The sequence below is a fragment of the Bos taurus genome, chromosome 2, assembly GCF_002263795.3.
Source record: "Bos taurus isolate L1 Dominette 01449 registration number 42190680 breed Hereford chromosome 2, ARS-UCD2.0, whole genome shotgun sequence".
In the NCBI taxonomy this organism is placed as follows: Eukaryota; Metazoa; Chordata; class Mammalia; order Artiodactyla; family Bovidae; genus Bos; species Bos taurus.
In genome coordinates, this window is record NC_037329.1 from 128,669,337 (window position 1) to 128,956,226 (window position 286,890).

The window sequence follows — 286,890 nt, forward strand, 5'->3', positions numbered from 1 at the left end:
CATGGGCTCCTCGGCCCTTCTGCAGGCAGGTCTGGCCCCGCCTGGGCATGATCGCCGAGACTCCATGAGGGTCAGCTACTGCTCTGGTCCGCATACTAGCTCTTTCAGTATTACAACTCTATCGTTTTTCCATTTTAAAGATGAGGACTGAAACCCTTATAGTTAAAAAGCACCTTACAGGGACCTCCCGGGTCATCCAGGGGTTAAGAATCCACCTGCCAATGCAGGAGATACAGGTCTGATCCCTGATCCAGAAAGATCCCACATGCCTTGGGGCAACTAAGTCCGAGCACCACAACTATTGAGCCTTGCTCCAGAGCCTGGGAGCTGCTACTATTAAGCACATGTGCCATAGCTACTGAAGCCCACACACTCTAGAGCCCGGACTCTGCAGCAAGAGAAGCCCGCACACCGCAACAAAGGCACCGTGCAGCCAGCAATAAATAAATGAATAAAAATTTTAACAAATGCCGATGAAAAAGAGGAGAGTTAAGGGCAGCAGAGGTTTTGGGTGTAACTGTCCTTTCAACTTGAGGGAAGCTAAAGCCCTTCTTCACTTGATAATAATTCATGAATAACTGGGGAAATTTCAGTCTGGGGCTCCCCTACCTATGCAGGGGTTCTGAAGAGTTTTCAGATCCCCTGACAGTTTAGGGAGACTTTCTACGTGCAATTAGTGTGTCCATCGCTCTTAAATTCTCAAGAGTCTCTGTGACCTAAAAGAGGCTAAAATCCACAACTTTATCTTCAAATTGTTGGCTTGGAGAAATGATTTCAATAAACCTGCTTACATGCTGATAACTTTTTTTTATTAATAATAGCATTATAACACAATCAAAAGAAAAACCTAGAAAGTCATGCTAGCCAAGATTAACGTTTTTACTTTCTTCTTTTGTTCATTTCTACTCTCTAACTGCTCTACAGTGAACGTGTATTATTTTGGCAATAATAAAATGTTATTATGAATACATTTTTATTATAACTATAAATAGGTCTATAGATAGGTGCGTAGAAGACTGGAAGGAATCACACCCAAAATACTAACAGCATTTCTGCATGAGCACTAGGATTGTGGATTTTTACACTGTCTTCTTTGGGCTTCTCAGGAGTTTCCGAGTTTTCTTTGTTATTTTTGGAAGAGGGAGAAGTTATTATGAAACAGTAAGAAATGACTTCACTCCTGTTGATCAGTTTCAAGATATTTTTATTCTATCCCCACTACTGGCACAATTCCCCCCCCCCCCCCCCACCGCAGCCTCTTACAGCCTCTCTCACCCCATCTGGCCCCACACTCATTCCCTTGTTTGAGGAAAGGGGGGACCGAGACAGGGGGCCTCGCCCAGACATGCTGGGTCTGACTTTCTTTAAGGGCCCAGCCTCAGAGTCACCTGATATTCAGCCTCAGTCGTGACCCACTCTTTGTGACCCCATGGACTGCAGCACACCAGGCTTCCCTGTGAAGGACAGGGAGTTATGTCTGCTATCTCTCCACTCATGCCCATCGAGTCGGTGATGCCATCCAACCATCTCCTTCTCTTTTGCCCCCTTCTCCTCCCACCCTCAACCTTTCTCAGCATCAAGGTCTTTTCCCATGAGTCAGTTCTTCACATCAGGTGGCCAAAGTATTGGAGATTCAGCTTCAGCATCAGTCCTTCCAATGAACATTCAGGGTTGATTTCCTTTAGGATGGACTGGTTTGAGCTCCTTGCTGTCCAAGGGACTCTCAGGAGTCTTCTCCAGTCATTTGGGAAAGTCTTAAACACACATTTCACTTCCCTGGTAGCTTAGTTGGTAAAGAATCTGCCTGCAATGCAGAAGACCCCGGTTCGATTCCTGGGTCAGGAAGATCCCCTGGAGAAGGGAAAGGCTACCCACTCCAGTATTCTTGAGCTTCCCTTGTGTCTCAGCTGGTCAAGAATCTGCCCGCAATGAGGGAGACCTGGGTTCAGTCCCTGGGTGGGGAAGATCCCCTGAAAAACGGAAAGGCTACCCACTCCAGTACTCTTGCCTGGACAATCCCATGGACGGAAGAGCCTGGTAGGCTGCAGTCCATGGGGTCACTAAGAGTCGAACACGACTGAGCCACTTCACTTCACTTCACTTTTGTGTTTCACCTGGCGGCAGTAGCAAGGTCCGAGGGCCTCTCCTGGAAGCGGGCGTGGGGGCGGGGCTCACCGGAGCGCGTGGTGGGGGTGGCGCACCGGGAGCGCGCCAGGGGCGGGGCGAACCCGGGTGGGTGGTCTTGGGTCGGGTCAGGCGGGGGGTGGGTCCCAGTTGTGCTCTTGGGGGTCACCATTGCGGCTGGGAAGTTGGAGAAGGCAATGGCAACCCACTCCAGTACTCTTGCCTGGAAAATCCCATGGACGGAGGAGCCTGGTAGGCTGCAGTCCATGAGGTCGCTAAGAGTCGGACACGACTGAGCGACTTCACTTCACTTCACTTAAACACACGCTTCAGTTTCCTCTCTCTTCCACTGCTGCTGTCTCTCTCAGAGGAAAGCTTTGAAAAGTGATCTAAGAGTTAGGCCAAGTGAGGCTCAGGAACAGTGGAGGGAGGAGGTCTTCCCAGATTCAGGGATGTTTCTAGAACAAGTGAAGCAGGGCAAAGATTGGGAGGTTGGGGGTCAGTCTGCCTGAGCCCCAGTTCCAGCTCCACTATTTACCCCAGGCTGGTCCTTAACCTCTCAAAACCTGTTTCCTCATCTGCAAAGTGGTGTTAATAATGGAACCAAGAAGGAGGTTGTGCAATACAAGGACATGTTAATAAAACATCACCCAAACAATGAAAGAGTATACGCGGCTCCTTCCCACAAGAAAAGCATCAAAACCCACATGATTTCACAGCAGGCTGAGCAAGTAGCCTCTACACACCACAGCCTCATGGTTGAATGTTTTGGATGGTAAACAAAAACACGAGACGCCTTTGCCAGGACTGATCTTGTACCACGAGCATTTGGAATTATGTAAGGTTTTAGTGAAAATGTTCCCACCTAAAGCAAATTCATCCTGAATCTCAAGGGGATTGTCACATTCCAATGAGATACTTTATGTTCAGCACCTAGGTCAATGAAAGTGAAAATGAAAGTTGCTCAGTCATGTCTGACTCTTTGTGACCCCATGGACTATACAGGAATTCTCCAGGCCAGAACACTGGAGTGGGTAGCCTTTCCCTTCTCCAGGGAATCTTCCCAACCCAGGGAGCGAAACCCAGGTCTCCCGCATTGCGGACGGATTCTTTACCAGCTGAGCCACAAGGAAAGCCCAGGTCAATGCCTAGCATGAAAAGAGGCTCCATGTACAAATTTCAGTTTCTAAAAGTGGCTTGACCTCCCACACCCTGGGCCCTGGAAGCCACCCTGAGACCCCATCCCCACCGCTGGCCCCAGCTTCCAGGAAGGGGAAGAGGCTGCAGTTACTCTCCCAGCTGGCACCACCATCTGATTCTCACTCCAGAAATAGAATGTAAACGGGGGTCGAGACTCGGTAAAAATCCTGGAACTCCTCTTGGGCTGGGAAGCAGTGTCCCAGGAATGAGTGGAAAGGGGGACAGGGTCACCTGCTGTGTGCCCCTGAGTTGCAATTCCTCCCTGGGACACTCCTCTTCCTCCTCCTCGTTTAGAGGTTCCAACCTATCTCTCACTTACACGCCACCTCCTCCAGGAAGCCATCCTTGCCCACCCCCTCGGCAGTCTGGGTTAGGACCTCCTCTGGCTCCCTCGCCATGCTCGCCCCATCACAGGACTTGGCACAACCAGTTGACATCGCCTGTTTGCTTGCTCAGCCCTCACTCACCCCACATCTCCCAGCAAAGTACACCACAAGCCGGGAGGAGGGCAGGGGATGTGTTTCATTGTGTGGGGCCAGCTAGCCAGGGCTCAGTAATCTGGTACATTAGTAAGTACCTGATTCTTGTGGTTCGTCGTGGTTTAGTAGCCAAGTCGTGTCTGACTCCTGAACCCCATGGACTATAGCTCGCCCAGCTCCTCTGTCCATGGGATTAACCCAGTAAGAATACTGGAGAGGGATGCCATTTCCTTCTCCAGGGGATCTTCCCAACCCAGGGATTGAACCTGAGTCTCCTGCATTGCAGGCAGATTCTTCACCAATTGAGCCACAGAGCCTGATTCTTAGCACAACAATTTATAGAGGAGAGGTTACTAGTCTGGGCTATGGGTCTAGAGAAACCTAGTCCAATCCCAGCTTCAGTCCCTGGCTTGGTACATGGATAAGTCATTTCCTCCTTGGGCTTTGTATCCTCACAGATAAAAGGGGAATAATTTGGGATCAACAACAGAAAATCAACCACACTGTTGGAAACTTAGCACTTTCACTTAAGTATATTTTTAGAATTCAGAAATTTTTTCTGAGCATCAAGTGGCTAGATTGTGAAAGCTTTGTAATAATTTGCAGCTGAAACTCATGACACATTTTCATCCACTGAAGACTCATGGGAATGTATCAACCAGTGTAGTAAGTAATTCTTGTTTTGTAAACTGGAGTCTGTCATCTTGCAGTATTACCAATGCTGTTGTAAATTGAATTTAAAGTGGCATTTAAAAAAAAAACCCTCCTGGTAAACAATTTTTATCTGTTTGTCTATCTTACTATAGATTATGCACAAGTAACATCTAAATAAGATTGCCCTTTTAACCATTAAAAAAAAATAAAAAATAAAAGGATAAGAATAGTAATGACTCCCACAGCACAGGTTAGGGTTAAATGCAGCAGGCGCTGGAAGGGATTAGCTCAGAGCCCACTGTACACAGCGAGCACTCGGTAAATGCCCTCACACTCCTGTTTCCTCAGCCCCCCAGAATGGTAGCTGGAAGCCTCCACCACCTGGGGAGGTGGTGTGGGGACCAGGAAGGATGCAGCCCAGAGGAGGACCGAGGGGGCCACGCTTCCCGACTTGGATTCATGGCCTCTTCAGAGAAGAGGGGTGAGGCTCACCCCTCCCAGGCCGCAGAGACTGGGGCTCCCTCTCTCCTTCCAAAAATTAGCCAACTGCATCCGGTGAAACTCGGGTGGGTGAGTCAGAGACCAGGCGGGCCACCTCAAGGTCTGCTCCCGGGGCCCGGCTCAAGGCGTGGGCCCTCTGCACACACGCACACCCCGCAGGGACCCCAAAGCCAGAGCACCCCTTTCTGCCCCTCAGAACAGCCAACAAAGCCACCTCCCCCACCCTCTCTTCTCTGGCCTTTTATCCCCCCTTGTCTGGCCTGTTGTTTTCTCAGCAGAGGTGAAACGTGAGAGCTGTCATTAGAAATTTCCACGGATTGTCTAGCAGCTGACACGGTAATGCAGTGAGAGAAGGGGGCTGTGCTTGCTCGGGGCACAAACACACATTTGGCTTTTCATCAATCCCTTTCCCCCTGCCCCCCCGCCCTCCCCCTGGGACAGCGGGCCAGATGTGTTCACACCTAAATCACAATAGTTGTTTCTGGAAACAGTCTGGGAGAGTCTGCCTAGAGCAACAGTTCTCAAAATGTTGACTGTGGACTCCTTGGGGGTCCCCGAGACCCTTGGAGGGGGTCTACAAGGTCAAAACTATTTTCATAGTAGTTCTCAGATGTTATTTGTCTTTTTCATTCTCATTCTCTGACAAAATTCATTCTCTGGGATTTTCCAGAAGCTACATGACATGTGATAACACAACAGATTGAATGCAACTGTGGAATCAAGAATCCGTCTGTCGTCTGTTAAATCAGACATAGAAGAGATCTGCAAAAATCTAAAAACAAGCCACTCTTCTCACTAATTTTTTTAATTTGGAAAAATTTGCTACTTTTTATGAAAATTTTTTAATGTTAGCATATAGTGAGTTTATTACCCTTACTTAATTTGGGTTTGGCAACCTCCTTGAAGCTGAGCAAACTCCAGGAGACAGTGAAGGACAGGGGAGCCTGGTGTGCTGCAGCCCATGGGGTCGCAGAGTCGGCCAGGACTTAGCAACTGAACAACAGCTATAATACTGACATCGGAGCCAGGTAAATTAGCAACGGATATAACCCCTAAAATTCCTCAATCATTTTTAAGAGTGTAAACTGATCCTGAGACAATGAAGTTTGAGAACGGCTCCCCTAACCATTCCCCCACCTCACCCCCACCCCCGCTCACACAAACACATGCATGCGCGCGCGCGCACACACACACACACACACACACACACGCCACCACCGGCTTGCTGATGAGGATAAAGGACTTGTCAGCCCCGAAGGGTTTTGATGGAACTGCTCCCACAGAGGAAGTCAGGGTGGGGTGGGGGTAGCGGGTGGTCACAGCCCTTCTTGATGGGCTGCTGCGGGAGATGTGAATCAGCCTTCCCACGCGAGGGCTATTCTTTTCTTTTTATTTAATCAATTTATTACGTATTTATTTTTGGCTGCGCTGGGTTTTCTTCGCTGTGGGCAGGCTTTTCTCTAGTTGTGGCAAGTGGGGGCTGCTCTCTAGTTTCAGTGCTTGGCTCCTCATTGCAGTGGCTTCCCTGGTGGCTCAGCTGGTTCAGAATCTGCCTGCAAGGCTGGAGACCTGGGTTCGACCCCCGTGTTAGGAAGATCCCCTGGAGAAGGGAAAGGCTACCCACTCCAGTATTCTGGCCTGGAGAATTCCATGGACGAGTCCAGAGTTAGACAACGACTGAGCGACTTTCACTGTCTCTTGTTGTGGGGCACAGGTTCTAGCCATGTGGGCTCCGTAATTTCAGCTTATGGGCTCTAGGGCACAAGCTCGATAGTTGTGGCACACAGTTGCTCCAAGGCTTGTGGCGTCTTCCTGAACCAGGGATTGAGCCCAGGTCCTCTGCATTGGCAGGCAGATTCTTAACCACTGGGCCACCAGGGAAGTCCCTATTTTTTCCTTTTTAAATAACATTTACTTTGCTATTTCAAAAAACAGAAATCAGTATATACTCAGGGTAGAAGACACGGAAAAACACAAAAGGGACCTGCAGTGATTCCACCACCCACAGAACACGCATATGTCACAGTTTGGTGTTTGTTCTAATATTTGGGGAACTGAGTCTTTACAGGATTGTGACCCCGACATTACAGCAGTGGGCACCGTGAGATGGCCTTCTCCTTCAGCCCAGCCCAGGAAGCCCCTCCTGAGATTTTCCAAAGTAATATTCAACACTCTCTGATGGACTGGGCAGTGGGTAACTGACCACTTGGTGAGACTTCCAGAACACTCACAGGGTCAACTAGCTCTGTGATCACATCTTCCCCCAAAGCCTCCTGGGCCCCCAATTCATGCCTGAAAGCTCACCGTCTGAGTGACATTCCTTGAACTCAGGGCTTTGCTCCCTCATGGACCTTCTAGAGTTATTTTACAATCTTTCGGCTTGAAACCCTCTAGGTTTCCCAGTGTCTACAAGTTGAAGACCCAACACATTTGCATGAGTTAATAATAATAGCTGCCAATCACCATGTTCTTATTAAGAACCAGGCATCGTGCTCAGTCAGTTTAGTCACTCAGTTGTGTCCAACTCTTTTCGATCCCATGGACTTCAGCATGCCAGGCTCCCCTGTCTATCACCAACTCCTGGAGCTTGCTCAAACTCATGTCCATCGAGTCGGTGATGCCATCCAACCATCTCATCCTCTGTCGTCCCCTTCTTCTCCTGCCTTCAATCTTTCTCAGCATCAGGATCTTTTCCAATGAGTCAGTTCTTCATATCAGGTGGCCAAAGAATTGGAGCTTCAGCTTCAGTGTCAGTCTTTCCAATGAATAACAAAACACAGTCCACTGGAGAAGGGAATGGCAAACCACTTCAGTATTCTTGCCTTGAGGACCCCACGAACAGCACGAAAAGGGCATTGTGCTAGGTGTGTTTCATAACTCATTCCGTCTCACGACCTACCCTAAGATGGGCATTATTGCATCATTTTACACATGATGAAAACAAGGCTTGGAGAGCCTAACTAACTTGCCCAAGCTCCAGAGCCCATAGGGGCAGTTTGAACCCTCTTCTGATGACACCAAAGCCTGTGTTCCTATTAATAGGTGCACAGATGTCCTGTACAGATGACTACCTGTTTCTTTAGCCTCTTCTCCCAGGAATGTCAAGAGCACAGCCTTTGGACATAAATAATTCCAACCCTGACTTCATCTTAAAATAGCTGTGTGATTTAGGGGAAGTCACTCAACCTCTCTGAGCCTCAGTTACTTCATCAGCAAAATTGGAGGGATAATAATACTGATCTCATAGAATTGTTGTAAGAACTCAGTAATATAAAGTGTGTTAAACCCTTAGCACTGAACCTACCATTGGTAAATGTTCAATTAAAAAAAAAAAAGCATCATTGACCTAATCACACCAAACCTTGTGGGTTCCTAAACACCCTGAGCTCTTTAAAGCCACTCTGCTTCATGCACACTGTTCCCTTCACCTGGAATGTCCTTTGCTCCTTCACTTTCAACTCCTATTCATCCTTCAAGACCCTATTCAGGCTCCATCTATTCTTCAAAGTCTTTCCTACCTTCCTTTCCTTACCCACTACCTCACCAAGCACTGCTTCCTCTGACATCTACAACTGGGATCCCAAAGCAACTGGTCTCAGAACCCCAGGCCTCATGAGCAAACTGTGCGTGTTCAGGCCCCACCTCCCACCAGCTGAATCAGCACTCCCAGGGCGGGACCTGGAAACCGTCTTGTGATAAGCTTCCCTATTGTTAAGAGCAGGCAGCATGTACACCCTCCCTGCCTGCAGCACATCGTCCTCTCCTTATTTGTTTCTAGGACACTCGGCATGGTCTCCCACAGAAGGTGGGGAAGGCCTTGAGGGCCAGAAGGGGCCTCCATGATCCCCAACCTGCCCTGCACATTTGGTGGCCACTTACTCTCTGGCATTCTAAGCACTTTATTTCTGTTATCTCATTTAACCCTTACATTACCCTAGGTAAAAAACCCACCTGCCAATGCAGGAGACCCAAGAGACGCGGATTCAATTTCTGGGTCAGGAAGATCCCCTGGAGGAGAAAATGGCAATGCACTCCAGTATTCTTGCCTGGAAAATTCCATGGACAGAGAAGCCTGGCGGGCTGCGGTCCATGGGGTCGCAAAGAGTCAGACACGACTGAGCATGCATGTAGGTACAGAACAGGAACCCCGGGAAACGGGTATTGTTATCAGGGTAGGCTCTGTGGATTGATCTGCCTGACCTCCTATCCTTATGGGGAGCCATGAAAACAGGCCCAGAAGGCGTCCAACTACAAGGAATATGATTGCCTAAGGACCCCAGCAGCGGTGCTTTGTAACCTATCCCCATGGAATGATGCCACGAATGACTGACTGTAATGGAGATGCTAAGACAGACTCCTTCCTTGGAGACGTGGACTGCTTTGTAGACCAAGGTTGGTTCAGGGATTCTCAGACTGAGTTGCTGAAACTTCCTCAAATGCTTCCACCCAACCTTCTCTCCATCTCCCCTTCACTGAGTCAACTTGCTTTGCAACCTGACAACTCTTCCTCACTCGGCCCTTTACCTACTACTTTATTTTCTCTACTCTACTCAGGCATTTCTCCTAATATTCTGTCTTGGCCTCTGCTTCTCAGAAGACCCAGATGATCTCACCTTTTGTGAAAAGATTGGAAAGTTAAAAACTACATTTCCCAGACTCCCTTGCACCTAGGGTTCTAGCTATAAATTAGATTCTGCCAGTTAGTTGCTCTAGTGAGAGATTTGAAGAGAGACAGGGCCCCCTTTTCCTCTGCTTTTAATTATTTCTGCTGGCCAATGAGGTTTGGGAAAATATGAGGCTTTTCTGCAATAAATTCCTGTGCCTCTTAAACATAGGTGCCAGGAGGCAACTGTAATGGTGGCTTCAAGCTCTGCCTTCCTGTTCTGTGATTGGCAGTGAGGGGGGTATGTCTTGAACGCAGTCTCAGATGCTACAGCCCCCCTGGTGGGTCACTTCTGGACACAGCTCCCAGAGGCCCATCCTAGAGCTTTCTCCTTCAGCCCTTCCACCAATTCTATAAGCCCCTACTTCCCTGTGTTAAATCCCTCTTGTTCAATGTACCTTGAGTGGCTTCTGTTCCCTACACTATCACGAACATAATTATTATTCTCTTTTTATAGATGAGAAAACTGAGCCTCAGGTGATTAGGAAACCTACCAGGGTGGCAGAGTGGAAACATGGCGGTCAGCTTCCCAGCCAGTGCCTGTAGCCACTGCCCAGGCTCTCTGGAAGTGCCTGCACCCTTCTCAGCATTCCTTACACCCTGGGAACACCCTCAATAATTGGGTTGGAGGAAAACATATTTCCTACCTTATAAACATATCATATATTGTATTTTTAAAAACTTATTTGGCTGTGCTGGGTCTTAGTTGGGGCATGCAAGATCTAATTCCCCAACCAGAGATTGAACCCAGAGCCCCCTTGCATGGAGCGTAGAGTCTTAAACATTGGACCACCAGGAAAGTCCCTCTACTTTGTATTTTTAATACAATTAATTTTTACCCAATTCATTCCATTAAAGACTTCCGGTGGGTTTTCCCTCTGTGGAAAATCTTTCATAATGCAAATTGAATTTTGTGATGTTCTTAAGAACTGTTCTAAAATATAGGGTGGAAACAGAAAACTCAGCAAAATACTTTCAAATATTTTGAAAATATTCAAAAATATTTGAAACTCAGCAAAACTTTTCAAACTAGAAAGCTGTTTGGCTTTTTTTTTTTTTTTTTTCTTACTCTAAAAGCAGTGGATATTCATTGTATTAACAGGCAAACACACAAATAAAAAAGACAAATTATCAAAAATTCTACTTCCTGGGTGCGGGGGTGGCGGGGAACACTATTAAATAACATTGTGCGACATGGCCTCTGTACTGAGAGGAAAACTCAGATTCCTCACCGCACCCTGTGGAGCCAGCACAGCCTAGGCCTCTTACGTCTCTGCCCCACTCCCACCTCCCCCGCCCACTCTGCTCAGGCTCTTAGATGTTCCTCCTATGAGGTGGGCACACGCTGACCACAGGGCCTTTGCACTTGCTGTCTCCTTTGCCTGGAATGCTCTTCCCCTCTTATCCCTCGGCTGGCACCCTTGTGTCCTCCAGGATTTTACTTGACAACCACTTTCTCATTGTCATCTCCTTCTTTTAATATGTTACTTCCCACCTCACCTACTCTTCCTTGCTTTGTTTTTTCCCCTTAACACCAACACTGTGTAACGCGTGCTGTTTTACTCCCTTGCTTGGCATTGTCTGTCTCTCTTACTAGAGTGAGAGGGCAGGGATCTTTGTCTGTTCTATTCAGTGCCATGCCTAATAGTATCCTAGTCACACAAAGGCACTCAACAAACATTTACTGAATGAATTCATTCATCCCAAGAAAAGGGTCGTACTTACCATTCTTTTAAAGCTTTTTGTCATAACAGTTTGGAGTAAGACATCTGACTATTTGTAAGCAGCTGCCCTGAACACGCAGCATCTGTGGTCTCCACACACAGTGGGCTGTTTCAAGTGTTCACCCGGAGCTGTGACCTGTATATGGAGCCATACCGGTGGGATTGTGTTCAGATGTTTCCCAGATTCCTCCTACTCAAGATCTGAATCAGCCCCTAATCTTGGGGAGCACGGTGTTTTACAAGGAATCTGCCTGCCAAAACCCCCAGCCTCCAAGGTAGGCCACAGAGCAGGGCAGCTCCAGGTCCTGGGGTTCTAGACTCACCTTCTCCCAGATCCCTGCTGTCTTGGAGAAGGAAGCACGGTGCTCCCTTTGATGGTCTGCTTAATGTGCACCCTTAGAGTTCCCTGCTTCATTCCCTACACCACAGCTGAGACCCTTTAAATAAGACACTACTATCACTGCAGATGGTGACTGCAGCCATGAAATTAAAAGACGCTTACTCCTTGGAAGGAAAGTTATGACCAACCTAGATAGCATATTCAAATGCAGAGACATTACTTTGCCAATAAAGGTTCGTCTAGTCAAGGCTATGGTTTTTCCTGTGGTCATGTATGGATGTGAGAGTTGGACTGTGAAGAAGGCTGAGCGCCGAAGAATTGATGCTTTTGAACTGTGGTGTTGGAGAAGACTCTTGAGAGTCCCCTGGACTGCAAGGAGATCCAACCAGTCCATTCTGAAGGAGATCAGCCCTGGGATTTCTTTGGAAGGAATGATGCTAAAGCTGAAACTCCAGTACTTTGGCCACCTGATGCGAAGAGTTGACTCATTGGAAAAGACCCTGATGCTAGGAAAGATTGAAGGCGAGAAGAGAAGCGGATGACAGAGGATGAGATGGTTGGATGGCATCATTGGTGTGATGGACGTGAGTTTGAGTAGCCTCTGGGAGTTGGTGATGGACAGGGAAGCCTGGTGTGCTTCAGTCCATGGGGTTGCAAAGAGTCGGACATGACTGAGAGACTGAACTGAACTCAACTGAAGGGTTGGGGTGGATCAGAGGGAAATAAACACAGACTGCATCAGGCTGCTGAATTCTCTTTGTCACATGCCAGGCTCCCTCAGCTTTGCGTTCAGCGGCCTCAACAAATACCCAGCTCCCTGTCTACCTCTGTGCGCAAGAGACCTCCACTCCACACACACCCCCAAAAGAGCCCTCCACCTATACTCCTCCAGGTCCAGGTCACAGAGGGTGAGACCCAGAGGGATGCAGATGCTGTCAAGCTCAAAGAGGAGGTCAAGGAGACCAAGGATGCAGCTCAGGGAAATTCATCCCCAAGGACAAAGGTCATCCCCCAGGACCCAGGGCAGTCACTGATGGCTTAACAATGGCTATTTGTGACCTTTATTCCTGGAAATGAGCCTCACAACAGTCTCTACAGCATTGTTGTTACTTGTTTAGTCACTAAGTCATGTCCGAATCTTTGCAACCCCATGGACTGCCCAATGCCAGGCTTCCCTGTCCTTCACTATCTCCCGCAGTTTGCTCACACTCATGTCCATTGAGTCAGTGATAGCATCCAATCATCTCATCCTTTGTCGCCCCCTTCTCCTGCCCTAAATCTTTCCCAGCATCAGAGTCTTTTCCAATGAGTAGGCTCTTGGCATCAGGTGGCCAAAGTACTGGAGCTTCCACTTCAGCATCCATCCTTACAATGAACATTCAGGGTTGATTTTTTTAGGATTGACTGATTTGATCTCCTTGCTTTCCAAGGGGCTCTCAAGATTCTTCTCCAGCACTACAGTTAGAAAGCATCAATTCTTTGGCGCTCAGCCTTCTTCATGGTCTAGCTCTCACATCTGTACAAGACTACTGGAAAAACCATAGCTTTGACTATACAGTCAAGTGTAACTTGGCATAATTTTTAAGGGCTCAGAGCTTAGGTTGCTCCATGGACTTGTATGACCTTGGACAACCCTCACTCTTTCTGAACCTCAATCCCTAAATCTTTAACAGTTCTCGATGGGAGCAATTCTGCCCCAGGAGCATTTGATAATGCCTGGAGACACTTTTGGTCATCACAAGTCAGGAGTGGGGAGGTGCTTCTGGCATCCAGTGGGCTGAGGTCAGAGATGCTGCTAAACATTCTGCAGTGCTCAGGACAGCTCCCCACAAGGAACCGCTGCTGCTGCTGCTGCTGAGAGGCTTCAGTCGTGTCCGACTCTGTGCGACCCCACAGATGGCAGCCCACCAGGCTCCCCCGTCCCTGGGATTCTCCAGGCAAGAACACTGGAGTGGGCTGCCATTTCCTTCTCCAATGCATGAAAGTGAAAAGTGAAAGTGAAGTCGCTCAGTCATGCCCGACTCTTAGCAACCCCATGGACTGCAGCCTACCAGGCTCCTCTGTCCATGGGATTTTCCAGGCAAGAGTACTGGAGTGGGGTGCCATCGCCTTCTCCGAGCCTGTGTAGCTAGTTGATCATAATTTACAGGGGACAAGGAGCCAACTGCCAGTTGCACTTTACCAGAATTTGTATCATTGTGGGGTTTTGTTGGATTTTGGTATCATTCCTATCTTAGGGATGCAAAACCCAATTTCCCTTGGGAATCATCTTCTCCTGGATGCCTCTTCATTCTTCATTTCCAGCTTGTGCCTTCTAATCTGAAAAAAGTAGATTTCAAAACCATCATCTGATGCTTGTTGGATCTGCTTGTAAACCAAGAGTTACTAGGTTAAAAATGAGGACCAGAGGTTACTTTCAGGAGAAAAGCCACAGGTATCGGTGCATGAACTTTATGCTGTCTGTTTCGTGTGTTCAGAGGTCTTTTTTTTTTTTTTGCTTATTTCCTGATTCACAGATGAGGCTGCCTGATACGGAGTCTGAAGAGCATAGGTGTTATCATCACCTGAATAAATTCTGTCTGCTTTGGAATGTACAGTTTGGTATGATTTGTGTGTGTGTGTGTGTGTGTGTGCGCGCCTGGAAATGACTTCCTTAGATTAGACTTAGAAGAATTATTTTGACAAATATATATCAGGTGCCCTTGCTGTGCCAGGCACAGTGAGTACAGGGAGCCAGCCAGCTGGGATCCAGAACTAAGTATACACCTCAGCCTGGTAAAGGGTTATCCAGCTGTTCATTCATTCATTCACTCAATCAAGAAATATTTAATAAGCACCCATGTGTGTCAAGCGTGACTCTAGGAATTTACTCACATTAAATCCCTTTATCTTTAAAATTACTATGCAGGGTAGGTCTAATAATCCCCACTTGACAGATGAAAAAACTGAGAGTCAGAACGGTGAAGTCACCTGTGCAGGATCGCACCTCCAGGAAGGGGTGGAGCGGGGCTTGAGCTCTCAACCCCTCCCCCACTCTCCCCCCATCCTGGGTTCTGACTCCCTCCGGAAAGCTTTGCGTAACTGCTCTCTAAGAACCTTGAACGGGGAGCGCTTGGCTTTGCCTGGCTCCGGGAGCCGGGAGACGTGAAACGGGTATTACCTTAAGCTCTTTACAAACTTAGATGGTTCCACCCTTGAGAGATACCTAAGCACCAGCCTCCCATGACAAGCGGGGGTGGCGGGGAAAGTCAGTAGTTCTGGGGCCCTGGTGACGCTGGCTGAGTGCCAACTCTCTTCAGTCCCAGAGTAAAGCAGGACTGAGCGCTAGCAAACAGAAAGAGTGGGTGAGGGGTCAGCCATCAATCAGGAAGGAGGGGAGGGTTGCCTCTGGGGAAACGCCTGTTCTTGCCTTGTTTAGTGGACTTTGCGCCCCAGAATCTCCTCTGCCCTTATGAGCTGAGTAAACTGCTAGGCAAGCTATGTAACTTTTCTGTTCCTCACTTTCCGTATTTATAAGGAAATACAGATTTTAAAAAACACAGAAAATAAAGTACAGATGATAAGCCCTACCTATGAGGGTTAAACGAAATCATGTGCTAACTGTATTCAACATGAATCGGCCAGACATATGAAAAGTGCAGCACAGGTGATAACCCCTCATACTCCCCTCTGTACCTGTGGCAGACATCACTAATAGATCACAGGCCCCTTGCAGACATCACTAATAAATCACAGGCCCCTTGCAGCATCTTAGTTCCCTGACCAGGGATTGAACCCAGGGCCCCGGCAGTGAGAGCACGGAGTCCTAACCACTCCAGGAAATTCCCCAAACTTAGTGGTTTTAAACAAGCATTTTATGACATCTCATGATTTCGTGGGTTAGGAATTCAGGCAGGGGTCAGTGGAGCGATACTTTGGCTCCACATGGAGTTACTGAGGTTGCTTGATGCAGCTGGCAGCTGGGCTCATCTGAAGGGTCCATCAGTTTTACCCACATTCCTGGCGACTTGATGGACTCTGGCTAGGCCCAGGTGGGTCACTCTCCCTTTGCACGCAGTCTTGGGACCTCTGTGTGGGACTTCACCAGCCAGGGTAGTGAGACCTGTCCATGGGGCAGCTCAAAACTCCACCTGACAGCAAGTAGAAGCTGCAGCCTCTCAAGGCCTGAGCCAGGGCCTAGAAGGGCACCACTTCTGCTGAGTTCTGTTGGTCAAAGCAGTCACAGGCCCATCTAGATTCAAGAGAAGGGGACCTGGACCCCACCTCTCCATGGGAGGAAAGTCAAAGAATTTGCAGCCATCTTTAATCTGCTACAGCAGGGGAGATGAAGTTTGTCTGCCAAGCTCCAGAAATGATTAGCAAATCACAGAGCTCTTCTTACCCCTCCCTAAGTACCCACTGTCCCCATCTGTATTTATTGTGCCAAGCTTACAGGGGATATAGAAATAAGCCTGTCCAGATCCCTGTCCTCCAGCTCACAATACATCTGTAGAAATGGGCCATATTGCATAAGGAAGTAACAGGGCCAGGACTTTCTTAGAGGCCCAGTAGCTAAGACTCTGTGCTTCCAATACAGGGGGCCCCGGTTTGATCCCTGGTCAGGGAACTAGATCCCACACAATGCAAGTAAGACCCACCACAGTCTAATATATATATATATATATATATATATATATATGTATGTTTTTTTTTTTAATAAAAATAAAGTAACAGGGCCAAGTGATTCAGCCAAGGGAGAGCTACAGATCCTGCAGAGGCTCAGAGAAGAGGAATATGGCTTCCACTGAGGGATGGGCTACAGGCAGGTGGCCTCTGGGCTGCATTTGACAGATGATGAAATTTTACAACTGGATTCACATATCCATCGAGCATTTCTCGGATGCCTGCTGTGTGCCAGGTGCTGTCTTTGGCCCTGAGGATGCAACAGTGGACAGGACTCCTCTCCCAAGAAGCTGACCATTCTGGTTGGGGAAGACTATTAACAGGCAAGGTTGTAAATAAATAAAGAGCATAGTTTCTGATCATGATAAAGACTGTGAAGAGAATAAAGTGGGATAAAGGGACCCAGTGTAACTGGGGTGGGGGAGGTTGCTCTAGGTAGGGACTCAAGCAAGGTCCCCAGACAGCACTGGAGCAGGGATAGGATGGGTGTGAAGGTGCCAGCCAGGTAAGCACGGAGGCCCACGTGCCAGGCAGGGTGTCCACCAGTGTGAAGGCCTTGGTGGGACAGCCGTGGTCACAATGCTGTCTGAGAAACAGGAAAAGGCCAGGGAGGATGCTGTCCACTGGGCAAGGGGCAGGGAAGGCAGGGCCAGGCAGGAGGCTCTAGAGGTCCTGGTATGGAGTTTGAGGTTAACTAGGGTTTAACTCAAGTTTGTTGTAAGAAGAGCCCTCTGGCTGCTGTGTGGATGGTGGACTAGACAGTGTAGAATCTGGAGGCTGTTAGGGAGGCTGCCGTGAGGCCCACAGTGGAGATTTGGGGTGAGAGGAGTGGAAGTTGGTAGAAGGGCTGGATTGGGACTGGTTTGGGAGGTGCTCAAAGCTTTTGCAAATGGACAGATGGAGGGGTGTAGAAATCAAAGAAGACTCCAGAGTTTGGGGCCTGACAGTACTAGGTAGAAGGCCAGGGGTGCATTTCCTGAAAAAAGGGAGACAGGGGATGAATTTAGTCTGAGCAGATGGCAAGGTTGCCGTTTGAATCTCTGCTTCACCTTTTCAAGCATCTATCAACGTAACCTTGCAATAGTAATCATTTTAAAACGTTGTCTGGAGACTTCCCTGGCGGTCCAGTGGTTGAGAATCCATGCTTCCACTGCAGGGGACATGAGTTTGATCCCTGGTTGGGGAATTAGGGCCCTGCATGTCACACGGCATGGCCTAAATAAATGAATAAAAATAAATTTAAAATATTGTCTATGAGACAAGATTTCTGGTGTCTGTTTTGCAGCTGAGCAAACCAAGATGAACCACCCCTCCCCCAGCTAGCAGGAACAGAGCGGGCCATAAACCCAAGGTCTAGCCAGCTCCAAACCCCTTGTCATACATTATGCACCAGTGGTTCTCAACCCCACCCCACCCCAGGGGACACTGGGCAACATCTGGGGACACTTGGGGCTGCCGCATCTGGAGAGGTGCAAGAGTGGGTAGGAGCCAGCAATGACGCTAAACACCCTGCATGCTGTGGGGCAGTCTCCGCAACAAAGAGTTATCTCGTCCCAAACGTCAGGAGTGCTGAGGCTCAGAAGCCATGACGCAGACCCTCCAAGAGAGGCGAAGAACAGTGAGAGTGGGAGAATGGGGGTGTGGTTCAGGTGCTGGGACTCGAATGAGCAAAGACACTGGGGCCAGAAAGCCCAAACGATGGGTGAGAAGACATCCAGGCTGGCCAAGGGGTACGTGGGGCATGCACACTGAGAGCTGGGCTTGGACCAGATCCTGACAGGGTTTGCGGGGGGCCGGGGCAAGGAAACTGGGCTCCCCTCAGGGGCAACAGGAGAGCCTGGGGTCAAGCCCAGGGCAGGGGACATGATAGGAGAGCATGCTTTTTCTTCCCATATCCCTCTCAGGAAAATCGCTGATGAACGTCCTCACACTGAGGAATAAAAGACGGAGTATAGAACTGGTGACCCTTTCCCTGGCTATCTGCATTTTAATGATGGCAAAGCGTTAAGCCAAAGAAGTGAGGCAATAATGGTGGAATTTCAAGCATCAGCAGGATAAGTCTGGGCAGAGAAGCCTGCCAGGGAGTGATCTCAGCCTGGGCTGAGGAGGTCAGAGGCCTGGGCCAGATTTAGAAAGCCCAGGTAAGAAAGCACACTGATTTTCCTTTAAATCAACATCCACAGAGCACTCAGGATGTGTGTCAGGCACTGGTAAGGGCTCCGCCTGCAGCACCTGCACAGGCCCCCACCCTGTGAGGACAGCTCTGCCCTAAACAAGACCCAAGGCACTCAGGGAGTAAGTCGTAAGTCGTGGAGCTGGACATGGAACTCAGGCAGTACCCCTCTGGGGCCTGTGTTCTTTATCTTGACCTAACCCAGAGAAATCATAATTATCACCATTCTAGGCTTTACCTATACTAACTGACATACACCTCACAACAAGCCTGTCAAGTAGTACTATTATTGTCCACATTTCACAGCTTAGGAGACTGAGGCACAGAGAGGGAAGTAACTTGCTGAAGGTCATACAGCCACATGCTAGGACTGAAATCCAGGCACTCCCACTCCAGGGCCCACACTCCTTCCCGGCACTCCACTGGAAGCCAGGGCTTTGTGGGAGGGCATAGGAGGGACCCAGTCCAGCTGTGCAGCTCCAGGCCATTTCTGAGATTTCCCAGTCTTGTGATAGAAGATTAACACTCTGGGAATTGCAGACACCAGGGATGGGGTGGGCGGTGGGGAGGGACCAAGGAAGAAAATACAGGACACATTCTTGGCTGGAGGCCAGATGAGAAAGTTAAAGAAAAGACCAAGAAACTCTCCTTTGAGGGCCTGGTGCGATTTTGCAAGGTGTTGCCTTTCTCCTCGGCTGTATTTGCTCTGCCAAACTGGAACGCTTTTCTGAAATACAGCAGCCCAGGAGGCCCAGGGCTGTTTGCCAAGGGAATGGGGCCAGGGCAGGTGGGGGAAACGGTGGGCAGGGCTCTGTGTCACCCAGAGACCCACCCCCACTGCTTGCTCCCGGGAGGATCTGCCAGGGATCTGAGAGAGCAAGAAAGGGACAGACGGAAACAGAAACAGTGGAAAGAGCACTGGGCCGGGAGTCTAGACGCCTCCCTGGTCCCATTTCTAAGCTGATGATTCCCAAGTGTGTACCTCTTCAGACCCCTGCCCTAGGCTGGGTTCATACTCTACCTGTCTGCTCACTGTCTTGGATGTCTTGAGTTTAGCACCTCAAACATGCCCCCAGACTCTGATCATCCCCCTACCCCTGTTAATTCCCCAGATTCTGCAACCCACTAAAAGGTGCTCAGGGCAAAAGTCCAGGAGTCATTCTGGATTCCCCTTTTTTCCCCTCACACCCCACCCCCTCCACCGCCACCCCCGGCTTATTCATCAGCACCTCCTGTAGGTCTGCTGTTAAAATATACTCCATATCTGACCACTTCTTGCCCCCAACACCACTCTGGTCCGAATCACCAATCATTTCTAACCTGTGTCCCACCTACCCTTGCCCTTCCACAGTCCATCTGCATATGGCGGCCAGAATGGTATTTTAAGACTATAAATTGGATTGTATGACTCTGCTGCCCAGGACTTCCCACCGGCTTCCCATCACAAGAGGCCAGATGGAAGATCAGCAATAGATGCAAAACAAAAATGATACAGGTGTAATTTTCTGCAAAGAGTAAAGGAAAGATTGAGAGTCCAGGTATGAGAAGTATCAGCAGGAGGTGGGTTCGAGTCCTACACCAGGGCCATTTACTTGCTGAGGGATCTTAGCCAAAGCAGGTTCCTCTTCCAAACCTGTTTCTTCCTCTATAAAATGGCTACAACACTCCTGTTTACCTTGCAAAGTCATATGGAGAGTCAAATAAGAACATATCATGGGACTTCCCTGATGGTCCAGTGGTTAAGAATCTGCCTGTCAATGCAGGGGACACGGGTTCGATCCTTGGTCTGGGAAGATCCCATATGCCGTGGAGCAACTAAGCCTGTGTGCCACAGCCACTGAGCCACCATGCCTGGAGCCTGTGCTCCACAAGAGACGCCACGGCGATGGGAAGTCCATGTACTGCAACAAGGAACAGCCCTCACCTGCCCCAACTAGAGAAAGCCCACACGCAGCAGTGGAGACCCAGTGCAGCCAAAAAGAAATAAGTAAATAATACATCCTATGGGTTAGGGTTTTATAAACAAATATGTGGTTTAGTCCATGGGGTCACAAAGAGTTGGACTCGACTGAGCGACTCAACTGAACTGATGTGGTTAAAGAAAAAATCCAACGAATCTTTACTGAATGTCTGGAAGCCTGACACTGTGCTGGAACCTGGGTTCCACAGAGACGGGCCTTATAGACAACTGTGTGCTCAGCAATAGTGAGGAGTGTGCTGACGTGGGGGTGGGGTGTCCTCTGAGAGCCTAGTCTGGAGGTGCATCAGGCAGGACTTCCTTGAGAAAGTGCCATTGGGCTGGGAGATGAAGGATAAGCAGGAGTTACACAGGTGAAAGGGTAGAATAAGGGCTGGAAAGGGTGTTCCAGGCAGAGGGTGCAGCTTGTGAAAAGGCCCTGAGGTGGGAAAAGAACAGAGAATGCGGGGCACTCACGGAGAACCAGTGTGGCTGCAGAGATTGAAGGGGAACGTGCATCAGAAGCAGCTGGTGAGGTGAGCGGAGGCCAGACCCTACAGGCCTTCCAGGGCATGGGAAGGACTTCGTCTTTAACCAAGGGCAGTCTGACCTCAAAGGGGCTTTTTTGGAGGAGGTGACAAGTAATGACATGATCAGATCTGTGTTTTGAAAAGGCAACTCTGGCTATTGTGAGGAGAAAAACAGGAGGGTGGCAGGTGAATGTGGGCAGAGAGTTGAGAGGCTCATGCTCACATCGTAGCAGAAACTGACGATGCCAAGATGGGACAGGGGCCTACGTGTGCTCTGGAGGGTAGTTTCTGAGGGGCCAGTGGGCAATCCGAGTAAAATAGTAAACGTGAAGCAGCTCTGCTCTGGCACATCAGTCCTACAGAGATGTTGTCTCAAAAGTTCGAAGATACACCAGGTATACGAGATAGCCATTTTATCTCTGCTTAAGTAGTAAAAATTTCAAGCCACTCAAATGAACACAAATACAGGGCTTGTTAAATAACTTGGACAGAGCCATGCAAGATACTTATAAAATGGTAAAAAGAATTAATTAAGTTCATTTGATGGATAAAAATAGGCCCAATATATTACTAGGTAAGAGAAAAAAAAAAAACAGATTACAGGACAGCATATATTATCAAACCATCTATTTTTTTAATTTTATATCTTCTTGCTGTTTCTGTTTACAGAAAGGCTAGAGGATCGCACCCATTAAACTACTGGTAATCTCTGAAGTAAAAGAATAGAGGGAGACTTTCACTTTCTATTGTTCAAATTATTTTTTATCATGGATATGTATTTTACGTTAGTCACTCAGTTGTGTCCAACTCTTTGGGACCCCATGGACTGTAGCCCACCAGGTTCCTCTGTCCATGGATTTCTCCAGGCAAGAATACTGGAGTGGCTTGCTATTCCCTTCTCTAGGGGGTCTTCCCCACCCAGAGATTGAACCCAGGTTTCCTGCATTGCAGGTAGATTCTTTACCATCTGAGCCGCTTGGAAAGCACTTTTATAATGGATATGTATTTAAAAAAAAAACAGATGTTTCTTTTAAAATATTAGATGCTATAAATGAGAAGGCTTCATCCATCACCACCCCACTAATGTTTCCTCCCTATTGTTATTACCTCCTTCACCACCACCACCACCACAACCACCATCACCACCACCACCACCACCACCACCATCACCACCATCACCACCATCACCACCATCACCACCACCACCACCACCACCATCACCACCATCACCACCATCACCACCATCACCACCACCACCATCACCACCATCACCACCACCACCATCACCACCACCACCACCATCACCACCATCACCACCACCACCACCACCACCATCACCACCATCACCACCACCACCACCACCACCATCACCACCACCACCACCACCATCACCACCACCACCATCACCACCACCACCACCACCATCACCACCACCACCATCACCACCATCACCACCACCATCACCACCATCACCACCACCACCACCACCATCACCATCACCAGCAAGCATAACCAGGATCACCACCACCACCACCACCACCACCATCACCACCACCACCACCACCACCACCCCCATCACCACCACCATCACCACCACCACCACCATCACTACCACCACCATCATCACCACCACACCACCAACAAATCACCACTATCACCATGACTACCATTACCACTCTCATCACCTGCCCCACCTCCCTTCTTCCAAGAAGCAGGTAATTCAACAGACTGCCTGTGAGCACAGAGTTTAGAACAGCACTGTCCAATAGAAATATAAAATGGCCACATGTGTAATTCTAAATTTTCAAGCAGTCACATCAAGAAGTAACAAGAATAAGTGAAATTAACTTTAATGATCTGTTTTATTTAATTCAATGTCTAAAATACCATTTCACCATACAAACAATGCAAAAAATATTAATGTGATATTTTATATCCTTTGTGTCATACCACGCCTTAAAACCTGTTGTGCATTGAATGCTTGCAGCACATCTCAGTTCACACTAAATATATGTCCAAGGCTCAACAGCCACATGTGGCTGGAGGAGGCTCCCTCATTGGACAACAAAGCCCTAACAGCCACACCATCTGGGTTTGTATCCCAGCTTCAACATATACTGGCTGTGTGTCTGTGGGCAGGTTACTGAACAACTCTGGTTCACTTTTCCCATCTGCAAATTGGGAATAAGAACAGAGGAGCTGCTGTGAAGATTAGATGAGTCAACATCCAACGTTTAGTACAGTACCTGGCACATAAGCATGCTATATTGTATGAGCTGTTGTTAATCTTCCAGAAGCCTGGAGAAGTTCAGAGGCTCTGGCTCCACAAGTGGAAACCATTGGAGAGAGTGAGGCTGGTATAGCCAGAAAGGCTTTAGACTTCTAGGAGGAGAAGAGAGTTTAGTCAGATCTTGCAGCTCTGGGAGAAGGGAAGTGGAGAGGAGAGAAAGAATGGGGTCAGGGTAGACACAGCCCAGGATCTGGTTAAGAGAGAGGGTATCAGTTGAGAGGCAGCAGCAAGATTGGACCATGCTTGACTTTGGGGACAGGGCCAAAAAGCAATCACGTCTCCAGAACCCTCATCAGACAGATGGGAAGGCTGAGGCCAGAGAGGAAAAGTGATTTATCCAGGGAGACTTGCAGGTCCAGCAGGGACTCAGCCATACACATTGGCCGTGGTGCACTTCCGGGACACCGAGGTCATCCACGCCTCTGCCTCTCAAGCTAGGTCACACCTCAAGCCAACCAAGATGGGCAGTACTGCTTCTCTTCTCAACCATGCAGAAAAAACCCTGTGGCTCCCAGGGCTCCCATCCCCAGGTCTCAACATCCAGAGAATTGAACCAAATCCCTCTTGCTGGAATTAACATTGAATGCACCCTCCTCATCACCCCAGAGAGCCTTGTTCCTACACTCAAATCTTCCAGGTCTCCTCACAATCCAAAGAGTAAAGGGCGAATGCTTAGTCTACCCAGGAATCTGAGATCTCTGATGAATTGATCAGTGCCATGTAGGTTGATAAATATTTTGAATATCACTTCAGATAGTGCAGAATCCATAGCTTAGGAGATCGTCATGAATTAACCTACCAAATGACTTAGAAAATCCTTTTTACTTCGAAAATAATATTCATCTCATGAGTTGTTCTGAGAATTTGCTAAGATCTATCACATCAAGGCTTAGTACTGAGCCTAACAGGGAGTAAGCACTCAGTCCATGGAAGTATATTGTGTGTTGATGTAAGTTATTGCTCAGTTGTGTCGGCTCATTCTAGTACATTCCATATCCCAATGTTTTCCAAAGGGTGCTCAGTAGCACACTAGACATAAGATGCTCCACTATACAAAATTTCTAAGATCAAGTAAATTTGGTAAACTGTTGACACTTGGAGATTCACAGTGTGCATTAACTATTAAAGGATCTGAAAAGGCCTGCAGTACAGAAATCAGATTAGCATTGCTTAATCCCTAAATCTCAGGGCTCCAAGTCTCTCTGACCACAGGACTCTCTATTCTGGCAGAAGAGTCAGGTGGGTGGATTAATATCGATGGACAGTCCAGAATTCACTTAGGAAACATCTGTTCCTAGCCAAAACCAAGATAGGACAATCAAGAAATGATAGGGGTACTTGTGTGACTGTGTGTGTGTCTTATCTGCAAACTGGTTCAGAGGGTCATTTTCAAACATTTGTGCAAGAGATGGAAAGCAGACCAAGCCCTCTGAGATGTGTAAGCTCCCAGCTGTGAGTGTATGCAGTGCTGGGTCTTAGTCTCACCGCCTTCCCTCATGGAAGATGCAAAGTGATGCCAGGCAGTGTGAGGTGGGGTCAACCAAGGAAGGCTTCCTGGAGGAAGAGAATGTTGAGCCAGCTCTTTAGGAGGGCTGAGGCCCAGATGGGCAAGGAGGAGGGTGGTGGTGAAAATGGCACTCCCCTTGAACACTTGGCACTTCCACACCATGCGGAAGCCTGTCAAAGCCCAGCTGTTGGCCCTCTGCCCTGGCTTCCAGCCCTCCTTCCTTCCCCCTCCTCCCCTCCCAGGTCTGGAAGGTGTCCTGAGTCAGCTCTGGGCTTCCTGCTAGGGGGGTGGGGTCAGCCCCCTTCCTGCTCTGGAAGGGAGGGTTAGCTTCAGGACTCCAGGGTCCCCTCCTCCCCTTCTCTGGGGCAGGGACGATGCGAAGCAAGAATGGAGCAGAGGGTGGAAGGCTCCGAGTCTGCTCCTCTCCACCGGGGAAGCTTGACCTCGGCACAGGGGTCAGACCTGAAGCTCAACCCTCTCCCTGGGATCTCTCCCCCAAGGAAAAGGGCAGACCGAGAGGGAGAGCCCCTACCCAGGCTGGAGAAAGGACCAGAGAGGGCCTGGGCCCCACAGGAGGCCCCAGAACCCAGCCTGGGAGTGAGAGGCGAGGCGGGGTGGGAGAGGCCCAGAGGCAGAGGCGCCAGCAGGGTTCCTCCGCCCCAAGCCCAGGGGAGCGGTCTTGATTCCTCCCTCCGATTCCTCCCGCCCTCCCTCCCTCCCAGCCGACAGGGCAGGGCCAGTGAGCGAGCGTGCAGGGACCTGGAACCGAAACTCAGAAGAGTACGCACCCAGGGACCCTCACCCAGGCGGAGCCTCGGCAAGCTCTGAACTCCGGGGGAGCCATCCACACCCGGGGCCCGTGTTCCCAGAAAGGGGGGCTGAAGTGGAAATCACGGAGCCCTGGCAGCTGGCAGTGGGCAGCGGGCAGCAGGCAGCGGGAGAGGGCTTGGGGCCGGCCAGAGGCCCACACTCATTAGAGCATCTGTTAGGTTTCAGGTCCCCAGCGTGGTCCCGGGAACTCGGTGCGGACCCAAACCAGGCCTGGCTTCTTCCGGACTGTGTGGCCTTGGCCAAATCACTCGAGCTTTCTGAGCCTCAGCTGTCTCATCTGTAACAAGGGGCCCCTAATCTCTCCCTCGCCCTGGGTGGTGAGAAGTTTAAAGACCTGAACCTTGTGCTCTAAGGTATGTGACTCCCTACAAAGAGGAGCTGATCAGCAAAGGCGCTGTGTCAACTGGCCTGAATCTGCCCCCGACCTGGCCCTGGGTGGGAACCCCGGGGCTCCCTGTGTGCCCCCGGCAGGACCTGCCCTACCCCTCTCTGGTCCTTAGTTCCCTCCCCTCTGAGATAGGTCACAGTGCCTCTACCAGCTACTTCCTAGGATCAAAAGAGAAAGACTGTGAACCCATTAAAAAGGCCTCCCCCCAGGGGCAGAGAAGGGACCGCATAAGCAATGGTTTTCAAACTATGGGTCACAACCCCTTTTGAGCCCAAATGTAGCAGCTGCAACCAGGATTTTTTTTCCTTTTTTTTTTTTTTTTTTATGAAATAGATAAACAATATTGAGAGCATGTCACATGGTACAGATAGGATTTTAGCTCATGAAATTTGTATCCCAGTTAAATTTTGATATACGTGTGTTTACTGAGTCAAGAGGTAAAGTGTCTGCCTTCCCATGGGTAAGGAAGCATTGAAAAGCAACAGGGGGTGGGTAAGAACACAGATGTGGGGCTGACAGGATCTGAAAATGACATCGGAGGTGAAATGACATTGGGGAAGTTGCTCTAGCTCTCCATGCCTCAGTTTCCTCCCCTGTCAAGGCGGGCAATGCAAATAACCCAGGTTTTCTTAGGACTGATGGGAGGATAAAAAGAAGTGCTTCGAATGACCTGGCACATGACTCAGTGCACATGAGCGACTGCCGTCAGCCTCAGAACAAGGGTGAAGCAAGGCCTCAGAGGAGGTGACCTCCGTAAGTGGGGAAGGGGTCTGCAACCCCCTCCACATGGGGAAGGTCATTCTGGCCCTGCTCCCCCATTTCTCAGATGAGAAGACTGAGGCCCTGAACCAGGGAAAAATGAGCTGGAGCCTGGCCTCCCACCTCCCAGGCCAGGCTTCTGCCTATCTCTTAACTGCCTTTTAGGGTCAAAAGAGCACTTGACTCTGACTTTCTGACTCCGTAAAATGGGGCCAGTAAATAATCTCACACAGCTGACTAAATGAAACTCCATACAAAGCACTTCCACTGCGCCTTACACAGAGTCAGTCTTAGTAAATGTTAGTTCTTTTCACTTATGATATATTGTTCCATGTTTTTTTAAAAACAGGCAGCTTCCACAGTAAGAGTACATTGTGTTAAAGAAAAAAAGAAAAGTGTGTGGTTTGTGTGAAATTCCCAGGAACGGATCATTTCTATACATCATTTCTACACATCATTTCTACATGTTGTGTTAGTCGCTCAGTCGTTTCTGACTCTTTGCAACCCCGTTAACTGTGTAGCCTGCCAGGCTCCTCTGTCTCAGGGATTCTCCAGGCAAGAATATTGGAGCGGGTTACTATTTCCTTCTCCAGGGGATTTTCCCAGCCCAGGGCTCAGACCCGGGTCTCCTGCATTGCGGGCAGATTCTTCACCATCTGAGCCACCAGGGAAGCCCCTACTGTGTGGTTGGGGGACTATATGCCTTTGCTTTTTGTGTGTTATATCAAAAATGTCTTAAAATGTCTTTTTTTTTCCTTAAAAAAAAAAACAGAAAATGTCGAGTTCCTAGTTTCTCTAACATCTAATATATATATATATATCCTTTTATGTGAAGAAATAAAGAGATTATTTTGATTAACCTATAGAATAACTGCCACCCACTTCAGCTCATGTGGCACCCCAGCCAGCACCTACACTGACCCCATGCCTCCGTCCACTGGAAACCTCCAGGCATGCCATTGTGGTTGGGACGCCGGAGCCCCGAGAAGCAGCCCACTGCTGGTTGTTTGTTTTCCTTCTCATTTGTTCATCATGACAGCTGATGACCTACTGGGGGCATCTGTGCAGCAAACACATGCCAAAGATTGCAGATTTCATATCTGGGGGTGGGCGGCAGAGGTACGCTGTGGTTCATCAGGCCATAAGTCCTGGCATCTTCTGTGTACAAACTGGGGTTACCAGTGGAGAGGGATAAAGGTTGGGGACAGACATCCTCCAGGCTTTGGATGCCAAACCGTGGAGGGGACCCATGGAAAGGGGTGGTGGGCAGCGAAGCAGGAGGGGAGGGAGAGAGAGGGGGCAGTTTCAGAGGCTACTTCTCAAGTGACTGGCCCTCTTCCAGGGCTTTCCCATGAGGTCATCTTACTCTAAGCATCAGTGTGTGTGTGTGTGTGTCTATATGTGTCTGATTGTCTTGGGGGTGCTGAAGGCTGTGGGGAGGATGTGATATTTGGCCAAGAAAGGCATATGGAGGCTGAGGAAGGGTCCATTTTGGCCACTGAGTGTGAGAAAAGCTAAATCCAAGAGGGACCCTTTAAAACAGGCACATGCTTCACTGAATCTGCTGTTTAGACAGTCAGAAGTCTCCCCCAGACTGCACACTGGGGGCCCATCCTTCCATTATAGCACATTTGCTCTGCACTGTCGTGGCCCACTGGAGTGGTACCCATCACCCCCACCCAGAAACGGTCCTGCCCCTTGAGGCCTGGCACAAGGTCTTCCTCAAGGTCCATTTGACCCAGTGCTGGGCACGGGGCCTGGCAAGTCACAGGTGCTCAACACAGGCCAAACGAGAGTCTGAGTCGGAAGATGAATGCGGTCTGGGTGGCAAGTGACTCACTTACGCCTGAGGCTGGGGAGACCCGGGTTCTGGTTTCCTCTTGAGCTCACCCATGACCGAGACTAGGCGGTTCAGGGAACACGTGTCTGGCTTCTGTCCCTTCTAACCCACCTCCATCTCTTTCCTGCCCCGAAGAGGAGGAATTGGGAAAAGGGTTCCTACAGAGCTGAGGGGAAGAGAGAGGGCCCGAGACACATACCAAGCGGACACGAAGTGCAAAGAGAAGGCCTCCGGTATGCACCTGGTCACCTTGGGGAAAATGGACAGTGAGGAGGGATTGGCTGGGGCCTGGGAAGCCAGATTCGGTAGCTCGGATGGACCACAGCAGCAGGAGGCCGGGAAGTACACCCAGGAAGATAGACCAGACCCGGTGAAGAAAGCTGAGACACTGCGGTTTGGGAAGGACCAAGAGCTGGGGGAAGAAAGGGTCTAGGCAGCTGCCAGGACAGTGCCTGGAGGACGGTCCCCCAGAGAAACTTTCTCCTCACTTCCTGAATCTCTGCAGGCAATGGAGATGTAAATGTCAACAGTGCCTCCTACTGGAAAGCCCCAACATTACAACATCTCTGTCCTGGAGGTCAGAAATAGCAAGTAAGAAATCTAGACTCTTTGAGCTGGAACAATACAGGTCAGTGATTTATTACTGCTGCTGCTGCTTATATGGATAAAGAACTGACTACGCCCCTAGTGTTCTGCTAAGAGCATGTGTGCATAGTTAGTTGCTCAGTTGTGTCCGATTCTTGGTAATGATATAAACTGTAGCCTGCCAGGCTCCTCTGTCCATGGGGATTCTCTAGGCAAGAAATACTGGAGTGGATTGCCATTTCCTCCTCCAGGGGATCTTCCCAATTCCCAACCCAAGGATCAAACCCAGGTCTCCACATTGCCGATGGATTCTTTACCATCTGAGCCACCAGGGAAGCTGTGCTAAGTAGGCCTCTTGTATTATCTCATTTAACCTTCACAACAAACCCATGAGATAAGAACTATTATTAATCCCATTTTTCAAATGAGTAAACTGAGGCAGAAAGGATAAATTCTTTTGCTGAGGTCTCAAATTCATCTGTGGCAAGATTAGCTTTCTGGTCCAGGTCTTTCTGACTCAAAACCTATGGCTTTTGTGCTCACTTTGGCAGGACACAGCCCCTGCGCAAGGATAACACACAAATTCATGAAGTGTTCCATATTTTTAAAAGAGGGAATATATACGTACCAACTGATTCACTTTGCTGTACAGTAGAAACTACTAACACTAAACTACCTAAACTAACACTGAATTAATTAACTAACTAAACTAACGCAAAGAGTTGGACATGACTGAGCAACTGAACTGAATGGAACTGAGAAACTAACACAACATTGTAAAGCAACTATACTCCAAAAACAATTTTTTTTAAATCTATGGTTTTAACTACATTCTCAGTTGTTGTTGTTTAGTCACTAAGTCATGTCTGACTCTTTGCAACCCCATGGACTGCAGCACTCCAGGTCTCCCTGTCCATTACCAGCTCCTGGAGCCTACTCAGACTCATGTCCATTGAGTCAGTGATGCCATCCAACCATCTCATCCTCTGTCGTCCCCTCTCCTCCTGCCCTCAATCTTTCCCAGCATCAGGGTCTCAAGCCCCCCATCAAGTCCAAGGATGATGGAGAGCTTTCCCCTTTGTATCACCTCCACTTGGTAAAATCCCGGGCTGAAAAGGATTCTGGGTGTTATGATGAGTCCATGATGTCTGCCAGGGATGCTGGAAGGGATGTGACAGAGTGTATGTCAGATATATTTTCATCTTGATCTAGTCTAATCTACTAGATTAGACTAGTACCGGAAGAAAGGGATCAGGGCTCAATCTTCTGACCTCTGCCTTCACTCAGTGACCGAAAAGGCATCTCAAACTTACCACGTCCAAATATGAACACTCCACATGCACCTCCAAGCCATCCCTGCACCATCTTCCCCATCTAAGTACCAGGCAACTCTGGTCTTTGCTCAGGCCAAAAGCTCTGATAACACCTTTGATCCTGTCTTTTTCTCACACCCCATATCCAATCTTTCAACAAGTCCCATTGGTTCTACATTTAAAATATACGCAGAATCCAGCTGCTGCTCATCACCTCCACAGCTCCCAGCATCATCATCTGCCCCGTTCTGGTGTAGCAGCCATCTAACTAGTCCTGCTACATGCTTGCCCTCTACAGTTTATACTGCAGAGCCCCTGTGCCTTGGTTTCAAAGTATCGGGTTGGCCAAAAAGTTAGTTTGGGTTTTCCGTACGTTATGAAAAACCCAAACTTTTTGGCCAACTGAATACTTTTACATAACTTATACACAGAATACGGAGAAGGCAATGGCAACCCACTCCAGTACTCTTGCCTGGAAAATCCCATGGATGGAGGAGCCTAGTAGGCTGCAGTCCATGGGGTCGCTAAGAGTCGGACACGACTGAGCGACTTCACTTTCACTTTTCACTTTCATGCATTGGAGAAGGAAATGGCAACCCACTCCAGTGTTCTTGCCTGGAGAATCCTAGGGACGGGGGAGCCTGGTGGGCTGCTGTCTATGGGGTCTCACAGAGTCAGACACGACTGAAGTGACTTAGCAGCATACACAGAATAAAAAAAAAAGAAAGAAAGAAAGAAAAAGGGGAGGGGGGCAGGGAATTGTCACTCCCACTTGACAGATGAGAAAAACTGAGGCTCAGAGCAGTGGTGTGATTGGCCCAAAGACGCACAATGGGGAAACTGCAGATCGTGGCGCCTACCACCATCCTGCACCCTGCCATGGTGCTCCCAGACATGGCCTTCCAACTCCCAGAGCTTCCTATGGGCACATCTGAGGGTAATCCTCCCCAGAGGCTGCAGGAGGATGTCAAGGAAGTCAGGAGAAATGACCTTCTTTCCACCTTGTGCTTAGTCATTTAGTCATGACCGATTCTTTGTCACCCCAAGGACTGTAACCCACCAGGCTCCTCTGTCCATGGGGATTTTCCATGAAAGAATGTTGGAGTGAGTTGCCATGCCCTCCTCCAGGGGATCTTCCTAATCCAGGGATCGAACCCATATCTCCCACATTACAGGCAGATTCTTTACCATCTAAGGAACCAGGGAAGCTCTCTCTGCCTTAGAGTGGCCCAAGAAAGCTCTTGATCCAACACGTCTCCCAGTCAGGGTTACTTTCCTTTGGTGTGTGGTGCCTCCTGGTGTTCACTATCAGGAAATGCAGTTGATTTTCTAAGAGCATTTGGGGGAAAAGTCAGCAAAAACAAGACCGGAAGCTGACTGTGGCTCAGATCATAAACTCCTTATTGCAAAATTCAGACTTAAATTGAAGAAAGTAGGGAAAACCACCAGACCATTCAGGTATGACCTAAATCAAATCCCTTGAGGTTGATTATGCAGTGGAAGTGAGAAGTAGATTTCAGGGATTAGATCTAATAGACAGAGTGTCTTGATGAACTATGGACGGAGGTTCATGACATTGTACAGGAGACAGGGAGCAAGACTATCCCCAAGACAAAGAAATACAAAAAAGCAAAATGGCTGTCTGAGGAGGCCTTACAAGTAGCTGTAAAAAGAAGAGAAGCAAAAAGCAAAGGAGAAAAGGAAAGATATTGAATATGCACATTGAACCCATCTGAATGCAGAGCTCCAAAGAATAGCAAGGAGAGATAAGAAAGTCTTCCTCAATGATCAATGCAAAGAAATAGAGGAAAACGATAGATTGGGAAAGACTAGAGATCTCTTCAAGAAAATTAGAGATATCAAGGGAACATTTCATGCAAAGATGGGCTCAATAAAGGACAGAAATGGTATGGATCTAACAGAAGCAGAAGATATTAAGAAGAGGTGGCAAGAATACACAGAAGAACTGCACAAAAAAGAGTTTCACGACCCAGATAATGACGATGGTGTGATCACTCACCGAGAGCCAGACATCCTGGAATGTGAAGTCAAGTGGGCCTTAGGAAGCATCACTATGAACAAAGCTAGTGGAGGTGATGGAATTCCAGTTGAGTTATTTCAAATCCTAAAAGATGATGCTGTGAAAGTGCTGCACTCAATATGCCAGCAAATTTGGAAAACTCAGCAGTGGCCACAGGACTAGAAAAGGTCAGTTTTCATTCCAATCCCAAAGAAAGGCAATGCCAAAGAATGCTCAAACTACCCTACAATTGCACTCATCTCACACGCTGGTAAAGTAATGCTCAAAATTCTCCAAGCCAAGCTTCAACAATACGTGAACCATGAACTTCCAGATGTTCAAGCTGGTTTTAGAAAAGGCAGAGGAACCAGAGATCAAATGGCCAACATCCGCTGGATCATTGAAAAAGCAAGAGAATTCCAGAAAAACATCTATTTCTGCTTTATTGAGTATGTCTTTGACTGTGTGGATCAAAATAAACTCTGGAAAATTCTAAAAGAAAGGGGAATACCAGACCACCTGACCTGCTTCCTAAGAAATCTGTATGCAGGTCAGGAAGCAACAGTTAGAATTGGATACAGAACAACAGACTGGTTCCAAATAGGAAAAGGAGTACGTCAAGGCTACATATTGTCACCCTGCTTATTTAACTTATATGCAGAGTACATCATGAGAAGCGCTGGGCTGGATGAAGCACAAGCTGGAATCAAGATTGCTGGGAGAAATATCAATAACCTCAGATATGCAGATGACACCACCCTTATGGTGGAAACTGAAGAAGAACTAAAGAGCCTCTTGATGAAAGTGAAAGAGGAGAGTGAAATAGTTGGCTTAAAGCTCAACATTCAGAAAACAAAAATCATGGCATCTGGTCCCATCACTTCACGGCAAGTAGATGGAGAAACAGTGGAAACAGTGGCTGACTTCATTTTTGGGGGCTCCAAAATCACAGCAGATGGAGACTGCAGCCATAAAATTAAAAGGCACTTACTTCTTGGAAGAAAAGTTATGACCAACCTAGACAGCATATTAAAAACCAGAGACATTACTTTGCCAACAAAGGTCCATCTAGTTAAGGCTATAGTTTTCCCAGTAGTCATGTATGGATGTGAGAGTTGGACTATAAAGAAAGCTGAGTGCCAAAGAATTGAGAGTCCCTTGGACTGCAAGGAGATCCAACCAGTCCATCCTAAAGGAAATCAGTCCTGAATATTCATTGGAAGGACTGATGTTGAAGCTGAAACTCCAATACTTTGGCCACCTGATGCCAAGAACTGACTCACTAGAAAAGACCCAGATGCTGGGAAAGATTGAAGTTGGGAGGAGAAGGGGATGACAGAGGATGAAATGGTTGGATGGCATCACCGACTCAATGGACATGAGTTTGAGCAAGCTCCAGGAGTTGGTGATGGACAGGAAAGCCTGGTGTGCGGCAGTCCATGGGGTCACAAAGAGTCAGACACGACTGAGCGACTGAAGTGAACTGTGACCTTGAAGGGGCTTTCCCAGTGGCTTGTGAGCTTGAAAAGCCAGTGGAGGTGGTAGCTGGGGCTCCTCTGACCACCCTCTCAAAGGAACTCTCTCCTAGATGTAGTTTTCCGATCCTTAGAGACCAGAGTGGCTGAGGGCCATGCTGCTCCTTTCAAAGCATACCCATCCAAACCTCCCCAGGGCAACCCAAATTGGTACAACTTTTCTGAAAGCAGTTCAAAAAAAATAAAGTTTTTTAAAATATGGTTTTTATTTTTAAAATTTTTACTGGGATACAGTTGATTTTTTTAAATGTTTTAAATGACATGCTCATCATATAATGGTAAGGGGAAAATTAGTATCAAAATGTGTATAAAAATACTATCTATGTACACACAAATTAAAGATAGACACATAAATGGCAACAATGAGTCTCTTTAGGGAGGGGGTTATATTTTTTTAATTTTCTTTTTAATTTTATACACTGAGCACATTCTAGTTTTTTATAGTAAAGTCTTGCTAATGGCATTAGCAAGTGGAATTAGTGGTGAAGAACCCACCTGCCAAGGCAGGAAACCTAAGAGAGGCCAGTTTGATCCCTGGGTCGGGAAGATCCCCTGGAGGAGGGCATGGCAACGCACTCCAGTATTCTTGCCTGGAGAATCCTATGGACAGAAGAGCCTGGCGAGCTGCAGTCCATGGGGTCCCAAAGAGTCAGACACGACTGAAGTGTCTTGCCAGACCACCTTACCTGTCTCCTGAGAAACCTGTATGCAGGTTAAGAAGCAACAGTTATAACCGGACATAGAGCAATGAACTGGTTCAAAATTGGGAAAAGAGTACGTCAAGGCTGTATACTGTTGACCTGTGTGTTCATTAATAACGTATATGCAGAGTACATCATGAGAGATGCCAGGCTGGATGAATCATAAGCTGGAAACAAGATTGCTGGGAGAAATATCAACAACCTCAGATATGCACATGATAAAACTCTAATGACAGAAAGCAAAAGGGAGCTAAAGGGCTTCTTGATGAGGGTGAAAGAGGAGAGTGAAAAGGCTGAGTTAAAACTCAACATTCAAAAAACTAACATCATGGCATCTGGTCTCATCACTTCATGGCAAATAGGGGAAACATGAAAACAGGAACAGATTTTCTTTTCTTGGGCTCCAAAATCACTGCAGGTGGTGACTGCAGCCACAACATTAAGAGACGCTTTCTCTTGGGAAGGATTATGACAAACCTGTGAAGTGAAAGTTGCTCAGTCGTGTCCAACTCTTTGCAACCCCATGGACTATGTAGTCCACGGAATTCTCCAGGCCAGAATACTGGAGTGGGTAGCCTTTCCCTTTCCCAGGTATCTTCCCAACCCAGGGATCGAACCCAGGTCTCCTGCATTGCAGGCAGACTCCCTACAAGGGAAGTACATGACAATCCTAGACAGCATATTAAAAAGCAGAGACATCACTTTGCCAACAAAGGTACCTATACTCAAAACTATAGTTTTTTCGTTAGTCATGTACAGTTATGAGAATTGGACCATAAAGAAGGCTGAGCACCAAAGAACTGATGCTTTTGAACTGTGGTGTTGAAGAAAACTCTTGAAAGTCCCTTGGACTGCAAGGAGATCAAACTAGTCAATCTCTAAAGGAAATCAACCCTGAATATTCATTGGAGGGACTCATGCTGAAGCTTCAATACTTTGGCCACCTGATGCGAAAAGTCAGCTCATTGGAAAAGACCTCAATGCTGGGAAAGATTGAGGGCAGGAGGAGAGGGGGCGAGATGGCATCACCAACTCAATGGACATGAGTTTGAGCAAACTCCAAAAATAGGGAAGGATAGGGAAGTCTAGTGTGCTGCAGTCCATGGGCCGCAGACACAACTTAGAGACTGAAAAACAGCAACGTAGTGAAATTTTACAAAAGGAAAAAATAAAGCCCTTTCTATCTGGCGTCCTGCCCCTGTTGTCTGCTGAAAGCCGGTCAGAATTCAGCGAGCAATGGACAAGTTGAAGATTTGTCCACTGGTGGGCACATATGTGCATTCTAACAAGAACTTCTGGACACTGTGCCTTACCCTTGCATTTCAGAGTCCTGGTAGAGAGAAGAGAGGGAAGAATGGGCTCTTTGGGGACCAAGAAACCTTGGATCCCAGAGACAAAGAAACAGGGAACCCGAAAGAAAACTCATAACCAAGTTTCTCAGGCAGCAGGAGAAATACAGATTGCAGAGAGATGGTGTCTGTGAACATGCCTGGACCAGAGAGGTGACTGGCATGCTCAAGGTCACACAGCAGATGATGACACAGTGGGTCTAGCATTCAGGCCACCAAACTCCGATTCCTGAGTTCTTCCCCCACACTGGCAACCTGGACTTTCAAAATAACCTCCATGCAAATGCAAATTAGCACCACAGTAAGAAAACACTATTGGCAAAAAAAAAATTTGCTTGATGAAAGCAAAGATTGACAAAGATGTTAGGGAGAGGATAATCTCATGTATACTCCAGGTGGGGAATAGATTGGTTCAGCCTTGTGAAGAGCAATTTGCCATATCTGTTAAATCATGAAATGTACACGTCCTTTGACCCAGCAGATACATAACTCTGTGTTATCTATTCCCAGGGAACACGTGCCCAAGCATGTGTGGTGTATAAATGTGTTGTCAAGGCGTTTTGTCAACATGAATAATTTCAGTTCAGTTCAGTTCAGTTCAGTCACTCAGTCGTGTCCGACTCTTTGCAACCCCATGAATCGCAGCACGCCAGGCCTCCCTGTCCATCACCAACTCCCGGAGTTCACTGAGACTCACGTCCATCAAGTCAGTGATGCCATCCAGCCATCTCATCCTCTGTCGTCCCCTTCTCCTCCTGCCCCCAATCCCTCCCAGCATCAGGGTCTTTTCCAATGAGTCAACTCTTCACATCAGGTGACCAAAGTACTGGAGTTTCAGCTTTAGCATCATTCCTTCCAAAGATATCCCAGGGCTGATCTCCTTCAGAATGGACTGGTTGCATCTCCTTGCAGTCCAAGGGACTCTCAAGAGTCTTCTCCAACACCACACTTCAAAAGCATCAATTCTTCGGCACTCAGCTTTCTTCACAGTCCAACTCTCACATCCATACATGACCACTGGAAAAACCATAGCCTTGACTAGACGGACCTTTGTTGGCAAAGTAATGTCTCTGCTTTTGAATATGCTATCTAGGTTGGTCATAACTTTCCTTCCAAGGAGTAAGCGTCTTTTAATTTCATGGCTGCAGTCACCATCTGCAGTGATTTTGGAGGGCAAAAAAATAAAGTCTAACACTGTTTCTACTGTTTCCCCATCTATTTGCCATGAAGTGATGGGACCAGATGCCATGATCTTCGTTTTCTGAATGTTGAGTTTTAAGCCAACTTTTTCACTCTCCACTTTCACTTTCATCAAGAGGCTTTTGAGTTCCTCTTCACTTTCTGCCATAAGGGTGGTGTCATCTGCAAATCTGAGGTTATAGATATTTCTCCCACAATCTTGATTCCAGCCCAGCGTTTCTCATGTTGTCCTCTGCATATAAGCTAAATAAGCAGGGTGACAATATACAACCTTGACGTACTCCTTTTCCAAAACACCCTAAATATCCAACAATTAGAGATCAGTTAAATAAAACATGGCACATCCAGACCATAAAATTCTTTGTTGTTGTTCATTGGCTAAGTCATGTCCGACTCTTTGGGACTCCACAGACTGCAGCATGACAGGCTTCCTTGTCCTTCACTGTCTCCCAGAGTTTACTCAAACTCAAGTCCATTGAATCAGTAATACCATCCAACGGTCTCATCCTCTGTCGTCTCCTTCTCCTCCTGCCTTCAATCTTTCCCAGAATCAGGGTCTCTTCCAGTGAGTCAGTTCTTTGTATCAGGTGGCCAAAGTGTTAGAGCTTCAGCTTCAACATCAGTCCTTCCAATGAATATTCAGGGTTGATTTCCTTTAGAATTGACTGGTTGGATCTCCTTGCAGTCCAAGGGATTCTCAAGAGTCTTCTCCAGCACCACAATTCAAAAGCATCAATTCTTATGGTTCAACTCTCACATCCAAACATGACTACTGGAAAAACCATAACTTTGTTTATAGGTGCCTTTGTCAGCAAAGTGATGTCTCCGTTTTTTAATATGCTGTCAAGGTTTGTCATAGCTTTTCTTCCAAGGATCAAGCGTCTTTTAATTTTATTGTTGCAGTTGCCATCCGCCTGAAATATGAAATACTTTCAACAGTGAGAAAAAAAGGTCTATGTAACAATGTGTAAAGTTCTCAACAAAGTCTTGTTGAGAGAAAAATGCCAGAAGCAAGCAGACTAGGACAATTTATGGAAAACAATATATATTAAAAACCATATACAGAGACACACAATATCATATTTTCTGTGGGTTCATAAAAAATCACACCGAAACTGTTCAGTTACTCTATGTGTGGAGGGGTGGGGAGGGGAGGAGAAAGGACAGAGGATTATGCATTAAAAGGAAAACGTACCATCTATTGCGGTGTAATTAAAACTTCATTATTAAGAAGAGATACAAGAAAGAGGAAAAAGGAAGGAAAGGATTAAGTAATTAAGGAAGAGAGGGAGGGAGGAGTCCCCAGGAGGACGGAGCGCACAGTCTGTCGGCCAGGACAGGCAGACGAGAAAGGGGGCAGACGGAGGAAGCCGCTGGAAGCAGAGGCTCGGGCTGACACGCGCAAATCGGGGCCGCAGGTGTCGGCCTGGCACGGCCGCCTGCACTTTCCCGGAAGGAGCAAGCAGGCCGCCAGGTCTCGGCAGGCGCACGTTGGGCGTGGGCAGGCGCAGCGTTGGCCCTTGCACGCCCCCGGAGCCCAGCACACCTGGGAACCGCAGCCGGGAAAGAGCGTTACCGGCAGGTTTGGAAGGAGCCAGGCTGTTCTTACAGGAAAAGGGAGGGGGTTCTGGGAAGAGAGCGGTCCTGCCCGTTCTCCCCGACTCCCGCTGTGCCCGCCTCAGCCGCCGGGGCGGTCCAGTGAGGCAGCCCCACACTTGCAGTCCAAGGGCACTGGACTGGACTCCCTTGGACAGCAAGGAGATCCAACCAGTCATCCTAAAGGAAATCGGTCCTGAACATTCATTGGAAGGACTGATGCTGAAGCTGAAACTCCAATACTTTGGCCACCTGATGCGAAGAACTAACTCCTTGGAAAAGACCTTGATGATGGGAAAGATTGAAGGCAGGGGAGGAGAAGGGGACAACAGAGGATGAGATGGTTGGATGGTATCATTGATACAGTGGACATGAGTTTAAGTAAGCTCTGGGAGTTGATGATGGACAGGGAGGCCTGGCGTGGTGCAGTACAGGGGGTTGCAAAGAGTCAGACACGACTGAGCGACTGAACTGAACTGACACTTGGAGTCTTCTGGCCTCAGGTCCCTGCGGGATCCCACCCCCTTACCCTGCTGCAGAGGAGGTTGAGGTCAGAAGGGATGAAGGAGGGGCCTTACCTAAGTTTAATGGTTGATCCAAGGTCCTTAGCCATGGGCTCCTTCCAGGTTGCCATAACCCCCTGCATTCAATTCCCAACTTCACCTCTCTCTGTGTACCCTTAGGAACCCTGCTGCTGCTGCTAGGTGGAATTCACCTACCATAAAAGTCACCCTTTTAATGTGTACAGTATTTAATATATTCACAAAGTCCTTGCACATCACCACTAATTCCAGAACATTTTCATTACCTGGGAAAGAAACGCCTGGACCCACCACGAAAGTCACTCCTGTATTCTCCTGCTCTTCCCCAGCCCCTGGCAATCACTAATATACTTAATGTCTCTATAGATTTGCCTATTTGGGACATTTCGTGTAAATGGAGTATACACGTAGAAACAACACGTGGCCTTTTGTGTCTGGCTTCTTTTGGCTTCCCTGGTGGCTCAGACGGTAAAGCGTCTGCCCGCAATGCGGGAGATCCGGGTTCGATTCCTGGCTTCCTGGGTTGGGAAGATCCCCTGGAGAAGGAAATGGCAATCCACTCCAGCACTCTTGCCTGGAAAATCCCGTGGATGGAGGAGCCTGATAGGCTATACAGTCCATAGGGTCACAAAGAGTCGGACACGACTGAGCGACTTCACTTCCCTTTCTTTTGCTTAGCATAATGTTTGCAAAGTTCACCCTTGTAGTTTGTATCAATACGCAATTCCTTTCATTACTGGATAGTATTCTGCTGTATGGATATAGCACATTTTGTTTATACTTCCACCAGTTGTTGGAAAGTTGGGCTGCTTCCACTTTTTGGTGACTACAGATAAATGCTGTTCTGAACATTCGTATGCAGTGTTTGAGTGGAAACGTTTTCAGTTCTCTTGGCTGTATACCCCAGAGTGAAATTGCCGAGTCATATCATCACTCTATACATAACATTTTGAGGAACCACCAGAATGTGTTCCACAGCAGCTGAACCTTACTACACACGCATAAGCTCAGATTCTTAACCTTTCTGAACCTCAGTTTCTCACTGGCAAAGCATCAGTATTGATACTTACCTTATAGACTGGCTGTAAGAAGTAGATTTGATAAAGTAGAGAAGGCAGTTGATACATAGTAGGTGATCAATAAGTGGAATTATCATACTCAGAAAACCTATAAGATTCTGAGCCTGTTCCTTTTGTTTCTCTTCAAAGATGAGCATCAGCTCCACATTATCCCCATTTGTTTACCTACTTCTTGAATTTCCCTCCAATTAATTTTATTGTAGAGCAAAATTCCTGCTGATTGTTCCCTCCCTCCTTCTCTCTCTCTCTCTCTCTCTCTCTCTCACACACACACACACACACACACACCATTTTAAAAGGACTGTGTGTCCTAAGTCACTTCAGTCATGTCCGACTCTTTGTGACCACATGGAGTGTAGCCCACCAGGCTCCTCTGTCCATGGGATTCTCCAGGCAAGAATACTGGAGTTGGTTGTCATGCCCTACTCCATAAAAAGGACTCAGTTCAGTTCAGTTCAGTTCAGTCGCTCAGTCATGTCCGACTTTTTGTGACCCCATGAATCGCAGCATGCCAGGCCTCCCTGTCCATCACCAACTCCCAGAGTTCACCCAGACTCACGTCCATCGAGTCAGTGATGCCATCCAGCCATCACATCCTCTGTCGTCCCCTTCTCCTCCTGCCCCCAATCCCTCCCAGCATCAGGGTCTTTTCCAATGAGTCAACTCTTCGCATCAGGTAGCCAAAGTTTCAGCTTTAGCATCATTCCTTCCAAAGATATCCCAGGGCTGATCTCCTTCAGAATGGACTGGTTGGATCTCCTTGCAGTCCAAGCGACTCTCAAGAGTCTTCTCCAACACCATAGTTTAAAAGCATCAATTCTTCGGCACTCAGCTTTCTTCACAGTCCAACTCTCACATCCATACATGACCACTGGAAAAACGATAGCCTTGACTAGACGGACCTTTGTTGGCAAAGTAATGTCTCTGCTTTTGAATATGCTATCTAGGTTGGTCATAACTTTTCTTCCAAGGAGTAAGCGTCTTTTAATTTCATGGCTGCAGTCACCATCTGCAGTGATTTTGGAGGGCAAAAAAATAAAGTCTAACACTGTTTCCACTGTTTCCCCATCTATTTGCCATGAAGTGATGGGACCAGATGCCGTGATCTTTGTTTTCTGAATGTTGAATTTTAAGCTAGCTTTTTCACTCTCCTCTTTCACTTTCATCACGAGGCTCTTTAGTTCTTCACTTTCTGCCGTAAGGGTGGTGTCATCTGCATATCTGAGGTTATTGATATTTCTCTCAGCAATCTTGATTCCAGCTTGTGCTTCTTCCAGCCCAGCGTTTCTCATGATGTACTCTGCATATAAAGAGGATTAAGCTAAGCTAAGCTAAATGGAAAGGAAAAAATTCTCCCACCCTGCAACCTGTATGCTAGAGATGGAATCCATTACTATGGTGGTTCTCAAAGTGTGGAATCCAGACTGGCAGCACCTGAGAACTTGTTAAAATGCAAATCCTCAGGCCCCACCCCAGAAATACAGAATCAGGCACTCTGGGAATGAGCCCCAGCAATCTGTGGTTTAACAAACCCTCAGGGTGATTCTATTGCACACTAACGTTCCCAAATTACAGATGAGAAAACCGAGGCCCCGAGAAAGGATGTAACTTGTGTAAGCCCATGGAGTGGTTAAAACTGGAATCTTTGGAATCATGTGGTCCCGGCTGCAGATTGCAGCTTCCCCATTTCCAACTGTGGGACCTTGAGCCTGCCTCTCCCTACTTCAGTATCTGTCTTAGTCAATTCAGGCTGCTATAACAGAATACCACAGATTGGATGACTTAAACAACATTTATTTCCTCATGGTTCTGGAGGCTGGAAAGTTCCAAGTGAAAGTCACTCAGTCATGTCCAATTCTTTGCAACCCCATGGACTACCCCATGGAATTCTCCAGGCCAGAATACTGGAGTGGGTAGCCGTTCCCTTCTCCAGCGGATCTTCCTGACTCAGGAATCGGACTGGGTCTCCTGTGTTGCAGGCAAATTCTTTACCAGCTAAGCTACCAGAGGTTAGTTCAAGGTGTCAGCCAATTTGTCAGCCAATTGTGTCCCTGCTGAGATTGCTCTTCACAGTCTGCTGACAGCAGAAGTCTTCTTCTCTTACCCCCACATGGCCAAGAGGAAAATGATCTCTCTTGTGTCTCTTCTTCTTAGAGTGCTAATCCCATTCACGAGGACTCCATCCTCATGAACTTATTACCTCCTAAAGGCCCCATCTCACAACTGCATCACTTTGGGGGTCAGGATTTCAACATATGAATTTGGGGTATAATCATCTATAATATGGGAACAGTGTACACCTGCTCCCAAGATGGCCACAATTCTGTGTTAAAGGCAGAATGGGGGCTGGAACTCAGGTCCCCAGATTTCCAGACTGATGCTTTTACCCCTAGAAAACTAGCTGTCACCCCAACACCATCCAATAAGAAGGTTCCAGAGATAACATTTGAAAAGTTGACATGGAAAGGAGGGCTTTGTTTTATTTTGAGAGGCCCCAGAAGGAAGAGCTAGAGGACAAGTGAAAAATTACAAGGTGGTAGATCAATTTAAGAGAAAATTTCCTACATGGAACTGTTCAGAAACAGAATTGGCAGCCCCAAAGGATTCAGCACTGGAGAATTCCAAGCCATGTCTGAATGCCTACATTTCCGGGGTAGGAAGTTGCTGTGGATGATCTCTGAGGTCTCCTCACATGTAACCCTCTGTAGTGGAAATGTGCTATCTCCTCCACATCCATTCTTTGGGGAACTGCCCATTCACCACCTCCACGTGGTTGGACGGGCTGTCAATCAGGGTGTTCCATTCATGCCTCACACCCCAGGGGAGGGTACACTACCCAGACTAGTCAATTAGCCTGCCCCATGAGCCCCATTCCCAACCACCACCCCATCCCTATTGTTTTGTAGCTGTGTGCCCAAGAACTGATGCTTTTGCACTGTGGTGTTGGAGAAGACTCTTGAGAGTCCCTTGGACTGACAGGAGATCCAACCAGTCCATGCTAAAGGAGATCAGTCCTGAGTGTTCATTGGGAAGACTGATGTTGACGTTGAAACTCCAATACTTTGGCCACCTAACTTGAAGAGCTGACTCATTTGAAAAGACCCTGATGCTGGGAAAGATTGAGGGCAGGAGAAGGGGATGACAGAGGATGAGATGGTTGGATGGCATCACTGACTCAATGGACATGAGTTCGATCAAGCTCCAGGAGTTGGTGATGGACAGGGAAGCCTGGCGTGCTGCAGTCCATGGATCGCAAAGAGTCGGACATGATTGAGTGACTGAACTGATCCTGACCACACTGGTTGGCTCGGGGAATAGCACCTGCCCCAAGCCAAGCCAATCAGAATCTTTTTCTGCCAGAGCCTTCTCAAAGCTACATCCATTCTTGAATTTCCCAATCTGGTGAGCCTGCAGAATTCCCTTTTGGCTTAAGATAGTTCAGGGTTTCTATTCCTACCATTGAAAAAAGTTTTAAGTAATACTACCATTAAAAGACGCTTACTCCTTGGAAGGAAAGTTATGACCAACCTAGATAGCATACTCAAAAGCAGAGACATTACTTTGCCAACAAAGGTCCATCTAGTCAAGGCTATGGTTTTTCCAGTGGTCATGTATGGATGTGAGAGTTGGACTGTGAAGAAAGCTGAGTGCCGAAGAATTGATGCTTTTAAACTGTGGTGTTGGAGAAGACTCTTGAGAGTCCCTTGGACTGCAAGGAGATGCAACCAGTCCATTCTGAAGGAGATCAGCCCTGGGATATCTTTGGAAGGAATGATGCTAAAGCTGAAACTCCAGTACTTTGGCCACCTCATGCGAAGAGTTGACTCATTGGAAAAGACTCTGATGCTGGGAGGGATTGGGGGCAGGAGGAGAAGGGGACAACAGAGGATGAGATGGCTGGATGGCATCACTGACTTGATGGACGTGAGTCTCAGTGAACTCCGGGAATTGGTGATGGACAGGGAGGCCTGGCGTGCTGCGATTCATGGGGTCGCAAAGAGTCAGACACAACTGAGCGACTGAACTGAGCTGAACTGAATACTACCATATACAAAACTGGACTTTCTGTCTTTGTTCTGAGGCCTGCCTGGAATTGCATTAAAACAGCAAGAGCAACAAAAACAACAGACAAAACAACAATAGTTTCAAACATTTAATATCTTTAGTCTCTTGAAAATGCCAAAAGAGATTCCAGTCCCAACACAGAACAAAAAGTTTTAAAATCTATTTTCTCCATCTCTCTCATCTCATAGTCACCGCGACTGGCTCCTAAATTTGCTTCTTTCTTCTCCAAACACCTAAGGCCCAGTTGGCTCTTAGCTTTTTCCTCCTCATCAGCATTTTCCAATGTCCACAGATCCTGATCCAACCTTGCTGGATCCTGGAAGCAGGAAGGAAAGAAGAAAGGTGTAACTCCTTGTACAGTAATGTGGATTTATGCAAATCAGTCTCGGAGTCCATAGAAGAGGTGTGATTATAAAATCCCATCTATGGAGCAAGGCATGACTGTGAAATCATACTTTCAGAAGAGATACTGAGGTCTTTCAGTTATGAGTCATACGCCAAGTACAGCTTAATGAACATTTATAGAGTAACTACCATGTGCCAGCTAAGAGCCAGGAGTGGGGCTGAGTTGTCTCAGGCATCTGGAAATGTGTTGCCTGAACTCCAGACATTAAAAGTCTGTTTGTGAACAAACTTATGGTTGCTGAGTGGGAAAAATGGGGGGAAGGGATAGTTAGGGAGTTTGAGATCGACATGAACACACTGCTCTATTTAAAATGGATGACTAACAAGGACCTACTGTGTAGCACAGGGAACTCCACTCAATGTTATCTGGCAGCCTGGGATGGGAGGGGAATTTGGGGGGAAATGGATACACATATATGCATGACTGAGTCCATTTGCTGTCCACCTGAAATGATCACAACATTGTTATAAGCTGTACTCCAATATAAGATAAAAAGTTAAGAAAAAATAAAGCCTGTTACTCATCATTGAATACCTACTATGTGCTAAGCTGTGAGGATATATCCAGGCAAAGAAATATTAAAGGTACAAAAATGATTTCTATGAAATGGTGATTAGTACTGCCAAAGGAAACATGTTTGAGGACTGAGAACAAATCAAAGTCAAGGGTTAAGGAAAGTTCCCTGAGAAAGTGACTCATGAGCTGAGACAGGAAGCAAGAATAGGAACTGGCTAAAAGACTAAAAGACTCTGGGGGAGATAAGCTGAGGAAGGGAATCCTGGGCACAGTATTTGAAAGATGAGAGAGAGTGAGAATTAGAGTGAGAGCGAGAGGAGGAAGGAGAGAGAGAGACAGAGAGAGGCTCCAGGAGGACTCTCTGTGTGGGTGGAGAACAGAGAACCTGAGGGAGGTTCAAAAGGTCAGTGGAAGCTCCCGCTGTAAAAGCGTTTGACTGCCACGTAAGGGATCATAAGTCTGGACCAGAGACTTCAACACGATCCCTATGGGCCACTTAGGTCTTGAGATATGGTTTGTTCAAAACATGGAGAAGCTCAGTTCTGGTTCTTCCACCCACCATGTGTTGTGTAGAAGCTGGCTACCACAGACTCAGAAGAGCCCACAGTGTGCATTTCTTCCCAACTTTGTATTCAGCGACGTCAAACTGAAATTGACCGTGATGGAGGTATTTATACCACAGAAACTGGCAAGTGCTACCAAGCAGGGCTTTCCCCTGCCCCCAGAGACCCAGTCCTTAAACACTTACCAGCACCTCTTCTTTCACCAAAGAGGAAGCTGGTATCCCAGCACTCGTAAGTTTAGTGCTAATGATCTTTGCAAATCAGGAAGTGATCAAGATCGGGGCATTTTATTTTCGTCTGCCCTTAACCATCAGGGGGCTGAGTAGAAGAAGTTTTAAACCCACAGGTCAGACTGAGATCCGAATGCCAGCCCCATCACTAATCCACTGTGTGACCCTGGGCAAGCAGTGCAAGCTCTCAGTTTCATCAGTTAAAAGAGATATTGACACCCACCTCATGGGATTGCTGTGTGTACTAAAGACTATAATACATGTAGACTGAAGTGCCTCGTGCATAATAAGGACTCCAATATAGAGTAATGCTATTGAATGCTGTTTTAGGTAAAGAGATCTCGATAGAGACACACTCAGTTTACTCCAGAATGGACTTATAATCAGTGTTTGAGATACTGGAAAGACACGGAAGCAGCTCCCTGAGGACCTACATAGAGGCTAGGTCGTGGAAACTAGCTGAGATTTTCTCTTTCATCTTTCTTTTTTCTCAAGATGAGGTCTTTTAACACTTCGAGAGATGCAACTTACCCGACCTCTGTGGTCACAAAATGTCCTTTCGAACAGTTGCAGCAAGGCATTCAGACACACAACTTCCTAATTTGAAATTATGGGGTGGGGAGAAAGAGAACAAGGGAAAGCAAGCATGTGGCAGATTTTGTCAAAAAGAACAGGTGCCAGATTCAGATGAGCCACACATGTGGAACAGGTGGCAAAGGAAGACACTTCTGTGCCCCCTGCTAAGCTGCTCCCAGTTCAGTGGGGTTCTGGGTCTGAAAGAACTGCAGTTGGTCAGATGAAGCCACAGTTCCAGGGACGATTCAAAGATACTTAAGTATGCTCCCAGATGAGACTGCTTCTATCTTGCTCACCTTTGAGGTCTGGACATGGCTTCTGTGAACCCATGTTAAGAAGTGCTGATTGAATTCAATACATGATGCAAATCCCAGAAGTCTCCTGAAATGTCTGAACATCTGCACCCAGGGACAAATACAGGGCAACCAGGTCCCCAGAAGATGCATTCTCTCTCCCAAGAACTGCTGGAACACAATCAAATGAGCCCCAGAATTCTCTCTGCAACATCATTGGTCCTAGTTCATGGGCTTGGTCACAACTGATCAACAGTTACCAGGCCCATTACTGAGACCCAGAGAATGAACAAAGCAGTTACCCAGAGGCAGTGTAGCCATGGAGTCAGACAGGCCTGGGACTGAATCCGGAGTTCAGCACCTGCATGAGCTCTCAAGGTTCTCAGAATGGCAGATTCCTCATCTGTAAAGAGGAAACAAAACCTTCTTTGAGAATTGTGGAAGAACAGAAAACAACAGAGTTCATAAAGGAGAGGTATGGTTTTTCTTTAGAATACAAGTGACTTTTCTTGTTCGAAAAGCAATATATATTAATTAGAAATTAGTTTTGGATTAATTTAATTACTTAACTTTAGAAGTTAGACATAAACAGAAAGAAGAAAACTTAAAAAAAAAAATCCTCACCATTGGGAGATAACAAAGGCTAACATATTGGTGCTCAGTACAGTTCAGTTCAGTTGCTCAGTCCTGTCCCACTCTTTGCGACCCCATGGGCTGCAGCACACCAGGCTTCCCTGTCCTTCACCATCTCCCAGAGCTTTGTCAAACTCATGTCCATTGAGTCAGTGATGCCATCCAACCATCTCATCCTCTGTCATCCCCTTCTCCTGCCTTCAATCTTTCCCAGCATCAGGGTCTCTTCCAACGAGGTGGCCAAAGTATTGGAGTTTCAGCTTCAATATCAGTCCTTCCAATGAATATTCAGAACTGATTTCCTTTAGCATGACTGGTTGGATCTCCTTGCAGTCCAAAGGACTCTCAAGAGTATTCTCCAACACCACAGTTCAAAAGCATCAATTCTTCGGTGCTCAGCTTTCTTTATAGTCCAACTCTCACATCCATACGTGACTACTGGAACATATTGGTGTTATACCCTTCCAAATCTCTCTATGCCTATGTGTGTGTTCCTGCTCAGTCATATCCGACTGTTTGCAAACTCATGGACTGTAGCCCGCTAGGGTCCTCTGTCCATGGAATTTTCCAGGCAATAATACCAGAGCGGGCCATTATTTCCTACTCTAGGGGATCCTCCCGATCCACGGGTTGAACCTGAGTCTCTTGCATCTCCTGAGTAGGCAGGCAGATACGTTACCACTCCTGCCACCTGGGAAGCTCACAAATGCTTATAGGCACACAGATTTTTAAAGCGCTCATATTTTGGTACTTGCTTTTCTGCTACTGAGTAAACATCCCCGAGTGACTATGTATGTCTTGGCAACATCTTTTTTAATGACTGTAGACTCTTCTGTGGTGAGGCTTGTTCCATTGTCTGGAAGCAATTACTGTTCCAGTGACAGGTACCACGCCACAGGCTTTGGCATCAGAGGGACCAGTGTTCCTGGGAACATGCCGAGGAAGCTCTGGAAGCTGTCACTCCAGCGTGAAGGATGTAAAGAATAACAGGACAGACCCCGCCCCCGTTTGTCGCTAGAATTAAAGTAAATAACCGGCCAAAGTGCTTGACCTGGAACCTGGCACTTGGAACGCGCCCGGATACAACCAGTGGTGTCTGGGGCTACGTTCTTAAATTGGCCCTGAACTAGTTCGTCCTGTTTCAAGTCCCGTGTTGAAATTCCTGTGGTTATTAACTATGAACAGTTTTCCTCTTCTCCCCTCCCTCCATAGGCGGATTTACTGATCGCCCCCCGACTCCAACCCCTCTCCCGGATCAGGCAGAAAAAAACGAAGTAGAGGCTTTGAGGAGCTCCTGGAGGGTTTGAGCGGGGCGGCCCCAGGGGAAGCCCCTGGAGCCTCCCAGGCTCCGCCCTCGGAGGGGCGGGCCCGCGGCTCGGCCTCCTATTGGCTGCCGGTCGCATCACCTGCCGGGTGTGAACCAGGAGGCCAGAGGAGTGGGAGGCCTACCCGGTCCCACCCGGGGCCGTGGGAGGACCGGCATGACGGGGGCCCGACGCTGGGCCCCCCTGCTCCTGTGTCTGCTGCAGTCCGCTCCAGGTAAGGGCGGGGGGCCGCCGGGCAGGCGCGGGGCCGCGGGAGCGCTCCATCCGGTCTGCACCCACCTTCATACGGACCCAGGGAGGGAGTGGCCGGGCAGAGGTCTGTGCGGGGTAACCCTGGTCGTGCGAATCGGCAGAGCCCATTCTCCCCGCCTCCTCCAACCCGCCACCACCAGTTTTCTTCTAACCGGGGACTGAACAGACTCGAGTCTGAAATTCCTTTACGGGAAGGACCTGATCCAGTTTCCTAGTGCCAGCGCAGCCCCAGGTGAACAGAGAAAAATAGATACAGTTCAAAAGTCAGCTGCATTTGTTTATAAAGCGCTTTTTAAGGTTTCCTAAAAGCCCTGTCCGCTGCGTGAATACCACCACACTTGACCCTCATTGGACAGGAAACCAAGCTGAAGTGCCTTGCCCTCGCTGGCCGGGGGACAGGCGTCGGGGGTGGGGGTGGGGGTGTTGGGGGCTGTGGAGGGGTTGGGGGGGTTCCCTCCCCTCCCCTTCCTCCCAACTCAGGGTGTCAAAAGTTCCACCCAAGCCTGAGGGGAAGGAGCACCCGCTTAGTCTAAGCTGTGCTACCGTTTTAACAAGTCACCTTTTTTTTTTCCTGCACCCTCGCTAGTAAATAAGGTGACAGGGTGCAAAATACCTTGGGTGGTTGGGATCCAACTACCAAACCGCAGCCAATCCAGGGAGAAGGACCCCAGATTGGCCCCAGGATATCGCCCTGATCCTAGACTAATAGTTCAAGAGCTTAGAAGGGCCCTTGGACATAATCTAATATTAATGTTAAAAGCCAACATGTGTCTGAGCATCGTCTTTGTGCTGGGCACCACATTATTCTAGTTAAGCGTTGCAACCCAACTGTCCTACAATGTAGGTAGTATTTTCTCCCTTTTCAGATGGAGAAACTGAGGCTCAGAGAAGTTAAGGGAATTACCCCAGAAGGGAGGCATTGGTGAGACACACAGAACAGAGAAGCCTGAGGCTGAAGTGAGCATGGCCAGCTTTGGCTGTGGGGCAGGCGGCTGGTCCTTCTACCTGGGTCAGTCCAGGGACGCCCCAGCTCCTGGTTCCTTCACAGCAGTGTTACGGCAGCTGATGAGGAATAGGGTACCTACGTGGTGGGAGCGGAGGGGGTCCTCTGTACTCCCCTTTTCACCACCAAACTCCATAGTTCTGCTGTCTAGCCCTAGCTCTCCTTACACTCGATGAATATTTAATGTACAGAACACAAGTTGTGGTGCGAAGGTTTAGGATGAAGCAAAGCTGAATCCAGGTTCTAATCCTGGCTCCCACACACAATGGGTGTGTAGTCTCAGGCAGTTGGGTTGTGACACTTAACTAGAATAATGTGGTGCCCAACACAAAGAAGTTGCTCAGACAAATATTGGCTTTTGACATTAATATTAGATTATATCCAAGGGCTCTTGTAGCTCTTAAACTATTACTGTGCAATGGGTGTGTAGCCCCTTCTGTCTTAATGGGTATATAGCCTCTTCTGTCTCTATGGAAGGGGAGTGACGCCTACACCACAGAATAGTTTGTCCTGAGGACTGAATGAGGTTTTCATTGAATGCGGATTTGACTGAACTCCACCCTTGTGCCTGGCACCCTTTGAAGGCTCAGTGGAGGGCAACTGGGATTGCCAGGGGGCTCAGTGGTAAAGAATCTGCCTTCCAGTGCAGGAGACACAGGTTTGATCCCTGGGTCGGGAAGATCCCCCAGAGAAGGAAATGGCAACCCACCTCCGTATTCTTGCCTGGGAAATCCATGGACAGAGGAGTCTGGCGGGCTACAGTCCAGGGTCACAAAGAGTCAGACACCATGGAGCGACTGAGCACCTCGAGGGCAACTGCTGGCTGCTAGTTCTCCACTGTGGCCCAGCTCAGATGTGAGGCCTGTTCTCAGATAAGCCACTTGGAGACAGATTTTGGCCTCCTGTGGGCCACCTGCTGGGAAGTCCAGAAACGGGGAGCAGTGTCAGCAGCAGCATCCAGGTGATACAGTTCCAACGAGAGGACACAGGTTGGGGTGAGAGCAGGAGCCCAAAAGGGCAGGGGTGTGGGGCTGAACCGAGGGCCATCAGCAGAATGGGTCCCTCCCTCCCTGGTGCCCTTGTGTAAACTGTATGGATATCTATCACGGCGCATGTGACCCGGCGCATGTGAATTCTCCATGGGATCATGAGCACCTAAACGGCAGGAGTAGAGTTGTAGCCCTCTTTGAAACCTCTGGCATGCAGTGATCGAGAGATGTTCTTGACCAGTAATGAGCCACAGATATTGGAAGAATAATGCTGAACATAGATGGAAACAGTGGAAACAGTGGCAGATTTTATTTTCTTGGGCTCCAAAATCACTGCAGATGGTGACTGCAGCCACAAAATTAATAGACGCTTACCTCTTGGAAGAAAAGCTCTGAAAAACCTAGACAGCATATTAAAAAGCAGAGACATCACTTTGCCAACGAAGGTCCGTCTAGTCAAAACTATGGTTTTTCCAGTAGTTATGTACGGATATGAGAGTTAAGCTCACATAAAGAAGGCTGAACGCCAAAGAATTGATGTTTTTGGATTGTGGTGCTGGAGGACTGTTGAGACTCCCTTAGACAGCAAGGAGATCAAACCAGTCAATCCTAAAGGAAATCAACCCTGAATATTCACTGGAGGGACTGATGCTGAAGCTGAAGCTCCAATACCTTAGCCACCTGATGCAAAGAACTGACTCATTTTTCGGATAAGACCCTGATGCTGGGAAAAATTGAGGGTGGGAGGAAAACAAAACAACAGAGGATGAGATGATTGGATGGCATCACTGACTCAGTGGACATGAGTTTGTGCAAACCCCGGGAGATATGACAGGGAAGCTGGGCATGCTGCAATCCATGGAATCGTAAAGAGCTGAACATGACTTCGTGGCTGAAGAACAACAGGCCCCATGAGAACCTAGGGGAGGAAGTGTGATCAAGAGCTCAGACTTTGGGGATTTCCCTGGTGGTCCAGTGGTTAAGAATCCACCTGCCAGTGCAGGGCACATGGGTTCAATCTCTGGTTGGGGAAGATTCCACATGCTTCGGAGCAGCTAGGCCAGTGAACCACCACTGAAGCCTTCGTGCCCTAGAGCCAGTTTGCCGCAACAAGAGAAGCCAAGGCAATGAGAAGCCCACTCACCACAACAAAGAGCCCAGCCCCCACAACTACAGAAAGCCCTCCCATAGCAATGAAGACCTCAGCCAAAAATAAAAATAAATTAAAAAAAAAAAAGAGCTCAGACTTTGGGATTGACTAGGCCTGCATGGATTTGAATTCCATTTCTGCAACTTATTAGCTGAGGGGGCCTCAGTTTCCTCATCTGTAATGTGATGCTCACAATTAGTACCTGCCTCCTGGAGATGTGGGGCAGATTGAAGGAGAAAGTGCAGATAACATAGTTTGCATCGCGCCTGGCACATAGTTAGGACACAATACACATTAGCTGCTATCACTAGCAGCAGCAGCATCGCCACCACTTCTGAAAGATGTCAGGAAGACTCCCCGGAGGAAGTGACATTTGAATCAAGTGTTGAAAAGATTAGATGGCGAATACCACGCTGTCAAGGACGCTTGGGTTCAAGGACACACCGAGGAATGGAGTGGTTTGAGAAGGGTGGGAAGGAAGATTGGTTGCAGCCTGGTGAGGTGTGTTGGTGAGCTGTCAGGAAGATGTCAACGAGATGGCCAGGCCAACCTGGGCAGGGCTTCACGTACCCTGATAAGGAGCATGGACTTTATTCTGAGAGCAAGGGAAGGGCGGGAACTGGGCAGCTGTGTAAGCAGATGCATATTTCAGAAGATGAGCAGTGAGAAGGAAGAAGTGCCAAGGAGGGAAGTTAGGGGCAAGTTAGAGGCGATCAGGGAAAGAGCCACTGGGACGGTGACATCTGAGCAGAGATGTGAAGGAAGCAAAGAAGTGAGCCAGATGGAATATCCAGGGGGAGAACAGTCTAGGCAGAAGGGACAGCTTGTGAAAAGGCCTGGAGGTGAGTGCAGGCCCATCACGCTCTAGGAACAGGAAGGGGCCAGTGTGGCTGGAGGGGACAGAGTCCTGGGGCGTCCTGGGTCAGACTGGGTAGGGTCCTGTGGGTGACGGCAAAGACTTTGGTTTTACCTTGAGTGAAACAGAAGCCACTGGGGCTTTAAAGCAAAAGGGTGACATGATCTGACTTTCATTTTAACCCTTGCTGCCACATGCCATATGGATTGAGGAGACAAGGCTGGAAGCAGGGACAGCAGTTAGGTGGCCTTAGGGATAATCCAAGTCCTCACAGTATTCATTCATTCACTCAACAGATTTCACTGTGCACTTACTGTGTGCATAGGGACCTTTGCAGGCAGACGCTGGGGACATGGCGAGGACAGGACAGAGCCTCCATTCCATGAGACCCTCGGGGCCATTCCCTCTGAAGTCCAGGGATCTATCAGATGGTCCTGCTCTGTGCTGTTTTGCTGGAATCAAGTGCCAGGGTGGGCTTCCCAACCTGGCACAGATGGGCTGCTGAGGTCTAAGGAGGGGAAGGGGCTGTAGGTCACACAGCTATAACTGGAATCATGCCCCCTGGGTCCCCAGCCTACATCACATCCCGTCTGCTTCAGCCACCCCAGATAATGCCTGTTTCTTAAACTGAGCAAGCACCCGATTGCCTGCCATGCCACTCTTCAGCTCAGAATGGCTCCAGGCTTCATGACCTCTTTCTCCTCCACAGGGCGGCCCCTCCTGGCCCCTCCCCAGAATGTGACGCTGCTCTCCCGGGACTTCAGTGTGTACCTGACGTGGCTCCCAGGGCCTGGAAACCCCCAGAACGTGACCTATTTTGTGGCCTATCAAAGGTGGAGGGGTGCCTCTGGGCTGGTGGGGTGGGGGGGGGTGGGCCTGAGGACGTGGACAGGGGCCGGAGGGGCTTCTCTGCAATAAGTAGCTGCATTCAGTGTGGACAGCACCCGCTGGTTCTCTTAGTCTCACAGGTGATAGCATGCAGCAGGTATTGGGAGAGGGTATTCATGAAAACTCTGGAGGTGGGGGTGATGCTGAATGGAGAACAGTGCCCAGGCAATGGACCTGCCAGGAGCGAGGCAGGATCCTTGAGAAAAGTCCGAGAAGGGCATGGATGGAGCTGTGAGGGCCCGACAATGGGAATCTAGAGGGCCTAGGTAAAGTGCTTGACATTATAGCAGGTAAAGGAGGCAGAGATATCTCTTGCAGAGCTGTGTTAGACATGGTGAAATGATCACCCTTTTCCCCACGGAGCCTGCACAGAGCCTTGGGGTCCTTCTCACGTTGGCAGCCCAGGTATCCATCGCTGATGCAGAGGAGTCTAAAAGTCTAAAAGTGAAGGCAGATTTGTCAACTTTGCACATAGGTGGAAGTCATCTGAAGATCTTTCATTAGAGAATAAGCTAATAAAAGCAGCTACTCAGCAGCATTAATCTAGAATTGGTGGGAAGGAGGAGGCAGGAAGGAGAAGAACTGCCACATACTCAAGACTCTTCCTGTGCCAGGCTGAGTGTTAGGAGCCTAGCGTGAGTACCTCCCTTCTGCCTCCCTGTATTGCCAGGCAGGCTCTGCATTTCCCCTGCGTTAGAGGTGAGGAATAACTCAGGCCGTGACTTGAGTAAGGAAGTCAGTGATGGAAGCAGAAGAAAAACCCGCATTTGTCCAACCCCAAAGCTTGTGCTCTTCCTGTTCTATCATGGTGCCTCCATCTGTAGCCTCCAGATGTGAATGGTGGGGGCCTGGCTTGGGAAAGGACAGACTGTAGAGAGCTTTCCAAAGAAAGAATGGGAACTGCCCTGGTGGTCCAGTGGTTAAGAATCCGCCCGCCAATGCAGGGAACATAGGTTCGATCCCTGGTCCGGGAAGATCCCACATACTGCAGGGCAGCTAAGCCCATGGGCCACAACTACTGAGCCTGTGCACCCTAGAGCCCACGCTTCACTGTAGGAAACCACCATAACTGAGAAGTAGCCCCAGCTCATCACAACTGGAGAAAGTCCACACGCAGCAACAAAAACCCAGTGCGGCCAGAAGAGAGAAAGAAAAGAAAAAGAGAGAATGACGTAGAACTGTATCGGAGGCAGAAAATACCCAGCGTGTTCTGCGTGTTGGCTGTGTGTCTGCACGTGTCCATTCATGAAACATATTTAGTCTCACACTGCGCTGCGAGGAAGGATTCAGGGACTCCGCTCTACCGGGGAGGGAATTGAAGCACTAAGAGGGTGTTTTGCTCAAAACCACACAGCTAGGCATAGTGGAGTTGGGATAAATTGATTAAAGAATTGAAAGCCTAACCTCAGACCTTTACGATATTTTCCTGTCCTTTTACACTTTTGAAACACCTGTGCGGATTCCAAAACTGTGATGTTCTAATAGTACTATTTTTTCATTTATTAGCTAGAATTATTTTACAAAGAGATGCTTCCTTTCATGTAGTATTTGATATTCAGTGGTACTGTTCATACAGGCAAGATGGAATAAATGCTTGAAATTTTTTTCTTTACCAGTTTGGAAGATAATGAATTGGTTCCCTATCATGTCCCAAAGATGATTGCCTTGTTTTTTTTTATTATTATCACCAACTCAAGTAGTTAAACATATCTAATGATTTAGTTCATTGCAATTGATTCTACTCATTGAAGCTTGAATTGTCTCATCTTTGGCCAATGAAAGTCTCTTCAGGTTGGCTCCTGAGTCCTTTGAACTTGACCCTAGTAAGTCTTGATATCTTTATTGTCATTTGTTGCAAACAGATGTTCCAGACTCATTTGCACAATTCCTGACCTAAAACCTGAAATCAACCATGTCTCCATTTGGTAAAAAATGGTTTTAAAGAACACTGTGTAGCTGTCTGATAACTACTGCCCTATTGCTTAGAGATCTTTTCAATGAACAGAACTGGGTGATATGTATAAAAAATCCCATCTCTATTCCTGGCTTCTACTGAGATGGCTGATTAAATCTGCGAGTCACACTCATGATCTCTTTATCAAATGATTTTCCAGCCACAACTTTGGTGTTCTCTCCAGAACATGTTTTCTTATTTTTTTGCAATATCCATAGGCTGAGAATTCCCTAATCTTCAAGTTCTGGTTCCTTTCGACTTAGCAATTCCTTCTATCTGTCTCTGTCTCTCTCCTCTCTCATTGTACTGTAAGCAGTAAGAAGAAATCAGGTTACATCTGCAGCACATTGCTTTGAAATCTCTACAGCTAAGTAACCAAGTTTATCACTTTCCACTTCTGATTTTCCATGAAAACACTGGGATGTAATTCAGCCACACTCATTGCCACTCTATAACAAGGACCGATTTTCTTCCAGTTTCCAATAAGATATTCCTCCTTTCCATCTGATCACTCCCAGAATCACATTTTGTTATAGCTCTTAACCATGACTCGTCCATCTTAGGTGACCCTGCATGGCATGGCTCATAGCTTCGTTGAGTCACATAAGCCCCTTCACCACGACAAGGCTGTAATCCATGAAGGGGATCTATATTCTTACCACTAGTCTTTTCAAGGCAATTTAGGCTTTTGCTCACATGAACTTCAAACCCTTGCAGCTTCTACCCATAACCCAACTGCAAAGCCACTAACTCATTTTTAGGTATTTGTTACATTAGCACCCCTAAGGCCTTTCTCAGGAGATGATCACTTCCCTTCTCTCTGGGTCCTCATCTGGCCTTTTTTCCATGTGAGAGCAGCCATGGTGTCCCTTCCTCTTCTCCTAAAGGTGCTAGTCTTACTGGCTTAGGGCCTCACCCTTAGGACTGTGTTTAATCTTGCTGCTGCTGCTGCGTCGATTCAGTCGTGTCCGACTCTGTGCGACCGCATAGACGGCAGCCAACCAGGCTTCCCCTCCCTGGGATTCTCCAGGCAAGAACACTGGAGTGGGTTGCCATTTCCTTCTCCAATGCATGAAAGTGAAAAGTGAAAGTGAAGTCGCTCAGTCGTGTCCGACTCTAGCAACCCCATGGACTGCAGCCTACCAGGCTCCTCCATCCATGAGATTTTCTAGGCAAAAGTACTGGAGCAGGGTGCCATCGCCTTCTCCGGTGTTTAATCTTAATTACCTCTTTAAAGGCCCCGTCTCCACATACAGTCACACTGGGATGTTAGGGCTTCAACATATGAACTGGGACGGGGTGGGGGGGGGTGCCATACGATTTAGCCAATGATACTGATAAACTGGATTTCAGTAAATTTAAAACTTTTGTTCTTTAAAAAAATAAAATAAAACCCCAAAGAAAATGAAAAAATCAGTCATTGAAAAGTATATATTCACAATACATACACTGACAAAGAACTTATCCAAAATAGACAAAGAACTCCTACATCTCAAAAGTAAGATGAATCACCCCAAAATATTTGAATAGTCACTTAACAAAAGAAGATATGTAAATGGCCAAAAAGCATATGAAGAGATGTTCAACATCATTAGTCTTTAGGGAAATGCAAATTCAAGCTACAAGGAAATAAGCACACCACTAGAATGGTTAAAATGAAAAGATGTGACAGTACTAAATGTAGACAAGCACATGGAGGGCATTTTGTTGCTTAGTTGCTAAGTTGTGTCGACTCTTCACAACCCCGGGATTGTAGCCCACTGGCTCCTCTGTCCCTGAGATTTCCCAGGCAAGAATACTGGAGTGGGTATGGAGGGCATATGGCCCTCCATATTTGGAGGTTTTGCAGCCACAGGTTCAACTGACCATGGAACAAAAATATTAAAAAAAAAAATTCAGACGGCCCCAAAAGACAAACTTGAATTTGCCACACAGTAGCAAATATTTATGTAGCATTTGCATCATATTTACAATTATTTACATACTGCTTGCATTTATGTTTAATATCATAAGTGATCTAGAGATGATTTAAAGTCTATGAGAGAATGTACATGTGTTGCATGCAGATACAAAGCCCCTTATGTAAGGGAACTTAACTCTGCAGATTTCTGTATCAGTGAGGGGACACTAGAACCAATCCCTTGTGGATATATATTGTTGGCGGGAACTACAATGCTACAGTCACTTTGGAAAACAGCTTTACAGTTTCTGGTAGAGTTACACATTCAGTGACCACGTTTCCCGATTTCCACTCCTAGATCTATATCCAAGAGATGTGAAAACATATGTCCATATGAAGACTTGCGTGTGAACTTTCATAGCAGCTTAATTCATAATTCCCTGTTACAGACTGAATGAACTGTGTTCCACCCCTTAGTCACTCATGTGTTAAAGCTCTAACACCCTTGGGACTGTATTTGGAGATAGAGTCACAAGTATACCGTATTTAGGATGTAAGAGGCAGTTAAGATTAAATGCGGTCCTAAGGGTGAGGCCCTTAGCCAATAGGATTAGCACCTTTATGAGAAGAGGAAGGGACACCAGGGCTGCTCTCACACAGAGAAAAGGCCAGGTGAGTACACAGGGAGAAGGAAGGTGACCATCTCCTGAGAGAGGCCTCAGAAGACAGCAAATCTGCTGACACCTTGATTTGGACTTCTCGTCTCCAGAACCGTGAGAAATCAGTGTATTTGTATCATTTAAGATTACACATATAAGTTACTTCATATGATATTTGTCTTCCTCTGTCTGGCTTAATCGCTTAGTATGACAATCTCTAGGCCCATCCATGTTGCTGCAGATGACAGCCACCACCACCATATTTCATAAATGAAGAATAAATTAGAAGAAATATAAGAGCAAATCAAAACAGCAGATAATGCCTTAAAAGAAACAGAAGGTGAAAAGAGAGAAACTTTTAAAAATCAAAGAGAACTGGAATGTAAATGCTCAAGTTTTAAGACTGACAGAAGAAAGCACAGGAGAGGATCTTCGTGGCCTTGAGTCAGGCTCACATTTCTTAGGACACCGAAAGAAAAGAAAGCTGAAGTGTTAGTCTGCCAGGGCTGCCGCAACAAAATGCCAGACTAGGGGCCTAAACTCTGTTTAAACACTGGCTTATCACAGTGATATTTTAAAAACATAAACTGGATAACCTCAGTTCCCCTGTTCAGAACCTTCCGGCGGTTTCCTGTGACATATGGAATAAAATCCAAACTCCAAACCAAGACGGTGAGACTCCGCCTGCTCTGCCCACCCACCTCCCTCCTCATCTCCTGTCTGCCCACCCTCTGTGTTCCTTGTCCACTGGGCTTTGGCCACCCTGGTCTTGCTTTTTTCCTGGACTAATCAAGTCCCTTCCCATCACAAGGCTTTTGCTTTTGTGATTTCCTTCCCCCTACCCCTTCTCCTGGCTCCCTTCTCAGCATCCCAGCCTCAGCTTCAGCACTGTCTTCCTGGCCTTTCCTGAGCTGCCTTCAGAAAGTAGTCACCCCACCTTCCCCTGTTATCACTGCACTTACCAGCTCCTGGATTTATCTTGTCGATTTGCCGATGGTGGGAAAGCCCCTCCCTCCAGAGCATCAGTTCCTGAGGGCAAGACCTTGTCTGCCAAGAATTGCAGATTCCCCAAGAACAATGCCCAGCAAGCGGGTCCCTCCTTTGCACCTCAGTGCTCTCAGGAAGTTGGAGTCATGGACTTGGGTGTCCCCTCTGACATTCACGTAGCACCCAGCACTGAGTGGGACACACAGTAGGGGGCCTGTAACTGCCTGAATGAATAAACGTGGTGGAGAATGGTTACTAGCAGAGCGGCCCTGTGAGAGAGACATCACAAATGAGGAGACTCAGCCTTAGGGGCGTTAAGGTCCCAGAGCTAGTGACGGGCAGAGCCTGGGTTCCACTCTCATCTGTCATTCTTGAGCCCAAGCTCCTAACAAGACGGTCCTTCTTCTTTCTCAGCCGATGGCTGGCTGGCCGGACAGATAGATGGATGGACAATCAGGTGGGATGGAGGGGCAAGTAATCATGTATTCTCCAAGTTTCCTCACCCCAAGAGGCCAAATCCATGACCTACACTCTTTTGTCTCCTCTCTCAGCTTTGCACCCCCCAGACGGTGGCGGAGAGTGAAAAAGTGTGCAGGAACCAAAGAGCTGGTGTGTTCTCTGATGTGCCTGGAGAAGCAAGACCTGTGCAACAAGTTCAAGGGGCGTGTGCAAGCAGTTTCACCCAGTGCCAGGTCCCCCTGGGTAGAGTCCAAGTTCATGGATTACTTCTTTGAAGGTAGGGAAGGGACCTGTGAGAGGGAGGCTGTCTGCCCAGGAGCTCAGCTCGGTGGCACTGCTGTCTGTCCTAGCCATCTGCCCTCCACTTCCCCAAAGCGGTGGGCAGCTCTGGAGCCATCCGCCATGGGCCCCAGCCTGTAGTCCAAGTAGTCTGACTTTGCGATTGGGAATCAGAGTTCGCCAGCGCCAGCAGTTCAGTCTGTGTGTGTGTGTGTGTGTGAGAGAGTCGCTCAGTGGTGTCTGACTCTTTGCGACTGAATGGACTGTAGCCCACCAGGTTCCTCTGAGCGTGGAATTCTCCAGATAAGAATCCTGGAGTGGGTAACCTATCCCTTTTTCAGGGGATCTTCCCAACCCAGGGATCAAACCCAGATCTCCTGCATTGCAGGCAGATTCTTTACCATCTGAGCCACCAGGGAAACCCAGTTCCGCTTGAACCTCCAACTAATGAGGTTCATGATCTTCTACTGTGTACAACCTTGGTTATGAACGGCACAAGGCATTTTATTTATTCCTATTTTTGTTAATGTTCAGTCTCTCTCTTTCAGAAACAATTTTTAAAAAATTTTAGTTGCAAAAATAACTTCTGTACACCACAGAAATTTCAGGGGAGAGAGAGATAAGAATAGGGAGGAAAACATTCCCCATGCTTATAACCTTAAGGAACCACCACTGTTAGCATTGAGTGAAGAGGGCAATGTTTTCTCCAGTGTATTTTATTTCTGATCCTCACAATAGGCCTGTGAGGTTCATTTTAATCCACCCATGTTTTAAAAAAATTAAACAATTAAAACTCAAAAAAGTTAAGAAACTTACTGGTTCGTAAGTGATAGAGATGTGATATGAAATGGCTCTTTCTGATCTTGGACAAGATGCTGGATTGGGTCAAGAGTAAGAAAGGGAGTATAAATACTCACACAATAGCTTCATGGAACTACAATCTGTACTTTATCACTCAGGCTTCTCAAAATGTTTGAGGACAAAATAGGGCTTGAAGGGAGGGGAGGAAAGGATTGGATGAAGGATGGCAGGAAATAATGACAGAGAAGGAAGAAGCGGTGATTGGGATGGGAGGAAGCTGGCAGGGCGGATGGACAAATGGACAAAAGAATGGATGGATAGATGAGAAGAAAGGAAGTGTCGAAACAATAGGGAGGAAGCGATGGATGCATGGAAAGGAAGCGGTTAGAAGGATGGAGAGATGCTTACAGTGAAGGAGCTAGTAGGGGTGGAGAAGTACAGGATACGAACGAAACTCAGATGGCTGGGTCAGTGGCTAGAGAGCATAGAAGGAAGGCTGGGTGCCTGGCAAGGGGGGAAAGGGGGAGAGGGAGAAGTACAGGATACAAACGAAACTCAGATGGCTGGGTCAGTGGCTAGAGAGCATAGAAGGAAGGCTGGCTGCCTGGCAAGGGAGGGAAGGGGGAGAGGGAAGGAGAGGCAAAGGAGAAAGGAAAAGCAAGAAGAAAAGATACATGGAAAGAAAAAGTGGATGGATAGGAAGGATGGGGGATAGCAAAGAAGGCTGATTGGCTAGATGAAAGGAAGAAAGAAAGTATAAATGATTAGGAAGACAGGATGGATAGGAAGGAAGAAATGTCAGCTGGAAAGAAAGCAAGGTAGGAAAATTAGGAAGAAGGAAGGACGGCTGAGAAGGATGTGTGGGTGGGAAGGAAAAGAAGCATAGTCACGAAAGATGGATAGGTGGATGGAAAGGAAAAGAAAGCTGGGAAGGCAGACAGAGAGATTGTCTGCCTAGAAGAACGATGGATGAATATGAATAAGAATTAGAACAATAAAGGGACAGATACAGAGAGGCGCTTACTTTTTTATTTTTTTAATTAATTTTTTTGTTGTTGTTTCTTCCTCCCTAAAGCTCTTCTGATTCTCTTAGACCACACCTCGAGCTTGAATGATCCTTCCTGCCTTTTTCTGCCCTCAACTGTGACCCTGGTCACTTTCTCTCTTGAGTTTTTTTAGTTTGAATATTTCATTTCCCTCTAATTTCCTCCAACTCCTTGAGGTCAAAATTTGTGGGGGCCTCGTCTCCCCAGTTCTCTCAGCTCCCTACCCGGGGCTTAATACATATCAGAGTCCAGTGGGTGTTTCCTGAACACGTAAGTGGTGGCACCTTGCAGAAGCCCCATGCTTTCCCTGAGCACAAACACAGAGCAGGGAAGGCCAGTGTGGTCAGGGCTCCTGCCGTCTGGTACTCAGGGAAGGCTGCATGGAAACAGTGGCATTTCAGCTGGACCTGGAACAATGGTATATTAATTTTCTCTTGTTGCTTTATTCCTTGTCACTGTCCCCTCCATCTTCAAACCATCAGTCAAACCTAGATAACCTTGATCAGACTGTCCGTAGAAATGGACATTAAAGATTCTGCCAGTGAGGGCTCAGAAGGAAGTGAAGAGCGTCATAGAGGAAACCTACATCCCCTTCAGGTATGTGTGTGTGCTCAGTCACTCAGTCATGTCCGACTCTTTGAGACCCTTTGGGCTGAAATCCACCAGACTCTTCTGTCCATGGGATTTTCAAGGCAAGGATACTGGAATGGGTTGCTATTTCCTCCTCCAGGAGATCTCCCCAACCCAGGAATCGAACTCTCGTCTCCTGCCTCTCCTGCGTTGACAGACAGATTCTTTACCACTGAGCAATCTAGGAAGCCATAAATCTCTTTTAAGAATAGTTAAGTCATCATGAGCAGACTGTTAGTAGAAGTATGGATACTAAAGGTAATGCCTCACAGAAGGAAGTGAGGAATATGTTACTAAGAAATTCGGGAAGGGGGATGCCTCTTATATACTGGAAAACTATGAGCAAAATTGTGTCTTGCATGTGCATGGAAAACAGAACTTATAAATGATTAATTTGGTCATTTATCAAGGAGATTTCCAAGCAAAATACTGAAGGCATGGCCTGGTTTATCATTGGCAACTATAGCAAAAGGCAAGGAGGAAAGAGAGAAACTGAGGAAAGAGCCTAGACAAAAAGGAACCAGGACTCGAACGTCTGGAAAATTCTCAACCTATCCAGATGGCAAAAGATACTAAAATTAAGAGTGTGACGCAGAGAAATAGCCAAGGACGTGACTGTACACCGGGACTTCCTGGTGGCGCTAGTGATAAAGAACCCGCCTGCCAAGGCAGGAGGCACAGGTGACGTGGGTTTGATCCCTGGGTGGGGAAGATTCCCTGGTTGAGGGCACAGTACCCCACTCCAGCATTCTTCCCTGGAGAATCCCCAGGGGCAGAGGAGCCTGTCGGGCTACAGTCCACAGGGTAGCAAAGAGTTGGAAGTGACTGAAGCAACTGTGCACTCACACACCCACATGATTGTACAACCATTTACTAAAACCTCAGAAAGATCGAAGTGTTCAGTCCAGAAAACAAGGCTCTTTAAAGAGATTTAAGGGTATGACGTACAGTTCCCTTCAAGCAAGAAAGCTGTTTTGATATTTGGCAAAGCTAATACAATTATGTAAAGTTTAAAAATAAAATAAAATTTAAAAAAAAGAAAGCTGAAGTGTTATCCCTCAGCCAGCTCAGCTAAAGCCAAAAATAGAAACGGCTCTTCTCAAAAAGATATGTGGAACTGGCTTCTGTCGAATGCAGTAGGTCCCCGTGACATCTGTAGGAGATCCATAAGCTTCTTGAGAATTTTATATCAGCAGAAACAGTGTCAGTTTGGATGAAAAGGAGCAGAGAGAATATGAAATGAAAGAAGGTTATTGGTCCCCCAATTTCTACTGGAAAGAAGCAGACTGTAAACTATTTACCTGCAAATATCTTTCATGAAAAAGAAGGATTATTCAGAGAGTGGAACCAAGATCCCAGAGGGCAGTGTTGAAAGCCAAGGAGATGTAGTTCCCAGGCCTAAAAATCTAATACAGTTTGTGTAGCTAGATTTCAAAACTGCTTGGGCTCGGTGAGTTTTTTACCTCCTGTTTCCCCCTATTTGAACCAAAATGTCCGTGATTATTGTCCGCTGCCTATCCCACCTCCTTGTATTGGGAGCAGATAACTTGTACTTTATTTTCACTGGTGCACAAGAGGACAGGAATTGAGTCCAGGAGTCATGCTGAATGCATTGTACCCAGACTCTCACCTGAGCCTGATTTAGATACTTTAGAAGATGAGATTTTGAAATTTGAGTTGATGCTGTAATGGGATGAGACCCTGGGGGGCCTTGGGATGGGGTGAGATGGCTCAATGGTAAAGAATCCGCCTACCAGTGTGGGAGATGCAGGAAATGCAGGTTTGATCCCTGAATTGGGAAGATCCCCTGGAGAAGGAAATGGCAATCCCCTCCAGTATTTTTGCCTGGAGAATCCCGTGGACAGAGGAGCCTGGTGGACTACAGTCCATGGGAGTCACAAAGAGTCGGACACAGAGGAGTGACTGAGCCTGCACGCACAGGATGGGGTGAATGTATGTTGCTGTTGAGAGAGACAGGAATTTCAGTCTGTCTCTCAGGAGTCAGACGGAGGACTACGGTAGGCAGAATGACTCCCCCCATAGATGTTCATGCTTTAATCCCTGAACCTCTGAGTATGTTAAATGTTAATATTAGATGGCAAAAGGTATTTTAATTAAGTTTATGGGTGTTAAAATAGTGAGATTATCTTGGATTATCCAAATGGGCCCAGTCTAGTCCCTTGAGTCCTTAAAAGCAGAGACCTTTCTCCAGCTGGAGGCAAAAGAGGTATAGAAGAAGGGGGCAATCAGAGAGTTGAAATGTGAGAAGGATTCAATGTGGTGTTTCTGCTTTGAAGATGAAGGGGTAACATGATTAGAAATGCAGGTGCTGGGACTTCCCTAGCAGTCCAGTGGTTAAGACCCCATGTTTCAACTACAGGGCACATGGGTTCAGTCTCCGGTCAGGGATCTAAGATTCCCACAATGCTATGCAGTGTGGCCAAAAAATTTTACAAGAAGAAAGAAGCGCAGGTGTCTTCAGGAGCTGAGAAAGGCTCCCGGCTAACAAACAGCATGGAAATAAACCTCAGCCTCATAGCTACAGGGAACTGAAATCTGCTAACAACAATAATGAGTATGGGAGTGAATTCTGCCCCCAAAGATCCCAGAGGAGAGCCCAGGCCAGCTGACACCTTGATTTCCACTGAGAACCCCATCAAGCCCGCCCAGACTCTTACCTCTAGAACTGTGACATGATAAATCTGTGTGGACATGAGCCACTGAGGTTGTGGCAATGTTATGGCAGCAACAGAATACTGATACAGACGGGCAGGATGCTGACAGACCAGTGACAGGTGAAGGGCACCCAGGGGGAAGGGACAACGCGAGTCAAGGCAGGTTAACTGTCTCCGTGCTGGGTGAGGAGCAGGCCTGCCGGGAGGCAGGGGCATGCGTGCTCTGTGGCCTGCGGAAGGTCCTGACAGGTCCCGTTCTGTTTCCTCTAGTGGAGCCAGCCCCACCTGTCCTGGTGTTCAACCAGACAGAGGAGATTCTGATTGTCAATGCTACATACCAGCTGCCGCATTGTCTGCCCCAACCAGATATGAACTATGAGGTGAATTTCTGGAAGGAAGGGACTAAGAACAAGGTGAGAAGCCCCTTTCATGCCCCCACAAACTGACTCCCCTTCCTCACTCTCCCAGCAGATCCCCATGCTCTTCACCCTCCAAGCTTTGTCCCTGAATGCCTCCTCCAGGAAGCCTTCCATGCCTACCGCTCACTGCTGCAGTCACCCCTTGACTTTGCAGTGTGATTGACTTGTGGCTCACCTCTGCCCCAAGCCCCCACCCAAGGGGCCAAATCCAGGATATCCTTCACCTGCATATTACAGCTAGTAACAACAGAGCAGTTTTCTTTTTTTTTTTTATTATGAAACTTAAAAAAAAAAAATCTGATTGAAGTATGATGGGCTCTGGGAGGCCTACTTGCTGAGGCACCAGATTCATTAGGAAAAAAAAACTAGAAAATTCAGATAAATTCTAGGAAGAAAACCAAAAGTATCCAAAGATGATTTCAAATATCTCTTTGGTATATATACAATTTCAGACTTGTTTCTGTGTGTACATGTGCTTATGTCAGTATCTATTTGTTTATGGCAGGGGTTAGCAAATTTTTTCCGTGGCCAGAGAGTAAATATTTTTGACTTGGCAGGCCATATCGTCTCTCACATCTATTCAGCTCTATCTGTAACACAAAAGGAGCCATAAGTAAATAGGTAAATGAAGAGGCGTAGCCATGTTCCAGGAAAACTATTTTCAAAGAAAGGTGAGGTTAAAGTCTATGGACCCCTGTTCTTGTTCATTCTGTCTTTTACTGAACCCAGACTCTTACCCCTGACCTCTGCACACTCTGGGTCCCAGATCTTCATCTAATGTGGTCCTTGCCTTCAAGAACTTCACAGGTGTTCTTGTGTTCTTTCTACTGTCCAGTAGAAAGATAATGTAGAACATATCCTGTCGTTTAAACGTTCCACATTCAATTAAGTAGAAAGAAACAAGTGAATTTAGTTTTCATAGTAGATTTTATTTCATTCACTAGAATGTAATCATCTCAACATGTAGTTAATATAAAAATTACTGAGATTTTGGTTGGTCTCCCATGAAATTTGGTATGTATTTTATACTGGAGCGCATCTTGGTTGATACCAGCCATGTTCCAAGTGCTCAATAGCCCCATGTGGCCGGTGGCTACTGTGTTGGACAAGCAGCCCAAGAGTTTTCTGTGTCTGTAATGGCTGAGGGACTGCTCCAGTGTTGTTCTTTAGTCACTAAGTCGGGTCCAGCTCTTTGCAGCCCCATGGACTGCAGCACACCAGGCTCCTCTTCTTCCACTATCTCCCGGAGTTTGTTCAAATTCATGTCCATTGAGTCTGTGATGCTATCTAACCATCTCCTCCTCTGCCACCCCCTTCTCCTTTTGCCTTCAATCCCTTCCAGCATCAGGGTCTTTTCCAATGAGTCGGCTCTTCGCATCAGGTGGTCAAAGTATTAGAGCTTCCGCTTCAGCATCAGTCCTTCCGGTGAATCTTCAGGGGTGATTTCCTCCACCCTAATATTTTGACATGCCCTAAGGGTGGGAAACCTGAGGCATCTGTCCCCGAAAGTGAGGACCCCTGGGCCTTGGTGGGGTGTGCCTGGGAGTGACCCTGAGTGGCAGGGCTGCTTTTGAACCCAGACCATCTCTACCTTGAGACTCAGTGAAGAAGAGAAGCCAGATAGTGTTGGGAAGTGCTCTCTGAATGTTTAAGCCTTAATGCAAGTAAAGAAGTTGTGGGAATCCCAGCTGTGCCACACCTACCAAGCCCACCCCATCCTGACTGCATGGAGCCAGTTCTCCCCGCAGGTCCATCCTCCTCTTTCTCTCTCCCCACAGACCCGGTTTCCAGACACTCGCCATGGCCAGCCAGTCCAGATTCCTCTCCAGCCAGACACCAGTGGGCACCACTGCCTCAGCGCCAGAACCATCTACTTCTTTGGCAACCCTAAATACAGCGAGTTCTCCGAGCCCACCTGCTTCTTCCTGGAGGCCCCGGGTGAGTGCCAGGTGGGACAGAAGTGAGGACTTTCCCCCTGGGCCTTAGGATCTTCCTGGTGGTTAAGAGCCCAGGTCTAGAGACAGACTTGCCTCCATTAAAACCCCGGCTTCACCCCCGCTTGCTATGTGTCTTTGGCCAGTTTACATAACTTCTCTGAACCTTGCTTTCCACCATCAGTAGGATGGGTTTAATTAGGTTTTCTTTTTTTTTTTTCTTTTTAAGTTTTATGTATTCATTTATTTTGGTTGCACTGGGTCTTCACTGCCGCTAGAGGTTTTTCTCTAGCTGCTGCAAGTGGGGCTGCTCTTTGTTGGGGCGCAGGAGCTTCTTGTTGCGGTGACTCCTCTCACTGAGGAGCCAGGCTCTAGAGGGTGGGCCTCAGTGGTTGTGGTGTGCAGGCTTAGTTGTCTCGAGGCATGTGGGATCGTCCCAGACCAGGGATTGAACCCGTGTCACCTGCGTGGGCAGGCAGATTCTTAACCACTGGATTGCCAGGGAAGTCCCGAGTTTATTCTTGTGAGAATTAAACAGGATGATGTATGTGAAGCCTCAGCTCCGATGCAACTGATAGACAGGAGCCCCATTTTCTCTAGTCGTTTTCTCTAGTCATTATTTTTTTCTTCCTAGGATCCAACTGGGCCCTCTTGTTGCTGCTACCATTTCTGCTTCCACTGCTGTTGGCTGTTGCCATAGGGCCTGTGATGTGGAAGACCTTCAGGGAGAACCCCTGGTTTCAGCAGACAAAGATGCCACAGGCCCTGGTATGGCAAATCTGGGGGTGTGGGACAGAGAGGGAGGGTTATCCAAGAGGAAGGAAGTGGAGCTAGACTTGGTAGATAGTTCAGGTAGAGTATTAGGATGGCCTAGACTGCAAAACGTCTATCTATCTACCCATCTAAATTTTCACCATTAGTGATTCATTCCTTTGGCACCAAATTAAAATAGCAGATATGCCTGGGAGGGACAAGTGCCTTAAGTCCCTTTTTAAAATAGTTTCATCTCTGGTAAGGATTTGTCAAGTGCCAAAAGCAGAACCCCCAGCCTTGGGACTCAGGAGAGATGCCGGGAGGGGAGGCGGGGAGGATGGGATCAAAAGGAGACATCTTAAAAAGATCCCAGCACTTTGTTCACCATCTAACCGAGGGTAAGTCTTACACAGGCAGACCCTGCAATTTCTTCATTGATCTGCTGGCTCACTCACTTAGAACCTGGGGCCACAGGGACAAGGGAAGCCTGGAGAGGTCAGATCTGTTCAGTGAAGGCCTGGGAAAGGAAGCTGAGTCATACATGGGGCTCAGGGTGCACTTGGGTTGTGTGGGAACTTTGAGGATGGGCTCTGAGGGTTTGCCAGACGGAAGTGTTTGACATTCCTGGGCCTGCAGGGAATTCCCACTAACTGGAGGACTACCTCCTTGTTAGACATATCCACACCTGCCCCATCCCTCTACCTTCCCGAGCATGTATGCGTGTGAAGTCGCTTCAGTCATGTCCGACTCTTGGCGACCTTATGGACCATAGCCACCAAGCTCCTCTGTCCACCTTCCCGTTACATGGTAGATCACCAGCTCGACCTCCTGAAGCCAGCGCCTGCAACCTGGACGCTTTCTCTGGCCTCTGGTGCCCTCTGCCTGTGCACATCACAGGCTTCGTGTCCCAGGGAGTTCACGCCACCACCCCCTCCATCCCTCCCCCGCTGGTGCTCTGAGGCCTGAGTGCTGCAGTGGCTCCAAGTCCCCAGCAAGGCTCAGCTCCAGCTGCCCTCGAGGTGACCTGATTCATCATACCCCGCTACGGGCTGCTGTGCTTTGCTGTCACTTCCTGGGATCACTTCCCAGAGAAACGACTTCCATTTGAATCCCTTGTCTATTTCCGGGGGAACCCAAATTAGAACAGTCATGCTTCCAGAAAGGCTGAATCTTCTGTTCTTCTCTCCTCTCCCCAAATCAGAGCTTCTCCGGACACAGACTCTGCGGGGCAACCTTTCAGCCCGGTGGCCCAGAGTGCCTGCACGACTTGATCGTATGTCCCCAAAAGGAAGTGACCAGAAGGGTCAGGCTGACCTCTAGAGTCAGGGCCCCAGCCCCCGTCCAGGCCAGACCAGAGAAGGACAGCGCTGAGGAGAAGGACGGTGAGGAGAGCACAGATGAAGAGGACCTGGATCCTGGCGTCAGCTTCCAGCCCTATGTTGAACCGCCGCCCTTCCTGGGGCAGGAACCCCAGAGCCCGGGGCCCACCAAGGCAGGAGAGCCCTGGACTCCTCTGGTCCAGGGGGAAGGGTCCTCTGCCTGCAGTTCTTCAGGCAGAAGCTGGGTCAGCACTGCGGGGTCCTCCTCCCCCTGGGATGAGGCTGGATCCTCGGGCTATTTGGCCAAGAAGGGGCCAGGCCAGGGGATGGGTCGGGAGGAACACCAGAAGCCTCTCCCACCACCCAAGGACTCCAGTTCCCTGGGAGAGCCCTCCAAAGACAACCTCTCCTCCTGGACCAGCTGGGGCTTATCATCACCAGGGCTGAATCTAGTCCCCGGAGAACCCCCAGTTTCTCTTCGGACACTGACCTTCTGCTGGGACAGTAGTCCTGAGGATGATGAGGGGGAGGAAGAAGAGGAGGAAGAGGGCTGGAGGGAGTCAGAAAGTGAGGACAGCGGTGCTGGCAGCTGGGGGGCTAAGAGCCTCCAGAGGACCGAGGTCAGACCCTTGGGGCATTACTTGGCCAGGTGAGCTGTGCCTCCGAGTCTGGTTACTGCTGAGCTTTCTGGGGACCCAAGACATCATCAAGACTTGAAATCCCGGGAGCATCATTGCTGGGGCAGCAGAGGGTCCTCAGAGCACCTCGGAGAACCCCAGCTATTAGAAGCCGTCCACCAGGCTGAGCCGTCAGAAGCCACCTGCCCTATGACCTGCTTGCTTTGCACCAAGCACCAGGAGGGGTGGAGACAAGAATGCGTGGAGGTCAGAGGTTGGTTGGGTGTAGATCACCCCACTGCCCCTGGGGTGATAGGCCAGCTGGAAAGATTATCTCTGGACACCGTGAAACGGGCAACGTCAGGTCCCAGCGGACATGAAGGCCGACAGCACAAGGGCCCATCCGGCTTTGGGGAGAGAAGGACTTGGAGCGCACCTGGTGGAGCGGAGACTCGCAGCTTTCTCCAGCATCCGCTGGGCTTCCGCCTCCGCAGAACTCAGCCTTCTGGTTTATGAGTTCCCTAGGGTGGGCCCTGGTGAAGAAAAATCTAGTTGGCCGAGGGTGTTGGAGAGGCAGAGGAAGGGGAAGGGCATCGTCATTGAAGGCCCAGTCTCTGAGTCACGCGTTTCACAATCTAGAATATCAGACAGACCTGGGCCCAGATCCCAGCCCTGCCATTCACCAGTTGTGTGGCCGGCGGGGAGACACCCTCCTCCTCTGTGCCTGAGTCTCCCCACCGCAGCTACCCCCTGGGTCGTGGCGAGAGGTCCGACAGACGCGTGGTGCCTGCCGCATCGTTGGCACTCATCACGCGGTGACCAGAGAATTCTCCCATCCACCCAGGCTCCGGGCGGGTGTGGGCACCACTGGGCATCTCCCACCTGTGACCCCAAACTCAGAGTGACTGGCTTCTCACTCCAAGTCTCCCACCTACCTCCTGCCCCCACTGCCCCCCGTCTTGTGGTCAGGAAACTGAGTTCTCAAAAACTGAAGCCCAGTCAGGGGCGTCTCTGGTCCCTCTCCCTTTTCATGGCAAAGAGCCAAATGGTGCACTGTCTAGGGAGTCTGATTAATGGTGGTGGGGAGCAGCCCAGCAGGGAACTGGGCCCCGGGCCTGTGATCCCCAGCTTAGCACTTTAGACCCTTCAGTTGCCCATTCTGGTTGTAAAGGTGTCCCATTTCCCTTCCGATTTTGAGAAACCACTGTCTCTGGAAACAGGTTCTTGCCCGGGGGTAGTGATGGATGTTCTCAAACAACTGATTCGGTAACCTAATTTTGTCAGCTTTGTGGCCCTGCAAGAACCACAGAGATCAGAGCAAACCTTGCCTCTGCCATTTCACCTGCCAGGACTTAATACATTTTTCCATTGATGCAAAAAACATCTTCATAAGCTTTGTAGCCACAGGGCTGTGCTGTTTAGAAGTCAGCATAAAGGTATAGCATTGAGAGAATGATCTGGAAAAGCTTCTCAAACTTCCAGGGCTTCTCAAACTGTGCTCCCGAAAGACCTGGGCTTCACAGGAAGAGGAGTCTCAATCTCAGGGGAAGCTAGAGGTTCCCCCAGGTTCAACCAGAGCAGCCTCCCCAGACCCCTCATTTTTCTCCAGCACTCTCCACGTGCAATGGTGCTTGGGAGTCTCCACTGCTAAAGAAAAAATTAGCAAACCCCCTTTGAAGTTGAAAATCCTGTCTTCTGTTTCAGATGAGGAAGCGGAAATGTTGACTTCACTGTATACGTCGCTAAGAGTGAGGTTGGGTCTCTGGCCCGCCTGGGCAACCCCGATCCCCTTGGCCATGTAAACAGTACCAAGGTCTCGGCAAGGGGCACGGGGTTGCAGGGGCCTTCCCCACTGCTGGGAGGCATGCACACGCTTGCGTGCCCAGGCACACACACGTGCCTGTCTGCAAGGGTTTCTCTCCCATGAGGCTTGTCTGCATCCATCATGCAACACAGGAGAAGAAAAACGAGCTGTGCCTGTGGCACTGGGGAAGGCCCAGGGCCAGTTCCCAGGGAAATACCCAGACCAAGCCCGGTGTCCTTTCTGGAACCTGTCGAGCTGCTTCAAGGAGGTAATTCCAAGTCCCTAAAAGCTATCATCACTGTTGTCTTAGGCTGGTGTCAAGTAACTAACCACTGTATTCTGAAACCTTGTGTGTTTTCTAAGTATTTTTTTCAAAGTTTAATTTCTGACATAGGCTGAACCCTCCTTGAATTCTAAAAGTCCAGCTCCTTCATGGTCATTAGGTTATAAACAAAAAACTATGGGCAGCATTAGGAAAGAACATGCTGGCCAGTATTATCATTTGTTAGGTGTAGTCAGCACTGAACTGTTTACAAAGCCCTTTCATAAACTCATTGGCCAGGAACTGCATAGCTTGAGCTCCAAAGCTACATGTGAAGGACAACGGGGGTGGAGTAGGCGATGCCCTAAGTAAAAGCAACATTCCGATTCTTTAGGGTACTGAGAAGTTTATATGTTGCTCTGAGATATTTGTATTTATTTCTAGCTTTATTTTATGTTTATATCATATTTAAATAATTTCCTAATGTTTGTTGGGACCTACCCTAAACTGTTTTAAATAAAGAGCTCTATTTTTAGAGAAAAAGGCAAAATCGAATGGAAAAGTGTGTGCTCTTATTTCTCAAAGGCTTTTCACCAGTCTTGACTGTTAAGACTAGAGTAAGTCCCCTACATACGAATGTGTTCCATTCTGAAAGCACATTGGTAAGTCCAATTTTTTCATTAAGTCCAAAGAAGTTAGCCTAGGTACCCAGCTAACACTATCCGCTATACTGTACTGTAATAGATTTATAATATTTCTCATACAAATAATGCATACAAACAAACACAAGAAAGTAAAATACATTTCACCTTACAGTACAGTACCTTGAAGCTTCCCGAGTGGCACAGTGGTAAAGAATCTGCCTGCCAATGCAGGAGACCCAGAAGACGAGGATCCGGAAGATTCCCTGGAGCAGGAAACGGCAACCCGCTCCAGTATTCTTCCTTAAAGAATGGACAGAGGAGCCTGGTGGGCTACAGTCTATGGGGTCTCAAAGAATCAGACACAACTGAGAACTCATGCACAGTACCTTGAAATGTACAACCGCTGGCATACAGGGCTGGTATCGAGTGGACAGGAAAAAGAACTACTGACTGGAAGAGAGAGAGGAGATGGGAGGTGGTAGAGCTGAAGGATTGTCAGCAATAGGCGATGGAGGGCATGCTGCAGTTTCGCTTATGTCTGACACTGATGGCATAGGTTGTGGTTCCTTGCTGGAATCAGATGCATGTTCGCAACTTTGAAAGGTCACAGTTTGAAGATTCATATGTAGGGGCTTTCCTGGATAAGGTCCTCGGTTGGGTCCCCAGCAGCAGACCAGAGACAAGGACTTGGGGGTATACAGCAGTGCAGTGATTTCAGAAAGCACCAACAGGAGAGTGGAAGAGAGGGAGGGGAGGCAGCCAGCCCAGGCACAATCAGACAGGTAAGGCCTCTGAGCAAGTGGGACTCAGTCTTCCCAGGGAGCTTTGGGAGTTCAGTATTGGGCCCTCTGGATATGTTCCACTACCAGGGACAGGAACTGGGGAATTTATCCACCAACCCCCAACAGTCCTGTGTAGAGAGCCACTCCCTCCCAGAGAGGTGCGGGTACTTGCAATTGGAATCCATCAAACTGAGTGCACAAGAAGACTGCTACAGTGCGGCCAGAGCTGTGCCTACCACCCCGGCAGCTTACCTTTTTGCAACAATGGCCTATGGAAGGATAGAGACTATCCTATGTGGCAGCCTTACGAGCCCAAACTCATTCTAGTAGCTCTCTACTGGGGAAGGGTCTCCCAGCTCCCACCAATCCCTCAGGATAACTTCGGAAAACCTAAAAAAAAAAAAAAAGGCCTGTCATTTTACCAGCTAAATGGATTTATTCAGAAAGAGCAAAGAATTGCCATTTATGACATGCAATCCGTGGTGAACAAGCGAGTCCAAAGAACAAGGAGAGGAATGTTCCTTTATAGGGGAAAGACGGGCCGCTATAAGTCATCTATTGCAGGAAACTGGGAGTTCCGAGGGTAGTGGCTCTTCATTGGCTGAGTTAGGACAGTCTCTCATTGGCTAGGCTGTTGCCAGGCAAAGAGAAATTCCTCCTCCTGCTGGGTAGTAACATAGTAGCCCTCTTCCTGTTGGGCATGCAAGGTTATGTCTCTTTCTGGGGAGTCTGTGATTCACAGCAAGAGGTAGAGCAGGAGAGTTCTCCCTTCTGTCCTCCCAAGATTAGTCACTCAGTCATGCCAGGCTCCTCTGTCCCTAGAATTCTCCAGGCAAGAATACTGGAGTGGGTAGCCATTCCCTTCCCCAAGGGATCTTCCCAACCCAGGAATCAAACTCAGGTGTCCCTCATTGCAGGCACATTCTTTACTGTCTGAGTCACCAGGGAAGCCCTTAATCCCCTACCTGTAATCTTTTATTTTCTGTAAACTTAGCATCTATGACTGTTTGCTTACAGCTTCCTGGAGTTCATTCCTGTGTGCACAAAATCAAGCTAAAGTGATGGGAGTTTGGGGGCTTAAAAAAAACCCAACAACTTCCCTGCTGGTCTAGTAGCTAGGACTCCATACTCCCAATACAGGGGTTCAATCCCTGGTCAGGGAACTAGATCCCACATGCCACAACTAAAAAAAAATACCCCGTTATGCCACAATGAAGATAGAATATCACACATGCAGCAACCCAAATGCAGTGCAGCCAAATAAATATATATATATATATAAAAAAAGATGAGAAGTTATCAGTTCAGTTCAGTTGCTCAGTCATGTCCAACTCTTTGTGGCGCCATGGACTGCAGTACACCAGGCTTCCCTGTCCATCACCAACTCCTGGAACTTACTCAAACTCATGTCCATTGAGTCAGTGATGCCATCCAACCATTTCGTCCTCTGTTGTCTCCTTCTCCTCCTGCCTTCAATCTTTCCTAGCAACAGGGTCTTTTCTGATGAGTCAGTTCTTCGCATCAGGTAGCCAAAGTATTGGAGTTTCAGCTTCAGCATCAGTCCTTCCAATGAATATTCAGAACTGATTTCCTTTAGGATGACTGGTTGGATCTCCTTGCAGTCCAAGGGACTCTCAAGAGTCTTTTCCAACACCACAGTTCAAAAGCATCAATTCTTCAGGGCTCAGCTTTCTTTATAGTCCAACTCTCACATCCATACCTGACTACTGGAAAAACCAAAGCTTTGACTAGACAGATCTTTGTTGGCAAAGTAATGTCTCTGCTTTTGAATATGCTCTCTAGGTTGGTCATAGCTTTTCTTCCAAGGAGCAAGTATCTTTTTATTTCATGGCTGCAGTCACCATCTGCAGTGATTTTGGAGCCCAAAAAAATAAAGTCTGACACTGTTTCCAATGTTTCCCCATCTATTTGCCGTGAAGTGATGGGACCAGATGCCATGATCTTAGTTTTCTGAATGTTGATTTTTAAGCCAACTTTTTTACTCTCCTCTTTCACTTTCATCAAGGGGCTCTTTAGTTCTTCACTTTCTGCCATAAGGGTGGTGTCATCTGCATATCTGAGGTTATTGATATTTTTCCCAGTAATCTTGATTCCAGCTTGTGCTTCATCCAGCCCAGCATTTCTCATGATGTACTCTGCATATAAGTCAAATAAGCAGGGTGATAATATATAGCCTTGATGTACTCCTTTCCCTATTTGGAACCAGTCTGTTGTTCCATGTCCAGTTCTGTTGCTTCTCGACCTGCATACAAATTTCCCAGGAGGCAGGTCAGGTGGTCTGGTATTCCCATCTCTTTAAGAATTTTCCACAGCTTGTTGTGATCCACACAGTCAAAGTCTTTGGCATAGTCAATAAAGCAGAAGTAGATGTTTTTCTGGAACTCTTTCGCTTTTTCAAAAAGTTATATCTCTGTCTAAATGAGTGAGTCAGTTCCATGAATCAGTTACTCAAGAGATACTGGTTGGTGCTCGGGCCTATTTCTGCCCAGGGAGCCGCACCCCTTGGCATGTGATGTGATGATATAGGATGCAGAGGTGTGACTACACTTTATGAATTATCAGCAGTCTGTTTTTTCCCTTACTGTCTCTTTAAGTGGGCTTGGGAGAAGAAGGTGGCGATCCCAAAAGAAGAATGCCTTAGAGTACACGGTCCTGGTGGGACAAACCATCAGCAGGGAATGGGAGGCTGCTCTCCAGGAGCCAGTGCCTCCAGGGTGAGTCCCATCCATTCTTTTAGGTTGTTCAGCACATCCCATCCCACTCTGAGCCTTGACTTCTCTGGGCACTAAATGGATGTCTTGGAAGCCAGATTCCAACAGGGGACTCCACAACTCCAACTCCTATCTCTGAGTTCCAGGCCCTTTCAGGGGATGCATGCTAAGCTGCTTCAGTTGTGTCCGCCTTTTTGTGACCCCATGGACCATAGTCCACCAGGCTCCTCTGTCCATGGGATTCTCCAGGCAAGAATACTGGACTGGGTTGCTGTGCCCTCCTCCAGTGGATCTTCCTGACTCAGGGATCAAATCTGCAACTCTTATGTCTCCTGCATTGGCAGGGGGGTTCTTTACCACTAGTGCCACCTGGGCAGCCCTTTCACGGGATGTGTGCAGGCGTGCGTGCTCAGTCGCTTCAGTCGAGCTTCCTCTGCTGCTTGCTACTGCTGCTAAGTCGCTTCAGTCGTGTCCGACTCTGTGCGACCCCATAGACGGCAGCCCACCAGGCTCCCCCGTCCCTGGGATTCTCCAGGCAAGAACACTGGTGTGGGTTGCCATTTCCTTCTCCAATGCAGGAAAGTGAAAAGTGAAAGTTAAGTCTCTCAGTCGTGTCCGACTCTTCCGTGACCCCATGGACTATAGCCTACCAGGCTCCTCCATCCACGGGATTTTCCAGGCAAGAATAGGAGCCTCCTCTACATAGCTCTAATCCAGCCTCAACGCCTAAACTGCAGAATGCAATCCCTTACTTCTCCCATCTCTGGAATTTGGCCTCACAAACTACTGCCAACTCAACCTTCTAAGTGGATATTTATGACTGTCCTGATTGCCACCTCCTGCCATCTCCATGCCTACATACCCAGGAGGCTGGTTTTTTATGAAGGTTTTTAAGGCTCCTCTCTTGATCCTTGGTTCCTCATTTTATAACAGAGAAGACTCACTGCAGGAAGTGTCCTCCAAAACTGCCCAGAGACATCAGCTTGTTTAATCCTCCCAGCATCACTGAGAGTAGAGGCTCTTTTTCTCTTTTGTAAATGAGAAAGCTCAGGGTGAAAACTTAAGCTACCTGCACACTGCAAGCAAGTGGCAGAGCTAGGATTTGAACCTAGGTCTGTCTGCCCAAGGCCCATATTCTTTTCACTTCCTGACTCCCAGGGTATGTATAAACCTGTTTCCCCAATCCTGGTATGTGATGCAGGGTATTCTTAATGTTTTATGAGGAAGCATGACCTTGTTAGCATGTAATAAGCTGCTGGAACTCCTTACCCTGAGAGAGACAGCTAAAATTCTAAGCAGAGTCAGTGACTGCTGAGCTGAATTTGTGTTTGTGGTCACTGACAACAACTGGATAAGGAATTCCAGGATGTCAGGAGAGGATTCCAACGTCAAAGTGACATAGAAGCAGAGGCCATTTGAGCTCCAGGGGCCCTTAGAGGACTCCTAGACCCCAGCCTCCTTCATAGACAGAGGCCCAGAGAGGGACCAAAGTCTACTCAAGGTTACCTGGAGTCAGGTGTAGGGGTGGGAGCAGACCCAGGCTCCCAACTTGGAACATCTAAGCCAATGTCCCTGATTAACACAGCCAGGCTTGGAGGCAAATGACTCCAAAGTGAATATGATGCTTCTTTTCTTTAATAAAAGGCTCTGGGGTGAATTGTCAAAGATTCATCCCTTGCTCCTCCCATCCACGAGTGGTCAGGGACCCCTTTCAAGCATTTCACTGCTGAATCACCATGGAAACAGCACTCCCCTCCCCCAAAGCACACCCCACTCCCTGCTAATGTTCTTGCTTCTACAGAACAGGTTCTGGCATCCCCAGGTGTTCAGAGATGGGACAGAAGCAGGTCATATCCCTGAGTGTCATTTTAGGAAATGCTTTTTCCACAGCTTAGGGGTATTCCACAGCCAGTATTGAAGCCCTGGCCAGCTCCCTCAGCACATTCATTCATCCGGCAAATATTCCTGGGTATCTGCTTGGTGTCAGCTCGTGCAGGATGCAAGTTACATGCTCTGTCCCCCAAATGGTGAGATACGTACCAGGTTGGAGGAAAGACAGGGGGCCATGGGAGCTGTGCCTCCTAATCTACCCAGGTGAGCTGATCACATGGGGCAGGCTTCCTGGAGGAAGTGAGCTTGAGAAGCAGTCAAGAATGAAGAGGAATTAAAGTGGGATGGACATGGTGTTCTGAGCAGTGGGTACAGCTTGTGCAGAGGCTCAGAGGCAGGATAATGCAAGGTGTAATTGGAAAATTTTATCAGAGGGAAAACAAGTGCGTTTTTCTGGCTGTCTGAGTCAAAGAGCTAGCAAGGGCAATCTGCTGAGATAAAGGTCAGTTCTCTAAGTCGGGGCTGGAGAGCTGCTCTGTGAAGGATACGAGAGAGTACAGAGGAGGCTACCGAGAAACACAAGGGGTGCTCTGTGCGCTCAGAACATTGTCTTCCTCACTGGGGAGACAAACACCTTAAACCTGAGAGGCCAGAGAAGGAGGTCATCTAGGGGGCCTCTCCTGGTGCCCTACCTTCTTACCCAATACCCCCAGCAGCCAAGTGCAGCCCGTCACAAAGTCGGCCACACCTTCACGGGGAGAGCTGCTTCCTTAAACCGAAAGGAACTTGCCTCTTTAATACGTCCCCTTACTCTGTACTCTGGTTTTCCTGTTTGGAGGTGGTTACCAAAAAGGGGCTCAACCCTTCTCCATGCAGCAGCCTGTCCGATATTTGAAGATGATGCTGGCACCCCACTTTGCCCCCACCAGAGCCTCTTTTGTCCAGTCATAAACATGAGCACAACTCAAGAATAATATTGGACAATGCCAAGTACACAGCACACCAGAGTTCAAGGAGGATTTTTTTAATTTTTAATTTTGTATTGGAGTAGAATTGATTTATAATGTTGCTTTCTTTTTTTAATATTTAGTGTTGCTTTCATTTCAGGTGTACAGTAAAGGAATATAGCTAACATACACAAAAATCTCTTCTTTTCCAGATCCGCCTCTCGTATAAGTCACCACAGAGTACCGAAGAGCCACACTGCAGAGTTCCTCGTGGGATACAGTATGTCCCTGCTGATCTTCTATTTTATATATAATAGTGTGTATATGCCAAGCCCAACCTCCTAATTTATCCCTCTCCACCTTTCCCCTTTGGTAACCATAAGTTGGTTGTCTAAATCTGTACGTCTGTTTTGTAAAAAAAACTTTATTTGCATCTTTTTTTTTAGATTCCACATGTAAGTGGTAGCATATGATATTTGTGTTTCTCTGTGTGTCTTCACTTGGTAGGTAATCTCTGGGTCCATCCATGAGTTATTTCATTCTTCTTCAAGGCTGAGTAATATTCCATTATATATATTCATATATATACCACATCTTCCAGAAGGAGTTTTTAGAGTGAATCTGTGATAGTCTGGAGCTATCATGAGTAGAGGAGAAACCATCCCAGCTGGCTGTGAAGAAGGGGGTCTCTGGTTGAGGGAAAAGAAATCCCAGAGACAGGCCAGCCCAGAGAAAGGCCCTGCTTCAGTGGCCACTTGCGTTGTGCTGCCACCATACTTTTCCTTAATATTTTGTTGTTCTGTCACTCAGTCGTGTCCAACTCTTTGTGATCCCATGAACTACAGCACGCCAGGCCTCCCTGTCCTTCACCATCTCCCGGAGTTTGTTTAAACTCATGTCCATTGAGTCGGTGATGCCATCCAACCATCTCATCCTCTGTCGTCCCCTTCTCCTCCTGCCTTCAATCTTTCCCACCATCAGGGTCTTTTCCAGTGAATCAGCTCTTCACATCAGGTGGCCAAAATATTGGAGCTTTAGCTTCAGCATCAGTCCTTCCAATGAATAGTCAGGGCTGATGTCCTTTAGGATGGACTGGTTTGATCTCCTTGCTGTCTAAGGGACTCTTAAGAGTCTTCTCCAGCACCATAGTTCAAAAGCATCAATTCTTCGGCCCTCAGCCTTCTTTATGATTCAACTCTCACATCCATACATGACTATTGGAAAACCTTAGCTTTGACTAGATGGACGTTTGTCGGCAAAGTGATGTCTCCGCTTTTTAATATGCATCTAGGTTGGTCATAGCTTGTCTTCCGAGGAGAAAGCGTCTTTTAATTTCATGGCTGAAGTCATGCTGCTGCTGCTGCTAAGTCGCTTCAGTCGTGTCCCACTCTGTGCGACCCCATAGACAGAAGCCCACCAGGCTCCCCCGTCCCTGGGATTCTCCAGGCAAGAACACTGAAGTGGGTTGCCATTTCCTTCTCCAATGCATGAAAGTGAAAAGTGAAAGGGAAGTCGCTCAGTCGTGTCCGACTCTAGCGACCCCATGGACTGCAGCCTACCAGGCTCCTCTGTCCATGGGATTTTCCAGGCAAGAGTACTGGAGTGGGGTGCCATTGCCTTCTCCGGCTGAAGTCATAAAATAATATATTTCCTGTAAGAACTTTAGAAAATGCAAATGAGCAAAGGCAGGAAAATAAAAATACATTTAATTCTACTACCAGCCAGAGTTAATTCCGTGAATGTTTTCATATATATCTTTCAGACTGTTTTCTCTACGTGTGTATGTGTTTTAACAAGCCTTATACTGGGCATAGTTCATGCCATGCTTCTTTTTGGCTGGTTTACGGGATGTTAGTTCCCCAACCAGGAATTGAACCAGCGCTGTTAGCAGTGAAAGCGCAGAGTCCTAAGCACTATACACCAAGGAATTCCCCAGGCTTCTTTCCATTTAGCAAAATATGGTGACCCTTTACCTGGGTCACAAAACAGTTTTCTCCAGCGTTGTTTTGACGGCCGCATTCATCCTGTGTTGGATGGACTTAACAGTTATGTGTTTAGCCAAACCCCTAGAGTCAGATATGAATGCTGTTCTCTTTTATTTTTTACTATTAGAAATGATGTCTGGATGTTCTCAAGTTCTTTAACAATCCAGGTGTCTTCCTTGTCATTAATAGTCCCATAATCATAGTCCCGCCTAAGTATGGGGGGCCTAGTTCTCGCACAGGTTCCTTCTTCCAGGTGTTTCTGAGAGTCCCCAAGGAAGACTTCACTTTCCACAGACCTTCAGGCTTGCAGCCTGTCCTCTCATCCAACCAGCCCAGATTATTCCAGCGACTGCTCCTCTCCTGATGAGCCCTTCTTGGCATTTTTGTAACCTGTTTCTCTGACCGTGATCTCCCCACACCCCCTTGTCCCTAAAGTCACCAAAGGCCCTCCAGCCATCATAGTCCACTCAGGAGCACAGAAACCTCTTGAGTCTTTCAAACCAAGAGACTTTCACATAAGGGAGTTGGTTGCCCAGGTGATGAAAGAGCTGAGAATTCACTCAGGAACTGAGAAGCAGCCCAGAGAGGCACCACAGCAGGAAGTTGCTCCATCCTTTGAACTAAAGAGGAAAATGGAAGGAGACGTTATCAGAGCCCAGGCCACCTGATGGAAAGATGGTGGCGGCTGCCTGGCTGGAGGCAGCAGGAGCCCAAGAGGAGACACTGCCTTTGGGGGAGGCCACTCAAAGCAGAGGAAGAGGGGGGAAAATCCCCTGACTTCTATCCTCCAGCTCACCTCCCAAGGCACTGAACCTAGCAGGAAGTCGTTGGCAAAGGAGTCTGGGAAAGGCAGTTTCCTGCAATTAACAGGACAGGACTGGCACAGTTCAGTTCAGTTATTCAGTTGTGTCTGACTCTTTGCGACTCCATGAACCGCAGCACTCGAGGCCTCCCTGTCCATCACCAACTCCTGGAGTTTACCCAAACTCATGTCCATTGAGTCAGTGATGCCATCCAACCATCTCATCCTCTGTCGTCCCCTTCTCCTGCTGCCCTCAATCTTTCCCAGCATCAGGGTCTTTTCAAATGAGTCAGCTCTTCACATCACGTGGCCAAAGTATTGGAGTTTCAGCTTCAATATCAGTCTTTCCATGAACACCCAGGACTGATCTCCTTTAGGATGGACTGATTGGATCTCCTTGCAGTCCAAGGGACTCTCAAGAGTCTTCTCCAACACTACAGTTCAAAAGCATCAATTCTTCTGCACTCAGCTTTCTTTATAGTCCAACTCTCACATCTATACATGGCTACTGGAAAAACCATAGCCTCGACCAGATGGACCTTTGTTGACAAAGTGATGTCTCTGCTTTTTAATATGCTGTCTAGGTTGGTCATAACTTTCCTTCCAAGGAGTAAGCATCTTTTAATTTCACGGCTGCAGTCTCCATCTGCAGTGATTCTGGAACCAAAAAAAAATAAGGTCACAAGCCATACCTTAATTCCCCCAAAATACACCTCAACTGTGGCTGTTTAGTCAAACAAATTTTGCCAAGGACTCAGAGCTGACAGAAAACAAGTACAACACAGAGAAGAAAAACTTAAATACAGATCCCTGGCCGTCACAGCCAACTACATCCTAAAACCAAGGCCTCTAACCCTCCCTGAGGACCCAGCTGTCCCTGCTACAGGACTCAGCCAGCTGTTGTGTGACTGGGGCAGGCCAAACTATCCACAGAGGTAGAGATCTCTGATAAAGTCCACCCTAACCAGAGTCCAGGCCCCTTCAACCTTCTCTTGAGGCCCAGTGAGAAGGGGAAAATCATTGCCTAAACACCCATCCCAGTGGGTATCACGTAATCCCTATAGATCCAGCTGCATGTGGTGAGACAGCTTGGGTGAGCAGTTTGAATCTTCATGGTCCCCAGTCAAAAGCCCATTCCTGAGTTTTGCCCCCATCTCCAGCACAGTAGAAAGAGTCACTGAAATCTCAGATCCTTTTTTCCCCCCTAATGTTTTGCAGGTTCCTAAGTCCAAAGGCTCAAGGTAGGAGGGCCTGGTCTTCTCGCCCCCAGCAGCCTCTCTGGGTGGAAAGGTGACCCCAAGCCCAACGTACATCGTGGCGAGCCAGCATCAACACAAGCAAATACACTTATCTCTTCTTGCCAGAACAAAGCCAAGGGGTCTAGCTTTTCCTCTGCCACAAGGAACATTCCAGAACATATCTTCTGCTCCTGCCTCTGCTCCAGTTGCTTTCCTCAGGGTGAATCCCTGTGGATGGAATCACTGGGGCAAAATGTGGTTTGTAAGTTGCAAGCTTTTGATACCCAGTGCCAACTTGCTCCCAGATAAGGCTGTACATCACGGATTATTTTTGTCTTTTCTGCCTATCAGTTCCCTAATAAAGCACTGAAGAGTCTTAGGATGAATCAGCCACCGGACCAGATAAACAAGCCAGTCTGTCACTGTTGCTGTTTTCTGCAATTAGGAAGGGAACTCCCTTGGGTCCCGCCCAGGACCTGGAATTCCGAAGCACACGGACCAGGCACCTTTGTACCCAGCTCCCCACTGCCCAGGTCCCACCTTTCCTCCTTTCCCCGCCCTCGTGCCTGGGTGGAGCCAGCTGCCAAGGCGCCAAAGCTTCTCAGCCCTCCCTCTGGGCTCAGTCTGAAGTGGAGACCGAGAGAGGGCCCTGTGCCCGGCCCCGATGAGGACGCTACTGACCATCCTGGCGGCGGGATCCCTGCTCGGTGAGTGCCCATCACCCTGCGGTCAGACGTGCCCCTCCCCAGGAGTTGATGATCAGGGCTATCCCCCCTGGAACCCCATCCAGCCCCAGCATGACCAGTTTCAGTTTCTTCTCTGCTGGGCTGCACTGTGAGTTTCCGGGGAGAAGTAGATACCAGCTCAGGTTGCTGGGGGGTGGGGGGGAAGAGGGGGTCCCTCAGCTCTTGGGTTCTTCCAGAGACTCAACTGACCCTCAAGACTCTCACCCGTCTGAATCTGTGGATGCTCCCACCCCAGCGGATGGAGAACTAGCTTGAGGGAGACAGACATCCTTGGACAACTCACATCTTTCTGGTAGAAGTTGTGCTTCTGTTCCTCTGCTCTGGCTGGCGCTGGCCTGACATGGGGAGGTGAGGAAGCATCAGGATGGACAAAGCTTGAGTCCGGCCATTGCCTCCTTCCATGCTCCCCAAGGGAGCCTCTGCCAGCCCCTTGTGCCAGACCTGAAAGAGCCCTTTCTCACAGAGTGCTCAGGTCTGTTGCTCTAAGAGGTCTTCAAACACCAGCGCTCTTAAGAAAACAGGACTCAAGGGCATAGTCTTCACAGCCAATAAAGTAGATTCTTTGATGTATGGTTATGGAGAACTTCAGGACCAATGCTTGAGATCCTAGATTGTCTCTCTGCTCCCTGAGATGTTTAATAAAATTCAGGGAACTTTCTGAGAAAGTGAAAGCATAGTCCCAGCTGAAGAGTGGGGAGGGGTGGCCGCCGCAAGGTCCCTTCAAGCTCAAGTGCAGGGTGAAGGCCATAAAGGGCTGGAACTTCCAGCCCCTCCAACACTGTGCCCGCTGTGTGTTGCACGGATCCACGGGGCTTCCAGCTGCTGTCCCAGCCCTCCAGTTCACCCTCCCCTGGGCATCAAGCTGGGCATTCCCAGAACACTGAACTCATGATAAGTTCAGGAGACTTGATGCTTCCCCCTCAAGAGACCCAAGATCTGTCCCTCCAGACCCTCATCCATTCTGGCTGGGGGCCATCAGCCCTTCACGATTCGGGACCCAGGGGTACCAGCCTTTAGGAAGTTGCTAGGAGTCTATAAGTTCACTCTGGAGAGACGCCTTCTTTGGAATTCTTTGGCTGATTCCAGAGCAAGTTGAATTGCTTTTGCTTGTTTGTCCTTAACTTCCCAACTGATTGACGTAGAATTGTTTTTCCTAGGAAATGCAAAAACTTGCTTTGATCAGATCTCCCAGGCTGTCAATCTCTAGACAATACACGTCTCCCCACGATTTCACAACATAGACTTTTACCCAGGAAGCACAGAGATGACGTGGGCTGAGGAGCCGATGATGAATTTGAGAGGGAAAAGGAATGAATAGGCAGGAGAAAAGGGGGAGATCTTGTTATCCCTCAACAGCCCCTAAAAGAGGGGGGATCTGCCAAGGTCCACCCACCTGACTTCAGGAAGCCAACCTCACTTCCCTCTTGGAAATGGGTCCCCGTATCCATCCAACCTGGGCCCTTCACCTCCCTAGCATGTCCCAGCCTCAGCCACCTGCCTCCTCCAAACCCACATGGCCCACCCAAGATACCGACTCCAACCAGCAACCCTCCCACTGCAGACCATAGCTGAGCCCACCCCCGGGCACACCCTGCCCTTCTCTCAAATCCCTCTCTCTTGCCTGCTCTTGACCTCACCGCCTTGCCTGAAGTCACCCTTGAGTTCTGACGTCAAGTGGGCTCCCTGCCTCAACTTAAGACCCGGTTCTGAATCCAGGACCCCTCCCTTCAGTGAGTGCATGCTCAGTCGCTAAGTCATGTCCCACTCTGTGTGACCCTATAGACCGTAGCCTGCCAGGCTCCTCTGTCCATGGGATTCTCCAGGCAAGAATTAGAGGAGTGGGTTGCCATACCCTCCTCCAGGGGATCTTCCCTACCCAGAGATCGAACTTGCATCTCTTCTGTCTCCTGCATCGGCAGGCGGCTTCTATACCATTAGCGCCATCTGGGAATCCCTCGCTCCAGAACAGACCCCAGTTCTGCCAAGACTCAGATCCAAACAAGATCCCAGCCACACCGTGGGACTCAGCACCATATCCATCACATTGGCTAGAGGCAGGAAGAAACCCCCGGCCCCTAAGACCTGAGTCTGGGGGCTCCGAGAACACAAAGAATTCTGCAGTTGCTGGGCCTGCCTGACCCACCCAGATTCAAAGAGGGATATGGCCTTAGATTTAGCAGACGGATACACAGCAGAGTCGGGCTGTCCTGAGATACTTTCCTTTCCCCACAAATGCCTCCCAAGCCCATGGACCCCTCTTGCAGAAATCCTGTATGTAGACTGGGAGTGGAGGAGTAAATAACTCTCTACTCCCTCACTCTCTGGACCTTCTGGCGGCCATCGTCATTGACTGGGTTGGGGGCGGGGAGAGGGCACACATCACATCAAAGACATGTACACATGGGCCTCACGGCCTTGACTCAGCTGGGTCTGCACCTGTTCATTTCCCTCCCCGGCCAACCAGGCCCTCTGAGCATGCGCAGAGCCAGCTGCCGCTCTGGTCGCCATTTTCCTGTGCTTTCCTCCTTTCCTCAGACCAAGCTGGGAGGGCTGAGAGGAGATCTATTTGTAAGTCAAGGGCTCTCATTTACAGTGAAGATTTGCTTCAGGGTCAGTGCCTCCTCCTGGGTCCTCTTCTTGGGGCTCTGGCCTTTGCTCCGCCTTCCTTGGCCCATTGTATCTGACCCCAAAAGCAGGCTAACTGCTGTGACAAGTATTGCACCCTGCCTCTCTGGGCCTCAGTTTTCCTCATCCATAAAATGGGCATAACCTGCCTCATCAGGTGGTCAGGAGGACTGGATGAGGAGACTTAGCCCAGTGCCTGGCACTTGACTTGCATTTCAGACATGGTAGTTGCTGCTGTGGTCCAATTATTTCCATTTTAGAGCTGAAGAAATTGAAGTTCTAATGGCTTAAACAGCTTCCCCAAGGACACGCTGCCTGTTCAGTTCAGTCACTCAATTGTGTCTGACTCTTTGCAACCCCATGAACCTGTATGTGGCCTCAGTCAGCATCCTGCCCCTATGAAACCCGTGGAGCTGGGGAAGGAGCCTGTGCCCTCCTCAGCAGGTGTGTGGTGGGTGGGCAGGGACTGGACCCACCGACAGAGAGGCAGGGATTCACAAACATCTTCTCCACCCTTGCTTGAAATTAGTGGTTCTAGGAAAGTTACTTTTTAGACATTAGTTGAGTACCTCTAAAATATTCCCTTGGTGAGAACACTGATTTCAGATGGTGCTGAGAAATGAATGAACACAATAGCAAGTGTCGACAAGGATGTGAAATAACCGCACCCACTCAAACATCGCTGATGGGAATGTGAGATGCTGCAGCCACTTCTCCGGAAAACAGTTTGGCTGCTCTTCAAAAGTTCAATGTAGAATCACTGTAGGACCCAGAAATCCCACTCCTACCCAAGGGAACTAAAAGCTTATGTCCACTTAAAAAACTTGTGCACAACCATTTGCAGCAGCATTACTCAAAATAGCCAAAAAGTGGAAACAACCCCAGTGCCCAGCAGCTGATTGAGGATAAACAGAATGTGACCTATCCACACGATGGAATAGAATTCAGCTGCAAGAAGGAAATAAGTGCCAATCTATGTAATACGGATGAGCCTTGAAAACATGATGCCAAGTGAAAGAAGCCCGACACAAAAGGCCAATTGGATAACTTCATTTATAGAAAATGTCCAAATAGGCAAAGTCATTGAGACAGGAAGTAGATTATTGGTTGGTTGCCTGGGGCTGGGAGGAGGGGAGGGATGGGAATGACAGCTCACGGACACAAGATTTGTTTGGGGGCGACAAACACGTCCTAGAACTAGACCTGCGGCCGTGGTCTACACCACCTTGTGAATATATTCAGAATACCACAGAACTATATGATTTTAAGCGGTGAATTGTATGGAATGTGAATCATAGCTCAATAAAAAGGAAAAAAAGAAGTGAAGGGGAGCGGGAGGGTCAGTTAGCACCGTCTCCTGCTAAGTGGTTGCTGGCTCACCCCCTCGGTGGGCAGCTCGAAAGGGGGCTAGGGCAGGGTCTATGCACCCATCTGCTCACCCTGCTCCCGCTTCTGGCAGCTCACATCACTGAGGACACCTCAGATCTCCTTCAGCACGTGAAGTTCCAGTCCAGCAACTTCGAAAACATCCTGACGTGGGACGGCAGGCCGGAGAGTGCCCCCGACACCGTCTACAGCGTCCAGTATAAGACGTAGGCTCCCCAGCAACATTACCCCTTTGACTCTGCTCTGAAACCAAAGAAAACCCTCCCCTCTTCCATATGTCCCCATGTCCCCCTCGGACCCAGACTGGTGTCACTCAGCAACTCTCCCCCAAGACATGGCTTTGCTCCTTGATGTTTCTTTTGCAGGGAGAGGTTAGAATGATGGTTACAAGTATGGGCTCTGGAGGCAAACGCCAGCCCCTCATCCTATAACCCTGGGCAGGTAGAGAAATTCACCAAGCGTCCATTTCCCATCCAAGAAGTAAAGATAGCCATAAGATTTTCCTCCTAGGGTTGTTGGATGGGTTAAATGAGTCATTAGCATGTGTTCCTGGCAAAAAACAAATGCCCAACCATTGCTTTGTTATTTGGGGAAGACTAGGTCAACAGCCAGGTAGCGCTAGTGGTAAAGAACCTGCCTGCCAGTGCAGGAAACGTAGAAGACGTGGGTTCAATCCCTGAGTCAGGAAGATCCCCTGGAGGAGGGCATGGCAACCCACTCCAGTACTCTCACGGGAGAATCCCATGGACAGGGGAGCCTGGTAGGCTGCAGCCTATAGAGTTGCACAGAGTCAGACACAACTGAAGCAACTTAGCACGCATGCACGCAAGTCAACAAAAAGTCATGTTCACCCCCTCCAGCCCCCACCCAGCCCCATTCCCGCTCATCTCCCTTCCCAGGCAGGAGAGGGGAGTTGCATGGGCTGAGAAATCTGTAAACCTGGGTTCCATTCCTGGTCCTGCCACTTCATCCTGTGGCAAGTCACTTGCCCTCTCCGAGGCCCAGGTCCCTGGCCTGTAAATGGGCCTAACAGTGCCCAGAACATGAACTCAAACCGTCTGAGTTCACATCCGGGCTCCCTGCATGCATGATGCAAACACCTGGGCAAATTTTACTTCCTTAAGCCCCAGCTTCCTGACTTGAAAAGGAAGGAAGATATTAATAATGTGTGAGCCTCACAACACTGTTGTGAGGTTGATCTGAAGACTAACAGATCATCTGCATAAAAGGCCTGGGACACATGTGCTAAGTAAATATTCGATATCATTATCAATATTAATAAACCACAGGCTGGCTGCCAAACCTGTTCATGAAAGGTGTGCTCCAGCCCCTCCCTTGCCCACAGGTATGGAGAGGAAGAGTGGTTGGAAAAGGAGGGCTGCCAGCGGATCACCCAGAAATCCTGCAACCTTACCATGGAGACGAGCAACCTCACTGAGCTCTACTACGCCCGGGTCACCGCCACTGACGGGGCAGGCCGGTCTGCCACCAAGATGACCAACCGCTTCAGCTCACTGCAGCACAGTGAGTGGGGCCCTCTCGTTGCACGGGATGCGGGTGGGAGGATGGCCTTTTCCCCTCTGGAGTGGGTGGAGCGTCCAGAAGGGCTTTGCCTCTCGGGGCCAGTTAAGGATGTGGCTTTTAGGGAAGACGCCCCAGACTGGACAGCATCTCCCGTGTGGTCCTCCATTTTTCTCCATCTCTAGACCTCTTGTATGCAGACCTTCACCTTGCCACTTGAGCACAACCAAGGCCTCCTAACTCCATCCACCTACTCCTTCTTTGACTCTTTTTCAATCCTCAGTCATGGTTTCAGTTTCAACATCACCTCCTAAGTGAACATCCCCACCCCACAGCCCCAACAACTCCCTTGTACTATACAGGTCATCACCTGCTATTTTCCATCACCATAAACTATTCACTGACTTCAGAGCTCAGATCATAACCTGTCTTTATTGTTTGCGTGCATGGATATCATCTGAATTGAAATGTGAGCTTCAAGAAGGCATGCATGGGCATAGAACCCATTGGATTCCTAGTCCCTAACATAGCGCCTGGCACATAGGAGATGCTCCATACATAACTGATGAAATTAGATGGATGGGTGGATAAATGGATGAGTCGCCAAACTCCTCACACAAGTTAAGCAGGTGATGTTCACTGACTGACTTAAAAGTCACATGGTGTTTTAGGAAAATAAAAAATAAAATTCAACAAGTTATTTTATACTGTCTCTCAGCTTGTTCAATTAATGCATAGTTACTGTAGGAAATTTGGAAAATATAGAAATATGCAAAGAAAAATAAAACTAAGCCCAAATAATCTGAACACTTAAACATAACCGCAGTTACTAGCAGCTGTATCTCCACTTTTGTGATCTGGTGGTTTGTTTTTCATATCATGGTATCATGAACATTTACCCATGTCATTAAATGCTTTTCCACATCATGATATCTCACAACTACAAAAATGATCCATTCTATGGAGGTACTTTAACTGACTTCCTTGATTCCCTTTTGGAAGGAATCAGGATTTTGTTGTTTTTAAATAAATAACTGAAGCAAACATTCTTTTAGTGCAGATCATTTTAATCTTGGAGGTCAATGGACCCTTGAGGACTTTTTATAAGTTAGGTTCAGGGGGAGACATGAATCCCTGAAATTGTTTGCAAGATTTTTGTATATGTACATTTTGGGGGAGCAAAGAACCATAGCATTCACCAAATTTACAAAAGGTTCTATAAACCAGGAAAGGTCATTTGGTTAATTTGGAAAATTCATCTTGAGAGAGACTGAAGTCTTAGGCCTTGCCTTTGAGGCTACACAATGATATCGGAGAAGACGATGGCACCCCACTCCAGTACTCTTGCCTGGAAAATCCCATGGACGGAGGAGCCTGGTGGGCTGCAGTCCATGGGGTCGCTAAGAGTCAGACACGACTGAGCGCCTTCACTTTCACTTTTCACTTTCAAGCATTGGAGAAGGAAATGGCAACCCACTCCAGTGTTCTTGCCTGGAGGATCCCAGGGACGGGGGAGCCTGGTGGGCTGCTGTCTGTGGGGTCGCACAGAGTCGGACACGACTGAAGTGACTCAGCAGCAGCAGCAGCAGCAGCAGCAGCAATGATACTGGAAACCACAAACACTCTTCAGGACGCACAGTTGAAACCTCACTCCCCAAATCTCTCACTGCCTGTAGACTGGGGGTGTGTGGACGCTGGGGGATGTGATCAGCCTGGGGGGACGGGCCCCTCTCCCTGGGCTCTTCCCACCACCCTTGGTTACCTCTTCGCCAGCCTTACGCCCAAGCACCAGTCGCTTCTCTTCTCACCTGTTAACTTAGGTGATGCTTTCAGAAGCGTGGCTGGGGTTGGAGTGGGAGGCAGTAGGAAGGAATCATTTCCTAAGGTCCACGGCAGCCTCTCAGACACTTCTGGCTGATTCCAACTGTTTCATTTCTTTTTGCTCTCTCCCTTTTCTAGCTAGCATCAAACCACCTGATGTGACCTGTATCCCCAAGGTAAGATCCATCCAGATGATCGTCCATCCCACCTACACACCAATCCGCGCACAGAATGGCCACCAGCTGACCTTGGAGAACATCTTCCAGGACCTACTCTACCACTTAAAGCTGCGCATCAACCACACCTATCAAATGGTAAATGAAGGGTAAATATACATACCACCATGGTCCTTCCCTGCCTCCAAAACCCATTTTCCTCTCTGCATTGCTTTAAGTAGAAGTGAGATGTATTATATAAATCAGCATTTCCCAGAATACATCTACAGCCTACTCTTGTAGATTCACAAACACAATAGCGTGCTAAAGACTCTGACAAGTCCTGCAAACTCAAGACTCCAGTTTCAGTTTGTTTAATACAACTGTTCCCACATATATTTGATCAGAGAAAGCCCCCTTATTTTCATTACATGTTTTGATTTGTTTTGTCTAATGCCTTCTAACATTCTGAAGAACATCTTCTATTAACATTCGCACATGTCCACTTTGGAAAATACTGGAATCAATTTCTTTTGTTGTTCAGTCCCTAAGTCATGTCCAACTCTTTGCAACCCCATGGACTGCCCCACAGGATTCCCTGTCCTTACGATCTCCTGAAGTTTGCTCAAACCCATGTCCACTGAGTCAGTGATGCCATCCAACCGTCTTACCCTCTGTCATCCCCTTCTCCTCCTGCCTTCAATCTTTCCCAGCATCAGGGTCTTTTCCAATGAGTCCACTCTTGCATCAGGTGGCCAAAGTATTGGAGCTTCAGCTTCAGCATCAGTCCTTCCAACAAAAATTCAGGGTTGATTTCCTTTAGGCTTGACTGGCTTGATCTCTATCTTCTTGCTGTCCAAGGAACTCACAAGAGTCTGCTCCAGCACCACAGTTCAAAATCATCAATTCTTTGGCACTCAGCCTTCTTTATGGGTCAGTTCTCACATCCATACACGACTACTGGAATCACCATCAGTTCAGTTCAGTTCAGTCACTCAGTCGTGTCCGACTCTTTGCAACCCCATGAAGTGCAGCACGCCAGGCCTCCCTGTCCATCACCAATTCCCGGAGTTCACTCAGACTCACGTCCATCGAGTCAATGATGCCATCCAGCCATCTCATCCTCTGTTGTCCCCTTTTCCTCCTGCCCCCAATCCCTCCCAGCATCAGAGTCTTTTCCAATAAGTTAACTCTTTGCATGAGGTGGCCAAAGTATTGGAGTTTCAGCTTTAGCATCATTCCTTCCAAAGAAATCCCAGGGCTGATCTCCTTCAGAATGGACTGGTTGGATCTCCTTGCAGTCCAAGGGACTCTCAAGAGTCTTCTCCAACACCACAGTTCAAAAGCATCAATTCTTCAGCGCTCAGCCTCCTTCACAGTCCAACTCTCACATCCATACATGACCACAGGAAAAACCATAGCCTTGACTAGATGGACCTTTGTTGGCAAAGTACTGTCTCTGCTTTTCAATATACTGCCTAGGTTGGTCATAACTTTCCTTCCAAGGAGTAAGTGTCTTTTAATTTCATGGCTGAAGTCACCATCTGCAGTGATTTTGGAGCCACAAAAAATAAAGTCTGACACTGTTTCCACTGTTTCCCCATCTATTTCCCATGAAGTGATGGGACCAGATGCCATGATCTTCGTTTTCTGAATGTTGAGCTTTAAGCCAACTTCTTCACTCTCCAGTTTCACTTTCATCAAGAGGCTTTTGAGTTCCTCTTCACTTTCTGCCATAAGGGTGGTGTCATCTGCATATCTGAGGTTATTGATATTTCTCCCAACAATCTTGATTCCAGTTTGTGTTTCTTCCAGTCCAGCGATTCTCATGATGTACTCTGCACATAAGTTAAATAAGCAGGGTTACAATATACAGCCTTGATGTACTCCTTTTCCAATTTGGAACCAGTCTGTTGTTCCATGTCTGGTTCTAACTGTTGCTCTTTGACCTGCATACAGATTTCGCAGGAGGCAGGTAAGATATTCCCATCTCTTTAAAAGTTTTCCACAGTTTGTTGTGATCCACACAGTCAAAAGCTTTGGTGTAGTCAATAAAGCAGAAGTAGAATGCTTTTCTGGAATTCTCTTACTTTTTCTATGATCCAAAAGATATTGGCAATTTGATTGCTGGTTCCTCTGCTTTTTGTAAATCCAGTCTGAACATCTGGAAGTTCTTGGTTCATGTACTGTTCAAGCCTAGCTTAGAGAATTTTGAACGTTATTTTGCTAGCATGTGAAATGAGTGCAATTGTGTGGTAGTTTGAGCATTCTTTGGCATCTCCTTTCTTTGGGATTGGAATGAAAACTGACCTTTCCCTGTCCTGTGACCACTGCTGAGTTTTCCAAATTTGCTGGCATATTGAGTGCAGCACATTAATAGCATCCTCTTTCAGGATTTGAAGTAGTTCAGCTGGAATTCCATCACCTCCACTAGCTTTATTCGTAGTGATGCTTCGATGTCTGGCTCTAGGTGATAGGTGAGTGACCACACTATCATAGTTATCCAGGTCATTAAGACATTTTTTGTACAGTTCTTCTGTGTATTCTTGCCACCTCTTCTTAATATCTTCTGCTTCTGCTAGGTCCTTGCTGTTTCTGTCCTCTATTGTGCCCATCTTTGCATGAAATGTTCCCTTGGGATCTCTAGTTTTCTTGAAGTTCAGTTCAGTCTAGTCACTCAGTCGTGTCCGACTCTGTACGACCCCATGGACTGCAACACTCCAGGCTTCCCTGTCCATTACCAACTCCCTGAGCTTACTCAAACTCCTTGAAGATGTCTCTAGTCTTTCCCATTCTGTTGTCTTCCTCTGTTTCTTTGCATTGCTCACTGAAGAAGGCTTTCTAGTCTCTCCTTGCTATTCTTTGGAACTCTGCATTCTGTTGAGTAAATTTTTCCCTTTCTCCTTTGCCTTTCACTGCTCTTCTTTTCTCAGCTATTTGTAAGTCCTCCTCAGAGAAACTTTTTGCCTTCTTACCTTTGTTTTTCTTGGGGATGGTTTTGATCACCACTTCCTGCACAATGTCACAAACCTCCATCCATAGTTCATCAGGCACTCTGTCAGCTCTAATCCCTTGAACCTATTTGTCACTTTCACTGTATAATCATAAGGGATTTGATTTAGATCATACCTGAATGGTCTAGTGGTTTTTCCTACTTTCTTCAATTTAAGTCTGAATTTTGCAATAAGGAGTTCATGATCTGAGCCACTGTGGGCTCCCAGTCTTGTTTTTGCTGACTGTAGAGAGCTTCTCCATCTTTGGCTGTAAAAAAAAAAAAAAAAATCAATCTGATTTCGGTATTGACCATCTGGTGTATCCATATGTAGAGTTGTCTCTTGTGTTATTAGAAGAGGGTGTTTGTTATGACCAGTGCATTCTCTTGGTAAAACTCTGTTATTCTTTGCCCTGCTTCATTTTGTACTCAAAGAATCAATTTCTACTGCTGCAATTCTTTTTGCTGACTCTCCACTTTTTGAAGGAACTGTATACAAGCAGTGTCTTAAGATCAGTAATAATGAAAGGTGGAAGGCAGGGGCATAAACTGTCAAATGTTACACATTTCTTTTTGTATTCAGAAAAAAAAAATATGAAGTAGTCCCCCTACCCCCTGCAGTGTGAGCCGCTAATCCATAATTCCATTGAACAGCTATTCCCGCACTCAAGGAGTTTATAATCCAATGTGTGTGGCAAGAATGAAAGCAAGAATTTATACAGCTAGAGGTAGAGGGAAACAAGAGTGTGTGAGAGACAGGGCAGCTGGACTGAGAGAGGAGGTGTTGGCACAGAGAGACGGGAAAGAACCTCTAGAACAGGGGACTTCTTGTGCCAATACCAGTTTCTGAGGTGTACCAGGTAATATATGCTGACTGTGTCATTTATTGCTCATCGCAACACTATGAAGTAGATGATTCTAGCTCCATTTCCTGATTGAGAAAACAGGTGTTCAGAGAGGTTAAGTCACTTGCTCAAGACTGGTCAGCAAATAATAGCGTAGTCAAGACTCCAAGCCAGCTTTGTTCTAAGCCCACATTCCTCCCCTCCCCCTTGCACCACCTTGTCCCACTACGATCAGAGAGAAAAGCAGGGAAACTTAGGGTAGTGTTCGAAAGCGCCAAACTACCCATTTGAGCTGAATCATAGGGACATGTAGAACAGTTTCTCAATAAATAAACCTGGCCCCAAACCAATGGCATCACAATCTCCTACTGCCTTGGTTTAAAATGCATATTCTTGGGCCCCCTTATAATCTGCTTCATCAAATTCTAGAGTTTCACCTCTGGGATATGAATTTTAATAGGAACCCAATGATCACTACTCACCCTAAAGTTTAAGAACCACTGATGGAGAGGAACAATGCTAACCCCAAAAAGACAGGCTGGGGCCATGCTATAGATGTCTGGAAGGCAGACGGAGGAATCAGGAGTCTTTATTTGCTTCAGTCATCAAGGGGAGTGAGTAGCGATTACTGAGCAGGAAGAGGCTTTATCACCACTCATTTTTGGCAAATATTTGGGGTTTGAATGAATATTTTATTGTTACTGATTTACAGTTTAATTCAGTTTGTGACCAGAGAACATATTCTGTATGAGTTCACTCCATTATGGAGACTTGTTTTATGACCCAGCATATGGGCTATCTTGGTGAATGTTTCACATGCCCTCAAAAAGAATATGTGTTTTGCGGGTGTTTTGTGGAGTGCTCTACAAATACCAATTAGATACAGGTGGCTAAGAGTGTTAATCAAATCTTCTATGTCCTTCCTGATTTGGGGGAGCTCTATTGTTCTCTTAATTGCTGAGAGTATTACAATCTCCAGCTGTGATTATGGATTTGTCTCTTTTCCCCTTTAATTCTGTGCATATTCGAAACTTTATTATCAGACAGTTACAAATATGGTTGTTATAGCCTCCTGGTGAATTGACCCTTCCATCATTATGAATTGTTCCCTTTTATCTCTAGTAATACTCTTTTATTGAACTCTACCTTATCTACTATTAATATAGTGACTCTAGCCTTATATTTGGGGCTTCGCTTGTGGCTCAGCGGTAAAGAATCTACCTGCTAATGCAAAAGATGTGGGTTTGATATGTAGTTTTTTCATATATTCAAGAAATTTTCCAACCATCACCACTATGTAATTTTGTCTGTTCTATTGATCTGTTTTCAAGTTCTTTGATTCTTCTGTCATCTCCAATCTGTTGTTCAGACTATTCAGTGGGCATTTTTATTTTAGATTTTTTTTTCAGTTCTGAAGTCTCTAGTTTTTATAGTTTCTATATGTTACTGAAAAATCATTCATTATGAGCACATTTTCCTTAACTTTCTTAGGCACACTTCTATTAGTTGGTTGTCTGAGGAGGCCTTATAAATAGCTGAGAAAAGAAGAGAAGTGAAAGGCAAAGGAGAAAAGGAAAGATATATCTATCTAAATGCAGAGTTCCAAAGAATATCAAAGAGAGATAAGAAAACCTTCCCAAGTAATCAGTGCAAAGAAATAGAGAAAAGCAATAGAATGGGAAAAACTAGAGATCTCTTCCAAAAAAATACAGATACCAACGGAACATTTCATCCAAAGACGGGCACAATAAAGCACAGAAAAGGTATCGACCTAATCAGAAGCAGAAGATATTAAGAAGAGGTGGCAAGAATACACAGAAGAACTATACAAAAAAGACCTTAATGACCCAGATAACCACAATGGTGTGATCACTCACCCAGAGCCAGACATCCTGGAACAGGAAGTCAAGTGGGCTTTAGGAAGCATCTCTATGAACAAAGCTAGTGGAGGTGATGGGATTCTAGCTGAACTACTTCAAATCCTGAAAGAGGATGCTATTAATGTGCTGCACTCAATATGCCAGCAAATTTGGAAAACTCACCAGAGGCCACAGAACTGGAAAAGGTCAGTTTTCATTCCAATCCCAAAGAAAGGACATGCCAAAGAATGCTCAAACTACCACACAATTGCATTCATTTCACATGCTAGCAAAATAACGTTCAAAATTCTCTAAGCTAGGCTTGAACAGTACATGAACCAAGAACTTCCAGATGTTCAGACTGGACTTACAAAAAGCAGAAGAACCAGCAATCAAATTGCCAATATCTTTTGGATCATAGAAAAAGCAAGAGAATTCCAGAAAAGCATTCTACTTCTGCTTTATTGACTACACCAAAGCCTTTGACTGTGTGGATCACAACAAACTGTGGAAAAATTTTAAAGGGATGGGAATACCTGACCACCTTACCTGCCTCCTGAGAAATCTGTATGCAGGTCAAAGAGCAACAGTTAGAACCAGACATGGAACAACAGACTGGTTGCAAATTGGGAAAGGAGTACGTCAAGGCTGTGTATTGTCACCCTGCTTATTTAACTTATATGCAGAGTACATCGTGAGAAATACTGGGCTGGATGAAACACAAGCTGGAATCAAGATTGTTGGGAGAAATATCAATAACCTCAGATATGCAGATGACAGCATCTTTATGGCAGAAAGCAGAGAAGAGCTAAAGAGCCTCTTGATGAAAGTGAAAGAGGAGAGTGAAAAACCTGGCTTAAAACTCAACATTCAAAAAAATAAGATCATGGCATCCGGTCCCATCTCTTCAAATAGATGGGAAAACAGTGGAAACGGTGACAGACTTTATTTTCTTGGGCTCCAAAATCACTGCAGATGGTGACTGCAGCCATGAAATTAAAAGACGCTTGCTCCTTGGAAGAAAAGCTATGACCAACCTAGACAGCATATTAAAACCAGAGACATTACTTTGCCAACAAAGGCCCATCTAGTCAAAGCTGTGGTTTTTCCAATAGTTGTGTATGGATGTGAGAGTTGGATCATAAAGAAAGCTAAGCACTGAAGAACTCTGCTTTTAAACTGTGGTGTTGGAGAAGACTCTTGAGAATCCCTTGGACTACAAGGAGATCCAACCAGTCCATCTTAAAGGAAATCAATCCTGAATATTCATTGGCAGGACTGATGCTGAAACTGAATCTCCAATACTTTGGCCACCTGATGTGAAGAACTGACTCATTGGAAAAGACCCTGATGCTGGGAAAGATTGAAGGCAGGAGGAGAAGGGGACGACGGGGTATGAGATGGTTGGATGACATCACCAACTTGATGGACATGAGTTTGAGCCAGCTCCTGGAGTTGGTGATGGACAGGGAAGCCTGGTGTGTTGCAGTCCATGGGGTCGCAAAGAGCGGACACAGCTGAGCGACTGAACTGACTTTAAAATCATTGTCTGCTAATTCAAACATTTTGGTTATCTTGGGGGTAAGTCATAATTAACTGTCTTTTCTCCTGAGTATGGATTACATTTTCTTCTTTTCTATATGCCTAAAAATTTTGGAAAGCATCCCAGACATTGTGAATGATATGTTGAAAGGACTGGGTTCTCTTATGTTCCTCCAAAGAGTACTGATTTTTGTTTGTCTTGCTGCTACTGTTACTGCTGCTGCTGCTAAGTCGCTTCAGTCGTGTCTGACTCTGTGCAACCCCATAGACAGCAGCCCACCAGCCTCCCCCATCCCTGGGATTCTCCAGGCAAGAACACTGGAGTGGGTTGTCATTTCCTTCTCCAGTGCATGAAAGTGAAAAGTCAAAGTGAAGTCGCTCAGTTGTGTCCGACTCCTCACGACCCAATGGACTACAGCCTACCATACCAGGCTCCTCCGTCCTTTACGCACTTAATTTGGCTGAACTTCAAGCTCCAAAATCTCAGCTATGTAATGTTCAGTTCAAACTTTACCTGGACTGCTTGGAGTCTACTTACTCCATTAGTGTATACTTTAGGTATCAGCCAAAAATTTGAACAAAATTTATACATAGAATTCAGGCCTCCCTCTCTAGGAACTTCTCCTATCTGTGGTTTCTCCCCTCACTTTCTAACTTTCACGACTGCCCTAAACTCTGTCTTCTGGCTATTGAAACTGGTAAGATTACAAGGTTTTGTCTAGCTGTTACCCATCCCACATGGTATAAATGGGGGCCTGTCCTCAGGCCCAAAGATACTAAAGAGAGAGAGAAATTCGTTCAGTGCCACCCCTTTCTCCTTTCTCCAGCATCTGCCTGCTTTATACACTTTCCAATACCTAAAAGTAATTTTTATTTTGACCAGAATTTATAGTTGTTATTTAGGGGAGACTGTCCAATAGAAGCTGTAAATTACTGAGAAAGAAGAAAGATCAAACTTAGAAATGAAAGAGTGATCAGGGTGGGAAGTCAGAAGGCTATCACAGTGGTACATGCTGGATATGGTAAGGGCCTGAACCAGGATGGAGGCAGTAAAAAACTGCGGAAGGAAGGACTCTTTGGACCTTGAAAACTCTACTGGAATTGTATCACATGATCATTTCAACCATATGCGTTCCATAAAGTAATAACCTGTTAAATCCTTATATGTGCTTCTTCACCCCTTTCAAAAAAAAAACCATAAATACCCTAAATCTTGGCCTCCACATGCCTGGAAAAGGGAAGGCATAGCTGAAAGGCAAAGAACCAAAGAAGAAAATTCTTAGCCTTTAAACTCCCAAGAACATAGGTCCTAGACCTTTAAAGAAAAGTTTATGGATTGTTTCAGGGCAATTATATACAAAGGATATGAGAGAGCGTTTGTCAAAAAATGGCTTTAAGATCTATGCTTTGGACGTTAGAACAAGAAAGACATTATTAACAGATTGAAGACAGGAGAAGGGGACTACAGAGGATGAGATGGTTGGATGGCATCACCAACTCAATGGACATGAGTTTAAGTAAGCTCCGGGAGTTGGTGATGGACAGGGAAGCCTGGTGTACTGCAGTCCATGGAGTCTCAAAGAGTCGGCCGTGACTGAGCAACTGAACTGAACTGAACTAGGGAATCAAATACAGTTGCCAGTTTGGGGTTGGGGATAGGACAGACCCCAGAGAGAGGAGATCAGGATGTTTAGACATGTGAAGTTAGAGAAGCCCACAGACTGATGTTCAGGAGAGAGCTGACACTGTGCCCCAGGAATTCCATAGATCTTACTGAGATCAGTTTGGAGGTTATCCACACATTGATGATCACAGGAGCCACAGATCAAGAAAAGTATTAACCAAAAGTACTTGGTGGAAGAAGAAAAACAATAGATAAAGAGTGAAACTTTCAGAAAAACAACACTGAGGGGCTGAAAGCAGTAAAAGAGCGATCAGAGAGGCAGGAAGAGGGCCAGGAGGAGGGAATCAGGTCAGAGAGGCAGGAAGAGTCAGAAGGAGGGAATCAGGTCAGAGAGGTAGGAAGAGCCAGAAGGAGGGATGAGGCGGCCAAGGAAGGAGTCAAGGTCAGGGAGTTTCGAGACACACAAGCGGGTAAGAACTGAAAAGCAGCTCCAGCAGGGGGATGGGCAGACACAAAAGGCAAGGGCTTGCTTCCGAAGCAAAGTGTCTGCAGGAGTGGCAGGCATTCAACATCACCAGAGGCTAAAGTACCAATTAGGTAAGCTGTAAGGAGAGGTGAGTGAACAAGGTGGGCAGGGGCCAGGGGTTTTCACTCTGTAATGTGACCTAGACCATCAGAGGATTTTGAATAGAGGAGCTTTGCAATTATATTAATTGTTTAGAGCGATCACTGTGACACAAGGTTAAATTTGGAAGTGGACAGGGCTGAAACCAGAGACCAGTGACTGGTAAGGAGGCCACCGCAAGAGTCCAGGACAAACATATTGAGGTCCAGTCAAGACAGAAGCAATGAGGAGGCAAGAGACTGATGGATAGTCAAAGGGTTTTGTTATTTTATTTAAAAAAAAAAAAAAAAGGAGGAAAAGAAGAACTAGAAGAAGGAAGAATGGAGAGGTGATGGTGATGACGGTGGTGGTGATGGTGATAGTGATGGTTCAGTTCAGTTCAGTTCAGTCACTCAGTCGGGTCCGACTCTTTGCGACCCCATGAATCACAGCACACCAGGCCTCCCTGTCCATCACTATCTCCTAGAGTTTACTCAAACTCACATCCATCGAGTTGGTGATGCCATCCAGCCATCTCATCCTCTGCCATCCCCTTCTCCTCCTGCCCCCAATCCCTCCCAGCATTAGGGTCTTTTCCAATGAGTCAGCTCTTCGCATGAAGTGACCAAAGTATTGGAGTTTCAGCCTCAGCATCAGTCCTTCCAATGAACACCCAGGACTGGTCTCCTTTAGGATGAACTGGTTGGATCTCCTTGCAGTCCAAGGGACTCTCAAGAGTCTTTTCCAACACCACAGTTCAAAAGTATCAATTCTTCGGTACTCAGCTTTCTTCACAGTCCAACTCTCATATCCATACATGACCACTGGAAAAACCATAGCCTTGACTAGACAGACCTTTGTTGGCAAAGTAATGTCTCTGCTTTTGAATATGCTGCCCAGGTTGGTCATAACTTTCCTTCCAAGGAGTAAGCATCTTTTAATTTAATGGCTGCAATCACCATCTGCAGTGATTTTGGAGCCCCAAAAAATAAAGTCTGACACTGTTTCCAATGTTTCCCCATCAATTTCCCATGAAGTGATGGGACCAGATGCCATGATCTTCATTTTCTGAATGTTGAGCTTTAAGCCAACTTTTTCACTCTCCAGTTTCACTTTCATCAAGAGGCTTTTGAGTTCCTCTTCACTTTCTGCCATAAGGGTGGTGTCATCTGCATATCTGAGGTTATTGATATTTCTCCCGGCAATCTTGATTCTAGCTTGTGCTTCTTCCAGCCCAGCGTTTCTCATGATGTACTCTGCATATGAGTTAAATAAGCAGGGTGACAATATACAGCCTTGACGTATACTGAACTCCACGTCCAGTTCAAACTGTTGCTTCCTGACCTGCATACAGGTTTCTCAAGAGGCAGGTCAGGTGGTCTGGTATTCCCATCTCTTTCAGAATTTTCCACAGTTTCTTGTGATCCACACAGTCAAAGGCTTTGGCATAGTCAATAAAGCAGAAATAGATGTTTTTCTGGAACTCTTTTGCTTTTTCCATGATCCAGCAGATGTTGGCAATTTGATCTCTGGTTCCTCTGCCTTTTCTAAAACCAGCTTGAACATCTGGAAGTTCATGGTTCACGTATTGTTGAAGCTTGGCTTGGAGAATTTTGAGCATTACTTTACTAGCGTATGAGATGAGTGCAATTGTGTGGTAGTTTGAGCATTCTTTGGCATTGCCTTTCTTTGGGATTGGAATGAAAACTGACGTTTTCCAGTCCTGTGGCCACTGCTGAGTTTTCCAAATTTGCTGGCATATTGAGTGCAGCACTTTCACAGCATCATCTTTCAGGATTTGAAATAGCTCCACTGGAATTCCATCACCTCCACTAGCTTTGTTCATAGTGATGCTTCCTAAGGCCCACTTGGCTTCACACTCCAGGATGTCTGGCTCTAGGTCAGTGATCACACCATCGTGATTATCTGGGTGGTGAAGATCTTTTCTGTACAGTTCTTCTGTGTATTCCTGCCACCTGTTCTTAATATCTTCTGCTTCTGTTAGGTCCATACCATTTCTGTCCTTTATAGTGATGGTGGTGGTGGTGGTCGTGGTGGTGGTGGTGGTCATGGTGGTCATGATGGTGGTGGTGGTGGTGCCAGTGGTGGTGGTGGTGGTGGTGGTGGTGCCAGTGGTGGTGGTGGTGGTGCCACCCTGATGGTGGTAGTATAACAGCAACTAGTATTTATGGAGTGCATATTAAATGCCAGATGCTGTTCCAAGTGAAAGTACACTGAGCTTGCAACTCACTGGCTTTAGGGAGAAACCAGAAGTCGGGGGACTGGGAATGGAGCACTGCAGACTGACCTACCAGTGTATGGTTTGGGCAGCTGGTCGTGCCATTTTACTAAGCGCAATGACCCTGGCAGAGCTGTAAGCAGGCTCCTTATGGAGGTTGGTGTATAAGAGATGTTGCTCTGCGTTCTCTGTCAAATTCAGCACCTTGAAGGGAAGCAGAGAGAATTTGAGTTTGTCGGCCTGACCCCTGACACGGAGTTCCTTGGGACCATCATGATTTGTATTCCAAACTTGTTCAAGGAGAGCGCCCCCTACATGTGCCGAGTGAAGACGTTGCCAGGTAAGTTCCGCTGAAGCCAGAGGGAGGCGGGACTGCTGAATTCACACCTTGACTCTGTGCTTTCCGCCTGATAATCCAGATGAGGCTCGAACGCACTCTTAAAAAAACACACACAGAAGGACGACCAGTGTATTATTAAAGGCAATCTTTGTTTATCCATAAATGAGTTAGCTGGTGGGTTATTATAGCAAATGTTTACCCTCCAGCTTACATCCGAATTTCCTCTCTCTGGCAAACTGCGTGTGTATCCTGACAAAGCAAATTCAACTTTATATTAACTCAAGTGAGACATCCTGGGAAATAATCTGCTGATGGGAGAGCAGAAAAGATAAAAAGATCCCTCGTTACCTTCCCAGGTCAAATAAAAATAGCAGTGATTATAACAGCATGTCTGCACTGCCAGCCAGGGACCAGACACTACAGAACACAATTCTCATGAGCTATCTATGAAGCATCTTGGTTCCACTGAGAAAGCTGAGGTACAGAGTGGTTAAGTAACTTGCCCCAAATTGCACAGGTGGTGATAGACAGAACAAGGCCTAATTCCAGGGAAGACACTCACATCACTACGCTTCTATAGAAATAGTTTTGAGTCACTGGCTCAAGGAGGTGGTATCCCATGTTCCTTTCCTCTAGCACAGTGAAACTCGACTCTCATTGTAAGCATCATGATATTTTTATTTGTGTTTATTTTCATAGAGGTAGAAATGCAATGCTGTAAGTTTAGAGGATGAAAGCGATAGCACTGGATTGGGTGGATTTGGAAAACAGTTTCCACCCTAGTCATCATCTTCAGGTTAATGATGTCAGTGGGTGACTTCTGTTCTGATGGATAGAGGCCAGGCAGCTTAGAGGCTGGACCCAAGGGTATAACTGCAGCTTGGTAGAATCATCATCAGTTAGGTTCTGGTCCTCAGCTTTGTTCAGAAAATCAGCTCAACGGTTTCTCCAAGATCCTGTAAGAGACTGACTTCTCCACCCGAGTCCCAGTGCTTTAGTTTTCCTGGGAAGATATGCATGGTGGACCAGCCAGCTCCGGCCACTTGCAGGGGGTGTGCCCTTCCTGGGGAAAGGGCCAAACGAAGACGGGAATAGAACTTGGCAACGGAAGAACTAGAAAAAAGAAACCCATGTCACAGGCACTGAGCTGGGAGTGTATATATGATTTGTGACCCTCTCCTCGGACCCTACTGGCTGAATCTCCTCCATTCCTGGCTCACCCCTGTCCCCTTGCTTATTGACAGCTTGCAGACCACTCCACCGTATCCTTCTGATCTGCCCATATCCTACATGATCTAACTCATGGTATCGTTTTCTTCTAAGACTGTAGCTGCTTTTATAAGAATCATACTTTTTGGTGACTGTTCCTTGGTGACATATAGAAGGTGCCTTATCCTTTATAATCAAGAATATTAATAAGAAGTCCTACCATTTATTAAGCACCTACTCTAGTGCCAAACACTGTGCAAAATGCTTTACATATATTATCTCATTGAATCCTTACAACAATCCGGCAACTTGGGTTACCTCATTCCCATTTTACAGAGGAGGAACTCTGGCTCTGAAAGGTTAGGCAACTTGCCCATGATCACACAGCTGGTCAGTGAACCTAATCAGGTTCATCTAATTTTGAAGACTGGGCTCTAATCACCACTCTACAGTTTTGTTTAGAGCCGGTCCTCTCTGCTGTACATTTATTCCTCTTACTTCCATTTCAGGATGAAACATCCTGCCCTTGACCTTGTATCTAGGAGTCTGTCTAACCCCAGAGCCCAGGACCCCTCCTTTATCTACCTCTCCGAATGTCTTGGACCATCATCCCAGCATCCTGATGCTGGAAAGGGGTCTAAGGGTCAGCTCACCCCAAATTTAATAGACAAGGAAACAAAGGTATCATTGTGTAGCAGCTGTGAGGATGAGCTTTGGAGTTATACATGTCAACCCTGGCTTCGCCACTGAGTAGCTGTGTGACCTTGTTCAAGTCACCTAACCTCTCTGAGACTCAGCTTCATTATCTGTAAGGAGGGGGCATACATAGCCATCTGTTTGGTAGGATAGCATTGGTAGAGCACTCTACACAGTGCCTGGCATATAGTAAGAGTTCAGTCATCACTGGCTACTGTTATTATTAATAATAAATCTTAGACTGGAGACGGTCATACAGAAGAGAGTAGGCTCAACACATCAGTGACTGAACCAGACCTCTAATACCCCACTTTCCAGTGCTGTTTCTGTCATGTCTTCCTACTTCCCCATGAGTGAGACATCAGAAGTGTTCCAAGTCCCTGTCCTGGCACAAGGAGCTGCAGTTTTCCAGTCACGTTAGGCATGTCATGTAGAATGTCATCTCCTGTCCTCTCCCCAGTAGAATGATGGGAGTATCACATGGCAGGGGACAGGTTATCGCTCAAGTGGGAAGCTACCCAGAGAGACCCAAGCCACAGGGGCTTGGGAAGGAGTAAGGAGAGGGCTGGAAGTAAAGTCTCCAACAATTCCCAGGGTTCAGAGTCATTGCCAAGGTCACTGGCAACTGATGATCACCCAAGCTGAAGCCACACAGGGGCCAGGAACCGAAGGAGGGTGACTCGGAAAGCCAAGACCGCTGGGTAATCCAAATCACCACTTTTTGTGGTTTGTTTTGGCCGTGCTGGGTCTTCGTTGCAGCGCACAGGCTTTCTTTACTTGTGGCACAGTGGTTTAGTTGTCCTGCAGCCTGTGGGAGCCGAGTTTTCCAACCAGGGATCAAACCAGCGTTCCCTGTATTGGAGATGGCTTCTCAACCACTAGACCATCAGGGAAGTCCCAAATCACCAGTTTTAACAAAAACCCCAGCTACCTCTTCTTTACCAAGCTACTTCCCAGTCCCATTTGGGTTGGTGACAGGAAGTGTGTCATGCCAAGAACTGGCTGCAGGCACCCATTCCAAAGACCCAGGACTGTAGGGAGGAGGCTCAGCACTAAAGCCCTCATCTGTCCTCTCCTGCTGCTTTAGAAAGGGTGATGCCTCCCAGGCTCCCTCCTGAGTGAGGTCTTCCCAATACCCAGCTCAGACCTTGATTGAGATGTGGGCAAGTCAGGCCCCTCTCATTGTCCATCTCCCCTCCCGTAGCCTCTTTCCTAAGCCCCCACCAGAAAGGCAGGACTTCCTTTAGACCTAGACAAGAGGGGCCCTTGTAAGGTCCTGCTCCAGCCCTGCCCTGGCCATGGCCCTCCCCACAAGATGAAGGGTCCTTAAGTCCAAGAGGGCAGATCCCTGTGGACTCTGTGAGCCCCAAAATTCCCTGCATCAATGGCTGGAGCCTGTGTCCAGTCTTGGCAGGTCTCCTCCTTGGGTCTTTCCTCCAGAGGACAAGCCCGCAGCCCAAAGGGTGGCCAAAGGATGGGTATTGTAGGGGCCATGGATGAACTTGAGCCCATATCCTTATGCATGAGGCCCCTGGCAGGGTGGACTGGAGCCAGGCTGGGCTTGCAGGAACTCCCCCCTGCACTTCCTTCTTTCCACTCTGCACCCCGAGGAGTCCAAGAAGCAAGCTTCAAGCCTTCCAGGTTGTTATGAAAAGTATATTTGTCAAGGAGGGGGCACATAACATATTTTACTTAACAATGCAAAAACACGATTTATAAATTCTTAATATTTAGACGTATGGTGTGTGGCCCTCCATTTGTGCCCTCACCCTGGCCCCGTAAGTCTTGGGGTTAGAAGAGGCCTTCCCAAGCCTGTCCCGAGAGGTGGGGTTGGGGATTGAGGCCCGAGTTGCCAGCACCCACACTGACAGCCTCAGTCTTCCTGCTCTGCCTCTCATTGAACCAGATCGGACGTGGACCTACTCCTTCTCCGGTGCCTTCCTGTTCTCCCTGGGCTTCCTGGTCGCAGGGCTCTGCTACCTGAGCTACAGATACATCACCAAGCCGCCTCCACCTCCCAGCTCCCTGGTGAGCAGGGGCCCCGGGGAGGGCATGGGCCCAGGGACTCCCGGCTCTCCTTCTCTTCTCCCGCCAACCTAGAGACATGGCTGGCAGCCCCTGGGGTGGACTGACAAGAGCTAGGGGATCAGGAAGAGAAGGTATGGAACAGAAAAGCCGTGTCGTTTTCAAGGGGGCACACGCCCCGTCTGAATGGGCAGCCCAGGCAGGCTCTGCCACCTGGGATCGCAGGCCCAGCGTGGCCACATCTTTGCATTTTTTACCAATGAAGTCAGAAGTTCAGATGGTAATGTGAACTCTCCCACGTTTCAAGTCTTGGCAACTAATTTTTCTAAATTAAGCCTTAGCAAACCACACGTGTCACATCAGCAGCCTGAGTCTGGCCCCCAGCACGGCATCTCTGCCCACTGCAGAGCCTGAACAGTCTGGGGCTGGAGGAGTTGGACCCATAGGCCCCTCTGAGTCAAAGCCCATCTGAGCCGTTTCCTGTAAACTCTCCCCGCCTCCGCTTTCCCCGACCCTTCCCCTCCTTTCTCCCTCCATGAGGCCCTTCGGGAGCTGAAGAGCAGTTGAAGCACCTCCCGGGGAGCATCACCCAAGGTCATTCCAAATCTGAGTCAACTCCTTCCAGAATACCCACCTCCTGGGAAATCACAGCCTGACTCACCGCTCTCCCTGGCCAAGCCAGACTCTGGAAGTGGCCCTCAGCTAACAGGGCCAGAGCCCTGTTCCTTCACAGAGGCCCCAGCACTTAGAGGAAGCCCTGGGAAAGGAGGAAGGGTTTGTGGATCTTGGAAAAGCCCTCAGGCGGTCTGGCCTTGCCCTCGCCCCCACCCCTGGGGAGGACCGTGGCGCCCATGGCATCCTCGGGGGCGGGGGCTGAGAAGGCACTCTAATGGGCATGCTGTTCTCCCTGCCTAGAATGTCCAGCACATCCTGCCCTTCCGGCCTCTGCAGTTCATCCAGGAGCACACCCTGATCCCCGTCTTCGACCTCAGCGGCTCCGGCGGTCTGGCCCAGCCTGTCCAGTACTCCGAAGTCAAGGTCTCCAACCCCACGGAGCCCCCGGGACCCCCACCGCGGCACAGCCTGCCTGAGATTGCCTACCTTGGGCAGCCAGACCTCCCCGTCCTCCGGCCCTCCGGAGGACCACCTCACCAGGCACTCCCCGTGCTCTCCTATGCCCCCCAGGCTGCTCCCGAGGGCAGGCCCTCGTCCTATGCACCTCAGGGAGCTCTGGAAGCTAAACCCCCCTCCTACACTCCACAGGCTGTCTCAGAGACCCAGCTTCCCTCCTACACCCCACGGGCCACCCCGGATAACTGGCCTCCTTCCTACGGGATGTGCGGGGAAGGGTCTGGGAGAGACTCCCCCCCTGTGACACGCTCTGGTCCCAAACACCTCGGAACTAAGGGGCAGCTCCAGAAAGAGGTGCCAGCTGGAAGCTGCAGCCCAACTGGCCTTTCGCTACAGGAGGTGACCCCCCTGGCCATGGAGGACCCCCAAGAAGCAAAATCCTCCCACCAGTGTCTAAGGGTTCACACCGACTCAGACTCTGACTCTGATACCATAGGCCAAAGGGAGCCAGGAACACGAAGCTCCCTAAAGGGCCAGCTGCCCCTCCTCTCCTCTGTCCAGATCGAGGGCCACCCGGGGTGCCTCCCTTTGCAGACTCCTTCCCTCCCATGTTCCCCCACAGACAAGGGTCCAAGTCCCTGGGGCCTGCTGGAGTCCCTCGTGTGTCCCAGTGATGAGGATCCAGTGTCCAAGACTGAGGCCGAGAGCCCAGGCCTTCAGGCCCCAGACCTGGAGTCGCCCACGGAGCTGGACTCTCTGTTCCGAGGCCTGGCCCTAACAGTGCAGTGGGAGTCCTGAGCGGAGAACAGGGCAGGCCTGGGGCTTCCTCCTGTCCCCACCACCCCTCCAGCTCACATCCTTGGCCATCACTCCTGCACCCAGGGATGCTGCGCACTCTGCAGCCACGCCCTGGGTGGGTACCCTCGAGGAACCAGCAGAGGAGGAGGCTGGACCCTCGCCTCGGCTGAGATCCCTTTGGAGCAAAAAAGACATGAGAAGAGCTCCAGCCAGAGTTTCAGAGGTCTATCATGTGCAAATGAGCTTGAACACGCCGAGCTCTGCAGGGCAGGACACAGTCAGAGAGAGGGAGTTGATGCAAGGACACCTCCCAGAGATACAGGGCCCCGGCTCCTAATACACTGGATACAGAGTTCTGGAGCTTACCCCTCTTCACTCCTTTCCTGGCCAGTTTCATAATCTGATTCAGCAGACTGAGGTCTCTGCCTCCTCTGTGATTCCCCAAAGAGGGGAAAAAGGAGCCTGAAAAGGGATGCCTCCTAGCAGACTGGGCAGAACCAGAACAACCTGCGAGATGGCAAGACTCCAGGGCCGAGTGCGGCCTGTGGCTCAGCCCCACCCAGGCCTACTGCCTGAAACTGCACTGTTTCAACTTCCATCCTCTGCTGGAGGCTGGACCCCAGGTGAAGTGCAGGTCCACCAGGGAGGGAGAACACAGAAACCCTCTCTGTCAGCAGGAGTTTCAGACCCTATCCTGGGAGCAGGGTTTGAAAGGAACATGGGGCCATGGGGCGCCTGAAGGAGACACAACTACAAACTGTACTTACTTCACAACTTTGGAAACTCAGCCTTGGGTTCAGCCCGCCTGGGTTCCAACTCCAGCCTTAACACTTCCCGGCCATGTGACTACCAGCAAATGAATCGCTGTTAGAAATCTCAGTTTCCTCATCTGTATAATGGGGATAGTACTGCATGGGGTTGTGGTGAGGCTGAGATTAAATCATGTCTGTAAAGTGTTTCACAGTGCCTGGCACATGGGCCATGCCCAATAAACTAGTAGCTGTCTCCTATTGTGATTTTTTTTTTAACCCCCAATTCAGGTTGATTTTGGATCAGATGTTTTCTCAGATTATCTTGATTTCCTCAGAATGGCTCCAGGCCAAGCCAGAGGGGCTAGACTGCCTAGGAGGCCAGGGAAGGGACCACAGGAAACAGGATCCCAGAGACACATGGAACCTCTTCCTTGAGCTCTTCAATTCAGGTCAGGTCAGGTCAGTCCAGTCGCTCAGTCGTGTCCGACTCTTTGCGACCCCATGAATCGCAGCCTCCCTGTCCATCACAACTCCCCGAGTTCACCCAAACTCATGTGTATTGAGTCGGTGATGCCATCCAGCCATCTCATCCTCTGTTGTCCCCTTCTCCTCCTGCCCCCAATCCCTCCCAGCATCAGAGTCTTTTCCAAGGAGTCAACTCTTCGCATGAGGTGGCCAAAGTATTGGAGTTTCAGCCTCAGCACCAGTCCTTCCAATGAACACCCAGGACTGGTCTCCTTTAGGATGGACTAGTTGGATCTCCTTGCAGTCCAAGGGACTCTCAAGAGTCTTCTCCAACACCACAGTTCAAAAGCATCAATTCTTCGGCACTCAGCTTTCTTCACAGTCCAACTCTCACATCCATACATGACCACTGGAAAAACCATAGCCTTGACTAGACAGACCTTTGTTGGCAAAGTAATGTCTCAGCTTTTGAATATGCTATCTAGGTTGGCCATAACTTTCCTTCCAAGGAGTAAGCGTCTTTTAATTTCATGGCTGCAATCACCATCTGCAGTGATTTTGGAGCCCCCAAAAATAAAGTCTAACACTGTTTCCCCATCAATTTCCCATGAAGTGATGGGACCAGATACCATGATCTTAGTTTTCTGAATGTTGAGCTTTAAGCCAACTTTTTCACTCTCCTCTTTAACTTTCATCAAGAGGCTTTTTAGTTCCTCTTCACTTTCTGCCTTGAGCTCTTAGGTGGAAGCTATTTTGGGGGTGGCAGCAGCCTTCTCAGAGGACCTGTCTCCCCAGCAACCCCCAGCCCCAGAGGCAGGGCAGGGCCCCCCCACCGTTCTGCCCCTGCCTCTGCTCCTCCATAAAAGCAGGTTCTCATCTGAGCTTTCAGCATGCAGTCACATCCTTTGTATCACTGCATCTCCTGTGATCCTTGTGATGAGGAAACAGAGGCCCAAGGAGAAGAAGGGGGCTCCCCCACTGGGCCCCCGCTGAGGCCACGACACAATTGGAGTTTAAAATTAGTGCTTTTTCTAAAAAAAAAAAAAATTGTATGCAGACCATTCTTTTAAATTCTTTATTGAATCTGTTACAATATTGCTTTGGTTTTATGTTTTGGTGTTTTGGCAACGAGGCATGTGGGATCTGAGCTCCCTGGACAGGGATTGAACCCATACCCCTCGCATTGAAAGGGGAAGTTTTAACCACTGGGCCACCAGGGGAAGTCCCCCAACCTAGTATGTTTTGTCTTCATCAAGAGAAGGAACTTCCCACAGCAGTTTGGGTTCTTTGCAGGATGAGACTCCAGGGACATAAGGAGGGGAGGGCCCCATGGGCACCCTGAGGGGCCAGCGCCCCCATCCCCCTCTGAACATCCCAAAGCCCTGTCTGAACATAGCTGAGCAACAGGGTCAAAGTGCAGCTGCCCTGGTGAGACCCTTTCCGGGTGGGCAATGCCCTCCCTTCACCGCACCCAGCACATCCCCCCTCCTGTTCCTCACCCCTCCCCTCCCTGCAACACAGCGCCAGGCAGCACTGTCCTTATCTGTAATTAATATTTAACATCTCTTCAGGGTCACTGGTCTAGACCCAGTATCTCCCTGGCAGAGGGTGGGCCAGCCCATTCTCCTCCTGGCAGCTGCTACATTGGCCCTGATGATTGCTCCCTGCCGCGACACTGCAAACAAGCCTGCTTCCTGTCACTCGGGGTGAACTTGGTCAAAGGTTGACGGTCTCACCTGATTTAGTCATGAAAATCAACTTACCAGCTGGACTCTTCTCACCAGGTGAGTGGGTCAGGGTGTCAGAGACTTTTTAATTAAAAGCTGTAAGCATCTCTTCCAATTCACAAGGCCACAAAGCTCTCTAAGCTCCCTGGGGTAACTGTTGTTCCTACAGTCCATGAGTCTCTGAGTCCTGTGACCCTCCTCAGCCTGGCCTTGCGTCTACTAGGCTTTGTCCCCTCTCAGGTCTCCAGCCTGCCAGGCAGGAAACTCAGGCTACAGATACAGCTGGAACCAGCCAGGGGGCAGCGTGTCCGAGGCCCCGGAGCTGGGCTGGGGCACTGGCATTCCTGAGCGTCCTAGACCTTGACCGCACTGCAGCCGGGCCCCACCCAGTCCAGAGAAAGGTGAGTCTGGTGTCACCAGCCTCCAGGTCACGCAGGGCCCAGCCCAGAAGCAAGTGAGTAAGAGTCCAGCAGAGCCCGACAAGGAGTAGTAAGAGGAAGAAGGACTCAGTCTCGCTGTTGGGAAGTTCCTGCTCTTGATGACTCATTCTTCCATTAACCTGCCATGATAGGCTGCATCACTGATATTCTGCAAAGGAGGAAAATGTGGCTCAGAGGGTTTAGGTGCTGCTGCTGCTGCTATGTCGCTTCAGTTGTGTCCAACTCTGTGCAACCCCATAGACGGCAGCCCACCAGGCTCCCCTGTCCCTGGGATTCTCCAGGCAAGAACACTGGAGTGGGTTGCCATTTCCTTCTCCAATGCATGAAAATGAAGTTACTTAGTCGTGTCTGACTCTTAGCGACCCCATGGACTGCAGCCTACCAGGCTCCTCCATCTATGGGATTTTCCAGGCAAGAGTACTGGAGCAGGGTGCCATTGCTTTCTCCGGGGTTTAGGTGAGGTTTCCTAAACTTGCCTCACAATGAAAAGCCCTTGAGAAGCTTACAAAAGATACATCTTCCTTGGCCCCAGCCCAGACCTGCTGGGTCCACAGCTCCTAGGGAATCAGGCTTTTAATAAAGTCCTTTAGTGATTCCTCTTAGGCAAGTGGAGGAACCCATGCTATTATGTCAATAGTTCTCCTATCCATTGGTCTCAAATATCCCCCTAGAGCCACCCCCATCTAACCCCCTAGATGGGGGTAAGGAGCTGAAAGAAGGTGGGATGGGGAGGGGGTGTATTTCAATCTGGGATATCTGAAGACTCCTGGCCTCCCAAACCCCTCACCCTAGGAATGCACATGGTTTGCCTGAGTTTCCACCCAGAGAACGGGGCCTTTGGGGATGAGGGTTCCTCCAGGGTCCCATAGGGCAAGGCTGGATCCCTCTGTGCCCCTCCCCAGTCTGAGTGTCAGCCTGGACAGAGGGACACAGGTCTGAGACCCCAGCCCCATCCCCACCCTCCCACCCCCACCCCCACTCAGCCCTTCAGTTGCTTGAGCCAGCTTTCCCTTCCCACTCTAATGAGGAAGGGGCATGAGGAAGATGCGTTTTGACCTGTTAGTATGAGATGAACTGTAATGGGAATTAACTGAAGTGTGAGAGCAACAGAGGAGGGAAGGGAGACGACTGACGCAGGACGAAAGGAGGTAGTGGGAGAAAGCTTTGGACCAGACAGTTCTCCCCTTGGCCACCAGGTGGAACGATCAGCCAAAGACAGTTTGATTGCTGTCCCAGAAAGCCTCGTGGCAGTTCAGGGTGGCCGGTAGGTAAAATAGGAGGTGGGAAGGGGGTTCAGGATGGGGGACACATGTGCACCCATGGCTGATTCATGTGAATGTATGGCCAAAACCACTACAATATTGTAAAGTAATTAGCCTCCAGTTAAAATAATTAATTTACAAAAAAAAAATAAGGTTCAGATGAGTATCCTTAATATTCATAAATCCAAAGATGGCAATGAAAAGGAAAAGGAAGGGGAGAAAGAATGAAGTATTTAAGAAGAACAACTGTGGGTTAGAACTTCCCAGAGGGCGAGGGCTTCCCCGGTGCTTCAGAGGTAAAGAATCCGCTTGCAATGCAGGAGATACAGGTTCAATCCCTGGGTCTGGAAGGTCCTCTGGAGAAGGAAGTGGACACCCACTCCAGTATTATTGCCTGGGAAATCCCATGGACAGAGGAGCCTGACAGGCTATAATCCATGAGGCCACAAAGAGTTGGACACAACTTAGTGATTAAACAACAATAATAAGCCATGAGTTAAGTATTATACCAGGCACTTCATGCATTTTAACCTGATTTGAATCTCATAAACATTCTTCAAGGCAGGTACTCATTCATTAATTTTTAACAAGCATATATCAAAGACCGGGTTATATGCCAGCGCAATTCTTGGGGCTGGGGATACAATGAACAAGACGGGCAGGCAATTCCCTGTTGTCTCAGAGCTTGCATACAATTTGCAGATAAAGAAGCAGCCCAGAAAGGAGGCCAAGTTTTCCCCATCAGTAAGTACAGCTGCCAGAGGTTGGTATTTAAACCAAGGTTCATAAAGCACCAAGTCTGACCTCTGCTCTACCTCCCGACCTGAGGCTTGGTTGTGCTCACATTAAGGCACCCCAGGAAGAGTGAGGGCCTCACTGGGATTTGGTCTGCAAAGGGTTACATGGGAACACCACACCCAAAGGAAGGTAGAGAAAGCTCTCCGTTTTCTTAGTCTCGAAGCTACTGGTGCAGCTCTCATTTAATGCTATTGGCAGTAGCATTGTGCAACAGGCTTCACGTTTCCTAATTTAATCTTTCCAATCAGACTGCAAGGCAGGCATCACTGATCCCATTGTACAGGTGATAAAACCCAAATGGCTTAGTGACTTGTTCAAGATCATAGAACTTAGAAGTTATTCAAGATCATAGAATTTGTTCAAGATCATAGTGATCAGTAGCTCCTCCGCCAGGCTGCTTTGGGGGAAAGGGGTTTATAGAATCAGTTTAAATGACTGTCTCCTGCTGGATTGGAAACTCACACCTCTTGGTTTTTTGTACAGGTTCACACTCACTCTTCACAGTGAACGCATAAATGTGGAAATCCCTTCTTAAGTTGGATCAGTATAAGATGGGAGAGAGCAGCCAAATGATCTCCCCCCAAAGAGGCTCTTAACACTGCAGTCAGGGATGAAGGGAGAATGCTGAGGAAAGAGTTTTCAAAAAGATCAGGAGACTAAGATTTTTTATTTTAATATTAATGTTTTTGTTGGGGTATAGTTTATGTATACAATATTACATAAGTTTCAGGTGTATGACATTAGTGATTCACAATTTTTAAAGGTTATATTCCATTTATAATTATTATAAAATATTGTATATTCTCTGTGTTGTACAATATGCCCTTGTACATTATTTATTTTATATACTATAGTTTGTACCTCTTAATACCCTACCTTCATCTTCCCCCTCCCCTTTTCTCTCTCCTCAGTGGTAACCACTAGTTCTCTCTATCTGTGAGTCCGTTTCTTTTTTGTTATGTCCACTCATTTATTTCATCTTTTAGATTTCGTATATAAGTGATAATATATCATACAGTATGATTGGAAGAACTGATGCTGAAGCTGAAGCTCCAATACTTTGGCCACCTGATGCAAAGCACTGACTCATTAGAAAAGACCCTGATGCTGGGAAAGGTTGAAGGCGGGAGGAGAAGAGGACAACAGAGGATGAGATGGTTGGATGGCATCACCGACCCGATAGACATGAGTGAGCAAGCTCCAGGAGTTGGTGATAGACAGGAAAGCCTGGCATGCTGCAGTCCATGGGATCACAAAGAGTCGGACACAACTGAGCGACTGAACTGAACTGATCATACAGTATTTGTCTGTCTCTTTCTGACTTATTTCACTTAGCATAACATCCTCCAAATCCATCTATGTTGTTGCAAATAGCAGAACTTCATTCTTTGTTCTGGCTGAGTAGTATCCATTGTATATACTTGCCACATCTTCTTTATCCATTCGTCTCCTGATGGACACTTAGGTTGCCTCCATATCTTGGCAATTGTAAATAATGCTGCTATGAACATTGAGGTTCATGCATATTTTTAATTAATCTTTTCATTTTTAAAATATGTAGCCAGGAGTGGAATTGCTGGATCATATAGTAGTTCTATTTAATTTTTTTGAGAAACCTTCATGCTATTTTCCATAGGGGCTGCACCGATTTACATTCCTGAGAGAAATATATGAGAGTTCCCTTTTAGGAGACTGAGATTTTGGCTGAAGCACTCACTTGTATGTTCTGTCTGTCTGTCTGTCTGTCTCTCTCTCCCTTGAGGAGTCCCCAGGGCACTAGGGAGAATGACAGACTCAGTGTTGCTGGGCCCCTGAGGCCCCGGGAAGAGGCCAGGAGGGGAGCTGTGTCTCTGGAGTGGAGCCAGCACCGCCTTCCCCAAACCTGCTCATCCGCTGAGACTGGCTCAGGTCCCCCCTCCTGATCCCCCCCACTGTAATTGCCTGTCTCCCCACCTAGATAAGACTTGTATCGTAATGGCCAGCATCTTCTCTCTCCTCCTCTACTTCCCCAGTGCCCTGCAGGCCTAGGTATGAATGTCCGTGAGGGGAGAGGATTAAGAAGGGGAGGAGGAGCAAAGGTCCAGAAGAAAGTTCCCAGTGGCCACTCCCGAAGCCTGGGAACTTTGGATGCGGAAGGAGGAAATGACTTGCCCTCCTCTGCTGCTTGTGCCACATCCCCCACACTGCCCACACACCCCACACTGCCCACACACCCTCATGCCACCTCACACACACCTCATACCCTCACACACAGCACACACACCCTCACACCACACCATACACACCATCACACACCCTCACACCCTCACACTCATCCCACACACCCTCCACACACACCTCATGCCCTCACACTTAGCTCACACACCCTCACACACACTCCACACACACCTCATACCCTCACACACTGCCCACACACCCTCACGCCACCCCACACACAGCATCGCACACCTTCATACCCTCACACTCAGCCCACACACCCTCACACACAGCTCACGCACACCTCATACCCTAACCCCACCCCATGCACACCATAGCACACCCTCATACCCTCACACTCAGCACACACACCCACACATACTCCACACACACCTCATACCCTAACCCCACCCCATACACACCATCCCACACCCTCATACCCTCACACTCAGCACACACACCCTGACACACACCCTCACACACAACTGCACACCCTTATGCACACCCACACAAATCTCATACCCTCACACACACACCCCACACAGTCTCACACACATTCCACACACACCTCATACTCTCACACACACCCCACACACTCTCACACCCATTCCACACACACCCCACACACTCTCACACACACTCCACACACACCTCATACCCTCACACATACACCATACACAATCATACATACATTCCTCACATACCTCATACCCTCACACACACCACACACACTCACACACATTCCACAGACACCTCATACCCTCACACACACACCCCCACACACACACATCTCCTCATACCCTCACACACACCCCACACAGCCACACACGCACTCACACACAACTGCACACCTTTATGCACACCCACACACACCTCATACCCTCACACACACCCCACACACCCCCACACACCCTCACATACACTCTCACACACACACACACATACCTGCACACAAACACACACACTCACACCCTCACACACCTCACCATAGGCGAGCAGGGCCAGTCAGTAGCTGCTGTGTGGGGAGTGGGGGCATAGAGATGAGAAGAAACCCACTTCTATTTTAGCAGTGATAACTTATGAGCACTAAGGAGTCATTTTTCCAGTCACACATCGTGTCTTCCTGATGTCTGGGGGCCCGGCCTCGTTGTCTCCACTTTCAGAAGGGGAATCAGATCTGAGAAGCTGCGTGTCTTCCCCAAAGCACCTGTCACTGGGGGGAGCCAGGGGAGGAATTCAGAGCAGAACTCCCAGCAGCTGAGAAAGCTGTCCCTGATCCATTTTCCATACACCCAGGCCTGAGCTATGAGCTTCTTTCCACTGCAGCAGGGGCAAGGGTTGGGGAAGGGATGGAACCCAGGGGAGGAGCTGTCTGCGGGAGGTGGGTGGGGGGTGTGGGGACAGCTCCACCTGTCGCCGCGGCCCAGCAATGCCGGGCCCAGGGAACGGCCCCTCCCCGTCACCCCCCCCCCACACACAGTTCTCATCCATTGTCATCACACTGCTATATTTAAGGCCCGTGCAAGCTCCAGGATCACATTCTTCTCCCAGTCCCCGCTGAGTCGGGGCAAGAAGAAACCAAGGACCCTCTCATCCTCTGGAATCGTCCCCCCAGAGCCACCTGAGTGGGCACAGCTTCTTCTGTGAGTCACCTCCAGAGATCAGGGGAGAGGAGAGAGACCTCCAGATAGTGAGACCCTCAGCTTTTCATTTGGAAGTGCGGTAGGGGTGTGGGGGGTTGGGGGGAAGGATCCTGTGAGATCGGGAAAGAAGAGGCAGACTTGTGCTCAGCCATGGAAATGAGAAGGGATTCTAGAAAAGAAATCCCTGCCCCGCCTCACTGTTCTGTGTGGCCCTGGGTCTTCTGAGCTGAGCCTTCTGTGACATGAAAGCTACAACACCACCCCACCCCCCGCCCAGATCCCTTGGCGATGCCCTGGGAAGTGGAGGCTTTCCTGCAGGCATCGGGGATCAGCAGGGACCCGGGTGGGCTGGCAGGTCTGGCCAACCTAGAGCTGTCCTGGCGGAGCCCTGCTTGGCCCGGCCAGCGGGCAGGGGATGAGAGCAAGGCCGTGGGGCCCACATCGCAGGGCTGGGAGGGCGCTCATCCAGCCTGAACTCACTGGCACCAAACCCGGGCCAGCACTCCCGCCTCAGAAACTGGTGGGGAGTATTAAGAGCACGTCCCCGCCTGCCCAGACCCCTGGGTAGGCTGTGTCTCCACTCCTGCCCGCAGGACCCAGCTTTCTGCCGTCAGGGCTCAGAGTCTCTCTGGCTCATATGCTTCTCTTCCCAGCCTGAGGAATTGGAGAGACCTCCTTGACCCTTCTCACTGTGAGATGCGGTCCGAGAGCTGGGGGGATGGTGGGGGGGCATTGCAGACAGGGCAGTGGCCAGACTGAGGCTTGGGAGGAAGGTGGAGAGAATAGAGTGGGTGGGGAAGGCTACAAGGCAGGACCCCTGGTGGCTTTGCACCCTCAGGGGAGGGCAGTGGGGGCCGAGGTCCCCTCCTGACCCGCCACGCATCGCTGACCCCTCCCCAGCAGACACACACCGCCTTCTGGAGAGAGAGGGCTGGAAAGCTGCAATCTGCTCACGACCTAATCCCAAGCCTCAGTCAGCGCTTTAAAAAGAACCGATGGCTCATCCCTAAAGCCAGGGGTCTGGTTGCGGGCGGCCCAGGAGGTCAAGGATGAGCGCCAGGCCCACCCCGCTGTGCCCGTCAGGAACAGAGCATCCGGGGAAAGCAGCCAGCAGCTGAGGCCAGGGAACGTTAACCCTCCACTGCTGGGGCCAGGGCCGAGCCGGGGCCTCCCTCGCTGGCACCCAGCGGCTCTCTTCTGGGCTGAGGGGAGGAAGGCACAGAAAGAGCAGGCCAGGCATTGTCTGGGTGCAGACAGCCTCTTCCTCGAGGGTGTGGGGGTGCTGGATAGGAAGCCCGAGGGATGATGTCCTGTTGTGTTCAGCGAGGTCATTGCAGGAAGCCTCACGGGCAGTCCTTGGTCCCAGCTAACACTCTGCAGTGACCCAGGCTCTCCTGGGGGTTCTTTTCTGGATGCCCAAACGGAGCAAACTTTAAGGAACCAGAAGAAATAAATTCCCATTAAGACTGACCCTTGGCAGCCTGAGCCCTCTGACACCCTAGAATAGGCCTTTCCGGGTCAAGGATCTCTGATGAGGCCAGCATGCCCACCTCCCACATCATGGACTTAGAGACATGGCCCTCCACAGGCGTGTTCAGGTCAGAACACAACACACACACACACACACACACACACACACACACACTCTAGCTTGGCCAGCAGGCCCCGCAGAAGAGGCGGGGACAGGGCAGAGCCTAGAAGCAGGCAGGAGAGGGCTAAGGTGCAGGTCTCCCCTTCTGTCTCCTCCTTCGTGCCCAGGGTCTACATCAGGGCCAAACCCAGTAAGGACCTTTCCAGGTAAGAGGCCTATCCCACATTCCCACCTGGAGGAGCATGGAAGCCAATTCCAGGGGTTCCACCAAGAAGACCCTAGGGTTTCAGCATCAGAAGGTCCTCAGAGGCCCGGGGATACCATTGTACCCCAGATCCGGGAAAGAATGTACCGCAAAAACTCAGAACCAGCTAGCTTGGGGCCCCCACTCTCCTGACCACTTCTCCTTGCCCTGGACATCACAGTGCTCAGTCACTCATGTGTGGGAAGCTGAGGCCAGAGAAGGGAAGGCCTTGCTCAGACCACGTGGAGGGGCAAGGACAGAGTGCAGCTGGAAGCCAGGGCCTGCTCCTCAATGGGGGGCAGCCCACAGGGTGGTGGGCGAGCCAGGCTCCCTGTTGCATCTTGAGATCGCCTGCCTGCCCACCATAGAGAGACACCCCCCACCCCTGCCACCAGCAGACCTGCGGAGAGATGCTGGTGGACCCCAGGGGGAAGGGGCAGGTGGACACCAGGTGGAGTAACTGTGCACTTCGGCTCTGCAGGTTGTCACTCTCGCAGCCATGACTCTGCCTCACAGCCCGGGAGGCGTGGGGGAGCCCCGGCCCCCCCAGGCCATGCAAGTGCACCGGCGGGAGCATCGTCGGGAGGAGGAGCAGAAGGAGGAGCGGCAGCACAGCCTGCAGATGGACTCCTCGATGAGGAAACGGACCTTCCGCAGCAGGTGGGGCATCAGGAACCCCCCCTGCCCAGCCACTGCCCTTCCTCCAGGACCCCCAGTTTGAGCAGGGAGGCACAGCCTGACTTCTGCATACTCCAGTCCAAGGCGGGAGGCACAGTCCTGCTCTCTGGAGTCTCCAGTCTGAGGGAGGAAGCACAACCTTGACCTCTGCATACTCCAGTCTGAGGAGGGGCCACAGTCCTGCTCTCTGGAGCCTCCAGCCTAAAGGGGGTCACATCCTGACCTATTCATACTCCAATCTAAGCAGGGAGGCATAGGTTCACTCCTTGAACTCTGCATACTCTAGCCTGAGGGGGGAAGCACAGCCCCACTTTCTGGAGGCCTCCAGTCCAAGGAGGGAGGCCCAGCCCTGACCTTGGGAGATTCCTGTTGAAAGGGGAGGAATGACCCTTCTTTTTGGAGAACCCAGTCTGAGATGGGAAGCACAGCTCTGTTTTGCGGAGCTCCCAGTCTAAGAGAGGAGGCATGGCCCTGTTCTGAGACCACGGTTTGAGGAGGGCACCACAGTTGTGCCTGCTAGTACCCTGAGGTGGGTAGATGGAGCCCCCAGCCAGAACCCCAGCCAAATCTGCAGGAGCCATGATCTCTCTTTTCCCCGGGGCAGCGAGGAAGAGTACCAGTTCAGTGCTGCAGACTACGCCCTCGCGGCAGCCTTGGCTCTGACAGCCTCCTCAGAGACAACATGGTAAGTCGAGTGACCTTTCCAGAGAGCCCTGGGCTGGGAAGAGGTCATCTTGTCCAGTCCCCTGCCTCCCTGCTGGGCACCCATACTCGGCTTAAAAAAAAAGTGCCGAAATTACACACCTAGAGCGGGTGACTAGTCAGAGGTTAAAGCCCAGGGCTGACTGACGTCAAAGCCCACTGCACCACCCTCTGATGGGCCCACAGGCAGTAGTGAGGGACCGTCCCTAAGGGAGAGGACGGGGGTCCACGCTTCACCACCCGGCTTCCATGGCGGGGAAGGAGTCTAGGGGTAGAGCTAGGAGAAGCAAGTAAACCAGCCCACATGTCGAACACAAGCTCTGAGATAGGATGGCCTCCAAGCCTGGGAGCATCCTTAGGCCTATGTCCTGCTCCTGGCTGGCCCAGAGCAAGTCACTCAGCCTATAAAGCAAATCTCTACCCAGTCAAATGGGGAGACTAAGCCTGTCCGCTTGGTTGTAGTGGAAACAAGAGGAACCATGGCTTGTGAAAGACCCTTGTGAACTGTATCGATAATATTGTTAGTCATTCAGTCGTGTCCAATTCTTTGTGACCCCATGGACTGTAACCCGCCAGGCTCCTCTGTCCATGGGATTCTCCAAGCAAGAATATTGGAGTGGGTTGCCATGCCCTGCTCCACCTTCTAAAACCCAGACCTATTCAGGGGATGTTGGAGGCAAGAAAGGATTAAAGTTGCCCTGTCCTCAAGAAGCTTCAAGCGTGGCCGGCAAGGCCGGGCATAAGAGAGGCTGGGCCAGGGTGCGCCCCCAAGGGCTCTCCGCCTCTGACGGCCTCTGTCACCGCAGGGAGGCCCAGCTGAGGCGCCAGACCAGCACCGTGGAGCTGGAGGAGCGGGGGCAGAAGCGGGTGGGCTTCGGCAACGACTGGGAGAGGACAGAGATCGCCTTCCTACGGACCCAGTGGCTGCTGCGCCAGAGACGAGACCGGAAGGCGCTGAGACGGCGGGTGAGAGGGGTGGGCGGGGGCTTCCGGGGCCCTGGGACCTGCAGCCCTTCTCGTGCTGCCCGCCCCGACCCTACCCCCTTCTCCAGAAAAGCTGGGCCTCCCAGGGCCCCCACCTTCCAGCTGCATGACCTTGGGCAAAGCAATGACTCTAACCGAGACTCAGTTTTCTCATCTGTAAAGTGGACGTATGTGGTCCACTGCTGAGCGTCGACATGGGAAGTAAATAAGAACACGCTTATAAAACCACTTTCCTAGAACACAGAAGACGCTCGGGAAATGTCAGGGATCTGAAGCCACCTCCATACCCCATCCCTGGGCAGGACAGGAACAGCTGTAAATACTTACATGGTTGTTGTCACTGCCCATGTTTTTCACGTAGTGACCTAAGTAATCCTCCCTACAATCCCACAGGAGGGTGGGGCAATATGATTATCATCCCCATTTTACAGATGAGGAAACAGAGGCCTGGCCTGTGGTTGGTCTCATAGCCCGTAAGTGGCAGAGTTTGGCCTTGATTCCAGGTCAGGTCCCAAAGCCCCATGCCCTGCCCCCTGTGCCATGCTGCCTCTCAGCCACTGGCAAGGAGAGTCCAGCCTGGTGTCAGGGGAAAGGTAACAGCAAAGACGGCGGAGGTGGTGCCCCGGCTCCTGGGACTCACAGACCCTTCCTGCCTCCAGACAGAGGAGAAGGTCCGGGAGGCCAAGGAGCTGCGGGAGCTGTGTTCCGGCCGTGGGCCCTGGTTCTGGATCCCTCTGCGCTCTCACGCGGTCTGGGAGCACACCACGGTCCTGCTGACCTGTACCGTCCAGGGTTCGCCTCCACCCCAGGTCACCTGGTAAGCCCCCGGGGCAAGAGACAAGGGGTCCTTGCCCTGCCTTCAGGCTCCGGGCCTCAGGGATCCCTTGAATGTGACTTCCTTACACCCAACAGCTCCCCTCCAGGGGCCCAGTCCCTTCCCCAGAAGTTCCTGCTGCCTTAGAAAAGCCACAGACCCACAGCCCTGAGCTCTGCCCACCCCCAAACAGAGCAGCAGCTGCTGGGGAAGCTCAGGAGGGGTTATTCTTAGCTGCCTCCCAGCCAGCCTGGGGCTAGAGGTCTTGGCCACCCGGGGAGCCAGCACTTGTGAAAATATGATTCTGGTGGCATGAGAAGGCAGCTGCCCCGAGCTGGGCATCTCCAGGGTTGCAGGAAGATGGCGGAGACAGGCCCAGGGTCAGGGCAGGAGAGGAGGCAGGGAGGGTGGGGGCTCTCAGTGAGAAGGAGAGCTTACTCTCTCCACGGCTTGCTCTCTCTGCTAATTCTGTGTGTGGTCTCAGCTATGGTTCAACCACTCTGATCCTGCCTCAGTTTCCTGATCTGTGAAAGGGGTTGAAGACCTCCTGTCCAGCTTGCCTGTGTTAAGGATTTAATACCACAACAATGTGGAAGCCCTCAGAACTTGAAAGCTGCTGGGAAAGCAGGAGGTCCCATTCCTGGGAATGTACTCATAAAAGAACCATGGAGTTGAGGCCTTGCTGGCATAGGGGAGCGGAGGCAGGAGTCTTCTGAAAGGACCTCGGGAGGTGGGCATGGCAGCATCTGGGGTCTCACTTCACCCCAGAGGGAAATGTGTCATTCACACAGCTGAGTTCAGTCTATCCTGAGCTCCCCAGGGTCTAAGGCCCATTGTCAGGTATGCTGGGAGACAAGGAAGAAATTTCAACAAATATTTACCAGGAACATAATCTGTCCCAGGCCCTGGCTTGGGCAGTGAGGCATAGAAATGACCCAGACATATCTCACCTCAAGGAACTCTCAACCCAGAAGGGAAATGTCAACGCAATGAAAAATATATCCAAAGGCGATATTTGAGGTAAAAGAGTGGAGGTGAAGAAGGACTGTAGCTGCCTCCACCTGGAGAATCCAGGAAGGCTTCTCAGACGAGGTGACATATAAGCCCGATCTCAAGGGTGAACAGACCAAGGTTTTGGTAGGAGAGAGAAGGTAAGCACACAAATAACTGAGGTCACAAAGGAAAAAGCAACATCTTACACTTGAACTTCCCTTACACTGACCCAACACTTTTCCTCTCGTTTGAGCCTCTGGGCCATTCATGAGGTTAGGACTATATCCCCATTTCACAGGTGAGGATATCGAGGCTCAGAGAGATAGTGTGACTGGTCTAAGGTCACACAGCTAGTGCGAGCCCAGATTCAAATTCAGGTCTCTTGCCTCCCAGCCCAGATCTCTACTGGCCAAGAGAGTAGGAAAGTGATCATTACAGTTGTTTTTTGGTTTTGTTTTTCTTTAAAGCATCTATAATGCCTCTGAAGTGAGAGAAAGGGAAAGAACTTAGGCCAGGAGCAATCCAGAAAAATGTCTTGAGGGAAGTGTCATTGCTGGTCACTGCCAGATGGCATTCATTCAAATTCTGTGGGGACCAAGGCAGTCGGGAGGAAGACCTGAGCTAAGTGGCAGTCAGCCTGGCGGCCAAGCCCTGCCCTGCCCTGGCACCAAGGCCCACATCTAAGGCATTCCATAGGAGCCTCTTGGGAGGGAGGCTTGTTTCCACCCCTGCCAGCAAGGTTGCCACAACAAGGAGCTGAGCAAGTGGTGGAGGCCAAGGCCAGGCCCACCTCTAACCGGAGGGACTCAGGGGACCCTGGGGGCTCCAGGCTTTGGGGATCTGGTTTCCTATCATCAGGCACCTCTGGCAGGGCCAGCTCATCCTGGATTGGCCTCCAGAGCTTCACCCAGACCCTGGTAGAGACCCAGCCCAAGTCAGCAGGACGATCACGGCTCCACAGGCTTGTCAGGAGAGTCCATTCATTCAGCAATTATTGAGCACTTCCTGAATGCAGGGGCAACAAGAGGGCACATCAGACAAGGTCCAGGCTGGCTGTGTTTACTCTGCGGAAGTGGGTCCTGGCCACTGTTCATGAACATCAGAACCACTCTCCCAGGTCAAGCTGCCTGCAAAAGTAAAGCGGACACCAAAATATGGCAAATTCCCTGGCCATCCAGTAGTTAGGACTCAGTTCTCTTACTGCCAGGAGTGCAGGTGTGATCTCTGGTCAGGGAACTAAGATCCCACGAGCCACGCAGTCAAAAATTTTTTTCATTTTATAAAAGAGGTTGAGGGTGGCAGGAGGAAAAATACCCACCAGAATATGTAAGGGAAAATAAATTTAGATAAATAATAAAAAAAATCTCACTCTTTTATGTAGGCCTCGCTGAGCCAGGCTTTGGGTTGGGCGCCTGCCTCAGTTTTCTCGTTTAATGCTGTTTAATGATTGGCTGCCATTCAGCCTCATCCACACAGCCAAGCCTTCAAGGGCCTGAGGAACCAGCAGGAGACTGGCGCCCAGAGTGGGGCAAAAAGAGAGCTGAGGTCCTGGGCTGTCCAGGTCATGCCCAGAGCTGCAGCTGCTGCTTTTTCTGGGAAAGGCAGAGACTGGCCCAGGCTGAGGTGTCTGGAATGTTCCTGACAGCTGGGGGATGGGGGGGCTGACCTTGGCCCCCCAGGCCTGGGAGAGGTGGAAAGATTGGGCATCCAGATTAGGCACCACCCTCCCCACAGAAGATTTAACTGGGCTCCTTTCAGAAGAGGGCACGGCCTGACAGCCATAAGGTGGAGTGTGAGCACAGCACTGTTTGGTTGCCGTGGAGACAAACAGGGCATGGGGGGTGGGCGGATCCAAGGAAGGTGATATACTGAGGCTGGGGCGCCCTCTTTTGGCCAAGACCTCCTCTTTGACCTCAACCACCACTGAGGCTGGGCTTCCCTGGTGGCTCAGCTGGTAAAGAATCCGCATGCAATGCAGGAAACACCAGTTCGATTCCTGGGTTGGGAAGATGCCCTGGAGAAGGAATAGGCTACCCACCCCAGCATTCTTAGGCTTCCCTGGTTGCTCAGATGGTAAAGAATCCTCCTGCAATGCAGGAGACTTGGGTTCAATCCCTGGGTTGGGAAGATTCCCCTGGAGGAGGGCATGGCAATCTACTTCAGTATTCTTGCTTGGAGAATATCATGGACAGAGCCCAGCGGGCTCCACCCCATAGGGTCGCCAAGTGTCAGACATGACTGAAGCGACTGACCATGCTCACACACACACCTCTGGGGCTGACTCTTCACATAAAGGGTTCATGGACACAGAGGCCCAGAGAGGGGGAGTGATTGGCCCTAAGTCACACAGCAAACAGTGTCAGGAACCCAGGCCTCCTAACTTTCACAGACATTCACTCATCAGATCTCCAGAACATACCCCAGTGGGCTGTGGGCAGACGCAAGGACGCCTGGCTGTCCAGGGCTTGCAGCAGAGGGAACAAAACTTCACAGAAAACAAAAGGAAGTATCCAGGGTACAGTGGGGTGGGGCCATGGTTGGGAGTCACCTGGCAAGTTTCCAAATAACTGATGCCCAGATTCTACACCCAGAAATTCTGATTTCATGGATCCAGGCTAAAGCCTGGGCATGGAGTTTTTTTAATGACTTAAAGAAGATAGATATTTTCCCCCCTTTCATGTAAATGTCTGATGTAGACAGGGAGGGGCTGCAATGGCAACTCCACCCCTCAGCTTAGGGACTCAGGCCTGTTCCCATGCACTGCTGGAGACCTCAGGTCTTCCTGGTTCAAGATGGCAGCCGTATTTATGGCCGTATTCTTGCCTCAAGATTGGAAGGAAAGATGATGTGAAAACGGGCAGAGTGTCGTCAGAAGCAGCCACGTGACACTTGGACTTATTTCTGTTGACAAGACTTAGTTTAGTCACGTGGTCACACCTAGCAGAAGCAGAGACTAGGAAACATGTTAAATCTACTTTAGAATAAGAGGAGAATGGCTGGTGGAGAACAACGAGAAGTTTATGTTTTAATATTTATTTAATTTATGTTTGGCCGCACTGGGTCTTAGTTGCAGCTTTTCTCTAGTTGCAGTGTAAGGGCCTCGCTGTCCTGTGGCATGAGGGGTCTTAGTTCCCAACCAGGGATCAAACCCACATCCCCTGCACTGGAAGGTGGATTCTTAACCACTGGCCCACCAGGGAAGTCCCTGCAATGAGCAGATTCTGATGCAAATTCTCAAAGGCTTCCATTCAGACTCTGAGCATGGAGATTTTTAAATGAGATGGTTGGATGGCATCACCAACTCAATGGACATGAGTTTGGGTAAACTCCAGGAGTTGGTGATGGACAGGGAGGCCTGGCGTGCTGCAGTCCATGGGGCCGCAAAGAGTCGGACATGACTAAGTGACTGAACTGAACTGAACTGGTGATTTTAACAAGAACTGAGATTAAGAACTGTTGTCCTGAGGGTTGACAAAAAGGAAGGGATGGAGAACTTTCCTTGGTACCCCTTCAGAGAGGAAGGAAAAGCTGGAGCCTGGTCCTTGGGGGTACCCCTGGTAAGGGAAGGGGCAGATACCCCTAATTATGGCTCCCTCTTCTCTGCCCTCCAGAAGGGAATAAACACTTGAGCATCGATAGCCTTCAAACTTTACATATCTTATCCCATTTAATCATCACAACAACACTGCAAGATCAGCGCAGTTATTATTCCCATTTCACAGATGAGAAAACTGAGGTTTGGAGCTGCCCTGAGTCACACAGATGAATAAGCAGCACAAAACTGAGGTTGGAATCCAGGTCTAAGAGGCTCAGGATCCTTCCTGCTCAGAACCACGTTGCCTCCCACACTCCACTGTGTCTCCGCAGGTACAAAAATGACGTGAGAATTGACCCCCGCCTCTTTCCTGCCGGCAAGTATCGAATCACCAACAACTATGGACTGCTGACACTGGAGATCAGGAGGTGAGACCACGAGCCCCAGAGAGGCGCATGGTCCCAAGCCCCGGCGCTACCAAGGCCGGAGCAGGTCCAACCCCTCCTCAGAGCTAGGAACCACGTCAGCCTCAAAATAGTAAATGTGGGATGGACCCTCCTTTAATTCCTATAAAGTCAGATCAAATAGGTCTGAAGTGGGGCCCAGGAATTGGTATTTAACAGACACCCCCATGTGATTCCAATGTCTTAGAATACACAGTGAGAAATCTGGACTTGGCTAGCAGCTAGGCATGTGGGGAGAGTTCCTTGCTGGGGGCGAGAACACACACATACACACACCCGTGCGTGCAAGGGGAAGCAGAAGAGAGAGTTAGGTAGGCCTTTCAGGAGGCAGTGAGTCTTAAGCACTGTGTTTAAGGAAGAGGCAGCGTGCTTGGAGAAAATGAGCACAATATTCCCCAAAGTACGCACTGTTCATATGAACTGCCAGGCGCTGAGCTCCTGCAGGTGCCAAGCCCTGTGCTCGCTGCTTTCCGAACATAGTTGTCAAAGCCCACCCTCATTCTCTCAAGGAAGCATTGTTGCATCCATGTAACAGATGAGAAAACTGAGGCTCTGAAAGATTAAGGCTCTTGCACAACTTGTACAGGGCAGGGCCTGGGGTTGAGTCAACTCTTTTCACCTGGGTTCTTTCCAATACACCAAACCCTCCACCTCAACCCACTGGGGCTCTGGGAGACACGAATATAAACAGGAGGCTCCAGAAGCCAAGTGGGGCTGCGTGGACATAAATACCAGACCCTCCAAGGCTCCACAGGGAGGTGCCCCATGGACCGCACCGTCCAGGACAGCACACAGGGCCGGGGCAGCCTTGGGGAGCAGGTGGAACTGACCCGCAAGTAGGGGAGAAGAGGGGGCCCCAAGGGGCCTCTCTGCTTGCCGATGGGGCCAGATACGCCCTGCTGCCACGGTGGCCCTTGGATGGAGCCAGCCCCAGGCTCCACAAGGAACAGGGTTGGTCTGGCTGGTGGTGAGCCCCAGGCCTGGGCTTGAGAACACCTGGGCAACTGGCCCAGGTCTGGCACAGGCTGGCGGTGTGCCCGGGCATCTCCTGCTCCAGAGTTCTGCCCAGGAGGTGTTGACAGAGCAGGGAGGCCGTGCCTGAGAGCGGGCTTGTCCCCTTGAAGTGGGGTTGAATTCCAGTTGTTCTGTGACTCTGGACCAGTCACTTAGCTCAAATGATATCCTAACAATTGTATTTTCAAAGCACTTTCACCTTAAGCTGCGGTGTTGTTTTCCCCGGTTTTCAAAGGAGGGCCTGGAGGTGTAGAGAGGGACGGGGGCAGCCCAAAGTCACCCAGCTTCTCAGGGGCCGGCCCTGACCTAGAGCCTCCCATAACCACCCCCTTCCCCACTCACCCTGCTCTCGGGACTTGAGTTTTCCGTGGAGCCCAGTAGCCTCGGGGAAACATCTCCCTCCTCCTTTTCAGATGTACCATTGAGGACGCAGCCACCTACACAGTGAAGGTCAAGAACGCCTACGGCCAGGCCTCCTCCTTTGCCAAAGTCCTTGTCCGCAGTGAGTCCTCCCGTGCCCAACAGGCCGGGCAGCCCACAGCAAACCCTGGACAGGCAGATGAGGACGCGCCAGACACGGGGCGCGGCAGGGGTATTTGTCCTGGGATTGAGTAATCAGAGCAGCCACTGGGACTCCTGCTTCCCCAAGGCCTTCAGAGCAAGTGAGATTCTCCACCCTCAGGCTATACAACCTGTATCCCAATTCAGTGCCTGTTCGAGAGCAGGCTTGTCCCACCAGGTTGGGCTTGGGTCCAGATCCCAGGACCTCTGGGAAGGCGGCCTGGTCCCCAGCAGGGGCAAAGGCCGAGTCCTACCACCTCCCCTGCTGACTCTCACTGCCCTTTTTAGCTTCTGGTGCGTATTTCCCATTTAGCTCAGGCTCCTCTTGGGCATTGATCAGAGCCCAAAGCAGAAGAGACCCTTGAGTCCACCAGACCCTAGACCACAAGCTTCCTCTGATGCTGATGGGCCGTGTGAGCCTGGGTGCCACCTCGCTTCCCTGACCTCCCCACCTGCAAGGGGGAGCCCTCCTGCCACCTCAGATGCTCCCGTGGGTTAAATGAGATGGTTTAGGTAGAGCTTGGCTGCAGCAAGCTCTTGGGGAAAGATAATCCTCCTCCCCACCCTATCAGCCCATGGCCCAGGCAGTCTAGCCAAGAAGGCCACAGCTTTGAGCCTAAGTTCAGTTCAGTTCAGTCGCTCAGTCGTGTCCGACTCTTTGTGATCCCATGGACTGCAGCACTCCAGGCCTCCCTGTCCAACTCCCGGAGTTTATTCAAACCCATGTCCGTTGAGTCGGTGATGCCATCCAACCATTTCATCCTCTGTCGTCCCCTTCTCCCGCCCTCAGTCTTTCCCAGCATGAGGGTCTTTTCAAATGAGTCAGCTCTTCGCATCAGGTGGCCAAAGTATTGGAGTTTCAGCTTCAACATCAGTCCTTCCAATGAATATTCAGGACTGATTTCCTTTAGGATGGACCGGTTAGCCCAAGGCCTTGCCCTAAGGACCCAGAAAGAGAAACTCCATGTATGCAAATTCAAACACACACTCACTCACACACACACACACACACACTCACACACATACTGGGTGGCAGGCAGGCTGGAGTCCAGCCCCACCCCCCCAGCTCTCATCATTCCTTGTTAAACTGTCCTTCACAGCCTTTCCACCCCTCTTCCCTATTCCCCAAATAGCTCTTGGGAGGCAGTTGTCCCCGCTGCTGGGCCAGGCTCTCTGGGTGGAATCTGAGCTGTCCAAAGTCGAGTGCAAGGTCAGGCATCAGGCCCTCCGACCCTGCCTCCCTCTGTCCGCCTCTCCTTTCCATCACCTCCTCTGAATCCCCATCCCTCCCTCCATCAGAGCCTTCCCAGGGACCAGTGTCATGCAGTGGTTTCAGGCTCTTGGGGTGCTCGCTGGGTGATCATGCCTGTTTCCCCATCTGTATTAGAGGATAATGATGTCACCTACAGACAAGGCTGCTGTGAGGATTAAATGCCTTAAAAAGCAGCACGTGGTGCGTGCTATGTGAACAAAAACTGTTCTCACTGTCCCCTGGTGATCTGTGTCCACACCACCTTGGACTTCACCCTGAAGCCACCAGGAGTTTTTCCTAGTGCTGCCCTGAACCTACCAGAAATCCCAGTCTGACCATGCTCCACCTCTAGGACTCTGTGACCCTAGTAGTGGGTGGGTTTTGTCCATGGCGATTTTCCAGGCAAGAATACTGGAGTGGGTTGCCATGCCCTCCTCCAGGGGATCTCCCCAACCCAAGGATCAAACCCAGGTCTCCCACATTGCAGGTGGATTCTTTACCATCTGAGCCACCAGCGAAGCCCAAGAACACTGGAGTCAGTAGCCTATCCCTTTTCCAGGGGATTTTCCTGACCCAGGAATCGAACCTGGGGTCTCCTACAATGCAGGCAGCTCTTTACCAGCTTTACCAGCTGAGCTACCAGGGAAGCTCTTGGGAAGGAAAACACCATTTATTGAGCACCAACTATATGCCAGGGTCCTGCTAAGGGCTTTGTTCATTTGAACTCAGGTATTCAGAACCCACCTCCACCCCCAACAGGTAGGACTCAGGAAGGAACCAAGGCACAGATAGGCCAGGGAACGTTCTCCGAGCCTTAAAGGGAGGCCCTGCTAGACCAGGAGTTGAACGCACACCCAGAGGCCATGCCCCCAAAACCCAGTAGGAGTGAGGGTGCTGAGCCTTCTCCAACTCCCATTTGCTCTGGGTTTCAGCTTACCTGGGGAAGGATGCTGGCTTCGATTCGGAGATGTTTAAAAGTAAGGAGGCTGGGGAGGGACGGGCTTTCAGGGAGGAGGTATCTGGGGTCCCTTTAGAATATAACTGTCCATTCCCCACAAAGGGATGTCCACGTGGGGATTGCCTATAAACTGTTAATACTTGTGGACTGGCTTCTGGGGGCCCCTAGGCACCTCAGAGCTGCCCCTGGCCACTGGGCTGTCCAGTGGCCAAAGCTGAATGAGAAAAAGGCAAAGCCAAGCAGACAAATGGATATTTACCATTTCAGTTCACGTAGTACCACCTAAAGACATCTCTTCCCCACCCGCAGCCCCCAGCATCAGGCTCTTCTCATTAAGACCACCTGGAGAACTGTGAATCTTGACCCAAAGGAGTGGGGACACCCCAGAAGGTCCTCCTCACTCCCATCTAAGCCCCAGGCTAAGCTGACACGGCCTCAGAAAACTTCTGTCCTAAATTTCTGTTACCACCAGGACTGATGTTTGGCCCCAGCGTGGACTTCACATCAGTGCTGAAGCCGGTCTTCGCCCGTGAGAAGGAAACCTTCTCCCTGAAGTGCCTATTTTCAGAAGATGTGTTGGACGCCGAGCAGAACATCCAGTGGTTCCGAGACGGTGAGGAACCCCGGTCCCAGCCCCCAGCCTGCAGAGGCAGAGATAGACCCCTGGTGGAGAGAGGAACTCAGCTATGCCTCTCCCCTAACCCGTACAAGCCGAGTGATGAGCGTGGACGAGGCAGAGGGAAGCTGAACAAGCCAGGTGGGCTCAGATCAAATCACCCTGCCAAGGGTCACTGAGTACTCACAGTGCCAAGCCTGCACTGGGTGCCAGGCCAGGGGGAGGCACAGACACGCCATTAAGTCAGGGGGCCCTCCATCCGAGAGAGGGCAGGAAGCCAAAACACAACTGCAGCCTCTGCCCCTCTAGAGCCTCTGGTTGAGAGCCCTTTATGCACACGTGATCGCCATCAGCACCCTCGGGTGAGGACGTATGAAGCAACAGGAACAGAGGCAAGCGCAGGAGGCAGGTCAGCCTACGGAGGGTCAGGGCACTTGCCTCAGGCTTTTCAGAGTCAGTTTGTGGGTGCAGGCAAGAACTGCTACTCGTGAGCTGGAAGACCTCTGGGGGATCACAGGCCAGGGCTGGGGAAGGCCCAGTCAGCTCAGGCAGGAAGAGATGGACCAGCCAGGGAGCAGGCAGACGGCTGGACCTCCTGCCCTATTCATGACCAAGCCAGCAGCCGAAGGGCCAGGAGTGCAGCACCCTCAGCAGCTTGAGCCTAGGGAGGTGCCCCTTGGGGGGCTGGGGGCAGAGGAGTAGAGAAGCCACGAGCCCTGAGAAACAGCTGTGATAACAGGCCGAGATGTCCCCCAGACCCGTAGATCCTTGGGAACAGAGGTGCTGACAGGCAGGAGGGGCCTTTGCAGGGACAAGGAGCAGCATGGTGCACAGCAGGACCTCGGGTGAGGCCTGGAGCCCCTGGCCCCTTCCCTGAGTCCCCAGCCCTCTCCCTAAGGTCCCAGCTGCCGACCTCCCACCCTCCTCCCTGACCCTGACCCTCCTCACCAACACCCCAACCCTCTCAGTAAGTCCTCTCCCCCTTTCCTGAGTCCCCATCCCCTGAACAAGCCCCCTCCCTTCCTTGAGCTCACAACCCCCACCCACCAAGCCCTATCTCCTTCCTTGAACCCCCAGCCTCCCAAAGAGCCTCTGCCTCTCACACCAGGCCCCCACTGCTCTTGTTTCCACTTTCTCAGAGAACCTCCAACTCCTCACCGAGCCAGCAGCCCCGGGCCCCTTCCCCAGGTGCTCCCCACCCCCCACCCCCACCCCCACCAAGCCTGCTACAGAGGAGAGTTCAGAGACCACCTTGGCAGAGTCCTGAAGGTCACTACTCCCTTCCCCAACTCCCCAGCAGAGCCTCAGGCCAACCGCATCTCTGCCTGTGAACCCCGAAGCACCTATGGGTTCCCGGCTGAGCTCCAGATCCCCCAGGAGCTCACCCTGGAACCCCTCTCCCCACAGGGAGGCTGCTGAGGTCCTCCGGCCGCCGGCAGATCCTCTACGCTGACCGCCAGGCAGTCCTGAAGGTGGCCTGCGCCTACAAGGAGGATGAGGGCCTCTACACAGTCCAGGTGCCTTCGCCCTTTGGGCTCCAGGAGCAGAGCGCCTACGTGTTTGTGAGAGGTAAGGGGTGGCTGGAGGAGGGCGCCCAACCAGAGCCCAGGGACCAGGACTCTGCCTTGACCGACTTGCCGTGGGACACGTGGGCGAGCCCCCAGCTCCTTGGGGCCTCGGTGTCCCAGCTATATAGTGAATGCGCGTGTTGAGGCAGAGTCTTTCTAAGACTGCCCATGACCCTCCAAAGGGACCCAGCCTGAGATTCTCAGGCTTGGAGCTAGCTGGAGAGGAGGGCTGAGCGTGGGCTGGCATCCTTCTAGTCCTGCTTGATTTCTGCTTCCGGGTTTTGCCGCTTCACTGGCTGGGTGACCTTGGGTGATTGGCTTTTCCTCTAGGAGATTCAGTATCCCCACCTGCAAAACAGAGAGTTGCTCTGGGACTCAAAGATGAATTGTGCCAATTGCTCAGGCAGATGGTGTAGAATGGGCCCCTAATAAACTGGACTCCCACCCACCCACCCCTAGATGCTGCTGTTTAAAAGAACAGGCTGTCATTCAGGTCTTCATCTTCAAGATCAACTGTACCCCTGGGGGGTTCGTGAGAAGAAGGTGCTGGGTGGGAATGGGAGGGGGTTGGTTGCCGAGTGGACATTGACTAGAAGAGCCGCCCCTACTCTCTTCCCACGCCCCTCACCATCCCGGGTTTCAGATGCTGCGGCCGAGAAGCCAGGGGTCCCAGGCTCCCCCTTGAACGTTCGATGCCTGAATGTGAACAGAGACTGCCTCATCCTGACCTGGACCCCGCCCAGCGACACCCGGGGCAACCCCATCACTGGCTACTCCATCGAGCTGTGAGTGGGTCTCTTGAGTGGCAGAGCCCGCGGGGGGAGATGGTTCTGTGAGAACAAGGGCGGGGCCACAGGAAACAGGGACCGCATGCCTCTCCTGGGGACAGGGCAGGAGGTAGGTGTGTTACTTAGGGGCAACAGAAGGGTGTCCACCTCTGGAGGCAGCCGCTGCCCCTGGGCCCTTTACGGCACAAGCTGACCCTGGCAGGGGCAAACATCAGTGCTTGAAGCCTGAGGACACAAGGCTTCGGTGGCTACTCGCCTCCCTGAGTGACAGAGACCCAGGAGCACTGAGCCTGGAGGGAGGGGCTTCCCAGGAAGGGGAGGGCCTGGACGCGCGCCTCCTCCACCCGCCAGCTCCGAGGCCCTAGCTGGAGGTAAGGCCTAACCCAACCACTTGAATCCTTACAACGATCCCTATCTGAGGGGGTAGGGGATGCTCTCGTGCTCCATTCTACAGATGAGAAAACTGAGGTACACTGCCCCATCCAGCCAGTGCGAGGAATGGCGGTACCCAGAGGGTGTAGAGATCCCAGACTCTGAGGGTCACCCTAGAACACACACCAACAGGGGAGTGGACAGTCCTCTGGGGAAATACTAAGTCACCCACTCATGAGCCATGTGACTTGGGCAAGTCATCTCACTCTTTAAACTCAGATCCCATTGGTAGAGTGAAAGTAATCACACCTAACCTCAAGGACCTTCAGGATTAAACAAGATGATGGATGTGATGGGCACAGCACAGCTCCAGCCCACAGGAGAGTTCCATGAAAGGCACTAGCTCTTTCGATTAGCATCATGGTTGGTGAGAAGGCCTCCTGCGGACCCAAGGCTGGAGCCAGGCTTTTAAATGGAGACCAGGTGTTTCCCTGGCCGAGACGAGCTGGGCGGACAGCTCAGGGTAGGGGAATGTCCTGGTAGAGGCTCAGACTGGGAGGGTGTGAGTCACGGGCAGGGGCTGAAGCCGGGGCTTCTCTCCCACAGGTGCCAGGGAGAGTCCGAGGAATGGGTGCCGTGCCACCAGGCTCCCGGCGGGACCTGTCGGTGCCCAATCCAAGGCCTCATCGAAGGCCAGAGCTACCGGTTCCGGGTGAGAGCTATCAACAGAGCGGGCAGCAGCGTCCCCTCCAAGGCTTCTGAGCCGGTTGTCATGGGCGACCGCGACGAAGCTCAGAGGAAGACAGGTGGGCACAGAGGCCCTGAAGGACATGCTAGAGCATCTGTCAGGGCACACCCAGGACTGCCTCACACAGGAGACAGGCGAACGGCCCCCATTCTCAGCCCTGGTCCAGGAGACGAGACGCAGCCCAGCCCTCAGGAACCCCCAGTCTGATGGAGGAGACACAGCCTCAGTTCAGTTCAGTTCAGTCGCTCAGTCGTGTCCGACTCTTTGCGACCCCATGGACCGCAGCCCACCAGTCTTCCCTGTCCATCACCAACTCCCAGAGTTTACCCAGACTCATGTCCATTGAGTCAGTGATGCCATCCAACCATCGCATCCTCTGTCGTCCCCTTCTCCTCCTGCCCCCAATCCCTCCCAGAATCAGGGTCTTTTCTAAGCAGTAAATTCTCCACATCAGGTGGCCAAAGTATTGGAGCTTCAGCTTCAACATCTGTCCTTCCAACGAACACCCAGGACAGATCTCCTTTAGGATGGACTGATTGGATCTCCTTGCAGTCCAAGGGACTCTCAAGAGTCTTTTCCAACACCACAGTTCAAAAGCATCAATTCTTCAGCGCTCAGCTTTCTTTATAGTCCAACTCTCACATCCAAACATGACTACTGGAAAAACCATAGCTTTGACACAGCCTCAGGGACCCCTAGTCTGATGGAGGAGACACGGTGCTGTCCTTAGCAGCCCCTAGCCTGAGGGGGAGGTAGAGCTTGTCTGATGAAAGAAACACAAATCTTAGCACCAGATGCTAATCTGGGGTGAAACCACAGCACCTTCTTCAGATGCCCTTAACCTGCAGGAGGGAAACTGCCCTGACTCAGAAGCTCCCAGCCTGGAGGGTGGAGGCGGGGAGGCAGAGAGTGGGGGACACAGCCCTCTCAGCCCCGAGGAGTCACCCTGACACGGGTGTGCTGTGCCCTTGGAATCCGACCCCATTGCTCCTCCTTTCTGTGCCCCTTTGCCCCCAGCGGGCAGAGCACCTCTGGGGTCTGAGAATGCCACCTGCCCGAGGACACACAGAGAGGGGCCGAGAGGTCAGGACCAGGAGAAGGGGGAGGAATTTGCCCCCAGGGCGGGGCAGGCCCTGCCCTGTCCCTTCCTGACCCAGCCACACACCCTGCAGCCCTTAGTTCTCCACTAATTGGTTCCATTCTCCACCCTAGAGATTCCCTTTGATATGGGAAAATCCATCACGGTCAGCACAGATGACTTTGACGGTATGTGTGAACCCCCTGACACTTGGCCTTAAGACTCCAGCACTGCCCCCCTTGTGGTCTGGAAGCTGGGACACAAACTGACCCGAGGCAGAAGTTGTCTGCGGGCATGGGTGGGGTGGTGAGCGTGGGCAGAGATCCAGGTGGGGGGCCAGGCTCTCGGGTGGGTGACTGCGCCCCTCCTGGGGGAGGCAGACATTGGGGAAAGTCTCCAGCAGGACGTGGGGAGACCTGGGCTCTGGTTCCAGCCCTGCCCTGCCCAGCCTTGCTGGGTGACTGAAGCAAGTTCCTGCCCCTTTTCTGGGCCATGGCCCTGTCCTCTATGAAGTGGGGGGCTGAGAGCTGGGGTCTCTAAGGGCCCACACATCTCAGCCCCTGGGCGACTCTGGTTCCAGACTTTGTGACCATCCCCTCACCCCCGACTAACGTCCATGGCAGCGAGATCCGTGAGGCCTACGTGGTTCTGGCCTGGGAGGAGCCGAGACCCCGGGGCAAAGCCCCGCTGACATACTTCCTGGAGAAGGTATGGAGACCCCTAGGGCCCCACCCCCAGACCAGCCGGAGAAAGAGAAACACTGTGGGACCAGGATGTGAGGGGGAGTGGAGGTCCAGGGAGGCGCTGAGAGACCCCAGAGGCGTCCCCTGGGGAACCCTGATGAGAATTTCCTGTCTGAAAGTCCTGAACATAGCCCTACACAGAGGCAGGGGGGTGGATTAAATGACCTTTTGAGGTTATCTCCAGCTCTGGAAGGGATTTGAAGTGTTGAGGCAAAGGGGCTACTGACATTTAGATGGAGGAACCGGAGAGGTCTCCCTGAGAAGGTGAGTTTTGAGTAAAAGCCTAAAGGAAATGATGCTTCCCTCAAAGCTCAGTCAGTAATGAATCTATCTGCAATGCAGGAGACCCGGTTCAATGCCTGAGTCAGGAAGATCCCCTGGAGAAGGAAATGGCAACCCACTCCAGTATTGTTGCCTGGAGAATCCCATGGGCAGAGGAGCCTGGCAGGCTACAGTCGATGGGATTGCAAGAGTCGGACAGGACTGAGCGGCTAAGCACAGCACTAAAGGAAGTGAGGGGCCAGCCAGAGATCTCTGGGGGAAGAACATCCCAGGAAGAAAGACCAGCAAGTGCAAAGACTCAGAGGCAGGGGTGGAGCCTGGCACCATTGAGGAGCAGCAGGGGGCCACGGAGCCTGGTGGGCCGACAAAGTGGGACGTGGAACATGACCAGACAGATGGCAGGAGTCAGACCACGAAGCAGCTTTTACTCTGGGGAGACTCAGGGCTTGGGAGGGTTCTGAGCAGACACAGATGGGATTTGACTTGTGCTGTAAAAGGATTTCTCTGCCTGTCATTTGGAGAAAAGATTGAAGGGAGTTAAAGTTAGAAACAGGCAGACCAGATCAGAGGCTACTGAGATAACTCAGATGGTGAGAGACGACAGTGGCTCTGGATCAAGGTTCTGGAAGGAAGCATGAGAGAGGTTAACCATGGTTAGATTCTGGATAAATTTTCAAGGTAGAGCCAGCCAGCTGGATTTGGGATTTGGGGGTATTTTTTGGTTGGTTGTTTTGTTTTATTTTTTGGCCGCACTGTGCAGCTTGTAGGATCTTAGTGCCCCAATCAGGGATCAAACCTGGGTCCTGGCAGTGAAAGCCCCAAGCCTAACCACTGGACCGCCAGGGAATTCCCCCAACTGAATTCACTGATGGAGCGTATTTGAGGGTGAGAAATGAGAGAAAGAATCCAAGAAGGCTTCCTGGACTCTGACCTGAGCAGCTGGAAGGATGGGTGCCTTTGACTAGATGTGGGCAGCACTGGCGTGGAGGCAAGTTCAGGGTCAGCTCCACGGAATGTGAGATGCTCAACGGGCATCCAGGTAGAGACATCACAGAGGCAGGTGAATCCAAAGCTCAGATATTGAGGGGCATCCTGGGGTGGGGAGAGAGGTTAATGAGAGCACGTGTGGGAAGTGCCCTCCCACTTAACCAACACCAAGTTTCTCTCCTTTGTCTCAGTCGGTCATAGGTAGTGGCACCTGGGAGGCCGTCAACTCGGAAGCTCCTGTGAAATCCCCAAGATTCGCCCTCTTGGATCTGGAGAAAGGGAAGTCATACGTCTTCAGAGTGCGGGCGATAAACCAGTACGGCATGAGCGATCCCTCGGAGCCCAGCGAGCCCATCGCCTTGAGGGGGAAGCCAGGTACCTGGGATGCAGGAGACGGGCGCAGGCCAAGCCAGGCTGTCAGCACCCAAGCCTCGGGCCCCCGGTGGCTGCAGGGACAGAGCCACACACATTTCTCTGCTCCTGACCACTCTACCTATCACAAAGCCAAGAAGCAACATGATTACAGGCCTGTAAAGTTTCAGACCATCAAGAATTACATTTCTCTGGGCAAGAGGCTCTTGGAAGTACAGGCATTTTTTTTTCTAGATCAACAATTCGTGAGTTGCAGAATCCAGCTGGGTCCAGACAGGAGCTGTCTGTGACCAATGCCCCTCAGGGCTAAAGGTCTCCAACTAGAGCCTGATCCCCCTCGTGCAGCCAGGATTGAGCCCCTGGGCAGGCCTCCCGCCCTCTCCTTGGTCCCATCCCCCAGCCCTGCCTCATCAGGTGGAAAGAAAGTGAAAGTGAAGTCGCTCAGTCGTGTCCGACTCTTTGCAACCCCATGGACTGTAGCCTACCAGGCTTCTCCATCCATGGGATTCTCCAGGCAAGAGTACTGGAGTGGGTTACCATTTCCTTCTCCAGGGGATCTTCCCCACCCAGGGATCGAACCCAGGTCTCCCGCATTAGAGGCAGACGCTTTAACCTCTGAGCCACCAGGGAAGCCCTTGTGGGGTACAACCCCTCTCAATAGCAGCACAGCATGGACCTGGGCAGGTCATTTCTGAGCTGCAAACCTTGATGTCCTCACCTGCCAAACATACTGTTCTGAAGGTCTGGTTATCACCCCTCCCTCTGGCTCCTTCCTGAGCCTCCCAGCGGCAGCTTCATGCTAGTCCTGACTTGCCAGGGTTCCCTCTCTCCTCTGAGGCCTCTGGATTGTGGGGTCTTTCTCTCTTTGATAAGACCAGACGGGTCCCTGGAGCTGCCATCATCAACGAGTCTTTTAGGGAACCAACTGCAGCACAGCCCATCTGAGAAGAGCCTGATGTGCTGCAAGGCCTGTGTGGGGAAGATTGCCAAGTCCTAGATTTGTAGTGCTCAATAATGTAGGAAAAAAAATAATATATATATATATATATATATGCATATATTCAGGCTTCCCAGATGGTGCTAGTGGTAAAGAACCTGCCTGCCAATGCAGGAGATGTAAGAGACGCAGGTTCTATCCCTGGGTTGGGAAGATCCCCTGGTGGAGGGGCATGGCAACCCACCCCAGTGTTCTTGCCCAGAGAATCCCCATGGACAGAGGAGCCTCCAGGCTCCTCTGTCCATGGGGTTGCAAAGAGTCAGACACAACTGACGCAACTTAGCCCACATGAATGCATGTACATATTCATCGTAAGTATAAATAGGTTGGTGGGCAGATGGAGTTTTTCTTTCATTCTAGTCTGGTTAACAATTAAGCTTGATTCAGGGTTCCAGCCAGTGAGTGGTTTGGGATTGGATGTAGGCAGTCTCTGGACCACAAGGTAGCCTTAGGGCAAGGTTCTGGTACACTTCAGAGAAGGAAAGGAGAGGAAAAGAAAAGAGAGGAGGGGAGGAGAGGAAAAAGAAAAGGAATTGACTTGTATTATGAAAGCAATTGGAGAAGGAAATGGCAACCTACTCCAGTGTTCTTGCCTGGAGAATCCCAGGGACAGGGGAGCCTGGTGGGCTGCCGTCTATGGGGTCGCACAGAGTCGGACACGACTGAAGCGACTTAGCAGCGACAGCAGCAGCAGCATGAAAGCAAAAGTATTGCACAAAAGTAGGAAAATACAAAAGGAGCAAGAGAGAAGGAGAGAATGGAAGCGAGGGAGGGAAGGAAGGAGGGAAGGAAGGGCAAGAACACCCCACCCCCCAAAATCCCACTGACAGGGTAACCACTGTGAGAATCCAGGTACCTGGGCTTCTGGTCTTTCAACCACATGCCTACCAGTGCCTCTTCTTGAAAGTCCAATCAAGCCATATGTAGAGCTTTGCATTCTACTTTTTTAAATTAATGTTATATCACAAACATACCCTCAGGTCTTGACATCCTCCTTGAAATCAAGGTTTTAGCGTGTGAGGAGGACTCCATACATGGACACCCTCAGCTCCAGTTCTTGCCCACTGGTAGAGTCAGGTCTCGTGGATGGCCATGCCTGACCTTCAAGCCTGTCCCACCACCCAGCCTCCATCCACTGCCACTCTGCCTTCAATCTGAGACTGAAATTTGTGATGGGACCTTCCTGAGCCCAGGACCCCAAGTCTACATCTCAGCACCTCCCCTGGGCCAGGTACAGAGCCTGGCGCAGAGTAGGCATTCAGGAGATACTGGGTTTCTGTTGGATGGATGCTGAGTTCAGCCTTTGCCTTTTGACTTCAAAGGACCACTGGAACATAAGGAGAAGTGTCCAGGGGAAATGGAAGATGAGGCTCTAGAATTCAGGAGAGAGAGCAGGGCTGGCGGTAAAGCCTGGGGATTCACCTGCAGAGAAGTGAGGATTGAAGCCATGGGCATAGTGGACCCTCCATGCCTTTCTTGAAAAGAGTTCAAGAAAAACGGAGCAAGCCAAGGAACTGAGGCTTGGAGGAGTCTCAAATTTAGGGACAAAGGGAAGAGGGGAAAACATAAACAGATATGTAAGGAGTTTGAGAAATACAAAGAGTACTAGGAAGTTCCTGTATCTGACATCCATCCATCATCCATCCATCCCTCTGTCCATCCATCCATCCGTCCGTCCGTCCATCGTTCCATCCATTCATCCATCTATCCCTCCATCCATTCTCCCATCCATCCATCCAGAGATCTTTTCATTTAACAAATCATGGCAGACCCACTTCAAGGAACATTGTCTGAGAAAGCCATGAAAGATAACGTTTCAAAGGGAAACAAACTATGTTTCCTAGAGCTTGAAGATAAGGGCTGAGGAAAATTGTCAGATCCGGTAACTTCTAGGAGAGAAAGTGACAGTAAGGATTGATAAAAGAATTTTAATGAGGAAGTGGAAATGTTTGGAGGTGAGAGAGGACTTTCAGAATACAAGAGCCTGGACCACGCCTCTGGGACTGGGAAAGAGCTGCCCAAAGCCCCAGGGCATGTCTGAAGTGCTTGTGGCTACCCCCTGCCACCCCCACCCCCATGCTGTGTGCGTCCCTCTCTGCCTCTCCCACACCTCTCCCCCTTCCCAGCCATGGGACAGCATCTTCACTCAGCCCATATTTCTGTGTTTTAGCCACTCTCCCGCCTCCAACGCAAGTTCAAGCTTTCCGAGACACACAGACCTCTGTCTCCCTGACCTGGGATCCAGTGAAAGACAGCCCAGAGCTCCTGGGTTATTACATCTACTCCCGGGAGGCAGGATCATCTGAGTGGCGAACAGTGAACAACAAACCCATCCAGGGCAGCAGGTGAGTTTGCGCCCACCCTTCCTGCCTCAGAAATAATAATAACAGTAATAATGAGGAAGCCTGCCTTCCAAGACACGGTTGGGCACAGGGCACCGTTCTAAGCTCTTTTCATATGTTAGATCAGTCAGTTCTACCTGCAATCCTAAGAACTTAGGGCTACTTTTCTGCTTCTTTGTGTGGCTGTTCTGGGTCTTCATTGTGGTACACAGGCTTTTCTAGTTGTGGTTCACAGACTTAGCTGCCTCATAGCACGTGGGATCTTAGTTCCCCAACCAAGGATCAAATCCGAGTCCGCTGCAGTGTTAGGCAGATTCTTTACCGCTGGACTACCAGGGAAGTCCCAGGATTACTATTTTTATTGTCGTTGCACAGAAGAAGAAACTGAGGCACAGCACAGATAAGTAGCTTGCCAAAACTTCCTTAACTAGTGAGTGGAGGAACCAGGACTTGCCCCGGACGGCCTCTTTTCTGGCAAACACTCTCTAAGGGCACGCTGTTTGGAGATAGCAGGGACTGGCTAGGTCTCGTCCTTCCGGAAGCTTAGAGACAGAGAAGCAGAGCGTACAGGCCGGGAGGCCAGGGTTTAGGCTCCTCACCCACCCTCATTCACCAGGGACCTTGGCACAGAGACTCGCCCTCTCTGACCCTCAGCTCAGCCTGCCTGTCCACCCCACTCCCCTCTGAGCCTCCCTCCTCACTCAGTGGCCTCATCCTTGCAGGCAGAAGCCTCAGGCTTCTGCACTCATGACTTCTCTCCATTTTGAGGCCCTGTGGGATCAGGGACTCAGTCAATGGCACATACCTCCCATTCCATCCGATGACTGACCAGGCCCTGAGCACATCTGTGGGCTCCCCTCACCCTGGGCTGCAAGATCATTTCACCCAAAGAAAGAGACAGGACCTGGCGCCCCACTGGCTCACGGTGCCTCGCAGTCACTCACGCTTTGTCACCACTAAAGTTCGGGTTTGGGACAAATGAGAGTCCAAGTTATCCCTGGAATGACATCTCCCCAAGGACTTGCATCCAGGTGGGCGTCCCTGGGGGCGGGGGGTGGGGGGGGCGGGGGCTGAGCGAGAGTCACGTGACAAGAGTGGTGTGTCGGAAGAATGTGTCACACGTGGGAGTGACCATCCAGAGAGCTCATCACACGTGTGTATCTCATTGGTTACGTGTGTCGGGGCTGGGAAGAGGTTAAACACAGCTGCCCGGGAGTGTTGCCTCAGGTGGTGCCTAAAGTGAGCTCAGCTGGAAGGCAGGGCCTGGTTCACCACCGTGCCATGACCTCCTCAGAAGCTGGCTCACAGGAGATGCTCAAAAAAGACTTGAGTGAATGAATAATGAACGGGCAGGCACTGCGCTGGGATTCAGGAGGCCTGGGCTACAGCCCATTCCTGGTGGGCTGTGTGCTCTTGGCTCCCCTCATTCCTCCTGCAGAAGACCTTCCCTGCCTGTAAAATGAAGACACTGGTTTGATCCATAGGGGCCTCTCCAGCCTTCCAACATTCAACTCCTTAAGGTCAACTGACCAAGAGAGGCTCCCTATAGAACAAGATTTGCTCCAGGAAAATGTTGCTAAGTGGAGAAGGGTTCACAGTCTGGGTCTTACTGAGAAGGGACAGGATGGGAGGACATTTTTCTCTAAGCCAGAGTATCCTTGTATGTCTCTGGCTGATGATTCTCTTTGGGGGTCTTTAAAGGGACTCTATTTTGGAGTTACAGCATTTGTACAGATGAAAAGACCACTCGTGTTCCCAGGATGGGGCCCAAAGTCCTGGCGATCTACTAGATAGCTTGGTTCAGGGGTTGGCTCCCTGGGCCTTCAAATGGTACCTTTCCCAAGGTATTTGCTTTTTTTTTTTTTTAATTTTACTGCCATGGTGCACAGGCTTCTCTGTAATTGTGGCTCTCAGGCTTAGTTGCCCTGTGGTATGTGGGATCTTAGTTCCCCAACCAGGGATCGAACCTGTGTCTCCTGCATTGCAAGGCAGATTCTTAACCACTGGGCCACCAGGGGAGTCCCCAGCATGTTTGCACTTTAATGACAGGCTCTAGAAGTCACAGCCTTTAAAATCTTAAGGACCTCACCCTCCAGGATGCAGGCATCACTTTGGGGGCAGGGGCAAGGTCTTTAGGTGAGAACTGAGGCCCTCCAATCCTGCCACGCTGGGGGCCACTTAGCCCGCTCAGGGTTGTTCTAGAAGTTTCAGGGATGTCTCCGAACTGTTTGGCCGTCCCTGAAGGCAGCACATGTCTCTCCCAGGTTTACAATTCCCGGGCTAAGGACGGGGAAGGAGTATGAGTTTTGTATCAGGTCCGTCAGCGAGGCCGGAGTCGGGGAGAGCTCAGCCGTCACCGAACCCATCAGGGTCAAGCAGGCTCTGGGTGAGTCCACAGGGCAGGTGCAGCCTGCAAGCCTTGAGGGTGGGCGGCCGTGGCCTGGGAGAGAGCTGGGGGCTCATTGACCATCTCTTGGAGGGTCCAATCCGGAGGCCACGGGGCAGAAGCCCCCCTGACCACCCGATCCTTTGAGGAGAGAGTAACAGTGGCCTGAGACCAGCGTGGAGGCTCAGGTGTCCTCCATGTAGCAGAGTCAGAGTTATCAAGGGACACCGCCGGCTAAGTCAGCGCCCCCAGAGCAGGGTGGGCACCCACCAGGGGAGGCTCTCTACCTCCCTCGGGCCCCACTGCCCAGTCTGCCCATGCCCTGGGAGCAGTGACCCTCACCCCCTTTCCTCCCTGTAGCAACACCATCTGCGCCATATGACTTCGCCCTCCTGAACTGCGGGAAAAATGAAATGGTCATTGGATGGAAACCCCCGAAGCGGCGTGGAGGGGGCAAGATCTTGGGTTACTTCCTGGACCAGCACGACTCCGAGGAACTGGACTGGCACGAGGTCAACCAGCAGCCCGTCCCCACCCAGATTTGCAAGGTGAGGCTGGAAGGCGGCCACCGGCCTGCGGTCCTGACTTACGCAGGCAGAGACCAGAGGTCGGGGCTGGAGGTTCTGAGGCTGAGAGACCTCAGGCCCCTCGGTCTGCACGATCCAGCTGATTGTCAAGGGCAGACCAATCTCACCGAAAGTCCCCACACACCTCCTGCTGTCAGCTCGATCCTCTGTCTCCCCAGCCTCGGCCTTCACAGTCTGTGTTTCTGCTCTTCAAGGTCAGCAACCTCCATGAAGGTCACTTCTATGAGTTCCGTGCCCGGGCCGTAAACTGGGCAGGTGTTGGGGAGCTGTCGGCACCCAGCAAGCTGTTTGAGTGTAAAGAGTGGACGATGCCCCAACCAGGTGAGCAGCCGGGAGGAGCCGAAGCCCAGTACCAGTCCTTGCCTCCCTCCCCAAAGCTAACCAGTGAAGATGAACATCACCGCCCTGCTCTCTTTCCCCTGTCCCCTTCCACCAATGGGCCCGTAATCTTATCCACAGATGGTCGTAACCCAGGCAAGTCAAGAGCCCTGACCTTGGCCATTGACTGGCCCTGCACCCCCGTCCAAATTAACTCTCTAGCTCAGCACTCCATCAGAGCTCTGATTCCAATCCCAAACCAATCCCAGGCCAATCCCAAACCCCAAAGGCACACGGCTAGGTGACCAGCTCATTCCAGTTTGCCCAGCACGTTCCCCGAATTATCATCAAAAGTCCCGTGTTCCAGTCCTGGACAAAGTGCCACATGAGCATTCTCACAAGGTAGCCCTTCACCTCCCACTTAGGAAGGGAGGATGCCAGCCTCCCACCTTTCTGTTTAGCTCAGTTCTGTTTTCTACACAAACCTTTTACCTAAATGGCAGATAGTCACTCTGTGTGAAGCCTGAGACAACATTATAAACAACTGATACTTACTGGGTACTAACAATAAGGTGTATTGACACCTCCCATCAATTCTGTCATTAATGCTCACAACAGCACTCTTCTATAAGAACTATTATTATCCCCATTTTACAGATGAGGAGTCAAGAACATAGAGGTGAAGTAACTTCCCAGAGTCTGCATGGCCTGAAAGGGTGGAGCTGGGACCTGAACCCCACACCCTGAACTTCTACATTAAACACTGAAATGCCAAAGAGATCAAACAGATGAATGCCGTGTAGGGGCTGGGAATGAGGAGGATCAGGGATGTTTCCCAGAGGAAGTGCTACTGGATACACTCTGAAGAGTTAACTCTATTTCTGAGCCAGACCAAGCTTTGCCATGAAGCCAAGGTGGGCCAGGTCTCCACCAGGCCCTGAGCAGGCTCTTCCAGGCCTGGGAGGGACCGGAAGATGGACAAGCTTGCTGACTTACCACCCGCTTGCCTCCTGACTGTGTGGCTGGCATTTGGCTGTCTGGCTGGGTGTCTGGCTGCCCACCTCCTTCTCTCGCCCATCTTCCCACAGGGCCCCCATACGATCTGCGGGTGTCTGAGGTGCGGGCCACCTCCCTGATGCTGGCGTGGGAGCCCCCTCTCTACCGAGGGGCTGGACCTGTCACAGGCTACCGCATCAGCGTCCAGGAGGAAGGCTCTGAGCAGTGGAAGCCAGTCACTCCAGACCTCATCTCTGACACCCACCTGAGGGTGAGTCCCCGCCCTGCCACAGGATGTGGCAGGACTCCAGGACATCAAAGCTGGACCGGCCCTCAGAGGTCACTGCCCTCACTTACTAGCAGAGGATCAGAAAGGGGGTGTGGCTTAGCCAGGATCACACAGCAAGTTGGCAGCAGGTCCGGCTGGCAGGTTGGCCTTAACTTGCTCTGTGCTGAGTAGACTCCTCCTGAAAACCTCACTTGTGATCAGCAAGGTGTAGCAACATTTGGGTGTGCATATCCCTCTTTAAAACACTTATTTATTCTTTGCTTTTGGCTGTGCTGGGTCTTTGCTGCTGAGAGGGGGTTTTCTCTTGTTGCAGAGAGCAGGGGCTATTCTCTAGCTGTGGTGCCCTGGGTTCTGATTGCAGTGGCTTCTCTTCTTGCAAAGCATGGGCTCTAGGGCACGTGGGCTTCAGTAGTTGTGGCGCACGGAGCTTAGTGGCTCTGTGGCATGTGGAATCTTCCCGGACCAGGGATTGAACCCATGTCCCCTCCTTTGCTGGGTGCATTCCTATCCATTGTACCGCCAGGGAAGTCCTTGATATGCACATCCCTTGAGCTAGGAATTCTGCTTCTAGGACTGAACTGAAAAGGAGCAATTAGTCAATTGCACAAAGACCTCAGGACAGTGACGCTCATTGGAGTGTTGTTTATGAAGGCAAAAGGTGGAAACAGCTTAAACGTCCATCAGCAGTGGGTTTGTTTAAATAGATCACAGTGTATCCTTGATGCGAACTCAGTGCCAAGGAGTGTAAAGACTGTGGGAGTTTAAGGAGCAGCAATAGTACATACAACAAGGTAGAGCTAAATGTAAGTTTTGACACAAAAATATATCCATCATATGTGGCTAAAAAAATGCACAATACAGAGCAGGATATTTATATGTTCAGTTCAGTTCAGTCGCTCAGTCGTGTCCGACTCTTTGTGACCCCATGAATCGCAGCACGCCAGGCCTCCCTGTCCATCACAACTCCCGGAGTTCACCCAAACTCATGTGAACCAAGTCAGTGATGCCAACCAACCATCTCATCCTCTGTTGTCCCCTTCTCCTCCTGCCCCCAGTCCCTCCCAGCATCAGGGTCTTTTCCAATGAGTCAACTCTTTGCATGAGGTGGCCAAAGTATTGGAGTTTCAGCCTCAGCATCAGTCCTTCCAATGAACACCCAGGATTGGTAGGTCTCCTTTAGGATGGACTGGTTGGATCTCCTTGCAGTCCAAGGGACTTGCAAGAGTCTTCTCCAACACCACAGTTCAAAAGCATCAATTCTTCAGCGCTCAGCCTTCTTCACAGTCCAACTCTCACATCCATACATAACCACTGGAAAAACCATAGCCTTGACTATATGGACCTTTGTTGGCAAAGTAATGTCTCTGCTTTTCAATATGCTATCTAAGTTGGTCATAACTTTCCTTCCAAGGAGTAAGCATCTTTTAATTTCATGGCTGCAATCACCATCTGCTGTGATTTTGGAGCCCAAAAAAATAAAGTCTGACACTATTTCCACCGCTTCCCCATCTATTTCCTATGAAGTGATGGGACCAGATGCCATGATCTTCGTTTTCTGAATGTTGAGCTTTAAGCCAACTTTTTCACTCTCCTCTTTCACTTTCATTGAGAGACTTCTTAGTTCCTCTTCACTTTCTGCCATGAGGGTGGTGTCATCTGCATATCTGAGGTTATTGACATTCCTCCTGGCAATCTTGATTCCAGCTTGTGCTTCTTCCAGCCCAGTGTTTCTCATGATGTACTCTGCATTTAAGTTAAATAAGCAGAGTGACAATATACAGCCTTGACGTACTCCTTTTCCTATCTGGAACCAGTCTGTTGTTCCATGTCCAGTTGCTTCCTTATGTTAGATAACATTTAATAGGGGTTTCCCTGCTGGCTCATGGGTAAAGAACCCACCTGCAATGCAAGAGACGCAGGTTTGATCCCTGGGTTGGGGAGATCCCCTGGAGGAGGAAATAGCAACCCACTCCAGCATTTTTGCCTGGAAAAATCCCATGGACAGAGGAGCCTGGCAGGCTACAGACCATGGGTTCACAAAAGAGGCAGACACAACTGAGCAACTGAGCATGCAACATGTAATATATGTATATCACATTGTATATTAATGACCATATACGCATACACATGTTTCTTAATTTCGATGAGAAGCAAATTCTAAACTCTTTGGATAAATGATAAATCCAGCAAAATCACTGGTTTTATGCACCTGTGGTGGTTGCTTTCACTTCCACATGTGTAGAAGGGAAACACAAACAGTGCTTTTCTGGCATTACAAAGGCAACTCACGCAGATTTGTCTTGTGCGAAAACAAAGGTGTCCACTGAAGCATTCTTGGTGGTGATTTAGTCGCTAAGTCGTGTCCAACTCCTGGGACCCAATGGACTGTAGCCTGCCAGGCTCCTCTGTCCATGGGATTCTCTAGACAAGAATACTGGAGTGGGTTGCCTTGCCCTGCTCCAGGGGATCTTCCCAACCTAGGGATCGAACCCAGGTCTCCTGCATTGTAGGCAGATTCTTTAACAACTGAGCTACAATGGAAGCCCGTAGCATTCTTAACAGACACAAATTACTAACAAACAATCCATCGGATCACAGACTTCCAGATGGTAGTATCTGTCTCTGAAGACAACATGTCTCACAGGCCTCCTTGGTTTAAGGAAAGTTCCATGAGATGTATTCAGTTTTATCTTCTGCAGCTCTAAGGAGAGAGGGAATATTTTCTCCAACTCATTTTCCCGAGGCATCTCACTAGCAGGCAGGAGGGTGTGTGGGTTTCAACACCACAGGTGAACACTCTGTTAGCACCAAGAGGAAAGAAAAGCATGCTCAAGAGACCCAAAACAATGTGGAAAGAAGATGCTAACAAGCAGACTAGGGTGCGTGTCACATTTCAACATGGTCTGAGTGCTAAGTTGCTTCAGTCATGTCCGAATTTTTGGGACCCCATGAACTGTAGCCCATCAGTCTCCTCTGTCCATGGGATTTCCCAGGCAAGAATACTGGAGTGGGTTGCTATGCCCTCTTCCAGCGGATCTTCCCTACCCAGGGATCAAACCTGCATCTCTTACGCCTCCTACATTGGCAAGAGGGTTCTTTACCACTAGCGCCACCAGGGAAGCCCTCAACATGGTTTACATGCATTTAATACAAGTACTAATGGATTTTTACAATATTGGCAATTTTGGTCATCTCTAGAGATGGGAATACCAGGGGAGCCTTCACTTTATATTCTTTTCTATTGCTTTGATATTTCCCCCAACAAGCATGCATTTCTTTCATAGTCAGAAAAGAATAAAAATATTTCATTTTGAAACAATAATATTAAGTCTTAACTGAATCACAGAGGGATGAGAGCCCATGGGATGCTCTGAGATTCTGCAGCTGCTGCCCCCATGGAAGCCGGCTCCCTGCGGTAGAGTCAGCCAGTGCTGGACAGCTGACCCTCGAGAGCCACAGGAAATGGCTGGTCCCTCTGCTCTCCAGGGTCGGGGAGCTTCAGTGACTTGGCAGCATTTCTGCGTGTGGATGATTGGCTGGCATTCACTCAACACTTCTGGACACCTCCTTAGTGCCAGACCGGGAACTAGATCCTGGATGTAAAAAGCTCAAGGCTCAAGTCACAGGCCTTGGGGAACCGGCAATTACAATACTGTGTGTCATACAATCGAGGCAGGTTCAGGGGATTCTGGGCGCTCCAAGCAGGAAGGTAAGAGATCCTTCCTGGACTCGTCCCATCTGCCACGCTGAGTGGCTGAGGATGAGTTGGAGTTGCTAGACCAAGAGGAGGGGAGGGCATTCCAGACAGAGGGCTCTGCGAGGGCTAAGGCAGGGAGGCATGAAGCAATGTGACGCATGGGGGACCCTGAGGAGTCAGGGGGTGAAGGGGCACAGAGCGGAGGAAGAAGACAGAAGGCTGAAGATGGTTGGATGAGGAAGACTTTGGTACGAAGCCACAAAATCTGAAGTTCACCCTGAAGGCCACTGAAAGAGTTAAGTGTAATCAGACTGGCATCTTGGAAAGATTGGTAGAGGGAACTATAGACCGGGAAGATGGGTCTAGAGACAGAGGTGCCATCTAGGAAACTGTTGCACTAATCCCAGTGAGAGAAAAAACACTTTAATCAAGGCATGGCCGGGACACAGAGAGGTCACATTCAGGAAACGTTAGACGGACTTCCCTGGCGGTACAGTGGATAAGAATCCACTTGCAAATGCAGGGGACATGGGTTCAACCCCAGGTCCGGAAAGATTCCACATGCCACGGAGCAACTAAGCCCATGTACCACAGCTACTGAGTCTGCACGGTCCAGAGCCTTGGTCCACAACAAGAGAACCCACCGCAGTGAGAAGCATGTGCACTGCACCTGGAGAGCAAGCCGTGCTCGCTGCCAGTAGAGAAAGCCCACGTGCAGCAACAAAGACCCAGCGCATCCAAAAATCAATCAATAAATTTAAAAAAAAAAAAGAAAGAAACGTTAGGGAAATAAAATGGGAACTTTGGTGATGAGAGGTTTAGGGCTCAAGAAAAAGATGTCAAAGATGATCCCCAAGCTTGTTTCCGGGGTGATGGATGGAGGAGAGGCGGGGGGCCCAGGAGGAGAAAGAGTTTTCTTGTGAGGAAGCTGATGGCAAGCTAAGCCCCAAGCAGATGGAGTTCCGGGTGTCACAGGCATGGGAGGTAATCTCAGTGGAGATGCCTGTCTGAAGCTGGAGCTCAGGAAGGCAACATGCCCCCAACCTGTCCCTTCCTCCGGGCAGCCTGCTCCCCCTGCCCCCCTGGGGTGGATGGTGATCAGTCAATCCCCTGCAGCCGTGGCCAGAGCTGCAGGAAGGGCGGGCCTCTGCCCTCCTCAGGGCTCATTCTTACCCCCTCCTTTCTTCCAGATTTCTGATTTGCAGCCGGGGAAGACCTACATGTTCCAAGTACAGGCTGTGAATTCAGCGGGCCCAGGGCAGCCATCCATGCCCACCGACCCGGTACTCCTGGAGGACAAGCCAGGTAGGGGGAGGGGGAGGGGAGGATCCACAGCAGGAAGATGGACCGGCTGGGCCTCCCCTCCCCTCTACACCCCTTCCTGCCCATTTCTCTCCCAGCCCCCACTCTCCTTTATTTCTGTGGGATCCTGAGATGGATCCTGAAATCTGAACACACGGTCTCTTTCTACAAGATGGGTCCTCCATCCTTGATATGCCATGTTCCTAAACTCTTAAACTCTTCGTGGATACTTAAAATAATAGCCAGCTGCATTTCAGATACGCCGTGTGGCTTTGCCTGCCTTGCAGTCACAGCTCCCTCCCGGGGTCCCCTCCTACCACACAGGCCAGACGCTATGTCGGGTCCTTACACTGTCTGACCCTCCCAACAAGCCCTTGAGAAAGCTGTCCTTGTCCCCACTTTTAATTTTTATTTATTTATTATTTTTGGCTGCACTGGGTCTTCGTTGCTGCTCGAGGGCTTTCTCTAGTTGCAGCGAGCAGGGACTGCTTTCCAGCTGCTTAGTCATGGCACGTGGGCTTAGTTGCCTCACAGCGTGTGGGATCTCCCTGGACCAGGGATCAAACCCGTGCCCCCCGCATTGGCAGGCGGATTCTTAACCCCTGGACCACCAGGGACGCCCTCGCTGTCCCCACTTAAGAACTGATTTTGTTGTAGCTCGGAGAAGTTAAATGACCAAGTCACACAGCTCGTGTATGCCGGACTCGCTCAGTTCTTCTCATTATACAGTGTGTTCTTTTCCCATTCTTTTAATTATTCATTCAGCAAGTATCTGATGACACCCACATTGCACTGGGGACGAGGCAGTGATGAGACAGCAAGGTTCCCGCTCTAGTAACAGGGGTGGGAACGGATGGACAGTAAACAAGTAAATGCTGAAAAAGTCAGTGATGAGGGCAATAAAGGAAATGAAACAGGGTGATAGGGTGGGGTAGGCATTACTTTAGCCAGAGTAGTCAAGAAGGGCCTCGGAGGAGGTGACATTTGAGCTGAGAAAGAGCCTGGTCATGCAACGCCTTGGAGGCCACAAGAGTCTAGAGTTAATTATTTTATTCGAGTGCAATGGGCAGCTATTGGAGGCTTTAAGCAGGGAACGGGCCTTACCTGGTTTATTATTTCTAAATGTCTGGTACCCTCCATTGAATCCTGCCCTCAGATGCCCGGGAGATCGAGGTTGGTGTGGATGACGAGGGCTTTATCTACATGGCTTTTGAAGCCCCAGAGGCCCCCGACTCTGCCGAGTTTCAGTGGTCCAAAGACTACAAGGGCCCACCGGACCCAGAGAGGGTCAAGGTCGAGGAGGAGGCTAACAAGTAAGTGAGGGGAGGGGCAACACACCTAGAGCACAGGTCCCGGATGTTATCAGATGAGTGGGCAAAAGCTTGCAGGTGAGACCACCTGGCAGGACCCCCGATGATGAGTTTGAGGGGGCTGCGTGGTCTCCCATGAAGGATGCTGACTGCCACCTCAGGGAGAAGTGAGGGAGAGGGCAACAGACGGGCTGAAATGGTGATACTCATCTAGAGATCCTTTTTCTGCAAGAAATGTGTCTCTATGTGGCTGCTTCCAAGGAGATGCTCAGGATTTGGTTTCTAGCCTGGGTACCAGCAACTTGCTCTTGGAAGTTCTCTGGGCTCAGCTTCCTCATCAGTAAAAGAGGGGTTAGGATGTCAAGGGCCTCCAGATCTTGTTCCTCCATCTGTAGCAGCTCTGGCTTTGGCCCCGTCCGGCAGGAGACAAAGCTAATGAGCCCAAGGAGAGGCAGGCCTGGGGGATGTGGCCAGTATGAAGACAGTTCCAGAGAGCCTGGCTAGCAAGAGCCATTGAGGGTGGCAGGCCAGACTGGCTCTAGGCAGGGGACCCCGGGAACGTGTAAGGAGGCAGACGCCCCTGCTGGGCCAGGGTCTGGGTCTGGGATGCAGGGCTTCCAAGGCCAACCTAGACTCCCCAGCTCCCAGGCTTCCAGGGCACGAGTCCCCTCTCAGAGCCTCTGCTCTGCTGTCTCTGCAGATCCAAGATCATCCTGAAAGATCCCGGCCTCGAGGATTTGGGCACCTACTCGGTGGTGGTCACAGATGCTGATGAAGATATCTCAGCAAGCCACACGCTGACGGAGGATGGTGAGGTCCCTCTCCGCTGCCACCACCCAGAGACACAGGCCCAGAGTGCCAAACACAAATACCCCAGGGGCCAGCAGGAAGCCACAAAAATGAGTAAAGCAGAGATTTCAAGAGAAGTAGGTCCTCTGCCACCCACTCAGTCAGCTGGTCCATGAATAAGTATCAGTTGAGCACTGACCACATGCCAGAGGCGTCCCAGGCACTGAATTACATCAGTGAAGCCCGCTGGCAAAAACCCCTGCCTGATGGAGCTCATACTATTCTCTCTCTTTCCTTTTTCTACTATTGGTAAAAGCAAAGGTACCAGTGAATTATTTCACTTCCTTCCATAGCCGAAAAAAACAACAGTGTAAGTAGAGTGATAAACTGCCAAAGGCAGTTAGTCTAAGGGGTGAGGATGGCCACAGGGAGCAGTGGGGGCCGTGGCCACCAGAGAGGGGAGGCTGGGCCTAAAGCCGTTGTCCAGGAGACTCAACCTCTGCTGTCTCCATAGCAACTGGGACAGCCATCGTCCTCCCTGCTGAATGCACAGGGGGCCCTTCGATTTTGTTAAGACACAGTAGCCAGGCGGGTCCAGATTTCTATTCCAGTTCCACAATTTCCTGGCTGCTTGACCTTGGGCAAGTCATGATCCCTCTCTGGGCCTCAGTTTTCTCACCTGTAAAAGGAGGGTAATAACCCCTGATACCCCAAGTGAAACAATGTTGTTATGCAGACACCCTTACGTGACTCCATGCAAGCTAAAGCCAACCACAAAAGCATAAAACCATCCACAAAAGCAGTGGGTGTCGTTTTTTGGTTTGGAATTTGATGCTTGCCGTGTGTGCAGACTCATCATACTCTGGACTCTAACCTTACAAGGGACAATGAGATATGGGCTCTGCCTCTGCCAGTTCATTCATGCAACATATATTTACCAAGCACCTGCTGTGTGCCAGACACCCATGTAGGTCCAGAGTTCAGCTAAGCAGGAGAGACAAACCTAACACGAGGAAGCAGTTAGCGGTGACACAGCGCTGTGCCAACCTGCCCCCGACACGTGTTGCCCGAAGTACTCATTGAAGGGGCCAGGCCCTCAGATTCTAGGACAGCATGTCACAGTGGATTAACAAGGGGGCTCAGGAGGCAGACAGTAACGCTCACCCCCCACAGCATGGTGTGAGGATCACTGAGATCATGCAGAGATTGGCAGACAGTAGGTGCTCCTCTGGGGAAGTGGCACTTGATCAGGCCTTGAAGGACGAGGAGAATAAGCGATTTCAGGGGGGGCTACAGCAACCCCTGAAGCCCCCTCGGTGCCCCAGAGCCAAGGCTCGCAATCGTCATCATTAACCTCCTTGGTAAACAAGTGACCCCGAGCTGAGTCTCTCAGGACTTTCACCCAGTGCGGATGCTAGAACGGTTCCCATGACCCCCACTAGCCCAGGTATCTCATTCTCTTTGGTTTCTTCCTTGCTCCTCCCTGTCCCAGAGCTGAACAAGCTGAAGAAGTTGAGCCATGAGATCAGAAACCCAGGTAAGCGGTCCAAGCTGCCAGACTTGGGCAGTCATGCCAGGCCCACTGGGGTGTCCTGAGCAGAGCTGAGTCAGCCAAGAGCCAGACACTAGGCTGATAGGGGGTAGGGGAAGATGGGGTCATCTTGGGGCTGGACGGTCAGACACCCAGAGAGTCCTCAGTCCATAAAGGGAAAAGAGTGGCCAGCAGGGAGCACGTGGGGTGCAAGGGAGGGCAGAGTGGATGATTTCTTCTTCCTCTTGGATTGTGGGTCATCTAAACCCCTCCTTTCCTCCATTGGCCAGGGGTAGCATTTGTAGTCCCTGTGGCAGGGGTCACAAACTTGGGTGTATACTGGAATCACCCCGGGAGCTTTTCAAAATCCAAACGCCCAGGCCGTGCCCCAGATAAGTCAGAATCTCTGGAACTGGAGCCAGATATTGGTGTTTTGAAAGTTCATGGATGCAATGTGGGATCCTGTATTGAATCCCACACCAGAAAAAAAAAAAAATTGTCTTAGTAAATAGTGCCAAAATTTGAACAATATCTGTAGAATAGTATCTATATTAATTTCCTGGTTTAAAAAATACATACAGTGATTTGGGAAAGTTCAGGATACTGGAATTTTCTGTCTGTTTTTGCAACATTTTGCAAGTCAAATGATTTCTAAATGAAGAGAAATAAATGAAATTACATGTTTTTTAAAAGTCTTTATGTTTCTGGTGTCCAGCCAGGGTGAGAAGCACAGCCTCAAAGCCATAGGAGGAGGGTGAATGACCTGAGATGAATTCTATCTAGGGTGACTGAATGTGGGAAACCCTCCCCAGACCCTCACCCTAGTTATGTCTCCACCAGACTCTGAAGCACTTTGCACATGGCATGTCCATGCAGTGCTCAAGGTGGGGCTGTCGGGAGTGGGGAGGGGAGAAGGGTGCCCTGCCCACCCCTTCCTGTCCTCTGCCTCCCAGTGATCAAGCTGATCTCCGGCTGGAACGTTGAAATCCTCGAGCAAGGAGAGGTGCGGCTTTGGCTGGAAGTGGAAAAGTTGTCTCCGGCGGCTGAGCTGCATCTAATCTTCAACGAGAAGGAAATCTTCAGCTCACCGGTAACTGGGGGCTCAGAATCCCTAAATGAGGTCCCTGGCCCAGGAGGTGGCCTCGCTGGCAGTGGTCTTTACCAGCCAGAACCTCCCCCTAGCAGACATTTCAGAAATAGCCACCTGCTTCAGCTGTCACAGTGAAGGAGTCGGGGTGGGGACACCTGGATTTTAGTACCCGGGGGACGGGGGGCAGGGATGCTAGACATTTGCCAATGCAAGGGACACTCCCACAAAGAATTTCCCATGCCCCCCACAATTTTTGAGTATCCTGACAAACATCCGTAAGATGAAAAGCCTACATTCATGCTTGTAAGTATCCAAGCCTAGACCCTAACTCTGAGACACAAACACAATTTTTTTAACTTTTTTGCAATGTTAACATACACTGATAGTCTTATTCTATTAGCCACATTACCTGTGCTCTTTTATTCATTTTCCTGTTCTTGTACAGAATAGTTTTTGTTTGCTTTGACTTGCAAGATCTCAGTTCCCTGACCAGGGATTGAATCTGGGCCACTAGACCACCAGGGAATTCCCCCATACAGAATAGTTTTCTTTCCTAACTTCTCTTTAGTTAAAACGAATTCACTGTAAGTCATGAAGCACCAGTGAGTGATATGAGCATCTGTGTATTGAAAAGCATTACTTTTATTTCCTCTTCCTATTATAGTTGTGGTGTTACATTGCTTTTTTAAAATCTTTGTGTACAGCAAGTTGTATTAATTGAACCATATAAGTTGCCCATACGCAACTGTTTTTACTTACAAAGATGCCAATTTCAATCTCATAAGAGATTTAATCATAAAATGATCTTATTTGTGAATTCCATCTCCAGATGGCCAAGTGGCCGTCATTACATATGTGTTATCAAGAGAGGAGCTGGTTCTGACAGAGGAGAAAAGAACTCGAGGCTAAATGTCAGAAGGTTCATGTTCATCTCCTGTGGGCCGCGTGCCCCTGGACAGGTCTCTTCACCTCTCTGTGCCTCAGTTTCTGCATCCGTACAATGGGGTTGGTTGCCCCAGGATCAGGAGGAACAACTGAGAAAATAGAGAAAGTTTTGCATAAAGATGAAGCCTGCATGACTTTGGCTCATGATAGAGGAAGTGTAACAAAGTCTGGACTCAGCACACAGCACTGAGACTATAGAAATACAAAACAAAACTAGGAGTTCCCTCAAATCATAGTACAAGTGAAGCCAGAGGGGAAAGGATCCTAAATGTGGAAAACAAAACGTTTTGAAAATTGTTAGAATGTGACAAAATATAAAGTATTAACTCTGGGTAGCAGACACACAGGATTTTTATAGTACCCTTTATAATTTTATGGGGAACTTTTGCCTATTAAACTGCAAAAAAAAAAAAAAAAGTGGCAGAAAATAACCAAAAAAGTATGGCGCAGTAGGAGATTGGGGGATTATTATGAACTGAAATTGACTGGGACACAAGACTCTCCTGGGCCCGCTGGGCTCCAGGGTGTTCTCAGGAGCCGGATGTGTCTATACACATGAAGAGAGGTACCCAGGACCCCTTCCCCAAACCTGAAGTCTTCTAACTTTACCACCCCAAGTCCAACTACACCCCGATTTGCACCACCACAACACAAATTCCCTATAATTGGAAGAAAGCAGAACAGACTCTCGTGTTTTGTTCTCCCCAGAACCGCAAAATCAATTTTGTCCGAGAGAAGGGCCTGGTGGAAGTTATCATCCAGCACTTGACCGAGGACGACAAAGGGTCGTACACTGCCCAGCTCCAAGACGGAAAAGCCAAGAACCAGATCACCCTGGCGCTGGTGGACGACGGTCAGCCGTGCCCCGGTCCCCGACCTCAGCTCTCAGCCCTGGGGTCCTTCCTGGTCCATCCAGACGCCCCCCTAGTCCACTCCCGGACCTGCGCTCCTCCTGGCTCACGCCAGTTCCTCCCCACCCCCTGTGTTCACAGAGTTCGACAAACTTCTAAGGGCGGCAGATGCTAAGAGAAGAGACTGGAAGAGAAAACAGGGTAAGAGCTGCTGGGACGAAGTCCAAAACCCTCGGCCACTAGTGTTGGGGAACCGCCAGACAAGTGGGTTAATAGATGCCTCCGTCCTGCTGGGGCCCCGAGGGAGGGCCACTGCCGTTTGAGCCAGTGGCGTCCTCGTGCCAAAACGTGCCCAACCCCTAGAGTGAGCGCCTCCTTAAATTCTGCACCCCAGGGGCCTCCCTTGCCTCACCCCAGGCCCCTCCTGCGTAGGGGCGGGATTCCAGAATCCGAGGGGCCTTTGGGCATCAGGCGCCCCGCCCCAGGTGCCTTCCCCCGTCTCGCCACCAGGTGGCGCGCGAGCCGATCCTGGCGCTCTGACCGCCGAGCGTGTCGTTGTGCCCTTGCAGGTCCGTATTTCGTGGAGCCTTTGCAGTGGAAGGTCACGGACGACTGCCAAGTGCTGCTGACCTGCAAGGCAAAGCCTCGCCCCCGCCTCCAGCCCTGCCCCCGGGCCACGTGGGCCCAGACCAGTGGTTTCCCCCAAGCCCAGTAGCTGTCTTAAGATTGAAGGCGGGAGGAGAAGGGGACGACAGAGGATGAGATGGTTGGATGGCATCACCGACTCGATGGACACTGAGTTTGAGTAAACTCGGGAGTTGGTGATGGACAAGGAAGCCTGGCGTGCTGCAGTCCATGGGGTCGCAAAGAGTCTGTCTTGCCCCACTCCCCGGAAACTCCATACTCTGCGCTAAGTCTGATCCCAAACAGGGGAAGTAGCCCCAGCCATTTTGCCTTTAACCGAGAAAACAAAAGCCCAAGAAGCAGACAGAGTTGGAGTGAATTATAGTGCGCTGGGTCAGCCTTGAGCTAGGTCTCCTAGCTGCCCTGGGGGAGAGTCCGGAGGCCAGGAGTCTGGAAGAAAGAGAGCTCGCTGTAGATTAAGGGGGAGTCCCTGTGTCCCGCCAGACACTGTGCCCAGCGTTTTATAGCATCATTTGATCTCATCTACTTCACAACCATCTGTGAGAGAGGCGTTAGCATCCCCACTTTAGGATGAAAAAACAAGTGGAGAAGTAGCTCAAGACCACAGAGAAAGAGGCAGAGCCTGGAGCCCGGGTTTAACCAAGTCTGACTCCAGAGCTGGTGCTGCTGTTTCTCAGCACCCTGCAGCCTTTTAGATAACTAGGGGACGGCGCACTCCCAGAAGGGCATCCATTCAGCAAACTTAAGCACTCTGCAAGCCCTGGGCCTACAAGAACGAAGAGGTGGTCTCCTGAGGCCTCCAGCATCCCACAGTCCAAAGCAAGAGCCTGTGCAAACAGCATGCCTGGTGTTGTGATGGAGACGTGCATGAAATTTACTATTCATGATAGGGGGCACTCTGGGGCGCAGAAAGGAAGGCTTCCTGGAGGAGGTAACACAGCTATTTACAAAGAAAAATAAGGTAGGAAAGGGATCAAGAAGCAGAGGGAACGTCATTAGCAAAAGTCCAAAGTCCAGAAGCCATCAGAGAAGACATACTGTGTGAGGAAGGAGTTGGCTGAGATTTAGGGGGAGAGCAAGGTGGGAGCGGGGGAGGGGGAAGTCATTTTTGTAAAAGAAAGTTCAGATGAACTGGGTCTTCACTTAAAAGAGGAAGCCTGAAGGAGTCTCCTCATTCCTGACCTTCCTCAGGTGACCAACACCAAGAAAGAAACCCGCTTCCAGTGGTTCTTCCAGAAGAGAGAGTTCCCAGCTGGTCAGTACGACCCGCAGACTGGAGCAGGGCTTCTCTGCATCGAAGAGGTAAGTGCAGCCCTGACCTGAGAGCTCATGGAGTTGCGGTGCCAGGAGCACTGGGCAGGGAGTCAGGACCAAGACAAGGCGAGTGAGGCACTAACTTCATGCACGCACTTTAAGGGGGCACTAAAAAAGCTTAGTAATCAAGATAAATAATATTTTAGGCAATAAGTAAGTAAATAAAGTTGCTCAATCGTGTTCGACTCTTTGCAACCCCGTGACGGTAGCCTACTAGGCTCCTCTGTCCATGGGATTTTCCAGGCAAGAGTACTGGAGTGGGTTGCCATTTCCTTCTCCAGGGGATCTTCCTGACCCAGGGATCCAACTCAGGTCTCCGGCATTGCAGGCAGACGCTTCACTGCCTGAGCCACCAGGGAAGCCCTTTTTAGGCAATAGTAAGAATCAAATTAATGCCAAAATAAAAGACCATGGGGGAAAGCAATACCAAAATTGTAAATAAAGACAGGCACAGTCATACTGATTTTTCCTTTTTGTTGAATTCCAGTCTGGCCCTGCCCCCAACCGTGTGGCCTTGGGCTTGTCCCTCTCTGTCCTCAATTTTCACCTGTAACCTGAGAGGGTCAGGCAGGATGCTGTCTCAGAGATTCCTTCCTGCTGCTGCGGCCTGAGATTGGGGCAGGAAGACTGTCTCCATGGGAGGCAGTTCTGGGCAGAGCAAAGCAGGCCTGGAGCTCACCTCTCCCACCCACTTCCTCCCCAGGGCCCTCAAAGGAGTGTGACCTGGTTAAGATAGAAATACAAAGCTCGTTCTTAAATATTCAATGTTTTTCTGCCCTGCCACTGATTTCTGTGGCCCGTGTGCCAAGGAGCACGGCGCAAACGCAGGTTTGCTGACGAGGAAAGAACTAATGATTTCAGGGTCCTCGCCCAAATCTCAGCCAAAATAATGACCAGTTGGCCTTTGTCATCACAGTGCAGGCCCTTCCACTGGGCTTGGCGTCAAGGAGGGGCTTAATTGCTACTGAGTCTTGTCATAATCGTCTGGCCTGTTGGTGCGAGAACTCTCTGGCTTCTGAAAAGTTATCTCCCTTGATCGGAAACTGTAGCATGTGGTCAGGGCAATGTTTATGCCACCATTTTACAGATGAGTAAACTGAGACTCAGGGAGTTTAAGTACCAAGATGCAAGGCTGGAGAGTGGACCCAAAAGTCTCTCCAAACACCCTCCACAGAATGTGGCTGGGGCTTTGGAGCCTTCACTGAAGGAGCAGGGAGGGAACATAGGGGAGGACTGTTGGGTTTTCAGTCCTTTGATCTCCGGGTTAAGAGATGCTTCTTGAGGAGTGGGCTGGAATGGGTGGGAGGTTCACGAGAAAGAGGGCGTATGTACACCGGTGGCTGATTCATGTTGATGTATGGCAGAAACCAATACAATATTGTAAAGCAACTGTCCTCCACCTAAAAAGAAATAATTTTTTTTTAGAGAAATGTGTCTGCCTCAGATCCTGCTTCAAAGCACACTATGTGGAGATGGTTGCAAGGGGCCCTTTGACGAGTCAGGGAGGCAGATATCGTCCCGCCCCCTGCCCCTAACCCAGCCCTTGGAGGAGATGATGTGTAATGAGAGGGCACAGTTGACCTCTGACCTTGCTTTCAAAGAACAGCCCAAGTTCTTGCTTTGCTGAGTGTTGACCCAGGCTTCTCCAGATTGACAAGCATGTGCCAATAAGGACCCGCTTGTCCTGAGCAAAAGAAAGCACACCTCTTCTGAGAGATGCAGAGAGACCCCTCCATCCCAGGCCCCCCAGAAGCAGGGCAGCTCTGGTGGAGGGTGCCCCCAGCTCAGCCCAGCTCTGCAAGGAGGACGCTCTGCTCTGCTCAAAGCAGCTGACTCAGAATCCCCCTGGGGGAGGGGAGAAGGGAAGGGGGCACCTGTTTCTGCCCTCAGGTCCGCCTCCCTGTCCCACCTCCAGGCCCAGACAAACCGAGAGCTTGGAATCAAAGGGCTCTGGAGCTGGAAGGAGCCAGAGATGGCCCATCACAGGGGGCTAAACTGAGCCCAGGGAGGAGAGTTAGGGGCAGGCCTGGAGCCCAGGCCTCCTGATTTGCTGTCCATCGCTCTTTCTGGAACCCATGCCAATACCGCCTTCTCTCCTCCTTCCTTCCAGCTGTCCAAAGAGGACCAGGGTGTTTACAGAGCACAGGTTTCTGACGATCGAGGGGAGGACGATACCATCCTGGATCTCAGAGATGAAGGTAGGAGCTGGCGATGTCAGAGACGGGCCAGGAGGGTCTCTTGCTGAACCAAGAGATACAGTCTGTGATCCCCGTGTCACTGGGGGCAACTGAGGCCCAGGGGGGTTAAGTGACCTACCCATGGCTGCACAGCAGATCAGGGCCAGGGCGGGCCCAGCCTGTGTGATGCTGGAGCCCACGCTCACTGCCCTGCCCCACAGTGAGCCCAGGCTTTGTGATGTGGAGTCTGGGTTCTCTGCTCTGCCCCACATGGGCCCCAGGGTCCTCACCAGGCCGGCGGGCTCAGCCTGCAGGAAAATCATCAGGTCAGCCCATCTGTCCTCCATCTGCGTGGCCCCACCCCATCCATCACGGAGTGCCCTGGGTCCCTTCCTTGCGCCTACGCCTGCATCCTCAGAGCTGCTCATAAGCTCCACCAGCCTTTTCCAAGGCAGAGCCCACACTGGTACGTCCCTCGGGGAGTCCCCCATATCAGCTGACTGTTCCCTCTTCTCCCTCCAGCCCTGGATGCCATCTTCACTGAGCTGGGCAGGATCGGTGGTAAGCAAGTCCCACCCACTTTTGCCCAGCCCTGTCCTGACGCCACTGGAGAAGGAAATGGCAGCCCACTCCAGGGTTCTTGCCTGGAGAATCCCATGGATGGAGAAGCCTGGTAGGCTGCAGTCCATGGGGTCACACAGAGTAGGACACGACTGAAGCGACTTAGCAGCAGCAGCAGTCCTGATGCCACAGAGCCTCCGGGGGGCCTCCAGCCATCCTTGGCTGCGAGGGTGGGGTGGGTTTAGACTCCAACCTCAGAGACTGTTGGGCGCGGGGTGTGGGGGAGGGGGCGTTCCTGCTTCATGACCACACTTGCCTTCCCCCCACTGCACCCCAGAGCAGGGGCGAGCTGGCTGCCCCCGAGATGTGAGGCACAAAGGGCCTTGGGGAAGACTCAGCCTTCTCTTCTGCCCCCCCCACCCCCAGCTCTCTCTGCAACCCCACTGAAAATCCAGGGGACGGAGGAAGGGATCCGGCTCTTCAGCAAGGTTAAGTACTACAACGTGAAGTACATGAAGACCACCTGGTTCCACAAGTAGGTTGACCTTGCCCTGGAGTCCCAGGAGGGAGGGGGCCAGAACCCGCCCCCGAGCCCAGTCCCAAGGGTTTGGCAGAGACCACACCCCCACACCCCCACCCCCGGTCCACAGAGGGAGCCCGAGAAGGGAACAGCTGTCAGAGGCACAGAAGGGAGGCTCCCCAGGGAAGGTGGGCATCCTGGTGCTGGGAACATTTTCCCAGTGTCTCCATGGCCACGGGAGGACCATTGTCTTAGAGCAGCACCTGGGAACTGAGGGAGGGAAGGACTCAGGAAGGAAGGAAAACCAGGTGGTCACGTGGGTCATGGTGCCTTTGTGGGTCTCCGCAGCCTTAGCACACTCAGGCAGCCAGGCTGAGGGGAGACAGGCAGGCAGAGGGACCTGGGGGCTGACAGCTAACTTAGGGCCAGGCCTTGAAGGCAGGATCAGGCGTCAGGGACTCAGCCAGAGCTAAGTGAGCCCACAGAGTCTGGGAGCAGAGTTTTCCCAGCGCTTCTTACGGGCACACCTCAGCCTCGTGGAGCACACATTATTGCACCCATTCTAGGGAGGAGGCTAGACTGACTGACTCACACTTGTCATGTGAGGCCAAGTTGAATTTCAGAGCAGCAAAGCTCCTTCTCCAGAGTCTCTGAGCCCCGTGACTAAGCCCACAAGTGTCATTTTGCAGCACGACACTGGGGGCATGGGCCAGGTGTCTTTAGGTATGAAATTTAAGTAAAGAAGGAAGGGAGTGTATACAGTTTATAAGAGCTTGGGGCCAGTTATTGTGGGAAGAGCTCCTGGGAGGTTTTTTAAGATGAGAAGGATGAAGTGAGGAAGTGGCTCCCATGGGTGGGGTAGGGGGAGGTGGCCACTGATCCTGGAGCACCATTTTCTCAAGGTCCCAGCCTGCAGGACGTGTTGCAAATAGAGACTCAGCTCGGGCACAAGCTTTGATGAATGATGAATGGATGAGTGGGTAGATACTTATCAAATGCCTCATGGATGGTCAGCCCACACGTCGGGAAACAAAATCCCAGGAGAGGAGTCTGGGGCAGGGGTGCCTACAGCTGGGCAGGCAGCCATCCTGTCCTGGGCACAGCCCTGTTAACCATTGCCTTGCCCTCACGTTCAGAGAGAAACGCCTGGAGAGTGGCGATCGGGTGAGGGCTGGTACCACCCTGGATGAGATCTGGCTCCATATCCTGGACCCCAAGGACTCAGACAAGGGCAAATACATCCTGGAGATCACGGCTGGGAAGGAAGTCCGGCAGCTCTCGGCTGATCTCTCCGGGCAAGGTGATCTCTCCAGCCGTCTGTCCTTGGGGGAAACCTGTTTAGAAAACCCCACAGTCTTTGGTGGCGGGGTGGGAGGGGTACTCCCATCTCCCACCCAATCCTAGCACTGCCCCCAAGAGAATGCTGGAACAGAGAGGAGGAACAGTCACAGCTGGGCTCTGCACCTGTGGGTTGCAAAGGTCAGGGGGATGGAGTGGAGGGGTGGGAGGGGGACGCTCTGACGCAGCTGTTCCCCTTTTCCTTCTCATAGCTTTTGAGGATGCCATGGCTGAGCACCAGAGACTGAAGTAAGTTCCCAGCGTGATCAAAGTCCCTGGGGTGCAGGCACACAGGACCCTTCCTGGGAGGTGCAGCTGGCTGGATCCGCCCTTCCCCTACCACCCCTCCCCCAGCCACGGGCAGGACTGTCCTTTAATAGATGGAACCCCAAGCCCTTTTCCCTTTTCTGTTTTCCAGAGCCTTGGCCATCATCGAGAAGAGTAAGTCCAGCCATATTCCCCAGTTTCCTTTTCTGAGTTGGGGGTGACTTCCCAGCCGCTCACAGCTCCTGGCAAGGCAGCTGGAGCCCCGGTTGCCCGGCTGTGTGGCTGCGTGGCTCTGGGCTGTCACAGAGCTGCCAGGAGACCTGGGTGGCAGCCGCAGCATGAAGACAGGTGGATAAGGAGTCCGAGGATACCTGAGACCGTGGATGCACCCAGCATCCACTCGGCTGATGTCAGAGGGACTCCGAAGGCAGGGGTGGATAGGACCGAGGCTGCGCTGGTCTTTCTGATCAAGGTCTGGGAGGGGACGACTTTAAAGCTCTCGGGGCACTAGGGTCTCAGCTAATCCAGGACACAGCCTCTCAGCTGCCCAGGGGCACCACCAAGTCCATGCGCTGGAGCTTCACCAGGTCCCCACAGCCAGTGCTAAACCACCCCGTTCCAGGAGGCTGGCTTACTGGTCCCACTGACCCAGCAGTCACTATGGGACTTTTCAAGAGGGAAAGACTTCAGGCAGCAGAGCAAAGCAGCTCGGAACAATCTGAGAAAGGAAACCGACCATTTGCGGTCATGTGTAGGAGGACGGATTAACCCTATATGGCTTCTTGTTCCCAAATGTCCTCACTTGGCAGGAAGTGCAGGCTGTTCTTAACTGAAATCTGGAAGGGGGTCGGTCATCTGAGTTCTAAGGGCAGTGAGGAGCCTTCACAGGGGGCGGCCCACCTTGGTGAGAGGACCAGAGGCTGAAGACCCGACTAAGTCCATCACATCTCTGTCTAATTACTTCCGTCCCACATCCCATCCTGGGATTCCGAGTCACAGGACAGGACACCCACCCCAGGACCCTAACAGCAGGAGCCTGCACTCACCATTTGTGGTCGCCGGGACTTGTGAAGTCCAGAGTCTAGGGTGGTGGATTGTCGCCTGGTGAACATTAAGCCCACATGAAGGTCCATCTCTCCCCTCCCCCCAACCCTGATCCAGAGTCCTTCTCACCTACATCCATTGCGGACACCAACTGCTTCAAGGCTCTTTGCATACCCCTGATCGTGATCCAGGGGCCATTCCCACAGCCTCGATTTCAGCATAAGGGATATGTTGGCTTTCTGCTTAGTGATTTACAGCCACTCTGTCTTCCTGCCCAACCCCTGGGGCCACCAGGTCCCCTCCCTTGACCAGAATCAGTGTCCCAAAAGCTTCCTTCCTGTTCCCTCCCTTAGCTGGATCGGCATACCTGCTGTGTGCACTTTGCCGGTTTAGGGCTCAGAGCAATCTTATTCACCTTCTCCCAGTTCTCAAGGGGAAGGGCACCTCACTGTTGCCTCCAGGTACCACCGACCATGATACTAACCTCAAGGCAATGACAGAAACATTATGCCCTCTATCTTCTGTTTGTAAAGGCAAGGAAATACGTAATACAAGTTTAAAGATGTCCACCCCAAACAATGCCAATAGGAAAAGAAGCATTGCTAAAAAATAAACCACAACTCCAGGTAAACGTTCATCACTGGGCGGGGCTCTCGTTTTTTTCCCTTCCAGATCGTGCCAAGGTGGTGAGGGGGCTCCCAGACGTGGCCACAATCATGGAAGATAAGGTACCGACGGCCCCCGGCCCACAGCCAGCAGTCCCACCCTGGGCTCCCTCCCGCATCCATCAAAGAGCACAAAACCACAGAGCGCTGTGGATCCCAGAGCCGGAGGGGCTGGTTCCGCCAGAGTCCGGCTTAGCGGCCGCCCCTCGTTGGTCACACGTATGCTGTGTGGCCTGGGGGCAGTGCCGTCCCCAGCTTCACCCCATCTCTCCAGGGGGCCCCGGATGTCACGGGCTTCTCTCTCTGAACCTCAGTTTCCGCAGGAGTTCGACTCGATGAGCCCAAAAAAGCCTTTTCCGGACTGAAATTATGCAAGTCTACTATTCTAGAAGAGAACAGCTAACGTCTTCATGGTGCTCACCTTGTATCAGGCACTGTTCCGTTTTTCTAACCATGGAGGCAACCACATGGAACAGTGTGTTATTACTTCACCGTTTATAGCTGAGGGAACGGAGGCCCAGAGAGGTTAAGAGACGTACCTAAGGTCACACGGCTTAAAGGAACAGAGCTGGGAGTCACACCCAGACAGTCCAGCTCCACACTCTGGGCATCTGCCCCTTACCCTACAGTTCTCTGCACTGAGAACTGCTCTCCTGAGAATTTTCAAACTCAATTCTTAAAATCTTTATGTTAAAGCAATCCGGGCTTATTTGCCTGGTAAAATGATAATGAAGTGTACAACAGAAAGCAATAAAGCAAAGTCTAGGCCACTCTAGGGCAGGTCACTGCTCAAGTAATAAAGATCTGAAATTCTAGCAAGCATTGCTCTAGAATAAAGTTGAGAATGGAGGATGTGGGGCTGCAGTAAAATGTCTCCCTTTCATGTTATTACTTTATGGGTTACAATAAAGCACACATAATTAACTTATCACAAGGAGCAACTTGTACTGGGAGCTCCCTGGGAGCGTGAAGGTGATGCCAAGGGTTAGTCCCAGAGGGTGAGACTGACTGTTCCTTTCCTGTCCTTTCAAACAGACCCTGTGCCTGACCTGCGTCGTCTCAGGAGATCCTGCCCCTGAAATCTATTGGCTGAAGAATGACCAGCCTGTCACCTTCCTGGACCGCTACCACATGGATGTGAAGGGGACAGAGGTCACCATCACCATCGAGAGGGTCAACAGTGAGGACAGCGGGCGCTACGGTGTCTTCGTCAAGAACAAGTACGGGTCTGAGACAGGCCAGGTCACCATCAGCGTGTTCAAGCATGGGGAGGAGGAAAAGGTGCTGAAGATGTGACGGTCGGATTCAACCGCAGCCTGAGGTCTAGTCTGTGTGGACTAGGAGGGTCAACCAGGGGGTCACAGCCTGGCACAGGCCACGGGGATGAGACTGGAGGGGAGGGAACAGGGCAGAACCCACTACAGGGATGAGACTGGAGGGGAGGGAACAGGGCAGAACCCAGGGCATGGGAGTGGGTGGAGTGGACACACCCAAGTGGAGGAGCAAAGATGGGGTGCTGGGAGGCCTCCAGGACTGCAGAATCAGGACTGGACTTGGACTGGAGGATTTACGTGCTGAACTGTTTCAACCTTAAACTCTCCGTGAGCCTTGCCTTTTTCATCTATCAAATGGGAATTCCTATTCCTAGGGATTCTTTATGAAAACTCTATGAAATCGTGTATCATTGGTTCTCAGTGGGAGGCAATTTTGTCCCCTAGGAAACAGTCAGCAGTGTCCAAATTTGGGGTTGTCACAACTGGGGGTGTCCACTGGCATCTGGTAGATAGAAGTCAGGAATGCTGCTAAATATAATAGCTCCCTGCCACATAGAATTCAACCTTAAATGACAACCGTGCTGAGGCTGGTGAGCCCAGCCACAAATGGATGTATCACAATATTCCTCTTCGAGGATACTGTATTTTCGATGAAGTTCAGCAAACATTCATTTGAAGTCTAGCATATGCCAGGCTTGTGGATGGCACTGGGAGCACAAAGATGCATAATATGTAAGCCCCACCCTCAAGGGCACCTCAGCCCAGGAGAAGAGACAGACCTGGGTGCAGATGACTCCAGGACAAGTCAGATGATCGGAATTCTAAAAGGTCCGGATAAAGTTCCACTGGTGGTCAGAGGAGGGAGGCAGGTGTTCGTCCCAACTAGGGAAGGTGAGCTTTAAAACACCTTCCTGGAACTAGCGGAATGGGTTGTTAGGTCCTAAAAAATGAGTGGGATTTGGTGATGGTCATGGGAGGAGATTTCGGGAGCAGGGGCTGGTGAGAGCAAAGGTGAGGCGTGGAGGTGATACCACCCAGGCGGCCTGGGGCACCATGTTGCAGAGTTCAGACCTTCAGGACTCAGCTCAGGGCCTCTGCCTGGCAGGACACATACTGGTTGGCCTTGCTTCCCGACCTCAGAACAGAGCTGGGCATTTCACCACACTCCGGTCTCCTTGTTTAAAATCAGATGGGGAGGGGAGGGCATTTATAAAGTTAGAGATGTTTGTTGTAAAATTTTGGATAACCTTGAAAATGATAAAGGAGAAAAATAAAACTCATCTACACTCTCAATACCAGAACATAACACCCACCTCTGATTGCTGAAATGATTTCTGAATTTAAAGATAAAATGAATCACTCCTGCATTTACCACCCACACGCGCATCAAGGCATGATGGGAAGCTTATACCCCCAGCAGCTACAGGTGCAATTCAGGCCAGGTGTTCAGTGATGGCGGTGGGGGGCAAGGGGCCGGGGTCCTGCCATGCCTGGCTGGAAATCAATATGGAGAATTGAGAGGGTCTTGGAGGCAAACACAGCCAGGCTTGAAGCCAAGATCTTTCTGTGTGATCTTGACCATTTTTCCCCCCTTTCTCTGGGCCTTGATTTTTCATCCATAAAACAAATCTGAAAGATCATTTTTGAAAGCCCTTTCAGCCGACACTAAGATTTTAATTATTTCCCAGAACCTGGTTCTCCTTTGCTTTTCTCTTCTTACGACGATGGGATGAAGAAAAAGGTCCTGCCCTCATTCACTCTCCCAGTCTCATACTTGGAATCTCAGAGGAGAGACTCGGCTTCTTTCATTTGTCCATGAAAAATGTTTCAAATTTCAAAGAAATTGGGAAGCACAGAATCCATGCACTTTATTCCTGAAACCAGAGGGGCCTGACATATGCTTACATAGGTTCTTCGTCTTCACACAGAGCACCTCCTCTTCTCCTTCATATGATCATCGCCCCAACACAGGGAGGCAGGCAGGCAGACGCTGCGATGGCGACAATAAATCTCATAGGCACAGCACGTGGAAGGTTATGAAGCATTCTCGTGTCTCAGTGCTTATCAGATCCAGTGGAACATCATCATTGGCCCCATTTTTACAGACATGACAGTTAAGAACCAAAGTGGTGCATGGCAGAGTTAGGACAAGAACCAGAGTCCCTGGGTCCTGGTTTGGAGGACATTCTGCTCTGCTACACGTGCAGAGGGCTACACAGAGTCCAGGGGCTTCCCTTGTGGCTTATGGACTTCCCTGGTAGCTCAGACGGTAAAGCCTTTGCCTACGATGCGGGAGAGCTGGGTTCGATCCCTGGGTAGGGAAGATTCCCTGGAGAAGGAAAGGGCAAACCCACTCCAGTACTCTTGCCTAGAAAATCCTCTTGCCTAGAAAATCCCATGGACGGAGGAGCGTGGTACAGGCTACTGTCCATGGGGTCGCAAAGAGTGGCTTAGCTGCTAAAGAATCGCCTGCAATGCAGGAGACCTGGGTTCGATCCCTGAGTTGGGAAGATCCCCTGGAGAAGGGAAAGGCTACCCACTCCAGTATTCTGGCCTGGAGAATTCCATGGACTGTATAGTCCATGGGATCGCAAAGACTCGCACATGACTGGGTAACTTTCACTTTCACCTTAACACAGAGTCCGGAGCCCAGAGGTGAACTCTTGCTGTGGTTCTCACTAAACCCCTGAGAACCGCCAAAGTGCTGAGTGAGCAGATCAGTGAACAGGTGTATAAATGGAGGTGGCTTCTTGGCCCCACTGTCCAGAACGGTAAAAATTTTCTCCACGGGGAAGCAGGAGGCATTATAAGTGTCCACAGCAATTTGTCGTGTTCTTGCCACAGAAGCACCTTCCGGTTGGCCCTGATTGAAACATGGTATGATCGCCCCCTGTTGGTGGGGTGTGGGCTTTGCAGTCTAAGAAGCAGCTCAGAAGCAGTGCATCGTTAGACAGGAAATGTTAGGAGCTCCTTGATTTGGTGACGAGCCAATTTGGGAGCAGGAGGTGGTCCCTGCTGTGCGGCATATGGACAATTTTTCTTTGTCAAGTCTCCTTGGTTAGGGTCCCCCGCCTCCTGGAGCAATCTTGTTGAAGACCGGGATCCTCACTGTCCTTGATTGCTCTGCTCTCTTCTCTCTGCTCTACCTTCTACAGAAGCCAGGCTCGGCCAGTTTTTCCACTGGGCCCCCACCTAGGAGGACTGTGGACAGGGAAGGTCAAGGTGGGGCAGTGGGGATGGAGGTCCCTAGGACCTTTCACTGTTCTCTGTCTCAGCTCCTCCCACTTAATCCCGAGTAAACCTCAAGTACCACTCAGGTGGGAGAAGGAGCACTACAGCACTGCGCATATGTGTGCACGCTTCGTCACTCGGTCGTGTCCGACTCTTGCGACCCCCTAGACTTGTAGCCAGCCAGGCTCCTCTGTCCATGGGATTCTCCAGTCAAGAATACCAGAGTGGGTTGCCATTTCCTTCTCCAAGGGATCCTCCCAACCCAGGGATCGAACCCAAGTCTCCTGCGTTGCAGACTCTAACCACTGAACTACAAGATGTGAGAAAGGGCCTTGCTAAAGAATATTGTGATAAAATTAAAAAAAAAAAAAAAAGCTTTCTGTCTGGTCTTTGTTCTTGGTTTGGAATATATAGCGCCTAAACCTTTGAGATCTCCAGGGTGGGGTCGCCAGACGGGTCTTCAAACAAAAGAGCGTCTTTTGTATGCTGATGAGGTGGTTGGCGACTGGGGGCCCTTAGATAGCTTCAGAATGGGAGTTGGTCACCAGAAAGATCGAGGTAGGACGAGAGGGTTGGAACTTTCAACCCCCCAGCCACCACCATTGCCCTCTGGATCGGGAAGAGAGACTAGAGACTGAGTTACTCATCAATGGCCAATGATTTAATGAATCACGCTTAAGTGCTGAAACCTCCATTAAAAATGGCTGAATGACCAGATTTTGGGGGGCTTCTGGGTTTGTGGACAAATGGAGGTGCTGGGAGGGTGGTTCACTTGAGAGGGCATGAGAGCTCCCCAACCCCCTACCCCCCACCCTGTGGACCTCTTCATATAGGTTGTTCATTTGTATCCTTTATAATAAACCAGAAACTGTAAGTAAAATGTTTCCCTGAGTTTTGTGAGCCATTCCTGCAAATTATCCACTGAGGAAGGAGTCATGGGAACCCCTGATTTATAGCCAGTTGGTCAGAAGTACAGGTGATGACCTGGGGCTGGCGTCTGACACGCGGGCACCCTTGTGGGACTGAGCCTTTAAACCTGTGGAGTCTGACTCTGCCTCTGTGTGGTCCATGTCAGAGCTGAACTGAACTGTAGGGCACCCAGTTGGCGTCTGGAGACTTGGAGAACTGGTTGTTGGCGTTGAAAAAACTCACACATTTTGTGTCCAAAGTGTTGTGAGCCAAAGCAACTCAGAGTTATGAATCAACCACCTCCCCATGGGTTCCTTTCCATCTCCATCTATTCTATATTTGAGCCCAGGGTAAGTGCTTGGTGGCACTCCATCATTCAACAAAGCCAGGCACCCCAGCTTCACCTCTTTCATACTCTGCAGCCTGAACCACTGGCCTTGACTTTATTCTCCTCTTTTCAACCTGTCCCCGATAGTCTCCACTCCTGCCCCCAGCCTGGGTTACTTCCAGCATCCCACTTCCTGGACCCCTCTGATTCTTCCATAGCTACAATTTCCACTTGCTCCTTGTGTTATTCTTTCCCTGGCTCATCCTGGGAAGCATCTCAGTTGGGTTCAGCCTGATCCCTGGTACCCTTGTAATCGAGCAAAACCCTATGGAGCCTTCCCAAGACAGATCCCTAGCCCATATCCTCTGCATTAGCTCCTCTCTGAAGTACCTAGATAATAGTATCTGATGCCTATTTCCTGAGTTTTCCAGATACTAAAACCACAACCAAATGGGCAAAATTTGACTACTTGATGATCATGAGTACATAGCTCACAGACCCTCTAGTGCGTAAAGACTGAGCACCTTCAACCAATCAGAGAATTGTGCATGAGTGCACCCACACCCTGGGATGCCCCTCCCTCACTTTGCCTTTAAAAAAGGTTTGCTGAAACCCTTCGGGGGGTTCAGGGTTTTAGAGCACGAGCCACCCATCTTCCTTTACAATAAATGCCGCGTTTTCCTTCATCATATTCCTCTGTCGATAGATTGGCTCTACTGCTCCCTGGCGAGGGGACTCAAGTTTGGTTTGGTAATACGTTTGGGCCTTACAAATTTAGGAACTTTTGTCTCTTATCTGTGTGTGTTAAGTCACTTAGTCACATCCGACTCTTTGCTACCTGATGGACTGCAGCTCGCCTGGCTCCTCTGTCCATGGAATTCTCCAGGCAAGAATACTGGAGTGGATTGCCATTCCCTTCTCCAGGGATCTTCCAAACCCACGGGTCGAACCCCAGTCTCCGGCATTGCAGGCAGATTCTTTAGCGACCGAGCCACCAGAGAAGCCCATCTGGCAAAGCCCACCAGCCAACACATGGTCCCAGCATTCTCCAGGAACCCTCCATTGATCTCCAGGCATGTTGGGCTTCCAGGGAGCCAGGCCTGACATAGGCTGAAGGAAGGCCCACCAGCCAGTGGGTTCCCCTTTATCACCCCAGCAGCCCCCGCCCCCACACCCATGATGCCACCTTTCACACACCAACCCCGGGCACTGATCCTTGGCCTGAAGCACTGAGAGCTGTAAACAGGAAGCCCATGAGAAACAAGAACCCTGCTGGGAAAAATGCCTGGCCTGTGTAATAATTAACCTCTCCCCACTGGGCCTCAGCCACAGCTCATCAGATGCTTTCAATACCTTAAAACTTCCAAAGCACTTCAAGCAACTTGGGTGACATTTGCACGCCAAAAATAGTTTCAGAAGCCACACTCCCCAGATGTCTCTAGCTAGAGGAAGCCAGATAGTTTATTTTGAGCATTTGAGAAAAGTTTCGATTCTGAGGCGGGAGGCATTTCAGCCAAGAAAGGCCCTGGCTTGAGAGCAAAACAAATTGCACAGCCTGCAAGGAATGTGCCCCTCCTCTCCTGGGCCTCCCAGAAGCCCTTGCACCCCCAGGCTCTTTTTCTAGCTCTGCTTCCTGTCCTAGCAGATCTGAAGAAAGAGGAACACGGGGCCACACAAGAGCCTTTTCATTCCAATTACAGAAATGTTCGTGGTGAAAGGAGCCTTTGGGTTTGCTTTAAAATACTCCAATTTAAAAAAAAAAAAAACAACTTCAGAGGAAGAGGAACAAAGGGAAATAAAAACACTGGTAATTCTTGAAATGGGTAGTGGGTACATGGATACAATGCTCTCTACTTTTGCACTTATTTAGAATTTTTTTTCATAATAAAAAAAATGTTAAAGATTCCTCAAGAAACAAACCCTTGGCCGTCTTTTCATTTGGAGTCATATGAGTCATTTATCCAGCAATTAAACACAAGGTGTCTAATTGTCAAGGACATGAAGCACAGGTGAGTGAGCACAGCCATTGGTCTCTGGCAAGCAATTTATACAGCCTGCTCTTTTTCAATCACACAAATTAAAATTAATGGCAATGTAGGTGTCCTGGACTGTGAAGAAAGCTGAGCCATGAAGAACTGATGCTTTTGAACTGAGGTGTTGGAAGAGACTCTTGAGAGTCCCTTGGACTGCAAAGAGATCCAACCAGTCCATCCTAAAGGAGATCAGTCCTGGGTGTTCTTTGGAGGGACAGATGTTGAAGCTGAAGCTCCAATACTTTGGCTCCCTGATGCGAAGAGCTGACTCATTGGAAAAGACCCTGATGCTGGGAGGGATTGGGGGCAGGAGGAGAAGGGGACGACAGAGGATGAGATGGCTGGATGGCATCACTGACTCGATGGACGTGAGTCTGAGTGAACTCCGGGAGTTGGTGATGGACAGGGAGGCCTGGCGTGCTGCAATTCATGGGGTCACAAAGAGTCGGACACGACTGAGCGACTGGACTGAACTGAAATGAACTGAGGTGTCCTGCAAGAAATAATGATCAAGTCATGACTATAGTGTTTTTTTTTTTAAATTGCACATCCCAGTGATCCCATTGACTCTGCATTCATTCAGCACAAGCTTGGCTGAGCTTACCATGTGGCAAGAATATACAGAACTAAAACTTGGTGCTTATAATCTGAGATCCAGTTTTGCTTTACTTGATGTGTGTGGCTTAATTAAGTCATTTAAAGTTTCTGTATCTCGTCTGTAAAGGAGGGCTGCTGTGAGAATTAAATGAGGGGATGCGTGCCGAGTAACTAGTGTGGAGCCTGAGAGGATTGAAATAAATAGCATATTTCCCCACCCACCCACTCCCTGCAGTCACAGTCGCTGGGGAAGATAGAGGGGCTGATCCAGCTCCCACAGAATTCAACGGTTCCTTCTGCACTATTTTGACTGATGACAGTATGGACACTTCCAGAGACAAGAGCCCACAACCTCACAGGGAATTTTTAAAGTAGCATCTGTTGTATCCTTCCAATGATAGGAATGATAAATGGTTGTTGTAGAAAAATTGGACAAGACAGAAAGGAACCAAGAAGAAAAGCAAAAATATCCGTAAGCGCAATAGACTTGTGGTTGCCGGTGGAGGCGGAGAGGGAGAGGGAAAGATTGGGAGTTTGAGACTAGCAGATGCAAACTATTAAATACAGGGTGGATTAACACCAAGGTCCTCCTGTATAGCACAGGGAACTATGTTAAATATCTTGTGATGAAACATATGGAAAAGAATATGAAAAATAAAATATATTTGCATAACTGAATCGCTTTGCTATAGAGCAGAAATTAACACAACACTGCAAGTCAACTATACTGCAAAAAAATTTTTTTAAATAAATCCACCAACCAGAAATAAGTACAATGGAATAGCTGTTTAATAGCTATCCCAACAGATATTCTCACCTCTTCTCCATTGCCACCTCCACTCTAGAGACTGGGAAGTGAAATACTCACTTTCCCAGGCTCCTTTGTAGCTGAGAGCAGCCATGGGACCCAGTTCTGGTCCAAGAGACCTCAAGAGAAATCTGCTGGGGCCCTTTGGTAGGGTCTTCATGTTCCTGATAAAGGAGACAGACACTGCAGACACCAGACTATTTCCCTTCCTCCTTCCTGCCTCAGATGCGGACACGATGCCTGGAGCTGGGACAGCCATTTGGTGACCATAAAGAATGGAGGATTGCAGAGTTGCCAGCCCAACATCACCAAGCTGCTGATGCCAGATCCTCAGATCCTCAGAAAACTTATAAGTGAAAATGCACCATAACTCAAGTTTTCCAATTCTTTGAGCTAAAATTCACATACAACTTGTTAATGTTTTTCATATATTTCTTACCAGTCTTAACAGAATTGAGAAATCCTACATATAATTTTACATTCTCAGTTTTTTCCTATGACATGAAACTGTAAAAGTTTTCTCACATCACCAAAAAAATTCCAAAACCCCATGTTAATATTTGTCTATCATGTAACTATGTATCATTTCCATGTTGTCAGAAATAGTTTCCAATTTTTCACTAATGAATAAGCCTGGGATGAATATCCTTATGTATAAATTTTTGCCTGCATCTCTGAAAAATTCTCTAAGATTCTAGAAGAGGAACTACTGAGTCAAAGTACATGAATTACTAGGTCGAAAACAGACTAGTTACACGACAGGAGTGGAAGCCAGCAGCCAGCTGATGGTAGGGTAACAGGCAGGAAGGCCAGGGGTCTCCAAATGGAGGAAATAGCCTGCAAGTGTCAGACATTTTTCTCTCTCTTAAGCCGCAGGAGGAAACAAACTAGCGATATTTTTTCCCTTCTCTATACAAATTTAAAAGGAGGTTTCCCTTAAAATACTGTGTTGCCATAATGACACCTGGTTTCACCTAAAGTTAACTATTCTCAAACCTAGAGATAACCAATGCCTTTCTCTTATGGAAATGTCTGTCTTAAGCTATGCTAATGTGCTGTGCATTTACCCCAGATTCTGTCTTCAAGTTGGTTCTTCCTCTTGGCTCAGAACCCACTTGACAAACCAGCATGTTATACTCAGATATTGTTCCCCTAATCTATGTAGATGAAACTATTTGTATGGTGGTCTGCCCTTCTACAAGATTCAAGTTAATCATTTTATGGCCCAGGATGAACCATTTGGTGCCAAGATTATCCCAAAATGCATCTTATGGGTGAGGGGCCTGGTGCCATTCTGAGTTTTAAGACATTCCTTTCTTTTATTAACAGACTGCTAGTGACTATATAACATCCAGCTGAAGACTAGCAGGGGTTACTCTTTCTGCCCCCTTCTGATGCCTATGTCAGAAGCTTTCTCTATCTCCTTTATACTTTAATAAAACTTTATTACACAAAAGCTCTGAGCGATTAAGCCTTGTCTCTGGCCCCGGATTAAATTCTTCTCCTCTGGGGGCCAAAAATCCCGGCATCTTTGCGTGATTCAGCAACAAACTTTCAGTACCCTGGCCTTCCCCTCAAGGATACAAATCAAAAGTTAGTCAATCACCCAATGCATATTTATGGAGTAGCTATTTCACTCCAGGCTTTCTGCTAGATGCTGGTGATACCGTGATGACTGAAACAGACATGGGTCTTGTCCACGTGGGAAATACCATTTCTCAGATGGCTGCCCAGAAGGACGGTGCCTGGTTTTTATTGAACCATGGCCAGCTAATGAATGGAGAGGCTCACCATAAAGCTAAAAAGCAAAAACCAACTGAGAAAAATATTTGTGATCTATATGGAAAATATAAGGCTCATACTTAATATATCATTACAGTCCAAATATATCATGACTGGTATGCTATCATCAAAAATAATGAAAAATATTTAGACGTGTGAAGAGATGTTCAGGATAGGTGTTAAAAATCAAAAGGCAGATTTCAAACAGTATATTGAGTGTGAACATATTTAATGAAAATTAAAATTGTATATATTTTAGAAGACTAGAAGAATAAACATCAAAATATTGACAGTGTATTCTCTAGTGGTGGGATTATAATTGATATTTATTTTCTTATCTACATTTTCAAAATCTCTGTTATAAACTTGCATTATATTTTTAAACAAGAGAGAGAAACAAAACTTATTAGTGTTTTAAAAGCTACCACAGGGCTTTCCTGGTCTGGGAAGCTCCACGTGCCAAGCAATGTGGTGCAAAAAACAAAAAGGATATGCACCCCATCTCTGCCAAACTAGCCTCTCCTTAGTCTCTGTGCTCCTGGTTCCAGGATCCTGTTTATTTCGCTCTTGTAACATCACTCATCAATGTTACCTTGTATCCTCACTTCACAATCATTTGAGACATAAACCTAACCAACAGCTTTTAAATTTCAGATACTGAATTGCACAGCTTTGGAATTATCATCTGGTTCTTTTTTTTTTTAGAGTTTTTATTTCTCAATCAAGATTTTCCTATCTTTCATTAGGAGCCTACTTTCCTTTATAGTAAAGAACTAGCTATAACAGCTACTTTAAAATCATTATCTGGTCATCTCAGTCTCTTTTGATCATCCTTTCTCTTGAAAAAAGAATCACATTTTCCTTTTCTTTGTATGTCAGGTAGCTTTGGATTCCATCTTCAGTACTATGTCGTGAAGACTCTGGACTGTGTCATATAACCCCTACAGAGTGCTGCTTTTTGCAATTGTTCTCAGGCAGTTAACTTGGTTGACTCAAAATAACAAACACTGTCATTGGGCAAGCAGTTCAAATGTTGGTTCGCTTCTTTTATCCTTCGCTGAAGTTTTGTCCTACGAATGTATGATTTAGAGGTTGGCCAGAGATTGGTACAGAGCTTACAAAGAACTCTTCTCTCTGCCTTTCACCTTGCCAGGGTACCCCCCTCACTTTTCAGTAGCTGTTATTGCCCTCAGCTCTGTCCTCTGGGGTTTCAGGTCAGAAATGCTGCAGGTTTTCTATTGAAACGTTAGATGTGAGATGTAGAACATTTGGAAATGTCCCCCTTTCCAAACTGTGCATAGAGTACCCTCAAATCGTGCTGACTGCAGTATGCTACAAGGGATTTAAAAATGAGAAACTCATCCTGGGCCATTCCCTTCTCGCAGAAACAGACACGACTAACAGTTTCACTTTACTTTCATGCTTTCGTGAGCACTCTGACCCTCTGCTGGCTGCACCCTTTTCGAGGGGCCAAGGAGTCTTTGGAACCAAGGGATCGTGGTTGCACAGAGCCCGTGACATCTCCCCTTTCCAAACTGTGCATACAGTACCCAGAACTCAGAATTCTCTGGACAAATGGTCCCAGCTCACTTCCAGGACCACATGGACCACTTCTGCAGATGTGGAAGACAAAATAAAGGCTCTTCAAACATGCCCATTTAAAATAAATTTTATGGGGAGGGAGGTGGGAGGGGGGTTCAGGATGCGGAACACATGTACACCCATAGCTGATTCATGTCAATGTGTGGCAAAAACCACTACAACATTGTAGAGTAATTAGCCTCCAATTAAAATAAATTAATTAATTAAAAATAAATAAATAAAATAAATTTTAATTTATGAAATTAAAAGTGGATAAGAAAGACATGGTCCAAATGTAAAGAAACAGATCTAAATTAGAACAGGGGAGCAATACACAGAGCGGGTAGAGATTAGGAATGTGGTGAAGATGGCTCATGTCCCCTTTGAGAACAGTATTGTAGTTAACCGTGTTGTGGACATGGATGCCAATCAGAGTCTGCATTAAACCCCAGCTCCACCACTTAACCTCTCTGTGGTTCAATTTCCTCGTCCATAAGATGGGGATTCTATTGTACTTTCCTCCGTGGGTAGCTAGCTGTGAGGATTAAATTAATCATTATGTGTAAAGCACTTTGTAATTTGCCCAGCATATGGTAATTGCTCAACAAAAAATTCAGTTCAGTTCAGTCGCTCAGTCGTATCCAACTCTTTGCGACCCCATGAGTTGCTGCACGCCAGGCCTCCCTGTCCAACACCAACTCCTGGAGTGTACCCAAACTCATGTCCATTGAGTCGGTGATGCCATCCAGCCATCTCATCCTCTGTCGTCCCCTTCTCCTCCTGCCCCCAATCCCTCCCAGCCTCAGGGTCATTTCCAGTGAGTCAGCTCTTCACATGAGGTGGCCAAAGTACTGGAGTTTCAGCTTCAGCATCAGTCCTTCCAATGAACACCCAGGACTGATCTCCTTTAGGACGGACTGGTTGGATCTCCTTGCAGTCCAAGGGACTCTCAAGAGTCTTCTCCAACACCACAGTTCAAAAGCATCAATTCTTCGGCGCTCAGCTTTCTTTATAGTCAAACTCTCACATCCATACGTGACCACTGGAAAAACCATAACCTTGACTAGACAGACCTTTGTTGGCAAAGTAATGTCTCTGCTTTTTAATATGCTGTCTAGGTTGGTCATAACTTTCCTTCCAAGGAGTAAGCGTCTTTTAATTAGCAATTTATATTACTCCCAAGGAGAAAATTGAGGGGGAATGGTATGGGAAAAACATGATCCAAAAATAAAATACGTCGTGATTTTAAACAATTGGTGATGTGTATGAAAGAATTCACTTGAAATTAACCCTGGGGACATTCTTCTTGAGTGGCATTGAATTAGCAGAAAATAAAATGCCATCCTAGTACATTACTTGGCTCTATTTACATAATGATAAATATGTAAACTCTGTGTATTAGAGATCAAAAGATAACTGTGGAAAACTGATGGAAAAGAAAAGATGTTTATGAAGCTCAAATACGTACAGCATATCAAAATGACAACAGGAAGAGGCTGGAGGTTGTATAACCCACAAGGAGAAGTCAGTAGAAACATATAAATCAGCGCATTGAGAAGTAACCACACAAATCTTCTTTAGAGGTGTAGGGTGACCACTGCTGCTGCTGCTGCTAAGTCACTTCAGTCGTGTCCAACTCTGTGCAACCCCATAGACGGCAGCCCACCAGGCTCCCCCATCCCTGGGATTCTCCAGGCAAGAACACTGGAGTTGGTTGCCATTTCCTTCTCCAATGCATGACAGCGAAAAGTGAAAGTGAAGTCATTCAGTTGTGTCTGACTCTTAGCGACCCCATGGACTGCAGTCCACCAGGCTCCTCCATCCATGGGATTTTCCAGGCAAGAGTACTGGAGTGGGGTGCCATTGCCTTCTCCAAGGTGAGGAACTAAAAACAGAACCATTTAAAGTAGCAGATTCCAGATTGCTTTCTGAAGATGAGAAGGCAATTAACAGCACTTAGTTTACTTGGTATTTCTCCAGTAACAATCTCTGGTCCTGAAGGCAGCTTCGGGGAAAGGCTATGTGAGCTCAAATCTCAGCTCACTTATCTTGGCCCAATCACTTAACCTTTCTAGAATTCAGTGTTTTCTTTTCTTCTTCTTTTAAAATTTGTACTGCAGTAGTTGCTTTACAATGTTGCGTTACTGTCTGCTGTATAGCAAAGTGGATCAGCTCTACGTATACAAATATATCCCCTCTTTTTTGAACTTCCTTCCCATGTAGGTCACCACAGTGCACTGAGTGGAGCTCCCTGTGCTATCCAGTAGGTTCCCATATCTGCTTTATACATGTCAATCCCAATCTCCCAACAGAATTCAGTATTTTCATCTGCCAAGTGGTGACAAGGTGCTTACCTATGCTGGTGATTTTAAGTCTCTCCCTTCTCAAAGGATTGTTTAGAGCTGATTTGAGGCAATTCAGCTTCCAACAGAGCTTGTCCCTGTTTAACTCTGAATCTGAAATTGAAGTGAATATGTTAACAGAACAGATTACACAACACACAGCTCGCTGGCCCGAGAGCTCAGATCTCCCTGGCAGCTGGCAGCTGGTTCGGGCCCCCTGGGCAGAGGGACTGGCGGCTCAGCGAGACTTGCTCCTCCTGACTTTGACCACATGAGCTGGCTTTCCCAGCTCTGACTCCTGTGACGTCTTCAGTTGCTTCCCACTTGCTTTGGTACCAATTTCACAGGATATTAAACTTGCTTAATAAAGTTGTCTTATCCATCTGGTGCTTAGCACATAACGATATTTCTAAATCTTTTGTATTCTCAGGAAATAAGAATAATACTTTGAGTACCAGATGCTGCACTAGCAAATCATTTTTATACATGCATACGTATACAATTACACATCATAGGCACGTACATGTGAGTGCATGCGTGCTCAGTCGCTCAAGTCCTGTCTGACTCTTTGTGACACTATGAACTGTAGCCCACCAGGCTCCTCTGTCCACAGAATTCTCTAGGCGAGAATACTGGAAAGCATTGCCATGCCCTCCTTCAGGGGATCTTCTCAACACAGGGATAAAATCAGGGTGTCCTTTGTCTCCTGCACCGCAGGTGGATTTTTTACCGCTGAGCCCTATGTACTTACATATATACACAGAAATATATTTTATTTATGTTGACCAACTGATCTCTACAATTGCGCTTTAGTAGATACAAACCAAAGGACAATCAAGGATATAATTGATTCATTAGAGACTATACAGCTAGTAAATGGTTGTGTTATCAACCAGGGTTCTTGGCCTCCTTAATCAATAGAAATTGATCAGAGGCCAGACAAGAAGTTCAGACAAGGTTTTGTTGGGGCCCCTGCTACAGCAGGGGGAAGGGGGACAAACAAGAGTTTCCCTTGCTTGGTCGCTCCTTAAGGGGACTGGCGAGCTTGTTCCTTATATGCGAGTGAGGGCAGGGGTATGTCCAGGGGTGGGCCAGACAGGTGGCTTAGGTGTTTTGCCTACCGCTGTGTACAGGAGGCATGCACAGTACCTTGTTTTTGCTCTAGGTTTTTCAAAAGTGGAAGTTGGGTTTTTTGGTCTCTTCATGTCTTTTGTCCAGAATTGGCCCCAACTGCACATGTACCAACTCAGCTATTTTTAGTCGCATACCGTTTCTTTGTATTCTGTTGTCCAAAGAGAGGTGTGTTCAGGTCCAAGCTTTGCAGCATGGCACCAAAGGGTCCCAGGCTCCAGCCTGTCTCAACTGAACTAAGATTCAAAGCCCAACCTGCCAACTCTAAGACTCTTTTGACTGTAAACCATGATGTCTATATAACACCTTTCATGTTCTTCAAGATATCCTCTGAAAATCTGGCACATAAACTATTCAATTCAAAGAGCTAGCTGGCCCTGGCCAACACAGCAGCCACTGGCCACATGTGACCAGTGAACACCTGAAATGTGGCTGGTCCTAACTGAAGTGTGCCAAAGTATAAAATATACACCAATTTCTAAGACTTCCCTGGTGGCTCAGATGGTAAAGAATCTGCCTGCAATGCAAGAGACCTGGATTCGATCCCTGTGTCAAGAAGATACCCTGGAGAAGGGAATGGCAACCCACTCCAGTATTCTTTTCTGTAGAATTCCAAGCAGAGAGGAGCCTGGTGGGGGACAGTCCATGGGATCGAAAAGAGTTGGACACAACTGAGCAACTAACACTTTTCTAAGACTTAGTACAATGAGAAAAATATGAAATAGTTCATTAATAATTTTTATATTGACTACAGATGAAATGATCATATTCCATACATATTGGCTTAAATAAAACATGTTATTAAAATTAATCTCACTTGTTTCTTTTTGGGTTTTTTTTCAGTGTGGCTATTAGGAATTTTTAAATTCTGTATATGGCTCATGCTATAGAATTTTATCTGTTGGACAGAGCCAAGCTAGACCATTGAATTAACAGAGACATCTGTGAGTCAATAGAAAAAACACTGGTGGAAAGGTTACCCTGGTGGTCCAGTGGCTAAGACTCTCTGCTCCCAGTGCAGGGAATCTTGGTTCGATCCCTGGTCAGGAAACTAGATCTCACATGCTAAGAGTTCAGACGCCTCATCTAAAGATCTCGCATGCTGCAACGAAGACTGAAGATCTCACGTGCTGCAACAAACACCCAGCACAGCCAGATAAATAAATATCTCCACCAGAAAAAACACTGGTGGAGAAGTCAGGAGACCTGAGTTCAAGCCCTAGCTTTGACATCATCTAGTTGTGTGGCCTTAGGCAAACCTCTCACCTTCTCTGAGCCTCAGTTTCCCTTTTTTAAAATGAGATCAGATTATTTCAATGTGTCCTTCCACCCTGACAGTCCAAGTTCATACCAGCAACTCTCTCAGCCCTCAGCACTTACTAACATCTTTTCTCAGCCCAAAGTTCTATCTGCTCTACCTCGATCATAAACTCCTTGAGGATAGAATTTCTCTGTCCCCCAGCTCCAGTCTCACTGCCCTGCAGTAAGCATACAGTAGGCACTTGATCATAACCTGTTGGTTTGAAACTTGTTTAAAGTCTATTATTAACAACCCCTGCCTGCTTCTTTTTCCTTTCTCTCTCCACTCCCCCGGGCAAACCCAGGATTTCTGCAAAGATTCACATATTACAATTCCAAGGAATGTGAAATAAGAGTGTAGTTTAGCGAAATTTAAGCAATTTGTTACTCAACATGCAACGGTGAAGTATAAAGCTGAAGGGTGGTGTCATCTTCTAGCTCAGGACTTGGGATCCTACTGGGATCATCAGAGGTCACAGAGTACAAACAGTGGACGAGTTTTTGCTCTATTTTCACCCACGTTGAATAGGCCTCCCAAGTCACACTGTCTGTTATGAAACAAATTGTATTAAAATTAAAACCTGAGAACAGGTGCAGGGCCTTGACCATCTTGATATCTGCTACACTCAGGCATTCAGCAAATGGGAAAATGTAAAAAAAAAAAAAATATATATATATATATATATATATATATATATATATATGCTGGCAACAGAGAGCTAAATAGAAGCCCCCAAACAAGCATCAACTTCAGGAACCTGGGCTGAGTGAAGCCGTCATGAAGGGCGAATGTAAACTGAACCGTGATCAGATGCCAGGGCCCCATGCTAGGATATGTGGCATTTAATCTCCTTAACAATGACGTAGGTTACTATAATAATGCCCTGTTCAGTTTACCTTGGAAATTGGTTCATTTCAAAAATGTATTTTAAGCTTGTACTGTGAGTCAGACACTGCTCTAGGCATTGGGGTCTACTGTAGTCTAATGAAAGTCTAAACAATCATTTTAATCCCACTCCAAGATACATATCCAAAACAATAGAAAACAAGGACTGAAACAAACTTGTACACTTTATGGCATCAGTATTCACAACCACCAAATGAGGAAGCAAACTAAAGTCTAGATAAGCAAAATGTGTTACATACATTCAATAGAATGCTATTTAGCCTTTGAAAAGAATGAAATTCTAACACACGCTGCAACATAAATTAATCTTGAAAGCCACACCCAAAAGGACAAATGTTATACAATTCCACTTAAATGAGGAATGTAGAAATAGGCAAATTCATAGAAACAAAAAGTGGGATAGACGGTTAAGACGAACCATCTTAACCATCGAAGTTCAATGGTTAAGATTCCACACTTCCACTGTAGGGGTCCTGGGTTCAATCCCTGGCTGGGGAACTAAGATTCCCTGAGCCTCACAGAACAGTTAAAAAAAAAAAAAAAAGTGGGACAGAGGTTACCCAGAGCCGAGAGGAGGAGAGATGGGGGAGTTATTATTTAATGGGTGTAGAGTTTCTGTTTGGGATGATGAAAAGTTCTAGAAATAGATAGTGGTGACGGTTCTACAACACTGTGAATGTACAATGTCACTGCATCGTGCATTCACAAGTGGTTAAAATGGTAAACTGTATGTTATATACATTTTTACCACAATAAAAACATCAACTGAGAAAAGCTAACAGTTTCACATAGCAGCACGCGAATGGGGCGAGGTGCCGGAGATTAAGGACAAGGATGGAGCTATTTTAGGTGGCATTATCAAGGCAGGCCTCTTTGAGAGGGTGACATTTGAACTGAGACTTGATACGTGAGAGAGGCCCAGCCAAGCAGAGAATGTCCCGGTGGGGAGGATGCTGCAGGCAGAGACAACGCCAGGGAGGGGCTCTCTGGCTGTCGAGGGAGCCCAGTGTAGCAGACCTGTTGGAAAATATTCACAGTAGCTAAAAACTGTGACAATTCTGTTGCCCATCAGCTGTAAGATGGATACCCTAGATGTTACACATTCACACAACGAAATGCTATACAGCGATGAGTTAGGGCCACACACAATGATAGGGATAAATCTCACAAACATAAAAGAATGCGCATGCATACTAACAGGGCTTCAGTTGTGTCCAACTCTTTGCACCCTATGGAGTGTAGCCCGCCAGGCTCCTCTGTCCATAGGATTCTCCAGGCAAGATTACTGGAGTGGGTTGCCACACCCTCTAACTCGTGTCTCTTTCATCTCCTGCACTGGCGGCTGGGTTCTTTACCGTTAGTGCCACCTGGGAAGTCCCAGATGAAGGAATACATCCAAGGAATTCCCTGGCGGTCCAGTGGTTAGGACTCAGCACTTTTACTGCCAAGGATGCAGGTTCAATCCCTGGTTAGCGAACTAAGATCCTGCCACATGTGAAGTCATTCAGTCGTGTCCAACTCTTTGTGACCCTATGGACCATAGCCTGCCAGGCTCCTCCATCCATGGGATTTCCCAGGAAAGAATACTGGAGTGGGTTGCCATTTCCTTCTCCAGGGGTTATTCCCGACCCAGGGTTCGAACCCAGGTCTCCCGTATTGCAGGGAAACTCTTTACCCTTTGAGCTACCAGGGAATCCCACATGGGTGGAGCTAAAACACACACACACACACACACACACACACACACATCCAGTAAGACTGTATTCATATAGAACTAAAAATAAATATAATTACACTTTGAGGATACGTACTGTTGGAAGACAAAAAGAATGCACAGTGCCCACTGAGCTGAGAGTACTTTAAGACTGAAAAATGAGACAGACAGCTCCATATACTCAATGTGTCAGTTTATCATATGACAACCTGCTCACAGAGTAGGGCTGGGCAGAAGACAATCTGGAAGCCTTCACAATTGTGCTCTATAGCACGGAGGCAAAACTGGGACAATTTTATAGTTAACCTATGGTGTGGGGAGTATGCGCTTGGAAACACAGAGTGCTTCCCTAATTCAAGATCTATGAATGGGTAACTAGGCTGGTGAGCACTGGGAATACGTCAGACAAGGTCTTATCATGGGAACAAACATAGGAGCATGGAGTCCACCTGGACCTAACGATCATGAACAATATCCACTAACTACAGAGCCCTTGACAACGAAGAGATTTACTACACAGTTCATCCCTAGGTAGGGTCAGTGGAAGAAAGCAAGAACTGAATGGGCCCAAGATGGCATCAGTCATGCTAACAGCCAGACATATACATATGTAGTAAAACTCTAAAGTAAAATGAGGGCTTCCCTCGAGGCTCAGTGATAAAGAAGTGAAAGTGAAAGTCACTCAGTCGTGTCCTCTCTTTGGGACCCCATGGACTATATAGTCCAGGCCAGAATACTGGAGTGGGTAGCCTTTACCTTCTCCAGGGGATCTTCCCAAGCCAGGGATCAAACCCAGGTCTCCCAATTACAGGAAGATTCTTCACTGTCTGAACCACAAGGGAAGCCCAAGGATACTGGAGTGGGTAGCCTATCTCTTCTCCAGAGGATCTTCCCAACCCAGGAATCAAACCAGGGTCTCCTGCATTGCAGGCAGATTCTTTACCAACTGAGCTATGAGGGAAGCCCGTCCACCTGCCAGTGCAGGAAACAGAGGTTCATTCCTTGGTCCAGGAAGATCCCACGTGCCGTGGAGCAACTAAGCCTGTGTGCTCTAGAGCCCTGGAGCTGCAACTACTTAAAGCCGCGCACCCTAGAGCCTGTGATCCACAAAAGAAGCCACCGCAACGAGAAGCCCACGCACTGCAACTAGAGACAAGCCCAAGTAGCAACGAAGATCCAGCACAGACAAAAATAAAATAAACAGAAACTTAAAAATAAAAATGAAGCAAGGATAGTATACCATAAAAGCCAGGATAGCAGCTCTCCGGAGTGCTACGAGGGCAGATAAGACGGAACTGTGATTGTGGGAGGGGCATGCTGGGACTTGCAGGGCGCTTACAGTGTTGGACTTCTTGACCTTGGGGTGGAAGAATACGTAAGGGTCCTCTTCACGATTATCAGTTACATTTTACACACGTGCACTTTTTATATAAGTAAGAGTCTGGAGAAAGATATGTAACAAATATACAACATAGTATTAAGATCTTCTCTAGGCGATCTTCTCGACCCAAGGATCGAACCTGAGCCTCTCACATCTCCTGCATTGGCAGGTGGGTTCTTTACCACTAGCGCCACCTGGAAAGCCCTCAGAATATACAAAGAATTACCAAAAAATCAATAAGAAAAAGAACAAATGTATTAGTCAAGGTCCAGTCAGGAGAGAGAAGCCACATAGTAATTTGAACAGGGAACACTTAATATAAAAATTGTTATCTAATAATATGGGACTATTAGAATAATTAATAACTAAGGTGTAAAGAGAATGTACAAGAATGAAGCAATAACTGATAAAGGCAACAGGTCTTACCTATAGGATTGAGCAGCGTGCCCAAGAAAAGAACAAACCTGGAAGCAATTAGACCTCATAAGAGATGTTGCTCCCCTACGTGGTAGAGACCATTTGCTAAGATGCTACAGCCCAGGCCTGACAAGCAGAAAACTCCGCTTCTTGGGTGAGAACAAAATTCACTAGGAAACCATTTATTGGAGAAGAGCTGGGAAGCCACCCAGCAAGTGCCAAAAGAACTCACTTGGAAGATGCCCATGTCAGTTCAGTTCAGTTCAGTCACTCAGTCACGTCTGACTCTTTGCAACCCCATGAATTGCAGCACGCCAGGCCTCCCTGTCCATCACCAACTCCCGGAGCTCACCCAAACTCATGTCCATCGAGTCAGTGATGCCATCCAGCCATCTCATCCTCTGTCATCCCCTTCTCCTCCTGCCCCCAATCCCTCCCAGCATCAGAGTCTTTTCCAATGAGTCAACTCTTCGCATGAGGTGGCCAAAGTATTGGAGGTTCAGCTTCAGCATCAGTCCTTCCAATGAACAACCAGGACTGATCTCCTTTAGGATGGACTGGTTGCATCTCCTTGCAGTCCAAGGGACTCTCAAGAGTCTTCTCCAACACCACAGTTCAAAGGCATCAATTCTTCAGCTCTCAGCTTTCTTCACAGTCCAACTCTCACATCCATCTATGACCACTGGAAAAACCATAGCCTTGACTAGACGGACCTTTGTTGGCAAAGTAATGTCCCTGCTTTTGAATATGCTATCTAGGTTTGTCATAACTTTCCTTCCAAGGAGTAAGCATCTTTTAATTTCATGGCTGCAATCACCATCTGCAGTGATTTTGGAGCCCAAAAAAATAAAATCTGACACTGTTTCCACTGTTTCCCCATCTATTTCCCATGAAGTGATGGGGCCGGATGCCATGATCTTCGTTTTCTGAATGTTGAGCTTTAAGCCAACTTTTTCATTCTCCTCTTTCAGTTTCATCAAGAGGCTTTTTAGTTCCTCTTCACTTTCTGCCATAAGGGTGGTGTCATCTGCATATATGAGGTTATTGACATTTCTCCTGGCAATCTTGATTCCAGCATGTGCTTCTTCCAGCCCAGTGTTTCTCATGATGTACTCTGCTGCTACTGCTAAGTCACGTCAGTCGTGTCCAGCTCTGTGTGACCCCATAGACGGCAGCCCACCAGGCTCCTCCGTCCCTGGGATTCTCCACGCAAGAACACTGGAGTGGGTTGCCATTGCCTTCTCCAATGCATGAAAGTGAAAAGTGAAAGTGAAGTCGCTCAGTCGTGTCCGACTCTTAGCGACCCCATGGACTGCAGCCTACTAGGCTCCTCTGTCCATGGGGATTCTCCAGGAAAGAATACTGGAGTGGGTTGCCATGCCCTCCTCCAGGGGATCTTCCCAACCCAGGGATGGAATCCAGATCTCCTGCATTGCAGGCAGATTATTCACTGTCTCAGCCACCAGGGAAGCCCTGCTGCTGCTGCTGCTGCTGCTAAGTCGCTTCAGTCGTGTCCGACTCTGTGTGACCCCATAGACGGCAGCCCACGAGGCTCCCCCGTCCAGGGACCCAAAACGGCAGCCAGAGAGTGGGGAGGGAGGGGAAGGTTAAAAACTAAAGATGCCAACCACACGACCTTCCTACTCTGCAGGCTTCTGAGCCTGGGAAAAGGGAAGCATGAAATTGGATGAGACTCTGAAGTTTTTACAGAAGATTGGATCAGGATTTTTTAATTACACTGTCTGCCAAACCTACCAGGTTTTTTTTGGTGGTTTTTTTTTTTTTCTTTTTTTTTTTGGAAAATTTTAAACTTTTATATGCAAAGAGCTAGTATTGTTTCTGCATAACACAGATTCCTGGATGACCCATTCAAGGAACTCCACTTAGTCTAACTTAGTTCACCATGAGGCCAGCCTGTAAAGATGGTAAATGATGAAGCAAGGCCTCCTGGTCCTCTCCTGCATCTCCAAGTGATGCACCTTCAATTTTCCAAGGCCAATTTGTATCAATCGCCTTTCACAATTAAATGATGTTTTGTGGGGCTTTTCTCCCCCTGGGATAATTAAAGCCTTCCTCTACACAAATATTGCTTCTGCCACTGTTGGTAAGAAACTCCTTTGTAATATGAATCCCCACTGGAGATCAAGCCTTTCCATGTCAAAGAGGTGCTCATTTCACTTGAAAAATTGTTTTTAAACACCTCAAAATTCCTCCTGATTCAACACAGTTTATATTGTTTCTGTGATGCCCAGAGTTTAGAAGCATTTAAACATTATTTTTTCTAGAAGACAAATTTAGTTAAAATGCACACCGCCGCAAATGTTAAGTGGCCTAAATCTCTCCCCTCTGGCTAATAAAGGGTTCCCAGGTTGCACTCGGAGAAGGCAATGGCACCCCACTCCAGTACTCTTGCCTGGAAAATCCCATGGACGGAGGAGCCTGGTGGGCTGCAGTCCATGGGGTCGCTAGGAGTCGGAGATGACAGAGCGGCTTCACTTTCACTTTTCACTTTCATGCACTGGAGAAGGAAATGGCAACCCACTCCAGTGTTCTTGCCTGGAGAGTCCCAGGGACGGGGAGCCTGGTGGGCTGCAGTCCATGGGGTGGCACAGAGTCGGACACGACTGAAGTGACTTAGCAGCAGCAGCAGACTGTGCTAGTTGTTAAGAAGCCACCTGCCAATGCAGGAGACGTGGGTTTGATTCTTAGATTGCGAAGATCCGCAGGAGAAGGAATCTTGCTTGGAGAATCCCATGGACAGAGGAGCCTGGCAGGCTATAGTCCATAGGGTTGCAAAAAGTCAGACACGACTGGAGCAGTTTAGCATGCTGGTTAATAAACATTGTAGAAATTCCAACAGGTAAACTAATAGGAGCCCATACCATCTTGTCAGAACACACATAAAAAAGAATCCTGCTGCTGCTGCTGCTAAGTCACTTCAATCATGTCCAACTCTGTTCGACCACATAGACGGCAGCCCACCAGGCTCCCCTGTCCCTGGGATTCTCCAGGCAAGAACACTGGAGTGGGTTGCCATTTCCTCCTCCAATGCATGAAAGTGAAAAGTGAAAGTGAAGCCGCTCAGTCGTGTCTGACTCTTAGCGACCCCATGGACTGCAGCCCACCAGGCTCCTCTGTCCATGGGATTTTCCAGTCAAGAGTACTGGAGTGGGGTGCCATTGCCTTCTCCAAAAAAAAAAAAAAAAAAAAATCCTGATTTACCCTTATTATTGAAAAAGAGAGAGAGAGAAAGAAGAAAACAGGCCCCAAAAGACCTTCAAATGTTCTTCCCAACCCAGGGATCAAAGTCTTTTACATCTCCTGCGTTGGCAAGAGGGTTCTTTACCACCAGCGCCCCCTGGGAAACCCATCTACCCCATACAAACACTCAGAGGACTAAACTCTTCTTAAAGCATTTATAGTAGGCATAATAACACTAGTAACAAAATAAGTGAACCAAACCTCTCTGTGTGAAACATCCCGATGACTTAAACTTCACATACACACATGAACAAAGTAACCAAAATTACTCAATAATCCCGTTTTCTTCACAGGAAGCCAAAACTTAAAGAAGTAACTCTGTGGCCTGTGCTGCTGCTGCTGCTGCTGCTGCTGCTAAGTCACTTCAGTCCTGTCCGACTCTGTGCGACCCCATAGATGGCAGCCCACCAGGCTCCCCCGTCCCTGGGATTCTCCAGGCAAGATCACTGGAGTGGGTTGCCATTTCCTTCTCCAATGCAGGAAAGTGAAAAGTGAAAGTGAAGTCGCTCAGTCGTGTCTGACTCTTAGCGACCCCATGGACTACAGCCCACCAGGCTCCTCTGACCATGGAATTTTCCAGGCAAGAGTACTGGAGTGGGGTGCCACTGCCTTCTCCAGGCCTGTGCTGCTATTAGGTATTAATAACATATTTTCACTCTAAACTGTCCTTGAGGCCTGTGACAATGTTTACAACTCTAAAAATAGACAATAAAATCTTTCAAAGAGTTTTCAGAGATCCAAACTAAAAATCTAGAGCTATCTACATGGTGACTGATGAACTAAAATTTTAGTATTAAAAAAAAAAAAAAGTTACTTTATGAACCGTGACTTTCTGAGTCACTGGTGTCTCAAGATACCTTTGTGGGGTTTTTTGTTTTGCTTAGTTTTGCTTTGCTTGTTCTGGGCTTGAAGAACAAATATTCATTTCCTGCAGAAATGGAGGCTGGGAAGATCAAGATGCCTGCCGATGAGAATCTGCTTCCTGATCCCTAGAAGTTTGTCTCCTGCTGTGTCCTTGCACAATGGAAAGAGTGAGGGAGCTCAATGTTGTGGAACACTTCACGAAGTTTCATCTCATCCTTGGGCAGGGGCCATGCTAATCTTCTCGGTATTGTTCCAATTTTGGTTCTATGTGTGCTGCTGAAGGGAGCGCTTGGATCTCTGAGTGGTTCTCTGATCAAATGGAAAACATTAACTCCGTTTGGACAAGTTGCCACTGTGACTTCATTTGGTCTTGTTGCTTCTTGCTGGAGAGATTGTTCTCTATTCCTGTCTCCATAACTCAGAATCTTCTACCAGCGATCTTGCCCTGACTGTAAAACACTTGTTTCTTTACAATTAAAAAAAAAAAAAAAAGAGTACAAGGCTATTGGTTGGTCCAGAATGAGTTTGTCTCCAAACATGTTTTGTTAAATACATTGAGTTCCTGAGCTGACCACTGACCACAGGAATACGCCTCTGTCCTTGCCATTAATAGTTTTATCCTGCCTTTTCTATTTCCCAATCCAGGGATGTCCTCAAAACTTCACTAGGTGAACCTTACGTCAAAACACTCAAGTTCTAGGGACTGCATCTATCTCAAAAAAAGAATATGCCATTCTAATTTATTAAAACCTCATTTTACAGTTAATCTTGGCTCAGAATAACAAAAACCAAAATAGAAAATTCAGCCAAACAAGTAATTCACATGAAATCATAAATGAGCAACCATCCACCCATGTACCCACCCACTCAATCAGCCCACAAATATTATTGAGCAAAATGCCCAGGTGCAGTATTAATTGCTTGGAATAGCTCTGTGAGCCAAACAGACAATCCCTGCCCTTAAGAAGCTGCTATTATACTGAGGATGGAAAGGGGTGGACAGCGGGGAGCCGCTGCTTGGCTGGTGCTGGTGTCTCTGATGGGGGTACAATGAAGCTGCTTCTGCAGATGTAAAAAACACTGCAAAGTGGATTCAGCTGCTGCTGCAGGAAGGAACTGCCATTGCCGGGGTGAAGATCTGTAGCTACAGAGATGCTCACAGGAACAGGAAGCAAAGTGGAAGGAACAAGTCCCTTCTTCCTCCTCCATCCCTGCAACCTCCACCAGGCATTGTCTATGCAGAATCCCTGGTGGCTCAGACAGTAAAGAATCTTCCTGCCATGTGGGAGACTTGGGTTCGATCCCTGGGTTTGGAAGATCCCCTGGAGGAAATGGCAACCCACTCCACTATTCTTGCCTGGAGAATCCCATGGACAGAGGAGCCTGGTGGGCTACAGTCCATGGGGTCTCAAAGAGCTGGACTCGACTGAGTGACTAACGCTATGCAGAGTCGACAGGGACCAGCTGGCCAAGCTGAAATGTAGTTTGCAAAGTCCCAGTCCCAGCATCCCAGAGAGTATAGGAAGGTGGCTTGGAGCTAAAATAGCTTGTAACTGGCACAATAATAAACAGATAAATTAGATTAGAAGATGATAAGGGCCACAGGGGAAAGAGAAGAGCAAGGTAAAGAGGATTAGGAGAGTGTTACATATTACATAGGGCAATCAGGGTGGGCCTCATCGAGAAGCGTGACTTCCCTGGTGGCTCAGATGGTAAAAGTGTCTGCCTACAGTGTGGGAGACCCGGGTTCGATCCTTGGGTCAGGAAGATCCCCTGGAGAAGGAAATGGCAACCCACCCCAGTACTCTTGCCTGGGAAATCCCATGGATGGAGAAACCTGGTAGGCTACAATCCATGGGGTCACAAAGAGTCGGACACGACTGAGCGACTTCACTTTCTTTCTTTCTTTTCTCATTGAGAAGGTGATAGACATACCACTAAGCTAACAGTTGGCCTATCCAAGATCCAAGTGTCTTCAAGACAGTTACTGCACTGCCAGTAATTGTCCAGGACCAGGAAAATTCACTCCTTTGGGCTTTTCTTACCCAGCTTTATATTTAAGAGACAGGACTGCTCTAATTTCTCATATTTCCATTCCCAATCTTGTGTAAACAGATACTTTAAACTGACTCTCAGGGACAAAGTCCTTTCCTAAAACTGAAAGGATACCCGAGGTGAGGAATTTATCACAGGTGAAGTCATCCGGCAGGCTTCCCAGGTGGCACTAGTGGTAAAGAACCCACCTGCAATGCAGGAGATGTAAGAGATTCGGTTCAATCCCTGGGTCAGGAAGAGCCCCTGGAGGCGAGCATGGTAACCCACTCCAGTATTCTTGCCTGGAGAATCCCATGGACAGAGGAACCTACAGTTCATAGGGTTGCAAAGAGTCCGCCATGATTAAATCAACTTAGCACACAAGGACCTGGAGCAACTGAAATTCTCATATCTTGCTGGCAGGAATATAAAATGGTGCAACCTCTTTAGAAAACCGTTTAGCAGATTTTTCTAAAGCTAAATATACAGCTACCTTCTCATTCAGCAATGCCAATCCTATGTATATGCCCAAGAGAAATGGTTGAACGAAAAGACATGTAGAAGATGTTCTTGATAGCTTGCCTTGTAATGGCCAATGAGTATTGCACTAGATGACATTCATAGTCGCTAGCTGAATGGATACATAAACTGCAGCAGATGCGTACAATGGGTTGCTACATGACAGCAACAACGAAACAGACATCCGTACACTCGTAACCAAGTGGGACCCTGTGGGACCTTCCCAGGACAGACCTCCCCACGCCCTCCACCTGCCTCTTGTTAGTAGAAAAACTTTAGCCTCTTAGGCCTTCCCCAAGTTCCAACGAATTAATTTAATCAGAGAAGTAAGAAAATGCAGAAGTGAAGGAAACAGTCAAGCAAGACAAAATAATAATAGCTTAGCCAGTAAATGGAGTCAAAGACCTTTCGTTCCTCCTCAAGGGCTATAGATAATATTCTGAGCCATATTTTTTGAGCTGTTTTGCAGATACTGAAACCCCCACCAGATGGAAGAAGTACATAGACCCCAAATCAGTTGGAACCAGAAGGTTGATGTTGACTCCCAATTACCTCACTACCAACCAATCAGAAGAATGTTCACGAGTTAATCACACACCTTTCAACCTTCCTCCCTTATCCTATCTTTAAACACCTTCCTCTGAAAGTCATTGAGGAGTTGGAGCCTTTTGAGCACTCGCTGCCTGGACTCCTTGCTTGGCGCCCATGGATAACACTGCACTTACCTTCGCCACAGCCTGGTGTCAGTAGATCAGCTTTACTGATACATGGGTGAGCGGCCTCAAGTTTGGTTCTGTCCTGCACTCAACAACTTCCATGAATCGCAAAAACAGAAATATTGAGCAAAAGGAGCCACACACAAGAGCACATACCGTATGTTCGAGAACAGGCAAAACTGATGATAATAGAAGTCAGACTGTGGTTACCTCCAGCAAGGCCCAGGGAAGCTAGCTGGATACTGAAAGCATTCTCCACCTTGACCTGGGTGATGTTCATGTGGATAGGTACATATGTGAGAATCCATCAAGCATTTAGGATTAGCATGGCTATGAATTTTGTAACATGCATGTTATCCCTCAATAGAAGAAAGAAAAAGAGAAGAAAGGAGGGAGGTGAGCATCTTTTCTTAGGACGTGTGGTAAGAATCAAGTAGTCTAAGGACTTACCAGGTGGTCCAGTGGCTAAGAATCCACCTTCCAACGCAGCAGATCCCTGGACGGAAAACTGAGATCCCACATCTAAGTCGTCACTGCGCAGCTGCCGAGCCTACGCTCTGCAGCCCACACACCACAACCAGAGAGAAGCCCACACACCTCAACTAAGACCCAGCACAGCCAAAAATAAATCAATAAAATTTTAAAAAATAGAAATCAAAAAGTCTATAGTCACCTGCTGACTGTCCAAAGAGAAGTATGTGCTCAGATCTATCAATTATGATACAGCTTCATCAATCAATAGAAACACCTTTAGAATCAACCAATGAGAAACAAAAGCTGCTCTCTGAAGGTTATTCTAGTCAGCGCCACAAACTGGACAAGTGCCTTTGATGAACACCAAGGGAAAAAAAAAACTTTAAAATACTAAGTAATTTTGTGCTGTTAGTTTCATGCCCGTGTTCCCTCTTGTATGACAAACAGAGATATCTTAACTCTTCCTATGGACAAATTAAAGCAAGTCTTCACCAAAAAGACAGTTAGCCAAAGACATACATCAATCAAAAAAGGAAACAAGTAGTTCTGATATAAAGCTTACCCAGCTAGAACTTGACCATTATTCTTTAGAATAATAAAGGAGAGTGTAGGAGTTTGGCTGGCACTCAGAGTTTGAGCATACAGTTCAAAAACTATGCTTCTCTGTCTCCACAACAAAATACAAATATCTGAAACCACCTAACCAAGAGGATGACAAAAACCAGTTCATTAACTGCAAGATTTTTTCAGATAGCTGGTCAGCTACACAAGCCCTACCCCCAAAGAACATCTCAGGACATATAAGAAAACATTTGATTTGTAAAGAAACAACTTCCAACATCAAGGGCTACCTGGGTAAGCTGCAATAAAGCCATATCTTGTAATATTGTGCAGTACTTAAAAATCATGAAGCAATGATTCAGTTATATATATATACATACATATAGAAAAGTGATTCAGTTATACATATATACATATATCCACATTATTTTTCATATTCTTTTCCATTATGGTTTCACAGGATATTGAATATTTATGTTATACAGTAGGACCTTATTGTTTATCCATTCTATATATAATGGTTTGCATCTGCTAATCCCAAACTGGGCTTCCCTGGTGGCTCAGACAGTAAAAAAATCTGCCTGCAATGCAGGAGACCCAGGTTCGATCCCTGGGTTGGGAAGGTCCCCTGGAGGAGGGCATGGCAACCCACTCCAGTATTCTTGCCTGGAGAATCCCATGGACAGAGGAGCCTGGTGGGCTACAATCCACAGGGTCACAAAGAGTCAGACACGACTGAACGATTAAGATATATAATCCCCAAACTCCCAATCCATCCCTCCTCTACTCCCTTAGGATGAAATATTTTTAAATCCACAGATGAATATATAGAGAGAAACTTTTCCACTTAAATTTCAGCGTCTATAGATTCACAGAAATAAGAAGAGAAAAAGAATGTCAACCCTTCCTCCACCGACAGATGGCACCGGGTATAGTGAAAGGTCATTTCAGACCTGCCTCTGCACAATGCAGTCCTTTACTCAGCTGTGTTGATATCTCTGTGCACAAGTAATTTTTCACGCATTATCAGCCCCATCGTACCCAATAAGCATAAAGCCTATGACAATCTTGAAAGCACTAGTAAGAGGCAAAATTACCAAAGTAACAAATGTAGAGATAACATTTAGTTTGCAAGAGGTGAGAAAATGAGGAACAGAAAGTTACAGGAGTGTCTGGAAGGAATTGCCAAGGTGGGACTGATATTAAAGAACAAAAAAATGAAGCATGCAATAGAGGAAAAGAGCTGTGTCTATGCCATCCAAACTAATCAGAAATGAGATGAAGCAGGACTTCCCTGGTGGTCCAGTGGCCAAGACCCAGCACTTCCAGTTCAGGGGGCTGGAGTCTGAGAGTTCACCTGCTGCCACTAAAGATCCTGTGTGCCTAAACTAAGACTCAGTGCAGCCAAATAAATGAATAAACATTTAAATATCTTTTTTAGAAAAAAGAAAAGTGAGACTGATGACATGGAACCAAGTTTTAATCTGTGGCTAAATAATCAGAATCGAATTAGCTATGGATCAGCTAATTTGTCGGAGGTAAGAAGTGGAAAGTTAAAGTCCAAATTACATCAACCTTTAAGAACCCATAAGAAGGAAGGGGATGAGCCCAGGTCCAGGAGCACCCCCACCCCAGGTATCCCCAGGTATACCCAGGTGACCGAGAGTGCTGCCTGGTGACCAAGCCACCCCCATGCAGCTCACACTGCTCACACTTTCCCCTCAAACCCTCAGAAAGAAGAAACCTTGAGAGGAAGCCGTCTCCCTAAACCAATTGCCCAGCCCTGCGGACTGGAGAAAGCGAGAAGAGTAACTCATGTTTCTACTTGCATTCTAACCCTAGTAGGGCTTTTGTATGGCCAACATCACCCCACATGAGACAGGAGGGAAGGGGGCAGGGCATAACCTTTAAGAGAATGACAGCCATTGAGGACTGGATGAAAACCGGTTAGAACCTACGAGGTCCAAGATGGCAGAAGATGTGACTTCCAGTAGACCTCGAGCCTCGTTATACGATCACCGTAATACATTAGCACAATCTGTGACACACCCACAGGCACCAAGACAGGTTGACCATAAAAGGTCAAAATTAGGTGGTGGCCCAAATTCTGGAAATTCCTATCCCTTCTCCAAAAATAGTTGGAATAGTCCTCCCATGCGTCAGTCTGTGAAATAAACCAGCTCATAAAAACTAACCACGCCATATTTTGGGGTGCTACCACGTTCCAAGATGACTCTGTACCCTGCGGCCACCTTCCCTTCTGAGACGGCCTGTATTTTGTCTATGGAATGTGTTTCTAAATAAATTTGTTTTCACCTTACTATGACTCGATCTTCAACTCTTACTTTCGAGAAGCCAAGAACTCTCACTTAGCAGCCTATCCCGTGGACTTGCCCAAGACCTGGGACAAGACCATCATTTTGTGCCCTATTTTTCCTGCAACAGGTACCTACCCTGGGATGGTGAAGATTTGTTCTAAGACACCGGAGGGTAAGGAGAAGCAAAGGAGATATATAAACCAAACCAAGTAAGTCTGGATCAAACAGGTAGTTGTCCAAATATACATACAGATCCAAAAAAAAAACCGAAGCAAAACCATTTTCCTCCAGACTCACTGCACCCCCCCCCCCCCGCACCGGCTTCCTCCATCTGTCGCAGCCTGCAGACAACCACCTCCCACACTCAGGTTCATGGCAGCCTCCGTCTGGGGTCGGGGGAGAGGTGCAGAGAGAATTCGTGGTTAATTTGGTGGCCTCATGGTTATTTTCCATTGATTCTGGAGTCTGTTTCCTTCCGGCTTCCATAGTTTCTCCAGGTTTGATTTCAAGGAAGGGAGCTAGTAATCCAAGCTAGTTCATCTAAAACTTGAAGGCTCACTGTACCTTTAAAAAAACTTTTTAAATTATTGTTGTAATATAATTTGGATGCAGAAAGTACATAGGTCTTAAGTGTGTATTTTGTTGAGTTTTGAAAAATATGTAAAACAAGAATACCTATATTTAAAAGAAGATGAAAGACATTTTTATCAACCCAGTGAGTTTCTTCATGAATATTCATGAGCCCTTGACAGTCAAGCCCTTTCAGAGGTGACTGCTATTCTGATTTTTACAATCATATATTAGTTTCTACCTGTTCTTGAGCTTCATGTCAATGGAATTATACAGTATCACCTTTCTGAATCTTGCTTCTTTCATGCAACCCTAAATATATTTTGAAATTAAAAAAAAAGTTTTTGGACTTCCCTGATGGCCCAGTGGTTAAGACTCCATGCTCTCAATGCAGGGGACCCAAGTTCAATCCCTGGTCAGAAAACTAGATCCCGCAGGCTGCAACTAAGAGTCTGCATGCCTCAACTAAAGATCTTGCTTGTCCCAACTAAGACCCAGTGCAACCAAATAAATTTTTTAAAAATTTATTTCAAAATAATAAATTAAAAAATAAATAAAAAAAATTTTTTTGACATTTACTTTTGAAGATAGGTTGTGAGATGGCTAAACTCATCCGCCTGAAGCCCTGTGTCAGGTAAGTACTGTTTCCTCTTGGGGTACCCCCACTTCAGATAGCATGTGCTCCCCACAACTTAATCTGAGAAAAATATCTAGAAAAACAGTGATTCCTCTTAACACAAAACTAGAGGAGGAAACATGATTAACTGCAAATACTATGGCAAATCCATGGGGTCATAAAGAGTCGGACATGTCTGAGTGGCTGAACTGAACTGAGCTGAACTATAGCAAATATGAAGCTTGTATATAAAAATTGAATATCACTTCAAATTCAGGTTTGAAATTACAACTCTTAGTCCCCAAAAGGCAGGCAGGGAGCCTTCTGGTCCTGGGTTCTCGGTTTTGTCCCCTATTTCCAACTCTCTTCCCCCTCCCCTCCATGGAATCACTGCTGACAAGTGCTCAGTCATGTCTGACTCTTTTGCAATCCCATGGTTTGTAGCCTGCCAGGCTCCTCTCTCTGTGCATGGAATACTCCAGACAAGGATACTGGATACAAGGATACAGGGCAATTTCCTACTACAGGGGATCTTCCCGGCTTAGGGATCAAACCTGCATCTCTTGTGTCTCCTGTATTGGCAGGTGGATTCTTTACCACGAGCGCCACCTGGGAAGACCCCTGCCCTCAATGCTGCTGCTGCTGCTAAGTCACTTCAGTTGTGTCCGACTCTGTGCGACCCCATAGACAGCAGCCCACCAGGCCCCGCCGTCCCTGGGATTCTCCAGGCAAGAACACTGGAGTGGGTTGCCATTTCCTTCTCCAATGCATGAAAGTGAAAAGTGAAAGGGAAATCGCTCAGTCGTGTCCGACTCTTAGTGACCCCATGGACTGCAGCCTACCAGGCTCCTCTGCCCATGGGATTTCCCAGGCAAGAGTACTGGAGTGGGGTGCCATTGCCTGCCCTCAATAGGGCTTCCTTAATTTTCCAAAAGTCTGACCTCACTCTGAGAGCCCATTCATTTAGCTACCACATACAAGAAGGGCCTTCCATGTTACTTCCCACTTACTAGAATTTTCTTTTCACTGTTTTTCCCCCTCTAAAGGCAATGGCACCCCACTCCAGTATTCTTGCCTGGAAAATCCAATGGGCGGAGGAGCCTGGTAGGCTGCAGTCCATGGGGTCGCTAAGAATCGGACACGACTGAGCGACTTCACTTTCACTTTTCACTTTCATGCATTGGAGAAGGAAATGGCATCCCACTCCAGCGTTCTTGCCTGGAGAATCCCAGGGACAGAGGAGCCTGGTGGGCTGCCGTCTATGGGGTCGCACAGAGTCGGACACGACTGAAGCGACTTAGCAGCAGCAGCAGCAAAGGAACTTTTACCCTCCTGCTGGGAAAAAGAAGGAAAAAAAAAAATCCTTTCAGTCAAGAGGTCAATGACCGTGACCTCTAGAAATGGTCTCCAGTAAAGAGATTCACGAGTGAACAGGAATCTCCAAGAACTGCCGCAATAACACACAGGGGTTTGCTTCTGCTGTTTGTGTGCCCAAATGTGGCCCCATCAACATCGAGAAAGACTCTGATCCAACACGGACACCAGTGTGGAAGCAGAATGCCAGCTGCCTCCTTTCTGGGGTTCCTGGCCCCCTCTTGCCTCTCTCCGAGGGCTTCCAAGAGGTTGAATCTCCCATGTTCTCTGCCACATCCATCCACTCCAGACTGCACATCTTGTTGCCCCTTCTGGACCAAAGCCCCCGTGCGCAGCCTCCATTGTGTCCTCAGACACTGCCCAGACCACTGCCGTCCAAGGCAGCGGTCCATCGGTCATCGTCACACTGGCCTGGACACCAGCACACCTCTGACTCGCCCCTCGTCTGTCTGTCTGTCCGTAGCTTTGAGCTCCCCAGGCCGTTGCCATCTCCTTAGCAACTGTCAAAGATAAACAAAGCTGGATCTGAGTTAAAACAATGAAAGTGAAAGTGAAGTCGCTCAGTCCTGTCTGACTCTTTGCGACCCCATAGACTGTAGCCTACCAGGCTCCTTTGTCCATGGGATTTTCCAGGCAATAGTACTGGAGTGGATTGCCATTTCCTTCTCCATGAAGCCAGATTTAATTCAGTAACTACCAACATTAGGGATACTGCTGAGCTCTGTGATATTTGTGCAGAGGTGACTAGGGCATTTTTATCTATTTATTTTTTGGCTGGGCCAGGTCTCAGTTGTGGCTTGTGGGATCTAGTTCCCGGACCAGGGATCAAACCTAGGCCCCCTGCATTGGGAGCACAGAGTCTTAGCCACTGGACCACACAAGAAGTCCCTGATCAGGGCATTTTAAACAGAGAATGGAGGGAGTATGGAGGGAAGAGACTGGGAGACGGAGGTCCCATCCTTTCTGGTGATAGCTTTCAAGAGGATGACTCTCAAGTCCTTGGGAAAGATACCACTGAGCTGTAAGAATTACATATACATCTCAAAGGGATAGAGGGAAAATAAGTGCTCTAGGAATAAATTTGTTTGTAAATGCTCTAAGAAAGGGAGATGAGAGACTTCGGTCAGGTATTGGCTAAAACAAACAGTAAATTCTTTTGATGGCCCTGAGCTTTGCCAGACAGGAACTCAAAAGAGGGCCCCAAGGCCTCACGGACACAGCCTTAAACTGCTAGAAGCCAAGCTAGGCTGGGTCAAGTCTCCTAGTGCAGGGGTTTGGACGGAGTCATCAAGAGTCAAGGGTTCTTGCATCTCTTCTTCCCTTTCACCAGATTCCCACCCCTGGGCTACTGACCTTGCTATTGCTACTTGCCTGCCTGCCACCCTCTTCAGTTCTTGTCCACAGGCTGCCGACAGCACCACCCGCAGTGGCCACTTATGCATCTGAGTCTGCTGCCCGCTTATCAGCTGCTGGCAGGGGAAGGAGTTAACTTTCTCTTTTCTTGAGTTTCTGGTCCTACAACTCGCTCAGCTGTGACACCCAGAGTATCTTCCTGCCCCAGTGTAACCGTGAGCCACCAACAGCAGCTCCAACTACCACCTCCCCCTGGGCAGAGAACCACTGCCCACACTTGTGCAAGGCCCTGTCACTGAGCTTGGCACGGCCAGATTCCTGCTTCCCTACTGTCACCCCTCCCTGCCTCACAATTCCACCTACAGTTTAGCTGATGTGGATCTACTAACACCACCACCCTCTCCACTCCCACGCCACAGCAAATATGACCAGGTAAGTACAACGCCTTTTCCAGTCCTGTGGCCACTGCTGAGTTTTCCAAAGTTGCTGGCATACTGAGTGCAGCACTTTCACAGCATCATCTTTCAGGATTTGGAATAGCTCCACTGGAATTCCATCACCTCCACTAGCTTTGTTCATAGTGATGCTTTCTAAGGCCCACCTTGACTTCACATTCCAGGATGTCTGGCTCTAGATGAGTGATCACACCATCGTGATTATCTGAGTTGTGAAGCTCTTTTTTGTACAGTTCTTCTGTGTATTCTTGCCACCTCTTCTTAATATCTTCTGCTTCTGTTAGGTCCATACCATTTCTGTCCTTTATCGAGCCCATCTTTGCATGAAATGTTCCCTTGGTATCTCTAATTTTCTTGAAGAGATCTCTAGTCTTTCCCATTCTGTTGTTTTCCTCTATTTCTTTGCATTGATCGCTGAGGAAGGCTTTCTTATCTCTTCTTGCTATTCTTTGGAACTCTGCATTCAGATGCTTATATCTTTCCTTTTCTCCTTTGCTTTTCACTTCTCTTCTTTTCATAGCTATTTGTAAGGCCTCCCCAGACAGCCATTTTGCTCTTTTGCATTTCTTTTTTATGGGGATGGTCTTGATCCCTGTCTCCCGTACAATGTCACGAACCTCCGTCCATAGTTCATCAGGCACTCTGTCTATCAGATCTAGTCCCTTAAATCTATTTCTCACTTCCACTGTATAATCATAAGGGATTTGATTTAGGTCATACCTGAATGGTCTAGAGGTTTTCCCTACTTTCTTCAATTTAAGTCTGAATTTGGCAATAAGGAGTTCATGATCTGAGCCACAGTCAGCTCCCAGCCTTGTTTTTGCTGACTGTACAGAGTTTCTCCATCTTTGGCTGCAAAGAATATAATCAATCTGATTTCGATGTTGACCATCTGGTGATGTACATTATGACCAACCTAGATAGCATATTCAAAAGCAGAGACATTACTTTGTCAACAAAGGTCCGTCTGATCAAGGCTCTGGTTTTTCCAGTGGTCATGTATGGATGTGAGAGTTGGACTGTGAAGAAAGCTGAGTGCCGAAGAATTGATGCTTTTAAACTGTGGTGTTGGAGAAGACTCTTGAGAGTCCCTTGGACTGCAAGGAGGTCCAACCAGTCCATCCTAAAGGAGATCAGTCCTGGGTGTTCATTGGAAAGACTGATGCTAAAGCTGAAACTCCAGTACTTTGGCCACCTCATGCTAAGAGTTGACTCATTGGAAAAGACTCTGATGCTGGGAGGGATTGGGGGCAGGAGGAGAAGGGGACAACAGAGGATGAGATGGCTGCATGGCATCACCGACTCTATGGACAGGAGTTGCGTAGACTCCGAGAGTTGGTGATGGACAGGGAGGCCTGGCGTGCTGTGATTCATGGGGTCGCAAAGAGTCGGACACGACTGAGCGACTGAACTGAACTGAAGTCAACGCCACAGTGAGACCAAAGTTCACATTGTTTTCCCTGGTGCTCCTGTGTGTGCTCAGTCGTGTCTGACTCTTTGCAACCCCATGGACTGTAGCCCACCAGGCTCCTCTGTCCATGGGATTTCCCAGGCAAGAATACTGGAGTGGGTTGTCATTTCCTCCTCCAAGGGATCTTCCTCACCCAAGGGCAGGTTCTTTATCACCCTCACCACACCTGGGCACTTGCCTGGGGCCTCAGACTGTAAGGAAATGGCCCACAATGCAGGAGTCCCAGGTTCAATCCCTGGCTGGGGAAGATCCCCTGGAGAAGGAAATGGCAACCCACTCCAGTATTCTTGCCTGGAGAATCCCAAGGACAGAGGAGCCTGGCAAGCTACAGCCCATGGGGTCACAAAGAGTCAGACACGACTGAGCGACTAACAAAAAGCACCACCTGGGAAGGCCTGGTGCTGTTGTAGATTTTGTCCCTGAATCCTTCCCCTCATCAAGAAGCAGCTAGGGGGAGGCAGAATCTGCTGTGCACTTGCTCCTTCTTTAGGGCAGTGTGGAGCCCCGAAGCAGGACTACCGCTCCTAGAGCTAGAGTCTGTACTGAGGTAGGACCTTCCTGTCGTCCAGATCTTCTCCAGGGCGTGTCAGTACAAGCCTGAACTGCCTGCTAACTATGAATTAGAAGGTTTTCTGCCTCCTGACCCCCAAATGGGAGGTGTATGCCTCCAGGCTTGGGGCAGGAATGAGACTCTACTCATTTTTCGTCTTGATCAGCGCACTGTAACCTTCTGGGGATCTGAAGGCTTTGAAAAGTTGATGAAAGGTATGGTGTGTGTATGCATGCACCATTTAATAGAGAGACCTATAATCACATTCTAAAAATCTAAATGCACAGTATAATTATCCTGGAATTTTTTGAAAAATACAGATGCCCAGGTATTCTTTTTTCTCCAAAGCTCCAGATGTGATTCTAATAAGCAGCCATATTTAAAAACAACTGGCCTATACGAAGATCTTCTATCTAGTTTGTTTCACTGTTTCCACTTCATATTCACTGCTCCCATTTCATTTAGCTTATGTTTTCCAATAACTTGCTTGACTAAGTATGAATAGAATGCTAGATTTTTTATTTATATTCACTCAAAACTTTTGATATAGTTCCATTTATTCTGGCATCCAATATTACTGCTAAAAGTCTAGAAAGCTGATTATTTTAGTGATTTCTAAAAAAAAAAATTTGAATGAGGCTTGAAACCTCTCATTCAATTCTAAAAATATAAAGAAATACTATGTCATAAAAAAGGAAATTAACATGTGATACAGTATTATTAACTAAAGTACAGATTTTGTTCAAATTTCACAAAATTTTAGGCTAGTATCCAGTATTTGTTTTCATACCTTAGTCAAGATTCCACATTGTACTTATCTGCATTGAGCAGCTTCAGCAGCATGCAACAGATTCTGATAAATTCTCTTTTCATTTTTATTCTGTTGCAAATATTTTCTAATTTTTCTTCTTACAGCTTCTTAGATACACCTATCATTTAAAAGTGGACATTTAATTTCCAAATTCATGGGGTTTTTAAAGTATCCTTGATGCTAATTTCTCATTTAAATACTTTTCTGCAATCATCTTCTGTTTTTTCAGTCTTTTGACTTTATTGAGGCTTTATTGAGGCTTTCAATGGCTAGGTCAAAGGTCTCTTGGTAAATGTCACATTGAACTTGAACTTGAAAATAAGAGGGGTATTTTCAAATATCTTTTGAAACTGATTTCTAACATAATTCCACAGTGATAAGAGAACAAACTCTGTGGGATTTCAATGCTTTTAAACCATGAAACTTTTGCACATTGTTTTATGTGCCTGGACATGTTCCAGTGTCTCTCAGTTTATAGTCTATGGGAACTTGAACAGAATTTGTACCCTGTTATTGTGTTAGAATTGTATAAATATTAATTATTTTGAATTGGTTCATAGTGCTTTTCAGGTCTACTGTATCCTTCTACTTTTCTGTCTATTCATTATATTAATTTTTGAGAGCTTGATATTGAAACTTCAACTAAAAATCTTAATTCATCTACTTTAAAAAATAACTAATATACAGTGGAACTGTATGTAACTTTGTTCTGTATTTTCCAAGTTTCCTGTAAATGTATTATCATACTTTCAAAATTTTAAAAAGTGTTTTAAAGACTTCAAATCAAACTCACACATAATCACCCTAAAACACACACATGCAACCTCTGAAGGCAAAGATGAATAATGAGCATTTTTCCTAAAATTATAGTACACATCACATAGCAAAACTTCCCCACAATCTTGACTCTGTAGGGGAAGAAATAATTTTCCTTTTTACATTTATGAGTTCTTGGCTGAGATCCCTGTAATAAAAGAAAAAGAAAGGATAAAAGAAAAATAAACAAAAGCTTATTAACATGTATGGGTCATGTATACATGGGAGATACCCAGGAAAAAGGAGCACCCCAAAGAGGTGGTTTTAAAATTCAGGATTAAATGCTATGTTAATAGGGAAAGAAGAAAGGGAATGTAGGCCTCTTAAGGTACGTGATGTTTAGGAAAGGTGAATGGGCCCTTAGAAGACTACATGGGAGATAAGACAGTCCCTGACAGTTGTCTGGGTATCTGTTGACATCCAGTCTCCTCTTCTGTGATAAGAACGACTCTTCCCTGGTTGATGAAATTCCCAGGGAGGGGATTTATGACATTTGAGTTCCTTTTGGATAATTTATCTTTGGGCAGTTAGGGGAGTTCAGAGCAAGTCTCTCCACGTCCTTGTTGTTTTTCAAGGACTTCCCTGGTGGCTCAGATGGTAAAGCGTCTGCCTACAGTGCGGGAGACCTGGGTTCGATCCCTGGGTCAGGAAGATCCTCTGGAGAAGGAAAAGGGAACCCACTCCAGTATCCTTGCCTGGAAAATCCCATGGACAGAGGAGCGTAGTAGGCTATAGTCCATGGGGTCACAAAGAGTCAGACACGACTGAGCGACTTCCCTTCACTTCACTTGACAGTTCAAAATAATGGATATACCAAAGCAGAATCCTTTGGGATGTTGTTGGTGTTGTTCAGTTCTCCAGTTGTATCCCGCTCTTTGTGACCCCATGGACTGCAGCACGCCAGTCCTCCCTGTCCCTCACCATCTTCTGGAGTTTGCCCAAGTTCATGTCTGTTGCACTGGTGATGCCGTACAGCCATCTCAGCCTCTGACGCCCTCTTCACCTTCTGCCCTCAGTCTTTCCCAGCATCAGGAACTTTTCCAATGAGTTGTCTGTTCACATCAGATGACTAAAATACTGAAGTTCCAGCTTCAGCATCAGTCCTTCCAGTGAATATTCAGGGTTGAGTTACTTTAGGATTGACTGGTTTAATCTCCTTGCTGTCCAAAGGACTCTCAAGAGTCTTCTCTAGCACCACAGTTCGAAGGCATCAATTCTTTGGCGCTCCACCTTCTTTACGGTCCAGCTCTCAAAACCTTAAGCGACCACTGGGAAGACCATAGCCTTGACTATACAGCGCTTTGTCGGCAGAGTATTGTCTCTGCTTTTCAACACACTGTCTGGGTTTGTCATCACTCTCCTGCCAAGAGGCAATCGTCTTCCGATTTCATGGCTGCAGTCACCATCCGCAGTGATCTGAGAGCCCAAGAAGAGGAAATCTGTCACTACTTCCACCTTTTCCCCTTCTATTTACCATGCAGTAATGGGGCCAGATGCCATGATCTTGGTTTTTTTAATATTTAGTCTTAAGCCCGCTCTTTCACTTTCCTCCTGCACCCTCATCAAGAGGCTCTTTAGTTCCTCTTCGCTTTCTGCCATTTGAGTGGAACTTTGGTGGCATAGCACGTCCTAAACGCCCACGGTCATGTTCAGGGGTGGCATATTCTATAGCCTTTCAGCTCTTTCCTCAAATTCCTCTCCCTTCAGCAGCTGCCACAGTTGCTCCTCCCTCTGTCTCTGGCTGTCTCTCTGTCTCTGACCGTCTGTCCTTCTCTCTCACATCTTCCCCTTCTTAGCTGCTGATCCCCTGCTAGTCTGACCCCTCCACTCGCCCCAGTCCAGCTATCTCCTTCTTACGAAGAGCAGTGACTCTGCCTAATACCCTCCTTTGATGATTGTTTACATCTAATCACTAAAATTCTTTTAATCTCAAAGACTGGATGAAAAACACACACGTTGCCAAGTCTTCGGGAGGATTAAACAAGAAAAGTATGTCTAGTGCTGAGACACAGCAGACACAACAAATACATGTTCTTCCTTTTGCCTTCCTTTCTCCTGGATAGTAGGGGACACTCAGAAGTGGGAAACAGGACAGGAAAGCAAGCTGCCCTGAGGAGAACCGGCAATGACCAAACACCAGACTTTGTACTGAGATTTCGGGGGTCTATAACTGAGTCCCCTCCCCACTACACACACATCTTTCTAAAGCTCCCACAGTCCCCTTCACGCATTCACCCTACTGCCCTCAAACATTCCTCCTTGTGGCCACTTCACTACCTGACTCTTCCCCAACGTGTCCTTAGCTACCTACCAATAGGTATTCACGGAAATTTCCCTAAATAGGCAGACAAGTTACTCATTGATAGAGGCCCCTGCTCTCCCTTCTTGCTACCTTGAAATCCCTGCTCTGCCCTTCTCACAAGGTACCGGTAGTGTTACCAAAGTGACATGGGTCTGCTCATCCAAAGTCAGTCTACTGACATCAGGTTGCAGTAAAGGAAAGTAGAGCTTTTACTGCAAGACCTAAAGCAAGGAGAACAGGCAACTCAGGCTCAAAAGACCTGAACCTTCAGATGGTGCTCGGGGGACGGTTTTTCAAGGCAACATTTGCAGTGACTGTGGCAGCTCATAGACTTTCTTCGGATTGGTTTGTGGTGACGTTACATGCTGGTGTTTCAGGAATCCTAATCATCAACCTTCTGGCTCCAACCAGTCTAGAGTCTACATGATTGTGGTCAGCATGCTGTCACCATCCTCCAACTGGGTGAGGATCTTAGTTTCTGCAGAACAACTCAAAAATACACATCAGATTATTACATATTGATATATCCCTTGAGGAAGAACTAGGCCTCTATCTGTTGAAGTGTTTCTTTTCTTAACTTGGCTTCATGGGTCTCAGCTGCAGCACACGAGGTCTTTGATCTTGGTTGCAGCATGCGGGATCCTCAGTTGCAGCATGGCAGTTCTTTCAGTCGCGACATGCAGGATCTAGTTCCCTGACCAGGGACGGCGCCTGGGCCCCCTGCATTGGAAGCGGAGAGTTCTAACCACTGGATCGGCAGGGAAGTCCTCAACTCTTGTTTCCTGACGGCTTTTCCTTTGTTTCTGCATTCCCTCACCTCCCTAGTTAGTAACTGCTCAAGTCTGTTCTCTGAAACTCAGGGAAGGCCTAGGAGAAACAGGAAACACAGAGGGGCTTTTGTACTTGGGAGGGTCCCACAGGATTCTACTCAGTTTCAATGCCCCCTTTTCTTTCAATTCAGTTCGGTTCAGTCGTTCAGTAATGTCCAAGTCTTTGCAACCCCACGGACGGCAGCACGTCAGGCTTGCCTGTCCATCATCAACTCCTGGAGCTTGCTCAAACTCATGTCCATTGAGTCAGTGATGCCATCCAACCATCTCTTTGATACTCCTCAATCCTGAGGAACAGGACAACAAAGGATTACAGTTTTGGCTAGAGAGGTTAACCATGAACTCAGCAGGGGAACTCTGTTTTAAGGGAGCTTGGTTTCAATAGTTCTAGTCCCTGGAGCAAAACCCAGTTGCGCCTAGTCAGTGCTGCTGGCCAGCATGTTATGTGGCAGTTTCCGCTAATGTTCCACAGTATTTATCACATGACCCAGCCTTCCCACTCCTGGTACTATCCAAGGGAAATAAAAGTGTGTGTTCACACAAAGATTTATACACAAATGTACATAGCGACTGTATTTGTAATAACTAAAGATGAAAAACAACCCAGATGCCTAACAATAAGAGAATGGACAAGCTGTGATCATGTTACCGAGTCCAAGCTTGTGCTGCTCACTACACAACAGGCCGCTAAATTGAGAGATTAGGCGTTGGGGCAAGGAAGAGCGGCTTTATTCAGAAAGCCAGCAGGCTGGGAACACTAGTGTCCCAAAGAACCAGCTTACCTGAAGTAGAACTGCGGCTTCTTTGATACTAAAAGGGGAAGGGGGGCGGTTACGGCAAACTTCTTGGTGCTGGAATCCTTTGTTCTTGTAGCTGTCCGCATAGCTCAGGTCACAGTGTTCCCAGAAACCTTCCACCAAACAAATATTATTCTCTGTTCTGCAACTTTTCATCTCTATACAAAGGGGAAAGTGTTACACCTTTAATGTTCAGAACCTTGAGAATGGGCTATTCTGTACATTTCCTCTACTGAGGAATAGCATCCACTAACTGCAAATAGCATCCAATAACTCCTGCTGCTGGAATCAAGATTGCCGGGGGAAATATCGATAACCTCAGATATGCAGGTGACACCACCCTTACGGCAGAAAGCAAAGAAGAACAAAAGAGCCTCTTGATGAAAGTGAAAAAGTTGGCTTAAAACTCAACATTCAGGAAACTAAGATCATGGCATCCAGTCCCATCACTTCATGGCAAATAGATGGGGAAACAGTGGAAAGAGTGAGAGACTTGATTTTGGGGGGCTCCAAAAATCACTGCAAATGGTAACTGCCGCCATGAAATTAAAAGACACTTGCCCCTTGGAAGAAAAGCTATGACCAACCTAGACAGCATATTAAAAAGTAGAGACATTACTTTGCCAACAAAGGTCTGTCTAGTCAAAGCTATAGTGTTTCCAGTAGTCATATATGGATGTGAGAGTTGGACTACAAAGAAAGCTGAGCACCGAAGAATTGATGCTTTTGAACTGTGGTATTGGAGAAGACTCTTGAGAGTCCCTTGGACTGCAAGGAGATCCAACCAGTCCATCCTAACGGAGATCAGTCCTGAATATTCATTGGAAGGACTCATGCTGAAGCTGAAACTCCAATACTTTGGCCACCTAATGTGAAGAACTGACTCACTGGAAAAGACCCTCATGCTGGGAAAGATTGAAGGCAGAAGAGGATGACAGAGAATGAGATGGTTGGATGGCATCACCAACTTTATGGACATGAGTTTGGGTGAGCTCCGGGAGTTGGTGATGGACAGGGAGGCCCGGTGTGCTGCAGCCCATGGGGTGGCAAAGAGTCAGACACGACTAAGCGACTGAACTGAACTGAACTGAACTCCTGTTGCAAAGCAACAGGAAGAAACTTTGTGGCGGGGGCACGGGGAGAAAGGTTTTATATCTTAAATTGTGGTAGTCGTTACACGAGTGTATGCATTGTCAAATCTCATGGAACCCTGCACTTAAAATGGGTACATTTTATTGGATAATCTTTCCTCAGCAGAGTTTTTAAAAAACTGTTCTGTTTCTGCAGGATTCTCAGAGACAGGCTCTGAATATGACACCTCAGTTCAGTTCAGTTCAGTCACTCAGTTGTGTCCAACTCTGCAACTCCATGGACTGAAGCACTCCAGGCCTCCCAGTCCATCACCAACTCCCAGAGCCAATCGCCTCATCCTCTGTCATTCCCTTCTCCTCCCGTCTTCAATCTTTCCCAGCATCAGGGTCTTTTCCAGTGAGTCAGTTCTTCGCATCAGGTGGCCAAAGTATTGGAGTTTCAGCTTCAGCAGGAGTCCTTCCAATGAATATTCAGGACTGATTTTCTTTAGGATAGACTGGTTCGATCTCCTTGCAGTCCAAGGGAAAAACCATCCCCGATCCTAAATCTAGGGTGCCTTGGAGAACGACCCCCCAGAAGTCGTTCTCACCGAGGGTTCGGTTTGTGTGAGTTGAAAAGCTGAGCAAGTGAGGTTCCCTATTTCAGCTTCTGCTGCAGCTGAGAGCAGGCCTGAACTATTTCAAGCCCAAGGGCAACATCCTTGAGAAGTTCTATCTGGAAGGAGTAGGAGATCACCATGGCAACCTGTCCCAGGCCCAGCCCTGGCCGGGCTCCAAGGCACACAAATAAAGCCATTGGAATGTGGTTGCAGGGCAAAGGGCGGGTAGAGAGAAAGTTGCCAAGTTTCCGTGAAAACCAATAATGTGAGGCCTCAGTCCCTGGGAGCTGTCAGGGAAGCTCAGGGGGGCCCACAGGGATCAGCCCAGAGAAATGGAATACTTTTACAGATGGACAGACAGACAGAGAAACACACACACCCACACATACGCTGTGCTTAGAGGAGAGCAGCACTGCTTCTTGAAAAAGAGGCCTGATGAAATGAAAGCCTTGGCTTTAGAGCCTGACACACAGTCATTCCAGTGCCCAGACACTTCCCAGTAACCTCGGGCAAGTTTCTGAACTAGTTATCCCTTTGGCCTGCTCTGTCTCCTCTTTACCCGGAGGCCATATTCTTCCTGAGACCTTTCCCCACAACTTGACATCAAACTGCAGTCTCCCTTGCCCCAAAACTCCTGCTCAGTTTTATTTTTCTTCAGGGTACTTAGCACCACTTGACGTATGTTATATATACTTATTCATCTTGTTTGTTGCCTTGCTCATGTCAGTTCCACAAGGGCAGGACTTTTCGTCTGTCTGCCCATGCTCTTCCCAATGCCTAGAACAGTGCCTGGCACGTAGTAGATGTACAAGGAACACGACAGAGCATGGACTTCTCTGTGTGTCAGTTTTCTCATCAATGGGGATAATTCTACCCCCATGAGGCTAAAGGGAAAATGAAGTCGCTCAGTTGTGTCCGATTCTTTGTGACCCCATGGACTACAGCCTACCAGGCTCCTCCATCCATGGGATTTTCCAAGCAAGGGTACTGGGGGGGGGGGGGGGGTGCCATTGCCTTCTCCACCCATGAGACTAAAAGAAGAGTTAAAGGAGTGGGTGTAAGGCTGTGAATTAGGTACCCAGACCTTAGTGGGGGCACTAGGGCAACTCACAGAGTCTTTGGTGCAGCTTAATCATGAGCAGGCTCCTCATTACCACACTTCTGCACTTTGGTCCACATTTAAGAGCAACTTTCCTGGGCTCTTACCTGGCCACCCTGACCCCTGAGTTCAAGAACTTACCTGTGTCCTTCTTCTGCAAAACCACTACATCTTAAAGACAGTGGAATCAGAGAGTTGATCCACAGAGGCATTTTTCTCTCTCTGAATACTTGTTAGGAGAGTGAGCAAATGAACTCATTCATTCATAGAAAAACAGGTCTTAAAAAAAACGTACAGATGATTTGCACAGGCAGGAAATGTTTAATCTATCAAAGGAGAGAACAGGTATTTCTTGCCTCTTAGAATGTGCGAGGTGACCTGTTAGGTACCTGAGATTCTTACACTGGTTCATACTGCATCAACCTCACAAGGAACGTATCCAAGAATAAAGAAACTGAAGTCAAGACCCTGGCCTGAGGCTGCAGAGCAGTAAGTGCGACAAAAGGTGAACCCAGAATCGACAAGCCCCCTCGCCTGTGTTCCTCCTGCTACCCCCACTCCGCCTCCTTTGAAAATTCATTGGGTAAAAAACCTCTTTGCCAAGCTAGGGACTTTGGATACACTCTGTAGGCAATTCTAAAAATAAGAAAAAGCGACTGACTATAAATATATGGGAACTACTAAGGGAAGGAGGAATTATTTCTGCCTGAGGTAAGTCAGAAAAGCTACCAAGTGGAGGTGGACTGTTTGCGGACTTGTATTTCTATTTCACTAACTCATATTTGCAGAGGTTATCACTAGCTTTTGGTTCCAACCCATCACAATGAACAACAATTTTCTGTTCATTTGAGTTTTCCATCGTGTCGTATTTTCAGCAGGTCATTCCTTAGGGATCCTTTACTTTTATTTATAGCAATTTACATCATTTCATTGCCAGAATTTAACAAGTTCTGGCAACAGCCACTTTCAGAGGAGCTGAAGCCTCCAACGCTACAAACCTTGAAGAAAGCGTGGAATTTGGAGACTGCTGGAAGTAACTCTCATATTCAGTGACTTCACAGAGGTAGCTTGAAATTAGCCAAGGTGAAAGCATTTACATGGCAGAAACTGACAAATGCTGCAAATTGAGGCTGTTTTTTGTTTCCCATTGAAAGCCGGTTGTTAAACATTACACCAACACACAACTGGCTCAGCTATTGTGAAAGAGCAGAAAGAATCCTGATAGAAGTTAGAAAACTTGAGTTTTAGCCTGGTGACTTTACTAACTCACTTAGACCTCAGGCAAGTCATCTCATCTCCCGGGGGCCTCAGTTTCCTTGTCTATTAAATGGAGGGAGATTAACGAGATTGAAAAATCAGGATTGTTAGGTCCCCAAGTTATTCCTCAAAAGGAAAACGGTTTGAAAGCAGTCTTCAACATGAAAGAAAGAAAAAGGGGAGGAAGGTAGGAAGAAAGAAAAGAAAGCTATGCATGAACCTCTGGATAAGACCAAATAGGTTAACTTAAATAATAAATTGTGTTTAGTAGTTAAAATCTTTCAAAACCTGAAACTCAGGGGAAAGATAATAAAAGCAGTCAGCCCTCTGTTCCCATCAGTCCAATGTATTGAACACCTGAAATGGGGCAGTCATTGCTGGTCACCAATGCTATCTTGCCAGGGAAGACGCAGTCCCTGATCCAGGAGCTTGCAGGCTAAGGAGGAAGATAGACACGCAGGCAAGCATCAAAACAAACAGGATTTGTGTTCTGATAGAGAAGTGAAGGCAATGGCACCCCACTCCAGTACTCTTGCCTGGAAAATCCCATGGACAGAGGAGCCTGGTAGGCTGCAGTCCATGGGGTCCCTAAGAGTCGGACACGACTGAGCGACTTCACTTTCACTTTTCACTTTTCACTTTCATGCATTGGAGGAGGAAATGGCAACCCACTCCAGTGTTCTTGCCTGGAGAATCCCAGGGACGGCGGGGCCTGGTGGGCTGCCGTCTATGGGGTCACACAGAGTCGGACACGTCTGAAGCGACTTAGCAGTAGCAGCAGAGAAGTGAAAGTGAAAGTGAAGTCGCTCAGTTGTGTCTGACTCTTTGTGACCCCATGGACACCAGGCTCCTCTGTCCAAGGGGTTTTCTAGGCAAGAGTACTGGAGTGGGTTGCCATTTCCTTCTCCAGGGAATCTTCCTAACCCAGGGATCAAACCCAGGTCTCCCACATTGTAGACAGACGCTTTACCATCTGAGCCACCAGGAAAGTCCTGATAGAGAAGAGCCAGGCTTTAAGAGAGCACTCAGCAGGGGCAATATCAGTGTTGGGAGAGTCGAGGATGGCTTTTTGGGAGAAAAGACATCTAATGGGATTTAAAGCTAGGAGTCAAACTGGGTAGGAACACAGGGGGGATTTCACAGGCATCAAAAGGAACCAAACAGCATGAGACCAGTGGCCGCTGGAAAGGCACACAGGGCCTTTTGTATCAGGTAAGGGAGTTACCTGAATTTTATCTTTAGAGTACTGAGAAGCCACTGAAACATGTGTAAACAAGAGAGTAACTTGAGCTTTAGAAAGCTCATCCAGGCTGTTATCTGGGGCAGGAATGGAAAGGAAGCAACACTGGAAACTGGGGGACCAGTTCAGAGACTTGCAGCAAAATGGGAGTCTCGTGACTTGGTAGAGAGTGAATGCACCAGGGCGTGTTTAAGTACCCTGAGGCTGTTGTAACAAAGTACCACAGATACGGTGCTTGAATAACAGAAATATATTCTCTCACAGTTCTGAAGGCTAGAAGTCCAAAATCACAGTGTCAGCAGAGCTGTGTTCCCTCTGGGACTCTGGATAGAATATCCCTTCCTTCATCGTAGCTTCTGGGGGGCCATCAGTCCTCATGCTCCTTGGCTTGCCGCTGCATCTCCCCAGTTTCCGCCTCTGTGTTCTCCCTGTGGGTCTCTGTCTCTTCACGTCATCTTCCTACACCAGTTGTATTGGACTAAGGATCCACCCTGCTTCAGCATAATCTCATCTTAACTAATTACACCAGCAACCACCTTATTTCCAAGTAAGGACCCATTCTGAGATCCTGGGGACTAGGAATTTAAGACATCTTTTAGGGGGGACAGAGTTCAACTTATGGGGCTTCCCAGGTAGCACTAGTGGTAAAGAACCTGCCTGTCAGTGCAGGAGACATTAGAGACGCGGGTTCGATCCCTGAGTCAGGAAGATCCCCTGGAGGAGGGCATGGCAACCCTCTCCAGTATTCTTGCCTGGAGAATCCCATGGACAGAGGAGCCTGGTGAGCTACAGTCCATAGAGTCACAAAGAGTCGGACACGACTGAAATGGCTGAGCTCGTACACACTCAATTCAACTTAAAACAGGAAAAGATGTAAACATTGGATCTGTTGCCATAACTCAGGCTCTGTTCCCTGAATAGAAACATGGAGACAGCATTTGGGGTAACATAGAAAAGAGTAGCTTTTCGTGGTTTGTCAGGCAAAGGCGGCCACAGTGGGCTAATGCCCTCAAGACTGTGTGACCCACCCTGTAGGGGACAGTGAGGAGTTTTATAGTGTTCAAGGAGCAAGGCATGATCAACTTGTGGGCAATTCTGGGACTGGATGGCATGGAGATGAAGTTTCAAGCATCAACAACCTTCTGGTTTCAGCCAGTCTAGAGTCTATCGTCTTGTGGTCAGCAGCTTTCATCTGGAGGGACGTCTGATTCCTGTAAAAACAACTTGGGAACATGTGTCAGACCTTTAACTCTTTCAGGGAACTATGAGTTTGGTGATTCTGCTATGTGGCAGAATTACAGTCTAAACTGTTACCAGTTCTCCAATCCAACAGCTATTTTTTTCTCTACATCTTCATATTTACCAATTACTAACTCTTGAGTCAGCATTTTACTTCTAAGGATAAGGACACAGGGGCTTGCACAGGATTTCAAATCAGTAAGACTAATAAATTGTTAGGTATTGAGGGAGGAGCAAATAAAAGATAGAAGTCAAGGGTTGCATGTTGATTTCTCAGTAGATGGTGGTCAAGGGAACCAAGAAGGGAACATAGGAAGGGGAGTGGATTTCAGGGAGAAGGTAATGCGTTTCATTTTGGATGTGTATCAATTTAAGAATGTGTTAAAACAAAGCAAAAACAAAACAAAAAACAAAATCCAAGGCTCTTCGGTTTCCTTTTCCCGTATAACAAGCCCAGAGGCATGCAATTCAGAGCTGGTAAGTTGCACCCATTGTCGTAAGGAAGCCATGTTCCTTCTGTCTTTCCAGTTGCCAACCTTACAGTGAGAGCTTTACCCTCTTCTCTGTGTGTCCTGGTCACCTACAGGTTAGCACAATCCCAGCACCACGACCACATTCCAGACAAGCAGAAGAAGAAGGTGAAAACAGGAATAAATTCAGTCAGAAAAGCAAAAACATCCCGGAAATCCTAAGTTTGTGTGTCATCTGGCCACCTCTGCCTACAAAGGGAGCTGAAGAGGACAGCACTTTCAGCCCTAAACAAAATAGGGTTCTGTTAAAAAAAAAAATAAACAGAGTATATTTCGGGTAGAACACTAGCAGTTTCTACCACAGTCCAGCATTTTGGCTAGCCAACATTCAAACACATCCTTCTTCCCATAAATAAAAGGAATTTACCCCTCCGCAAGAAATAGAGCTGCAAAGTTCATGCTAGCCAGTGATTCCAATGCAAAATCCAAGATCTTTAGAGGTTTAGAGTCAAGATATTGCTTCTCTTGAGTAAGGATCCATAAACTTAAGCTTAAAGACAAATTTCTCTCCCCAACAGGAGAAGTGAGACAGACAGGTATAGATAGATATAACTTAAATGATCACTTCTGCAAGTGACTGATTAATGGATTAATTGATTGATGACTTTTCTGAACCCTCTTTGGGAAGAGGGAAGCATGGTAAACACCCATGAGCCCCTGGTCCATGGAGCACATAAAACCCCACTGGTCAGGAGCAGTGAGCACTCACAGCCCTGGCAGTGGAGCTCCTTGACTAGCCCCTTAGGCAGCCCCTGTTCTGACCCCTGGGGGGATTCTCCTAGTTTGCTATTTCCTGATAAAACCAGATGGCACTTGAACCCAGCCAGAGTTCAGATTGGGACAAGAATCCACCAGCCCGAACTTAGGAGGGGACTCGAACAACTAACTGTCTTTTAACTAAAACCATTCACCTGATAACTGGAGTTTCTGAAGCTCAGGTTCTTATGTCTCAGAGCCAGGAAGAGTTCAGTGAGAGACCAAATGGCAAGCAAGTTCAGTTCAATTCAGTCGCTCAGTCCTGTCTGAGCGACTATTTGCAACCTCCCACTGCAGCACGCCAGGCCTCCCTGTCCATCGCCAACTCCCAGAGCTTGCTCAAACTCATGTCCATTGAGTCGGTGATGCCATCCAACCATCTCATCCTCTCTCGTCCCCTTCTCCTCCCGCCTTCAATCTTTCCCAGCATCAGGGTCTTTTCAAATGAGTCAGCTCTTCACATCAGGTGGCCAAATTATTCAAGTTTCAGCTTCAACATCAGTCCTTCCAATGAACACCCAGGACTGATTTCCTTTAGGATGGACTGGTTGGATCTCCTTGCTGTCCAAGGGACTCTCAAGAGTCTTCTCCAACACCACAGTTCAAAAGCATCAATTCTTTGGCGCTCAGCTTTCTTTATAGTCTAACTCTCACATCCATACATGACTACTGGAAAAACCATAGCCTTGACTAAAGGGACCTTTGTTGACAAAGTCATGTCTCTGCTTTTTAAAGAATGAGCTTATTAGCACAGGATGCTTGTGAGAGATAGTCTCTGCCCCAAGACCGGAGGACTTTATTTTTATAAGCAAAAGAAAAGTGGGGAAGGGAAGACCACCTCCTTCCTCACGTTGTGGTAGCTATCAAGGCTTACGTCATTAGTTCCTCCTTTAACACTGTATAGTCTAACCGGGACTGTCATGGCACCAATTAAATCATATGTTTGTTAGCAGAAGTGTGGTGACATACTAAAATCTGGTAATCTGGAATCAAGATTGCCGGGAGAAATATCAATAACCTCAGATATGCAGATGACACCACCCTTATGGCAGAAAGTGAAGAAAAACTAAAGAGCCTCTTGATGAAAGTGAAAGAAGAGAGTGAAAAAGTTGGCTTAAAGCTCAACATTCAGAAAACGAAGATCATGGCATCTGGTCCCATCAGTTCATGGCAAATGGATGGGGAAACAGTGGCAACTGGCTGACTTTATTTTTCTGGGCTCCAAAATCACCGCAGATGGTGATTGCAGCCAGGAAATTAAAAGACGCTTACTCCTTGGAAGGAAAGTTATGAACAACCTAGACAGCATATTAAAAAGCAGAGACATTACTTTGCCAACAAAGGTCCATCTAGTCAAGGCTATGGTTTTTCCAGTGGTCATGTATGGATGTGAGAGTTGGACTATAAAGAAAGCTGAGCTCAGAAGAACTGATGCTTTTGAACTGTGGTGTTGGAGAAGACTTGAGAGTCCCTTGGACTGCAAGGGACTTGAAGGAGATCCAACCAGTCCATCCTAAAGGAAATCAGTCCTTAGTGTTCATTGGAAGGACTGATGTTGAAGCTGAAACTCCAATACTTTGGCCACCTGATGCGAAGAGCTGACTCATTTGAAAAGACCCTGATGCTAGGAAAGATTGAGGGCAGGAGGAGAAGGGGACAAGAGAGGATGAGATGGTTGGATGGCATCACGGACTCAATGGACATGGGTTTGGGTGGACTCCGGGAGTTGGTGATGGACAGAGAGGCCTGTCGGGCTGCGGTTCATGGGATCACAGAGTCGGACATGACTGAGTGACTGAACTGAACTGAACTGAACTGAATTCATCTCAGGTTTCAGTATAATGTTCCCTTTCATTTAGCTTCTTTCCCCTTTCACCTCTAGTCCTATCTTGGCTGCAAGCAGAGATGCTACTCTTCAAGGACCATTAACTCCCTGATTTCATGAAGCAACATTCAGACCCCATATCTATTTTCTTGTGTTTCAGCTATCAGGGTTTGTAGCTTGAGTGTGCTTGGTACCGGATGTGTCTGGTCTTCCTTCAAGGTAGCCTAGATTGTTGCTAGGTTACTGGATTCTTTTTTTGAGTAGTCATTAGCTTGTAACAGTCTCCTAAACTCCCTTAAAATTCCCTCTCTGCTTTAATCTCCTAATGGAATTTTTTAATTAAAATAACTTTATTTATCCTACTCTCTTTCCATCACTATAGCTGCGCCTGAGTCAGGCACTGGGGAAAATGCCCTTTCTGGAAGCTGTCAAGCTTTAGCAGACACTCCTGCTCACGTATATCCGGTCCCATCAATAGCTTAGGGGCTTCACAGGCTGTACTGAACAGCCCAGGAGGTTCTTTGATAATCGAAACTTTTAAGATTTTAGCAGGCTTCCTCTATTTGCTTCAGTTCTATGAATAACCCTTATCAAAAGATCTTGTCCAGCCAGCTCTTTTCCAGAGCTGAAAATTGGCAGAATATGTCAACTCCAAATATGCTACTTTGACATAAGGATTATTTTAAGATAAAGACATTTGAAAAACAGAAGGTACAAGAAGGACATTCTGACCACCCCTGCCCACCTCCCCACAGCCTGCACTCTTCTTCCTGAAAGCAGGAGGCAAAACTCCATAGTGCAAGATGCCAGGAGGAAAGAAACATTCTTACCACCAGAGATGGGAGTGGGAGCAGCAGAAATCTATACAAACAGACCTTGTTAAAATAACTCATTTTACCTTAGTCTCCCCATGTGTTTTAGTTACTTTTCCACTGTTGCCTCTCTTTGTTCAACCAAGTATATAAGTACTTAGGCCTCTACTCTTTGGGTTGGGGGCAGGGGGCAGGTCGGCCTTCATTTTCAAAATCCATATGCTGGGACTTCCCTGGTGGCCCAGCAGTTAGGACTCCGAGTTTCCAAAGCAGGGGGTGTGAGTTCGATCCCTGGTCAGGGAACAAAGATCCCACAGGCCACCTGCCGTGACCAAAAAAAAAAATCCATATGCTTTTCTCCTGTTAATCTGTTTTAGTGAATTTAATTCTCAGGCCCAGCCAAAGACCCAGAAAGAATAGAGATAAAATTCTGCCTCCCCTGCAGAATCTTTAAGTCTAAAGACCTGATTTTTTACCTCTGTATTCCACCAACCTACTTCTCACTTAATTTAAAGGTCTTTGTCTCAAGACAATCCAAAGGGGGGAGATGGTAGAATAGAAGAACATTCACTCATCCCCAGTGAGAGCACCAAAATCACAACTAGCTGTTGACCAGCCATTGACAGGAGGACACTGGAACCCACCAAAAAAAGATACCTCACGTCCAAAGATATAGAAGAAGCTGCAGCAAGACAGCAGGAGGGGCACAATCACGATAAAATCAAATCCCATACCCGCCGGGTAGGTGACCCACGAACTGGAGAATAATAATACCGAAGAAGTTCTCCACTGTTATGAAAGTTCAGAACCTCACATGAGGCTTCCCAGCCTGGGGACCCAACAAAGGGACTGGGAGTCTCCAGCGGGACCTTAAGCCCAATGGGATTTGATTACAAGACGTCCACAGGACTGGGGGAAACAGAGATTCCAGTCTTGGAGGGTACAAACAAAACCTCACACATACCAAGACTCAGAGAAAAGGAGCTGTGACTCCAAAGAAAACTGAACCAAAACCACCCGCTAGTGTTGAGAGTTTCCTGTGGAGGCGTGGGTGGGCAGGGGCTCACCGCAGGGTTCGGGGGGCTGGTAGCAGATGTCTGGGAAGGTCCCCTACAGTGTAAACCCTCTTGGAGGTCACCATTAACCTGACCATAGAGCCCATAAACCCAAGGGCTGAGTCGCCTTAGGCCAAAAAACTACCAGGGAGGGAGCACAACCCCATCCATCAGCAGATAATTGGATTAAAGCTTTACTGAGCAAGGCCCTGCCCACCAGAGCTAGACTCAGTTTTTCCCACCACCACACCCTCCCATCAGGAGGCTTACATAAGCCTCTTAGCCTCCTTCATCAGAGAGCAGACAGAAGAAGAAAGAAGGACCACAGTCCCACAGTGACTAAAACAAAACCACTTTACAGCAAGTTAATCAACATGAAAAAGCAGAAAAGTATATCCCAGATGAACAAGATAAAATCCCAGAAAAACAACTAAATGAAGTGGAAATAGGCAAACTTCCCAAAAGAGAATTCAGAATAATGACAGTGAATATGATCCAGGATCTCAGAAAAAGAATAGAGGCAAAGATTGAGAAGATGCAAGAAATGTTTACCAAAGACCTACAAGAATTAAAGTTAGTGGAGATGATGGAATTCCAGTTGAGCTATTTCAAATCCTAAAAGATGATGCTGTGAAAGTGCTGCACTCAATATGCCAGCAAATTTGGAAAACTCTGCAGTGGCCACAGGACTGGAAAAAGTCAGTTTTCATTCCAATCCCAAAGAAAGGCAATGCCAAAGAATGCTCAAACTACCGCACAGTTGCATTCATCTCACACGCTAGCAAAGTAATGCTCAAATTTCTCCAAGCCAGGCTTCAACAGTACGTGAACTGCGAACTTCCAGATATTCAAGCTGATTTAGAAAAGTCAGAAGAACCAGAGATCAAACTGCCAACATCCATTGTATCATCAAAAAAGCAAGAGAGTTCCAGAAAAACATCTATTTCTGCTTTATTGGCTACACCAAAGCCTTAGACTATGTGGATCAAAATAAACTGTGGAAAATTCTGAAAGAGATGGGAATACCAGACCATCTGATCTGCCTCCTGAGAAACCTGTATGCAGGTCAAGAAGCAACAGTTAGAACTGGACATGGAACAACAGACTGGTTCCAAATAGGAAAAGGAGTACGTCAAGGCTATATATTGTCACCCTGCTTATTTAACTTATATGCGGAGTACATCATGAGAAATGTTGGATGGATAAAGCACAACCTGGAATCAGGATTGCTGGGAAAAATATCAATAACCTCAGATATGCAGATGATGCCACCCTTATGGCAGAAAGTGAAGAAGAACTAAAGAGCCTCTTGATGAAAGTGAAAGGGGAGAGTGAAAAATTTGGCTTAAAACTCAGCATTCAGAAAACTAAGATCATGGCATCTGGTCCCATCACTTCATGGGAAATAGATGGGGAAACAGTGGAAACAGTGTCAGACTTTATTTTTGGGGGCTTCAAAATCACTACAGATGGTAATTGCAGCCATGAAATTAAAAGACGCTTACTCCTTGGAAGGAAAGTTATGACCAACCTAGATAGCATATTGAAAAGCAGAGACATTACTTTGTCAACAAAGGTCTATCTAGTCAAGGCTATTGTGTTTCTAGTAGTCATGGATGGATGTGAGAGTTGGACTATAAAGAAAGCTGAGTGCTGAAGAATTGATGCTTTTGAACTGTGGTGTTGGAGAAGACTCTTGAGAGTCCCTTGGACTGCAAGGAGATCCAACCAGTCCATCCTAAAGGAAATAAGTCCTGAATGTTCATTGGAAGGACTGATGATGAAGTTGAAACTCCAATACTTTGGCCACCTGATGAAGAACTAACTCATTGGAAAAGACTCTGATGCTGGGAAAGATTGAAGGCGGGAGGAGAAGGGGACGACAGAGGATGAGATGGCTGGATGGCATCACCGACTCAGTGGACATGAGTTTGAGCAAGCTCTGGGAGTTGGTGATGGACAGGGAGGCCTGGCATGCTGCAGTTCATGGGGTTGCAAAGAGTCAGACACAACTGAGCAACTAAAATGAACTGAACAGGAACTGAAGAACAAACAAAGAGAGATGGATAATACACTAACGGGAATCCATAGCAGAATAACTGAGGCAGAAGCATGGGTAAATGACATGGAGGACAGAATGGTGGAAATCACTGCCTCGGAACAGAATATAGGATAAAGAATGAAAAGAAATGAAGACAACTGAAGAGACCTCTGGGACAACATTAAAAGCATGAACATTCACATTATAGGGATAAAAGAGAGAGAGAAAGGACCTGAGGAAATATTTGAAGAGATAATAGTTGAAAACTTCCCTAACATGGGAAAGGGAATAGTCAGCCAAGTCCAACAAGCACAGAAAGTCCCAGGCAGGATAAACCCAAGGAGGAACACACCAAGACACATAGTAACCAAACAAACAAAAATTAAAGACAGAGATAAAATATTAAAAGCAACAAGGGAAAAACAGCAAAGGACATATAAGGGACCTCCCATCAGGTTATCTGCTGATTTCTCAACAGAAACTCTACAAGCCAGAAGGGAATGGCATGACATATTTAAAGTGATGAAAGGGAAGAATCTGCAGCCAAGAATACTCTACCCAGCAAGACTCTCCTGCAGATTTGGTGAAGAAATTAAAAGCTTTCTGGACAAGCAAAAGTTAAGAGAATTTAGCACTGCCAAACCAGCTTTACAACAAATGCTAAAGGAACTTCTCTGGGGAGAAAACAAGAGAAGGAAAAGCCCTACCTACAGAAAATAAACCCAAGACATTTAAGAAAATAGCAATAGGATCATACATATTAACAATTATCTTAAATGTAAATGGATTAAATGTACCAGCCAAAATGCATAGACTGGCTGAGCAGATGAAACCATGTGCGTGTATGCACTTCCACTTAACCACATCACTCTGCTTGACCCCCCAAATTGTATGTAATTATTTTATATTGTTAACCATGTTCTCATTATGGCTTGTCATTGTAATTATCTTTTGTTTTTTGTCTAGCTATTGATTGTGAAAATTGACAAACATCTTTTGCTATTGTGATTATTTAAATATTACTCACTTAATACCATTGGATCATGATTGGTCAACAGAAAAATTATAAAATTCTATATCACCAAAACTACCTTTTAATAGAAAAATCTGTAATAATTTTTTAAAATCCAGATACATATCAGAATTACTTAGAATTTTTTGAAAAATACAAATGCCCAGGTATTGCTTGGTTGGTTTTTTTTTTTTTTTTCCTGCCAGAGGTCCGGATACATTTCTAATGAGCAGCCATGTTTAAAAACGACTGGACTATATGAGGATGTTTTACTTTTATCTAGTTTGTTTCACTTTTTCTATTTCATATTCAGTGCTCCCATTTCATTTGGTTTACATTTTCCAATTCCTCCATCTGTTTTTCTTCTTGATGTTCTTTCTCAAGCCTTTATCACGCACAGTAGAAAAGCTTTTGTAAACATACATATAAATAATATGTATAATATGTATTAGAAAATTTATGAATTTTTGCCTAACTAAAAAATCTATGACATTTTGATTCTACTTGTTTGACTTAGTATGAATAGAATGCTAGATTTCTAATTTTAAAAAATAGATATACAACTAGCAAAAAAGATTTACTATAAACACAGGTAACTACAGGGAATACCTTGTAATAACCTGTAATGGAAAATAATGTCAAAAATAACATATGTGTATATGTAACTGAATCTCATACACAAAAAAGAATTCTGCTTTTTGAAATTTAGTAGTGTGTAACTTTTTAGCAGTTTTTCTAAATGTCCTATGGTCCTATGGACATCTAATAACAATGTGTGAGATATAACATTTTAAATATATTTGTGTAGGATATAATTAATATAAATTAATTAAATATAAATCTATTATATTTAAACTATTAATGACATCATTCAAGACACTCCTATTATTTTTTTCTGCACTTTGATAAAATACTCTCAAAAAAATGTTTATATGTCTCATATGATCATATATTATTTCTTTTCCCTTATGTTTCTTCTGATTTTTGCTTTATGTATCTTTATTCTTTGTTGTTAAGGTGTCTAATGGTTTATGATGTCTAACTTCTTTGTTTCATTTAAAATAAATAAATAAATTCAAAAGGTAAAAAAATAGGTAAGGGAGGGCTGCAGTGGGCAAGAAAATGTCCAGTGCCCTCTTTGCTAATAGACTTTCTCCCTTGAACTGGCAGATAATTCTTATGGAAAACCTGTTCGGCGGACTTTGCCAAAGGGGCAGGAAATCACCAGTACAACAACATCAACATTCTACATTTTTTCCACCACTTCCTCTAGCCCTGATTGGCATGACTATGACTCCGTCCCATTGTGTAGCGAAAACACAGTTTGACTGCATGCCACCCCATAACAAAGCGCACCAGCTTTCCAGCCTGAAGCGGCTGGAGCCTCATTAACCCCTATTCTCCTCCTCACAGTTAATTCTACAGCTTAGGGCCTGTGACTTCCAGAAACCACCTTAAAATACTAAATTCTACAGGCATCAGCGTTCCTAATTGTAGGCAACAGAAGCTGATCCTGGCTGGTTACACAGAAAATAAGAGTATTAAAATTATCTCAATAGCCCACAGTCTGTGGAACTGAAGAAACTGGCTCGAGATTAAGCTTCCAAGTAAAGTAACTAAAACCAAAAGTCTGGCCTGATGAAGAAACTACTGCTTCTGCTCCTGTGGCCGCCACCAGGATGCACCAAGGCCACCATTTGCAATTCAATCAGACTCTCCATTTGTCTCCAACCACTGCTGACCAGAAATGGGCTTCCCAGATGGTGCAGTGGTAAGGAATCTGCCTGCCGATGCAGCTGATGTAAGAGATTCGGTCCAATCCCTGGGTCAGGAAAATCTCCTGAAGCAGGAAATGGCAACCCCCTCCAGTATTCTTGCCTGGAAAATTCCATGGACAGAGGAGCCTGGTGGGCTACAGCCCATGGAGTGACAAGGAGTTGGACATGACTGAGCACGCACATGCACGAATATTACTTGGGAATCCAGAGCTCCACTCGACTTGCAACTGCCGTATCCCTGAAAGCCTCTGCCACTGCTGGGGAAACGGTCTCCACTCCAAGCCTCCTCCTTCCTCAAACTGCTCCTTCTGAATCAGCGTTTCATAGGGCAAGTCCTCTTGGTGGAGAATAGCTCGCGGGCCTGAGCCTGACCACAAAAGAGGCTGGAAAATACCTGTGGGGTGGAAACGAGATTCAAGTGGCTGGAAACTCCCCAAACAGAGCAAAAAGTGCGTAGAAGCCAGAAAACATGAAGGGTTACGTGGGGCATTCAAGTGGAGCAATCTGGCCAATGATGACGAGGCATCTCTATAGTTTAGGAGAGTTACATGGGCTCAGAAGCACAGAGGTGGTGCTATGGGCTGAACTGTGTCTCCCCCCAATTTACATCCTCACCTCCCAGGTGAGGCTTCCCAGGTGGTGGCAGTGGTAAAGAACCCACCTGCTGATGCGGCAGACACAAGAGAATCACGTGTTCCTGGCTGGAGAATCCCATGGACAGAGGAACCTGTCACAAGAGAGTTGGACAGGACTCAGCACGCTCGCCCATGTGCTCACCTCCAGTATCTCAGGACGTGTCCTCAATTTGGAGACAGGGTCTTTGCAGAGGTGATTGAGTTAAAATGAGATCATGAGAATTGGCCCTAATCCAACATGACTGGGAAATTTGAATGCACAGATTGCCATGGAAAGATAAAGGCAGCAAGCCAACAGACATCAGAAATTACCAGCAAAATGCTAGAAGCTAGGAGAGAGGGGATGGAACAGATTCTTCGTTGCTCACAGACCTCAGAAGGAACCAACGCCACCACACCTTGATCTTGGACTTCTAGCCTCCAGAGCTGTGAGACCATAAATTTCTGTTGCTTAAGCCACCCAATCTGCAGTGTTTTCTCACAGAAGCCTTAGGAAACTAACACAGATGATAAATTCAGCCAGGGAATTAGGTAAATTTGCCTAGGAAGGATGTGTTGGTGCAAAGGGAAGTGATCTCAGAGAGACAGGAGCGAGCAGTCCAAAGACAGACCTTAGTTCCCTGCCCAGGAATTCACCCTGGGCAGCCTGGATGAAACTAAGATCATGGCATCTGATCCCATCACTCCATGGCAAATAGAAGGGGGAAAAGTGGAGGCAGTGACAGATTTTATTTTCTTGGACTCCAAAATCACTGCAGATGGTGAAATTAAAAGACCCTTGCTCCTTGGAAGGAAAGCTATGACAAACCTAGGCAGCATATTCAAAAGCAGAGGCATCACTCTGCCAACAAATATCAGTGTAAAAAAAGCTATGGTTTTTCCAGTAGTCATGTATGGATGTGAGAGATGGACCATAAAGAAGGCTGAGAGACAAAGAATTGATGCTTTCAAATTGTGGTGCTGAGAGTCCCTTGGAGAGTCCCAAGGAGATCAAACCAGTCCATCCTAAATGAAATTAACACTGAATATTCATTGGAAGGACTGATGCTGAAACTGAAGCTCCAATACTTTGGCTACCTGCTGTGAAGAGCCAACTCATTAGAAAAGACCCTAATCCTGGGAAAGATTGAAGGCAAAAGGAGAAGGGAGCAGCCGAGGATAAGATGGTTAAATAGCATCACCAACTCAATGGGCATGAGATCAGAGATCAGATCAGTCGCTCAGTCGTGTCCGACTCTTTACGACCCCATGAATCGCAGCACGCCAGGCCTCCCTATCCATCACCAACTCCCGGAGTTCACTGAGACTCATGTCCATCGAGTCAGTGATGCCATCCAACCATCTCATCCTCTGTCGTCCCCTTCTCCTCCTGTCCCCAATCCCTCCCAGCATCAGAGTCTTTTCCAATGAGTCAACTCTTCACATGACGTGGCCGAGGTACTGGAGTTTCAGCTTTAGCATCATTCCTTCCAAAGAAATCCCAGGGCTGATCTCCTTCAGAATGGACTGGTTGGATCTCCTTGCAGTTCAAGGGACTCTCAAGAGTCTTGTCCAACACCACAGTTCAAAAGCATCAAATCTTCGGCGCTCAGCCTTCTTCACAGTCCAACTCTCACATCCATACATGACCACAGGAAAAACCATAGCCTTGACCAGCTGGACCTTTGTTGGCAAAGTAATGTCTCTGCTTTTGAATATGCTATCTAGGTTGGTCATAACTTTCCTTCCAAGGAGTAAGTGTCTTTTAATTTCATGGCTGCATTCACCATCTGCAGTGATTTTGGAGCCCAGAAAAATAGTCTGACACTGTTTCCACTGTTTCCCCATCTATTTCCCATGAAGTGGTGGGACCAGATGCCATGATCTTCGTTTTCTGAATGTTGAGCTTTAAGTCAACTTTTTCACTCTCCACTTTCACTTTCATCAAGAGGCTTTTGAGTTCCTCTTCACTTTCTGCCATAAGGGTGGCATCATCTGCATATCTGAGGTTATTGATATTTCTCCCGGCAATCTTGATTCCAGCTTGTGTTTCTTCCAGTCCAGCAGGGAGATAGAGGAGGACAGAGGAGACTGGTATACTACAATTACTTTGCCAACAAAGGTTCATCTAGTCAAGGCTATGGTTTTTCCTGTGGTCATGTATGGATGTGAGAGTTGGACTGTGAAGAAGGCTGAGCACCGAAGATTTGATGCTTTTGAACTGTGGTGTTGGACAAGACTCTTGAGAGTCCCTTGGACTGCAAGGAGATCCAACCAGTCCATTCTGAAGGAGATCAGCCCTGGGATTTCCTTGGAATGAATGATGCTAAAGCTGAAACTCCAGTACTTTGGCCACCTCATGTGAAGAGTTGACTCATTGGAAAAGACTCTGATGCTGGGAGGGATTGGGGGCAGGAGGAGAAGCAGACGACAGAGGATGAGATGGCTGGATGGCATCACTGACTCAATGGACGTGAGTCTGGGTGAACTCTGGGAGTTGGTGATGGACAGGGAGGCCTGGCGTGCTGCGATTCATGGGGTCGCAAAGAGTTGGACACGACTGAGCGACTGATCTGATCTGATCTGATGGGGTTGCAAAGAGTCTGATACGACTTAGAGACTGAGCAACAACAGCCTGGATGAAAACCAGGGAAACCTAACTGCTAGACCACCAAGGGTTAGAGGTCAGAACTAAAGTGGCCCTGGCTCTTGCCGCCGTCCCACCCCATTTGAAAGCAAGAATGTTTTAGGAAGGCACCAACTGTAACAACAGGTGCCAAGTTTATTATCAGAGATGCAGCACAAGTGGGAGAGCACACAAGGAAACAAATTGTTTAAGACTGAAGCTAGGCAGAGATCCACACCCAGAGAGAAATGCTGTGAGCACGGTTCCTGAGGAGGAGGAGCACAGTGCAGAGGTGAGGTAAGTCGCTCATGCAGGGCGGTCCTTCCAGGTCTTGGTTTCCCTGTGGTCAATTACTTCTTTTTCCACATCTGACCCATCCTAGGACCCTCCCCAACACGTGTGGTGCAGAGTTTTACCAAGACGGATTCCACCATACAGGCCCGTGGGGTGTTGCCCCCTCCTACATGACCCCCAGGAAGCCTTCCTGTGCATGTGCAGATGGGAAAGTTTTCCTTGACCTCAGGAGCGGGCACTGTATCTCTGCCATTAGCTTTGTCCTTGGTGCATCTGGGGAAAAACAGAGCTTCAGTTTTATGCCACTTGACAAATACCAGCTGTCCAGCCCGGAGGCCCATCCACCTCCTACCCGCCTCAGGGAAGAAGAAGAAGGATGAATACTTGGGGTTATATTAAGGAAGGAGGCACTTTTTCTCCATGAGAGAAAGAAGGCAAAACCAGATGCAGGTGAGATGAGGATTCCTGGGCAGTGACCTTTCAGGAAGCAGGACTATTCTCAGGAATAACCTGAAGGGAGGAAGGAAGAGAGAGCAGGAGAGGAAGATGGCCATGATAGCAAGGTACCACAAAGGGCACCCTGACTTGGGCTGTCCGCCTGCCCAGGAAGCTCTCCCACCTCAGAGTCACTCCAGTCATGGGGCAAGGTTGCTGGGCTGCTGGGCTATTTGTACTCCCAAACCCATCAGTCAGAGGTTAAGAGCCGCCCTTGGTGAGTGGAGGTGGGGAGGGCGGAAATTCCTGGCCACCTGCGCTTCTCCGTGCAGGGAGAGGGACTCAGGCAGCCTGAGAGCAAAGCTCAGACCAGGGTCAGAGGGGCTGGCTGTGGGCAGTGAAGGCACATGGCGGGGGTGGGGGTGGGGGGGCTGGTGTGCCCCCAGACAATGAAAGGAATCAAGATGACATGGGCAGAGCTCCAGCAGCCTCTGCAATACAGCTGTGGGTTGGCAGGCATCTCTTAATGTCTGTGAACAGGAAAGCGGGTAGAAAGGGAGACAGCGGAGAGGCCAGGATCTTGGCAGTTTTAACCAGTTTGAAGAACAGATGTCGTGGGAGCAACTGCGTAAAAATAAAGAAAGAAAGAAAGAATTGTGAAGGATGAGAGGGTGTGGTGATGATGCAAGGTCCAGGGTATGCCCGTGGCAGTGGGTACTTAGGTGGAACAGAAGTAAGGTCATGGGAGTTGCGAAGCCAAAGAGCCACCAGGCTGCTCTCACCATGTTGCTGGTGCCTGCATCACCCAGTCCTCCTCTCCTCTCCCGTCCTGGCCGAAGCCTGGGGGGCCAGGACCACTGCAACTCTGCCAGCTACAGTGCAAAGATGAAATAGAATTAGAAACCATGGTTTGGCTTGAAGACCAGAAAATCAGATACCAGCAGATAAGACTGAAGACAGAAAGACTTTATGAAACATTCACAGCAGTGACTTGATAAGTTCTTGAGAGATATCTCACAGACAGGAACTGTTTTTTCCAGATTCAAGATCTCCAGGTAACAATTGCCTGGCTTCTTGGTTCAGCTATGAGACTTGATTATGCAGATAATGCTGAAAACTAAAAGGACTTGGGACCTGATAATGCAAAACACGTAGAAAGAAAGAAAGTGAAGTCACTCAGTCTCGTCTGACTCTTTGCGACCTCATGGACTGTAGCCTACCAGGCTCCTCCGTCCATGGGATTCTCCAGGCAAGAATACTGGAGTGGGTTGACATTGCCTTCTCCAGTGAATCTTCCCGACTGAGGGATCGAACCCAGGTCTCCGGCATTGCAGGCAGACACTTTACCCTCTGAGCCACCAGGGAAACCCAAACATGTAGACAGTGCAACTAAAACTGCAGAGCCTGGATCAGTTTGGATGTAAATAACCCTGCTTGGAAGGCTGGGGTAGAGGCTTGCTACCCTTCTTCAGATTCAGTGTCATGGTGACTACCTGATAATGATTAAAGTTCAGGTGATGGTTAAGGCAATTCTCACCGTGGTCCAGGAGCTCCTGACACAGGATGTACTTGCTGGGGCAAACCAAACAGAAGGAGGCTTGCCTGATGCTTCAGATGAGCATATTCTTGGTTTTGACACAGGAAATGCAGTTCTCTGTGAAGCTGCTCAAGTTCTGCTGCAAGTAGAAGAACTCGAAGAGCTGCAGACAAAAATGAAGGCAGCCCGAGTGGCTGTTCAGGCAATTCTTGCTGATCCAAGACAGACCCTGAAACCAGAGGATTGTGGGGAATACCAGGTTCAACTGGTCACATATTTGGAAAGAATCATTCTTAACAGACTTATATGATGGATATAGGAGGAACTCAGAACATTCTAGAAGAAGTCAGTCTTGTCCTAAATTTGTGGGGCTTTAGAAGACAGTGTCACCCAGGTACACTGACCGGTGAAAGTTCTATTTAGCCCCCAGGACTCTATCAGCAGTTGAACACAGCAGAGGGAGTGGACATGATTCAGGTCTCCAGGAATGTGTCAGCGATGGCCTGTGCCGATTTGCTTCTAACAGAATCAGCCAGCACCACAGGGTAAGCCTGCAAGTTCCTGGACAAAATTGGTTTACTCAGCTCTGTAACTCCCGAACCTAACAGATGCCCACCATGCATACCAGAAAGAAGCCCTCTAAACCCTTGTTGATTGAGGGCAGGAGGAGAAGGGAACAACAGAGGATGAGATGGTTGGAGGGCATCACCGACTCAATGGACGTGAGTTTGAGTAAACTCCGGGAGCTGGTGATGGACAGGGAGGCCTGGCGTGCTGCAGTTCATGAGGTCCCAACATGACTGAGCGACTGAACTGAACTGAAACCCTTGTTGATTGAATGATTACTGGTTTATACTATTTGTGATGGAATTTAGCACAGCCATCTAATAACAGGAAGTATTATCAAGACATTTAAGTTCAAGATTACATTTGAGTAAAGATTGAATTAGTGACTCCCCCACAAAATCCTTGAAATAGAGTAAAATGGAGGCTACTTTTTTGTGTGCAGTAAAAAAACCTAACAGAAGATTTTCTATCTTAACCATCTTTAAGTGTACAGTTTAGTCATGTTAAGTATGTTCACATTGCTGTGAAACAGATTTCCAGAACTTTTTCAGCTTGTAAATCTGTAACCCTATACTCATTTAACAAAGCTCTCACCTTTTGCCCTGCTTACCAGCCCCTGGTACCCCATGAAGCTACTTCACATGTGAAATCATACAGTATTTATCTTTCTGTGATTGGTTTATTTGATTTAGCATAACATCCTCAACTTTCACCCACGTTGTAGCATGTGACAAGATTTCTTTTTAAAGCTAAATAATATTCCATTGTATGTATATACTATATTTTCTTTATCCTTTATTTCTTCCTGCTATATCTTACTCATCTGTTGACAGACATTTGGGGTGCTTTACCTCTTGGCAATTGTGAATAATGCTGCTATAAATATGGTTGTATGCATGTATTTCTTTGAGACTCTGCTTGCAATTATCTAAGATATACACACTCAGTTCCATTTTTAATTTTTTGAGGATCTTCCATACTGTTTTCCATAGTGGCTGCACCATTGCGTAATCTTGACAACAGTACCCAAGGGTTCCTATTTCACCATATCCTCACCAAACTGTCTTATTTTCTGGGTTTTAGTAGCCTTCCTAATGAACGTGAGGTGATATGTCATTGTGGTTTTGATTTGCATTTCTCTGCAACAATTATAGGATTCCCTGTTTTCATTTGGGTGATCATATTTCCAAGCCTTCTATTCTCAAAATCTAACTGATTAATCAATAATCACATAATTTCTATTCAACAATGACTAATCCAACTTATATCAAAACAAATAATATCCATAATTATAAAGGACAAACCTGGTGATTAGTGATGTTGAGTATCTTTTCATGTGCTTGCTGGTCACCTTCAGTGAAATGTTTAGTGAAGTTTTTTGTCTATTTATTATCAGGTATTTAGGGGCTTTGTTTGTTTTAAGAATTATTTATTTATTCTAGATATTAATCTTTTATCAGACATATGATTTTTAAATAATTTCTCCCATTCCATAGGTTGTTTTTCCTCTTTGTTCACGGTGTTATTTGATGCACAAAATTTTTAAGTTTGAGGTGATCAAAATATAGACAAAATTTTAACCACAATGAAGTAGCTAAGAGATTGTGAACCTAATATACCTAATGTTAGCAAGACAATCTTGCTTATATGATTAGGAAGGTATTCAAGGTAAACGGAAATTTTCACTAAGATCTCTCTCTATTTGGAGTGGGCTTTGCAATTGACCCTGCAGTTACTCTAAGCTATGTTCCTCACAGGACTCTGTGCAACCCTGGACCTGCTTAAGACAATAACACAATAAAGCTGATGTTATAAGACATGGTTCAGTAAGACCAAACAAACAAACAAAGAAAAACAAAAAATAAAACATGGTATAGAAATTATCACTAAGGAAATGTTTTGAGCTGTGTAGTGTCCTAGAAGCCAAGTAAATAAAGTATGCTGCTGCTGCTAAGTCGCTTCAGTCGTGTCTGACTCTGTGCGACCCCATAGATGGCAGCCCACCAGGCTCCCCCGTCCCTGGGATTCTCCAGGCAAGAACACTGGAGTGGGTTGCCATTTCCTTCTCCAATGCAGGAAAGTGAAAAGTGAAAGTGAAGTCGCTCAGTCATGTCCAACTCTTAGGGACCCCATGGACTGCAGCCCATCAGGCTCCTCCGCCCATGGGATTTTCCAGGCAAGAGGACTGGAGTGGGGTGCCATTGCCTTCTCCAAATAAAGTATACTAGGTGCTATATGTTGTTGTTCAGTCTCTCAATCATGTCCAACTCTTTGCAACCCCATGGACTGCAGCACACCAGACCTCCCTATCCATCAGTATCTCCCGGAGCTTGCTCAAACTCATGTCCATTGAGTCGGTGATGCCATCCAACCATCTTGTCCTCTGTCATCCCCTTCTCTTCCTGCCTTCAATCTTTCCCAGAATCAGGGTCTTTTCTAATGAATCAGTTCTTCACATCAGGTGGCCAAAGTATTGAAGTTTCAGCTTCAGCATCAGTTCTTCTGATGAATATTCAGGACTGATTTCCTTTAGGATGGACTGGTTGGATCTCCTTGCAGTCCAAGGGACTCTCAAGAGTCTTCTCCAACACCACAGTTCAAAAGCACCAATTCTTCGGCACTCAGCTTTCTTCACAGTCCAAATCTCACATCCATACATGACCACTGGAAAAACCATAGCCTTGACTAGACGGACATTGGTTGACAAAGTAATGTCTCTGTTTTTTAATATGTTGTCTCAGTTGGTCATAACTTTTCTTCCAAGGAGTAAGCGTCTTTTAATTTCATGGCTGCAGTCACCATCTGCAGTGATATTGGAGCCCAAGAAAATAAAATCTGCTTCCACTTTTTCCCCTTCCATTTGCCATGAAGTGAAGGGACCATATGCCATGATCTTAGTTTTCTGAATGTTGAGTTTTAAGCCAGATTTTTCAATCTCCTCTTTCACCTTCAAGAGGCTCTTTAGTTCCTCTTTGCTTTCTGCCATAAGGGTGGTGTCATCTGCATATCTGAGGTTATTGATATTTCCCCTGGCAATCTTGATTCCAGCTTGTGCTTCATTCAGCCTGGCATTTTACATGATATACTCTGCACTGAAGTTAAATGCGCAAGGTGACAATACAGGGTGTCATTACAGCCTTCACATACTGCTTTCCCAATTTTGAACCAGTCTGTTGTTTCATGTCCATTTCTAACTGTTGCTTCCTGACCTACATAACGTTTCTCTGCATATAGGTTTCTCCATACAGGAGGCAGGTAAGGTGGTCTGGTATTGCCATCTCTTTAAGAATTTTCCAGTTTGTTGTGATCCACACAGTCAAAGGTTTTAGCATAGTCAATGAAACAGAAGTAAATGTTTTTCTGGAATTCTCTTACTTTTTCTATGATACGATGGATGTTGGCAATATGATCTCTGGATCCTCTGCCTTTTCTAAATCCAGCTTGAACATCAGGAAGTTCTTGGTTCCAGATCTAATTAAAGGAAAGAAAACCAGTTTTAAGCATTTCAAACAGAAGTAATTAATAAAGGAAATGGCTACAAGAGTATTAGAAGAGATGGAGGGGCAGAAGAGGAAAAGGGTGATTTCTCAAAGATTATTAACTTCACCACTCTGGGCTACAGGAGCAAAAGTGTTACCTAAAACCCAGGGACACAGTATCCCTACGGCGCCTGTTGGCTGTTGGAGCCCAGTGGTCTGAGCAGGAGTCTGGGAGCCTACACTTCCAGCCTGCTGGAGCCCAGTGGGCTGAGCAGGAGTCCGGGAGCCTACACTTCCAGCCTGTTGTTGCTTTCTTGTCCGCAGCCACCACCTGATTCACTGCTGCTGCTGTCACCAGAGCCAACGCTGTTGCCACCACCAACACTGTCTCCTCAGCTGTTCTGCTCTTGCTGATGCCACAAGAAACCAGAGTCAGAAAGGTAGTCAGTTCTCTCTTCCTTTCATCTTGCAGTGCCTTACGTTTGACAAAACCTAAACAGAAACCAGCTAGCTTGCAAATCTGGAAAATATAATTTCTCTCTCACTGATATATAGCAGAGCACAGAAGGGCAGATAAGGACGGAAAGCAGTAGGCAAATGACCAGCACAGGCTACCCTCTTGGTCACTGAGCATCCCTTCTCATTCTTCTACCTCTATTTAGGCAAAAGACTCAATACTTACCAGTGCTGCCTACATCTCAGAAACCTTTCACGTGTGCTGTGTGCTCAGTCGTGTCTGACTCTTTGTGACCTCATGGACTGTAGCCTGGCAGGCTCCTCTGCCCATGGGATTTCCCAGGCAAGAATAATGGAGTGGGTTGTCATGCCCTCCTCCAGGAGATCTTCCCGAAACAGTGATCAAAACTGTGTCTCCTGTGTCCTCTGCAATGCAGGCAGAATCTTTACCCACCAAGCCAGCCTTTCATAGGTCTCCATTATCTTCAGTGTAAAGTTATTTTGGGGGGCTCCAAAATCACTGCAGATGGTGATTGCAGCCATGAAATTAAAAGATGCTTGCTCCTTGGAATAAAAACATATTAAAAAGCAGAGACATTACTTTGCCAACAAAGGTCCACCTAGTCAAGGCTATGGTTTTTCCAGTAGTCATGTATGGATATGAGAGTTGGACTATAAAGAAAGCTGAGCACTGAAGAATTTATGCTTTTGAACTGTGGTGTTGGAGAAGACTCTTGAGAGTCCCTTGGACTGCAAGGAGATCCAACCAGTCCATCCTAAAGGAGATCAGTCCTGAATGTTCATTGGAAGGACTGATGCTGAAGTTGAAACTCCAATACTTTGGCCACCTGATGCAAAGAACTGACTCATTGGAAAAGACCCTAATGCTGTGAAAGACTGAGGGCGGGAGGAGAAGGGGATGACAGAAGATGAGATGGGTGGATGGCATCACCGACTCAATGGACATGAGTTTGAGTAAACTCTGGGAGTTGGTGATGGACAGGGAGGCCTGGCGTGCTGCAGTCTATGGGGTCTCAAAGAGTCGGGCTCAACTGAGCAACTGAACTGAAGTGAAAGCTAAAGCCCCATAGTTTGGAGGTTAACAACCTACCAAGCTAGACCAAGCTTCCTTTCCCAACTTCTCACTATCCCAGTTAGATCGATCCATATTTCATTTCCTAAACACATCTTGTGTGTTTCTTCCTCTAAGCCTTTGAGCTTGTCACTTCCCCCACCCAGAACGCATTCCCCATCTCACCTTTTCTACCTCCTCGGCTTCAAGCCTACCCAGTGTTCTCAGCATGGCTCAGGTTCAGTTCCCGCACACAGGTTCCCTCCCCAGGGTGCCAGTCCTCAGGACTTTTTCTGCCCTCCGAATTCCTCATGTCAATCCCACTGATAGCGACCAATTAGCCTTGCTGGCACCCCTATGGCACCTAGTGGCATATTGTTTCCAGCCTATCCACTTACCAACTGATTTCTGGCAGTGGAGGATAGAGAAAATGAATTGGCAATGCATAGCCAGCTATTAATTTGAAGCCCAAGCATTGACTGCCTGCCTAATATCAGCTTTCCTGCAGCCTCCCGTAGGCCCCACTAGGCTCTGCCTGTTTGATTCTGAATTGTAATTTACAGCAGTTTGTTAGCTCTCCACAGCAAACTTCAAAGGAGTTCAGCTGGCCTTCAGAGATACTGTTCTCAGATTACTACCAAGCTAGCAACCTGATTGAGGGTATTACTAAACCACACAGCTTGCCAGCTAGTATCAAGTCAAAGCAGAAGCAAACAAAGTGTTTTTGAGGGTGTTGCTCAACAGGAATTGTGAGAAAACTTGCAAAGACTCAGAACTGAACAAATTTCTGCATAGCCATCCTTAGTCTGCTCCTGAAAAAGATTAAAAGGAGCTATAAACCCTCCTTCTCTATGGAAGTTTAAGATCAGCTCTTACCAACAAAAAAAATTCTTCATCAACAGGAAGGGCAATCAGCAAAGAACCAAAGATGAGATTCTTGTCCCAGTTCTGTCTGGGATGAGGCATGTCTCTTTCTCTCTCTGGATTTCAGTTTCCTTATCTGAAAAATGAGGAATTTGAACTAGATAATCCCCGAAGGCCCTTGCAATCATAAAATCGGAAGACATCTTTAATTGCTTTCTGGTCTCCTTTTATAAAATATCCAATTGATTCATTGAATTAATAGGTTATTAATTACCTATTATACTGAGAGCTACCACGCATGATGGTTCAGTTTGTACACTGAACAAATCCAGAGGCCACCGTCCACATTATAGTCTGTGTAAACTATACCCCTGTGTTGAGTGATATACTGAACATCCAAACACAGCAGCCTTGACTATGCCCTTCAATTTTGTAAATATTTAAGTTTTCACCTTTTATTTTCCATTTTGTTTTTTGTTGTTGTCATTTTATTTTCAAATGTAGGGTATACTTTTTTCTTCTTTTGACTGCACTGTGCAGCACATGGGATCTCAGTTCCCCAACCAGGTATCGAACCCATGTCCCCTGCAGTGGAAGCACAGAGTCTTAACCACCGAACCACCAGGGAAGTCCCTCATCTTTAATTTTTTTAATACCCATTGTTTCTTGACCTTGGGTCCCTCCCAGCAGAAATAAAACCACATTAATATCTGGTACTGAACTAAGTACTCTTTTATTTTTCTTTTTTAATATCTATCTATTTATTTATTTAGTTGTGTTGAGTCTTAGTTTCAGCATGTGGGATCTAGTTCCCTGACCATAGATCAAACCCAGACCCCCTGCATTGGGAACACAGAGCCCCAAGCCACTGGACCACTAGAAAAGTCCCAGTACTCTCTTATTGATTAACTTTTAATCATGGATAAGAAATGAAACTATTAACATTAATATACCATTTATTGATCACCTATGTGCAAGACACTTTACATTATTACTACATCTAATCTTTATGGAATCCTATCAGGGATAAAAGTTTCATTCTTTTCTTTGGATGAGAAAGTTGAGGTTCAGGGGAACTAAGTAAACTACCCCAAGGGTTCCTAACCAGAGCTAGAAAGTGACTGAGATAAGGATTCAAAGCCACCTCTGACTCCAAAGTTCACTCCATCTTCCATGACACTTACTCTTGGGTTGACCAAAAAGTTCGTTTGGGTTTTTCTATAAAATGTTATATAAGCTCCATAATCTCCCAACAAGCTGATGCTCTTGTGATATTAGTGAACAAGGACAAGTAATTAGGACGTTCAGTTAACCAGAAACAGCAGTAATATTGCATAATCACTCTGGAAAGAAGTCAACATTCCCATTTCCATGCTGATGTTGTCACTAACTGGAAATGGGCTTACCTCTCGAAGGGCCTGTGTTCTCCTCTGTCAGATAGTGGTAATGTCTTGGGACATTTTTAGGATAGTTAAGTACTAGCAATTCCTACGGCAATGAGCACTTAATTATTTGCGTTCTCTGGGTTTTTGTTAGTTTTTTTGGCTCCAACTAAACTCTTGTGCCACTCTTGTGATCACTTCAGACACCAAGGAGAGTTCTTTCGTGGTTCTTGTTTCTCTGTGGCTCCCACAGGGCATTCCTGTACTTCTCCCTCATCCTCGAGATCTCAGGTCTGAGAGCTTATTCCATATAGATCTGTAGGCTTTGAGACATGTGCTTATTATCAGCAGCCCTGCCCTTCCCTCTCATGTCCCCAGCTCTTTCTGGATTTCCCAGTGAACCGTCCATTGCATTGCTAAAGTGGGCTGGTGTCAGAGATGCGGTCAAGCTTGGTTGGGATGAAGTGGAAGGATGGATGCTATCTGCCTCCTTCATAGACCCTGTCTTTCAGCTCAGTATCTCTCGATAGAATTAGAGGATGTCCTAATGAGCAGCCATAGAAGTTTCAGATCCAGACCAGGTATTCCTTCTCAATATGAAAAATCATTCATTATGACTATGATTATGAGGGTAGGAGAAAATAGAGATCTAAATACAATTAAAACATGTGAATTATTTCCCATATACAGCTAATGTTTTCTTCTCCATACCACTTGGATACAAGATATGACGTTTTATTTATCTGTGTATGTGCTTAGTCACTCAGTCGTGTTCGACTCTGCGACCCCAGGGACCGTAGCCCACCAGGCTCCTCTGTCCATGGGGATTCTCCAGGCAAGACTATTGGAGTGGGTAGCATGCCCTCCTTCGGGGGATCTTTCCAGCCTAGGGATCGAACGCAGGTCTCCCACGTTGCAGGTGGATTCTTTATCTGGCTCTGAATTCTTGTGTATGTGGATGGAAAAAAATATAACCTTCACTATATGTAGAGGCCCACCTCCTTCCCCTTTGCCCAGAATTGTATTTGCATATTGGGGCACTTAGGTAATCCCAAAAATTGGGGGCAAAGTACTCTGATTCTCAATCTGTTGAGGTTGACACTAAAAGGCTCATTACCCAAAATTTTGTGGCCCATTGAAAGATAACAGTTCAGGGCCTTCCCTGAAGGCCCTGAACTGTTAGGTCCACTGGCTAAGACTCCACACTCCCAATGCAGATGGCCCTGGTTTGATCCCTGATCAGGGTATTAGATCCCACATGCTGCAACTAAGAGTTCACGTGCCACAGCTAAAGATCCTGCATGCGGTGGGTAAGACCTGGCACAGTCCAATAAGTAAATAAATAAAAACAAAAATAAATATTTAAAAAGAGATGACAGTTCATAGCCCAGCCCTGAGGACCTCAGTCACTCCCAAGACTCCCATGATGCTGAGGGGTTAAACCCCAGGTTCCAGGCATCACTTCCAACAGAGGAGCCACTCCTTTTGGAATGCTGCATGGTGGCTGGGCACTGGTCCGTGCCACTCTTGTGACCACCACTGCCACCAGGGAGCGTTCTCTGTGGTCCCTGCTCCTGTGTAGTTCCAGCCTGCTGTCTAACCCTGGAAAAGGGGCGTGTGATTGGTGAAGCTTAGGTCACAGGTCCTCACCTTCACTACAAAGGAGACTGGGAAAGCAAGCATCTAGCAAGTATCTATACTGTGAGACAGGCTCTGCCTCTAACCAAGACATGGAAAACGGGATTTCCCAAACAGGGCATACGCAAGAACAAAAGACAATGTCTGCCCTGCTTTAACCTGTGGGTCTTGGTGAAATCCCTTGAATTCTCTTTTTTTTTTCCCTTTCGGTCACATTGTGTGGCATGTGGGGTCTTGATTTCCTGCTCAGGATGGAATCTGCGCCCGCTGCAGTGGGAGTGTGGGGTTTTAAAGCACTAGACCGCCAGGGAAGGTCCTCCCCCGCCCCACCTTGTCTCCTCTTAGCTTCCTCAACTGAAAAAAGAGATAATGATACTGACTTCACAGAATGAAAGACCAGGAAGCAAAAGCAGACCTGGGTAACCCAGCCTCCCTGCCTCAGTGGTGTGGCAGGATGGGGCAAAGAAGGACGAAGGGAGAGGAGGAGATGGACAGGAAGGATGAGATGTAAAGCGCAGGCCTGGAGGTGATTATGGTCTGATCTTCAAGGCCAGGACTTGCGCTGAAATGCCCTCCAAAAGCGGGAATCATCCAGAAGTCATTCCTCTCCAACAGTTATCACAAAGCCCAGAGGATTCTAGAGTCAGACTGCAAGAACGGAAAAAGAGAACGGGAAAGGTGCTTTAAAATAGGACACTGGGTGCACAGGAGAGGGAGGGAAGTCAAAACACAGGCAGTGCTGAAACAGAGGTCATCTTGCCCTAAATCAGAATGGGGTAACCGCGGCAATTTCTCACCCAGGGCTCCAAGTCACCTGATCCTCCCACATGCCTGTGGGCTGCCTGTTAACCAAGTCAGAGTTAGAGCACAGCAGCCATGAAGCTAAACAATTAAACCTCTGCGTTTTTGCTCTTCATGCCTAAGGTCTCTACAAGTGAAAAAAATCTAATGCGATTTTTTTTCCTCATAGCTATGTGTCTCCTCTCATGTTCCAGACAGGAAAATAAATAACAATGGATTATGAAATATGGTTCCAGAAAGAATGTTGAAGTTTTTTTTTCTGGTATTTTTCATCTCTACAATAGTTTGAGCTCAAAAATAATAACAAAAACACTGTGACTGTATAAATGAAAGATATATACATATTTTTAAAACATCCTGCACAATTCTATAGTTACTATATATTTTATGCCCTATATATATATAGAGAGAGAGAGAGAGAGAGAGAGAGGGGGGCGGGGGGAGGGGCAGAGGTGCTTCCCTGGTGGCTCAGACGGTAAAGTGTCTGCCTACAATGTGGGAGACCCGAGTTCGATCCCTGGGTTGGGAAGATCCTCTGGAGAAGGAAATGGCAACCCACTCCAGTACTCTTGCCTGGAAAATCCCACAGGCAGAGGAGCTTGGTAGGCTACAGTCCATGGGGTCGCAAAGAGTCAGACACGACTGAGCGACTTCACTTCTTTCACTTCTATACATACAGAGAGAGAGACAGAGAGAGAGAGAAGTCGTGTCTGAGTCTTTGCAACCCCATGGACTGTAGCCTGTCAGGCTCCTCTGTCCATGGGATTCTCCGTGCAAGAATACTGGAATGGATAGCCATTCCCTTCTCCTGGGGATCTTCCTGACCCAGGGATCAAACTAGGGTCTCCTGCATTGCAGACAGATTCCTTACCAGATGAGTCGCCAGTAAAACCCAATGTATATACATAAAAATAATTAAATTGTACATTTTAAATTTTATTAAAAATTGTTGAATTGTACATTTACTATGGGGGTATTTTATGGTATGTAAATTGTACCTCAATAAAGCTATCTTTAAAAACTAACCTACACAAGGTTTGAAGACACATTTCAAAGTAGCAGAATATATTTGCCATGAAAATAACTAGAATAGCGGTGTCCTTACTACATAAAGAACTCTCCAAACTTCTGAGAAAAATGTTTACACACGAATGGAAAAAAATGGGCTAGAGAATAAATAGAAATGGTCAATAAACATGGGGAAAACCTTCATCTTCACTAGAAATCAAATATATATACGGTTAAAGAAGTAAAAACTTAATCTAGAAAAATCTAGAAAATTACAACTTCTTTTTTAAAATAATGTTCAGAATTGGTGACAGTGGCTGACTCAGACTGAGAAAACCCCTAGATCTGCCAAATACCACCTCCCTTCCAAACCAAGAGTGAATTAAGCCCCCCTTTGTTTCAGTGTCACCCTAAACTTCCATCTCTTATCCCTTATTGTTACTGGTTACTAACATACTGTGTCACCCAGTTAAATTTTAACCCCCTGAGAACTGTGGCTTATTCTTCAGTGTACTCCCAGTTTTAGCAGAGTATCAATTCTGCACATGTTTCGTATTGAATGAATCAGAAGAGTGTAATCGGTACAGCTTTCCAAAGGCCATTTTGATCATGTCTATCAACCAAAGGGCATTTTGATCGTGTCTATCAAGTCCTTAAAGTTTTTCTTATTTTTTGACTCAGTGATTCAAAACAAATTAAGAATTTGTACAATTCTTGTACAAAACTCAGTGATTCAAAACAAATTAAGAATTTGTACAAAATGTACAAAGATATTCATCTCAGGGTTAGTTTTCATAATGAAAATTTGGAAACCATGCAGATGTCCCAACATTCAGCAATACATTACATTTTTTTTCCTGCTTTTATGACCTCCTTTTATTGTGGTAAAATGTACGTAACATACTTTCACCATTGTAGCCGTTTTACGGTGTGCCACTCGGGGACACTTAATACATTCCCAGTGTTGTTGTTGTGCAGCCATCACTACGACCTCTTTCCTTTTTGTGTTCCTCTTTCCAACACATTCTCTTCACCCCAAAAGAGAACCTCATACCCATTGAGCAGGCCTTCCCCAGCAGCCCCTGGTGACCACAATCTCCTTTCTGTCCCTGTAGAGTTACCTATTTAGATATTTCATATTAATGAAATCATGTGGTCTTTTATGTCTGGCTTGTTTCACTTAGTATGATGTTTTCAAGATTCATCCGTGTGGTAGTACTTCATTCCTTTTTATGGCTGAATAATATTCAGCTGTATGAATAATATCATATTTTATTTACCCAGCAATCAGTTAATGAACATCTGGGTTGTTCCACCTTTATCTATTGTGAATAGTGTTGCTGTAAACATTCATGTCCAAATTTTTCTTTGAACACTGTTTTCAATTCTTTGGGGTATCTACACCGGGAGTAGAATTGCTGGGCATTTCTTTGTTTATGTCCTATATAATTTTATGTTAAGTTTCTTGAGGAAGGGTTGAATTGTTTTCCACAGTGGCTGCACCATTTTACACTCTCACCAGCAATGCACAAAGGTTCCATAGATTCACATTTTATTATATGCTTTTGCGATGTGAGACTGTCCCGGCATGAATAAAATAGACAAGTCCATGCTTTTAAGAAACAGACATTCAGCAGAGGGAGTTGGGTAATACACAAATAAATATTAATCTTTTGATTTTTTTCAACCATTTAAAAACGTAAGACTCATTCTTAATATGAAACTGAAACTGTTAGTTGCTCATTCATGTCTGACTCTTTACGATCCCACGAACTGTAGCCCGCCAGGCTCCTCTGTCCTTGGGATTTCCCAGGCAAGAATACTGGAGTGGGTTGCCATTTCCTTCTCTAGGGGATCTTCCCAACCCAAGGATCAAACCCAGGTCTTCTGCATAGTAGGCAGATTTTTTATCATCGGAGCCACCAGGGTATGAGTATCATACAAAAACAAGCTACAAGCCAGACTTGGCCCAAGGGCTGTTGTTTTCAACCCCTGGCATATATTTCCACTTGTCAAGACTGACCTAGCTGCTGCCAGCCTGCCAGAAACAAAGATCAATGCTTAGTCCTGGGTACGATGTCTCACAACTAGCTGATCAACCCCTTTGGCAATAAGAGGAAGGGTTACTGTGATACCACTGACACTGGGAGGAATGCATGTGGAACCCAGGTGACCTAGTCAGGTCTCTCTTGATGTCCCCTGACAACTGTACTGTGAGTGGACAAGCGCAGCAACCCTGACCTGAGGAGGACATGGTGACGAGGGGCTCAGACCACCACCAGGCAAGCCATCAAGATTGGAAGAAGTGACTTGAGTGTGAAGACAGAGGAGAAGGGAGAGGAAAAATGCCAGATGTGGCCCAAGACCAACTGCAGCTATGGGATCCCAAGAGCCTCCCTCTTCCAAGTTTTCCCCTTAGTAAGAGAGTCATGGGACCCATGAAGGAGATGCTTCCCAATAATGTAAGAAAAAGGGAATCTGCGTGGATCGAGGCGTGGACTTTAGCCACCAGGGATGTGAAACCATGCAGGACCCTATGGGGCCTTCCTGGGACAGACCTCTCCCCATATCCTCTGCTGTAGGTAGCCCTCTTTGAAGGACCAGATAATAGTATCTCAAACATATTTCCTGAGTTTTTCAGATGCTAAAAGTCTCCACCAAATGGAAAAAATTAACCATTTGATGATCATGAGCATGTAGCCCCAGAACTTCTGGCACCTAAAGATTGATCACCATCAACCAATGAGAGACATGCACACAAGGTGATCACACACCCTGGGACCCTCATCCCTCATCTGACCTTTAAACAGGATTTATTGAAACCCTTCAGGGAGTTCAGGATCTAGCGCCATGAGCCACCTGTTCTCCTTGCATGGCCTCACAATAAACCTTTCTCTGCTTAAAACTCCAATGTTTCAGTTTATTTGACCTCACTGTGCATCTGACACGTGATCTTGGAACTTGCATTCGGTAACAGAAATGTGCTGTCTGGGTCTCCCTTTTAGAGTGACCCTCCTGCCTCCCCCCACCCAATGTGTAGTTAGCTAACAGCCTCAGTCACAGCACCTTTAGGATCCAGTCCAAGAGCAGAAGACCAATGTCCCAGTTCAATCAATTAAGCAGGTGAAGTTCTCTCTTACCCAAGCTGTTTCAGACCTTCTATTCAGGCCTTCCATTGATTGGATGAAGCCCACCCACATTAGGGAGGGCAACCTCCTTTACTCAGTCTACCTGATCAAATGTTAATCTCGTCCCAAAATAGACACACAGACACACACAACATAATGTTTGACCAAGAATCTGGCCGCAAAACTTGGTCACATTGCCTATGTTTGTCTACTCGTGTGTTGTGCTTCAGATAGTCTCTGACTTAGGCTCACTGACACTCAAAAAACATGTAGATACTTTAAGCTTTTTTAACTTGGCCTATTGTTACTCTGGGATTGGATAGTAGTTGACTGGTATCTTGGACAATATAAAACTAATCTGATTAAAATTAAAACAAGCCAATTATGAACCCTGTAAAACTAACCTGAAACTCAATTTTATAAATATTTTGTACCTCACCAGCTTAAGAACTCCTTGAAAACATGGGAACTATCTTAAATTGTCTTTTATCCCCTTAGCCTTATATATCGTCAGGAAGCCTCATAGTGTCTCAAAGTTTCAGTCTCTTTATCTGTAGAATGGGGATTAAATGATCAAATTAGATAATGCAGATAAAATGATAAACAGTATATGGCATGTAGTTAGTTCTTGTCCAGTGTTCACTTTTATTGTCATCGTCACCATTTCTACATAAATCAATTATGCTACAACTATGTAACAAAATGTATTCTTTTAATGTATCCACTTATTCCTTACAAACAAAACCGAGTGTGGGGGCGTAGGTGATGATTCAAGGAGGATATGCCTTTTGAACTTTGTCCTACTCTTTCTTTTTTCTTGGGATGTAGACATGATGCCGGAAGCTCCGGCAGCAATTTTGTGACTATGAGGCAATTTGAGTATAGAAGCCAGCCCTGGGGATAGTGGAAAAGAAAGGAGGAGCCTGGATAACCTGAAGCTGCCATACCACTCCTGGAGCCCCTATTCCTCACTTCTCAACATACAAAAAGCAAATAAGTGAAACTCTAATTTGTTTAGACCATACTGTATATGTGTTTCTTCATCTATAAAATGGAGAGAATAATAGTAACTTAGTGTATAGGTTTGGTGTGAGGATTAAATAGTTAATATACATGACTTAAAATAATTGAAAACTATGAGCAGACCGACCTCTAAAAGTTGTAACAATCTGCTACTTCCTTCTCTTTTGTGAGAAAAATGTCTGGCATTTAAGTGCTCAATAATGTGTAAGCTATCATGAGCAACACTATTAATATTTCAAGTTTTTGTTACAGGTAATTTAATGCAGTTCATAATTAATACTTCAATGATTAAAAACTCTATTAAAACTATCTAATGGTCAGAGAAGATATTCTTCATAAAATGCTGAGTGAGGGAAAAAACACATTATTAAACTGTATATATAGTATGACCCCAACTTAAACCATTTTGGAAAAGCTCAGAAATTTGGAAAAGTTTTAGAATTAGTTCTGAGTGATATGATCACAGGTGATGTTTGTTGTCTTTAAAGTTTCTCTATTTCCAAAATGTTAACAATAAACACAGAACATTTATAACTGGGAAAGATGTTATTCTGAGACAGTAAAAGGAGGCTAAGATATAACAAGTGATTTTTATCTTAAGCAGATTCAAAGTAGCAATCCATGTGCTAGCACAAATCATCTAAGGAATAAGATAAATAAGTTGAATTAGTGGTGAATTCACTCACACAGCAGAGCTGTGGGAGCTGGACTTCAAAAGAAGGGCCCGTACATAGATAAATTGATACTATGTTTGTGAGTGTCCTAAAGTTTCTGACCCACAGGTAAGGAATGTCTAAAAGGGAACACCGAGTCCTTAGTGTGGGGAACTTGGCTTGCTGCCTACTCATTAGAGTGGGAGGGAAACATCAGGCATGACTTATTAAACACATTTAAAGAGCATGCTTCTAACTGATTGTTTGTTCATGGAGACAGGCAGTACCGAGCACCATGCAGGGCAATTGTCTGAATTAAACAACTGTAGCAATAAATTTAAGCTTGATATACTGACTCAAGATTCTGGTTTTGTTTATGGAGACAGGCTCATAACATCATTCCAAGGCTTTAATAAAAACACAGAATTGATCCCCGAGTCTCCTTCCAACAAGCAGCACAGCCCTCTTAGGTGTATATCTGTACCCTCACCCACAAATCAGGAGAGAGTTGTTTCAGCACCAAGGAAGTTCATAGGTATGTATTTTACACTTGGATTTTATCTGTGCAATTCTAAGAACAGAACGCAAGGAGCGTGGTTTTCTGATGCAAATCCCAATGAAACATAATTTCTTCAAGAAGTGAAGCAGTGCCAGCAGATGGTTTTCAGAGGTTAACATTTGGCTTTCAAAAAAATCAGCAACTCTGGCATTGTGCTCGCAAAGAAATACGATGCTCTTCACCACACGTTGAAGCACTTTCGGGAGGAAGTGTTGCGCTTCCAAAGTTCTCGGACGTCGCTCCTCCCCCACCTGCCTCCGGCACTCCCACCACCACCCGCGGCAGATTGCTAGTTTGGTTAAGTGCCCAGCTCAAGCCCCAGCTGAAAGGGGCTTGCTTTCTCTACTTTTCCCAATACCATCTCTTCTAGACTCTGGGATTCTAATGCACAAAAGGTAAAGGGCACTGGCATGCGAGGCAGAAAGTGATGCTAGTCAGTAAATATTTGCTCCTATTATTATATTAACTGGCTCCTATTATTTCTCAAGGCATTAGGAGTAACAATAGTAATTGCTAACATTCAGGGCAGGCTTCAGTGGCCATGGCACCTGGGCAGTTGCACGGGAGCCCACATTCGGAACCACCTTGCCCTTGGCTTAGAGGGCTGCCATTGTCATGTTAATTTTTGAACATTTTCGATCTTCCCTGAGTCCCACAAATTATGTAGCCATCCCATTAACATTTATAGAGCCCTCACTATGCATCAGACTGTTCTAAACATTTATCCACATGTGTTAATGTCCTCGTTGTTGTTTAGTGGCTAAGTTGTATCCCACTCTCTGCAACCTCGTGGATGGTAACCCACCAGGCTCCTCTGTCCATGGGATTTCCCAGGCAAGAATATTGGAGTGGGTTGCCATGTCCTTCTCCAGGGAATCTTCCCGACCCAGGGATGGAAACTTGGCAAGTGGGTTTTTTTGTTTTTTTTTTTTTTAAATCCCTGAGCCACCAGGAAAGTCCAGTTCCCTCATTATTGAAGGTAATTTACTGGAGTCTGTTTTCTAGCCACTAAAAAGTGCTTAGCTTTGGAAGTGGGGAGTGGGAAGACACTTGTTCAGCAACTCTTTGTTTTTTAAAAGGGCTTTTCTTCTTTTAACTCACATTACTATCTCTTTTATATCACAGATCTGCCATTATTTGTTGACTAGCTTGTTTTTTTGGAGAAGGCAATGGCAACCCACTCCAGTACTCTTGCCTGGAAAATCCCATGGACGGAGGAGCCTGGTAGGCTGCAGTCCTTGGAGTCACTGGGAGTCGGACACGACTGAGCAACTTCACTCTCACTTTTCACTTTCCTGCATTGGAGAAGGAAATGGCAACCCACCCCAGTGTTCTTGCCTGGAGAATCCCAGGGACGGGGGAGCCTCGTGGGCTGACGTCTATGGGGTCACACAGAGTTGGACACGACTGAAGTGACGCAGCAGCAGCAGCAGCTTGTTTTTTATGGAAACATAAGCTCCCTGATTTTTACCACTAAATTTACAGTATCTAATACAATGTCTGACATATAATACATAATAATTACATGTTTCAGTAAAGTAAGTGTCCAAAGCTTTTTAGAAAACATAAAAGTAGCAAAACAATGTTTCTGAAACAGAGACCAACAGACTATCACCATTCATGTCAAATCAATTGCTATGGATGCTGATGCTGACTGATGTAAAAATGGTTTTTTTGCCTTTTGTAAAATAAAAGCTCATTTAATTAAATAGTTCTCGAGTCACTGCTATCTGCTTGGCAATGTGCTACATGCCAGAAGCATTCTAATAGATGGCCCCTCATCTCTAAACGTTGAGTGTATCAGGGCAAGGAATGATTCTCAAAGTGTGGTCTGGGAAGTGTCCCCAGAATCCTTTCCAAGGAGTTTCCAAGGTCAAAACTATACTAAACATCATTTGCCTTTTTCCTGTCTGTGGCCCACATGCTCAGTCGCCTCCAACTATTTGCAACCCCAGGGACTGTAGCCTGTCAGATTCCTCTGTCTATGGGACTTTTCCAGGCAAGAACAGGGCAATGGGCTGCCATTTCCTTCTTCAGGGGATCTTCCATACCCAAGGATCGAACCCTCATCTCTTGCATCACCTGCACTGGCAGGCAGATTCTTTACTGCTGGTCCACCTAGGAATACATACATTGGTAGCAAGTAGATGTGAAAGTCGCTCAGTTGTGTCCAACTCTTTGTGAGCCCATGGACTGTAGGCCGCCAGGCTCCTCTCTATGGGTTTCTTCAGGCAAGAATACTGGAGTGGGCTGCCATTCCCTTCTCCAGGGGATCTTCCCAACCCAGGGATGGAACCCAGGTCTCCCGCATTGCAGGCGCATTCTTTACCATTTGAGCCACCAGGGAAGCCCTTTCATGTCCAGTCTCTCACAATTGCAGTTCCCCAGAGGCTACAAGATATGTGATGAAGGATGGTGGGATATGTGCTCGTGTGTTGTGTCAAAACTTTCTCCATTTTAAGTTCTAAGTTCAGTAAATATTAATAGCTATAACCCACATGTCTTCCCTGAGAGTTCAGTTGGTAAAGAATCTGCCTGCAATGCAGGAGACGCCGGTTCCATTTCCTGCGTCGGGAAGATCCGCCAGAGAAGGGATAGGCTACCCACTCCAGTATTCTTGGGCTTCCCTTTGTGGCTCAGCTTGTAAAGAATCCACCTGCAATATGGAAGACCTGGGTTCCATCCCTGGGTTGGGAAGATCCCCTGGAGAAGGGAAAGGCTACCCACTCCAGTATTTTGGCCTGGAAAATTCAGGGTCGCAAAGAGTCAGACACGACTGAGCAACTTTCACTTTCACGACCCACATAAACAAACCTCTTTGAAGTCTTCCCATAATGTTAAAGAGTGTGAAGTTCTGAGACCAAAAAGTTGCAGAAACACTGCAATACAGGAACAAAGCACACTCAGGAAGCTGTTAGCAACAGAGATGGTGTAGATGACAATGGCAACTAAGATGTGAGGCTTGCGTCCCATTTTGGTAGGAACAGCCTTTCATGGGGAGGAAACCGTGTGGATAAGAGGAGGGAAAACGACCAAGAATGGTGGTGGCTAGGGGCCACCTGGGCAAAGGCGCTCAGGGAGTGAGCCGGCCGAAAGCACTGGAGAGGCAGGCCGATCTCTCTGCAAGGACACACAACTCCTTCCCTCTCACACTAATACCAGGGAGGCCGTAAGTTCTTCTCTTGCAGGTCAGCGATCTAATGAAAGCCAGGAGGACATAACGTGGACCAGACAGGAAAAAAAGGCCTGTCTCTCCGAATTATAACATTTAAAATTCTGTCCAGTTTGTAACGACTGTACAGTACGGCGCACAAGTTAAAACATCTGCTTCCTGACTTACGGGGCGGGTGAAGGAGAGGGGAAAGCGACGCAAGGCAGGAAAAGGCGGGAAAATAAAGCCTTAAAGAAAGAAAGAGCGGGCTGCGGGCAAAGGGGGAGGTAGCTCAAGAAGCCAATGAATGAGACCGAGGCTGCGGCACGTACTCCGGCCGCCCGTGTGCGCAGGCGCACGCCTAGTGATCTCGCGGGAAAGAACCGTTGCAGGTCCCGGCGTGGAGCCCAGGTAGGAGGGGAGGGGGTGGGGGGAACGGGAGTGAAGTCTCGCGAGAAGAGGCGGTCGCTGTAGCGGAGCCCTCTGGCTGTGTGTGTGTCTGTGGAGGATCCGGCGCCGAAGCTGCGGACGGTTTGCTGAGCCCGTTAGTGTCCCTGCGGAGACTCAACGCCGGCGTCATGTCCCGGTACCTGCGCCCCCCCAACACGTCTCTCTTCGTGAGGAACGTGGCCGACGATACCAGGTATGTACAGGGGAGGCCGCAGGCGGTCGGGGAAGACCGGTGCGGCGACGCATGGGGCCTGGGTCGGGGGGAGGGGAAGGGGTGAAGATGGCGCGTACAGCGCGGGCTTTCGGGCCCGAACTAGGCCGCGCCGCCGGCTCAACCGCCGCGTGGGAGCGAGGGCGGCGGCCGCTGATCCTCCCAGGCGAACGCGGGAGCGCGGCCCGCGTGGCGCGGGTTTCGGCCCCCTCCCCCTCCGCAGATCGGGGGGAGCCTTCCTCCCCGCTTCCTCTCTTCGGTTCCAGTCTCGGGTCTCCGCCGATCGTCAGCTCCCCATTGATTTGAAGTTAACGTTCTTTGGGGTGCACGCCCCCTCGGCCCACAAGTTTTTTTTTTTTTTAGTTAAAATTTCTTTGCAGTAGAATAACGGGATCGGGGCGAGGGGGAGTGTGGCGTAGCGTTTGCTACCCTTTTTGCTGTGTTATATTTGTCCCTTTTTTATTTTTTCTTTTGGTATTGGAGATGTTTGGAGAAAAGGGATGTTGAGATTAGAGATAAAAATAAAATTCTCCCAGCGAGACGGTACGAAATAGTCCTTCCCCTTTTCCGGGAAATGCCCATCACCCTTTGAAAACAGAGGTTTAGGAAGCTTCTACCATTAGGGCGTTGATAGCTAAATTGGATTAATCTGGACCGCCCCTTTGTTCTCGCCAATTCCCTTAATTGCATGGAGTTGCGGTCAGAATTTTTTGGAAGAAATGTTACCAGATTTACTGTTTCACAAGTAACCACTCTACACACACACCATTTTGGTAGCCTTGTGTGATTTTTCTGTCTTAACTTTTAAGTAGGGAAAGTAAGCAATAGTAATATACTCTAGCTTCTAGGAAATTTTCCCCTTTATGTCATATTGACATTTATTGAGAAATTTTATATATTTGTTTTTTAATTTTCAGACCGTATTTACCTGTTATTAAGTGTGTAACCCTTTCGCTAAAATTTGGGGCTAAAAAAAGTGCTTGATATTTTTCAGAATACTGGAGTTGCTTTAAAACTTTTTTTTTTAATTAACAATACTTACATACAATTTAATGTTAACTACTTTTTATGAAAAGTTATGAAGGCTGTGGATAAAAGCAGTGAAGATTAAGTTGTAATCAGGTTTCCTTAAATGTCTTGTTTTCTTATTGATGTAAAACACTAGTAGGTTTTATTACCAGCTCGTTTATTATGTTCCAAAATCATGGATTCTGGCTGTCCTTTCTCAAAAAGATAAATGTTGTGTATTTTTACAGTTGGCTCTCCCTGTTTGTTTCAGGTCACCCAGGAACATAGCACAGTCCCTTTCATTATTTAAAATAGTACAGAAAGAAACCTATTTCTTACAAAGAAACTATTAAAAGAGTGAACATAAAAATTTGGCGTCTTTTTATGATGTTTTTAGGTCTGAAGATTTACGTCGGGAATTTGGTCGTTATGGTCCTATAGTTGATGTGTATGTTCCACTTGATTTCTACACTCGCCGTCCAAGAGGATTTGCATATGTTCAATATCCTTTCTTCAGATGGCTGATTAGTGAGGGGTGTTGAAGTTTGAAATTCAAGTTTTTGTAAGAGGTAACATCTAAAAAGTAGTTTTTTTGGTGGTTTTTTTTTTTTTTTTTTTTGGGCCTCTAATGTTTTGTCTTCAATTTTTTTCTAAATTAATTCTGACTCACATTGTTCTTACTATTTCTTAAAGTTAATCCAAAAAGAGTAAAATATTTAAATTCCCATTCATGCTGCTGAAACTCAAATCAATTATAATGTGATTTAAATTTGAATACACTCTACCACCTCTAATGTAACTCAAATTAAAGGTTAATATGTTCTTGTGCTTAGCAATTAAAGTTTGGTATTCTTGTTTGTTAATTTGAATCACTTGATCAAAAACAAATTGTATAATAACAATGAGGTAAGCTTCTTTAATATTGTCCCCTAATTTGCTGTCCTCTGTTGTTACCTCAGAGAATGTAAAGCTGTACAGTTAATGGCGACCCCAAAGAGAAAGCATGAAAGAACCTTTAGAGTAGAGTTCAACACTTAAGGCAAGTAGACAAGCCAAAGACCTCTTAAGGATCAGGCTTGAAGAGAAGGGAGAGTTTGGGAAAAGAAAATATAAAGAAAAGCTGGAAGAAGGACAAGCCTAATGGGAGACAAAGCCTCGCTTTATCTACAAAAGGGGGAAAAGGTTGTTTTTCAAAGTTAAAGATAAAGCCATCTGTCATATTTGGCCAAGCATCTCATGACAAGTCCTTCTGACAAGCACTTAAAGAGTTAAAGGTCAAGATGAAGTTGAATGATGGCCAAGATTAAAGGAGTCATACCTGATGTATCCTACAGAATAACTATTTTCCTTGTTTTTTGTGTTTTTTTTTCTGTTTTTTTCTTTTATTTTTTTTTCCCTAATGTTTTGTAAGCAGTTAATTTTCAAAATTTTTCCGGTTTGGTCTAGGGACAAAACCTGTAACTTGATTTTGTGGGCTTTTGATGTTGTGATGTGGTCTTGTATAAATGCACTCTCTCTCAGCTTGTCAAGTTAAAGTGTACCAGGATGTAATGTTGTTAAGCTTAAATTCAGCATATTTCTGTTTTGGACCAGGTGGTAAGGTGCCATAGGGTGGCAGGCAGAGCTCTTGGAGTAGCATGAGGTTCTGGAGTCAAACTGACTCCACAGAGGCATGCTGAAAGGAGACACAGGTGCATGGACTGGGGATTACTTAGAAACTGCTCTGGTGGTCTTAGAAGGTCATGTCCACTAGGGATACTATCTATTTATAGATTTTTAAAGGGAATGCTAGTGGCACACACATTCTTCTAATATCTAAAGCTTAGTTCTGTGAGACCTAGTGGCCCTGAATGCTTTTTAGCACATATGATCAGTTGTCCCAGAATGGCTGCAGAAAGCCTTATCCTTGCTATAAGCACTAATCAGGATCTATGGGAAATTGTTCCCTGGCCCAGAGTCTCCGGTGACATTATTTCCTTCTGTGAGATCATCTTGTGACAGCAAAAGTTTGGGCTGTGTACTTAAATTCTTACTGCTTACATTCAGCGATTCTCTGGAAACTTAGAGTTCCAGAGTGGCTTAGGGGAAATGCCCAAAGCTGCGACTCCTACAGGGCCTCTGCTCAAGGACAGTTGTGAGAATTGGTTGCAAAGCTCTGTTACAGACAGGATAAGAGCTATATCTGGCTTGTTTTTTTTGTTTGTTTGTTTTAAGTAGCAGTGCATTCTGGCTTAGAGTGTTGACCTGATTTTATCTGGTTTGGGGGTGGCCTGGGAACCAGGATCAGCAGTTTGACTCAGGAGTATGTGATACTTAAGCCAGAGGAGTAGTTATTCAAAGGAACCTCAAGGCAAATTATAGCTTTTTATATATATATAAAATCTTTCTATGGTCTTAAAATAGTTAAAAATGGGTATCAGGATTTTGCAAAGACCTTGGACCTTGAGTATAAATTTCTCCATAACTGGCATCAGAATATTTGCCTTTGCTGTCGTTTTCTTTTTTATCTGACCCCATTCCCAACTAACCATCTCTTAACCGGTAAGGTAGAGCCTTACCGTGGTTCATCCAACCCAGGGTTCTGTTTTTGAGGGTAGCCTCAGATGGTGATTGGCTCTCATTAATAATTTTTATGCTTCATGGTCTAAATCCTTTATTTTGTCTCAAAGTAGTATACCATTAAATGGACTTGTTCTTTTCAATTACTTTAGAGCCCAACTGCATTAACCTGGAGGAGTATTTGGTTATAGTATTCCAGGCTGTAAACTTCCTTGAACCTTTGTCTTTTCATGATGAAAGCCTCATGATTTAAGACTTGAGAAAATCTCTCCTTTACTACACATAATAGCCTCAGGAAAAGAGAACTGGGACCCTGCTGTGGTCCTTAAGTCCTTTCAGAATAAAAAATAGCAAATAAAGTGAGACAGACCTTTTAGTCTCTGGAGTAAGAGAATATTAATATCAGTCTTGAAGGGACTATATCACTTTGGGATGTTTTTAATCAGCACTTAAGATCTGCGCTGCTCTCAAATTTAAGAAATAGAAATGGACAAGTTACAACAGTGAATTTTAGTACAGAATGAAAATCCACACACAGACCTAGCCTAGGTCCACTTGAGAAGCTTTCCTTTAAACACTGCTCTCAATATGTGCTTGGCTTCTATTAGAATGGTGGTTTTAGGAAAGGAACTACATTTGGCCAGAAGAATTTTGTAAAGCTTACATTGACTGGGGAGAACAAGCAACTTGGCCTCTCAGATCAAAAGCTGGGTACCAGCAATTCCTGCTTTGGGCTTGTAAGTATTATCTTGAAATTCTCAAATTGAAAACCAGTCCCAAACCCATTTCCTCATGGGAAGCTTTATGTTTAGTGTCATGGTAAGGGCTTTCTAGTCCAGGAATCTTTAGAAATGGTCTATAATTTCTTGACAGCATACTTTTATAGTCTGTGCATGGATGTAATTGCTTCTGGTATAGTGATGTCTTTAGTATTGCTTGATTCTGTCTTGATAACTGCAAGTGGCTAGTATATCAGTCTTCTCAGTGTGGTATATGGTAAGACAGCTACGTGAAATAATCGGTTAGATATGTCTGAAAAAATAGCAAGATTAATTTGAGGTTAATGCTTTCATTTCTTGTATATTCCGCTTGCTTCCACAAGAACTATTGGCATTTTTTTTTTTCATTTGAAACAAAAATACGAAAAACAGTTTTGGTTTTAAGAAATTTTTGTTTTGGCATACAACATAAAATTGGCATTTGTTTTTCTATTTTGTATTTTTCTGTAAAATTCTTAAAACAGGAAAATCCTGATGGGATTACTTGGTAGTTCAGCTATAACAGACTTTATATCAATTATAACTTTATAATATGTATTCATTCACATGCGTTTTCAAACTTAGCACAAGTGCTTTAATACGATGAAGTGTTTATAGCTGAATCAACCAACTAGTTAGTGGGGTCTTGATTTTCTAGAATAATGTTGAGAGATTGCAAATTGTTCCAGACTTACCAACTGAACTCATTCATTATCAAAGTTTGCAAAACTTCCCAAGCCCCTTAACATTTAGCACATTTGAGGATGTTCGTGATGCTGAAGATGCTTTACATAATTTGGACAGAAAGTGGATTTGTGGACGCCAAATTGAAATACAGTTTGCACAGGGGGATCGAAAGAGTAAGTATCAGGACTCTTATGTCTAATACATGTAAAACACATCATACTTAGACACTGTTTTGAGAATGCTTCTTGGAAATACTTGTGCAATATGTCTTATCTGTTCAAACCGAAAACGATAGTTTGGGGGAATTTTTGAATACTTTGCAGAATTTCAAGGTAGACATAAGGATTTAGAATGCATTGATCAGAATCCCTGAAGTATGTTTGGACTCTTAAGAAAGTGGATCATTATTATCAGTTAGGGCATGTTTAATATATTGATTGTGTAATCGAAAGGAATAAAATTTGTAAAGTTCTGGTTCTTTTGAGCCATTTCCCTTCATCATGGTATACTGATTAATTATGTAGGTGGCTGTAGAAGTTGACAGACTGGGAAAGAGTATCTAGATTAAACCTAGAATAGATGCTGTTATTAGTACTTGATTTTTGTTAATGCAGGCATTACACCAGGTGTTGGCCGCATGCCAGTAAGGCAGAAGTACAGGCTTTGCAGTCAGATGGACCTGGATTTAAATTCTGTCTTAACCTTTATGTTACCTTAAGCAAGATAGTAAAAGATAGAGATTAAAATAGTTACTGAAGAGAGGATCACTTAGGTAGATACAAGCTATTGGTAATTCTCTAGTTCTTGGGTCGGATGATAGGTTCCTGGGTAGTCACTGTATTATTTATACCTTCATACACACATACGTAAAGTACACGTAAATTTGCTTCATAGGATCAAATGAGGCTAATGAACGGATTGAGGCCTGTCCAGGGATATGGGTATGTCTAAGGCGTTCAGCTTCCCTCATAGCTCAGTTGGTAAAGAATCTGCCTGCAGTGCAGGAGACCCGGGTTCGATTCCTCGGTCAGGAAGATCCCCTGGAGAAGGAAATGGCAACCCACTCCAGTATTCTTGCCTGGAGAATCCCATGGACAGAGGAGCCTGGCGGGCCACAGTCCATGGGGTCGCACGAGTCGGACACAACTTAGTGACTAAACCACCACCAAGGCATTCAGCAAGTGTTAGTTTTCTTTGTCATGGTTTCTCAGAACTATGTAACTAAATGTATGTTGTTGCATTTTGACACTGCATATTGTTCATAGGCCACCATTAAGTATTTTGTCATTGTTAATTGTGTTCCAGATGAATGGAAACTATGGTGAGATTGTTCCAAATTAGCATGTGGTTCAAAAGTCATTTGTGTTTTAATTTGGAATTTTAAAAATATTTTCCTGATGTTGAAGTAGTTGGCTTATTTTGGACAACAAACTAGATGTGAGAGGTCTTTGGGGGGAAAAAAATTGAGATATTTGAGAGTATCATTTTTAACATAAAACCATCTCCTAATAGCCTTGCTTGAAAATAAATACCTTTTCCAGGATATTCACAGTTAGCCTTGACAAAGATTTGGGGGCAAAAGGGAAAGTGATACAGGAAATTATCCTATAATTTGAAGGCTTAAATACTACATTTTTAATGTTTGTAAATATTTCCCTTCTCTGTTTCATAGCTCCAAATCAGATGAAAGCCAAGGAAGGGAGGAATGTGTATAGTTCTTCGCGCTATGATGATTATGACAGATACAGACGTTCTAGAAGCCGAAGTTATGACAGAAGAAGATCCAGGAGTCGGTCCTTCGATTACAACTATAGAAGATCTTATAGTCCTAGAAAGTAAGTGATGTGTACCACAGTGATCTGTTAGAAAACCTTTGTTAGTCTTTCGTTTTTTTTACCTTTTTGTATACTTTTTAATTATGTATATTGTATGCTTCATTGAGACTTAAAATATTTTTACTACTTTATTTTTAAAAGTTTTATGGTTCACTTTTTGAATTAGAAACTTATAAATAGACATGTGTCACTGTTTGCTTTTTCTGATGTACTTTTTAGCAGTAGACCGACTGGAAGACCACGGCGTAGCAGAAGCCATTCCGACAATGATAGGTAAATAACTTTGCTTTGAAAAAGACTTTATACATTTTTCAATTTCAGAGTGAACTTTTGCTCTAAAAACAAATTTGATTAATATAGAATCTAATTTTTACTCTAATTGTATTTCTCCTCTGTTTTGAAAGATTCAAACACCGAAATCGATCTTTTTCAAGATCTAAATCCAATTCAAGATCACGGTCCAAGTCCCAGCCCAAGAAAGAAATGAAGGCTAAATCACGTTCTAGGTCTGCATCTCACACCAAAACTAGAGGCACCTCTAAAACAGATTCCAAAACACATTATAAGTCTGGCTCAAGATATGAAAAGGAATCAAGGAAAAAAGAACCACCTAGATCCAAATCTCAGTCAAGATCACAGTCTAGGTCTAGGTCAAAATCTAGGTCAAGGTCTTGGACTAGTCCTAAGTCCAGTGGCCACTGATAGTATAAACCATGATATTTTTAGGCATGTATCATTCATTTACTCATAGTTTGGTTTACTTAAATTATCAGGAATACAATGTTGCAATGATGCTTAAAAAACACTTGTCAGTTTTCCCTGTACCAGGCAATGGTTATAATTAAAATGATATGCTGTTGAGAAGCCACTCTTAAGAGTCCAGTTTGTTTAATGTTATGGGCAGCTACCAATTCGTGGTGTCTCTGTATATTTTTGTAAAGATTCTCATTTTTTATGCTTGAAGTATTGGTGAAAAGATGTTGGTTGACCATAATTTGCAACATTGTCTTATTAAAAATAAACTTTCATATCCATATTTGGTAGAACTGTTAACCTAGAAATGTAGCTTGCTAATAAGATAGAATGAAAAAAAGTGAAGTTGTAGCCACAGTAAACACTGACGACCAGACACATTTAGGTTCAGGGTGGACCTTTTTGTCTTGTCCAGATGTCTAGGCCCGTGATGATAGTTTATGGCACAGTGTGGAGTAGTTCTTCTGTTAACCCCCACTGTCTTGGAACATGACAAGTGGGTTAAGTAGCATTTTCAGGCAGATTGTTTGAAACAAGGAGCCTTCACTTTCCTGGTTTCTATGAAGATTTGGAACCATACAAACGTCGGAAAAACTCACCTTAAAATTTGGGCAGGTTGATGGTGGCAGAAATAATTTTAAGGGGAAAAGAAAGCTCTTATGTAGTTACTTTAAGGAGCGTTGTTGACCATAATATTGCATAGTTTTCTTACTGCTGTTAAAAGCAAGTAAAGTGTTTCAAAGGAGGATTTGTTTGTGAGTGTGCATAGTGTAAGAGGACTGAATTTTGATGCTTAAAGCACTTGGTGTGTGCATTTGTATCAAAATGTGCCCATCTCTTTATGAAGGAAGCTTGTTCTTCACACCTCAGTTTAACGTGAGGCAAGTTAAAAAACAACACTCCCATTCTAAGTGATTCTCTGGTGCCATGAGATTTAAAATAACTTTGGAAAAAATTAATTTCAAGAAAGTCACATCTCTTTGAGTTTATGATTGATTATCAGTATAGTACCTGATAAAAACAAGAGAATAATACCCTACTCTTTATAAAAATTTCTAACATCTCTCTGTGATATCATGTGGGGGCAATAAAAAGTGACTTGATATGTCCAGTCTCATTTCAGAGTAAAAGCTAGCATCTTTAAAATTTTAGATTGCTTGCTTACAGGCATAAGTAAGAAATGTTGTGGGGAAACTATCCCTTTTAGAGGATTACTTTTTTCAGTTTCGGTTTTAGAGATCTAGGCCTTGCCTGTAAAGAACAAAAGGTGGTTTTTAAATACTGTTTGTGGAATGTGTTTCAAGGATTGATTCTAGAACCTTTGTATATTTGATAGTATTTCTAACTCATTTCTTTACTGTTTGCAGTTAATGTTCATGTTCTGCTATGCAATCATTTATATGCACGTTTCTTTAATTTTTTTAGATTTTCCTGGATGTATAGTTTAAACAAAAAGTCTATTTAAAACTGTAGCAGTAGTTCGCAGTTCTAGCAAAGAGGAAAGTTGTGGGGTTAAACTTTGTATTTTCTTTCTTATAGAAGCTTCTAAAAAGGTATTTTTATATGTTCTTTTTAACAAATATTGTGTACAACCTTTAAAACATCAATGTTTGGATCAAAACAAGACCCAGCTTATTTTCTGCTTGCTGTAAATTAAGCAAACATGCTATAATAAAAACAAAATGAAGGAAATAATGATTAACTGGAATTATTATAGTTTTGAATGAGATTCTAAAATAACAGTGGAAACAGCTCTTTGTAGATTTAGGAGCATTTTAAATCAGCGTTGCACTAGGCACAGCTCTTACTTTGGAAATGATAGAACTTGCCAGAAAGGTACGTCTTTTACATAGTGCGTAACATTTCCTGTGTAAGTTCAAAGTTGTTTCATGATTGCATATTAAACCCCTCGGGTTAAATAACTTAGGTTACTTGTTTTAAGATATGCATTAAAATGAAATTTGAGTCAGATTTTTAAGTTTATATTTTCTTTATTAGATGGACCAATAATCCTACTCGTCCCCATCCTGAACAAGATGGATTGGGCCTTATGTTTATGGCATGATTTAATATATTTTTGCGTTCAGTGTTGGTGAGCACTTAATGTTAAGTGATAATCACTGTGGGGAACTGGTTTAGGTGTTTTGTGGTCTGAGTTCTAGCTTTATAATGAAAACAAGTATAGCTGATATTTATTATGATGTGCCAGACACTGTTCTAAAGTTTTATGTATTAATTCATTTACTTATCATGAACCCTGTAAGAAAGATACTTTTATTTTCTCCATGTCACAGATGATAAACTGAGGCACAAAGGAAAAGCTATAAAAGGCAGATCCAGGATTTGAGCTCAGGCCTGATCCTTAGATGATTTTTTTTTTTTTAGTGGACTATAAATAGAGTAGATTGAGGAAATAACCCATGGAAATTGTTCTCAGTCCATACAGAATTAGAAGGCCTGATGTGTCACTTGTTTTTAGACTTTCTTGAGAACTTTATGTTATTTCTAAAGTGACATGTTTAACATGGCTTCAAAGGGACTGTTTTATAGTTGAACCCATGATAGGGATCCTCCTGATACTGGAGGATCCTTATAGAGGGCTTTCATGTTGGGTTACATAGGTGCATAATTGCTGAGTATGTACTGTGTCTGGCACAACCCAGCATTGGAGTAGAACATACCAAGACTCAAGTGAGAGCTGACAGTTCACCTCTCTTTTTACTTAAGATCTCTCTGCTTTTTTTTTTTTTTTTGAAGCCAAGTAAACAAGAAGAATAATGACAGATAATGCTTAAGAAAGGAAAGGTGCTACGTAGAGTGTGAGCTCTTAAGTTACAACCCAGGAAAAAGGCCTGGGAACTATTATACTATTCTCTTGAGAATTTGGCCCTGTAAGCTGCTACATCCAGTTCAACTAACAAAATCCTGTATACCACAGAGAAGAATAAAGAAAAACCAAACTGACAAACATCCTTCTTTTATTTAAGACCAAACTGCAGCTGGAATACCCAGTACAGTTCTGCTTACTACACTTCAAGAAAGATCTGAGAAAGCGGAAAAAGAACCAAAGAAGGGCAGTTCAAGCGACCAAAGGGTGGGTGGAAGGTGCTGCAGTATGAATACTGTACGAATATTTTGACTCTGGTCTGAAAAGATAAAAGAATGTTATGGAAACTACATGGAATATTTGAAGTCCCTTCAAGTTTGAAAGTAAGCATTTTAGGACAAATAAAAGGAAATTCAACTTTGTACTTGTGGAAACTAATCCCTAAATCTGAATAGGTTTATACTGATTCGTGGGTAACAGGTCCATGTTAAATTATTGGAAACCAGGATGTCTGAATATCAAGGAAGACAGCCATAGTCTCTTACAGTGCCTCTATTGGTCTGTCTCAAAGTGAATTGGGTGAGAAAAGGTATGGTCCAATATAAACTTGGTTATCTCTTAAAAAAGTCAGTTCTATTTTTGCTATTGGGAAATCTTGCCTTTGTTTATTATTCCAGTGCCAGTGTTTTCTGCTAATGCTTTGCTTTGTTGGCATCTGAGTTTCCTTGTATGCCATATGTGGTTTACATCTTCCTTAAACACGCTCCCTCGTAAATTCCAATTATGATACTTGACATCCAGCTAAGAGGGTCCATCTCTTCTCACCTCCTTCCTAGTCAGTATATACAGCAAACATTTACTGAGCCCTTAGTATGCCCCAAAATTGTACTGGGTAATTGGGGAGAAAAACAGGTAAAACTCACTTATTCAATAAATGTCTACTGAGCACAATCTAGTGAATCATAACAGTGTGGCCTCATTGTCTTGTTTGAGGTGTATTATAACAATATTTTACACCATTTATATCCTATGTAATTATAAAATCCAATATACTATCAAGAAGCAATTTTGTGGTTATTTGCCATTTAAAAGTATCCAGTATTTGTTTGCATCGCATTAATACAGATAATGAAAAAATGATTTGTTTTAATCTGTAATAAACTGATTTATTGTGCAGTGACTGTAATATACTAGAGTTATATTTAATTGTTAACTCTGCCTCCTCAAACACATTAGGCAACAATCCCCAAAATAAGTATTTAACTTTGCATCAGATGTAAAGGAGACTCTGGGTGCTATAATTAAAGATTATTTTGAGGCAGACAGAGAGCTGTTAATTCCCAACTGATTTAGTATGTTCTGTAATTGAGAAAATGTTCACCAAATTATACTTTTTAGTGATTTACATGTACATTTTATAGGGGACATGTTCTGTGTATAGTGAATAAATAACTTTTGTAGTATCACAAAATGTTTTGGATTCCTTAGTTCCTCATTAGGATGTGCAGTTTACCTATACATTGATTTCATCACTTGCATATTATATTTTTGTCTTATTTCTGCGGCATTTAAAACTTTTTATCTAAAGTTATTCACCTAAAAATACAGAAGTGTTTAAGCCTTTATAAAGATTTTGAAAATACAGCAGAATACATCTAAGGGAGATGTGAAATGGAGGTATTTTTACCCCTGCTTCATTTTTTAATATTTCAAACTTGCACAAGACCACACAGCAAGTAAGTGGCAGATACTAGTTAAGTGTCCATGGTTTTTCATTTGGTTCATCTTTTTAAATCAAATAGGTAAATTTAATAACTTAATTATACAATGGAATCTAGAATTCACTTGCAAGATTTAATAGATTTATGAACATAATTGAATTACAAAGTTTTTTGGAACTTTCTTGGATGAAAGAGGTTAAATGTAATCCAGGATCAGCTGTTGACAGCAGCTGTCACTCACTTTCCAATCTAGCTTTCCAGATTTCAATCACATTGTATTGCATTTTGAACATTCTTGTTTACAAGATCCTGAGATATTTTGAAGTGGGGAGGCTGTGAACTTGAAGAGCACAGTGGTAGCTCAGGAGTCACAGTGTTCAACTAAGGTCTGTCAGCTTTTCACACCTGGAGTCCGAGGTGTAACTGTCCTCATTGATAAATGAAGTCAGCAACCTGTCCCAACCACTGTTCCCTGTCTGTAAAACATAGCTGGCTGCCATGGAAAAGGCTCCTTGTGGGTTCCCCTTTGTCCCTCCCTTAGCAGTGCTGGTTATGTTCATTGTGTTGTTCCTCTGTATTCCTAACAGCTGTTTCACCCTTATGTTAAAGGTGGGATTCTTTTAATATTTGGCCTAAAAAGCAAGGTGTGTAAATTGATTTTATTGATAATTGACAGAGTAGTTTGTAAAGAAGTAAAAGGCCTTTTTGTGTCTAGTTTTTTGTAGAGCACATCTCTGAATGCTAGATAATGAAATAAAACTGGTCAAGGATCCAAAAAATCTTGAATTTTTTTTATTTTTATTTTTTTAGGTTTAGCTCTGCCTGACAGATTTGTGACTGGGTAGGCTTTCCTCATTTGTATAAGAAGTTGGAGATGTACTTTATCCCACTTATTTTACAAAGTAATTGCCTATGAGAATAGTTAAAGAAACGCTAGAAAACTTACCCAAAACCCTTTGGTTTTTTCCATCTTGTGCTTGCTTCTGGGATGAAGAGAACTTAAGTGTAAAGATAGGTTATAGACTGAAGATTCTATCGAACTGTATATGCTGCCATCAGAAAGATGACAAATGTAAATTATGACACTGACAAGGCTCATGCTTTTGCTGACCACAGCCCTACAAGATAAATGAGTGCTAAACTTTTTGGTTCTTAGAACAATTTGGGAAATTGATGTCAACATACTTGTTGTAGGCGAACCGTAACTCTGTATCTAAGGTATAAGTTACCCTTAGCTATTAAAATTTTTGTAGTGAAGAACATTTTTTACCACTTGAGTCAATTCCAAGCCAAAAAATCTAGAATATATATGTATACATCAAACCTAACTTAATGCCTGGGATAAGGACTGTTCAGTCCAGTGGATTCCAGCACAGCACAAAGGGCACTTGGCAGTTGTTGGCATTTTTGCTCACAGAAATTATACTGGGACACAGGAGAAAGGTGATGACTCAGATGTTAGCGTTTGTGTGAGAAAATACAGCCTGGCCCTGGCATCACAGCCTGCTTAGTGTGGAACTTAAAACTACTTTAAGCTGTCCTATCTTTTGGAATGTGTTAGAAAGCCGGTTATAGTTCTTTTTTCCCCCAAGGTCCTCTTGTGAAAACTGTATGTTAACAAATAGGTAACACAAATGTTCCTGTCAATTTGAGTAATTCTATTTTTTTTTCTATAAACCTAAGCCATCTTAGGCAATTAAACGTGCTTTACTGAGTAAAATAAATTCAAAAGCTTTATGCACGTTCCTGAAATATTCTATGGCCTTTTCCTGTTAGCCCTGCTGTAAAGAGCAAGTCAGTTCCCTTTTTAATGTATAGCTGCTAATCCAAGACTTTGTCAGCAAATGGGTTGCTTCTTAAAAACCAATGGTTCTGTTGTATTTCAGTGGGGTTAAGTATGCAAATAGTCATAACAACTTCTATACAATAAAAACAAGCCAGTGGGGAAGAAACAATTTTATTTTTTAATTTCATGCTTCGAATTCATGTATGTACATTAAGTACTATATAAAACTTGTTTTTAGGATATCATCATTTGACTTGGACATCTCACCTCAATTTATTTGGAGAAACAATTTAGCCATTCTGCTTAAAAGTATAAAAAAAAGCTGCCAAATTAGAAAATAGACACCCCCCACCCCCACCCCATACACACACTTTTACTACTGGGATGGCTGTTGTAATTAGCATGTTTAAAGTAAGCAAAACATGTTATCAAGGTATTATGCAAGAAATTACATCTTTTGCAGTAAGTTGGTCCCCTGGGTTGCACCTGTTGACAAGAAAAAAAAATACACTGACGTTCTATCCTATACTCATAGGTTACACAAGCTGTCGAAAGCCAAAAGGAGTCTTTAAGGTTGGAGGGACTGCTTAATAGTTAATCTTTGGGTTTAAGGAAAAAAAATAACCCCATACTGCATTTCACATCTCAAAAATAGCAAGTGTTTTAGCAGCTTAAAACCTTTTCAGTTATATAAAACTTCTTACACTAGGATTTACTTTGAAATATAGTTTACAGCAAGATCAATTATAACATACATACACTGGCACTTCAGCACAAGGGCAAAATTTAAAAACAGGTTGGTTTGTGGGGGTTTTTTTGACCTTTAAAATTAGGCCATAGTATTAAGAGTCCATGTCTTACATTCAGCAAATTTGTACTAAAATATTCTATTTGTATAGGATAAATGCCAACAAAACTTTACATATGCTACAATTTTATTACATATATTTACATGGCTCTTTCCTAGGTATGCAGAACTTTCACATTATACAGCTCCCAACTTTAAAAAAAACTTTGCAGGGATGATTTAAAGCCGTATCACTGTCAGAATAGCTTGTGCAGTGCCATCATACAAAAATGTTATTTTGAAAGCTACTCTGAACACCAAATACTGTTTCTATAAAAATTGGTTTTGGTGCATTTGTTGGCAGACACCTATCCACTGCACACAAGAGGGCCAATGGCTTGTTTCATTCTAAATAGCCCCTAGTGCCCTTCACACATTCACCACCATACAGTTCATTAAAATACTATTCTCTTAAAAAAAAAAATTCACATTTTCTTTAGGCAGTGCATCAGGTTGTCATACTACTGGTTTAGGTGTACTGATTTAGCTGTCTCTAGGACAATAACATCTCAAAGATTCAAATAGTTTTCAACCCCTGTATGTCTTTAACTGGATGCTTATGATCTGATTTACCATCTTAACAAGTCAATCTGCTGACCCATGAAATGATAATCTTCAGTATTTTCCCCCAACAAGCAATATAAAAAGTTGATTCCTTTACCATTCCCCAAATCTAAATTTGAATGGTTTCACTTGTATGGTCACTCAATTGAGAATACTAGTGAAGAGATCAAATACAATTATCCATAATTCAGTTATCTTAAACTGTACTGATTCTACCATCACAGTGCACATAAAACAATTAAGATGAAGTCTAATTATATTTTCTACATTAATCAGTTTTACAGATTAATTCCCTAGTGAATTTGGTCTGAAACAATTGGCAGTTATCCTTAAATATGACTAAGTTTAAATGTTAGTACTTTACCTCATTTTATACCTGTACTTTAAGTAAGGTTTTAAGTTGAAATGTCATTATTTCTTTATCAGAAGGATTAAAGGAAACAGGAACCCAGTGGCTTGGTGGTTTAGGAAGAACACTTGGTGATGGTGGCTCACTAAATTTGGCCCCGGCATAGTTCTGATTAGTTTGAGACTTAAAAAGTAAGGTGGGACTTGATAAGCTAGAGTTCCAGTTTTGATTGTTTGGAAAATTTTTGTTCTTCCCCCCATTTTGCATGGCCTGCCATGCAGCTGATGACGAATTATAAGTATGTCCTCTTTCCTTTTTCTTGTGAACAATCTTCATCTGGGAATTCTGATCCTTGGTCTTCTGTCTACTAAGCTGTTGTTGGTTCTTACTAACATTTCTAGTTTGAGGGGCTGGAATGTTATACCTCTCTCCACCACCCATCTTCAGCTTCTTTGTCACCTGTGAGTGGAAACAAAATACTGAGTGAAATCCCACAAAGTAGTACAAAACTTCAGTGGCCCCAATTTGCAACTCCAAATATCTTGAAGAAGACTCATGTGCTGTTCAGCTTCTTTAGCTTCACTATACTGTTCACAATTACATGTACAGCCTTTATTACCTTCCTAAGAAATTAATGAGTTTACCAACAAATCTAAATAATACTGCATTAAAAAGTTTGTTTAGGATGTGCCCGTGTGCCTGCTCAGTCACATCCAACCTTTTGCAATCCCATGGGCTGTAGCCCGCCAGGCTCGTCTGTCCATAGAATTCTCCAGCAAAGAACACGAGTGGGTTTCCGTTTCCTCCACCAGGCGATCTTCCCGACCCAGGGATCTAACCCGGGTCTCGTGCATTGGCGGGTGGATTCTTTATCATGGAGTCCACCTGGGAAGCTCTAGAATGAGTGAGTGAAGTCACTCAGTCGTGTCCGACTCTCTGCGACCCCATGGACTGTAGCCTAACCAGGTTCCTCCGTCCATGGGATTTTCCAGGCAACAAAACTGGAGTGGGTTGCCATTTCGTTCTCCCGGAGATCTTCCCCACCCAGGGATTGAACCCAGGTCTCCTGCATCGTAGGCAGACGCTTTACCGTCTGAGCCACCAGGGAAGATCCTGGTTTGAAATGAGAAGGGGACGACAGAGGATGGGATGGCTGGATGGCATCACTGACTCGATGGACGCGTGAGTCTCAGTGAACTCCAGGAGCTGGTGATGGACAGGGAGGCCTGGCGTGCTGCGATTCATGGGGTCGCAAAGAGTCGGACTCGACTGAGCGACTCATCTGATCATAAAAATGTCTGCCCCATTACAACCGTGAGTTTTTGATACCTTTCAGTCTGCTTTTCCGATTGCAGGATTTCCACTACCTGTCCTCTTCCTTGCTGCCACGCCCAGGATAATAGATGTTGCTTTCTGACAGATCCTTTCCTTTGTCTCAATACAGAAGTTTTCATGGGCCGATCTGAGTTCAGCCTAGGAGCTGAGGCCAACATCTGAGTCTCCTCAGCACACAAGTTTGAGAGAAGTCTTTGCTAGAAAAGCAACGATTTCTTCATTATTTCAATTAAAAAACAGAGAAAGTGATCGTTTATATTTACTCCAGAAAAAACTTAAATGGCTACTTACTGAACAATGTCTCACATAGATTTAGTGACCAAAATGTTGTCAAACCATGGAAACGTTAGCCTCTACAGCCATGCCAAGAAATGGGCTTAAAATGTGTTTCCTAAAGAGACCGTGTTTTTAAAGTCCCACTAGAATTTCCCAATCTTTAGACACATCACGTATCTGTTTTAGCAGAGCCTCCTCTCCCAACATGTTTACGTCACGCAGCGCTTCCTTTGGTTATGAACTCTTGACTCCTCCCCGTTTTAAAATAAGTTTCACAAGCCGTAACAAGCAGTCAGTTTCCCATCTTAAATATATAAAAACAATCACTATTATAAACATTAAACATTTGCGATTCCACTTGATAGTCCAAGAAACCAAGTTACCAAGCAAGAAGCTCTTATCGAAAGGGTGAGAGGCCCCTCCAGACTGTTTTAACGCCCTAAGGAAATTAGTTTCCAGACCCTGAATCATTCCCAAAGCGAGCCCGGAAAGTTCGGGTCTTCCGCAACGGGGCTGGGCTTCCACGTCGCTCAGCGTTCCTCGAGCCCGGCCCGGGAACCCGCTCCTCCGGACCGCCCGCGCCCCCCAGCCTCGGATCTCGCCTCCTTCCCCCAACAATAGGGAGCGCCGCCACTAACATGGCCGCACCCGTCGCGCCGCCGCCACTCACCGACTTCAAGCCCGGGACTACGGCGGCGGCGGCTTCTGCTCGGCTTCGAAGCCCCCCTCCCCTTCCAGGGAGAGACGAGGCACGGAACGGGCGAAGCCCACGAGCACCGACGAGCTAGTTGCTGGCCACCCCAACGTCTCCACCGACCTCCTCCTCTTGTCTCTACCGACAAAATGGAGGCGGCGGCGAGCGCTGAAGCGGGGCCGGGAGGCGCGGCGGCCAATCAAAACACGCTTTCGCGCGACCCGGCCAATGATACGCGGGCCACCGCCTGTTGCTGGGGCCCGACGGGGCCGAGGGAGGGGAGTTGGCTGTGGCCGAAGGTTTGAAATCCTCCCTGAGAGGAGCATGTCGGGAATAACCGCCGCGGTCCCGGTGGCCGACCCTCTGCAGGGCCCCGGGTGACACTGTCCTCTCCCGGGAGGCGCCCGCCTGGCCAGGCTCGGCACCCAAGGACGCAGTCAGCGCCAACCCGTCACGGCGACTCCGAGCCGTGCGCGCGTCCGGCGCCGGGGAAGGGACGTGAGCGGCTCACCCGGATCGCGGCTTATACCGGGGCTGCCCGGTTCGCGGATCCCGCGGCCCTTGGCACCCGATGGTTCCCCGCCGTGGGGCGTCACTGAAGGCGGCTTTGAGTTCCCGAGTTAAGTTCACCTAACCGTGTAACCAGTCTCTTACGATGCAAGATACTCCACCAAGTTGCTTCCCGAGGCCGACCCTTGGCCACTTAGTCCTGACACTTCGACCGTGTTCCCCTGTCAAGGGAATTACTTTGCAGCTCCCCCAGCTTGTGGTTCCCTCCCGCCCTCCCTGCCCGCAGCCTCGAAATTCTTGAGAAGTTGCCTCCTCTGTGAAGAGGTTTCCGACACTTGTGCGGATCAAGTTAATCAGTTCCTCTTTTGTCCTAAACTTGAGTCACACCGTACGGTAGCTACTTGTCGACCCAGTCACTCACGCACACACTCGTTTGAGCCCCGAGCACATGCTAAGTGCACGAGAAAAGTTTGAGAGAATGGGGCTCTTTCATTTCCCCCTTTCGGCTCCGTTTGTAAGTGAAAGGGGGAAGAAAAGAGTTCAGTTGACTGTGCCACCAAGGTGCCAGGAAGAGGAAAGGGGCAACTGCTTTGGAGTAAATGGATAAGCAACCCAAAGCTGGCGTTTTAAAGGAGAACACCAGTTTCTACAAACATACAAACATTTTTGTTACAAGATTTATGTGTACTTTGTTTAAGTCCCACGATTCGTTTTTTAATCTTGAGTTTTTCTGCTACCATCATCCCCCACCCCAATGTTCTTCTACCCATGCACCTTAAGTTTCTTAAGAAAACCATTTTAAAAGAGGAGTTTGTTAATCAAATGAATTTGGTGAAATGTGTAGAGTAGAAGAGATATTTCTGAGCATGGGACTTTCAGCTGCTAAGCATTATAGTCAAATAAGATGTACATCACAAGGAACTACTACCTCACTGAAAGTGTAATCTGTTTCCTAAAAATTTAAGAAGCTGACTTTAGACATGCAGCTAGATGACAGCTAAGTGGTATTTAATGGATTCAAGACTTTGACTTTTAAAAAGACCATTGCAATGTATTTTTTAATATAGTGTTTTGGGCTTCCCTGGGGGTTCAGTTGGTAAAGAATCCACCTGCAGTGCGGGAGACCTGTGTTCAGTCCCTGGGTTGGGAAGGACCGCTGGAGAAGGAACAGGCTACCCACTCCAGGATTCTGGCCTGGAGAATTCCATGGACTGTATAGTCCATGGGGTCCTGAATAGTAGGACAGGACTGAGCGACTTTCACTTTTTGTAAAATGAACAGTCTTGTTTTAGTCTGAACACTTTCTTTTTCTAATTCTTTTTTTATTATCATCATCCAAATATCTTTTAAATTCATCCCTGCTACAATCCTTCTTCTCCCTCCATTCTGCCCTCATGGATCTGATTGTGTTACTTTAAAAAAAAAAAAAAAAAAAACCTGTATTGGCCCCAAGTTGTATTACAAAATTAAATCAGCCTCCAGACCTTATCTGTATAAACACACCTGTAATGTATTTGAGAGAGTTTATTTTTGGAGGTTCCAAAGTCCTGCAGATGGTGACTGCAGCCATGAAATTTCAAAGAAGCTTGTTGCTTAGAAGAAAAGCTATGACTAACCTAGACAGCATGTTAAAAAGCAGAGACATTACCTTGCCAACAAAGGTCCATCTAGTCAAAGCTATGGTTTTTTCAGTAGTCATGTATGAAAGTGAGAGTTCGACTATAAAGAAAGCTGAGTGCCGAAGACCTGATACTTTTGAACTATGGTGTTGGAGAAGACTCTTGGGAGTCCCTTGGACAGCAAGGAGATCAAACCAGTCAATCCTAAAAGAAATCAGTCCTGAATATTCACTGGAAGGACTGATGCTGAAGCTGAAACTCCAATACTTTGGCCACCTGATTCGAAGAACTGACTCAATGGAAGAGACTCTGATGCTGGGAAAGATTGAAGGCAGGAAGAGAGGGGATGACAGAGCATCAGATGGTTGGATGGCATCACTGACTTGATGGACATGAGTTTAAGCAAGCTCCGGGAGTTGGTGATGGACAGGGAAGCCTAGCATATTGCAGTCAATGGGGTCACAAAGAGTCAGACGTGACTGAGCAACTGAACTCTACTGAAGGTATCTGATGCTTGGGTACACACACATGATGTATTGGATACTTATTCTGCCTCCCTCTGCCCTGTGCTAAGTTGTTTTGTTGACAAGACATTAATATAGAGTAGGTGATATTTTTATCGCCACTGTACAGATAAAGAATCTGAGGCTTAGAACAGTTTAAAGCTGAAAGCCACAAACTAAGGCTTCAAAGCCCACTCCATGTTCCCTGCAGCATCTGTCTCTGACTCACCTCTGTGTCCTCCCCAGGGCCCTCCAAAGAGCACTGTTAAAGCCTACACCATGTCCCAGGCTCCCAGGAGTCTCACAATACAGCTCCAACCTCATCCTTCATTAATCATTTACCAAGTACTCACAACAGCCCAGAACTGGAAGCAGGAGTGGAAAACACATTCTCTTCAGGACATCCAATATTGTTGTAATTCAGTTGTGTCCAACTCTTTGTGACCCCATGAACTGCAGCCCATGCAGGACCCCAACCTCCCATGGACAGGTTTCCCTGTCCTTTACTATCTCCTGGAGTTTTCTCAAATTCAAGTCCATTCAGTCCATGATGCTATCTAACCACCTTGTCCTCTGTCGTCCTCTTCTCTTTTTGCCTTCAATCTTTCCCAGCATTAGGGTCTTTTCCATTGAGTCAGTTCTTCACATCAGGTGACCAAAGTATTGGAGTTTCAGCTCCAGCATCAGTCCTTCCAATGAATATTCAAGACTGATTTCCTTTAGGATGGACTGGTTGGATCTCCTTGCTGTCCAAGGGACTCTAAAGAGTCTTCTCCAACACCACAGTTCAAAAGCACCAATTCTTCAGCACTCAGCTTTCTTTATGGGCCAACTCGCACACCCATACATGAAAAAATCGTAGCTTTGACTATACAGACCTTTGTCAGCAATGTGATGTCTCCACTTTTTAATATGCTGTCTAGGTTTGTCATAGCTTTTCTACCAAGGAGCAAGTGTCTTTTAACTTCATGGCAGTCACCATCCACAGTGATTTTGGAACCAAAGAAAATAAAATCTATCACTGTTTCCACTTTTTCCCCATCTATTTGCCATGAAGTGATGGGACTGGATGCCATGATCTTAGTTTTTTGAATGTTGAGTTTTAAGCCAGTTATTTCACTCCCCTCATTCACCCTCATCAAGAGTCTCTTTAGTTCCTCTTCACCTTCTGTCCTTAGAGTTGTGTCATCTGCAAATCTAAGGTTGTTGATATTGCTCCTGACAGTCTTGAGTTCAGCTTGGGATTCCTCCAACATGGCATTTCATGTGATATACTCTACATATAAATTAAATAAGCAGGTGACAATATACAGCCTTGACGTACCCCAATTTTGAACCAGTCCATTGTTCCAAATAAGGTTCTAACTTTGCTTCTTTCCTTGCATACAGGTTTCTCAGGAGGCAGGTAAGGTGGTCTGGTATTCCCATCTCTTTAAGAATTTTCCACAGTTTCTTATGATCCACACAGTCAAAGGTTTTACATTAGTCAATGAAGCAGGAGTAGAAGTTTTTCTGGAATTCTCTTGCTTTTTTTGTGATCCAACAAATGTTGGCACTTTGATCTCTGGTTCCTCTGTCTTTTCTAAGCCCAGCTTGTACATCTGGAAGTTCACATACTACTGAAGCCTAGCTTGAAGGATTTTTGCGTAACCTTGCTAGCTTGTGAAATGAGCACAACTGTATGGTAATTTGAACATTCTTTGGCATTGCCCTGCTTTGTGGTTGGAATGAAAACTGACCTTTTTAATCCTGTGGCCTCTGCTGAGTTTTACAAATTTGCTGACATATTGACTGCAGCACTTTAACAGCATCATCTTTTAGGATCTTAAATAGCTCAGCTGGAATTCTATTACCTCCACTAGGTTTGTTTGTAGTAGTGCTTCCTAAGGCCCACTTGACTTCATGCTCTAGGATGTCTGGCTCTAGGTGAGTGACCACACCACCATGGTTATCTGGGTCATTAAGACTTTTTTTGGTATAGTTTTTCTGTGTATTCTTGCTACCTCTTCTTAATCTCTTCTGTTTCTGTTAGGTCTTTACCATTTCTGTCCTTTAATGTGCCCGTCCTTGTGTGAAATATCCCCTTGGTATCTCCAGTTTTCTTGAAGAGACTTCTAATCTTTCCCATTCTGTTGTTTTCCTCTGTTTCTTTGCATTGTTCACTTAAGACGGCTTTCTTATCTCTCCTTGCTGTTCTCTGGAACTCTGTGTTCAGTTGGGTATATCTTTCCCTTTCTCCCTTGCCCTTCTCTTCTCTTCATTTCTCAGCTATTGGAAAAGCCCCCTCAGACAACCACTTTGCCTTCTTGCATTTCTTTTTCTTTGGGACGATTTTGGTCACTGTCTCCTGTACAGTGTCACAAACCCCTGTCCATATTTCTCCAGGCACTCTGTCTACTAGATCTAATCCCTTGAATCTATTTGTCCTTCCACTGTACCGTCATAAGGGGTTTGATTCAGGTCATACCTGAGTGGCCTACTGGTTTTCCCAACTTTCTTCAGTTTGAGTCTGAATTTTGGTGTAAGGAACTCATGATCTGAGGCACAGTCAGCTCCCGGTCTTGTTTTTGCTGACTGTATAGAGCCTCTCCATCTTGGGCTGCATAGAATATAATCAATCTGGTTTCAGTATTGAGCATCTGGTGATGTCCATGTGTAGAGTTGTCTCTTGTGTTGTTGGAAGAGGGTGTTTACTGTGACCAGTGTGTTCTCTTGACAGAACTCTGTTAACCTTTAACTTGCTTCATTTTGTACTCCAAAGCCAAACTTGCCTGTTATTCCAGGTATCTCTTGACTTCATACTTTTGCATTCCAATCCCCTGTGATGAAAAGGACATCTTTTTTGGGTGTTAGTTCTAGAAGGTCTTGTAGGTCTTCACAGAACTGGTGGTCACTTTTAGCTTCTTTGGCATTAGTGGTTGGAGCATAGACTTGGATTACTGTGATATTGAATGGTTTGCTTTGGAAATGAACCAAGATCATTCTGTCGTTTTTCAGATTACACCGAATTACTACATTTTGAATTTTTTGTTGACTATGAAGGCTACTCCGTTTCTTCTAAGGGATTCTTGCCCACAGTAGTAGATATAATGGTCATCTGAATCAAATTCATCCTGTCCTGTCCATTTTAGTTCACTGATTCCTAAGATTCTGATGTTCATCTCTTGCTTCACCATGTCCAATTTACATTGATTCATGGACCTAACATTTCAGGTTTCTGTGAAGTATTGTTCATTACAGGATTGGACTTTGCTTTCACCACCAGACACATCCACAACTGAGCGTCATTTCTGCTTTGGCCCAGCCTCCGCATGTCCTAGGCTAGGCTTTAAAGTCAGTTCCACCAACACTATCTAAGTAATGGTTCTCAGTTCAAATAGGAAATTATTGATATAAACAAATAGCTCTCAGGATGTAGAGGAGTTACCAGTGCTGGGCACCAAATGCATAATAAATACGTGAGTGCTTCATACCATGCATTTGTTTAACAAAGATTTAGCTGGTGGCTTCTTTGAGACAGGCACTCCATCAAGCCCTGGGAATACAACAGTGAATGAGGCTCCATTCAAGCACTAAACAACTCAAAACCTTTTCCCTTTACTATATATCAGAGAGGGAAGTTGGTGTCTGGGACATTTGTTTTCTCAGTTCTTCCCCTGAGAATCAAGGACAGGTAGTGCCAATTATATATAAACACAAAAATTAACCTGCTAACATTGGAAAGGAATGCAGATTACGGACATTGTGCTCAGACCCTGTAGAATGGGAGGAAAATGAGAGGATTTCCACATTCATTGACATTCTTTCCCCCTGGGAATCTGTTTTGAATTAGTATCTGTAGGAGCTAAAATCAACAAAACCTACCTAATCTATAAGTAGAAATGAGGCAAAAAAGCATTTCTTTGTTTTTTAAAAATTATTTATTTTTTGGCTGCACTGCATGGCATGTGGGATCTCAGTTCTCCAAACAGGGTTCAAACCCGTGTCCCCTGCATCCCTGCAAGGCATCGTAACCGCTGGACCACCAAGGAAGTCCCCAAAAAGGCATTTCTGAAAGTCCAGCTTTGAAAGACTGGTGAGTGGCAGACTGATGCTTATTGTTCAATATTTAGACCCCACAAAGGTCAGGGCTGGTGAGACAAAACACACGTGTTTGCCAAACATTGGGAACAAGTCTCCCGTTGAACTGCCTGGCTTTCAGGCTGGATCCCTTACACCCCTGTATGTCAAACAAGCTGGTTTGGTTCTTTTTCTTCTTCAAGCTCATCTATGAATTTGGGGCACAGCTTTGAATACTTGCAGCTCTGTCAGCTGATGGTTTATTTCATTTAGGGGAAGCAAGTTTCCTGGGACCTGCCAAGAGGAAAGTGAACCTCCTGCCTGATGTTATGTATCTTGGGGGTCTTATCTTGTTGCCAAACTGGTATCAACACACACCCCTCCCCACACAGTGGTTTTGTTTCCTGGGGAAACAGCTGCTGTGGACTTCCCAGTTGCTCACATGTTCCAGAGCAATTGCAAATCAGTCCTCAGCCATTAGAGCGATTTTGGTTTAATTACTAAATGGGGCACAGGAAGTCACTGCAAAACTCCCACACTTTCTGTGATTCTGACCCAAAGGTTCTCAATTTCCAGGACTTTTCAAGGCTTCAGATGCAAGGACCCCCAGTCCAGGATCAGAATCTTTAAGGATGGGTGCTGGGGTATTCCAGATCCAGCTGAGGGCTGGCAGAATACACCATTCCCAAATATGCCACTTGGCCACAATGATTATTTTGAGCTAAAGACACTTGAAAAACAATAGGTACAAGAAGGATGCTCTGACCCGCCTTGCCTTTTCTTCCTGAGAACAGGAGAAAATTCTCTTGTGAAAGATATCCCTTTGATATTAGGAGGAAAGAAACAGTCTTATCATCAGCGATGGGGGATCAAGGCCAAGAGAATTCTTACAAACAGAACTTGTCAGAAGTAACTCCAAAATGAAGCAGAACCCTGAGGCCACACCCCCTTCTCCAAGTACAAGTCAGTTCAGTTCAGTTGCTCAGTCATGTCTGACTCTTTGTGACCCCATGGACTGCAGCATGCCAGGTCTCCCTGTCCATCATCAACTCCCGGAGTTTACTCAGACTCATGTCCACTGAGTCGGTGATGCCACCCAACCGTCTCATCCTCTGTTGTCTCCTTCTCCTCCCACATTCAATCTTTTCCAGCATCAGGAAAGTCAGTTCCTGATGAGTCAGTTCTTTGCATCAGGTGGCCAAAGTATTGGAGCTTCAGCTTCAGCATCAGTCCTTCCAGTGAATATTTAGGACTGATTTCCTTTAGGATCGACTGGTTGGATCTCCTTGCTATCTAGGGGACTCTCAAGAGTCTTCTCCAACACCACAGTTCAAAAGCATCAATTCTTTGGAGCAGCTTTCTTTATGCTCCAACTCTCACGTCCATACATGACTCCTGGAAAAACCATAGCTTTGACTAGACAGACTTTTGTCGGCAGCATGATATCTCTGCTTTTTAATATGCTGTCTAGGTTGGTCATACCTTTTCTTGCAAGGAGCAAACATCTTTGAATTTCATGGCTGCAGTCACCACCCACAGTGTTTTTGGAGCCCAAGAAAATAAAGTCTCTTACTATTTCCATCATTTCCCCATTTATTTGCCATGAAGTGATGGGACCAGATGCCATGATCTTAGTTTTTTGAATGTTGAGTTTTAAGCCAGTTGCTTCACGCTCCTCTTTCACTTTCATCAAGAAGCTCCTCAGTTCCTCTTGCTTTCTGCCATAAGGGTGGTGTCACCTGAATATCTGAGGTTATTGATATTTCTCCCAGCAATCTTGATTCCAGCTTGTGCTTCATCCAGCCTGGCATTTCACATGATGTACTCTGCATAGAAGTTACATAAGCAGGATGATAATATACGGCCTTGATGTACTCTTTTCCGAATTTGGAACCAGTCCATTGTTCCATGTCTGGTTCTAACTGTTGCTTCTTGGCCTGCATATAGATTTCTCAGAAGGCAGGTAAGGTGGTCTGGTATTCCCATCTCTTTCAGAATTTTCCACAGTTTGTTGTGATCCACATAGTCAAAGGCTTTGGCCTAGTCAATAAAGCAGAAGTAGATGTTTTTCTGGAACTCTCTTGCTTTTTTGATGATCCAATGGATATTGGCAATTTGATCTCTGGTTCCTCTGCTTTTTCTAAATCCAGCTTGAACATTTGGAATTTCTCGGTTCAGGAAACTGTTGAAGCCTGGCATGGCAAATTTTGAGCATTACTTTGCTAGAATGTGAGGTGAGTGCAATTGGACAGTAGTTTGAACATTCAAGTACAAAGGCCCCTTCATATCTCCTGCCTCTTGTTTAGAGAAAAGTTGAAATCTCCCAGGCCTCCCTGAATCACAAAAGAGCAGGCTCAAGTTAATGATTAGGACAATGGAGTCACAGATTCAGTGTCTGATGCACATTCCTGGGTTGTTTTACAGACACTGTAAGAACTGCCACAATGTAGGGAAAAAGCTAACTGATGACCAGATTGCAACCATGACATAAGCTGCTCCATCTTGAGCAGTACTGAGTCTATGGCTCACACATTTCCCAGAATTGGCTGTAAGAGAATGGGATTAGCATTATTGCTCATAATAATCTATATATTTGTTGGCATCAGAATAATTGTAGCTTGTTCTGCCCACATGTGTAAATAGGTGAGTACAACTGTCAGCAAAGAGATTCTACATACCCATGTAGATATTTTCCACTCTAAAGATATGGTGCTCTATATCAGCACGAAGAAGCTACAGAAGATGAACTTTCACCCATGATGCCGTAGAAATGGAATGATGTTCAGACAAGTAGGGATTTCTAAGCAGCTTTTGGCAGAAAAAAAAATCCCTTTGCAGGAAAGAACTCTCTGAAAGAGGCACCCCTTTTTCTTGACACTAATCTTAAACAAGGCACCCCCATGCTGTACTCATCTTCAGCTCTAGCACTCCTTTCAAATCTTTTGATCACACAATATAACTTGTTCGTTCTTTCCGTAGATCGATGAAGTAGAAATGAAGAAATCAACAGATGATCAAATCTCTTCCATAGCTTCCCCTTCAGCAATCTTTCAAACAAACTGTGTGAACAAGATAACATCTAAATAAAGATCAGGAGTCCTCAAGGACTTACTTTACTTAAAACTCATTTTGCCTTTGGCTTATTTTCTAATTGAGACAAAATTTAAGTGAAGATCATGAGGCGTCAACAAGCTGGCACACAAGCCTGCACAGTGGGGGATGGTGACAACTCTGACCCCTCATCTCAATGATGAATGGAGATTGCTTCCCTGTTCCTTTAAAAGTTATCATGGCTGAGCAGAAACTTCAGAGATGGTTTTGGAAGACACTGAGTCCATCTGCCCAGATTTCTGGCATTCTGATTAAAGGCAGCTTTTGTATCAACACTGATAGAGTATGTATTGATTTTATAAGCAGCAAAGAATGGGACCCAATTCGATAATGACTCATCTTCCTTTGCACGTGCATGGTCAGACATGTCTGACTCTTTGTGACTGTATGGACTGTAGCCTGTCAGGGTCCTCTGTCCATGGAATTTTCCAGGCAAGAATATTGGAGTGGGTCTCCATTTCCTCCTCCAGGGGATCTTCCCAACCCAGGGATTGAACCCGAGTCGCCTATGTCTCCTGCATTGCAGGTGGATTCTTTCCTGCTGAGCCATCAGGGAAGCCCCCATCTTCGTTTAGGCTCCCCACATATTTTAGTTATTTTTCCGAAATTGCCTCTCTTTGTTCAATCTAATAAAGAAGTATGTAGGGAACTTCTCTGGTGGTCCAGTGGCTAAGAATCCTCCTTGAAATGAAACCTCTGGTCCAGGAGGTTCCCAAATGCCAAAGGGCAACTAAGCCCATGTGCCACAACTACTGAGCCCCTGCTTTAGAGCCCAGGGACTGTAGCTACTGAAACCTGTGTGCCTAGATCCTGTCCTCTGCAACGAGAAACCACTGCAATGAGAAATCGGCTAGAGAGTAGCCCCTGCCCCCAGAAAGTAGAGAAAGCCCAAACACAGCAACAAAGACCCAAAACAACCAGAAATAAAATAAAAATACATAAATTTTAAACAAATGAAAAGCATTTAGGCTTTGCCACTTCTTAGGGTCTTCATTTCCTTATGTAGGCTCCTATGTCACACAAAACTTTTATTAAATAGACTTGAATGTGTCTATCTTGCTCGTTTGCTTTGTGTCAGTTTCATTCTTAGGTCCAGCTGAAGATCTTACCAAGATGAAGATACAGTTTTGCCCACCATACACCTGATTGCAGTGTCTCACTCTGGTTGACAATTTCTGCTTTCGGTTTTCCGAAGGGCAGCCCCTCTACATAGGGATGCATGTGTGAAGGAGACCCCCTTTGTCCTCCATAATCCTCAAAGGTGGTGATCATACCAAACAACCGGAAAAAGTGAGAAACTAGCTCCTGAATACCCAGAGGAACATAGGTTATGATGTGTGTATCTCACAAGCAGACTCCAGGTCTATCAGCAAGCTCCCTGCTAGTCCATTAAGCCAAGCTGTCCATCCCTTTGCCCACTGCAGGGAGAACTCCCAGTCCTTCAGGCCAGAAGCTGTGTGAACAGTGAGATGGGCAGCAACATTCAGAACAACCATAACAGCCTCCGACTGGCAAGTGGATTGATAATAAGAGGAAATCTGGGAGACCAATACTCAATAAAAAAAAATAGTAATGGGCTATGAGAGCCATTTACTTATATATAAGACCATGACAATACCTGTCTCCCAACAAGTCATGCCTAGGGCACGAGGAAGAGGCATATAATCCTCAGCTCAGAAGTCATGGGAGGCTCGGGACTTCCCTGGCGGCCCAGTGCTAAGAGGCTAAGATTCTCTCAGCACAGGGGGCCCAGGTTTGACCCCTGGTCCAGGAACCGGATCCCGCATGCCACAACTAAAATATCCTGCCTGCTGCAGTGAAGATGGAAGATCTGCATGCCACAACTGAGACCTGGTACAGCCAAATCAATAAATGGTGCCAAAAAAGAAGTCATGGAAGGCTCTAAAGAGAATCAGAAGAGCGATGAAGCCCTTTGAGCTCTCACGAGTTTGCTCAACTTGACAGTCTCTGAATTCCTGCAGACACCTTGCCTCATTGCATTCTACTTTCTATTGCTTTGTACTGTAGCACCCGGCACTTTTTCAGTTCAGTTCAGTCTCTCAGTCGTGTCCAACTCTTTGCAACCCCATGGACTGCAGCACACCAGGCCTCCCTGTCCATCACAAACTCCTGGAGTCCACCCAAACCCATGTCCATCGAGTCAGTGATGCCATCCAACCATCTCATCCTCTGTCGTCCCCTTCTCCTCTTGCCTACAATCTTTCCCAGCATCAGGGTCTTTTCCAATGAGTCAGCTCTTCACATCAGGTGGCCAAAGTATTGGACTTTCAGCTTCAACATCAGTCCTTCCAATGAACACGCAGGACTGATCTCCTTTAGGATGGACTGGTTGGATCTCCTTGCAGTCCAAGGGACTCTCAAGAGTCTTCTCCAACACCACAGTTCAAAAGCATCAAATCTTCGAGCTCAGCTTTCTTTATAGTCCAACTGGCACTTTTTAACACATCCCAAATCTACATTATCAGAGTGCTTTCACAGCATTGCTTTAATATTGGCATTAGTTCTGTGGGAAAGATGTTACTACTCTCTATTTGTACTATTAAATAGAGTAAAGAATTTGTAGTGTTCTTCTACAAATGAGGAAATTGAGGCTTAGAGAGACTGGTTCAAATCTGCAAAAAGATCTCCTTAAACATTTTTATTGGCGTTTGTCTTGCTACATAAGGGTAATGTGTGTTAACTGTAGAGAAGGCAGATAAACAAAGAAACATAACAAAACATATTACCTCCCAGAGATAAGCACAGAGATAAGGTTTTCTGAGGACATCCTTCCAGCCTTTTTTCCTATACTGAGAAGCAATATGAGCGCAGACTCCACAGCCTGTCCAGAGTCAAATCTCAGAACTGTGACTTACTGGCATATGACCGTGGCAGGCTCTTTAACCCCTCTGTGTTTTAGTTTCCTTTTCCATAAAATGGTGATGATAATAGTACCTAATAGTTAGTGTAAGGAATTAAATAAGTCAACACCTTTGAAGTACTTGGAACAATGCCTGACACATAGAAAGACCCTAGTTATTGAGCTTTTTCCCTCTTGTTATAAAAACAGTAATAGATGGTATACATTCTTTTGTTACCTGACTTTTTCTTTTCACTTCTTAGACTCAGTGTATTGTGAATGTGTTTCTGTGCGTATATACACACCTATTTACGGCTGTTACCAGTGTGCTATGCTGTGACCCTCTGTCACTAACTTCACCAACCTCCCTACTGTTGTTTGCAATCTTTACTATTACATGCTGAGCTGAATATCCTTATGGATAAAACTTCACTTCCTTAAATACATTTCCTTTAAATAAACTCCTAGAGGTGAAATTACTAAAGTAAATATATAGGTCAGACTTTTAATGCATGCCCCCACCATCAAGGTAGGGCTTCCCTTGTAGCTCCGTCGGTAAAGAATCTGCCTGCAATGCGGGAGACCCGGGTTCGATTCCTGGGTCAAGAAGATCCCCTGGAGAAGGAAATGGCAACCCACTCCAGGATTCTCGCCTGGAGAATCCCTGGACAGAGGAGCCTGGCAGGCCACAGTCCATGAGGTCACAAAGAGTCAGACATGACTTAACGGCTGCTGCTGCTGCTAATTCACTTCAATCGTGTCCGACTCTTTGTGACCCCACAGACGTCAGCCCACCAGGCTCCCCCGCCCCTGGGATTCTCCAGGCAAGAACACTGGAGTGGGTTGCCATTTTCTTCTCCAATGCAGGAAACTGAAAAGTGAAAGTGAAGTCGCTCCGTCGTGTCTCTTAGCGACCCCATGGACTGCAGCCTACCAGGTTCCTCCATCCATGGGATTCTCCAGGCAAGAGTACTGGAGTGGGATGCCATTGCCTTCTCTGACTTAACGGCTAAACCACCACAAACATCAAGGTAAAAGTGAAGTCTCCAGCTTTGAGGACACTTTTCTCCCTCCTTGTTATTTATGGCTG

At 47.2% G+C, this 286,890-nt stretch overlaps 5 protein-coding genes, 2 long non-coding RNA genes and 2 other non-coding genes across 20 annotated transcripts; 6 read left to right on the forward strand and 3 right to left on the reverse strand.

Annotated features, from left to right (window-relative positions):
- The first annotated feature begins 48,743 nt into the window (after positions 1-48,743).
- On the forward strand, positions 48,744-73,340 carry IFNLR1 (interferon lambda receptor 1). 2 transcript variants are annotated; one of them, XM_005203260.5, is made up of 7 exons: positions 48,744-49,363; positions 54,109-54,232; positions 60,339-60,523; positions 65,948-66,090; positions 67,875-68,034; positions 68,665-68,798; positions 69,985-73,340. In XM_005203260.5, exons 1-7 carry the CDS (start codon positions 49,306-49,308, stop codon positions 70,753-70,755), a joined length of 1,575 nt encoding a protein of 524 aa, XP_005203317.1. In that variant the 5' UTR covers positions 48,744-49,305; the 3' UTR covers positions 70,756-73,340. The 2 variants fall into 2 exon arrangements, with proteins under 2 accessions (XP_005203317.1, NP_001178426.2); NM_001191497.2 differs by having other exon boundaries at positions 49,306-49,363; positions 70,072-70,755.
- Positions 73,341-84,111: 10,771 nt separating this feature from the next.
- On the forward strand, positions 84,112-110,848 carry IL22RA1 (interleukin 22 receptor subunit alpha 1). 2 transcript variants are annotated; one of them, NM_001034311.2, is given in 7 exon segments: positions 84,386-84,452; positions 88,576-88,708; positions 89,848-90,026; positions 91,983-92,158; positions 103,906-104,044; positions 107,856-107,977; positions 108,890-110,848. In NM_001034311.2, coding segments are annotated over 7 exon segments (1,746 nt in total). In that variant the 5' UTR covers positions 84,386-84,409; the 3' UTR covers positions 109,844-110,848.
- Positions 110,849-112,576: 1,728 nt separating this feature from the next.
- LOC132343453 (uncharacterized) lies at positions 112,577-116,983 on the forward strand. The gene is made up of 2 exons (XR_009492281.1): positions 112,577-112,844; positions 116,274-116,983. It is a non-coding gene; the product is annotated as an uncharacterized lncRNA (long non-coding RNA).
- A 2,036-nt stretch (positions 116,984-119,019) lies between these two features.
- MYOM3 (myomesin 3) lies at positions 119,020-171,011 on the forward strand. Of its 2 annotated transcripts, none has more exons than XM_024982648.2 (37): positions 119,020-119,173; positions 121,443-121,621; positions 122,244-122,324; positions 123,148-123,307; positions 123,985-124,142; positions 129,000-129,095; positions 130,559-130,647; positions 132,891-132,935; positions 133,389-133,529; positions 134,940-135,101; positions 135,744-135,885; positions 136,867-137,066; positions 138,221-138,274; positions 138,667-138,794; positions 140,290-140,473; positions 143,638-143,812; positions 146,074-146,195; positions 146,556-146,743; positions 146,977-147,103; positions 148,189-148,367; positions 153,273-153,387; positions 154,541-154,697; positions 155,395-155,504; positions 156,976-157,020; positions 157,968-158,104; positions 159,758-159,902; positions 160,042-160,101; positions 160,470-160,537; positions 161,737-161,847; positions 163,970-164,057; positions 164,559-164,597; positions 165,024-165,132; positions 166,254-166,417; positions 166,668-166,704; positions 166,874-166,896; positions 168,439-168,494; positions 169,467-171,011. In XM_024982648.2, exons 2-37 carry the CDS (start codon positions 121,461-121,463, stop codon positions 169,725-169,727), a joined length of 4,317 nt encoding a protein of 1,438 aa, XP_024838416.1. In that variant the 5' UTR covers positions 119,020-119,173; positions 121,443-121,460; the 3' UTR covers positions 169,728-171,011. The 2 variants fall into 2 exon arrangements, with proteins under 2 accessions (XP_024838416.1, XP_024838415.1); XM_024982647.2 differs by having other exon boundaries at positions 119,020-119,126.
- A 23,458-nt stretch (positions 171,012-194,469) lies between these two features.
- LOC112443609 (U6 spliceosomal RNA) lies at positions 194,470-194,579 on the reverse strand. The gene has a single exon (XR_003032013.1). It is a non-coding gene; the product is annotated as a U6 spliceosomal RNA (small nuclear RNA).
- Positions 194,580-254,847: 60,268 nt separating this feature from the next.
- Positions 254,848-268,067, forward strand: SRSF10 (serine and arginine rich splicing factor 10). 8 transcript variants are annotated; one of them, XM_059877099.1, is made up of 7 exons: positions 254,976-255,121; positions 256,545-256,649; positions 260,221-260,324; positions 261,824-261,986; positions 262,206-262,259; positions 262,391-262,492; positions 265,727-267,037. In XM_059877099.1, exons 1-7 carry the CDS (start codon positions 255,057-255,059, stop codon positions 265,785-265,787), a joined length of 654 nt encoding a protein of 217 aa, XP_059733082.1. In that variant the 5' UTR covers positions 254,976-255,056; the 3' UTR covers positions 265,788-267,037. The 8 variants fall into 8 exon arrangements, with proteins under 8 accessions (NP_001417724.1, NP_001417727.1, NP_001417726.1 ...); NM_001430795.1 differs by having other exon boundaries at positions 254,848-255,121; positions 262,391-268,067; NM_001430798.1 differs by lacking the exon at positions 262,391-262,492 and having other exon boundaries at positions 254,848-255,121; positions 265,497-268,067.
- A 1,161-nt stretch (positions 268,068-269,228) lies between these two features.
- Positions 269,229-273,284, reverse strand: PNRC2 (proline rich nuclear receptor coactivator 2). Of its 2 annotated transcripts, XM_059877042.1 has the most exons (4): positions 273,115-273,284; positions 272,460-272,748; positions 272,163-272,365; positions 269,229-271,292 (listed from the first exon to the last, which is right to left on the reverse strand). In XM_059877042.1, the coding sequence occupies exon 4, from the start codon at positions 271,272-271,274 to the stop codon at positions 270,855-270,857; it is 420 nt and encodes a 139-aa protein (XP_059733025.1). In that variant the 5' UTR covers positions 271,275-271,292; positions 272,163-272,365; positions 272,460-272,748; positions 273,115-273,284; the 3' UTR covers positions 269,229-270,854. The 2 variants fall into 2 exon arrangements, with proteins under 2 accessions (XP_059733025.1, NP_001070425.1); NM_001076957.1 differs by lacking the exon at positions 272,460-272,748 and having other exon boundaries at positions 273,115-273,273.
- On the reverse strand, positions 271,870-271,941 carry TRNAR-ACG (transfer RNA arginine (anticodon ACG)). The gene has a single exon. It is a non-coding gene; the product is annotated as a tRNA-Arg (tRNA).
- Positions 273,285-273,366: 82 nt separating the features above from the next.
- LOC132343454 (uncharacterized) lies at positions 273,367-283,941 on the forward strand. Its single transcript, XR_009492282.1, has 3 exons — positions 273,367-279,845; positions 281,980-282,063; positions 282,809-283,941. It is a non-coding gene; the product is annotated as an uncharacterized lncRNA (long non-coding RNA).
- Positions 283,942-286,890: the final 2,949 nt, after the last annotated feature.

Bases quoted from the DNA above. Each gene is read 5' to 3' on its own strand.
- IFNLR1 (XM_005203260.5), top strand. From the start codon at position 49,306: ATGACGGGGGCCCGACGCTGGGCCCCCCTGCTCCTGTGTCTGCTGCAG. The intron at 54,233-60,338 runs GTGGAGGGGTGC...CTCCTCTCTCAG, and splicing joins TATTTTGTGGCCTATCAAAG to CTTTGCACCCCCCAGACGGT. The intron at 60,524-65,947 runs GTAGGGAAGGGA...TGTTTCCTCTAG, and splicing joins CATGGATTACTTCTTTGAAG to TGGAGCCAGCCCCACCTGTC.
- IL22RA1 (XM_059892544.1), top strand. From the start codon at position 84,127: ATGAATCAGCCACCGGACCAGATAAACAAGCCAGTCTGTCACTGTTGC. The intron at 84,453-89,847 runs GTGAGTGCCCAT...CCTTGCCCACAG, and splicing joins GGCGGCGGGATCCCTGCTCG to GTATGGAGAGGAAGAGTGGT. The intron at 107,978-108,889 runs GTGAGCAGGGGC...CTCCCTGCCTAG, and splicing joins CTCCACCTCCCAGCTCCCTG to AATGTCCAGCACATCCTGCC.
- MYOM3 (XM_024982648.2), top strand. From the start codon at position 121,461: ATGACTCTGCCTCACAGCCCGGGAGGCGTGGGGGAGCCCCGGCCCCCC. The intron at 147,104-148,188 runs GTGAGCAGCCGG...ATCTTCCCACAG, and splicing joins GTGGACGATGCCCCAACCAG to GGCCCCCATACGATCTGCGG. The intron at 165,133-166,253 runs GTAGGTTGACCT...CCTCACGTTCAG, and splicing joins AAGACCACCTGGTTCCACAA to AGAGAAACGCCTGGAGAGTG.
- SRSF10 (NM_001430795.1), top strand. From the start codon at position 255,057: ATGTCCCGGTACCTGCGCCCCCCCAACACGTCTCTCTTCGTGAGGAAC. The intron at 255,122-256,544 runs GTATGTACAGGG...TGATGTTTTTAG, and splicing joins AACGTGGCCGACGATACCAG to GTCTGAAGATTTACGTCGGG. The intron at 260,325-261,823 runs GTAAGTATCAGG...TCTGTTTCATAG, and splicing joins TGCACAGGGGGATCGAAAGA to CTCCAAATCAGATGAAAGCC.
- PNRC2 (XM_059877042.1), bottom strand. From the start codon at position 271,274: ATGGGTGGTGGAGAGAGGTATAACATTCCAGCCCCTCAAACTAGAAAT.